This window comes from Carcharhinus amblyrhynchos, chromosome 10 (assembly GCF_965287045.1).
Source record: "Carcharhinus amblyrhynchos chromosome 10, sCarAmb.v2.hapA, whole genome shotgun sequence".
Lineage (NCBI taxonomy): Eukaryota > Metazoa > Chordata > Chondrichthyes > Carcharhiniformes > Carcharhinidae > Carcharhinus > Carcharhinus amblyrhynchos.
Window position 1 is genome coordinate 77,948,958 of NC_137333.1, and position 271,297 is coordinate 78,220,254.

General features: G+C 43.0%; 4 protein-coding genes across 9 annotated transcripts in view; 3 read left to right on the top strand and 1 right to left on the bottom strand.

The window, feature by feature from the left end:
• Nucleotides 1-4,392, top strand: part of medag (mesenteric estrogen dependent adipogenesis) — a 10,963-nt gene extending 6,571 nt beyond the window's left edge. The window contains exons 4-5 of the mRNA XM_080197934.1: nt 1,477-1,771; nt 3,717-4,392. Of these exons, the coding sequence (XP_080054060.1) occupies nt 1,477-1,771; nt 3,717-3,871 (450 nt within the window). The 3' untranslated portion in view covers nt 3,872-4,392. The remainder of the gene's footprint in view (nt 1-1,476; nt 1,772-3,716) is intronic.
• Nucleotides 4,393-18,950: 14,558 nt separating this feature from the next.
• Nucleotides 18,951-37,220, top strand: LOC145349408 (testis-expressed protein 26-like). The gene is made up of 8 exons (XM_080197935.1): nt 18,951-19,118; nt 19,225-19,423; nt 24,972-25,044; nt 28,241-28,397; nt 28,656-28,812; nt 32,553-32,717; nt 34,327-34,488; nt 36,854-37,220. Exons 1-8 carry the CDS (start codon nt 19,062-19,064, stop codon nt 36,910-36,912), a joined length of 1,029 nt encoding a protein of 342 aa, XP_080054061.1. The 5' UTR covers nt 18,951-19,061; the 3' UTR covers nt 36,913-37,220.
• Nucleotides 37,221-41,398: 4,178 nt separating this feature from the next.
• On the top strand, nt 41,399-175,768 carry wdr95 (WD40 repeat domain 95). Of its 5 annotated transcripts, XM_080197433.1 has the most exons (29): nt 41,399-41,590; nt 46,232-46,511; nt 85,284-85,337; nt 95,074-95,304; nt 96,486-96,568; nt 96,662-96,754; nt 97,202-97,247; nt 100,505-100,551; nt 101,991-102,108; nt 105,643-105,712; nt 109,658-109,892; nt 112,265-112,370; nt 113,721-113,872; nt 120,990-121,092; nt 129,828-129,934; nt 130,020-130,099; nt 132,638-132,689; nt 137,550-137,595; nt 142,077-142,136; nt 149,917-150,079; nt 150,469-150,564; nt 155,443-155,501; nt 163,189-163,330; nt 165,780-165,819; nt 165,909-165,997; nt 167,496-167,686; nt 168,834-168,928; nt 172,166-172,272; nt 175,741-175,768. In XM_080197433.1, the coding sequence occupies exons 1-29, from the start codon at nt 41,523-41,525 to the stop codon at nt 175,743-175,745; spliced, it is 3,018 nt and encodes a 1,005-aa protein (XP_080053559.1). In that variant the 5' UTR covers nt 41,399-41,522; the 3' UTR covers nt 175,746-175,768. The 5 variants fall into 5 exon arrangements, with proteins under 5 accessions (XP_080053559.1, XP_080053557.1, XP_080053558.1 ...); XM_080197431.1 differs by lacking the exon at nt 175,741-175,768 and having other exon boundaries at nt 172,166-172,502; XM_080197432.1 differs by lacking the exon at nt 175,741-175,768 and having other exon boundaries at nt 150,472-150,564; nt 172,166-172,502.
• Nucleotides 175,769-182,618: 6,850 nt separating this feature from the next.
• On the bottom strand, nt 182,619-253,951 carry LOC145349097 (heat shock protein 105 kDa-like). 2 transcript variants are annotated; one of them, XM_080197436.1, is made up of 18 exons: nt 253,652-253,951; nt 239,698-239,755; nt 232,560-232,697; nt 231,842-231,964; nt 224,250-224,349; nt 224,030-224,163; nt 222,737-222,981; nt 222,090-222,318; nt 216,980-217,086; nt 216,707-216,840; nt 213,667-213,866; nt 211,918-212,058; nt 204,025-204,165; nt 199,773-199,898; nt 192,596-192,703; nt 184,407-184,526; nt 184,173-184,334; nt 182,619-183,220 (listed from the first exon to the last, which is right to left on the bottom strand). In XM_080197436.1, exons 1-18 carry the CDS (start codon nt 253,756-253,758, stop codon nt 183,002-183,004), a joined length of 2,592 nt encoding a protein of 863 aa, XP_080053562.1. In that variant the 5' UTR covers nt 253,759-253,951; the 3' UTR covers nt 182,619-183,001. The 2 variants fall into 2 exon arrangements, with proteins under 2 accessions (XP_080053562.1, XP_080053563.1); XM_080197437.1 differs by lacking the exons at nt 231,842-231,964; nt 232,560-232,697; nt 239,698-239,755; nt 253,652-253,951 and adding an exon at nt 230,158-230,176.
• Between the last annotated feature and the right edge of the window lie 17,346 nt (nt 253,952-271,297).

The window sequence follows — 271,297 nt, forward strand, 5'->3', positions numbered from 1 at the left end:
TCTTAAGTTGTGCTTTGAAGGAGGCTTTAAACCGATAGCCCATCTGTCTCTCTCACATGGATGAAAATGATCCCATTACGTTATTTTGAAGAAGAACAGGGTGGTTAACCCTGATGTTCTGGCCAATATCACACAGACATTGTAATTTATGGGAGCTTGCTTGAACAAATTGGTGGCTGTGTTTTGATTTGATTTGATTTATTATTGTCATGTATTAGTATATAGTGAAAATTATTGGTTCTTGTATGCTATACAAACAAAGCATACCATTCATAGAGAAGGAAGGGAGAGAGTGCAGAATGTAGTGTTACAGTCATAGCTAAGGAGTAGAGAAAAATCAGCTTAATATGAGATAGGTCCATTCAAAAGTCTGATGGCAGCAGGGAAGAAGTTGTTCTTGAGTTGGTCGGTACGTGACCTCAGACTTTTATCTTTTTTCCTATGGAAGAAGGTGGAAGAGAATATTCAGGATGCATGGGGTCCTTAATAATACTTTTCTGAGACAGTGAAAAGTGTAGACACAGTCAATAGGTGGGAGGCTAGTTTGTGTGATGGACTGGGCTATGTTCATAACCCTTTGTAGTTTCTTCTGGTCTTGGTCAGAGCAGGAGATATACCAAGTTGTGATGCACCCGGAAAGGATGCTTTCTATGGTGCATTTATAAAATTTGGTGAGAGTCGTAGCAGATATGCCAAATTTCCTTAGCCTCCTGAGAAAAGAGAGGCATTAATGGGTTTTTTAACTATAGCGTCGGCATGGAGGACCAAGACATGTTATTGGTGATCTGGTCATCAAAAACCTGAAGCTCTCAACCATTTCCACTTCATCCCTGTTGATGTAGACAGGGGCATGTCCTCCACTACATTTCTTGCAGTTGATGACAATCTCCTATACTTTATTGACATTGAGGGAGAGATTATTGTTGTCACACCAATTCACCAGATTCTCTACCTCTTTCCTGTACTCCATTCCCTACATCACAACTGTGACCAAACGTACATCATTGGCTATAAAGCACTGTGAAATATCCAATGGTTATCAACCACGCGATATAAATGCCAGGCTTTCTTTTGTTAAATGAATACATGCCAACATGTGAGCTGCCCATGAGGTTTGATAAATTGTCTACACTCAAGAGGGATTTTGTTCCAAGTTTGATTTCCATTTCGTTTTAAGGACAAATGCACTGTATAAAGTTCTGCATTATTATTGTATTTGATGTCTCATGAAGTGTTCTGTAACACTTCTTGAAAAATTAGAGCATGTGTAATGAATTTTGCAAAATGTAGCAGCAGCTCTTTAGTGGGATTTCTGATCAAGATAAGACTGCACAATGACTTAGTTGGCTTAATAGATTATACGGTAGGAATTTTGAAATGACATTAGTGTTCACTCATTTACATTTTAAATCCTGGTTGCTAATTTGTGTTTCCTGTCAAGAAAAACAGGATTGCTAACTTGTGATTTTTTTTCAGTTCACCTTGCAAAAAGCAGTTGAGTTATTCTTCCGTTCGAACAGGGGATATAAAATCCATGGTCTTGGTTTGGATTTCACCTGTGAACTCAAATGTGATTCATTTGATGTTTCTCACCGATTTGAGCGTACTTCCAAGATGAAGGAACTGAACGGAAAGATTCTGGACTTGTCTTGCACAACAGAAGATGAGAAATGCAAAGTGAAAAGCTTATTGGACAAGATGAGTGAGCCTAATGTTCAAATGGGCAACGTGTCTAAGCACAATCCTGGTGCGGTTTCCTCAATTAGCGCAGGTATGTACTTGTTCTGTTCAATATTGCCTTTATTAGTAGGTCCTTATCTACGATATTTTTGGTAGTTGGCTAAATAGTTCATGATGATATATTCTTCTGCTTTGCCTTATCTAAGATCATCCCTGCCTAAGTGACTCTCAATCCTAATTCTGCTAACTTCCGGTCATCAAACTTCCCTTCTGCTCCCTATCTTATCCCATATTGTAAATACTCTTTAAATATTGTCCCTCTCTCCTTCTAATCTGTCATCATCACCCCTCTCCTTAAAAAGCCAACTTTTGACCTCCCCCCACCCTTCCAAACTAATGTCAAATCTCCAACCTTCCTTTCCTCTGCAAAGTTCTCAGACTTCCCCCCAAATCCATTCATATCTTTCTCCAAACTCCATGTTAGAATCCCTTCCTCTGGTTTCTGTCCCTGCCACAGTAACAAAACAGTCTCTGTCGGTGTGGAAATAACATCCGGTATGATGGTGACAAAGATAAGCGTTTCCTCCTTGTCTTTTTCAACCAGCCCAAAGCCCCTCTGCAGTCACCCAGCTTGGTCTTGTTATCTCTGGCATCTGTCTCCAAGAATCCATCCAGATTCCTCTCCTGTTTCTCATCTGCATCACTGATGACAACACTCAAAAGCATGTAGCGTGATATCTTCCCATTGTCTCTTTCAACTCCTCCACTGTTTTGAAATGATCAGACTGCTTATCCAACATCCAAAATTGAACAAAAATGTCCTCTAATCAAATGTTGGTCAGACCACAGCTATTATTTTCATTCCCTGCTCCAAACTCTATTCTGTCGCCATCCGTTTGATCCCTCTCCCTGGCAGCTGAACAAGACACATTTGACCTCGAAATGAGCTTCCAACCTTATATTCACACCATCATTAAACTGGCTGTTGTCACTGCGGTGTCATTCACCAATTTTGTTGGACAACCCACTATCAGAATCCTGCCCTGTGATAAAGTTGCTTCCCTATTGGCTGCCTATTTCCAATTTTCATGGACCTCTGCCCACAGTTCAGCCTTTGATCCACTCTTGGCCCTACCATCAACATGGCCCTTTCTCCCTTAGTAGTAGGGCTTGATCCTATAACTTTATGTTTCAAAGGCAATTAACATTGAGCCAAGTAAGTTGAAAGTGAAATGTTTAAGCTTTGACTCACATTCCCTTTCAGCAATGGCTACTGGAACAGTAAGAACAGCCAATGTACTGTTCAGTCTCTGATCCATCATTCTCACATTCTGATTATCATGCTATTACAGGGTTTCAAGAATTCAACAGATGCCATATGATGCAAATGGGTCAGATTTACAAACGGTATTAAGCTAAACTAAAGAACAGTTAAAATCTAAAGAGGCGGCTAGGAAGCTACACAATGGACAGAATAAAATATTAAAATTAGCAGAAGAATAGCAGGTGAAATCCTATACATGCTAGTGGAAAACACTGTGAAGATGGGACAATGAATGACTTAATACTTCATGAATACCTGACAGTGAAGATGAAAGGGATCTAGGAGTCTTAGTCAACAGCTCTTAATATGATATAAATTTGATCTTTCTAGCTAGCTATCTTTCTCTGTTTCTCCCTTCCTTTGTAATAACACTGCATTTGATTTTGACTAGAATTTAAGGTAATTAACAATAAAATGAAGCATTTATCGAGATCATATTAGTGATTACATCCTGTATATGTACCAGATTTGGGCAGCAATGTGCTGTTTGTAATTTAGTTCTTAAAATGTTTAGTTGCAATGCAGAAATACTTCAGCAGCTTAGTCGCTGGTATCCGTTTTAAATTATATGATTTACTCCAATCCCATAAACTCTTCCTGCACTGACTGTATGATTGCATTGGCTTATCAATTTACCATACAGCCAGCAAGTTCTCCTTTATAAACAATTATTTCACAAATTACTTAAGGATATTTTCTTTTAAAAAAACAGGTTCTTCTGGGAAAGAAGTGCTCAGTTCATCTCGTGCGCAACCATGTGCCAAGAGGACACCGATAAAGGAAATGCCTTCAACAGAGCTGCCTGCAGTCAATGAGAAATCATATCTGCTGCAATTTACACAAAACCTGCCCAAATATATAGAATGAATGTTTTGAAGAAAATTAGATCAAATCACAAGTCATTCAATTGAGAAGAAGAGTCCTTTATGAATGACTTTGAAAGAGTCTGAATTTGGAAAGGATATGTATGTAACATCTTTTTAAGCTGCCTAGTATTTGCATTAACCTGTGTTGTTTTTATATCTCTTCTAAGTGTTTTATTTGATGTGGTTGAGGAATATATAACATTGTTGGTTGATATGATATTGGCATGTATTTCACTAACCATTACATGATTGTCATACAGACTTAGAAAGGTGTTTGTTCCATGGCTTCTAATGGAGGAACTTTGCAGTTTCGATGCCTGAGCAGTAATCTGGCTGGCAGATCACCAGAACTTTTATTCTTAGCACTTATGCAATTTTCATTCCATTGAAATCAATGGAATAAGTGAGGGTGCATGTTACAATAGTTGGAAAATCTATTTTGCCAGATTACCACAAGATGATGAAGACAGAAAGTTATCCCAATGGGGGGAATTTTCCTGTTCCGTCTGCCACAGGAATTGTAGTAGAACATAGAACATAGAACATAGAACATTACAGCGCGGAACAGGCCCTTCGGCCCACAATGTTGCGCCGACCAGTCTTATTTTTAAAAAAAAACATTGACCCACTAATCTAAACCACTCCCTTTTCGTCCATAAACCTATCCACCAATCTCTTAAACGCCCCCAAACTAGGCGCATTTACAACTGCAGCAGGCAGGGCATTCCAGTCCCTCACCACCCTCTGGGTAAAGAACCTGCCCCTGACATCCGTCCTATAACTACCCCCCCTTAATTTAAAGCCATGCCCCCTCGTGCTAGATTTCTCCATCCGAGGAAACAGGCTATCACCATCCACCCTATCTAAACCTCTAATCATCTTATATGTTTCTATAAGATCCCCTCTTAGCCGCCTTCTTTCCAGTGAAAACAACCCCAAATCCCTCAGTCTCTCCTCATAGGACCTCCCCTGCATACCAGGCAACATCCTGGTAAACCTCCTCTGCACCCTCTCCAAAGCCTCCACATCCTTCCTGTAATGTGGGGACCAGAACTGCACACAGTACTCCAAGTGCGGCCGCACCAGAGTTGTGTACAGTTGCAACATGACGCTGCGACTCCTAAATTCAATCCCCCTACCAATAAACGCCAAGACACCGTATGCCTTCTTAACAACCTTATCTACTTGATTCCCAACTTTCAGAGATCTATGTACACATACACCTAGATCCCTCTGCTCTTCCACTCTATTCAAAGTCCTCCCGTTAGCCCTATACTCAACACATCTGTTATTCCTACCGAAATGGATTATCTCACACTTCTCCGCATTAAACTCCATCCGCCACCTCGCGGCCCAGCTCTGCAACCTGTCCAAGTCACCCTGCAAACTTCGACACCCTTCCTCACAATCTACCACACCTCCGACTTTGGTGTCATCAGCAAACTTACTAATCCACCCAACTATACCCTCATCCAGATCATTAATAAAGATTACGAACAGCAGTGGCCCCAAAACAGATCCCTGAGGCACACCACTCGTAACCGAACTCCATGATGAATAATTACCATCAACCACCACCCTCTGTCTCCTATCTGCTAACCAATTCCTGATCCAAGTACCTAAATTACCACCAATCCCATACATCTGCATTTTCTGCAGAAGCATACCATGGTGAACCTTATCAAACGCCTTACTAAAATCCATATATACCACATCTACTGCCTTACCCCTATCCACCTCTTTGGTCACCTTCTCAAAGAACTCAATAAGGTTAGTAAGGCACGACCTTCCCGCTACAAAACCATGCTGACTATCTCTAATCAATTCATTACTCTCCAAATAACTATAAATCCTATCCCTAATAATTCTTTCTAAAACCTTGCCCACTACAGAAGTAAGACTCACTGGTCTATAATTCCCAGGGAAGTCTCTGCTCCCCTTCTTAAACAATGGGACAACATTCGCTGTCCTCCAATCATCCGGTACTATACCAGAGACCAACGACGACCTGAAGATCAGAGCCAGTGGCTCTGCAATCACCTCTCTTGCCTCCCATAGAATCCTAGGGTAAATCCCGTCAGGACCAGGGGACTTATCTATTTTCAACCCTTCTAGAATATCCAACACATCCTCTGTATCAACTACAATACTTTCTATTTTACACCCCTTCACCCCAGTGACCTCCTCAGCTACATTCATATCGTCCTGTGTGAACACCGAAGAGAAATAATGGTTCAATGCCTCTCCAATCTCTTCCGGTTCCACACACAACTTCCCCCTACTGTCTGTAACTGGCCCTAATCTTGCCCTGACCAACCTTCTATTCTTGACATACCTATAGAACGCCTTAGGATTCTCCTTAATCCTATCAGCCAAAGTCATCTCATGCCCTCTTCTAGCCCTTCTTAACTCCCTCTTCAACTCCCTCCTAGCCAATCTAAAGCTTTCTACTGCACTACCCGAGCCCTCAAGCCTCATCCGAACATAAGCCTCCTTCTTCTTCCTAACCAACAAATCAACTTTTTTCGTGCACCACGGTTCCCTAGCCCTACCAATTCCTCCTTGCCTGACAGGGACATACCTATCACAGACCCACAGTAGCTGCTCCTTGAACAAACTCCACATTTCAGACGTTCCTAGTCCCTGTAATCTCCTAGTCCAACCAATGCTTCCTAATTCTCTCCTAATGGCCTCATAGTTACCCTTCCCCCAGCTAAAACTACTGACCCGAGGTTCATGCCTATCCCTTTCCATCACTAAGGTGAACGTAACCGAATTGTGGTCACTATCACCAAAAAGCACACCAACTTCCAAGTCTAGCACCTGGTCTGGCTCATTTCCCAGCACCAAGTCCAATATAGCCTCACCTCTAGTTGGCCTATCTACATATTGAGTTAAAAAACCTTCCTGCACACTTTGAACAAAAACTGACCCCTCTAACGAGCTAGAGCTATAGCTATTCCAATCAATGTTAGTAAAGTTAAAATCCCCCATAACAATTACCCTATTACTTTCACTCCTAACCAGGATCGTCTCTGCAATCCTTTCCTCAACCTCTCTAGAACTTTTTGGAGGTCTATAAAAGACTCCCAACAGGGTGACCTCTCCTCTCCTATTTCTAATTTCTGCCCATACTACCTCAACAGACAAATCCTCATTAAACTTCCTCTCTGACACTGTGATATAGTCCTTGACCAATAATGCTACTCCACCCCCCCTTCTACCTCCTTCTCTACTCCGACTAAAGCACTTGTACCCTGGCACCTGCAACATCCATTCCTGACCCTGCTCTATCCACGTCTCTGAAATGGCCACAACATCAAAGTCCCAGGTACTGGTCCACGCTGCAAGTTCATCCACCTTATTGCGAATACTCCTCGCGTTAAAGTATATACATTTCAAACCTCGCTCCGCCCCACCCTCACAATGCCGTGCAATGCCATCCCCTTCTATGCCCCCCTCACTTTCACCCCCTCTACCCAGGATCCCACCCCCCCTCTGAATCAGTTTAAACCACTCCGCATAGCCTTCACAAATTTACCCCCCAGGATATTTGTTCCCCTCTGGTTCAGATGTATACCATCACTCTTATAGAGATCCCATCTTCCCCAGAATGAGCCCCAATTGCTCAAGTAATTAAACCCCTCCCTCCTGCACCATCCCCTCAGCCACAAGTTCAAACTTTCCCTCTCCCTATTCCTCTCTAAACTATCCCGTGGCACAGGCAAGAGTCCAGAGATAACCACTCTGTTTGACTTGGCCTTTAGTTTCCATCCCAACTCCATGAAACTCTGCTTAATATCCCCTTCCCTTAGCCTCCCTATGTCATGTGTCCCCACATGAATTATAACTTGGGGTTGATCACCCTCTCCCCTAAGAGTCTTGAATATCCTCTCTGACACATCCCGGACCCCAGCCCCTGGTAGGCAACACACCAGCCCTGAATCCCTACCCTTACTACCAACTCTCCTATCCGTCCCTTTAACTGTAGAGTCCCCAATCACGAGGCCCAATCTCTTGCATCCCCTAGACACTTGAGCTTTTACAATAGGCTCACCCCCAGAGTCCTGCTCCCTCTGGCCATCCCCAGTTGATGCTTCCTCAACTGTAGCCTCCAGGACCGAAAACCTATTTTGGAGGGGAACAGCCCCAGGGGATTCTCCTCCCACATGCTTCTTTCCCCTCCTCTTGACATTGACCCAAGACTGATTACTAGGAGTGACTATTTCCTTAAAACTCCTATCAATGTCTCTCTCAGCCTCACGAATTATGCGGAGCTCATCTAATACCACCTCCAGCTCCTTAACACGCTCCTCCAGAAGCTTCAATCTAAGACACTTCCTACAAGTAAAATCCCCTGAAACACTACTGGATTCCCTCACCACATACATCCCACAGGAGATGCAGCACACTGCCCGAACTGCCATCCCTGAAACAGGTAACAGCAAAAAAAAAGTAAAAAATATAACAAAAAAAAAACTTCCCCACACTTATAATTAGGTTAGAGGAGGTGGGAGGGTGGGATTCTCAACTAGTGTAGAGAATCGGGTATCCTCTCTGGACTAATTTATAGGGTTAGGGGCTTGAAAAAAAAACTACAACTACCGGTCGACGCCCTAGTGACGACTTCCGGTTTCTAACTAATTTAAAAAAAAACCGCTGAAAAAACTCGCAACTGAAACTAGAATTAAACAGTTAAGCAAAATAAACAGAAAAAAAAAACGCACCTTTTTACTGCCTCCTTACTCGCAAAAATCGCTGCCTCTCGACTCTGCTCCAACGGAACAATAGTAGGCGGGAGATGGACCATGCCAAAGGTGCGTTGACCTCAGTGGGATTGTCCTGTCTTGGGGCGAGCGCAGCTGGAACCTCCCACCCAAAATATAGATTAAAGAAAGATTTTCTCTCTGTATTACTGTCTGTACGCTAACAATAGGATCACTTAAATAACAGCAAGGGTTTTACAAATTCTAATTTTCTGCTTCTGAGAAAATGTGCTCATTTTACTAACAAGATATTCCACTACTTGGGAGAAGGGAGGAAACTTCAAGTATTGCCACAAATAAATTTGTATTTTCCTTGTGTACTTCCTTTAAGAAAAGATGCATTTGGAGTTCAGAGAAGGTTTACTGGACTAATACCAGGAATGGGAGAGTTGTTTTATGAGAAAAGGTTGGAGAGGTTAGGTTTGTATCCACTGGAGTTTAGAAGAAGTAAGAGATGATTTGATCAAAATCATTGAGATCCTGAGGGGTATTGGCAGTGTGATGTGCAAAGAATGTTTCCTCTGTCAGAGAGATCTGGAACTGGCGATCACTGATGAAAAATGAGGGATCGCTCATTTAAGTCAGAGTCAAGGAGTATTTTTTCTCTCAGAGGACAGTGAGTCTCTGGAACTCTCTTCCTCAAAAAGCATTAGAAGCAGAGTCTTAGAATATTTCTAAGGGAGAGCCAAATAGATTCTTGATTACAAGTGGGTGAAATGTTATTAAATGTAGGCAGGAATGCGGGGTTGACGTTAGAAACAGATCAGCAATGACAGAGCAGGCTCAAGGGGTCCAGGGGCCTACTCCTGCTTCTAATTGATATGTATGTTTGCACATCTGTATACATGAGCTTTGTTTGCCCTTCCACATTGGAGATTCAGTTGGGAATATCAACGGGAGGCAACATTTGCCAAATGGAAATTATATGTCTGTGTCCATGCTTTTGGGAAAACTAAATACAGAGCCTTGAATCATGTGTATACAGAGCCTGGCCCTAATGATGCACACTTTTCAATGACATTCCCTACGCTGCCCACACACTGCATCGATAATGAACATAACAAGAGAAAAGAAAGAATAATTAGCATTTACATCATCCTTATTGCATCTCACAAGAGTCTCAAAGCAATTTATCTACCTGAATTGGTAGACCTGACCAAGGTTAATGGTCTAGTTAATGAGCAGTGTGCCAATGTGTTGCTTTGGCATGTCAGCTTAGATTTTAAACTTGAGTTTTTTATATGAGGCTTGAATGGCATTTGAACTCGGGGCAAAATTGCTGGGATATCTTTATTGCCGACCCACCCCTTGGCAGATTGCAGCAACTGACAAATGTCACAAATTTGGAAGCAGTGCCAAATCTGTACCATAAAGGTGATGATGCTTGTGCGGAAACTTAAAGGACTTAAAGGTGCCTGGAACGTGTTGCCAGAGAAGGTGGTGGAAACAGGCACATTAGCAACATTTAAGAAGCATCTGGATGGTTCGGTGAATAGGGAGGGAATAGAAGAATATGGACTGAGTAAGGGCAGGAGGTGAGTAGGGAGGGAATAGAAGAATATGGACTGAGTAAGGGCAGGAGGTTTTTTTTTAGAACGTAGAACATAGAAAACCACAGCACAAACAGGCCCTTCGGCCCACAAGTTGCGCCAATCACATCCCTACCTACTAGGTCTACCTATAACCCTCAATTCCATTAAATCCCATGTACTCATCCAGAAGTTTCTTAAAAGACCCCAACGAGTTCACCTCCACCACCACCGATGGCAGTCTATTCCATTCACCCACCACCCTCTGAGTGAAAAACTTACCCCTGACATCTCCTCTGTACCTACTCCCCAGCACCTTAAACCTGTGTCCTCTCGTAGCGACCATTTCAGCCCTGGGAAATAGCCTCTAAGAATCCACCTGATCTATACTTCTATCAACCCCTATCAGGTCACCTCTCATCCTTCGTCTCTCCAGGGAGAAAAGACCTAGCTCCCTCAACCTATCCTCATAAGGCATGCCTCCCAATCCAGGCAACATCCTTGTAAATCTCCTCTGCACCCTTTCAATAGCTTCCACATCCTTCTTGGAATGAGGCCAATCAACCTAACCTACACATCTTTGGAGTGTGGGAGAAAACTGGAGCACCTGGGGGAAACGCAGACAGACACAGGGAGAGTGTGCAGACTCCACACAGACAGTGACCTGAGGCCAGAATTGAATGAGTCACTGGTGCTGTGAGGCAGCAGTGCTAACCACTGTGCCACCATGCCGCCCTACATTGAATATCTTCTGGCTCACTCAAATGTCTCATTGGGTGTTAATTAGTGCTGGTTAAACTGAATTTTGAATATTTTGTGCATGTGCCTCAGGTTCATGCTTTATTGACATTGGAAGATAAATAGATTAGGGCTATCACTGGGAATCACATTTAATTCAATTCACTGCACGGGTCACTGGGTCATTCCATGGAGTCATTTTGGAGTTAGAAATTGGTAAATTAGTTACCTTGTTACAATATAGAGGTTGATATACAGAGTTTCACCAACTCCAAAAAGAACGACCAAAGTCTGTGTTTTAATCAGTTGAGTCATTACTGATTACACCTTCTATGGATTGCAGCAAGTAACATTAGACTATCTGCTCTCTCCATATCATGTCATATGGTTAAGGACTCAATTCTCTTCTTCTCCACTCTACCTGCTCTTTGCTTTACATCTTCCAGAGGTGACCTACATCTGTATTTATTTGTCTACTCACTGCCTCCATCTCCCAGGCATGGGATCCAATTGTTGGCACCTTTTTGACCAAAGCTCTCAATCCAATATTTGTATAAAGTTTTTGTGCAACTTTGTTTTAAATAAAATATAGAAAAATGTTTTGTTTTCAATATGTTCCAATATCTTTGTGACTAAATTGTACAAAAATTGTGATAAATACAGACCATATTATTTGTTTTATTGTTTCAAATAAAGCAACATGTGGGGTTGCGCGTATGGTTTTAGAATAGTTTGAGGTGTTGTAGTGAAGTCACAATACTAGAGTATTCTGTGGTGATGGAACAATTTAAATCTCATTAAATGTTTGACTATCTCCCCTGAGCTGCTACATACTGAGACCAGTATGTAGAAAGATACTCATTGTCTACATGATGTGAACATCAACTAGAAACCCAACCTAGTTTATTTTTTGTAGATTGAGACCTGCAGAGGGAAGAGAAGTGGCTATGAATCCAAATCTTAGTAAGTCCTGCTGCCTAAGATTCAACTGTTTTTTTCAGTCACCACCATTACTTAAGTGGGCTAGAAAATATTCATACACTATAGTAAATGTATTAAACATCTCTCCTACTATCCAGAGACTCCAGGATTCCTTCACACTGCTTATGCATCACAGGACTTTCCCAATAATCAATACCCTTAAACTCCCCTTTCCACTTTCTCTAGACTATGCACAGTCCCAATGCTCCCAGACTGTACAACCACCAATCTTCAGCATTCCTAATTCTTGAGATCACTGTCTCCTTAATACACACCCCATGCCCTCTTTCAATGTTGCCACATACTAAGACTATTCTCACTACCCAGAACACAAGACTGCCACCAAGTTCCAGGCTCCTAAACCACCCTCCAGCAATGTTCCAGGGTGAAGATTGGTTTCCTGCTCACTTCCAACGTAAATATGAACTGGAATATATTTCTTACACTATTGCTGACAATTACGACTGTCTTTACTGCTAACTCCTGTGGTACACTGGACTTTAACACGGGGTAACATTAACATAGTTAAATGAATATTTAATAAGAATTAAGGTCACTGATTTATAACTTCCATATGAATACAGTCACAGAATGTATTCCTATAAATATCTAATTTGTGTAATATGTGAAAATTGATGCATTCAACCACAATAGGTCAATGAATCAAAAACATTTTTACTTTACATGGGTTAAGATGACATATTGACATATGACATATTGATTAAATAACAGCAAGGGCGGTCTGCTAGTTATATTAAAATGTTGGTTGCCTCAAGTGCTATGTGAGGAGGAATTTCTTCAGCCAGAGGATGGTGTGTCTGTGGACTTTATTGCCACAGAAGGCTGAGGAGGCCAGGTCATTGAATACACTTAAGACAGGGATAGATAAGTTTTTGGTTGGTAAGGGGATCGAAGGTTACGGGGAAAAGGCAGGTCAATAGGGTTGAGAAACCTATCAGCCATGATTGAATGGTGGAGCCAACTCAATGGGCTGAATGGTCCAATTTTGCACCTATATCCTATGATCTTTTAACCTCTGCCTTAACTCAGTGCTGATATTAGTAAGTAAAATGAAACTAAACTCATAACGGCTGCTACTTATTCAATCCTGGTAACATCATTGTCTCTGTGATAACCATAGCTCATTAGTTTTGAGTGTTTTAATTGGTCTGCCTGAACAATGTGACTGAAAATCTTACTTGTCATTGGTGTGTGGTATCCACTGCTCATTGGTCCTTGACAATCACAGGGTAAAATTAAATCACACCAGCTAAATGATATGACTGGGCAGCATCGAAGACTTTCTCTTGGCCTGTAAAATAATCGGTATTACTTTAATTATTAATACACTGGTGAGCGGTAAGAGTAGATTCAACATATTAATACTTCTGACAAAATGACTAATTATAATGATCAAAGCCAATGAGCAGTATGAACTGTAGAAAAAAACACTGATCCAATGAGCTGCAGCTAATACGGATCCAAACTGGGAGATTCTTTAGTCACATTTAAAAAATAATTTATGGGATGTGAGCATCACTGGCTAGGCCAGCTTTTATTGACCATCCCTTCAGAAGATGGTGGTGAGCTGCCTCCTTAAACTGTTGTAATCCTGAGATGTAGGTACACCCACAGTGCTGTTAGGGAAGGAATCCCTGGATTTTGACACAGTGAAGGAATGGCGATATATTTCCAAGTCAGGATGGTGAGTAATTGGAGGGGAACCTTCAGGTGGTGGTGTTCCTCAGTATCTGCTACTCTTGTTCTTCCAGATGGTAGTGGTTGTGGGTTTGGAAAGTGCTCCCTAAGAAGGCTTGGTGAGTTCCTGCACTGCATCTTGTAGATGGTACACACTGTTGCTACTATTCATTGGTGTTGGAGGAATTGATGGTAGAAGGAGCAGTAATCAAGCAGGCTGCTTTTTCCTGAATGGTATCAAGCATTTTCAGTGGTGTTGGAGCTGCACTCATCCAGGCAAGTGGAGAGTATTCTATTACATCCCCGATTGTGCCTTGTAGATGATAGACATTAGGGAGTCAGGAAGTGAGTTTCTCGGTGTAGGACTCTTAGCCTCTGACTTGCTCTTGTAGCCACACTATTTATATGGCTAATCCAGTTCAGTTTCTGTTCAGTGGTAACTCCCAGGATATTAATAGTGGGGGATTCATTTTGTGAAAATTTACAAACCGTATGGTATTGATGGTCGTGCCATTGAATGTCAGATCCTCTCTTATTTCCTGGCACTTGCACGAATGTTGCCTGGTATGGAGGACATTAGCTATGAGGAGAGGTTGAAAGACTTGATTTGTTCTCAATGGAATGATAGAGGTTGAGGGGCAACCTAATAGAAGTCTACAAAATTAAAAGGGCCATGGACAGAGTGGATAGTCAGAAGCTTTTTCCCAGGACAGAAGAATCAATTACTAGGGTGCGTAGGGGCAAGATTTAAAGGAGATGTACAAGGCAAGTTTTTTTACACAGAGGATGGTGGGTGCCTAGAACTCATTGCTGGGGGAGGTAGTGACTTTTGAGGGACATCTGGACAAAGACATGGCTAGCATGACAATAGAAGGATATGATCCCTGGAAGGGTAGGTAGTTTTACTTCGGATGGGCAGCATGGTCTATGCAGGCTTGGAGGGTTGAAGGGCCTTTTCCTCTGCTGCAATTTTCTTTGTTTTTTGTTCTTTGTTATTTGAACACAAGAACATAAGAAATAGGAGCAGGAGTAGGCCATCTAGCCCTTCGAGCCTGCCCCGCCATTCAATAAGATCATGGCTGATCTGTCGTGGCTCAGTTCCACATTCCCGCCCTCTCCCCATAACCCTTAATCCCCTCGCTTATCAAAAACCCATCAACCCACGTCTTAAAAATATTTAGCGAGGCAGCCTCCACCACCTCAACGGGCAGAGAATTCCAGAGATTCACCACCCTTTGAGTGAAGAAGTTCCTCCTCAACTCCGTTCTAAACCGCCCCCCCCCTTTATCTTGAGGCTGTGTCCCCTAGTCCTACTATCCTTTCTGAGCGGGAAGAGTCTCTCCACCTCTATCCTATCCATCCCATTCATCATCTTATACGTCTCAATGAGATCTCCCCTCATTCTTCTAAACTCTAACGAGTACAAGCCTAGTTTATTCAGCCTCTCCTCATAGCTCAACCCCCTCAACTCCGGCATCAGCCTAGTAAACCTCCTCTGCACTCCCTCCAAGGCCAAAATATCCTTGCATAAGTACGGCGCCCAAAACTGCACACAGTACTCCAGCTGCGGCCTCACCAATGCCCTATACAGCCGCAGCAAGACCTCCCTACTTTTATATTCAATCCCCCTCGCTATGAAGGCCAGCATCCCATTAGCCTTCCTGACTACCTGCTGCACCTGCAAGCTGGGTTTTTGCGACTCATGCACAAGGACCCCGAGGTCCCTCTGCACCGTCGCCTGCTGCAGTTTTTCGCCACGTAAGTAATAATCCTTCCTACCATTATTCCTACCGAAGTGGACCACCTCGCACTTGCCAACACTAAATTCCATTTGCCATTTCCTGGCCCATTCGCCCAGCCTATCTAGATCCTTCTGTAGACTCTCCACACCCTCCGCACAATTTGCCGTTCCACCAATCTTGGTGTCATCAGCAAATTTCGACACCATACACTCGGTTCCCTCCTCCAGATCATCTATATAAATGGCAAATAGCTGAGGCCCCAGCACTGACCCCTGGGGCACTCCACTAGTCACCATCCGCCAATCCGAATAGCCACCCATTGACCCCCACTCTCTGCCTCCTATTTGATAACCAATCCTCTATCCACGCTAACACCCTACCCCCAACTCCATGTCCCCTGACCTTCTGCAATAACCTCTTGTGAGGCACCTTGTCAAACGCCTTCTGAAAAATGTCAGCCCAAGCCTGGAGACTGTCCAGGTCTTCCTGGATTTGGAAATGGATTGTTTCAGTTTCTGAGGAGTCAATAAAGATGCTGAACATTGTGCAATATTGGCAAACATCTCCACCTCTGATCTTTTGATGGAAGGAAGATTATTGAAGAAGCAATTGGTGAGTGTTTTCCCCAAGTATTAATTGCAGCACTCAATAAATGACATCTTTGCAAAGCAACATTCAGGGAATCAATGTATCTCAACAATTGGCAGGTTTGTGTAGGTCAGGGAGCTGGGTATTAGAGTAACAGGGCATTTACTTTGTGTGAGACTGTCATGATCTTATAATGTGATGATGCTGAATTTCTTCATTTACATAATGTTGGAGAGAAAGTCCCACGATATTGAATACTTGAAGGGTGGCTGAGGGGCTGTGAACATTGAGACATAGCTATGGGAATGGAGCAAACCCAAGGTAACATCACCCACCTTGCCTGTTCCTGGCTGTAAGCTCAGGTCATTCCATCTATTCAAAATGCATTATTATTGTATTTACTGGCAATATGTAGGCACCTAAATATAATACTAATGAATAGTACTTAAAAGCTATGAAAAGGACTGATGATATGGTTGGGAGTGCACTGTAGGCTGGGACTGGATGGTAACAGTTCACACTTTCTCTGTCATTCTCACTCACTCTTACTAGTTCTGTAAATGTCTATCTGACAGTCATCATGGGAGCACCTCTCCCGCTCATCTTCCTTTTCCTTCTCTGCTCCTATCCTTCATTTTGTTTGTTCCCTGCCTTAGTTTCTCTATTTTTTGCTTTACTCTCGATTCTCCTCCATTTCTCTTTTAGGATCATAGAATCATAGAATACCTACAGTGCAGAAGGAGGCCATTTGGCCCATCAAACATACACCAACAACAATCCCACCCAGGCCCTATCCCTGTAACCCCACACATTTACCCTGCTAATCTCCGTAAGGGGCAACTCAGCATGGCCAATCCACCTAACCTGCACAGCTTTGGGCTGATTTTTTTTGTTTTATCTTTCAAACTTTCACCAACTCTTTAGTTACTATTTCTCTCCCCTTGTTGTTTCTTTGATATTTCCGCAGGTGGAAGGGTTACAGGGGCCCAGAGTTACAGTCCAATATATCAGGGACTACCTCAGTTGGCTGTATGGAAGACTGTATGATAATATTGTGAGATGAGAAGAATCTCACCAATGTGTAACATCAACATTCTGACAAAGCCAGGCCCTATAGTTATGCAGGATATTCTAAAATACACTGGTGCCATCATTGATACAGCTGAGCACAATGTGCAGTGTCCATATGTCACTACCATCTGACACGTCAGGCTCATATCTCCATATCCTAACCTTTAGTAGGCCACACTATGTACCATTCTGATTGCATATTATAAAAGGAATGTAAAGGCATTGGGGAGGGTGCAAAAAAGATCTGATACTGGATTTGTGAGGTTATATCTAACACGAAAGGATTACCAGGCTGTGTTTCCTTTCTCTTGTGAAGAGAAGGCCGATGGTGGACTGATAGATATCTTTAACATGAGGCTATGCTTTGTTAGAATGGATACAAAGGGAGGGTTTCTGTGATAGCTCGAGTCAGGAGCCGGTTTGTTGCAAACAAATGTAAACTCCACTGGGAAAACATATTCAAATGTTTACAGGTTTGACACTATCTTACTACCCAGAGCACAGCACTGGCACTGCCCATCAGTTGATGGGCAGAAGGAAGGAGCAATCACACCCGTTTCCACAGTTTACATATGTGAGGAGGAACTAAACTGGGAGTCATCAATATGATAGACATTATGGCTGGAATTTTACTGGCACACCCACCCTGGAATCGGGGTGGGCGAGGCTCACAGAATGGCATTCTCTGTTGGATCTTATGAGCCTTGGGCGGGTGAGATGGTAAAATTCTGGCATATGAATCAAATAGTGAATTCCAAACAAACTTCTTCACCCAGACAGTGATGAGAATGTAAAACTCGTTACCCCAGTGGGTAGCTGAAGTTCACCATTTTGATGCAGTTACAGGATATTAGAAAAGCAGATATGGGAGAAAGGAATAGAGACTCATGCTGATCGAGTCAATCAGGGAGAAATGGGAGGTGGCTTGAGTTGCATATTGGTGTGGACAGCCTGTTTTTGCGCTGTATATTCAGCGTGTGTGTCACATTACTTCGGTGATAAAGGTGAAGGAGTGACACTTGAAACTGGACAATATGTCCTTATCTGTAGAGAAATGAAAAATATAACCCCGTTTAATAATAAATCTACACAAGTTAGTCTCCGAGTAGTCATGAATCACATACTGAAATAACTGTTTCCAAACTTCACTCAATGTCAATTGGTGGCACGGTGGCACAGTGGTTGGTGCTGTTGCCTCACAATGCCAGCAAACTGGGTTCGATTGCAGCCTCAGCTGACTGTGTGGCGGATGTGGAGTTTGCACATTCTCACCATGTCTGCGTGGGTTTCCTCCGGATGCTCTACTTTCCTCCCACAGTTCAAAGATGTGCAGATTAGGTTGATTGGCCATGCTCAATTGCCCCTTAAGGTGAAATTTTCCCATCCCACCTGCCATGGGAACTGTACCAGGCGGGACACAGACTGGGCAAATTTTCTGATCTTGGGACGAGCGGAGCTGGAAAATTCCAGCCTTGGTGTCCAGAGCTGTGTAGGGTAGGTGGATTAGCTATGGTAAAATGTGCGAGGTTACAGGGAAAGGTTCTGGGTAAGATACTCTGTTGGAGAGTCGGTGCAGACTCGATGGGCCAAATGGCCTCCTTCTGTGCTGTAGGGATTCTATGCTTTGGCGTTGCCAATTGCTGATCATTTTACCAACTGTTTTTATATTACCTGTCATAAACAGCCCTTTCCTGATTGTGGTTGAGTGTTGACCATAAACTAAAAAGGTAGTATTTTGTATAATTGTTAAAATACAGAGGCCTCAAACTGAACCTTTGCTGCTTTGGATGACTTTAGAGACAGTATATCATGAATGATTCTAACTGCAGGTCGAGGAGGTTTGAATAGATTGTGCAGGTACAATGCCTTTCTGAAACTGAGAGCACTAAAGCATTAAATCTACTGCATGAAATGCTGTCGTCATACGCTCCTTTGGCAGTTCTTTGTTTATTCTACTTCAGGCAACCACACTGTATCCCACAGCAACAGAAACACAGCGAATGAAATGCTCAAACAGGTTCATCTCCACAAATTGATCTAAAGGATTCAGAAATCGTAACACAGCCTTCCTGTCTGAAATGGAACTGATTCTAACATCGTATGTAAATCCAGTGTCTGATCCCGTTGCTTTGCAGGTAAATCAGCACCACTATGCTGACTATTTTGTGTTAAGAAACCAAACGAAAACAGTTCTAATTGGTTTTGTAACTGCGATTTCCCTCCTTCCTCCCCACGTGGCAGTGCTGGAAGTCAGACTCCGAGTTTCCCAATCATTCCCGATTCTGCCCAGAAGTAAAGCACGGTCACAGAAAAGCAAAGAAAGGCAAAGAGGCAGCAGTTCCTGAGAAGGGAACTAAGAAGGAACACACTAAGGTAAAAGAGAGTAAAAAGCACAGAAAGAAAAAAGGCCACAGAGCAAGTGCACCTGATCTTTGCCCAGGTGAGTGAATAGAATATATTTTTCTTTGATGTTTGTAACCCTGCTATACAAAAGCAATTTTGAAAAGAAAACGAAAGGACTTTCACAGAAAGCAGTTCTGGAATTTGAGAATTCTGCCCCTCTCTTACAGGCGTCAAACAGAATTGTAGGTGGGTGATGGGTCATCCAGTCATCAGGATTTACAGCATGGAAACAGGCCCTTCAACCCAACTTGTCAATGCCGCCCTTTTTTTAAACCCCTAAACTAATCCCAGTTCCCTGCATTTGGCCCATATCCCTCTATATCCATCTTACCCATTTAATTGTCTAAATGCTTTTTAAAAGACAAATTTGTACTGTCTCTACTACTACCTCTGGCAGCTTGTTCCAGACACTCACTATCCTATGTGTGAGAAAATTGCCCCTCTGGACACTCTTGTATCTCTTCCCTCTCATCTTAAACCTATGTCCTCTAGTTTTAGACTCCCCTACCTTTGGGAAAAGATATTTACTATCTCGCTGATCTGTGCCTCTCATTATTTTATAGGCCTCTATAAGATCACCCCTCAGCCTTCCACACTCCAGAGAAAAAAGTCTCAGTCTATCCCGCTTCTTTTTGTAACTCAAATCATCAAGCCCAGGTAGCATCCTAGTAAATCTTTTCTGCACTCTTTCTAGTTTATAATATCCTTTCTATAATAGGGTGACCAGAATTGTACACAGTACTCCAAGTGTGGCCTTATCAATGTCTTGTACAACTTCAACAAGAGATCCCAACTCCTGTATTCAGTGTTCAGTGAAACCAAGCATGCTGAATGCCTTCTTCATCACTCTGTCCACCTGTGACTCCACTTTCAAGGAGCTATGAACATCTCTTTGTTCTGTAACTCTCCACAATGCTCTACCATTAACTGAGTAAGTCCTGTCCTGGTTCAGTCTACCAAAATGCACCACCTCGCATTTATCTAAATCAAACCTCATCTGCCATTCATCAGCCCACTGGCCCAATTGCTCAAGATCCCATTGCAATCAGAGATAACTTTCTTCACTGTTCACTATGCCACCAATCTTGGTGTCATCTGCAAACTTACTAGCCATGCCTCCTATATTCTCATCCAAATCATTAATATAAATAACAAACAACAGTGGGCCCAGCACTGATCGTTCAGGCACACCGCTGGTCACAGGCCTCCAGTTTGAAAAACAACTCTTTATAACCACCTCCTAGATTTTGTCAAGAACCCAATTTTGTATCCATTTAGATACCTCACCCTGGATCCTTACCCTTATGCAACAACCTACCATGCGGTACCTTGTCAAAGCCCTTGCTAAAGTCCATGTAGACAACATCAACTGCACTGCCCTCATCTACCTTCTTGGTTACTCCTTCAAAAAACTCAAATTTGTGAGACATGATTTTCCACTCACAAAGTCATGCTGACTGTCCCTAATCAGTCCTTGTGTTTCTAAATGCCTGTACATCCTGTCTTTTAAAATACTTTCTAATAACTTACTCACCACAGATGTGAGACTCACTGCCATGTAGTTCCCAGGCTTTTCCCTGCAGCCCTTTTTAAACAAAGGCACAACATTTGCCACCCTCCAATCTTCAGGTCCCTCACCTGTGACTATCGATGATTCAAATATTTCTGCTAGGGGACCTGCAATTTCCTCCCTAGCCTTCTGTGGATACACTTCACCAGGTCTTGGGTCCTAAAGCACTTGATGCACTTTTAAGACTTCCAGCACCTCCCTCTCTGTTATATGTACACTCTTCAAGACATCACTATTTATTTCCCCAAGTTCCCTAACATCCATGCTTTTCTCAACAGTAAATACTAATGAGAAATATTCATTGAGGATCTCATCCATCTCTTGTGGATCTGCACATAGATGACCTTGTTGATCCTTAAGAGGCCCTCCTCTCTCCCTTGTTACTCTTTTGGCCTTTACGTATTTGTGGAAGCTCTTTCGATTCTTCTTTGCCTTATCTGCCAAAACAATCTCATATCCCCTTTTTACCCTCCTGATTTCTTTTTAACTCTACTCCTACACCCCCTGTACTCTTCAAGGGATTCACTTGATCCCAGCTGCCTAGGCATGTCATGTGCCTCCTTCTTCTTCTTGATCAGGGTGGGTACATTTCTGCAGGGGAAACCACCTACTAGCCCTATTAGTACAGGAAATGGATCAGGGCTGATAGCTGAAAGAGGCCTGAAGTATTTTGCACGTGCAAATAGACCCTCAATATTGATTTGATGCTCCCTTTTGTTAAATTGAGCTATATGCATGTAGGTATTCAGGAGAAACAGGATGACCTGTGGCCAAACCAGAGGCCCTTAAAGGAGCACTGCAACATCCATGTAAAGGGATTTTCTCAGGACGCCCCACTGGAGGGTCTTGTATTCAGCCGATCTCAGCAAATACAAAGACTTGCAAAAGACAGTACGCAGTTGAAAAAGTTCTTTATTTGACTAATGAACTGGGAGAGAGATAGTCAGAGGATTCAACTGAACTCTGACTTTACATCACAAGAGCACAACAGATATACTTTTTCAAAGATTCATCCAAGCCACTCAATCCAATTACATTCATGCACCATATTTACTTTGGCTGATAGCATTCTACCTCCCAGCAGAATTAGGAATTCATTGGTTAACCAAACCCAGAGGTTTCCCCTCCACCCCCCCCCCCCCCACCCCCCTGTTGCCCAGTAACCTTATCTATGCACATCCAGTAGGTTCAAGGGTCGCTCCTAACACCTGCAGTCCTGGGAACCAGAAGGGAGTCCCTCCTCTGGTCTGTTTTCCTGTTCCTTTATCAGTGGAGGTTGAATCGCAGCTATTAATTCCAACTAGAAGCTGAATCATTCTATTCATTTCAATAACCTTGGTAACATAGAGCTGTCTGGCCTGTCCCTGATAATGGGGCATATGCTCTATGCTTCATTGTTACAGAAGAATGTGATCTGTCAAATTAACTTATTTCCCATTATGCTAAGGGGCAAATTGCTTGTTGGCTAAAGCTCACAAGAAAATACAAACATACAGTTTAAATCTATAATACTTGTTCAAAAAAGATTACATATATACTTATACAGTACAGTACAGGAAACAGGCCCTTCGGCCCTCCAAGATACAGATAATATCTTCATATGATATATGTGATTTTGATACCTTTGGTATATATATACATATATAAGGCACACTGTGGTTCCTATTTTAAATCTACTTGTTTTAATAGTCTCTAAAAGCAAAGTTTTCTGTATCCCCAGCCACCCTCCCCCACACTGCCACCTTCCCTTCCCTCCTGACTACCAATCTCCCCTCCCAGTGCCACCCTCCCTTCCCACTGACCGCCTCCCACTGCCACCACCCTCCCCTCTGATTGCCACCCTCCCCCAAACACTGTCACCCTCCCCTCTGACGACCTGCCTCCCCTCCCACTGCCACCTTCCCTTTTGACTGATACCCTCCCCTCTGACTGCCACCCTCCCCTCCATGTTCGCCTTCTCGCCAGCTACGATTTCCGTGGTGGGCGGAATGGGAAATTTTGTTCCACTACCTCCTTCCAAGCTGCACACCATCCTTACTTGGATCTGTATTGTCCTCCTATCACTGTGGCTGGGTCGAATACCAGTAACTCCTTGCTAACAGCACCAGGATCTACCTACACTCAGAGGACTGAAGTGATTTAAGAAGACAGTTCACCACCAGATTCTCAAGGGCAATTAGGGCTGGCTAGCTGGTGTTGCCCACGTCCCTGAGAGAATATATTAAAGGAAAGCACACAAAGAAATCCATCTGGGAGATGCAGAAAAGACTTCAGACTTTGTTTCAAAATGATGGAAAGTTAAATGATTAATTCTGCCAGGTTTTCTGGATATTATGTTGACATATCTGCATATCATACTTACTCTTCCCGAATCTAGTGGACTATTGTGTGTTAAACATCATTTCACTGTTTAACTTCCAGTGATTCACCTGCTGCTTACAACGTCTGCATTATGCTGTTTGCTAAATTTTATTTTAATTTTATTGTGCTTTTACAAAATTTTCAAGTCTGTAATTACTTAATCAAAGCTCAGTGCTACTCTATCAATAAAGAATTTCATACAAGTGGCAGGTAATCTGTGTCAACAATACAGTTGCTCATTTCGAGCAATGCTGTTCTGGCTGGGAAATCACTGGCAAGTAATGTAAAATTCTCAGAGTGTGAGGCTGTAGTCTGTTAAGGTAAAAAATTGCCACAGTCTCAGTCGATCATAGGCTGGCAGTGATGTAACCTGAGAATCACCACACATTAGGCAAGGGGTAAAGGTTGAGAACGTGGCCCTTCATGAACAATCTCAGAGAGGCAGTGGCCTAGTGGTATTATCACCAGACTGTCAATCCAGAAACTCAGCTAATGTTCTGGGGACTCAGGTTCGAATCCCACCAAGCAGATAGTGGTATTTGATTTCAATAAAAAATAAGCTAGAATTAAGAATCTACTGATGACTATTAAACCATTGTCGATTGTTGTAAAAACCCATCTGGTTCACTGTTATCCTTCAGGGAATGAAATCTGCCGTTCTTATCTGGCCTGGCCTACATGTCACTCTAGAGTCACAGCAATTTGGTTGACTCTCAACAGTCCTCCAAGGGCAACCAGGGATGGGCAATAAATACTGGTCAGCCAGCGACGCTCATTTCCCATGAATGAATAAAAAAAGTACAGGAATTGAATCTGTGCTGTTGGTGTCGCTCTGCATTACAAACCAACCGTCTAACTAACTGAGCTAACCAATTCCAGATCTACTGGAAAAACATTTAAATCCCCTTCCCCTGCCACTCCTTCCACCAAAAAGGGCAAGAGCGGAAATGTTGTGGGAACACCATAAGCTTCGTGTTCCCCAACAAGATCACATGCAATCGTCACTCGGACCTAGACCAGCTTTCCTTGACCGTCACTGGGTCAACATCCTGAAACTATCTACTCAGCACCATTGTGGGAGTACCTTGATCATGGACGCAGTGATTCAAGGTTCAAGCCCAGGCAATAAATGTTGGCTTTGCCAGCATTATCCACGTCCCAAGAACAAATAGGGAAAATTCTCCCAAAGGAAAATGAAAACATGGGAATAGTTGAGGGAGAGACCAGGAGACATTTTAAAGGAAGAGTAGGTATACATTGGAAATGGATAAGAATGAGGAGTGAAATGGTCTTGGGTTGCTCAGGCCCAGGTACAAATAGAAATTCTTCCTGACTGCAAACCTCTCTGGCACCCCGTGTACAAAACTCTGCCTTGGACTACGGGTTTCTACTCTTTCCCAAAACAATTCTGGAGTATCTCAATATTAATCTGATGGATAATCTGTTTTTCAGCAGCAAGTCTCTGGGTGGGATTCTCTGATTTCCTTCATTCACGCCCCATTGCAAGTGAGAATGGAGAATTTGGCACTCAGCCAACACTCCATTCACTACAGCAGGACTGGAGAATCCCAGCTGTGGGCAAGGTTGGAGAATTGCAGTGTTTGTGTTTTGAGCTGGAACACATACTTATCACCGAGATTATCTGTCTTTTCAGCCTTCAATCCATATGAAACTACATCTCAGCGTGACTTCGTTTATCGACCGGGTTCCTCAGCTGAACAAATTCGGTGAGTCTGAGTAAAAGCAATGAGTGATATGGATTTTCCCTGCTCCATGATATCTGAAGATTGGATAGAAATGTTCACAGGAACGTTATGAAACCAAGCATGATGCTGAGACATAAGGAGATAACGGGCCAGATGATGAAAAACTTGATCAAAGAGATAGGTTTTTAGGGGTATCTTAAAGGAGGAAAGCAAGATGGAGAGCTTGGGGCCGAGGCAGTTGGAGGCATGGCCACCAATGGGGGAGCGATTAAAATTTGGATGGGCAAGAGACCAGAATTAGAGGAGTGCAGATATCTCAAGAGTTGTGGGGCTGGAGGAGATCACAGAAATAGGGAGGGCTGGGGTCATGGAGTGATTTAAAAACAAGGATGAGAATTTTAAATCAAGAACAGGAGCCAGTGTTGATTAGTGAACGTAAGGGTGATAGGGAGCAGGATGGTGCAAGTTAAAGCAAGGGCAGCAGAGTTTTGGATGACTTCAGGTTTTCAGAGGATGGAATATGGCAGACCAGCCAGCAGTGTGTTGACAAAGTCAAGTCTAAAGGTGATGTTGGCACGAATGAGGATTTCAGCAATAGGTGAGCTGCGATAGGAGTGAAATCAGACTGTGTTACTAAAGTGGAAATAGAGGAACTTAGTGACAGCACAAATATGCGCTTAGAAACTCATCTCAGCTGACACCGAGGTTGTGAACAGACGGGCTTAATCTCAAACTTTTGGCAGAGGGAGAGGAATGGTGTCAGTAGTTGGGGAATACAGTTTGGAGCAGGATATAATTAATTGGAGGAAGTTTCTGCTTAGCTAGGCATGTCGTTTAAGCAGTCTGACAATGTAGGAATAAATGAATACATTGATGAACATCAACCTGTTGAACAGTTTTTAATTGCCTAATTTGAGCATGTGATTGAAATTGTAATTATCTTTCAAACCATCTGTAACTTATTCTGCCCAGTCTAACATATGACACTTGCTGCTCATGTTCTTTCTGTTCATAACTAGCTGTCACAGCATGTTAATCCAGTGAGAATTTACAATTATCCTCACGGTTCTTGCTTTCACAGAAGCAATTCACAACGACCATATATTTGCCAAAAAAATCATTCACCATTGGGTGGAATTTTCCCTCGGGAGCTATGTCCCATGATGGGGGCAGAGATGGGGAATGTTACGTATTGTGGAGTCCATTGGGAATTTGCACCATATAATGTGACCCTGGTCTGATTAAATGTGACTCAGTGGCGGATAGGTGATGGTGGGGGGGAGCAGGGGGAGGTTGCAATGTTTTGCATGGCGAAGCAGGCTGAATGGCTCATACCCTGATGTCATATCTGGGCACCATTTTTAAACGACGCCTGGCCTTACATGGTGCACCATTGGAGAAGGAAGATGGAGCTTCGAAGAAGGAAGGTGGGCCCTGGGAAGAAAGAAGATGGCCTCTTGGAATGCTCTGAAGCTGGAAGATGGGCCTCCTGGAATGCTCCAAAGTTGGATCCACCTTCTTCAGGTAAGTGCCAATATATACCACACTGATCCAGACGATTTCCCGCTGGTGGTGAGGATGTTCCAGGATTGGAGGGTGATTCCGGTTGGGCCTCCACCTGCATCTCATTAGCAGGATGCAATTAAGTTTCACACCCGCCTCTGCCGGGAATTGTGTCCTGCTTTGATTGGGAGGGTTTCGAAGATCCCACCATCATTTTAAACGCATTCTTGGAGCTGCCACCACACAGTCCCTCCCTGATCACCATTAAACCCTCAACTGGGGGACCAGTGGAAAATTCCACCCATTTTCTGGAAATCTGAGATAAATGGCTGAGGCATTTAGTTATAATATTCATCATCAGATGATCTTTTCTGTGACCGTTTGATCATGGAAAGATTATGTACAACATGTACATGGGGCAGCACAGTGGCACACTGATTAGCATCTCTTGATCAATTGGGCCAGTGGGCTGACGAATGGCAGATGGAGTTTAATTTAGACAAATGCGAGGTGGTGCATTTTGGTAGATTGACCCAGGGCAGGACTTACTCAGTTAATGGTAGGGTGTTGGAGAGAGTTACAGAACAAAGAGATCTAGGGCTACATGTTCATAGCTCCTTGAAAGTGGAGTCACAGGTGGACAGAGTGATTAAGAAAGCATTCGACATGCTTGGTTCCATCAGTGAGAATGTTGAATTCAGGAGTTGGAATGTCTTGTTGAAGTTGTACAAGATATTGTTAAGGCCACACTTGGAATCTCTGTGCAGTTCTGGTCACCCTATTATAGAAAGGATATTATTAAACTAGAAAGAATGCAGAAAAGATTTACTAGGATGCTACTGGGACTTGATGGATTGAGTTATAAGGAGAGGCTAGATAGACTGGAACTTTTTTCTCTGGAGCGTAGGAGGCTGAGTGGTGACCTTAAAGAGGTCTATAAAATAATGAGGGGCACAGATCAGCTAGATAGTCAATATCTTCTCCCAAAGGTAGGGCATAGACTTAAGGTGAGAGGGGAGAAATACAAAAATGTCCAGAGGGGCAATTTTTTCACACAGAGGGTGGTGAGTGTCTGGAACAAGCTGCCAGAGGTAGTAGTAGAGACAAGTACAACTTTGTCTTTCAAAAAGCACTTAAATACTTACATGGGTAAGATGGGTAGAGAGGGATATGTGCAAATATGGACAATTGGGATTAGCTTAGAGGTTTAAAAAAAGGGTGGCCTAGACAAATTGGGCCGAAGGGCCTGTTTCCATGCTGTAAAACTCTATGACTCTATGACCAGCAAACTAGGTTCGATTCCTGGCTTGGGTCACTGTCTGTGTGGAGTTTGCATGTTCTCCCTATGTTTGCATGAGTTTCCTCTGGTGCTCTGGTTTCCTCCCATAGTCTAAAGATGTGTGGGTTAGGTGGATTGGCCATGCTAGATTGTCCCTTAGTGTCAGGGGGACTAGCTAGGGTAAATACATGGGGTTATGGGGATAGGGCCTGGGTGGGATTGTGGTCGATGCAGACTTGATGGGCCAAATAGCCTCCTTCTGTACTGTAAGATTTTATGACTATTATTCTATTTTATGATTATTTTATGATTCTATTTTCTATTCAAATCCAGCAATGGAATGAGTCGGTTTAACTGTGACAACATTTCTGACTCGTGGAGAGTCCTTTAATTTGTGCTTTATTTATTTGTTCTGATTTTGTTGTCTTTCTGCAGTCCTGAATCATCGAATGGGTTTACAATCCCCTTTCAGCTTCAGGAGCCGATTGGGGACACCACATACACAGATGATTATTCCTGGAAATATCCTTCCAACCAACAACACAGGCGAACGGAAGCGGAAGACAGGGAAAATAACATTCAGCGATGCAAGGTCAACAACATTGATACATACCTCCCATAAGAAACTTCAGGGAGGGCTTATGTTTCACTGGTGTAGGGTAACATTTTGAATATAAAGACACTGTGCTAGAGGCTGGAATTTTACTGCCTCACTCCCCCAGAATCGGGACAGGTGAGGCTCGCATTCTCCCTGAGCCTCGGGTGAGCGACGCAGTAAAATTCCAGCAATAGTGTCAAAACTATTCTGTTCCCCTGGTTATAACCTCACTTGCAAATTGTATTATTATAGTGTTTGCTGCTATGGAAACTACTGGAGAAGGACCCAGAGACCTACCATAAGGTGAAAAAATGTTTCATGAATTCGATGTCTTCTGAAGGAATGCAGAAAGTGCGAGCGTGCCAATATGACACGATTTATCGGCAGGATTACCTGGGACTACAGCAAGGTACACTGAAAGTCCATCGTTACCTTATTTGAACTTGTAGGAATTATGAAGACTCAAATCATGTTTTTCAGTGCTGCAAGGTGTACAGCTCTTTATCAGAACATAAAAGCGGCGGATTCTTTTCAAGAAATTTCAGAATGTTAGTCTACTTTTTGTTTAAGACGACCCTTTCCTGACTTGCCATGTTTCATGTAACAAATATATCATTAGGTGGAAATTAGGTCTGAAAAAGGTGATTCTAATTATTGATTGGGGTCAGGTCTACCAGGGGTGGGGGGGGGCTGAGGTGGCTGATGGGGGGGGGGTGGGGGTGGGAACGACATCAGGGCTGGCCCAGAGATGTCTGGGAGGCCAGTGATCAGGGGATGAGGAGGTCCAAAGGCCAGCGATGGGGGCCTGGAGCTAGCTGGTGATGGGATTGGCCAGCGATTGGGAGGTTGGCAGTGGCGTGCTCAGTGCTATCCTGCCAGTCTCTCCAGTGGGAATAGGCCCTGCTCCTGGATTTTCAGAGTGAATCACGCTCGGGCACCCTTCTGTGCTCAGAGCATGGGAGATTCATTTAGAGTTACTCCAGTGGGAGTTACTTCAGTTTTCACCTGAATTGGGGACTTAGAATTTTTTGGGGAGAATTCCGGCCCACATGTTTCACTGCGCCCACATCATCTGTCTGCAATTCTGCAGCTGAATAACTGGCAGCTGCACCTGCCGGAGAACCAAAAAGTCACTAAAGCCCAAGGGGGGTTTAGGGTATTGGGGAGGGGTGTCGGGGGAGGGGTTTTGGGGAGGTGGGAGGTTGTTGGAGGGCAGGGTCTTGGAGAAATGGGCGGAGTGTTGAGGAGAATAGGGTTAAATTCCTCACCTGCAGCTTTCAGATATCTTCCCAGTGTTCCCAGGATCTCTGAGAAGCATCCAGTTCACAGAGCGTATCAAAGATAGTTCTTTTACTTGTGCTTTGGGATGTCCTTTGGCTGAATAAAGTCCGGTGAAAGACGAAATTACTCCTTCCCATCCTATCTGCCAGGTTACACTGTACTTACAATATGACTTTATCAGGAGCAGCACCAGACATACTTAAAAATGAGGTGTCAGCCTCATGAAACTACGAGCCCAATTCTACATCGCGTTGTGCCCATTTTCGGACACAAAAATTTGGTAAAGTCGAGCAATGAGATGCGTAGCGTGATCCATGCCTACATCCATGCCAGGTCCCCCTTTACCGAGGCGCAAAAATGATCGTGATTGGGACTGCACTCAAATGTGCGCGATGGCCATTTAAATGCATTTGCATGCATTTAAATTGACTTCATGGGCTGCCCGCCCAATCTTACCAGCACTTCCCCCTTTACCACCGTATTTGTCCATCCAGAATCAGTGAGAAACAGACATATTCCTCAAAAGTCCGATTTGGGCACCTCAGTTAGTGAGGAGGTAGGTGCCGAGCGTCCAATGGCTCTCTGCTTGAGATCGGTGGGGGTGGAAGAGAGGTCTGCTGCCATCTGCCTGTGATCAGTGAGGGGGAAGGGGAGTCCATTGTCATTCTGCCTGAGATCAGTGTGGGGAAATGGGGGACGGTTCATTGCCTCTCTACCTGTGATCAGTGAGGGGGAAGGGGAGTCCATTGTCACTCTGCCTGAGATCAGTGAGGGAAGGGCCCATGGTTGGTCTGGTTGGCAGAGAGAGTGAGGTGATAAGGGATCAGTAATGTTGTGGGGCTGGGGCAATGTTTGCGGGGACTAGGTGGAGGCATTATCCAGCCTGGGAGGGACGTGACAAGACAGCAGCAGTCTATCTTTTTTTATCTGCGCATGTGCAGTTGGAGGTGCTGATCGGAGCTGCAGGATTTTGGGTGTGTTAAGCCCCACCCACAGGCTTGAGCAGCACGATTCAGAATCGCTGATATTTTTGCAGGCAGTGTGTGTCTGGGGATGCCTGAGAATGGGTCTAAAAGTCGGATCTGAAACACTCCCAGTTTCAAGTCCACCCAGCACTTAGGATCAAAATGGTAAAAAAAGGCCGTACAACACAGGGATCACTCACATCCCAAACAACCAAGGGATCAGATGAAAGCCATATCCAATTGTGGATGTTGGAGGACAATTAAAAAATGAATAAACATCCCCATCCTCAATGATGGGGGAAATCCAGCACATCATCAGTGTAATGAACATTTGCAACAACCTTTGGCCAGAAGTAGCAAGTGGGTGATCCATCTCATCCTCTTCCTGAGGTCCAAGCCAATCTTCAGTGAGTTTATCCTTCTGTGAGACATTGGCATTTGTTTCCCACCCGAAATTGCTCTTGATTGACTTGTGGGGCATTTCCCCACATTGGCATGAATTTAGAGTCACATGTAGGCCAACTGGCACATTTCCAATTAGTGAACCAGATGGGATTTTACAACAATTGATGATGATTACCATTATTGAGACCAGCTTTATATTCCAGATTTATTATTGAATTTAAATTCAGGCAGCTATGGTGGGATTTGAACCCATGTCCCTAGATCATTATCACAGCCTCTGGAGTACAGGTCCAGAGATGTTACCATTGCACCACAGTCTCTGCCTAGCAAGAAATAACTTAAGGCACTAACACTGCTAAGGTTATGAACTCTGACAGCATTCCTGCAATAGCACTGAATATTTGTGCTCCAGAACTTTCCGCACTCTTAGCCAAGCTGTTCCAGTACAGCTACAGCAGTAGCATCTTCCCAGCAATGTGAAAAATTGCCCAAGTTTATCCTGCACGCAAATAGCAGGACAATCCAAACCAACTAATTACCACCCCATCAGCCTGCTCCTGGTTATCGGTGAGGTGATGGAAGAGGTCATTGCCAGTGCTATCAATCTGCTCAGCAATAACCTGCTTATTGATACACAGTGTAGGTTCCACAAGGATAACCCAGCTCCTGACCCCATTGACTCAGTGCCTAACTTTGGCATTAAGGCAGGATATAACCAAGTGTGGCATTAAGGAGCCCTTGCAAAACTGGAATCAATGGGAATCAGGGGAAATCTCACCACTGGTTGGAGTCATGCCCAGCACAAAAGAAAGATGGTTGAAGTTTTTGGAGGTCAGTCATCTCAGTTCCTGAACATCCCTGCAGGAGTTCCTCAGGGTAACATCCTGGGCCCAACCATCTTCAACTGCTTCATCAATGACCTTCCTTCTGTCAGAAGTCAGGATTTTTTCTGATGATGGCACAATGTTCAGTATTATCCTTAGATACTGAAGCAGTTCATTTCCACTTACAATCAGAGGTGGACAACATTCAGGCTTGGGCTGATAAAGTGAATAGTAGCATCCATGCTACACATGTAGCAGGCAATGACCTTTTCCAACAAAAGAGAATCTAACCAGCTCTCTTTGACATTCAATAACATAATAATCAACATCTGGAAGCTGTAATTACGAGGAATTTGGAATCTGAATGAAGTTGATGATTGTATTGTAGAAACAGTGTTACAAGAGCAGATGGAGTTGTGATTTAAATACTTGTTAAAACAGTGATCTATGACACCATTTCTACAACAAGTAATATCCAGGAAATAATAGACATTCTTTTGAAAAGGGGCTGAAGGGTATTGGTAAAGACATTGAAGAGTGCATTTTGTTGGGGCAGGAACCTCCAAATCTTGAACATAGAACATACTAAACTTATACACAAAGATATGGAAGAAATGCAAAGTGAAGAACTGCACTGTTTTCCATTTCAACTGATTGAAGTTTTTTTTCCCCAGAATCTATAAAATGTCCTCCGTGTCTGCCCAGGATCAGCAGACAAAGTTCTCCCAAGGCAGAGGGCAAGCTTCACTGCAGAAAAAAACAGCAGAAACCTGAGCTGGCCGACTGCACCTCTCGATATGGCAGCAATAAACACTGGGACGTTGCAGCAAAAGGAATAGGTGAGAATGTTTAAACACCCTAATGATAATGTTACTGCATTTTCTCCAGAAGCATGGTTTAGGGCGTAAAGAGTCGCAATAGTTCAGCTTTTAATTTGGGCTTCCTACTGTATCCTATTCTCGCTCATCAAACAAAAATAGAAAATGCTGGAAAATCTCAGCAGGTCTGCCAGCATCTGTGGAGAGAGAATAGACCCAACATTTTGAGTCTGGGTGACCTTTTGTGAGAACTCAGTTGGAGTTTGCTTTCCCTACGCTTTATAGCCAATGACTGCCTTCCTTCCAGAGATTCAAGTTCTTTCTAACATTGGCATTGAAACCTCTGAGGAGGATCAGTTACAGAGACTTGGGCTGGGGATTGTTCAAGGCTTCTGTAGAATATTTGCTTGGTCTCATCTGTTGCTTCAAGTCTAGTACTCTGCGCTGGGTGACAATGGTATGCTGGTTCCTCATTACGGTGAACTGGGCAGTCTTGGTCCATTATTTTACAGGGAGATTTAGTCAGGTTTCAGACAAGCTTATTTCTGATGATGAAGCTCCCCCTATGAGTTGCCATTCCTCTTCTAGAAGGTAGCTCCAGAAAATCTTGTACCTGGTGTCTTGTTCCTTCAGCTGGGCTCCTCCTGCAAGTCTCTCAATTCGGACAGCAATGTTGACGTCAAGGTACCTCGGTTCCCAAGCTCCGATGACAGTACAACGCTCTGGTCATTCACTGTTGGGGTTGCCCATGACAGACCTGAATTTCAGGTCCCAAATGCATTTTGACAAGTGGAAGTTGGTGATTTATTTTAATTTGGGGTGGTCACTGCTTGGCCACTATCACATGGTTTAGACGGAGCAGAGCTTTGGTCCAATTGTAGACAATTGGAGGCCAGGTAAAACCTTGGTGAGGAGAAATAGCTGCCAATTTTCTTACAATACAATAGCGATCACACTTCAAGAGAACTTTCTTGACTGTAAATGCTTTAGAACATCCTGAAGATGTGAAAGGGGCAACATAAACGCAAATTCTTTTTCCTTTCTGACCATCGATATGACCGCAACTACCGTTCAGGGCTTTCCAAAGAACAATCCATGTAACCTGCTGTCCTCCACCTGTGTTAAAAGAAATGCAACTACTTTATACACAAAAAAAAATTCAGTGGATATTTCAGTACCCGGTGTTCTTATTAGCAAGCTCCATCTATAAAAAATTAATGATTTTTCTCCTCCCAAAATCATAGATCATAGAACCATCATACAATCCCTGCAGTGCAGAAGAAGGCCATTCAGCCCATCAAGCCTGTGCTTTCAACTGTCCCACCCAGGCTCTATCCCTGTAACCCCACATATTTACCCTGTTAATCTCCCTGACAATTTAACATGACCAGTCAACCTCACTCACACATCTTTGGACTATGGGAGGAAACCAGAGCACCCGGAGGAAACCCACGCAGACACAGGGAGAACATGCAGATGCCACACAGACAGTGACCCAAGCCGGGAATTGAACCCAGGTCCCTGACGCTGTGAAGCAGCTGTGCTAACCACTGTGTCACCGTGCTGCGCTAAATATAAAATATATGTATTTGTAAAATATAAAATTCTTCTATTTTGGAATCATTTACAGTGCCCACTGTGACGCAAGCACATATCAGGAACCAAGAGAGCAGGAAACAGCTGACAACATATGACAGAGAGTATGGCAAGTTTAATACGGATTTTGCCAAAATATTAAAGTCCCTTGAGTCTAAAGCAGCCCAAGACTACCTGTCATCACTTCCAATTAAAGGTAAGGCTCTGTTATTCCCTGCATTAAATACTTCCAAATTTTATTTCTGTCAAATTGTGGCTATGACTAATTAATATAACCAATTACTGCTTGGGTAGTACAAGAAATAAAACATGAGAATTACAGGTACCATATCAGTAATCACATCCTACATCCCACAGCCTGCAGATGGACAAAAACAGAAAATGCTGGAAAATCTCACCAGGTCTGACAGTATCTGTGGAGAGAGATTAGAGCCAATGTTTCGACTCCAGATGACTCAGCTCTGATGCAGAGTTATCCAGACTCAAAATGCTGGCTCTATTCTCTTCATTATTCTCTCTCCACAGATGTTGTCAGACCTACTGAGATTTTCCAGCATTTTCTGTTTTTGTTTCAGATTTCCAGCATCCGCATTACTTTGCCTGAATGCAGATGGACAAATTGGGGTCTCAATAGGGGAGCAAACAATCAACACTCTTACTTCCAACATATGTCTCCTTAGACAAACTTACAAGCAGAAGGCAACTAATTAAAATAAAAATTTGCATCTGAGGAATGTGGGTGGTCCATAAAATTCTGATGCTGTGTAGGATTAATCATCCTATTGGCTGGTGTAAGGATTGTGACAGCCATGGAGGGAATGTTTGCATTGCGGCCAATCAGGATGCCACCACTTCACAATTCTCTATATGGAGTGCGACAATGTGAAAGTGTCGATCTCTGACAAGTGTGGAAAGTTATTAGCTGCCAGCTCATTCTGAAAACCTGCAGGCATCAGACACTGATAAGTGGAAGCCTTGTACATAACAAACCCAAAACCAACAGTTTATCACTTATTTCCATTTAAAGAATTTTTCCCATTTATATAATATCTTGATTAAAGCAAAACTAATTTGTAATAAAGTGAACCTAATTTCCTTTGCTGAGGAAATGTGCTGTACAAATTGGGGGTAATTTGCGATGCCTGTAATTTTTAAGCCTCTCGTGTCTGTGTGTGGACACATGCACGCTCTCTCCGCAGCTTAACAGAAAGGCAGACAGCGTTCTCCAAGCCCTTGAGAGCTGAGTTCCAAAGCCCTTTGAATTGGCTACAATGGCTTATAGGAAAGTAGTCCAAAAATGGCTTCCCCGCTGACTTTTATTTCCACTTTTGACACATTTCTGGCCTCTCCTCATCAATTCCCTGTGGCTGAGATCAGGAGTGCAATGGAGGTGATAATTAAACTTGTGTGAATCCCCAGATGGAAGAGCAATTGCACTGCCTATCTCTGTTGCCAGCTCTGAATATTTGGATGTCATTCTTCTGTTCCTTCAAATTTTCTTCCTTTCTCCTTTTTTAAAGATTAAGACTCATCAGTGAATCTCTCCACTCAATGTTTGAGATGAGCTGATTTAACTGTGGGGTCAATGCAGCTGAAGATGATTATGTCCTTAACATCAACATGCATACAATTCCAGTACGGATCACTGTGGACAATTGGGAATGGGAACTATGAATAATAGTTCCTTCTCTCTGGCCTAGAGTTTGTTTATTCATCCGTGGAACATGGGCATCGTCGGCTGACCAGAATTTATTGTCCATCCCTAGTTGCCCTTGTTCAGAGGGGCAGTTGAGAGTCAGCCACATTGCTGTGGCTCTGGAGTCACATGTAGTCCAGACCAGGTAAAGACAACAGATTTCCTACCCTGAAGGACACTAGTGAATTGGATGGGTTTTTCCAACAATCAACAGCGGTTTCAAGGTCATCAGTAAACACTTAATTCCAGATACTTTTTACTGAATTCAAATTCCACCATCTGCTGTGGTGCGGGATTCGAACTTGGGAACCCAGGACAATGGCTGAGTTTCTGGGTGAATAGTCTAATGACAGTATCACTAGACCATCGCCTCCTCATATAATGGGGTCAGATCCTGTGATTAGATTAATTAACTAAATTATCACCTTACTTTTTCTCAGCATTGCTTTAGTTCTGCTAATTTTAAGAAAGATGAAAATAAACCAAAACTGCATCGTTCCATCGTTCATTGAGAAACTTTATGTTGAGCAATAACTTCCCCAAGGGCTATTCTCAAGTGGCTTATCACAAACTGAGATCTTCTTTTGCATGCTTCCCTTTCTCCACTGTCACATCCTCTCTCCAGCAGATTGCTGTCACGTTATGAATCAAAACCCAGAGACCTGTGAACAAACAGACAGAGGGGAGGCAAGTGATTTCCATGTGACCCTGAGCTGTACTCTGACCAGCACTGGCCCAGGCTCAACAAATAGGTTGAAAGAATACAGGCAAAATGTACCCATAATATCGACACATGGCACATTCAGCAATCACGGTGTTTGAAGGAAGTAAATTGTAAGGTTTTATTTTTGCGTTTCACTTGCAGATCAAGAGGTGGTGTTGCAGTTTATAGATAATGTGGCTGCAGAAAGTGGAACAAACTGAAGATGGCGCCCAATCTCTTTGGCCACGGCAATGACTGAAGGTGACTCGGTGAATGAACAAGCCTTCAAGGAAACGTTTCTGTAACGCAGGCACAAAGACAGAATTGTGAGAGTGAGATTGTGCAATTAGGCCTACAATTAGGCCAGTTGAGATTAGGCCTGTTATCGATAGTCTGTTGGCTGTTTGAAAGCCTTAGTTCATGTAATTACTGCTTCTTTCATCCAAGTGTTAACGTTTGTTAAGAATTTGATTCCCTGACTTTTGAAAATAAATTTGTCAATCTATGAAGGAAAAGACTTAGTACCTTTGTGGAATCCTTCTGTTCCCTATGCACGTCCTGTTAGTACTGGTTAAGAGAAGCTCCTGAAGGAATGGGTTGATCTGATTTTCGCCGATGAGTTTTCTTTTTCAATAATTTGTTAAGGAGAAAGCCTTATTTCCTATGAATAAGGCACTTCATGTATTGTGTAAATGTAATTATTGTACTGTACCAGCATTTGGTCACGTCCAACTCCTTTTGTACATTATTTCACTTGTAAATCAATCCAACTGAGTCACTTCAGCCTCTGTACACGTTATTGTCCATTTTCTGAGGGTTGGGAGAATATAGTAACTATTCCAGAATTCCCCAGAGCAGGATTCACGAATAATTAGGGTGTAGTTATTAAACCTTGACAGGCTAACCTATAAAGAACAAACAAGAAAGATGCAGGTTTCAGTGCAAAAGGCAATTGATTTGCCTAAAGAAAATGCCATGTAACCATGAGCACAGCAGTGGTATTTTTAAAACTCAGCCTAATCTATCACACACAGACTCCAACAAGGCTATTGAACTAATCAGGAGCAGGAGCACAGCAACCAGGTAATTTCAACAGCCTCCCACTCCATCCCCTGACCTTTAAACTTCCCAGCTGGCCTCCTGAGCTCGGCCCCTCACCTCCTTCCTCCTCATCACCCTCACTGAGACTCTTGAGCTTCGCATATCTAGGCACTTTGGTGTGTGGTGGGACTGCTTGTAGATCCAGTGAGGACTACAGAGCTGTCAGCTGTCCAGTGGGCCAGTATTTTCTCAGGCAGGACTTCCTCCACCACCAGGGGCAGAAGTGTTGTGTTAAAGCAGTTACCATGCTTTAAATCAAATAACTGCTCCTTATTTAACACTTAATCCCTTCGAGGGTTAATCAGCGTATGCTGCCCTACAGCAGCACCTGGATGACACCCAGGCTGAAAAATGACCAGCTATATCACAGAAAGCTCCACACCAACCAGAAAAGAGCAGTTTGATTATCCATGTTCCTGAACTTAATCCATTCCCTCTGGATCACCAGAGCATTGTGGTTGCAGTCCACATCGCAGCAACAGTGTTTTAATAGGTCGAGCAGCATCTGTGGGAAGAGAAACAGAGTGAAGATGATGATACTTCTTCACTGAAATGCCAGCTTTGATTTGAAATATTGAGTGGGATTTTCCAGCCGATGGAATCTTCTGTCCCTGCTGAAGTCGGTTCAGTAGATATGGCAGCATCTTTGAAGAGAGGGACAGAGTTAAACATTCACCATGAGTCCTGCTGCCTGAAGCACCTTAAGAATGTCGCTTACCCTGTGATCATGTCTTGTGGAACTGTGCGTGAGGATGTCACCCATATGGCAGATAACCAACCCCTTGTTTGTTGTTCAGAATCTGATACATTGGGATATTCTGAGGTGGACAAAATGTCAAAAGGGAAGTGGTGAAAGCAGATTGGGCTGAAGGGCATGATAAAAGTTGTCAGCAGCATGTGTTCCTCATCGAGAGGTTTTCCCCAAAAGCCACAATTCACATCAATCTTTAGAAAAGTCTGTTGGTGAGCATTGCCAGACTGTCATCTACTGACACCATTGGGTGGAATTCCTGCTTACTAGATCCACACAAAGCCAGATCTGACCATTAGGCCTGGGTATGATCACCAGACTGAAACCAGCAGGGAAATGACACCCCTGTATAACATGTAGCCAAGTCCCTCCCTGACCTTCAGCAATAGTGGGTGCTGAACCCTCTGAAGGGTGAACAGACATCTAGACTGGCATGGCTTCTGGGAGCAGGCAAATATAATATTCAGTCCTCAAACTTCCCAGTCCATGAAAACATTGTGGAAATTCCTGATGAGGAATGATTGGATGGAAGAATCTCATCAATCTTTTGGATGATGCCTAAGTTTTAAGTGTTCCTGTTAAGTAAGGAAATGGCTTGGTTACAGATGACATGAAGATTTGCCATGATCTGCCAGCCCTTTTAGCATTGTGTGGCCCAGAACATGTAGGTTTGTTTGACCTGGCCCCTGGAGTTTCATAGTGGAAGGCTGAAGAAGAATTGTGCGGAGACAAGCGAAGTACTCAGCCAGTATAGACAGTCCTGCACCCTGTGTCAAGTTTGTTAGGAACCCTTTGACCTCTAAATTGATGGATCAGAAGTCCTGTCGAACTTCACCTAGGAAGTGTGGGAATGGCACTAATTGTTGGCAGTGTCCTGGTTTGCCCTGTTTGTTAGGAACTCTGATGTGGAGATGCTGGCGTTGGACTGGGGTAAACACAGTAAGAAGTCTCATAACACCAGGTTAAAGTCCAACAGGTTTATTTGGTAGCAAACACCACTAGCTTTCGGAGCGCTGCTCCTTCATCAGGTGAGTGGGAGATCTGTTCACAAACAGGTCATATAAAGACATAAACTCAATTTACAGAATAATGATTGAAATGCAAGTCTTTACAGCTAATCAAGTCTTAAAGGTACAGACCTTGTGAGTGGAGAGAGAGCATTAAGCACAGGTTATAGAGATGTGTATTGTCTCCAGGCAGGACAGTTAGTGAGATTTTGCAAGCCCAGGCAAGTCGTGGTGGTTACAGATAGTGTGACATGAACCCAAGATCCCAGCTGAGGCCATCTTCTTGTGTGCAAAACTTGGCTATCAGTCTTGCTCAGCAATTCTGCATTGTCGTGTGGCATGAAGGTCGCCTTGGAGAATGCTTACCCGAAGATCAAAGGCCGAATGCCCGTGTTAGAAACCCTAACAGAGCGGAAATGTTGCCATCTTGCATTGCAACACTGACATCTCAAAATAGTAGCAGAGCAGCTTCCCACCTCCGGCACTGCTTTGGTAGGCTTCAAGTTGGGTGGAATTACCAAATGTTGCCCTGCAGAAGAAGGAAAACCAGGATTGGTTGTAGATATTTCCGCTGGTGCGTCTGCCAGGAGCAATCTCTGTGAAAGTCTTTGAGGCTTGATAATGAGTGGGGTAGGAGCACTGACTGCTCTTTCAGTGCTGCCATTACTACTTGTCTATGGTGAATGTGTCGGCTGGATGCCTGATGAGGCATCTTGGCAAGGCAGCATTATAGCAAACCTGACATCATGTGGCACCAACAATAGACTAAATTGGTGCAGCCACAGCTACTGCTATGTTTTCGAAGATGCTAAAGCAGGCAAGGAAGAGCCACAGATGTGTCAGGGTATCAATTAAAATACTAGTTTATGTACATAGTGAGTTATCAGAAATGTATGTTGCCCCTGAGAGCTCCCTGTTTGCTCCTCACAGTACCTGAAGTATGACAGCCTGATGTCAGGGCCACAACACCATATATTAACAAATCTGTTAACCCTTTATACCATACTCCCAGGCTCAGTCTCCCTCTGGCTGCCCCAGAAACAAGGGACATAAGGTGACACAGGGACAAGAGATAAACAGTCAAAATGTGGGAGAGTTGGTCATCCTATGCTTTGACTGCTTTCCTGGAGCAGGCTCGATGTCTCCTCGGAGCTAAGTCAGTGTAAATAATTGGGTAAGCACAAACCATTCAGTCCATATTTACATACTGACATGCCTTGGAGGTACCATCATTGTGAGCTCCCACCGAACCATTTCTGTTGAACCACAAGTTCGTTGTACCAGTGTTAGTTGCCTCTCAGTTGTGACCCTCAATAGTGGTGAATGTCTCCGCTTTCACAGCCATAGATTAAAGTTTATTTTTTCATGTCATAAGTAGGCTTACATTAATACTGCAATGAAGTTACTGTGAAAATCCCCTAGTCGCCACATTCCAACACCTGTTCGGGTACACTAAGGGGGAATTTAGCACGGCCGATGCACCTAACCAGCACATCTTTCAGACTGCGGGAGGAAACCGGAGCACCCAGAGGAAACCCACGCAGACCTGGGGAGAACGTGCAAACTCCACACAGACAGTGACCCAAGCCAGGAATCGAACCTGGATCTTTGGTACTGTGAGGCAGCAGTGCTAACCACTGTGCCACCGTGTCGTCCAAAAGAAAAGGGAGGGAATGAATCAGTTTATTGCAAATAAACCTGATCAGCATTTTTATCGCGTGTAAACCGTCTTTGTAAATCATTTGGACTGGAAGGCAACATTTTGTCGAGCTGTGGGCGGGAGGGGAGGTGTACCTTTAAGAGTTCTTGCTGTTGTGCATTGACAGGTGAGAGCAGTGTCAGGTTACTAACCACAAGCGGCTGACTGAGGAGACGGCAATGGCCCCACTGTGGCAAGGGGCTTAAAACTTGTCCTCATCCTACACGTGGCCCATTTGCCCAGGAATCGCTGAGAGGTCAGGAACAGGCAAACATGCCTCTGGGAAAGAAAGTGCGGCCAAGTTCCGCCGCAGGGAAGCTGGAAACGTATACCATAAGCAGGTATTTTACTAATGGAAGTCTCCAAGGCTATTTGTCCAGGAGGTTATGGATAAAGTTGCTGTCACGGGCTAGCTGCAGCACAGAGGGTATAAAGTGCAGCAGTTTGGCTGCTTCATTTCCAGATATCGATCCGCTTATCGGCAATTTGGAAGTGTCAAGGAAGGATTTGTCCAGTGTTGTGTGGATGCCAGTCGCTGTTGCCAGGGCAGCCGGCAGCCTCTGGGCTCTGCTTTCACCTGACAAGCAGTGAACTCGGCTCATTCCCCCAGTAACTGGAGGCTGCAGTTCTGTCGCCCCCACAAAGCAGTCTGAGAGGGGGGCTGGCAACCATCACGTCTTGGGCTGTTTCTCGCAGGTTTTAACATTGATGTAGACCCCAAACGGTGTTGAGTGGAGCTGGAGATTTGAAACTGAACTAAAAGTTGTCCTGTCCGATTAATTAACAAACAAAATGCAACTGCGAGCCATTCAGTAAAACATTGGACACAATATAACATCACCATTTAATTAAAGTAATCTCCATTCGAGTTTGAATGATTCTAAGGCTGCATCTTGGCTTCATTTTAATACATGCAAGTAGCTGGGGTGTTTTTTTTTGCTAATTTCTCTCCCATGCGAGGCCAGGGTCCAGTGGATTTACATAAGGGTTATAATTTGCAGTATCCGGGCAACAGACAGCTCGCACTGTTAGTGAGATTCTTCCCTTGCTCATTGAGTCCCAAGCTGCGGTAGGTTAGAGGCCGTATAGTGAGAACATCTGGGAGCTCAGTTTTATCAATCAGACCGAAGGATTGAGAAATAAAGTAAGAATTGAGAAGGAATTGGGAGTCCAATTTCACAGCAGGAAACATTGAGAAAGAATAGAAACATAGAAAGTAGGGGGAGGCCGTTCGGCCCTTCCAGACAGCTGCACCATTCATTACGACCATGGCTGATCATCCAACTCAATACCTTCCCTCCATGTCCTTTGATCCACACCATAAAGTGCTGATCAAGTTGATTTGCAATAAAGTGCTATTTCTAACTGCCTCTTGAAAACGTTCTGTTTTGGTCTCAACTGCTTTCTGTGGTAGCCAATTCCAGGTGAAGAAATTTCTCCTAATCTCTGTCCTAATGGTCTACCCTGTATCCTCAAACTCTGACTCCTGGTTCTGGGCACCCCCACCATTCAATAAAATGAAATTGGATTAAGAGAGAAAAAAAGCAGAAAGGGGAAAAGAAATAAATTAAACATTTAAAAATCTCCAACAACAATTAAAACCTGAAGGAATGAGAATTCATAGCTGCAATGGTTAATTTTTAGTGCCAGAGAGATTGCAGTAATTAACACCACATCATAAAAGGGGAACTTAGTTAGATTGGGATGAGATGTAAATTTATATGCTGAGTTTAGTTTGTATTGACCACACAAATACAGTAACTTCACACCATGCAATGCATGTCAATCATGAGGCAGTCAATGAAATGCTCCATTTGCAAAGCTAATGAGAAAGCAACTTGTCTCAGAGTGTATATTCAAAAAACGTATTAAATCAATATTGGTAATTCTTAGTTTATATATTTAACATAAGAACATAAGAAATAGGAGCAGGAGTAGGCCATCTAGCCCTTTGAGCCTGCCCCGCCATTCAATAAGATCATGGCTGATCTGTCGTGGCTCAGTTCCACATTCCCGCCCTCTCCCCATAACCCTTAATCCCCTCTCTTACCAAAAACCCATCAACCCGCATCTTAAAAATATTTAGCGAGGTAGCCTCCACCACTTCAACGGGCAGAGAATTCCAGAGATTCACCGTGAAGAAGTTCTTCCTCAACTCCGTTCTAAACCGCCCCCCCTTTATTTTGAGGCTGTGCCCCCTAGTCCTACTGTCCTTTCTGAGCAGGAAGAGTCTCTCCACCTCTATCCTATCCATCCCATTCATCATCTTATACATCTCAATGAGATCTCCCCTCATTCTTCTAAACTCTAACGAGTACAAGCCTAGTTTATTCAGCCTCTCCTCATAGCTCAACCCCCTCAACTCTGGTATCAGCCTAGTAAACCTCCTCTGCACTCCCTCCAAGGCCAAAATATCCTTGCGTAAGTACGGCGCCCAAAACTGCACACAGTCCTCCAGCTGCGGCCTCACCAATGCCCTATATAGCCGCAGCAAGACCTCCCTACTTTTGTATTCAATCCCCCTCGCTATGAAGGCCAGCATCCCATTCGCCTTCCTGACCACCTGCTGCACCTGCAAGCTGGGTTTTTGCGACTCATGCACAAGGACCCTGAGGTCCCTCTGCACCGTCGCCTGCTGCAGTTTTTCGCCACGTAAGTAATAAGCCTTCCTACCATTATTCCTACCAAAGTGGACCACCTCGCACTTGCCAACATTAAATTCCATTTGCCAGTTCCTGGCCCATTCGCCCAGCCTATCTAGATCCTTCTGCAGACTCTCCACACCCTCCGCGCAATTTGCCGTTCCACCAATCTTGGTGTCATCAGCAAATTTCGACACCATACACTCGGTTCCCTCCTCCAGATCATCTATATAAATGGTAAATAGCTGAGGCCCCAGCACTGACCCCTGGGGCACTCCACTAGTCACCAACCGCCAATCCGAATAGCACCCGTTGACCCCCACTCTCTGCCTCCTATTTGACAACCAGTCCTCTATCCACGCTAACACCCTACCCCCAACTCCATGTCCCCTGACCTTCTGCAATAACCTCTTGTGAGGTACCTTGTCAAACGCCTTCTGAAAATCAAGAAAGACCACATCCACCGGCTCTCCTCTATCCACCGCCCTAGACACATCCTCATAGAACTCCAGTAAATTTGTCAGACACGACTTCCCCTTAACGAAACCATGCTGCGTCTGCTCTATCAAGCAATTCCCCTCAAGATGCCTCGCTATTTCCTCCTTGATGACGGATTCTAACATTTTACCTACAACAGACGTTAAACTAACCGGCCTATAATTCCCTGCCTTTTGTCTGGCACCCTTCTTAAACAACGGCGTAACATTAGCTGCTTTCCAATCTTCCGGCACTTCCCTGGAATCCAGCGACGTCTGGAAAATAACCACCAAGGCATCCACTATCACCTCCGCCATTTCTTTCAGAACCCTCGGATGCATTCCATCCGGTCCTGGGGACTTGTCCACAATCAGCCCCCTCCAGTCTGTCGAGCACCGCCTCTCTAGTAACAATAATGTCATTGAGACCCTCCAGTCCTACCACCTTTCCATCTCTAACACCCGGCAAATTATTCACGTCCTCTTCCGTGAAGACCGAAACAAAAAAGTTATTCAAGACCTCAGCCATTTCCCCATCCCCTACCACTAAGTCCCCCTTCTCATCCTCTAAGGGGCCAACGTTCACCCTAGCCAGCCTCTTCCTTTTTATATATTTATAAAAACTCTTGCTATCCTTTTTTATATTAAGCGCTAGCCCAGCTTCATAGTTTCTCCTACCCTTCTTTATCAATTTCTTTGTCAATCTTTGTTGACATTTAAACCTCTCCCAATCCTCTTCTCACCCACTACTCTTAGCTACTCTAAACGCCTCCGCTTTTAATTTAACACTTTCCTTCACCTCCTTCGTTATCCACGGCTTATTACCTCTCCTCCTACGGTCCTTTTTGACCATTTTATTGCATGTGGCCCTGTGCAGATAATTGTCTCTTAGAGCAATGTTCTTGGACGATTTCTTGAGCTCTAATAGTTTTTCTCTTGATAACTTTCTAACTTGTTTTGGTATTGGATATTGCATTCTTCTTTTGTGGCGTTTCCTCTCATTGTGGCTGCAACCAACACATGAGGTGATAATTTTATCGATTAGACCAACTTCCTATCAATCCTAAAAGTACAACGTAAATACAGGATATTGCTTTAATGACAAAGGGGGAGAATCAATGGATCTTAGTCCTTTCTTCCCCATTTCTTTTTCCCAGAGGGGTTTCAACTACATCCTCAACAAAATTGATTGTCTTTCGTACACTTCATTCTTCAGTAACAACAGCTGCCCCGCCTTCCCCTCTCAGTTGCTGTTTTGTAAAGAAGGGTACAGTGGCACAATGATTAGCTGGCACACTGACAATGCCAGGGTCTGTTATTCAATTCTGGCCTTGGAGTCTGTCTGTCTGTGGGAAGTCTGCACATTGTTCCGTGTCTGTGTGCGTTTCCTCTGTGTGCTCCGGTTTCCTCCCACTGTCCAAAGATGTGCAGGTTAGGTTGATTGGCCATCGTAAATTGCCCCTAAAAGGGATTAACGGGGTAATATGTGGGGTTATGGGGATAGGGCCTGGGGGGAATTGTTGACAGTGTAGACTCAATGGGCTGAATGACCTCCTTCTGCATTATAGGGATTCTATGATTCTGTGAAATGGCTCCTGATTGCATTTCACCCCTGATTATCAGGAGGGTTGCTGCCATCGGTTTATTATCCTATTGTGTAGGGTTTAAGGGATATGGTTTAACAGAAAAACTGTTGGTCTGCAGTTCTCAGAAGCCTAAAAAAATGTTCGGCTATCTCCTCAACAGCATAAGTAAAGCAATTCGTTATCTCGTATCAGTAAGACATTCCAAACGCTTTACTGTGAAGGAAAGTCTGAAACAAAAGGACATTATTGTTCACTCATTGACCTGCCATTTTTTTCAGCATTTTCCATGACGTCAGAGCAGACACTGTCAGGCCTGCAACTTCACGGATTAGACCTTCACAAGCACGTGCAAAAACATCCATTCCAGGAGCCAGAAGTGGGTCTGATCTCATTGGGCGCTTTTCCCAGGTGGAAGAAAATGAGCAGGCGGAGTGGTTGGAATGGGAGCTACTAAAACAGCAGAACAGGAGGCACTCGGTGGGACTCGCCCAGAACCTGGTAACAAACGAAAATATTCAAAGGCTTGGAGATACCCTAAAAAGCCTGAGGAAGGGCAAGGTAAAGAAAAAAAGTCTGAAAATTAAATCAATTCATGAAATGACACTAGATTGGTGATGTGTGGAGTTTGGTGAAATTATTGTTTAGCACTGTGTGTCTCTGAGTTATATGGTCCGATTTAGTCATAGAGTGAGGGGCCTCAACACGCTGGCAAAACCCAGCTGCTCAGCGATCAGAGCGCCATCTTTAAAGGGCGCCCCAATCATAACCTGAGTAACCTCTTCCCCCCCCCACACACACTCCAGCCCACCACAGAGATCTCAGGGGTACCCTTCCTCACCCCTGATCAGAGACAGCACTTTTCAAAATCCACCCCTCCCCACCCCCCCATGAGGCTCCCTCTGGGACCTGTCCATGACACAGGTTGGCACTGCCAGGTTGGTATATCAGTGTGAACCTGTTGTGTCACAGTGTCATGGTGTCACTATACGGGGGGCGGGTTAATTACATTAAAAACTATTCAAAATCATGTAAAGCAGGGTCAGACCCATAATAGGCCTGAACCTGATGACATCACCAGAGATGGGTGGGGAAGATCCGAGATTGTGAAATCACCAGTGAGATCTGCAACTTCCGGATCTTGAGACCACGCCGGCATTGGCATGGATGGCGAGTGTGGGCTCAAGAACACCCTACTCTGGAACATCTAGATAACAAGGACACCTATGTCAGGCTCCTATTTATTGACTACAGCTCAGCCTTTAACACCATTTGGAGATGAGTTCCAGGGAATAATGGTGTTAAAGGCTGAGCTGATCTCAGGGCATGGAGTTTGGAGATGAGTTCCAGGGAATAACTCCATGCCCTGGGCCTTGTCACCTCCCTCTGCAACTGGATCTTGAACTTCCTAACGCACAGACCACAATCAGTCAGGATAGGCAACAACACTTCCTCCCCAATCATCCTCAACACTGGTGCCTCACAAGGCTGTGTTCTCAGCCCCCTACTATACTTCTTATACACCTATGACTGTGTGGCCAAATTCCCCTCCAATTCGATTTTCAAGTTTACTGACGACACCACTGTAGTGGATCAGATCTCAAACAATGACAAGACGGAGTCCAGGAATGAGTTAGAGAATCTGGTGAACTGGTGCAGCAACAATAACCTCTCCCTCAATGTCAACAAAACAAAGGAAATTGTCATCAACTTCAGGAAGTGTAAAGGAGAACATGCCCCTGTTTACATCAATGGGGATGAAGTAGAAAGGGTTGAGAACTTCAAGTTTTTAAGTACCCAGATCACCAACAACCTGTCCTGGTCCCCCCATGCCGACACTATAGTTAAGAAAGCCACCAATGCCTCTATTTTCTCAGAAGACTAAGGAAATTTGGCATGTCAGCTACGACTTTCACCGACTCTTACAGATATACCATAGAAAGCATTCTTTCTGGTTGTATCACAGCTTGGTAAGGCTCCTGCTCTGCCCAAGACTGCAAGGAACTATAAAAGGTCGTGAATGTAGCCCAATCCATCACGCAAACCAGTGTCCCACCCATTGACCCTGTCTACACTTCCCGTTGCAAAGCAGCCAGCATAATTAAGAACTCCACGCAACCTGGACATTCTCTCTTCTACCTTCTTTCTTCGTGAAAAAGATACAAAAGTCTGAGGTCATGTACCAGCTGACTCAAGAACAGCTTCTTCCCTGCTGCATTCAGACTTTTGAATGGACTTACCTTGCATTAAGTTGATCTTTCTCTAGATCCTAGCTATGACTGTAACACTACACTCTGCACTCTTTTGTTTCCTTCTCTATGAACAGTATGCTTTGTATAGCACGCAAGAAACAATACTTTTCACTGCATGCTAATATACGTGACAATAATAAATCAAATCAAATCACAAATCACTGACCATCCTCCATCATCAAGTCAGAAGTGGGGATATGGAGGAGGAGAGTTCCAAACACTCGTGAGACTCTGAAAAAAATTAAGGTTCCTCATCTGTCTTAAATGGGCGACTCCTTGTTCCTAAACAGTGAGCTCTCGTTCTAGAATAAATAAAACAGCAAAAACAGCACAACAAACAATAACTATAGAACTGGAATCAGTACACCAGTGGTTAATGCAGCCTTTCAAAAATATTTGCTTTCTGGTCTCAGACAATCAACTCTTCATTGCATCTTTAGTTGACCTTCAAGATGTGTTTTCCATGAATTATTTGCATTACAATTTGCCATTGGTAGTTGTTCATGTTAAGGCAGATCTGAAAAAACAACAGGTGGAGCTGTGGTTTTTCTTTGTTGGTCTGTTTTTATTTTAGTTACTTTGAAGTAAATGGGTGCTTTTATACAATGAGGAGTGAGGCATAATTGTGTGCAAATTGCAGCACCATTGGCCTCGTTATCCTGGGGTTGGTCTGCAGCGATGACTCAGTATTGAGAGATGAAAGGGCCATATACTTTCCTGTCTATGTCTAGCTGTACCTGCCAACAAAACTCCAGTTATCACAGTAATTGAAAGGAACCTTGCATGGCTTGTCTATTTTTCTGTTGACTAACTGATGGTTTGGGCTGATTGTTTCCTGGCCTCTGGAGTTGAGGAGCCAGAAAAATAGAGAGAAACCCTGTGGGAGTAGCTCCCAGATGCAGTTTCGTCTCTGGCTGACGTTCCCAGGGGTGGCCTGCCTCCTGGAGTCATTAAGTTGAAGTATATTTATTATTGTCACAGGTAGGCTTACATTAACACTGCAAAGAAGTTACTGTGAAAATCCCCTACTTCCCACACTCTGGCACCTTTCAGGTACACTGAGGAGAATTTAGCATGGCCAATGCACCTAACCAGCACATCTTTCTGACTGTGGGAGGAAGCTGGAGCAGCTGGAGGAAACCTATGCAGACACAGGGAGGACATGTAGAATCCACGCAGACAGAGACCCAAGCTGTGAATTGAACCCGGGTCCCTGACACTGTGAGGCAGCAGTGCCACTGTGCCACCCCACCTGTTGCATGGTGATGGGCAGCAAATAGCTCCAATTAAAATCCAAATTATGGGCATCATCTCATGCTGAGGGAAGGTTCCCAGTGTCAGGTGACCCACCCCCATGCCCTGGGTCCAAAAACTGCACGAAGATAGCTTTTTAGCTGTCTGTCCAAGGACCATCCAAACCTCGCAATGATGTCACTACAGAGATGCTGCACTTTGGACACACATTTGTTCCCTCGGAGGTTTCTGTCTCCACACTGATAGCCCTTACACCTTTGAACAATCTCTTTTATTTTAAACTTGCTCAGAAGCCAACCAAGAACACCTCCATCTTTCAGGCTCCTTAGCACTGCCTCCTCACAACGCCAGGGACCCAGGTTCAATTCTGCTTTCGGGTCACTGTCTGTGTGGATTCTGCATATTCTCCCCGTGTCTGCATAGGTTTCCTCCAGGTGGTCAAGTTTCATCTCACAGTCCAAAGATGTGCAGGTTATGTTGATTGGCCATGGTAAATTGCCCCATGGTGTCAGGGGGATTAGCAGGGTAAATGTGTAGGGTTACGGAATAGGCTCTGGGTAGGATTGTTGTCAGTGCGGGCTCGAGATGGGCCAAAAGGCCTTTTTCTGCACTGTTGGGATTCTATCCCTGCCTCAGCTGCACTCACCTCCTGCTGAAGCTGCTAGCCATCCAGTGCATTGGGCCTCTCTTTGGACTTCCTGCTGTTCTTAACTGACTTGAGGAATTATAGAATCCCTAAAGTGCAAAAGAGGCCATTCAGCCTAGCAAGTCTGCACCAACTCTGTGTGTCTTACCTAAGCCCTCTCCCCCACCCAATCCCTGCACACTTAGCATGGCCAATTCATTTAATCTATACAACTTTTGACAATGGGAGGAAACCCACGCAGACACAGGGAGAACGTGTAGAATCCACACAATCACCCGAGGCTGGAATAGAACCTGGGTTCCTGGCACTGTGAGGCAGCAATGCTAACCACTGTGCCACCCAGGCATGGCATCTATCAGATGGTGTCCTATTAGGAGGTTGCCTCAAATAAAGTTTTCCCAGTAGGAAGACCTGGATTGTCCCAACATCAGGGTCCTGATGCACAGTGGGGCAGATACAGTGCTCCTCAGCTTAGTGACAGCCCCAATTCAAACTTCACAATTTACAATAAACTAAAAGTACGTGAATTGCTGTTGCTGCAGGTAACATATTTACAAAATAGCTTTGTTACTGTCTACTTTGAAATGTTGAACAGAAGGATGTTATGGGGGAATTTCAAAGCTGCTGCCTGAGTGTAAAACTGGAATTGTGGATTGGAGTACTGTGAGCTGGGTGATTTTCATTCTGTTCATTTCACAGCAAGTTACACAGGCATTGCAGCGCCTGTTCTGCAGTGACATGTCCACACAGCAAGTTACACAGCACCGCAGTGTCCATTCTGCAGTGACATGTCCACACAGCAAGTTATACAGCACCGCAGTGTCCATTCTGCAGTGACATGTCCACACAGCAAGTTATACAGCACCGCAGTGTCCATTCTGCAGTGACATGTCCACACAGCAAATTACACAGGCACCGTAGTGTCCATTCTGCAGTGACATGTCCACACAGCAAATTACACAGGCACCGTAGTGTCCATTCTGCAGTGACATGTCCACACAGCAAATTATACAGGCACCTCAGCAACCATTCTACAGTTTGTAACAGTACTCCCAAACGAAGGACTAATTGGCACCAGACCCACAAACATCCACTCCCTTCATCACCGATGCTCAGTAGCAGCAGTGTGTACTATCTACAAGATGCATTGCAGCAATTCGCCGAAGATCCTTAGACAGCATCTTCCAAACCCACGACCACTTCCATCTCAAAGGATAAGGGCAGCAGATTCATGGGAACATCACCACCTGCAAATTCCCCTCTAAGCCACTCACCATATATTGTTGTTCCCTTGCAATTGCTGGGCCAATATCCTAGCATTCCCTCCCTAACGGCATTGTGGGTCAACCCACAGAACATGGACTGCAGCAGTTCAAGAAGGCAGCTCAACACCACCTTCTTAAGGACAACTAAGGATGGGCAATAAATGCTGGCCAGTCAGTGACACCCATGTCCCACGAATGAATAAAAAAAAGTGTTTCTATGCTGGAGCCCTCCCCCCGGCTCAGTTGCACTATTCTTCGTCTGAATCTGGTGAGAGTTCTGAAAATTATTCAAGTCTGACTTCACAATATTGCAATGCTGTGACCTTGGGATTTAACCCAGAGCCCAATTAACTCAGCGATCAAAAGAAAACATTGGAAAAACTCAGCAGTCAGCAAGTATCCGTGGAGAGAAACAGACTTAACATTTAGGCTGATGTCCTTTCATCAGATCAGATTCTGATGTAAGGGAATCGATCTGAAATGTTGCTCCCGATCCAGTGGCCACTTTAGCCATGGGTATAAATCCCGTAATGGCCACTAAGTTACACAAGAGGCCAAAATTGGGATTTGCATCAGTGGAATCTTCCCAGGCCCCTCTGCCCTCCAATGACACAATCTGGTTCACTCCAGAAAGGGTGTGAGCCTGATTAGCATATTTTAACATAAATTTAAATCCGATTATAGGGCTTGAAGCCACTATTTCCTTCACCTCCTCTTCGCCCTACTCAGATGGGGTGACTTCACACTGGCGCACATCACTGCTGGTTTTCAAAAACAAAAACCAGTTGTGATGACCATGCCGGGGACTCTCAGGTAAGAGTAGCTCCTGGGTGGCGAGGAACATGGCTGGGCAGTGCCCCAATGTTGGCACTGCCAGAGGCGGGCCTGCTGGGGAACCCCATTGGGGTGTGTTCCCCTTATGTGTGGGCATGCACCCCAGTGCCTGTGAGGGGAATACCCCAAACTTATGTGGGGAGGAAGTGTATCCCTGACTACTTGTGTGGTGGGGGAATATCCTGATACTTGTGCGGGGGGGGGGTTGATTTTCCCCGACACTTGTGTGTTGCGGGGGGGGGGGTGATTTTCCCCGATACATGTGTGTGGGGGGGAATATCCCGATACTTGTGTGGCCGGTGGGGGGATTTGCCCCGATGCTTGGGGGTGTCTTCTGTAGCTGTGGGGGCAGAGGGGGTGGGAGGGAGTTTATTTGCTGAGCCTATCAGGGCACCTTTTAAAGATGGCACCCTGACCTCTGTGGAGCTGGCCTCAGTGGCATTGCCAGGCCTCACCAGAGTGATGGCGCAAACCATGCCCCCAGATTCTCTGTGTGCTGAGTGCCAGCAAGTCCAGAGTGAAAACCTGGCTGTGCACCGGAGAAAAACACGTGGGTTTTTAGTCTGAACCTGACACTGACAAATGTCAGGAAAATTGCGTCTGTTGGATGTGATTGCTGTTCTGAACTGGAGAAGCAGCAGGAGGAAAAGTAAAAATCATCTCGGGTTTCTGTTTTTGATCATTTACACCTTCCAGCAAGGGGACAAGCAATATTGGATTTAGTAATGAGTAATGAGGCAGATTTAATTAGTAACCTAATCGCATGGGAACATTCATCAAATACTGATCATGACACGGTTGATGTAGCATTTGAAAGCAAAAAGCACGGATCAGCTACGAGAATATTAGATTTAGGTAAGGCCGACTTTAATGAGAAAAGACAGAGACTTTCCTCAGTGAGCTGGGAAATCTGCTGATGGGTAAAAGAACTGAGGAAGAGTGGAGGATGTTTAAAGAAACATTGAATACAATACAGAACCAGTTCATACCCCTGAGAAAGAAAGGCTTCATTTCACAGAGAGAAAAACACCTCTGGGCAGCCAAAGAGATGAGGAATAGCATTAAACTAAAAGAAAGGCTTACAAAATTGCATAAACAGCACAGATCCCACTGGTACAACGACCAATAAAGGGCCACAAAGCAGTTTATAAGAGCTACTTAAAGGGATTATGAAACAGACTACAAAATCAGTAAGAAGGAATTTTATAGTTACGTAAAGGGAAAGACTGATGGTGGGGATATTGACAATAACTATGAGGAGATATGATAGATAATTATCTTGCCTCAGTATTTACAGCAGAAAAGGAGGGTAGATTGCCAGAAGCCCCGATGAAATTAATAATGGATTGGGGACAGAAATTAAATACAATTTACATAATTTCCTCACTATCAATGTTTTACTTTAAGTTTAAATTTAGTGTGACTAAAGAGTGACAAATCCCCAGGACCTGACCCTTTCCATCTGAGGGCACCAAAGGAAGTAGGAGAGCATATTAATGCTGCAACTTTATTAGACCCTTGTCAGACCCCACTTGGAGTACTGTGTTCAGTTCTGGTTGCCTCACTACAAGAAGGATGTGGAAGCTATTGAAAGGGTGCAGAGGAGATTTACAAGGATGTTGCCTGGATTGGGTGGCATGCCTTATGAGGATAGATTGAGGGAGCTAGGTCTTTTCTCCCAGGAGAGACGAAGGATGAGAGGCGACCTGATAGAGGTTTATAAGATGTTGAGAGGTATAGGTAGGGTGGATTCTCAGAGGCTATTTCCCAGGGCTGAAATGGTCGCTATGAGAGGACACAGGTTTAAGGTGCTGGGGAGCAGGTACAGAGGAGATGTCAGGGGTAAGTTTTTCACTCAGAGGGTGGTGAGTGAGTGGAATCGGCTGCCGTTGGTGGCGGTGGAGGTGAACTCGTTGGGGTCCCTTTAAGAGACTTCTGGATGAGTACATGGGACTTAATGGGATTGAGGGTTATAGATAGGCCTGGTAGGTAGGGATATGATCAGAGCAACTTGTGGGCCGAAGGGCCTGTTTGTGCTGTAGTGTTCTATGTTCTATATTGTTGATGCCCTAACTATAATCTTTCAGAGTTTCCTAGATTCAGGAGTCATCCCTCTGGATTGGAAGATTGCTCATGTCACTCTGCTTTTTAAGAAGGGCAAAAGAGGATATCTAAGGAATTACAAACCATTTAGCATAACATCTGTGGTGGGGAAATTGTTGGCATCTGTAATCAAGATCAGGTAACTGAACACATCAAAATTTTCAGTTAATTAGAGAGAGCCAGCATGGATTCATGATGGGAAAGTCATGCCTGACAAATCTTATTGAATTTTTTGAAGTGTTGATTAAGGTAGTGGATAGAGGAATATCTATGGATGTTGTTCATATGGACTTCCAGAAGGCATTTGGCAAAGTCCCGAAAGTGTTAACTGAAGTGGAAGCCTACGGGTTTGAGGGCAAATTACTGTCATGGCTGGGAAATTGGTTAAGTGGGAGGTGACAGAATGTAGGGATAATGGATAGGTACTCAAATTGGCTTGATGTGACTCATGGTCACATCAAAGATCCACAAGGATCTGGGTTGGGGTCTCATTTATTCATTTATTAACATCTTGGATAATGGCATAGAAAGGTATATTTCTAAATTTGCTGATGGCACAAAGTTAGACAGCATTGTAGACAGTCTAGATGATAGTATACAAACAACAAAGAAAAGTACAGCACAGGCTTTCCAAGCCTGTTCCAATCATGATGCCCTAACTAAACTAAAAAAGACCTCCTGCCCTTACCCAGTCTGTATCCTTCTATCCCCTCCCTATTCATGTACCCATCCAGATGCCTCTTAAATGTCACTAATGTGCCTGTTTTCACCACCTCCTCTGGCAGTGCATTACAGGCACTCACCACTCTCTGCGTGGAAAGCTTCCCTCACACATCTTCTTTAAATTTTCCTCCTCTCACCTTGAACATATGCCCCCTGTGACTGACACCTCCACCTGGGGGAAAAAGCCTCTGTCTATCCACCCATACATGCTTCTCATAATTTTGTAGACCTCCATCTTTCCAGTGAAAATAATCCTGGCTTATTCAACCTCTCCTTATAGTCAACACCCTTGAGACCAGGCAGCATCCTAGTGAACCTTCTTTGCACTGTCACCAAAGCTTCCATGTCCTTCTGGTAGTGTAGTGACCAGAACTGCACGCAATACTCCAAATGCGGTCTAACCAAAATAGCAAGGGCTGGATTCTCCGACCCTTGCCCACAGCTGGGATTCTCCTATCCCACTGAAGTGGATGGAGGTTTGGATGAGCACCAAATTTTCCATTCTCGTTGGCAGTGGCAGGAGAGAGTGAACGGCTGGAGAATTCCTAACAGGGGTATTGATAGACAAGGTGAACGGGCAAAACTTTGGCTGATGGATTTCAATCTAAGCGAGTGTGAGGTTTTCATTTTGGATCAAGAAAGGACAGATTGGAGTACTTTCTTGATGGTATGAAGTTAAATACAGTAGATGGCCACACAGACTTTGGGGTTCAGGTGCATAGATCTTTAAAATGATTTTGATTTGACTTATTATTGTCACGTGCTATACAGACAAAGCATACCGTTCATAGAGAAGGAAAGGAGAGAGTACAGAATGTAATGTCACGGTCATAGCTTGAGGGTAGAGCAAGATCAACTGTCAAAATGCCATGAACAGGTGGTGAAAATAATCAAGAAGGGTAATGGAATGCTGGCCTTTACGTCTAGAGAACTGGAATATCAGCACACAGAAGTTATGCTGCAACTATGCAAAACCCTGGTGGACCCCATCTTGGAGTCAGTGTGAGCAGATTGGGGCACCACACCTTAGGAACGACATCTTAGCATTGGAGGGAGTTGCAGCATACGTTTACAAGAATGATACCTGGGCTTCAGGGGTTTAATTCTGAGGAGAGATTATACAAATTAGACCTCATTTTTCTAGAATTTAGAAGACTAGATCAAAGTCTTCAAGTTACCAATAGATAAACTATTTCCACAGGTTGGAGATTCTAGGGGACATGGCCTAAAAGTTATGGCCAGACTGTTCAGAAGAGATGTTAGGAAGCATTTCTACACAAAGGGTGGTAGAGGTAGAATTCTCTTCCACAAATGGCAGCCAATGCTAGATCAGTTGCTATATTTAAATCTGAGCTAGATAAATTTTTGTTAAGCAAAGATATTAAGGGATATGGGCCAAAGGCCAGTATATGGAGTTAGGTAACAGATCAGCCATTAAGTGGCAGAACAAGCTTGATGGGCTGAAGGGCTTACTCCTGTTCCTATGTTCCAAAGCTCCAGCTGATGTTAGTGTATGTCTGTGTTTGTTAGATTAGGATGGAATCATGTTCTGTTGGGATACTCTAGAGGGAAGTATATCCTCCCGGTATTTAGTCTCACATGTGAAGAATACTGCCACATGTGGAATGATGACCCTGCAGGAATCCGCTTTCACATGATGATGCTGTGGAATCAGGAGAGCAGGGATATTGGAAAGGCAGCCAACTCCAAACAAAAGGGCAGTTAAGCACCTTCTAGTAAATAGGCACAGCGTTTCATTTGTGAAGCCTCCACACCTCATTGGCACATTGACAGAGAAAATGTATTACTGGATCAGCATTGGTCTATAGTCCAGCTGCAGTGAAAGAAAAATCAGGAGAAAGATCATGGAAATAAACATTTTTTAAATAATTAGTAAGACAATAATTTATGGTAATGGTAAAGTGCTTTTAAGAAAGAAAACCTTTAGAGAAATCTAGCATGACCATAATATTAGCAGAGGCCACCTTGACCTGATTGCCCTCCAGATTGTGGACAAGGTAATAAATCTCTTTGTTTTGTTTTTTGTTAATTTGTGTAAAGATTCTGTCCAAGATTCTGTGTTTTATCTGAACCGATGAATAGCTGTTTAGAAAATATTTGTTCCTTCAAAAACAGAGTCCATTTTGAATTGTGCAGGATCGATCCTCTTCCTTCTAGTAATACGTGGTAATTACTGTAAAGAAATGGAGAAGATTGTTTTGGTGTTCAGAGCTGATATCCTAGAAATAAAAGTAGTAGTTCAGCACATTTACCAGTGAGGTTCAGTTAATCAAGTCAATGTTCTTTCGAACAAAAGTAATACTCCATTTCAGGCCGTCTGTATCTGAAGTCTGAAGTCTGACCTAGTATTAGCCCTGAGAGGAAATTCCTTCCTCAAGTAGGGGAGTCCACAGCAAGCAGGCATGGCATTAAAATTAGAAATACGCTATTCAGGAATGATGTCGGGAAGCACTTCTTCACTCATTCACTCACCTCAACACCTGCCCCTTGGTTTATGGGATATTGGACTTGAGTTATCCAGGTCCTAAGCTCTGGAATTCCATCCCTAAATTTCTCTCCCTTTCTACCTTTGTCCTTACATTTAGGAGCTCCTTAAAAACCCATGTTTTGGAACCAGCTTTTGGTCACCTATCCCAATATGTCTTCATGTAACTCAGTTTCATCACTTGCTCATTGGGATTTTGAGAGATTTTGCTATGTTCTAGGCTCTATATAAACTCAAGTTATTGTATGGTTTCTTTGATACATCCACAGTGCTATTAGGGAGGGTGTTCCAGGACTTTGACCCAGCAACAGTGAAGGAATGGTGATATATTTCCAAATCAGGATGGTAAATGACTTGGAAGGGAACCTCCAGGTGTTGGAATTCCCAGATATCTGCTGACCTTGTCCTTCTAGGTGGTAGTGGCCATGGGTTTGGAAGCTGCTGCCTAAGGAATCTTGGTGAGTTCCTGCAGTGCATCTTGTTGATGGTAGAACATAGCTGCCACTGTTTGTTGGTGATGGTGGAAGTGAATGGTTATGGAATGGATGCTAATCAAGCAGGCTGCTTTGTCAAAGAACATCCCAGCATGGGAAACAGGCCCTTCGGCCCAACGAGCCCGTGCCGCCGCATCTTCCCACACCTACCCCGCCCTGTGTGTATGTGAGTGGAACCCCTAATGTAGCCAGATTCAGGGGAGAATAGTGTCAATTTGGTAAAACCAATCAGCCTAAGAGCACATCTTTGGGGTGGGGGAGGAAACCGGAGCACCCGGAGGAAACCCACTCAACCACAGGGAGAATGCGCAAACTCCCACAGACACAGGCCCAAATCCACATATCTGCACAGCTAGCAGTGATAGTCATTGAGCTGTTGCGGTGCCCATCTGCTGGTCCAGGATTAAGCACACACAACGACACGAAGTACTAGACCACTCCCGGGACCTCCAAGAGCAGCCCACGCACGACCCGCTGTGTGCATGCCCCTCGTTTGACAACAAGGTGGACCGACCCTGTGGAATAAAAAGACAATACGTTAACATATAAAACTACATTTCCGGTGTCGTCCTGAGGCTCTGACCCTATTTAATACCCTCTACTATAACCCTCCATCCTTGCCTCGCTCATGTGTCTGTCTAAGTGAACCTTAAACAAGTCCAACGTGCCTGCCTCCACCACCCTAATCGGTAGTGCGTTCCAAACCCCCACGACCCTCTGCGTGAAAAACCTTCCTCTCATATCCAAATTATACTTCTCCCCCCTCACCCTTAGATCGTGACCTCTCGTAATTGTCTCCAATCTAGGGAAAAGCCTTCCACTGTTTACTCTATCTGTTCCCTTCAGTATTTTATATACCTCTATCAGATCACCCCTTAATCTCCATCTTTCTAAGGAGAAGAGCCCCAGTTTCTCCAACCTTTCCTCGTAACTCAGTCCTTCCATGCCAGGCAACATCCTGGTAAACCTCCTCTGCACCCTCTCCAGGGTCTCCACGTCCTTCCGGTAGTAAGGTGACCAGAACTGGACGCAGTACTCCAAACGCGGTCTAACCAACGTTCTGTACAACTGAAGCATTAGACGGCAGCTCTTATACTCTATACCCCTTCCTATAAAGGCTAACATTCCGTAAGCTTTCTTCACAACCTTCTCTACCTGTGTCGACACCTTCAGAGAGTTGTGCACCTGCACTCCCAGGTCCCTTTGTATCTCTATACTCTTAATCGGTCTACCTTTTATCACATAACCCCTCCCTGCATTATTCCTTCCAAAATGCATCACCTCGCATTTGTCAGGATTAAATTCCATCTGCTATCTATCTGTCCAATATACCAACCTATTTCTATCCTGCTGTGTCACCTGACAGTCCTCCTCAGTATCTGCCAATCCTACCATCTTGGTGTCATCCGCAAATTTGCTGATCACACCATGTACACCCTCTTCCAAGTCATTTATATATACTACAAAGAGGAGAGGTCCCAGTACTGAGCCCTGCGGCACACCACTGATGACTGGCCTCCAGTCAGAAAAGGTCCCCTTGACAACTACTCTTTGTCTCCTATTTCCCAGCCAGTTTTCAATCCACCTAGCTACCTGTCCTTGTATCCCATGTGCCTTAACCTTTTCTACCAGCCTACCGTGAGGGACTTTGTCAAACGCCTTTCTGAAATCCATATGGATGACATCAACGGCTCGCCCATCGTCAACCGTTTTTGTCAACTCCTCGAAGAATTCCACCAGATTCGTAAGGCAAGACCTCCCCCGAACAAAGCCATGTTGCGTATCCCTAATCAGATCGCAACGCTCCAAATGCTCATACATCCTATCCCTAAGAATTTTTTCCAATAATTTTCCTACCACCGATGTCAAACTCACTGGTCTATAATTACCAGGGTTATCCTTACTACCCTTTTTAAACAGCGGTACAACATTAGCTACCCTCCAGTCTTCTGGGACCTCACCTGTGTCCAAAGAAGGGACAAAGATTTGCGTCAGAGGCCCAGCAATTTCATCTTTCACCTCCCTAAGCAGCCTGGGATAAATACCATCAGGCCCCGAAGCTTTATCCATTTTTATGCTACCTAAAAACCTTAGCACTTCCTCCCTCGTAATGGATATTTCCTTCCACCGATCTACAGCTCCCTCCAAGACACTACACGACACCAATCCCTTCTCCTTCGTGAATACTGACGCAAAGTCGGTATTCAGGATCTCCCCCATTCCCTCAGTCTCGATACATAGCTCTCCTCCCTTGTCCCTAAGAGGACCAATTTTCCCTCTAACCACTCTCTTGCTCCTAATATAAGAGTAAAATGCTTTTGGATTTTCCTTAATCCTATCGGCCAAAGCCATTTCATGCCCCCTTTTCGCCCTTCTAACTCCCCTTTTTAGCTCCCCCCTACTCTCTCTATATTCCTCCAGCGCACTCTCCGTTCCCAGTTGTTTCGACCTAACTATGCCTCCCTCTTCTTCCTGACCAAGTCTTCTATACCCCCTGTAATCCACGGCTCCCTAATCCTGCCTTTCCCATCCTTCCTCTTTACTGGCACGTGCCTTTCCTGCAACATTTTCAGTTTGCCCTTAAGAGCCTCCCACTTACCAACCGTGGACTTGCCACCTAACAACCTCTCCCAGTGTCCTTCAGCTCCCTCCTAATCCGACTATAGCTCGCCTTCCCCCAGTTCAGAACCCTCCCCATCGGCCGGCACTCATCCCTTTCCATTTTTATCCTAAAGTAGACGGACTTGTGGTCACTGTTAGCCACATGTTCGCCTACCTCAACCTCAGCCACCTGCCCTGGCTCATTTCCCAGCACTAAATCCAGTATAGCCCCCTCCCTAGTTGGGCTAGTTACGTACTGCTCTAGGGACCCTTCCAACACACACTTTACAAACTCCTTTCCCTCCGTACCCCTAGCTCTAGGCACCTTCCAATCTACTCCAGGAAGGTTAAAGTCACCCACTACAACCACCTTATTCTTTCTGCACCTATCTAAAATGCCTCTGCAAATACCTTCCTCCACTGACCTCAGGCTGTTGGGTGACCTATAGTATACCGCTAGCATCGTAATCTCTCCCTTTTTATTCCTCAACTCCACCCACACAGAGACTCAATCCCCAACTCCTCCATATTGTCCTCCCTCTGCACTGCTGTGATGTGCTCCTTTACTAACAACACCACCCCACCACCTCTCTTCAACTCTCCTGTCACACCTAAAACACTTATACCCAGGAACATTCAGCTGCCAATCCTGCCCTTCACGTAACCACATCTCCGTTACTGCCACCACATCTAACTTCCTCACAAACATCAAGGCCCTAAGCTCATCCGTCTTACCCGTCACACTCCTCGCATTGAAACAGACGCAGTCCAACCCACCAGTGCCTCTCAGAACCTCCTTCTCCCTGCTAATTTTCCTTTCACCCAAACCTACCCTATCACCCAACTCCCTCCCGACCCCAGTGTCTACTGAGCTATCAGTAGTTATCAGAAAGCGATTCCAAGTAAATTCAACACTCACCAAAGCCACCAGGTACACTGCTCCGGAGAACAATGAGGTGGATCCACGGGTGAGTATCAGATTTATACCCCCCGCTCCCCCTTCCCAACTATCCTCTTGCCTAACTTCCTGGATAGTGTCAAGCTTCTTGAGTGTTGTTGGAGCTGCACTCATCTAGGCAAGTGAAGAGTTTTCCACCACATTCCTGACTTGTTCCTTGTAGATGGTGGACAGGCTTTGGGGAGTCAGGAGGTGAGTTAGTCGCTTGCAGTTCCTAGCTTCTGACCTGTTCCCACAGCCACATATTTATACGGCTAGTCCAGTTCAGTTTCTGGTTATCCTGGTCACCCCCAGAATGTTGATAATAGGGGATTCAGAAACGGTTATGTCATTGAAAGTCAAAGTTAAAGTTTATTTATTAAGCAAAAGTATGACTTATAGTAACACTACAATGAAGTTACTGTCCAATGCCTGTCTGGGTCAATGCACCTAACCAACATGTCTTTCAGAATGTGGGAGGGAACCGGAGCACCCAGCAGAAACTCACACAGACACGGGGAGAACTTGCAAACTCCACACAGACAGTGACCCAAGCTGGGAATCGTATCTGGGTCCCTGGCACTGTGAGGCAGCAGTGCTAACTATTGTGCCACCGTGCTGCCCCAGGGGAGCAATGGTTAGGTTTCTCCTTGTTGAGGCACTTGTGAGGTGTGACTGTTACTTGCTACTTGTCAGCCCAGGCCTGGATATGGCTCAGGTCTTACTGCATTTGGACATGGGCTGCTTTAGTGGCCGAGGAGTCGCAAATGAGGCTGAATATCATGCAATCATCAGTGAACATCCCCACTTCTGACCTTATGATGGAAGAACATTATTGATGAAGCAGCTGAAGACGGTTGTGTCAAAGACCTGAGGAATTCTCAGTGTTGTGAAATGAGAAAGCACAGCTTTATGTTAACAAAAAATGACACATTCTCCAGGAAACGGGAAGAGTAGAAAATAAACATCATGCATTTAAAAGACTTTATATGACATATAACAGTGAGGAGGAGCAGCAGTCAGTCTGTCAGTGTGTGTCTCATTGTGGGAACTGGTGGATAATGTTACCCACAGAGTTATCCCTTTCCACAGCAGAGACACCATGAACAAGAAGTTGTTATCTGATAATGAATACAAATCGAGAGAGAAGCACAATACCTAGCTTGTATGAAGAAGAATGGATCTCCAACAATTACATCACTGTGTGCACGATAATGGCAGCATTAAAATGTAATCAATAGAACGGGAATGTGGGGGTAAATTCTCAACTTGTTGCCCAGGTGTAAAACTAACATTGTAAATTAACTACAAACTCAATAGAAATGAATATTTCTACAGCAAGTGTCTGAGCTGCACTGCCAGTTTTATGCCCAGCTTGCAAGATGTGACTCATCCCTGTGAAGTTGTAACATTTAATAATTCTTTTAGACCATAATTTTTTTTTATCTTACAATACTATATGTTACATGACAACTTACATGATCACTTTAAGTATGCACATTTAGAAAATAAATTGGCATTTGTTAGGTCAATTCTTTAATTCATAATTTAAAATATCAATGAGCTGTATATATCCATTATAGGATTGAAAATTGAAGTCTTCCATGTAGGAGAGAAATCTAAAATCTCTCCCACATGACTGGTAGGAGAGATTTCTCACATCTCTGTTGTGTAGATACACATGTGAATCTGAAGTCAGACCAAGTGAGTTCACTGCCTGGGCATTTGATGCACAGTGCTTGTGAGCCTATCGCGGTAAAGTGTTGTTTTGCAATGAGTGGCATGGTCCAGTATTACCTTGGATTTTTATTTTATATATCTGGAGCTAGATTGGCTAGTTTTTATAACTGTTAAATATTTAGACCTGGCAGGGTGAAATCCTGGAGGAGAGGATCATTTATTGGGAAAGCACACATCCATGGTTGTTTCAACAAGAACAAGGGTTCATATTCTCAAACTGATCTTTGCTCGGAATTAAGACTGGCTTTCAAATAGATGGACTTGGGCAATGTATGGCAGCCAGTACAATGGAAGAACACAACCTCTTAATTTGACTTTTCTGTGACCTGTTTACATTTGCTCACCTGGCAGTGAATCAAGGTGGAAGGATTGAACTAAACATGATAGAAGTGACATTTCTTATGAATGCTAATACACGTATGCTGCTGTTAGTGGAGCCATCCCCTGCACAAAGGAAGCTGGTTATTTTTGTTGGAGGTCACTCACCATAGGCCCAGGACATCACTGAAGGAGTTCCTCAGGGCAGTGTCATAGGCCCCTAGCTGCTTTATCAACAATCTTTCCTCCATCATTAGGTTAGAAGTGGGGACGTTTGTTGAAGATTGCACAATGTTCAGCATCATTCCCAACTCCTCAGATTCAGAAGCAGCCCTTCTCCATATGCATCAAGACTTGAACATCATTCAGGCTTAGACTGATAAGCAGCAAGTGCCAGGCAATGACTATGTCCAACAAGAGAATCAAACCATCTCCTCTTGATATTCACTGACTTGCCATCAGTATCCTCAAAGTTACCATTGAGTAGAAATTTCACCATATCTATAGAGCAGGGTAGAGGTTTGGAATCCTGCAGTGAATTGATCATTCCATGACTCCCCAAAGCCTGCCCACCAACTACGAAGTGCAAGTCAGTATGATGGAATATTTTCCACTTGCCTGAATGAGTGCAGCTCCAACAACATTCAAGAAGCACAACACCATCCAGGATAAAGCAGCCTGTTTGATTAAAACCCATCCATAACCTTAAATATCGCCTCTCTCCATCATGGGCGCATGGTGATAACAATCTGTATCAGCTACAAAATCCACTGCAGCAACTCACTAAGCCTCCCACCACAGCACTTTCCAAATCTGCAACCTCTACCACCTAGAAGGACAAGGGCAACAGACGCATGTCAACACCAGCGCCTGGAGGTTCGCATGCAAGTCTCACACCATCCCAACTTGGAAATATATTGCCACTCCTTCACAGTCGCTGGGTTGAAAACCTGGAGCTCCCTCCCTACCTGCACTATGGGTGTACCTACACCATGTGGACTGCAAGGGTTCAAGGAGGTAGCTCACTACTGCCTTCTCAAGGGCAATTAAGGATGGGCAACAGATGTTGACCTAGCCAGTACGTTAACATTGCTTCCAAGAATTATAATAAAACAGGAGGCAGGATTCTTCTGTTGTTATATACAAGAGAGTAACATTATTTGGGCATTAACTAAGGCGTATTGAAATTTCAGGAATTCAGTTCTAAGATTTCCTTAGGGAGTTAATAAATAACTACACTGTCTGATGTAGCGTTAAGTGATACTGACCAATAAGTTCCAGGGTTCAGTTCTTTCTCAGTGCTGAGTAAGCTATCCCATATGATTGGCATTGGAGTATATCAGTATGAGACATAAGACATTTATCCTTGGTGCGAATTCAGTTTCTTTTCATTGTCTATTATTATTGGAAACTGGAGATATGCAGCTTCAAGATACTATGATTAGGCCCAACTTTGATGTCACTGTCCCAGTGCCAGGAACACCTATCAAAGCTAATTGTCTAAACCTGTGACTAAAGATTCGGGTGAGATACTACAGATTCTGCGTTACCTCCTCCAGGATAGGTCTGAAAATGGTTTGGATGAAGAAAGTCCTTTGCCTGAAATACCAGAGCTCCCATTGCTCCCCCTTCAACTTATCCCAATTTTATTCAATTGTGAGACATGGGTGTTGTTGCTGGCCAGCATTTATTGCCCATCCCTAGTTGCCCTTGGAGGGAGCTGAGAGTCAACCACATTGCTGTGGCTCTGGAGTCATATGTGGGTCAGATCAGATAAGGGCAGCAGATTTCCTTCCCTAAAGGACATTAGCGAACCAGATGGGTTTTTCCAACAATTGACAATAGTTTCATTGTCATCAGTAGATTCTTAATTCCAAATTTTTAAAATTGAATTCAAATTCCACCATCTGCTGTGGCAGGATTCAAACCCGGGTCCTCAGAACATCAGCTGAGTTTCTGGATTAATAATCTAGCAATAATACCAGTAGGCTATTGCCTAGTTGCTAATCACTCTCAATGTGGGGATCATCTTCCTGATATCTGTCCCAGTTTGCTCTTCATTACAACAAAGATTGACTGAAAAGTTGATTTAAAAAGCTATGTACATACATAGTTATGAACTGATGGCCGAATTTTAATTGCAACTTAGCAATGTGACAAATGAATATTATTAATTACATCTGTTTTTCAAGCGCAGCGAACTGAATTATATCATATATGTGTAATGAAGTACAGCAGTGTGTGAATGCCTGTGGGGATGACTTGTCTTTGCAAGAGTCATGTTGGTTGTGAATGTATAATTTATGACTCGCAGGAACATAGGAGGTTTGCAGGCAGCGAGGCAAATGAGAAGCTTCCAAGTAAGAGGACTAGTTTAATTATCAGAGAACTTTCACAAACATGCAGGTAAAGGAAACATAACAGCTTAAAGTATCTTGATTGCACTTTGAAAATTCATATGATGGAAATGCAGGTACTTGTAGATAAGAGAATGCAAACTATTCTAAAGTATTTCAGATTCAGATGTTTGTGGTTACAACTGTGTGCTATTAGCTACACAGGAAGTAATGGGTTTCATTGATTTGTTGTGCTACTGATGTTGTTCTTTCAAATAATCATCCTTCCAATAGCTAGGAAAACAGAAGGAAAGCTTTCCAGTTGTTCTGAGTTTGTCCATTGGCCTGGATCCGACCAGCAGTAATAACAGTCGGACAGCAGCTGAGAAGGATAATTCCACTGACTGGACATTGCTACTGGGACCTTCTGAGCCCAATCCTTGTAGAAATGCACAGTGTCTATCAGAGAACTTTGTCAAAGTGCAGTAGTGTCAGAGGAAGAGACGACCTGCCCCTTTTTGACATGAGCTGAATGTGGTCATTTTAAAGGTGCAATGTCAATGTTAGTGAATGGATGGGTGAATCAGGAGGTAGTCATGAGGTACTTGGGGGCGGGGGGATAGTTGGGTCAGGAGTGGTTGTGTCATGCGTAGTTGCGGGGGTGATTTGTGCTGTCAGTTGTGCAGTTACCCGGGTGTTAAGTGAGGTTTTATTATGTCTAACATTTCCTGGGCATCTACCAGGCAAGTATTGCAGAACATTCTGAAATCTCTAATTCTATCTCGGAGTCAGTGACATTCACTGAGAGTTCCAGGGAGCAGGGACATTGCCCATTGGAAGTATAGAATCCTTGCAATAGGAGGCCATTCAGTTCATCAAGTTAGCACCAACTCTCCCATCCAGACCCTATTCCTGTGCAAGTTGAAACTTCCTGGCCAATTTCCACTTCCACAGGGTCCTGACAATCGTACGTGCAGTCTCTGACGATCTGGAAGATTTGGGTAACGATTTTCTTGTGCAATAATATATATGCATCTTCAACCAGCACCAATTATAGAATGTGAGTCTTTTTTGTGGTTTTGTCTTTGTTTATTGACTGTATCCATGCGCTACACTTTTATTTAGCATGAATTTTACATGGTTCAATGATTAGTCAACTTTCAACACTTAAGCTGCACCTACGCCCATTAATGATTAGCTGTTTTTGCATCGATGAATCTGCAGGGATTTGCTGAAAATATTCTTCCCAGGAAACACAGTGCTTGATAAAACTTCTGTCCAACTTTCAAATTTTGCTCCAATTCCCCAATATAGTTTGCCAATCCTCCTTTCTGGGAATGAAGATTACATTGCCAAAGTCACAAGGAAATGTTACAGTTGGTAAGCATTCTTGGAAAAATTATTCTGGGGGAAAATAGTAGAAAAGCAGTTTGTTTCTGTGAACATAACTTCATTAGCGCAGACACATCCAGTGTAAGGACAAAGCAGATCTTGTTCGACTGTATGATCTACCGATACCGCAGAGAACTGAGTTTGTGCATATTCCTAAACAGTAAAGGAACAGTAAGAGGCCTTGGGAAGATAGTGGCAAAGACTTTTGGAATTGAGTGTCTGAGTAAAGTGAGCTCGTTGATCTCCTGATTAAAATGATGGTTTTGTTTTAGTGAGATGAACAATGTGGATGCTCAACCTCATTGAACTGTAACAGATACAAGAGCAGCATTGACTCATTGTTATGCTGGCAGTTAATTGACACCAGACACCCTGCCACAAATACCATATCTACTCGAATGTAGTTTCCACTTAAACCCATATATTTAGCTGTTTAACAAATGTTTGTGAACATGCAAAAATATAATTATGGAGAATCTTTTCTTTACATTCCAAGACAGCTGAATTCTATTGATTTAGTCAATTGGCTATTGAAATGTAAATCATTTAAAGTTTATTTATTTGTCACAAGTAAGTTTGCATTAACACTGCAATAGAATTACTGTGAAAATCCCCTAGTTGACACACTTTAGCACTTATATGGGTACACTGAGGGAGAATTTAGCATGGCCAATGCACTTAACCGTGCTAAGTTCTCCCTCAGTGTACCCGAATAGGTGCTGGAGTGTGGCAACTGGGGGATTTTCACAGTAACTTCACTGCAGTGCCGCTGGATAAATGCTATAAGCTAATCTTTTAAATGAACATTATGTTGTGTAAAGAAATAACCACATACTCTGAATGAAACCACATGAAAAAGTGAATGTGTTATTATAAGCTTGTAAAACTGTCAGTCAACACTTGGGTGTCTACCCGGCAATTTGGTAAATTACTTTTCCTGTTTACAAAAAAACCAAAACAACTCCAGAATGACTAATTACCAGCCCATCAACCCCCTCTTGAAGAAAGACTTGCTTTCAGAGAGTTGGACCTGGGTACTGCATGGTAGTCAGTACAATCAGAGAATACAGCCTTTGTGTCCTATTAGTCAGCTCTCCCTCTCACCTAGCAGCACCTGAAGGCAGAAGGATTGAATTAAATGTGACAAGAGCAACATTTGCCATGGATGCTAACAAATAATGTTGTGTTTCAATCAGTGGTTCCACTAGTTGGGCAATAGCTAGCACGGTGGGAGATGGTTGTGGTTGTTGGACATCAATCATCTTAGTCTCAGGACGTTGCCGCAGCAGTTTCTCAGAGTAGTGTCTTGAACCCAACCATCTTCAGCTGCTTCATCAGTGACCTTCTGTCCATTGTAAGTTCAGAAGCTGGGATGTTGCTGATGATTGGACAATGTTTAACGCTATTTACTTCTCAGGTACAGAAGAGGTCCATGTGCATATGCAGCAAGATTTGGACAATGTTCAAACTGAGAAGTAGTAAGTAATATTTGTGTCAGGGACAATGACCATCTCAAACAAGAGAGAATTTAACCACCTTCCCTTGACATCCCAGGTTGTTGCCATCCCACAATCCTCCCCTTTCAACATCCTAGCCAGAAACAGGTTGTTACCATCCCACAATCCCCATTATCAACAGCCTGGCCAGAAACTGAACGGCACAGTGGCACACTGGTTAGCACTGCTACCTCACAGGTTTGATTCCCGGCTTGGGTCATTGTGTGTGTGGAGTCTGCACATTCTCCCCATGCCTGTGTTGGTTTCCTCCGGGTGCTCCAGTTTCCTCCCACACTCCAAAGATGTGCTGGTTAGATGGATTGTTCATGCTAAATTCCCCCTTGGTATCAGGGGACTAGCTGGGGCAAATGCATGGAGTTATGGGGATAGGGCCCTGGGTGGGATTGTGGTCGGTGCAGATTCGATGGGCTGAATGGTTTCCTTCTGCACTGTAGGATTCTATGATTTTATGTACTGGATCAACCATATAAATATTGTGGCTACAGAACAGAGGCTGGGAGTTCCACAATGAGAAACTCACCTCCTGACTACCCAAAGTCAGCCCACCATCTACAGGACACAAGTCAGGGAGGCAGAGGTGCAACAGTATTGTAATGGCTTCTAAAGCTCACACCAGCACATGGTGATAGTCTGCAGGAAGAAATACAATTTTCCTATAGCTCTCAGAATGAGGAGCCTAATTTTGGAAATTATATCTGTGCATTTTGCACCCAAGATCTTCCCGACTCCCAGAAACATCGCATGAACATGGTGTGGAGTTGGGAAGGCAGAAGAAAAATGTTTTCCAGCAAAAAAAACTAATCTCAATATTTTGAGACCTGATACGCGCCAATGAGCAGGGAAAATCCAGCCCATGGCCTCTCGTTCCGTTCTCATTCACAAGTGGAAACATGTCCTCTACGTCAAACTTTGTCAAAATCTTTCCTAATCTCAAAGTACCTCAATTAAGTCCCTGCTCAGGCTTTTTTTTTGAACAGTATAGACTGCTGCCTACTTAAGCTTACTCAATTGGTATAACCTCTATTCTGGTAGGCATCTTCACTTTCCCTTTCTTATCATAGATTCATAGAATCCCTTCGTGCAGAAGGAGGCCATTTGGCACATTGCATCTGCACTGATCACAACCCCACCCTGGCCTTATGGCCTACTCCTGCTCCTATTTCTTATGTTCTTACGTAACCCCGCACATTTATCCTGCAGTTTAGAATGGCCAATCCATCCAATCTGCACGTTTGTCTGTGGGAGGAAACCGGAGCACCCGGAGGAAACCCACACTGACACGGAGAATGTGCAAACTCCACACAGACAGTGACCCGAAGCTGGAATTGAACCTGGGTCCATTGAACTGTGAGGGAGCAGTGCTAACCACTGTGCCACTGATGACGACTGCTTCTTATGTGTGTTGAGTCATCTATGCATGTCCAAATACGGCTGCACTGTCTGATTGTCGACCTGTATGGCCTCCCGTAGGACAGGCAAGGACGAATTGACTGATTCTAAAAAAAAATGTTCTTTTGGAATAATTGTTTTTTTTAACTTGTCTTTTGTCCTTAACGACCTGTATTCTTTGCTATTCGAAGGAATCAAGTTCTTTTCTTTGGATTGTTTCGCAGCTTGTTTGGTATCTTGATTTATTTATTTATTATTTCATATGATGTGGGCGTCACTGGCTAGGCCAGCATTTATTCCCACTCCTAATTGTTCTTATTTCTAATAAATCCTATTTGCACCTTCTCCAACACCTCTGCATATTTTTTAATACAGAGACCTGTCCTTCTAACTTTGATTGGACCAATGTTTTATATTAGTTCAACATAACTTTCTCTGCTCTCCAATTCTTTCCTCCAGAAATGAGCTTCAGTTCTTTGTTAGCTATTTCATAGAGAATGTGGCCTATTTTATCCTTCGACCAAAACTTTCTACCTCCATTTTGTCAATGTTTAAGTTAAGTTGCCAATTACAGGGATATTTTAGCAAATTTTTGAACATCTTCCTGTATTTGGCACATTGGTCAAGTTTGGTTAATATTAAGGGACAATGTGGTATCATCTGCAATTCCGAATTTCAAGTTGTTTCAATGAATAGTAAATATCAGTGGTTCCAGCATTGTGGGACACCACCGTACTGTAAACCAATCTAAATAGAGTCATAGAGGTTTACAGCACAGAAACAGGCCCATTGGCCCAACTTGTCCATGTCGCCTTTTTTTAAGCTAATCCCAATTGCCCACATTTGGCCCATATCCCCCTATATCCATCTTATCCATGTGGCTATCTAAATGCTTTTTAAAAGATAAAATTGTACTTGCCTCTACTACTACCTCTGTCAGCTTGTTCCAGACACTCACCACCCTCTGTGTGAAAAAATTGTCCCTCCTGGACACTTTTGTATCTCTCCCCTCTCACCTTAAACCTATGCTCTCTAGTTTTAGACTCCCCTACCTGTGGGAAAAGATATTGACTATCTGGCTGATCTGTGCCCCTCGTTATTTTATAGACTTCTATAAGATCACCCCTCAACCTCCCACGCTCCAAAGAAAAAAGTCCCAGTCAATCCAGCCTCCTCCTTATAACTCAATCCCTCAAGTCCTGGTAGCATCTTAGTAAATCTTTTCTTCACTCTTTCTAGTTTAGTAATATCCTTTCTATAATAGGGTGACCAGAACTGCACACAATATTCCAAGTGTGGCCGTACCAATGACTTGTACCACTTTAACAAGACGTCCCAACTCCTGAATTCGATGTTCTGACCGATGAAACCAAGCATGCTGAATGCCTTCTTCACCACTCTGTCCACCTGTGACTCCACTTTCAAGGAGCTATGAACATGTAGCCCCATGATCTCTTTGTTCCGTAACTCTCCCCAGTGCCCTGCTATCAATTGAATAAGTCCTGCCCTGGTTCAAGCTACCAAAATGCATCACCTCGCATTTTCAGACACTAAGACACACTGTAATCCCTTTTAATCTGAGTAGCCCACCTTTTTTTTGTTTTGCAACCAGTTAGCTATCCAGTCAACCACTTTTCCCTGACTCCATGTTCCAATCTAATTCACAAGCCTACTATGTTGTAACCTATTGAAGGCCTTTTCAAAATCTAAACCTATTCAGTCTAACACATTACATTTTGCAGTTCTCTAACACTAAAATGGAGTTTCTCAGGCCAAGAGCAACTACTGCAGGTGTGACAATCCACGGTAGCCTCATTATCCACAGGCTCCCCACATTACAGTCCTGATGCTGATGCATGCCATGGTCATACAGTGATTAACATTGCTGCCTCTCAGCACCAGAGACCCTGGTTCAATTCTAGCCTTGGGGACTGTGTAGAGTTTGCATGTTCTCTCCATGTCTATGTAGGTTTCATCCGGGTGCTTTGATTTCCTCCCATGGTGCAAAGATGTGCAGATTGGGTAGATTGGTGAATGTGCGGGATTACGGGGATAGAGCAGAGAACAGGGCCTGGGTAAGATATTGTCAGAGAGTTGGTACAGACTGCATAGCTTCCTTCTGTCATTTCTTGTATTTATTATTTGAGTTCTAAGAGTAATGCTGTTACTTGAGATCTAGTTTATATATAGAGATTTGAATTTACTGTGGTTTAGAATTAATTTGCAGCTAACAAGCCTTGTTTTCAATTTATTTATTTCCTCAACGTATATTTTTCAGATTCTAACATAATGCAAATTCATAATTTAATTATTTTTTGTTTTATGCACAAGACCTCATTAATTAAACAGTGAACTTAATTATATAATGTTAAAAACTTAACTTAAATAAGGTGCTGTGGCACAGTGGTTAACACTGCTGCCTCATAGCGCCAGGGACCCGAGTTTGATTTCCAGCTTGGATCACTGTCTGAAGTTTGCACATTCTCCCCGTGTCTGCGTGGGTTTTCTCTGGGTGCTCTGGTTTCCTCCCACACTCCAAAGATGTGCAAGTTAGGCCATGCTAAATTGTCCCATAGTGTCAGGGAGACTAGCTAGAGTAAATGCATGGGGTTATGGGTATAGGGCCTGGATGAAATTGTGGTTGGTGCAGGCTCTGAATGGCCTCTTTCTGCATTGTATCCTTTTCCCGACGGAAGAAGATAGAAGAAAGAGTGTCCGGGGTGCGTGGGGTCCTTAATTATGCTGGCTGCTTTTCTAGCTACCATATATTCCGTCCCTTCATCACTGTGAAAAGTTGAAACCCCAAAACTGATCCCTTTTGAAACCATACTAATTTCAGTTTGCTAACCCAAAATTGACTCGCATATAAGAACATAAGAACATAAGAAATAGGAGCAGGAGTAGGCCATCTAGCCCTTCGAGCCTGCCCCGCCATTCAATAAGATCATGGCTGATCTGTCGTGGCTCAGTTCCACTTTCCCGCCCTCTCCCCATAACCCTTAATCCCCTCTCTTATCAAGAACCCATCAACCTGCTTCTTAAAAATATTTAGCGAGGCAGCCTCTACCACTTCAACGGGCAGAGAATTCCAGAGATTCACCACCCTTTGAGTGAAGAAGTTCCTCCTCAACTCCGTTCTAAACCGCCTCCCCTTTATCTTGAGGCTGTGCCCCCTAGTCCTACTGTCTTTTTTGAGCGGGAAGAGTCTCTCCACCTCTATCCTATCCATCCCATTCATCATCTTATACGTCTCAATGAGATCTCCCCTCATTCTTCTAAACTCTAACGAGTACAAGCCTAGTTTATTCAGCCTCTCCTCATAGCTCAATCCCCTCAACTCCGGTATCAGCCTAGTAAACCTCCTCTGCACTCCCTCCAGGGCCAAAATATCCTTGCGCAGGTGCGGTGCCCAAAACTGCACACAGTACTCCAGCTGCGGCCTCACCAATGCCCTATACAGCTGCAGCAAGACCTCCCTACTTTTATATTCAATCCCCCTCGCTATGAAGGCCAGCATCCCATTCGCCTTCCTGACCACCTGCTGCACCTGCAAGCTGGGTTTTTGCGACTCATGCACAAGGACCCCGAGGTCCCTCTGCACCGTCGCCTGCTGCAGTTTTTCGCCACGTAAGTAATAGTCCTTCCTACCATTCTTCCTACCAAAGTGGACCACCTCACACTTGCCAACATTAAATTCCATTTGCCATTTCCTGGCCCATTCGCCCAGCCTATCTAGATCCTTCTGCAGACTCTCCACACCCTCCACACAATTTGCTGCCTACCTTCTGGTTCCTGTTGGCTAACGTGTTAGCCTTTACACTACGTAATCTTGTGTAGCCATCTTTGATATGGCACCTTATCAAATGCCTTCTGGAAATCCAAACAAACCATATCTACCTTATCCATCTTGCTTGTTACTTCCTGAAAAATTCTAATATCTTATTATTTACTAGATTAAGTTCTAATTTAAATACGATTTCCTTTTCACAAATCCATGCTGATTCTGCCTGATCAGATAATGGTTGAACATTGGGTGTAACCTCCTAATAATGGATTCAAGCAATTTCCCAATGAGCGATATGAGGCTAATGGGTCTGTAGTTTCTTGCAATCTGTTTCCCACCCTTCTTGAATAAAGGTCTTGCATTAACTACTTTCCAGCTAATTGGGAGCCTATCAGAAGAAGGAATTTTGAAAACTTCTAGCCATTTTACCAAGCAGTTGGCATTTAGCCAATGGTTGATCTTCCCCTGGCCCTTGGCCAGTGGGAAGGTCTCTAACCGAATGCAGGTGGCCTCCTAGCCGCAGTTGCAGTGGAACTATTTTCTGTTCAAAGAGTGGGGCAGTGACAGAGAAGGCAGCCCCTCCTGCCCCAGCCATTTGTTCAGAGGCGTGACACTGCTGGGCTACTGACCTTCTGATTGGGCTGGCAGCCATCAGGGGCAGGAAGCTATCCTGAATGGGGCAGCAGCCCTGGCATCAACTAATCAATGAACTAGCATCGTATAACTGAGGGGGAAGTGCTGTTGTCCACCTATGCATGCTGCCGACACATACCTGCGGCCACTGTCAGGCCCCAACTTCTTCAGTAAGATTGCACCCAATGTCTGTTTTAGATGTTAGATTGGGCCAAAGCTTCAAAAAGGTGTTCATGGAGTCGAAACATGAGTGGTGACCATTAATGTTGCACCATTACACCTTCCGATATTTCACCAGAGATTGTGGCTGCCCAGCTCTCGGTGGTCCCCGGTTTAGGCTGCAGGAAGTTTGCAGGCAAGGCAATGCACCTTCAAGTCCCATTCGTTCTCTCTCACATTCAAAAGCATGTTATATGGCAGCTAATTCTGCTTTCCTTATTCTGCTTTGTCCATACAGATGAGAATAACAATCCTTCTGTTTCGCAGTGTTTGTGCAGCCTTTTATGCATAGAACTGACTCACTACACGGGAATAGCCACTTCCTGTAGACATTTTCTTTACTTAACTAGTGAAGTGACATCTTATAATCTAGTTGCTAGGATACCTGTCCTTGTTTGTTTTTCTCTACTGAAAGTTATTAAGTGGAACATTATAGCCAACTGATTCCTTTGATGTAAAATACAATGCTCGCGAAATGCCAATAGAGACAAAGTGGATCAGGCACTAGAGAACAGAGTGATTACGATGTTGCCAGCTTTGTGTCCCAGTGCTGGCTCTCCCACTCATGCCCTTATGTCAAGGATGAATAGCAGGGAAGTTTCCACCCTATTTTGGGTATTCACTCTCTTACACCCACCTGGGGGTATTTGTGCAAAACTCCAACTGCCGAAGGGACTCAAACATTTACCAGGAGGAAGGTACTTGGGCCTCGTTGAAGAGTCCTGGGCACTGCATTGTAATTAGATGGGCAGTAGAGGATTTTCCTGAGGGTCTCCTCCCTGTTGTCAGGGTCACATGGTGCCAGTCCAAGACTGTGCTAGAGATTCGGGAGAATGATCTGACAGGATCTCGCAAGCTGCTGTTTGGTGGTTAAAGGGCTTCCATTCCCAGGATTTAGGATGGGGACTTTGACTTGGAGATAAAGTGAGTTTGATTTGATTTATTATTCTCACATATAGTATACAGTGAAAAATATTGTTTCTCGCATGTTATAGGGACAAAACATACTGTTCATAGAGAAGAAAAGGAGTGGGTGCAGAATATAGTATTACAGTCATGGCTAGGGTGTAGAGAAAGATCAACTTAATGCAAGGTAAGTCCATTCAAAAGTCTGACAGCAGCAGGGAAGAAGCTGTTCTTAAGGATAAAGAGTGTGGGATTTCACCCTACTGAATTTATGCTAATTAAATGATTCTCAAGAATTTTTCACTCCGTGTGAAGGCAAAGCAGCTTATGAGTAAGAAGCAAGAACACCCACTTGAAACCAACAGGTTTTCCTTTAATCACGCAAAGTATGATGTTATCATGGGCTCTTAACTTCTATTTCAGCTAGTCTTGTGAGTGGGGAAACTGTTGTGCATTTTCCACCAGGTGAAGGAGGTCCAATCAAGTAGGTTTTTATTTATTTTCTTTTCAGGGTCAGCGGGGCAAGATCCTGTGCCCACAAGTAACATTCAGGTCTTCCTTAGATACCCCATGCATTTCTCACTCTTTTTCAATCAGGAGATTCACTGGAAACCCCCTCCAGGTGACTTACCTGAATGTCAGAGACCAGTCCTTTGCTCCTGGTCTGTGCCTCCATTGGCTGACATTTACTCACCAGCCAACTGTCACTGCTCAACCATTTTGAGTTTTAGGTCACTGACCAGCGCATATAGCAGTTAGATTCCTGAAGCATCACGATTGGGGATCTCCTGGAGCTTGGTGTTTGCCTCAGTCCTCACCTGGTCAATTCAGTCTGAGTTAAAATTAGGTCTTGAGCCTTTACCAAGAAAACTATAAAGTTATCTTCCTTTAAGCATTATACTAATTTACTCTTTGCCCAGTGTTATTAAATATTGGATGCTGTGTTTATCCTTTAAGTTCTAGTTTGCCTTGTACCAGGAATAGGAACAGGACTAGGCCATTCAATAAATTGAATCCAAATGCAGTTAGAAAATGGCTGATCTACACCTCAACACTGTTTGCCAACCTTTGGTCCATATTCTTTGGTGCTCTTGCTTTTAATAACATTTTAGAACTTGATTGGTGCTGAAACCAATTGAACAATAAATTGTTGTTCCATTTCCAATTTGGTATTCTTGGGACTGACCTGATAAGTGCAAGTTAAAAAGCTTTGACTGCATGTTTCTTTTTCAGCAATATTTTTTAACTTGTATTTAATCCGATAAGTACCTCCTCTTGATTTAATTTTAGGTTCCCTTGCAGCTCTGATATCTCATTCTCTTTCTCATTTTCTTGTCCTTGCACACCTCTGTCTTTTAACGGCCCCACATTCCCCTTAACCACATTGGGTGGCAGCTTTGAGAGACATTCTTTGTGGTGCGCAAGAATGGAGGCCGACAAGTTTTCATCTGGCCATGACTTCCAGCGTTCTCCCCGACCCGCACACCCTCACCGACCCACATACCCTCACCGTGCTCTTTAAAGCGACTGTGATGATCTTCACTGTGCAGTTTGTTCCAAAGCACAACTTGCTGTTTCTGGCACGATGCCAGTAAGTTAATATTTTGTCACCACGCGTGTCAGGGAGAGAAGGATCATTAAAATTTTCTGCCAGTATCCATAGCAACAGCAAATGTAAAGTTAACAATTACCAGGTCACTAGACCACAAGGGGGAGCACAATGCAACTATTTTAAAGAAGTAAAAAAAATTGTGAATGCTGGAAAAATGAAAGAAAAATTAGAAAATTCTGGAAATCAGATCTGCAGATTCGTCAGCATTTAAACTAAAAGGCAAGCTCAATATCTGAAGTGTCACTCTTCATGGTTCATTGGTTCAATCCCTTCACTCTTCACCATTTCTGAAAGGTGTGGTTTTTATTTCCTTCACAGTCCAGATGAAAGGTTGTTACAGAACAACTTTGGCTTTCCATTGATGCTAGACACATGGGCCAGATTTTCCCAGCTGTTCATGCCGGTGGGATTCTGTGGACCCGCCAATGTGAATGGAGATTTGGCCAAGTGCCAAATTTGCCGTCCTTGCTTGCTGCAGCAGCGGGATGTGAATGTCTGGAAAATTCTGACTGTGTAGTGTAAATCAGGACTGGAAGGTCAAGTTGGGAAACACTCTGACCCAGCAGAGTTGTCTCCTTTATAAAGGCCCCAGCCCACCATGTTTTCACTTTGGGTAGTGGAGGCAGGATGGCGATGGGTCCACCACCACAGAGACAGGTCTAAGGTGACAACAAAAAGCGGGTGAGATGGACAGGCTACATTGGTCCAGTTTTAATGGTAAATGTCAGGGCCTCAAACCCCTACCTGACATGGTCCCTCGCCTCCTCACCCAACCATGCTTCCTTATAACTCCTCCATATTCCCCAAGCCACCTCCATGCCCCCCCATGTATTCTCCACAACTACTTATCCGATACCCACTCTGGGAAACCCTCAGGAGCCATATCTTTGAAATGGCTCCATCAATCTAATAGAGCTCTCATTCAAATGTACATCATACCAGGAAACAAAAATCTCTCATCTCTAAAACCCTTTAAAAATATTAAATGCCTCCAAGTAGTCATGTCGCTGCTGTCCATTATGATTTATATGTGATCAGGACGTAAGCACGGATATGGAAGCCCCATCAAATTTAGAGCTCTCAAACATTCATCAAACACTGGCGACGTCATTGGCTCAAACACATCGCAGGATGGAAGACAGTTGTATACACAAGGACTTTCTGTATGGTGAAGTAGCCGGAGCCACATGACCAGTGGAACAGCCAAAGCTCTGCTTCAAGGATGTTTGCAAGTAATACATGAAGGCCCTAAACATTGATTATTATACCTGGGAGCTGATGACACAGGAAAATAGCAACACGTCCTGAGGGCTGGCATGCACCATCACAATCACCAATGGCTACAGCGACCTGGCAACAGACACCAATGCTGAAAACAACAACTCACAATAACACTTGGAAGCTTCATGTGCAACGTTGTGGAAGAAACTGCCGCTCAAGAATTGGCCTCCAGCCATCAGTAAAGATGCACCATATGAAGACACCCTATCTGAAATAGTTATTCTCTGCAAGCCTATCATCTTACGGAGCTGGGAAGATGCAAATGATGGTCAATCTGTTGTAAAAGCAAATAAGCACCTATTCCAATAACCACATCATAGACATATAATTCTCTAATAACCTCTTAAAACTGTCAGTCAAAATATGAACACAGCCCCTCTGCTGAGATAATTGGCTCAAGAGCTTTGGAGGCTTGAAGCAGAGCTTCGGTTGTTCCACTGGTCATGTGGCCCCGGCTATTCCACCATACAGAAAGTCCTTGTGTATACAACCGTCTTCATCCTGCAATGTGTTTGAGCCAATGGAGTCGTCAGCTTTTGATGAATGTTTGAGAGCTGTGACTGTGATGGGGCTGCCACATCCATGCTTTTGTCTTGATTTAAATATAACCATAATGGACAGCAGCTATATGGCTACTTGGAGGGATTTAATATTTTTAAAGGGTTTTAGGAATGAGAGATTTGTATTTCCTGGTATGATGTACATTTGAATGAGACCTCTGTTAGACTGATGTGGCTCCTGAGGGCTTCTCAGACTAGATATCGGACAAGTAGTTGTGGAGAGTACATGGGGGCATGGAGGTGGCTTGGGGAATATGAGGAGTTATGAGGGAGCATGGTTGGGTGAGAAATGCAAGGAAGCATATTGGGTAAGGGTTTGAGGCCCTGACATTTACCATTAAAACTGGGCCATTGTAGCCTGGCTACTCCACCTGCCTTTTGTTGTCACCTCAGACCTGTCTCTGTGGTAGTGGACCCATCGCCATCCTGCCTCCACTACCCAAAGTGAAAACATGGTGGGCTGGAGCCTTTATAAAGGAGACAACTCTGCTGGGTCAGAGTGTTTCCCAACTTGACCTTCCGGCCCTGAAACTTAGCCAAGTATTCATAATAGGCTCAGAGGCAAGATCAAAGACGTTAAGTGCCTGAGCTGTAACGAAGATATTTAGTGCTGCACTTGTACTATGGAATATTTCCTTAAGGAGATTAAAATATATTAGCATTGAAATGATTTGAGAATATCCAGCTCTTGGGTGGCAGATTGGATGTTTTTCTTAAACTGTTAGTATGGATTTATTTAAGCACTGGAGTTGCTGACATCCGGAACCATTGAGATCTTGGTCAAGTTGCAACGGCACGTTTGTGTATTATGTCTTGAGCAATCAGAGATATTTGATGAAGAAAGTGTTACTGAGCCAGACTGTATAGTGTGTGTGTGTGTGTATGTGTGTGTTGTGAAATGATGGAAACTTCATTGTATTACTATTTTTGATAAATATATCGTTTTGCTTCATACATAAACGCATGTGCCTGGAATTCCATGATTGTTGTTGTAATAACTCCACAGAGGTGAAAGTCCCATCACCAAATTATTTTATTTACACCATATATCTGTATGCAGCCAGCTCTCCAGTTGCTCCCTGCTGAATGCAGGCTGGGAGATTGACACACCTGCTTTAAATAGGGGACATGAGACTCCCTGATTTAACCATCAATTAGGACTCATCACGTAGTTCATTCTCCAACCTCATTAGCCTGGCTAAAGTCATCATACTTGTGGTCTTACAGTTGACGATTGGGAGAATCTCTGTGGAAATTATCAATAATGCAACTCTGTGTCAACACTTTTCACCTTATTGGAAGGGTGGATTTATGTTAAAAAGTGTTGGGGCATTTGCATTGACATGAGTTTGTTGGGCTAAATGTCGTTCTGTAAATGCAATGTAATACCATGTAATCCACTACACTGTGGCTGCAGTCTAAATGCAGAGCACAATATTCAGGCATTGCATATGTCTAAATATGTGTATTTTGAATATACTTTGTAATCAAATCAACTGTAGTTTCTGTGCTTTATTCTGAAATAGATATTTGTGACTCATGTTACCTTTAGTATCATCTTTATTTTTCTATCAATTTCCCCCCATCCTTTACCCCATTTTTTTTTAAAAGCTCCTTTACAAATTCACTGGTACCTGTCCTAGTGACCACCTTCATATCAGGCCAAATCATTAAGCATTGGCAGCCTACTCAACTCCATTTAAACAGCATCATAGCTAACTGTACCTGTTCTTACCTGACATCTTCAGACATATGCTTCATCAGGGACTCAGGTTTGATTCTGGGCTTGGCCGACTATCTGTCTGGCACCTTCTCCCTGTGTCTGCTGGGGTTTCCTCCGGGCGCTCCTGTTTCCTTCCACAGTCCAAAGATGTGTAAGTGGATTGACATGCAAAATTCCCCCTTAGTGTCCCAAGATGTATAGGCTTGTGTGGATTAGCCATGGTAAAAGCGCTGGGTTATGGGGATGGGATAAGGGGGAGAAAGAGCCATTGGAATAGCAAAAGTGCATTTCAAAAAATAAGAAGGATGATCAACTCAAAATTAGCCAGGAGAATCATGGAATGCTATATCACTCCACTCCTGAGTGTTGGACAGTCAGAGAAGCAACGCAGAGAATTGAAGTTGCAGAGTTGTGATTTTTGAGGTGAATAATGTAGATATCTTGGACAGTGGAGAAAATGCCCATCGGTGCAGACTTGATGGGCCATATTGGCTTCTTTCTGCACTGTCAGAATTCTATGGTTCTATGATGCATTTAAATATTGTTTTCAATTTTTTTGTACAAAACCACTCATCAAATTTAGCAAATTGAACTAAAACATGACAAAAGAAATGTTTATAATAACTGAAACAGATGTACTTTCTGGTTTTGTAGGTAGTGTAAAGTTAAGGTAAAATCACCATACTCCCAGATGACCATAGGCAGTGACCATAGTTATTTTAACATGAGGATCACCACTTTTCAGGCAAGGGGCAAGGTTGAGGAGTCAGGACCTTCATGAATAACCTCAGCTGTACAGGAATTGAACCCTTACTGTTGGCATCGCTAACCAGCTGTCCAGCCAACTGAGCTAAACTGACCCCTGGTTTAGAATATAGGACCAAAGTAATAAAGATATATTTGCATGAACCATTTGATATGCATTCAGTTTGAGATGCCCTATTACATAAAGGGTATTGAAGTTATAGAACAATGCCAGAGATTAGAACTAACTGTCCTAAAGTTTCTGCAGCTGCAGATGGTGGAAACCCAATTTCTATCTTGATGCTTGTTGGAATATGAATCAGAATGTGGTTCTGTTGCTATTCCACCATGACTAGATCACAGCTGGGATTTCCACCCATCCAAACCTCCCCCCACCACCGACCCCCAAAATGGAGGATAAATGGAAGATCTGGCTGTTATCCATTTGGATATAAAGGGCCAGTTTCAACAGAGCAACTGTCTGAATCCACTATTCCAGCCATACCACACCCAAGGCACCTAGGTTATTTCCATTGGAGCAGAGAAGGCCAGGAGAAGATCTAATTGAGGTTTTTTAACTTTACAAAATTTAACAGTGAATAACAAATGATTATTCCATGTAGTTGGTCAGTCAGTAAATAAAGTCATCAATTTACAAGGAGAAGGGCAGATTTTGATTCTGTACGGACATGAAAAACAAATGATTGTAAATTAGCAGGCTGTTTTACATCAGTCCTGATTTTTATTGCTTTAATGGAAGCAACAATCGATGCAGATGTAAAATGTGCTGCCAATTCACTGTTATCTGTTTTACTAAATTAAAATACCCCAGAGACTGAATAGAAAGTTTAGAGAAGAGTTCTGTATGCAAAGGGTTTTTGGAGTAAGGAATACTGTGCCACAGCGAGGCACAGAAGTAAGGACAACAGCATCTTTCAACGGAAAACTGGATCAATATCTCAAGCTTAAAAAGACACAGGGTTACGGGGTGTGTTTTGCAGTGAATTAGCTCTGGATTGCAATAGCACCAGGATCAGCACAGGCACAACAGGCCAAATTGTCAGCATGTCTGGTTCTCTGATTCTGCCATTGGATAGTCAATAAGAAGATAGTGGTTGGGGTAGTATGGTCCCTTTTAAGAGGCAATCCTTTGAGGGCCATGTGACCAGGTCGGAACCAATGGAACGTGAGCACGTGGACCTTGGCCAATTGGGAGCGAGGGTGCACATCCCCGGGCTGGAATTGGGAAGGATGAATTGGGGAGTTGTCAGGAGCAGACCTGTGTAATTGTGTTGTAAATTCTTTAGTTGTAAATAAAATAATTTCTTCTTGTTGAGCAAAATAAAATTCTTTAGTTGTAAATAAAATAATTTCTTCTTTTATACATCCCTTACCGAGTTGCCTCGAGTTATCACAGTGGCATTATAAATTTTTAAATGGCTGTGAATGAAAGTCTGTTTTATGCAGTTTTCTTTTATTCTGCTGTGGCTGCAAACACTGTGTCCTCGAGACTTTTATCGTTTGTTCCTGATAAGTTATTTCTTCCTTTTTCAATCAGAGAGGTAATTTCTAGCAGCCAGCTGAAATATTTACTTCAAAATTGGAAGAAAATAAAACCTTACGACCTGCTCTCTATTCTCAAACACACATACATATTTCTTCAGAACGAACTCTTCAAATGAAGACAATAAGAATATAACAAAATTTACTCCAACTTATAAATGAAAGAAAGGGTTTAATAAAGAAACTTCATCACTCCAAAGATGGGGCCTCACCCTGGGCCATTCCAAGCTTCCCACAATTCCCAACAGGTTCTTATTTATGGTAAGTCAGCTGGTCAGCTGACCATCCCATCATTCTGTAATAGGTTCCATGATTTACTGGGTCAGCTGACCCTTACAGCTTGTTACCACTGGCTGCATTACATCCAATATTAAATTGTCACTGGTTTCATTCTAACAATCCCATCAAGTTTGCATTGTATCCTTTACTGGAGAATGATTCCTCTTAGTCCTTGACCAAAGATAGATCGCACCCTGAAATATTTCTATTTGCAAGACAGCAATGAGTAGACAGTTTCTTGGGGAAATTAGTGTTGAGTAAGATGAATGTTGAGTAAAATTTTGGTGACTGTAGAATGGATTGTTTGTATGCTCATGTTGCAGTAGCACATAATGTGAATATGAACAGTGGGGCTTTTGCCTAACAGGAATGGGACAGCACAGGCACAGCCTTCAGAAATTGCAGGAATGGATTTACTGTCCAGTTTTGGTTCTCAATCCACCAACCTGTATTATTGAGTGCTTGTCTGTTTCAAACAAGAGTTTAAGGATATGCAAAACAGGATTCTATTTTTGGTTCTTTATTCATTCATGGAATGTGGGCAAGGCCAGCATGAGTTGTCCATCCCTTAAACTGAGCAACTTGCAAAGGTCATTTCAGAGGGCAGTTAAGAATCAACCACTAACCACTCTATTGTGGATTCAGAGTCATAAATAGGCCAAGCCTGGTAAAGATGGCAGATTTCCTTCCCTAAAAGAGGCATTAGTGAACCAGATGGGTTTTTACAACAATGATAGTTTCATGCTCATCATTACTGAGAATAACTTTCAATTCAAGGGGGAGCGATGGCCTAGTGGCATTATCGCTAGACCGTTAATCCAGAAACTCCGCTAATGTTCTGGGAACCCGGGTTCGAATCCTGCCATGGCAGATAGTGGAATTTGAATTCAATAAAAAATATCTGGAATTAAGAGTCAACTGATGACTTTGAAACCATTGTTGATTGTAGGAAAACAAAACACCTAGTTGACTAATATCCTCTAGGGAAGAAAATCTGCCATCCTTACCTGGCCTGGCCTACATGTGACTCCAGATCCCACAACAATGTGATTGACTCTCAACTGCGCTCTGAAATGACCTGGCAAGCCACTCAGTTCAAAGGCAACTATGGATGGGCAATAAATGCTGGCCAGTCAACGATGCCCATGTCCCACAAGTGAATTAAGAAAAAGAAGTTCCGGATTTATTAATTGAATTTAAATCATATCCGCTGCCATGGTGGGATTGGAACCCACATTGCCAGTACATGGATTACCAGTCCAGTGACATTACCACTTACACCAACTAATCATGCTTTTCATCTGTGATGCAGTTAGGATCCTTACACACATTTGGTGTAGAAATGATGGAATAAGTGTGGTGCACACTCTCCCTTTGGTGCTGGACGTACAGTGGCCTAACTAATGTCCTTAAAAATGACTACTGGAGAGCAATCCAAAACCAGATACTGAAACTTGTCACCAGTTTCAGACCCAATTCTCTCCTCCCCCTTGGTGGATTTTATTTAGAAATAAAAATCTGGTTCGCTAATGAAAGAAATCTGCCATTCTTTTTCGGTCTGGCCTACAAGTGACACTAGACCTTGACTCTTAATTACCCTCTGAAATGGGGTAGAAAACAACTCAGTTGTATAACGATAAATGCTGGTCATGTCCACATACTATGAATTAAAAGAAAAAACTGTTTTAGTACATAAGTCACAACTATTTATTTCATTTATAGATCGAACAACAGGTCTCCCTGGAACATCTGAGGAACATCCAGGCTGCCTTTGAAGTGAGTTTTTTTTCTCCTTTTCAATCCAGCATAGTATCAAACATCTGAATGAAATTATGAAAAGATTTGAATGAATGAGATAAGCAATTAAACAAGCATCCATTTATTTACTGTATCATGGAGAAAAGTAAGAACATTCTGTAACAATTATAGCACATTAAGCTCCAGTTAAATATTCACCATTAAAATGATCATTTCTCCAAAGTGCTGTCCCGTATCAGTACTCAAAAGTTTTTAAGAAGCAACGTACAGAGTACAGAGTTAAGCAAGACTCTGGGATTGATGTTCACTGCCTTCACCAGATGTTAAGAGGATAGGAACAGCCTCAAAGTTTTCTGGTATCTCACTGCTCAGTTAACACTGGTGATGCAGCCAGTGGGTTTATTTCAGGCAAAAAACCCTTTTTTAGTTTGGAAATTAAGTTTATTAGTGTCACAAGTAGGCTTATGTTAACATTGCAATGAAGTTACTGTGAAAATCCTCTGGTCGCTACACTCTATTATCTATTTGGGTATATTGAGGGAGAATTTAAGCATGGCCTATGCATCTAACCAGCATCTCTTTCAGACTGTGGGAGGAAACTGGAGCATCCGGAGCAAACCCATGCAGGCACGTGAAAAATATGCAGACTCCGCAGACAGTGACCCAAGGCAGGAATCGAACCCAGACCCTGGCGCTTGGTGCAGCAGTATTAACTGCTGTGCTACCATGGGTATAACCATGTGAATAAGACCCCACTTACCTTTGGTCTGACACTGCAGCAAGCACATTCCAATCAATTCCTTAGGTGGTGGAACCAAGGACAAAAGGTAAACATTGGATTATGTAACATCCCATCAAATAATCTGGGTTACAATGATGCAGGTGCGTGTATTCTCTGTAATTATGATGCCCACACCACAGCTTACTTCTCTGCCTGCTGTTCTGACGTGATTTCACTGAGTTACAATGGGATGGCTGTTTGGAAACTGTTTCTGAAAAGACAAACAGAGTGGCACTTAACTCAGTCAGGGTAGTCACCTGATTCTAACAGGCTGTTATTAGCCCTGAATGATACTCAGTGGTTACCATCACATGCAAAAGGAAGGAATGGTGTACAAATATGATGTGAGTGCTTAAAACAGTGGGAAGAGTGTGGCTGTCGACACCTCTTTTTATTAGAAGTTAAGCAAAAGATAGAGAGGCACAACTACAACATCAGGGAGATATTAATAGCGAAACAATTTGTACAGCCATATCTTCTGGATAAATAAATTACGTGGAATGATTTAATTATGTTGTAAAGCACTTATGCAACATTATAAAATGAAAAACTTACTTTAATGGTAATGGAAAGATGGCATTAACAAAATAAGACAAAGGAAAGAGCATTTCTAGATAGTCCAGATGCTGGAAATATTGCATGGTGATGTATGAATGTTGAGGTGCAGCTGCATACGCCCTTGTGTTGTGCTAGGTCTAGATCAGAGTCCAGCCTCCCTTGATGTTGAATCCGGGTCTGCATTGGCAGCCATTTAAGTTTCTGCTAAGGGGGATTTCTCCCTCCTTCCCCTCACCTTCTCAACTAAATCCCCCAGAGAAGCAGAAGAGAATGATAGGGCAGCCTTCTTGCTCATTCTTAACATCAAGAAACCAACTATAACGGGTGGTATGGTGACACTATAGTTAGTGCTGCTGCCTCACAGCACCAGGGGCCCAGGTTCAATTCCCGGCTTTGGTCACCATCTATGCGGAGTCTGCATGTTCTCCCCGTATCTGTGTGGGTTTCCTCTGGCTTCCTCCCATTGTCCATAAGACATGCTGGTTAGGTGCATTGGCCATGCTAAATTCTCCCTCAGTGTTTCCGAACGGACGCCGGAGTGTGGCGACTAGGGAATTTTCACAGTAACTTCATTGCAGAGTTAACGTAAGCCTACTTGTGACAATAATAAATATAACATCTCGCAATACTTAATGTAGTCTGAGCCCAACAAATTAAAATAGGAAAGGCAACACTTGAATGTGTTTATAGAAACACATTCACGCTGGAAGTATGATTGGCAGGTGCTTGGAGCTTGCCTTGCGCAGCATGGGCTGTCTGTTTCTCTGGGCAGTTGTGAGGTTAGCCCAGTCCTACTATTCTAATGAGACCTGGAGTTAAAACGGTCTTGTGTTCCGCTGTCTATGGGATTCCTGCCTGAACCCACAATCTGTCCACTGCAGTAACGCACCCTGCATCGGTAGTTTGTGCTGTGTGGAACAGTCTCAGTAATTAAAATGTGGGCTTAATGTGTGAAAAGTAAATCTTCCTTTGTTCCTGTTATCTTTAGGAGTTTGAAAAAACTGGACGGAAATACTTGGATGTGGAAGCATTCAAGAAGATAATGAAAAATTGTCTGGGATTTCATGGAGTTGTAAGTGCTAGGAGTGGGCAGCTCTGACATTCATTATTTCGTCTCTGTGCTGAGTACATTTCCCAATTAAAGGGGATTGATATTTCCTCTCATGACTAATTCTGATGACCGGTAAGGAGTTATTAATAACACAGGAAATTTAGAAGTACAATGACAGACTGTTTATATCAGGCCATGTTCTGAGTCTGTCCTTGATATCGAATCCATTGAATCCCTACAGTGCAGAAGGAGGTCATTCAGCCCATCAAGGCTGCACTGACCCTCCAAAAGAGCACTCTATCTAGCCCCCCCCCCCCCCCCCCACCTCTCCTTGTAATCCCATTCATTTACCCTGGCCAATCACCCTAACTACACATAGAATAGAATCACAGAAGGAGGCCATTCGGCCCACTGAGACAGTGCTGACAACAATCCCACCTTATCCCCATATTCTCACATATTTGCCCTGCTAATCCCTGGACAAGAAGAAGCAATTTACCATAGCCAATCAATCTAACCTGCACATTTTTGGACTGTGGGAGGAAACCAGGGCGCCCGGAGGGAACTCATGCAGACACGGGGAGAACTTCAGGCTAAGTTTCCTGATTTAAGCTGTGCTAGACATTACCGGGCCCTTCTTCTCCTCCTCCACTGCTCTCCTGCATTTTGAATCCTCCTCCTCCCTGTGGGCAGATAGACCCAAGATATGATTGTACCTTGACTAAATATTGCAGAACTCCCATCCAGAAAGTCACTGTTGTGCCCTTGGACAGCGCTTGTGCTACCCATCTCCCCCTGCTCCAATCCTGTAGCTATTATGCATCCTTACAGATCAGAAGCTTCTAAGAAGCTACACCAATAACCTAGCCTCTCAATCCCACAGATGGAAGAGACTTTAGCCCTGCCAAGTAGACTCTCAGTAAAGGCACTCAGTGCTGACTGATTAGGATTACAGAATCAGAGCAGATGAAGGGCAGACAGCGGAAAGGTTCATTGACCTTGGGTGAAACTTCCGATCTCACTCGAGTGAGGCCATTAAAATCCTACCCAATCTGTTTTCCAATGAACAATTACTCACTTGGTTCATTGGATCATAGAATCCCTATAGTGGAGAAGGTGGCCATTTGGCCCATCGAGTCTCTACCGACCACAATCCCACCCAGGCCCTAATCCCGTAACCCCACACATTTACTCTGTTAATCCCCTGACACTAGGATCAACTTTAGTGTTGCCAATCAACTTAACCCACACATCTTTGGACAGTGAGGTACAATTCAGTACCTCATTGTTCTCATTCAATGGGGTCGCTTATGTGCTATGTAATGTACCTGTCAATGAAGAAACAGAATCCTTAACTATTTTCACCAAGCATCCATCCCAATGGCAAGGTTTCCACCCAAACATAATTATCAGGCCAGGATCTGCAGTTGTGAACCATCACTTGGAAAATCATTCCAGTAGGTACTTGGCTTCTGGTGCTCGAGAGAGGCTGAAATCACGGGTTAAAGTAAATTAGTGAGACTTTCTTGAGCAATTATGCTTGATTATATCTCCGGTCATGCAGAGCCGAAACTCTTTGATCTAAACTATTTAAACAATGATTTAATTTTGCAGCATTTGCACCCACTAAGAAACAGTAATGAACAAAGCCAATTGGAAAAATAGGCAGAGATCTGCACCATCAGACCTCCATCTTCATTGCAATTTGTGCACATGTCTGGGAGAGAAGGAAATGGGCGTTAAATGTGGAAGAGACAACATTTAATCCTGCACGCTGTTTCCCAATACTTGTGTGGACAGAATGCTGAATGATCTCTCTACCCTTCTTCTGAAGTGTGTGTCCCTGGCTGCTAAGGCAACAGCTGCACACACAAACTTATTGATTGGACCTTGTAAGATGATTGAGTGATGGGTTTTCAAATCATTTTGGTGACCCTTATTAAGACTAATTTCTGCTACAGTGCGCAATGTGGCAAATCTTCTGCTGCTGGCTCGATAATCTGGGTTTACAGGGAGAGGAGAGGGGGATTTTTGGAGGGGCACCAACAGGTCACATTGCAGCAGAATCCAAAGATGTGTAGGTTAGTTTGATTGGCCATGCTAGATTGTCCCTCAGTGTCAGGGGACAAGCAGGGTAAATGTGTGGGGTTACAGTGATAGGGCTTGGGAGGGATTGTTGTCAATGTTGGCTCAATGGGTTGAATGACCTCCTTCTGCACTGTAGGGATCCTCTGAGTCATTCTGTGCCACCCACCAGTACCTTCACATGCATATCTACAGAGAGAAGTGCACATACCAGAGGATTAACGTAGACAGACTCCAAATCCCAGGGGGCTGGGACAGTCAAGAGAATGCAAGACTGATTTAAATATTAATGACATGCTTAGCATCTCATTAACAAGCCCAGGCTGCAATTATCCGGGTCCATTTAGCTTAGCCACCTTGCAGTTCGAGGTCCTCACTGATGTGGATGACAGATGGTCCCCAGCAACGGCGACCAGGTGTGAAGGCCTCACGGGTGGGACTGGAGGCCATTACATTCGCCTGTGAGAGCAGACTGGGCCTTGGTTTAATGTCTTATCTGAAAGATAAGATCTCTAACAGTGCAATACTTCCTTCATACCACAGTGTGGTGCCAGCCTTGATTTTTGTGCTCAAGTCCTGGGAGATTTGGTAGATTGGTCCTTTGGTAGATTGAACTAGGGCAGGACTTACTGGTGGGTGTTGGGGAGAGCTACAGAACAAAGAGATCTAGAGGTACAGGCTCATAGCTCCTTGAAAGTGGAGTCATGCTTGGCTTTATTGGTCAGAACATTGAATACAGGAGTTGGGACGACTTGTTGAAGTTGTACAAGATATTGGTAAGGCCACATTTAGAATACTGTGTACAGTTCTGGTCACTCCATTATGGAAAGGATATTATTAAACAAGAAAGAATGCAGAAGAGATTTACTAGGATGCTACAGGGACTTGATGGTTTGGGTTATAAGGAGAGGCTGGATAGACTGGGACTTTTTTCTCTGGAGCATAGAAGGCTGACAGGTGATCTTATAGAGGTCTATAAAATAATGAGAGGCATAGATCAGAGAGTCAATATCTTTTCACAAAGGTAGGGGAGTTTAAAACTAGAGGGCATAGGATTAAGGTGAGAGAAGAGAGATACAAAAGCGTCCAGAGGGGCAATTTTTTCACACAGAGGGTGGTGAGTGTCTGGAACAAGCTGCCAGAGGTAGTAGTAGAGGGTGGGTACAATTTTGTCCTTTAAAAAGCATTTAGACAGTTACATGGGTATGATGGGCAGAGAGGGATATGGGCCAAATGCCAGCAATTGGAACTAGCTTAGGGGTTTCAAAGAAAAGGGTGGCATGGACTAGTTGGGCCGAAGGGCCTGTTTCCATGCTGTAAACCTTTATGACTCTAAACCAGTTAAGAAAGAAGTTCACCACAAAGTCAATGTAAAGTAGCTATTTCTTAACTCAGAATGATGTATATTTGGTATAATCTACCAGGGATGAGGATAGAGGTGTTGGTAATATTCAGAATGTAGCTGTGTGCTATAATGGGACAGCTAGTTAGAACTAACTTCCAATAAACTAAATAGCCTTTCTTTTTCTTGGTGTTTCTTATTTTATTCTTGACCTCAGTGGAAGATGGTGTTTATAGTTTCTAGTATAACGTATTTCACTGTTCTGTTCTTCATTCCAGCATGATGACCAGATTGAAGAACTCTTCTGAAAGATTGATTATTCTGCGAATGAGCAGATTGATTGGGTACGTGCAACATTGTGACCATTCGCTGCTATTTTACAATGCTCTGAAAAATGGCACCTTTGACAGTGCAGCACTCCCTCAGTCCTCCACTCCAGCATCAGCCTGGAATATTGTGTGCAAGTCCTCAAGTGTGAATTGAACCCACAACCTTCTGACTCAAAGGTGCTGCCAACTAAACCATGGCTGACACAAAAGCATATGTGAATACTGGAGAGGCTATGGAGAGCAGCAGCTAGTTTGATCCAAAAGAGCTTTTGATGTCGTTGTCAACTGGCTGCAAGAAGCCAACTGTGAAAGAGTTAAATAAACGCACAGTTAAAATTATGTGATCACCCAAATCAACAACTGTGTATTTCCTGAAGTGAATCATCTCATTACACAATGAGCACAGTAACTTTTCTGAATCAATTCACCCAGCTGCCAGGGAATTTTAGTTACAAAGAAAGATTGGTGGGGCTGGTCTTGTTATCCTTGGAGTTGGAGGAGGCTGAGGAGTGTAAAATTATCAGGGGTCTCGATAAAGTAAGTAATCATGATCCATTTACCATAGTGGAGGGGTTCAAAACCAGGGGACTTGGATTTAAAGTAATTGGCAGAAGGATTGGAAGAGAGATGAGGAAACAGGAGGTGGTAGGAACCTGGAACTCAGTGCCTGACAAGAGTTTCTGCAGCAGAAACTCTTTGATATTTAAAAACAACTTGGATATCTGTTTGATATGGGCAGCACGTTGGCACAATAATTAGCACTGCTGCCTCACAGTGGCAGGGACCCAGGTTTGATCCCTGGCCTGGGTCTGTGTGGAGTTTGCACGTTCTCCTCGTGTCTGCGCGGGTTTCCTCTGGGTTCCTCAGTCTGAAACATGTGTGGTTAAGTGTATTGGCAATGCTAAATTCTCCCTCAGTGTACCCGAACAAGTGCTGGAGTGTGGCGATTAGGGGAATTTCACAGTAACTTCATTGCAGTATAATGTAAGCCTTACTTGTGACTAATAAGTAAACTTTAAAACTTAAAAAACTTTTGATATGGGGGGAGGGGTATCAGGATACTGAATCTGATAATCAGCCATGATCATAATTAATAGCAGAGCAGGCTCGAAGAGCCAAATGGCCTAGTCCTGTTTCTAGTTTCTATGCTTCTCTGATGAGGGCTCGGGACCTAGTGCAGGAAGGTGGGATTAGGCTGGGTAGCTCGTGGGCACGATGGGCTGAATGGCCTCCTCTTGTATTGTACGTTCTCTATGATGCCTAGTTGTGCCATCAGTATTTGTTGCTTAAATCCATCAAATCTGCTCTCATTTTCAGAAATTGGCTGAATTCACGCCAGAGGAAAAGCATCATTAAGCTGCCTTGAAGCTTTAAATTGGATAGATATTCAGGAAAAGGGCAGCTACATGAACTAACAGCAGAGGAGAAAGCGTTATTTACTTTTAAAAAGAGATTAGTAATTAGTACAATGTAAAATAATAATTTTTTGACATTTGCTGATTTCTTTTTAATAACACCCACATTAGGATAAATATTTTAAATAATTTAATCAGCACAGGCTGCAAAGCCTTTTATTCTCACCCCTCGATTCCAGTCCATTGTAATGAGATTGCTTCTTCCGTCTATGTTGCTGTCTTTTTCAAGGCCACTGTTGCATACCGTTAACATTTCCACTTGAATAAGACTCGTTTACATAACTCGAGTCATAATCGACTGGAAACATTAACTCTCTCACCGGATGCTGCCAGAGCTGCTGATTGTTTCCAGAGTTTCATTTTAAATGTCAGTTTTTCAGGGTGGCACAGTGGTTCACGCTACTGCCCGACAGCGCCTGGGACCAGGGTTCGATTCCTGGCTTGGGTCATTGTCTGTGTGGAGTTCGCACATTTTCCCCATGTCTGCGTGGGTTTCCTGCCATTCCCTCTGAAAGACATGCTGGTTAGGTGAATTGGCCATGCTAAATTTTCCCTCAGTGTATCCAAATAGTGTGTAGCGACTAGGGGATTTTCACAGTAACTTCATTGCAATATTAATGTTAACCTACTTGTGATTAATAAATAAACTTTAACTTAGCTTTTAATTTGCCTTCTGTTCCCTTTGGCAAAGCTTGGAACTGTACAATAATAGCAAGTCTTTCAGAACTGGAGGCCTTAACTTTCCAACCCTTGCACCACAGGACACCACCCCCCCTCCACCCTGCAGCGGGTACGGCAAATCATCAAAATCCCCATTCGTATCAGTGGGGCTGGAAGATCCTGATGGTGTGAAGGGCTGGAAAATCCTGACCAATGTGTTCACCTTCAGCTGTGAAATACCAGTGACCACTGTGAAATTTATAAATGGGTTCAAATAGCGGTCAGTGAATCAAACACGTGAGTATATATTATTATACTGCACAGTACGGTTTGGATTCAAACAGCCCTGCTTATCAATGCTGAGATTTGGAAATTGATCAGAGATATTTGATTACTTTGTCTAACTTCAGTAACAAAAATAAAACACTGCAGCCTAAGTGCAAATAAATCATCAGGTTGCAGTATCAAAGCAACAAGTTAATGTGGTGTTCATGGGTTGGATTGTAAGAGGTGCTGTATTCCACAATCCCCTTAGTCGAAAATAGGCAGTGAACCCACTGGAAAATCGACAGTGGGACCCACTGGAAAGTCAGTTTTCTGACAGCTGTTTTACTCTGGCAGCAGCATTAGTTGTTTAATGTCAAGATTTCCTCCCCCAACAGGGAAGGAAGACCACGCCTGAGTGACGGGGAAGGACAGAGTCAATTCGGGTGAATGGGGAGGGTATTGGCTCTCTGAGGTCTTTATCAGGATGGTGACTGGATGGCGCGGTGGGGCCCACAGCTGCCTACCTGATTACAGGCCTCTCCACCAGCAAACGTGTCATGATGTAGGGCATTAAATTCCACCCAGCATTTTATGAATATGTTACTGTGCTCAGAGAGCCTGACGTAATCCAATAAACGTCTCTTTCCTGCTCTGCAGGATAACTAGTGATTATATGCACCCTCACCATTTAGGCTCCTCCCATTGTCTGAGAAACATGTCAAGAAAGATTTGCAGTGCTGTGGAGAAGGTGATGTGTTGATGCCGGCGTTGGACTGGAGTAAACGCAGGAAGAAGTCTCACAACACCAGGTTAAAGTCCAACCGGTTTATTTGGAAACACAAGCTTTTGGAGCGCTGCTCCTTCACCAGGTAAGTGACTCAGTCACCAGGCACCCACCTGATGAAGGGGCAGCGCTCCAAAAGCTCGAGATTCCAAATAAACCTGTTGGACTTTAACATGGCGCTGTGAGGCTTTATACTGTGGAGAAGGTGAGGGCTGGCATGGAAAGGACAGGCTGAATGGCCTATTGGTTGCTGACCTTCAGCAAGTGGATTTCCCGTGAAAATACAACACAGAATCCAAATCGAAGCCGATTCTAATTCTGTTCCATCAATGACTTGCCGAAATATATTCCTTCTGATCTTTGTGTCATTCCTCCTCTGATCTCAGACTTTTTGATCATTTTACTGCTTCTCATCTGTTTATCCTTTTCTGTGTCCTTCAGTGGTCCCTGTACCCTGTTGAAAGTAATTATTTCTTTGACAGGATGAATTCTGTACCTACATGCAACTGAAGTACAAGGAGATTGAAGAATCCTACACACGGTCCAAACGGATCTCCTTCTCCCTCCCTGCCACAATCCGGGAGCTCCTTCATGCGGAGCAGATCCTGCGCATTTACTTCACACCGGATAATACCTTCATCATGATGCGGGAGGACGGGATTATTTCTTTCTGGTCAGCTGAGTTAAAACTCAAACGAAGCAGAAAACTCTTTGTACGTATAAACAATCATTTCTAATCATTGAACTCATGGGTATGGACATCAAACAGAACCATCTGACCAATGTGTCACCAGCAGAAGTTTATAAAATACGCCTGCAATTGCTAAGCTGTATAATATTTGGGCCTGATTTTGGGACAGTTATGTATCCCTTTCATATTCATTGGTGTAATGCATAGAGATGGCTCTGACCAGCAGGGTTTTCCTGTAATTTACACTGAGGGCTTTTTTCCCCCCAAGTATTGTTGAGCATTTTCCTACACAGTTTTCTGACACTGCTCAACTGTCTGGGCAGCAAGACAGTTCTGGAATTATTTTGCTGCACAGAATGGGGGTCCCAATTCAATTCCCACTCCTCTGGGACCCAAAACATAATTTGGGCCAATATTGCCCTGGACCTCCACCCTCCATGACCACAGGACCCACCAACAATTAACCTTGTGAGTGGCCATGTCAGTGAATAGCAGGCTGCTGTGATAGCTCACTGGCTAAATGTCACGTGTGATGCAGCAGTAAGCCACACGTGAAAAAAATGTGACCATTTAGGCATGATACCCAAGAGCCTGATGGGGTCAAGTTAACGGGACCACATCAGAAGTCACTTTGGTCAGAGAATGGGAAAATTGGGAATGAATCCTTTCCATTTGGCCTGGTTTTACGTGGCAGTCAATCACAGGTAATTACATTGCACCATCTCTGTGTCTGTGTGTGTGTGTTCCAGTTTCCCCCCACAGTCTGAAAGATGTGCTGGTTAGGTGCATTGGCCATGCTAAATTCACCCTCCGTGTACCCAAACAATAGTGTGGTGTGTAATTACCTGTGATTGACTGCCACCTAAAACCAGGCCAAATGTAAAGGATTCATTCCCAATTTTCCCATTCTCTGACCAAAGTGATTTCTGATGTGGTCCTGTTAACTTGACACCATCAGGTCCTTGGGTATCACACCCAAATGGTCACATTTTTTCACATGTGGCTTAGTGCTGTATCACATGACATTTACCCAAACAAAGTGTGGCAACTAGGAGATTTTCACAGTAACTTCATTGCAGTGTTAATGTAAGCCTACTTGTGACACTAATAAATCAACTTGGAACTTTAGCATGTTTATTAAAGTAAAGATGCCCAAATACAAGCTGGAGGACTAATGAAAGCTCCGCTACCTTTACTTTTCAGGAGAGACCTGCTGGCCGTAAGCCGAAATGGATAACTGACTTCACCATCATGTCTCAATATAACAAATTCATCCTAACTACTGGGTATGGCTTCTTCCTGTCAGCTTTATTTTGTATGTCACGTGAAGAGACATGAGGCATTTGAAAGTTGGATTTTGTATTTCTTCTTCCATTTAGAGATCGGGAAATTCAGATTTATGAGCTGTCTACCTTGGAGCCATATTGTCAGATCGCCGGTTTGGAAACTGGACCACTGCAGCTTGATTATTGGTAAGAAATGTCCGCTGGTCAGGCACTCCGTGGTGTATGGTCAATTTGAATCTTTTCAAAAGAGCATCAGAATCATACACTGCTTACCTGTTTTTTTTTACATTTTACAAGATTACAAAATTATAATGAGTGAGAAATTACATTCTAAGTCATCGTTCAGGAACCAACCCCCTGGCCAGTAAATCACAGCACTCAGCCTATTCTTGGATTATCCCAACATACTGCCTCCAATACTATCATAGAGCTGGTAAAATGAACAGATGAACATTTCATTGTGGTCTCACTTCTAAAAAAAAAATGAAAGGAAGTCCTCAGGGCTGCTGGCAGTGACATTGAATCAGAATTACATTCCGTGATCTCTTGTGCTGCAAAGTCGCCCAAATATCTGTGAAGGGCGATGACAGGCTATTGTGCAATGGTATGAACTTAATTTCTTTTATCCTCCAGTTCCACAGGTGAAGATGACTGCATGATTCTGTATGGAGATGACCAGGTATGAGAGAGTGATGGTGTATTTTTAGTACAGTTCTACACTGCCAGAAGTCCTAAATGCACCAGTGACCTTTCCATACTCGTAAAACCACACTTGTGTCTCTACTGGCACAGAAATTCCCCTCCAGAGATGGTTTAAACACAAATCTTGCAAATTAAAAGGAAAACCATTTATTCAGTCATGCTGTAATAATACTATTAGTGTTAACATCAATAAGGTAGTTAAACAGCACTTGTATTGACAGTAGCATGTTGGCCTGTAGTGGTGCCTGTCTGATATTCAACACTCAAAGGGCTGCTATCAGAGCATTTGAGGAACTTGGAACACGTTTGCCCATTCACACTTAAATTTAATGTATTACAGTACCACCCTAAGGCAGGGAGGATGATCATACAATTAGCTAAATTGGTTTCATTATATGTGTTATGACATTATGAATCATAGAATCCTGGAGTGCAGAAGGAGGCCATTCTGCTCACTGAGTCTGCACTGATAGCAATCCCACCCAGGCCCTATCCCCACCACACCACATATTTACCTCACCAATCCCTCTAACCTACACACCCTGGGACACTAAGGGGCAATTCAGCATAGCCAATGCACTTAACCCACACATCTTTGGACTGTGGGAGGAAACCGGAGCACCCGGAGAAAACTCATACAGACACGGGGTAAATGTGCAAACTCCACACAGACAGTGACCCAAGCTGGGACTCGATCCCGGGTCCCTGGAGCTGTGAGTCAGCAGTGCTAACCACTGTGCCACCATGCCACCCATTTGTCTTATAGCTGCTTGTATGTGGCATGCACGTGGTTGTCAATTTCATTTCCTAAGAGTAATGGGTGAACTGGAAAGTCTCAACAATCTGCACCAGTCAATGTTAATTCTGCCACTGGTTTAGCTTTTATGGAGTGTGCTAACTGCAGCTCCTGGGACTGACCTGACACTTTCTGGCACCTAATTAGATTTTTCATCAGTACAGTCCTGTTACGCTTTCATATCACAGAAGTGCCACGCAGTGACCACCTTCAACCATTGCCCCTTGACATTCAATTACAATACCAAGTCTGAATCCCCCACTGTCAACACCCTGGAGGTTACCATTGACCAAAACTGAATTAGATTAGTCATATAAATACTGAGACTACAAGAGCAGGTCAGTGGCTGGGAATCTTATGGCAAGTAACTCACCTCCTGACTCCCCAGAACCTGTTGACCATCAACAAGTTACAAGTCAGGAGTGTGATGGAACAGCCACCATTTGCCTGGACGGGTGCAGCTGCAACAATACTCAAGAAACTCGACACCATCCAGGACAAACAGCTCACTTGATTAGCACCCTACCCACAAATATTCACTCCCTCCACTACCAACAAATAGCAACAGCCGTGTGTACAAGGTACACTGCTGTAACTCACCAAGGCCCCTTTGACAGCACCTTCCAAATCTACAACCTTTACCATCCAGAAGGACAAGAGCGTGGGAACACCATCAACTACAAGTTCCCCTCCAAGCCATGCATTATCCTGACTTGGAAATATATCAGTGTCGCTGGGTTAAAATCCTGAAACTTCCTAACAGCTCTGTGGGTGTATCTACACCACGTGTTCAAGAAAACGATTCACTACCACCTTCTCAAGGACAATTATGGATGGACTTTAACAATGCTAACCAGCCAGAAAGAAAGAAAACAAATAGTTAAATTTGCATTGCAATCATTAGCTATAGCAGCAGAAAGCTGAAGAAGCAAAGGTTGGTGTGGCAATGAGTAACACTGCCTTTGTTATACAAAGGCAGTAGAATCAGAGACACAAATGGATGAGAGTCTAGCTCTTGCACTGCAATATTAATGTGTTTGCTATGGGATGTGTATGTCAGCATTATCTACATTCTCAAGCTGCAGTAAAGGGACCATATTCTTCCCCACCCTTATTGTTAAATCTTAGAATTAGTATCATTGTTCCAAATATTTGGAGCTAATCTTCCCTTGAGAGCAGTACAATTAGATCCAAAATGCACAATGCAACAGCATCATGCTACAATTACATTTACCTTCCTATTATATGTTTTGTTGAATGTGTAGCATCAATATTTTAAAGCACATATATTCCGAGGCACAGTCAGTGCAATGATTTTAGTTGCCAGAGGGATGTCATTGCTTTTGAAACCTTGTCCTTGTATCACTCAGCATTGTGAGGAGGAGGGCAGAATATTGGATAGGAAAAGCTCTATCACACTTAATGTGGAGGAAATACAATCCTGTTGGAGAGTTGTCATAACAGCAGCAGTAAGAACTAATCATCACTCTGCACTCTCCTTCACGCACTGATTAATGATAAAATTCACTTCTGGCCCTGGAGCTGAAATATTTAACATTGTCGTGTAACTGCAAGAGCTTCTTAGATAGCTCTGCAAAAATCACACACCTTTGAAATATTGCACATTCCAAGCCTCTACCCCTCAGCAATTATTATTATAGAATCATAGAATCCCTACAGTGCAGAAGAAGGCCATTCAGCCCATTGAGCCTGCACTGACAACAATCCCACCCAGACCCTATCACTCCATGCATTTACCATGCTCATCCCTCTGAGACTAAGGGGCAATTTAGCATAACCAATCAACCTGAGCCGCAAATCTTTGGACTGTGGAAGTAAACTGGAGCACTCAGGGGAAACCCACACAAACCCAGGGAGAACGTGCAAACTCCACACGGACAGTCACCCAAGGCCAGAATCAAACCTGGGTCCCTGGCGCTGTGAGGCAGCAATGCCAACCTCTGTGCCACCATGCCATCCACAATTATAACGTTGCCCATAGGGATCCTGCGGAAATTTTTGACAATGCATGTCTTGATTGGCTGCCTTAATTTTGATGTTAGGCTGGCAGAAACCTCAGATAAACATTCAACCAGGGATTACTCTAATCTTTGGTCAAATGAGGGAAATATCTGCACGAAGGAAAGAATTGCTTTGGTCTCCGTGTATAGCACAGTTTTTAATGTCGGCCAGAATTTCCCAGCCCCACTGTTGTTACCGGTGAGAATGGAGAATTTGGTGCTCAGTCAAGTCTCCATTTCACTGCAGCGGGACTGGAGGATCCTAGCTGCTGTCAAGGTCAGTGAATTCCAGCCATTATTTCTAAATGTGCTCACACTGTTGCTACACATTGCAGCCAGAACTAATCTTTCCCCTTGTTGGATGCTGCAATCTTGACATTTCTGTTGTTGTAAATTTAAACATTCTTCTCATTGCAGGGCTGTGTAAATATTTTACTCCTGAAATCTGTAGGGGAGACATTGAGGTTTGTATAATCTGCTAAAGTACGATATTAAAATGGAAAAGTTTCTGAATGTTTCTGTTCTCTGAAATGATAACGATGTGATGTTAAAATGCTTTTTGCTAAGTGCAGGTGGCTTGATTTTAATTCATGTGAACGGTCAGATTTCCAAATCTCTGAAAAGCCCACCCAGCATTGCCTTTACTAGCCTTTCAAATCACAGGTGGAATTCTGCCAATTTTCGGCAAAGAGTTGTACTCAATACTCCAAAATAAGTTAAAGTCAGCTTTCCTGGTTTGTCACTAGTGGGGTTTGGGGGTGGGGGGGGGGGGGGGGGGGGGGCGGGTGGTTAGGGTATGAGGGTTGTGATGGGCATTTGATCAGGTAAAACACCACCAGCGTAAAAGCTGTTATGGGACTCCCAAGACTCCCCCAAGAAGACAAGAGGAGAAAATCCCATTTATAAGTGGGATTAAACCCCTACGTGAGGCATTGAAATCTTCATTCACATCGGTGGGACTGGAAAATCCTGCTGGCAGGAAGGACTGGAAAATTCCTGAAGTTGAACATTAATAATCCAGAATTTTCTCTGCTCCAGCCTCAGGTGCTTGCTATCTTAATAATAATGCTGACTAAAATACACCACAATGAATCGTTTCTTCTGATTGGAGTTTGCGATAACAAAGTGCTTTCAGTCAGTCGTAGCTGAATGCCAAAGCTCAGCGGCATTATGTGGTTGTAAACTTGGACAATTCATTTGTAAGAAAAAAGAGAAATAAAAAAAATTACAAATGACCTTTAATAGATTGTTGGAATTACGCTCAATGAAAATTAGCAATGAAACCTACTGCCACCTTCATGCCTGGAGCTAACTATTGCTCCTTCCGTCCCTTCCATTTAATTAAATCTAATGTTTCCTGATTTTCAAGCTCTGGGTGCTGTTACTAGTCTATGCAGAGAATAACTGTGAACTGGGAGCAATTTTGAAACAATTAAAATGGTTGATATCAAAACACATGAAAACTTAAAATTATAACAAAAAGCAGCCATTCAGCAGGGATGTTTCTTCCATTTTGACTCCACAGAATGCCTACATGCAGAAAGAGGCCATTCGGCCCATCAAGTCTGCACCAACCACAATCCCACCCAGTCCTTATCCCTGTAGCCCCACGCACTTACCCTGACAGATCTCCTGAGACTAAATGGCCAATCAGCCTAACCCACACAACTTTCAACTGTGGGAGGAAACTGGAGCACCCGGAGAAAATCCACGCAGACACAGGGAGAATATGCAAACTCCACACAGACAATGACCCAAGCCGGGAATTGAACCCGAGTCCCTGGCACTGTGAGGCAGCAGTGCTAACCACTGTGCCACCATGCCACCTGCAACTCCTGGTAATAGAATGCGATCAGGGCTAGGAGAGTATATTTTAATTCCTGTGTCTTTTTATTCAATGTAGAACATGGAAAAAATGGCCCAAGTTGGATAATTTGCCCAGTATCAGCATAGAAAATGCCATCCTGTCTCCAAATGTCACTTACATTCGATGGAAGGTACATGAAGATTGGGTAACACAGGTAAGTGTCTGTATAGTTCAGGGGAGTGCAGAGCTAATGTCACTGATCGAGAGGCCCAGGATAATGCTTTGGGCACCTGGGGTACAATTCCACCATGGCAGCTAGTGGAATTTAAATTCAGTTAATAAATCTAGAATTAAAAAACTAGTTTCAGTGATACTGACGATGAAACCATTCCTGATTGTTGCAAAAATCCATTTGGTTCACTAATGTCCTTTCGGGAAGGAAATCTGTCATCCTTAGCTAATCTGGCCTACACGTGACATCAGAGCCACAGCAATGTGGTTGACTCTGAAATGCCCTCTAAAATGGCCTAACAAGCCACTCAGTTTTATCAAAAAACACTGCAAAGTCTACAAAAGAGAATCAAACTAGTTGGATAACCTGGCATTGACCGAGGAAACGAGAAAAGCAAATCCAGCTTTGTCCACCCTGCAAAGTCCGTCGGTCGCAATCTTCAGTCAGAAGTGCCTCCTCCTCCTCTAGAGGTGTCCAACATGCCAGACTTCAGCCCATTCGATTCACTCCACGTAACATCAGGAAACAGCTGGAGGTACTGGATACTGCAAAGGCTACGGGTCCTGATAAAGTTCCAGCAATAGTACTGAGAACTGAAGGTTTAAAATAATTTTGCAAATGTAGCAAATGTGATGTGAGATAAAAAATTTTCTCACAGCAAGTGGTTTGGGCCTGGAATGTACAGCTTGGAGGTATGATGTTGGCAGGTTCAGTTGAGGCACTCAAGGATATTAGATGATTATTTGAATAGAAACAATGTACAGGGTTAGGGAGAAAAAGCAGGAGAATGGCACCAAATCATAATGCTCATTTGGAGAGCTGGTGTTGATACGATGGACCAAATGGCCTGCTTCTGTGCCGTAACAATCCTGTGATTCTGTGACTCAGTGACATGTTGTCTCGAACTTGCTGCAGCCCTGGCCAAGCTAATCCAGTACAGCTACAACACTGGCATCAAACCAGCAATATGGAAAATTGCCCAGACATTACCTGTATCCAAAAGACAGGAGAAAACCATCCCGGCCAAGTACTGTCCCATCAGTTCACCCTCAATCATCAACAAAGTGATCAAAGTGTTGTTGACAGTGCTGTCAAGTAGCACTTGCTCAGCAACAACCTGCCACTCAGTTTGGGTTCTGTCAGGGTCACTCACCTGACCTCATTACAGCCTGGGTTCAAACATGGACTAAAGAGCTGAACTTTGGAGAGGAAGTGAGAATGACTGCCTTGACATCAAGGCAGCATTGAACTGAGTGTTGGAATACTCTGCATTTGTCTGAATGAGTGCCACGAGGAAGCTCAACTCCATCGATAACAAAGCAACCTGCTTGATTGGCACCACATCCATCACCTTCAACATTCACTTCCTCCATTACAGTGGCAGTAATGTCTACCATCTACTAAATGCACTGCAACCACTCACCAAGTCTCCTTGGGCAACATCTTCCAAACCCACTTCTGACCATCCAGAAGGACAAGGGCATCAGATATATGAGGACACCACCACTTGGAAGCTTGCCTCCAAACCACTCACCATGCTGACTTGGAAATATATTGCTGTTCCTTCACTGTTGCTGGGGCAAAATTCTGGAACTCTGACTCTAACAGCATTTTGGATATGCCTATAGTACATACAGTCGTTCAAGTAGGCAGCTCACCACCACCTTCTCAAGGACAACTAAGGCTGGAGAATAAATATTAGCCTAGTCAGTAATGCCCACATTCGGTGAAAGAATTCAAAAAAAGTCAGGAGTATTGCTGATTTCTGTAATGAACTTGAAATTCAGCCAAGCATTCAAAACAGCATGCTGATTTCCCTTGGGGAAATGTCAATAGCAAGCTGTGTTGAAACTGCATGACCAGATGCTTTTAATTTACACCCTCCAATCAAAGATTTCTTACCCCTCAGTGAAAACTGCAGACAATTTTTTTTCATGGTTACAGAGCAGAGTATTTAAAAACCTTCAGATCATCACAATTACCTTCTCTGACCTTCAATTCCATTTATCCCTATTCCATCAATCTGTTGCCTTCCACCTTGTGGATTAAGGTCCTTGAGGCAACAAAAACAGGGTTTATTTGAAATAGCCCTGAATTTGGGTTTCCTCCTGTGTGAATCAAGCCTTAGCTCCTCTCCCCTACCAGCAGAACATGGATCTTTGGAATCTGGGGGGAGGGGGGCACTTCCACATTCCAATCCAGTCCACCATTTTTAAAGGTCAACTGAGTCTTCCTGGTTCCAGGAAAATCCAGGTCGATGTGTGAAAAACCTGGAGTGACCCAGGAATTCCCCCAGGCATAGTGAGACAGGTAGGCAGGAGCTCTCCCTGTGCTCCACAACCAGAACATGCCTTTTGGTGGCACAAAAAAAAGTCAGAATCTCAGAGGAACTGGAGGCGGACCCTCTATCTAATCTTAAGATTCTCTGGAATTTCATCTTTGCTTCTGGTTGGATTTAATATTTCACATTGAATGAATTTCACATTGAAAATTCAGCCTTTCCTTTAAAAATTGCAGGGTGGTGTTAAATGTTTTTTAAAATTTATTCATGTCACAAATAGGCTCACATTAACACTGCCCACCACCCAACCCTATCTAAAATTTGCTCGGCAGTCCAACAGGATCACAGCACACTGTCTAACTTTTGTCTCTCATATGGCACTTTACCAACAGATTTCTGAGAATCAAACTCACCGCACAGGTATTTACGTTATACACAGTAGCTGAAGTTTACTGTTTCCTGGAGCAGGAGACTAATGTTGCCCCTTTATATTATTCTCGTTAACCTGGCTTCTAGTGCGGTACAGATCATGAGACTTTAAACTGAGTCACTTTAAAGAATCCCGACAGTGCAGAAGGAGGCCATTTGGACCATCGAGTCTGCACCGAGCTCAATCCAGCTCAGGCCCAATTTCCATAACCCCACATATTTACACTGGAAACAGTGAAATTACTGTGAAAATCCCCTAGTTGCCACACTCCGGTGCCTGTTCAGGTACTCTGAGGGAGAATTTAGCATGGCCAATGAACCTGACCAGCACGTCATTCAGACTGTGGGAGGAAACGGGAGCACCCGGAGGAAACCCACGCAGACAGGGGGAGTATGTGCAGACTCCACTCAGACAATGAACCTGGCTCCCTAGCGCTGTGAGGCAACAGTGCTAACCACTGTGCCACCGTGCCGCCCTACTGTGTTACTGTGCTGCCCTGATAATGTCTCCAGGATGTCTTGAGGCTGTATGATTAGTGCTGGCAGCTTGAATCCAGTATTTAAATGATGCCCAATCACAAAATATGATCAGGTTTCTTGTCGATAATAAATCGGGGGAGGTGAACTGTCCACCTCAGCCCCCTGAGTGACAGCACAAACTATAATCAGCTTGACTGTTTCTGTGGGAGTGTCAGTTTGTTGTCTGTTGAATTTCGAACTGTTTTCATTGTAATTATTTTTTTTGCAATCTGCAGTGTGCTAATCTGTGCAGAGTTTAAACACAACAATCATATTCTTTCTTCCAGATGAAGTATTACAATTCAATCAGAGCAATCATGTCTTCCTCAAACCATGAAGCTTCAGCATTGGTCATAGGTAAATTATTCTTCACTTACCCATATCCCAGGGGCGACGGGGCGACACAGTGGTTAGCAGTGCTGCCTCACAGCACCAAGGACGCGGGTTCAGTTCCGGCCTTGGATCACATAAGAACATAAGAAATAGGAGCAGGAGTAGGCCATCTAGCCCTTCAAGCCTGCCCCGCCATTCAATAAGATCATGGCTGATCTGTCGCTGCTCAGTTCCACTTTCCCGCTTTCTCCCCATAACCCTTAATCCCCTCTCTTATCAAAAACCCATCAACCCGCGTCTTAAAAATATTTATCGAGGCAGCCTCCACCACTTCAACGGGCAGAGAATTCCAGAGATTCACCACCCTTTGAGTGAAGAAGTTCCTCCTCAACTCCGTTCTAAACCGCCCCCCTTTTATCTTGAGGCTGTGCCCCCTAGACCTACTGTCTTTTTTGAGCGGGAAGAGTCTCTCCACCTCTATCCTATCCATCCCATTCATCATCTTATACGTCTCAATGAGATCTCCCCTCATTCTTCTAAACTCTAACGAGTACAAGCCCAGTTTATTCAGCCTCTCCTCATAGCTCAACCCCCTCAACTCCAGTATCAGCCTAGTAAACCTCCTCTGCACTCCCTCCAAGGCCAAAATATCTTTGCACAGGTGCGGCGCCCAAAACTGCACACAGTACTCCAGCTGCGGCCTCACCAATGCCCTATACAGCTGCAGCAAGACCTCTCTACTTTTATATTCAATCCCCCTCGCTATGAAGGCCAGCATCCCATTCGCCTTCCTGACCACCTGCTGCACCTGCAAGCTGGGTTTTTGCGACTCATGCACAAGGACCCCGAGGTCCCTCTGCACCGTCGCCTGCTGCAGTTTTTCGCCCCGTAAGTAATAGTCCTTCCTACCATTCTTCCTACCAAAGTGGACCACCTCACACTTGCCAACATTAAATTCCATTTGCCATTTCCTGGCCCATTCGCCCAGCCTATCTAGATCCTTCTGCAGACTCTCCACACCCTCCGCACAATTTGCCGTTCCCCCAATCTTGGTGTCATCAGCAAATTTCGACACCCTACACTCGGTTCCCTCCTCCAGATCATCTATATAAATGGTAAAAAGCTGAGGCCCCAGCACCGACCCCTGGGGCACTCCACTAGTCACCATCCGCCAATCCGAATAGCACCCGTTGACCCCCACTCTCTGCCTCCTATTTGACAACCAATCCTCTATCCACGCTAACACCCTACCCCCAACTCCATGTCCCTCGACCTTCTGCAATAACCTCTTGTGAGGTACTTTGTCAAACGCCTTCTGAAAATCTAGAAAGACCACATCCACCGGCTCTCCTCTATCCACTGCCCGAGACACATCCTCATAGAGCTCCAGTAAATTTGTCAGACACGACTTCCCTTTAATGAAACTGTGCTGCGTCTGCTCTATCAAGCAATTCCCTTCAAGATGCCTCGCAATTTCCTCCTTAATGACAGATTCTAACATTTTACCTACCACAGACGTTAAACTATCCGGCCTATAATTCCCCACCTTTTGCCTGGCACCCTTCTTAAACAACGGCGTAACATTAGCCGTTTTCCAATCATCCGGCACTTCCCCTGTCCATGCGGAGTCAGCACTTTCTCCTCGTGTCTGTGTGGGTTTCCCCTGGGTGCCCTGGTTTCTCCTCACAGTCTGAACATGTGCTAGTTGGGTTGATTGACCATGTTAAATTGAGCCTGGTGTCAGGGAGGTTTTCAGGGTAAATATGTGGGGTTATGGAAATTGGGCCTGAGCCGGATTGTAGTCGGTGGAGACTCAATGGTCCGAATTGCCTCCTTCTGCACTGTCGGGATTCTTTAAAGTGACTCAGTTTAAAGTCTCATGATCCGTACCGCACTAGAAGCCAGGTTAGCAAGAATAATATAAAGGGGCAACATTAGTCTCCTGCTCCAGGAAACAGTAAACTTCAGCTACTGTGTATAATGTAAATACCTTTGTTGTGAGTTTGCTTCTCAGAAAGCTGTTGGTGAAGTGCCAGATGAAAGACTGAAGTTAGACGGTGTGCTGTGGTCCTGTTGTACTGCTGAGCAGATTTTAGATAAGGTTGGTTGGGTTTGTATTGAAGGCCAGTTATTAATTGCAGTAATCCTGACTGGGGTTTGGTCTCCAGTGGAGTCACATGGAAATCAGTATTTGTACCTTAGACAGAAGGACAACGTGGCCTATCACTGTCTCTCTTTATTTCCCTCACCCCGTCCCCCAAGCCCATCAATGCAGACCTCCCCTCCCCCAGTCATAATGTGTACGTGACTGTGGCAGAACCCTAGTCTCCGCTACATTGCCTCCAAACCCACCTGTGTTACTGCAGCTTCCTAGAATCCTGACATAGAATTTAACATCTCCCCCACCCCCCGCCAAAGGTGGACCTGGGGGCCGATGCACTGTGTGAATGGGTGGGAGGGGCTGGGATGGAGATTCCACCATGTTGTCACCTCCCATCAATTAAATTCAGAGTGGCCTTCCTGTCAGGAGACCGAATGAGGCCCCTCATCCTATTGCAGCTACTATGCAACAAATACTGAACAGGGGGACTCGAGGGACCTGGCACTGGGAATAGCATCCACCTCCCTCTTGCGAGCAAATCCTCATGAATGTCCCTTTCTATGCATTCTCCATCTCACACCACTTATCTAACACCAGAGGATCCATTACTGATCCGCTGGGATGTCCCCAGTGCAGCTCTGACAATGGCCATTGCTACCAGTGGCACTGCAGTGCTGCAGGCCTCTGATTGACTGGCAGCCCCCGGGAGAGGGAAATCCAGCATTGCACCAATAAGCCCAGTGGAGCCCGGAGGATCCCAGAGGAGCCAGGAGTCCCAGAGTTCCTGCTGCCATTTTGGCACTTTAGGCACTTTATCCGAACGAGATTCTCCAGGATCTGGTTGCAGTGCTGGGCCCCCTGCCGTCCATATTAACATTTTCCCCTTGTGTTGCATTAGGCAGTAGGCTCCAGAGAGTGGCATTAATGTGCCTAAGATCCCCAATGGAGGGCAAAAGCCTCATTATGGCGCCCACCATATATTCCAGTCTCCACCCAGCTTGTTTTGGGTTGTTGATGTTCTATAATCTGGGGCCCTCCTGAATTTCACAATTGCTTCTACAACTGGGGCAGAAGCAGTCCCACTGATGTGCAGGTAGGCAATAAGATAGTCCTTCCTGATTCTGGCAATCCTGCTGGAAATTCTCCATGGATATCAGATTAACCGCGATGCAGGAAGCTGAGCTAGGGCGCTGGTAGTCAGATGGAAGGCTAGAAGTCCAGCCCTGGCTAGGATGAGAGGTTGGGTCCAGCAAGAGAAAGTGAGGCAGCATTTCCTTCAGTGGGTTTGAAAGGTGAAGGCAACCTGCTAGCAGCTAGAGGAAGCAGAGGCAACAAAAGAAGACTTCCAGACACATCATTGCATTAGAGGATGGAGAGAAGCGACAGAAGATGGGGCACTCACTCGGTGAGACTGGAAATTCCTGCCCGAGGTCAACAGGGATTTCTGTTGTTGGACGCTCGTTGGCGCCAATTCTGTGGCAGACGAAGTGATAGAGATCCAGCCATTCAGGGAGAATAGTTCACATAGCAGCAGTGAATCTATTAAAACAGTCAATTTTTCCATAACATCAGTGAACAAAAAGAGCCTAAAAATGTTGCTACTGAAATCTCGGGCATTTTTTTGAGATATATTTTCATTACACAAAATTTCTCTTCAGTTTGAAAATCTCAATTAATCCCCCTTGCCTGAAATTCTGCTTTCTGAAATGGAAACCAAACCATCAACTGCCCCTCCCCTGCTATAAATTGGAAGAGAGAAAGTTCTTGAAATTTAGGATTTTCCATATTTTTGTTAATTTGTTGTCTTCCATTTACTGCAAGTGGTATTTAATTTTGTTTTGATTATTTTCTTCATTGAACCATTAAAGGCTGCACGACTGGAACCACCAACTTGGAAAAACAGATGAAAGAGCTGAAGGAATGCTGGAAAGAGGGAAAGGCTGTAAAGTGTCACACCGTTCCTCAGAAGAGGCTCGAGTGTGATCAGTCTGTGTTCCGTGTTCACAAAGGTGTAAAAACATTTGACTTCTGTAAGAAGAACAACATGATTGTAACAGGAGGAATGGACAGGATTGTGCGTATGTGGAACCCCTATGTGCCAGGGTAAGGTGGCCTTGCTCTCATTATTTCTGTGTATTGCTTTAAATAGCCTTCTGCAAAGATTGTTTTGTATGTCTATGAATAGAAAGGAAATTCAATGGTTCTGTAACATACCGATTAGTTTGCTGCATGATAAAAGCACAATAAAAGGGAACAGAGTTTTGGAATGAGAGAAGGTAATTAATTTGGACGAAATGTAACTTTTGGAGGATGAGGAAATGCCTGAAGATGGAATTGCTTTTGTTGCTTTATGTAATATGTTAGAGTCCTGGACCAAAACCCCAAGTTACACTAGGAAACCAGACGAGGCCCCAGTAGTTTTTCTATTTTGACATAAATTTGAGGAAAGGATGGTTCACCCCAGAAGAAATTCCACTGACAAATTATGGACCTTTTTATGGTTAAAAAAAACACATTCTAAATATGTTAACAAATGAATCAACTTAACCATTGAACAATATTTAGAAATGAAAGGAAACAACTTTACTTTCTAACTTATCATTGTTCCAATTCCAAATAAGCAACATTCCTCTGACAGAATTAAATGCCACTTTAAATACAGTTAGCAACCATAAATATGCTTGCTGCAATGAGTGCAAACAGTCTTGAAGCTTTCAGAGAGAAAATGAGTTTCAGTGCAGCTTATAGAAGCCTCTGTCTTCAAACAATTTCCAGCCAGAAATTCAACTCTAAACTGCAAAAGTTCTGCTCTGGGCCCAGCTCTTCACATTAACCACATTATTTCATGACCCTGTCAATCAACTTCCCAAAGAGTCTTTTGGGTAAATAAAAGTCCATTAGCTCTAAGTTAGCACTTGCAAGGGTAAAATGAGTAATTATCCTGTTTTTACATCATTTGAGCAAAATGTTTTCCAGAATACTGACTAACTGTAGAATAAGGCTGAATTTTAAACATTCCCGTTAAATGGACAAAACATTTTTTTATATCAATTGCACTATCATCACAGATAGTATTGCAAAAGTAGCCAGAAAGGACAAGTTGTGGTTTTGCTACATGTCGGGTGGGATTTTCCAGCCCTTCCTGCTAAAGGCATGTTTGGTCCCACCAAAATCGACCCGCCCCAAATGCCCTCCCATCCCCCCACTCCATGCGGGTTCCCCAGCAGCAGGGTGAGCGAGCTATGCAAAAGCCTTTGACAGAACTGGAAAATCCAGTCGGCTGCCAATGGCTCCCTGCATCTGTCACGGGAAAATCCACCATGGCCAGTGGGAGGCAGAAACCCCCCAACCATTGGCAACCAGAACAAACTTGCTCCTTTTTCTGAAGTGAGTAACCGAGGCCTATTTGATTAATGATTGCACCCTATTCGCAACAGCTCTTAGGCAGGTTGGTATTCCTCTCCCCTGTGCCTGGAGAATGTCCCTGTGGAACTGAACAATGAACAGCAAATGGTGGCAGAGGTACATTTCATTGTGTTTCCACTCTCTGAACACCCACAGAATTTCTAAGACTTTCTTAAATAGGCCATAACCTGTGCAGTCACAGTGGTCTCAGGGCCGGTGCTAAGGATGGCAGAGAGATTTAGGTAGAGGACCCCAAAAGTTGACAATTGAAGGTGCGGCCACTAAGGCTGGAGTAGATAAAATCAGGGCGTTCAAGAGGCCAGAATTAGGTGACACAGAGGGCTTTGGGATAAGAAGTTTTGTAAACAAGGATGGGAATTTTAAAATCAAGATGTTGCTAGATAGCAAGTCATTGTCAGCCAGTGTGCACAGGGGTGGTACGGAACAGCGAACATGAACAACTTTTTAAATAGAAGTAGGAACACGTAATGGAAAGTGTGTCCCAGGTCTGTCACAACAGTCCGCTTAGTGACACTAACTGTGTTAAAGATAAGGTCTGGAAGTAAATCAGCATCTGGTGGCACAGTGGTTAGCACTGCTACCTCACTGCTTCAGGTACCTTGGTTCAATTCTGGCCTCGAGTCACTGTCTGTGTGGAGTCTGCATGTTGTCCCCATGTCTGCATGGGTTTACTTCAGGTGCTCTGGTTTCCTCCCTTGATAAATTGCCCCTTAATGTCAGGGAGTGGGGGTGGTTAGCAGGGTAAATAAGTGGGGGATAAAGCCTGGGTGGGATTGTTGACGGTACAGGCTTGATGGGCCAAATGGCCTATTTCTGTACTGTAAGGATTCTATGATTCATTCCATTTTGTTGGTATACAATATGATGCTGCCCAAGGGAGAAAATGTAATAGGAACAAAATAAAAGCTTACACCGTCACCAAAATGCTAGTATTTTATAGGCTTTAAATGCATTCCAGTTGAAGGAAAAGTAAAAAGTGTGACATTGTGTGCTGCATTTATTACAAATTGTGATCTGTATCTATTTAACATTCATCTTTTTCTTTAAAGGAAACCCACTGGATTGCTGAGAGGCCACCTTGCTCCGATTTTCTTTCTACACATCTCCACTGATGACAATAAACTGTTTTCAGTCTCCACTGACAACACTGTGAAGGTTTGTTAACCTAGGGCATGAGACCTCACCTATGATGCCAGTCACGTTCTAACCCAGGTTCCTCATGTTAGTGCCTGTGAGGTGATTTTAAATTATTTCCAAATGTTTCAGCTTTCCATTCAATTGAGGCAGAGACTGGTGTGCACAGTGGTGAAGTTAGTTAGTACATCTGAGATATAGGCTTGAATCCAACTGGAGCAATCTGCTGTGTCATAAACAACTCTGCTAGTTCCACTCCTTCACATTTATGTTGTAGTCCTGTGTAATCTGCTTTCTTCAGATAATTAGTTTATAGTTTATTTATTAGTGTTACAAGTGAGCTTACATTAACACTGCAATGAAGTTAGTGAAAATCCCCTATCACCATACGCTGGCACCCATTCAGGTGCACTGAGGGAGAATTTAGCATGGCCAATGCACCTAACCAGCACATATTTCGGACTGTGGGAGGAAACCGGAACACCCAGAGGAAACCATGCAGACACGGGAAGAATGTGCAAACTCTGCACAGACAGTGACCCAAGCTGGGAATTGAACCTGGGTCCCTGGCACTGTGAGGCAGCAGTGCTAACCGTCGTGTCACCATGCTGCCTGCAAGAGCACATGTCCTTGTAGGGGGTGAGCTCACACTGCAAACAAATTGCAATAGAGCTTGTCAATATCAGTCTGAAAAGGGAGATGCTAGATGTGAGAAATAGAAAAAAATTCACATAATGCTGCAGTAAATCTCTCAGCGAGATCACGGTTAAAGTCACAGAGTTAGTGTGATGGAGCAGCAGATTCTCCTTTGCCAAGAAGCTAGATTTATAGAGTGCCTCTGACATTGAAAAACATTGCTTGGAGCTTCAGCAGAATACATACTGAAGCAGAGATGGAGATGCTCAGAGAGAGAGAGCAAACTGCCCGGGTAAAGAGGTAGATTTTGTACATGAGTGAGTGTTGTCTGTTGATTTATGACCAGTCAAAAACAGTATTTAATTCTCAGTATTCAGGCCCTTGTGTGAATGTTAATTCACCTTCCCTGGGAAAAAAACACAGAATAAAGAGCAAAGTCCTATCTAGTGACACCTTTAACAGAGTGAGGACAATTTTCATTATTTAATGCTATTGAAATAGAACAATTATCGCCTCTTAAAACAGCTTCTCTATTCAGCTTTTAATGATGGGATTTCAATGGTAAGCTGAATAGCTGCCTCTGTGTTAGTGAGGTCTCATTTGCCCATTTGCAATTTTCACTCTCGGGAAATGATAGAAATGCAAGTTGCTAGAACTTGCTTTTTAAACTTGTGAAACATTTTGGTGTGATATTCAATCACTTTCTAAAATAGTCATTTTGTTTTTTATTCCTAGATCTGGGATATTGAAGATCAGAGCTGCTTGTACACAGCCAATTCTAAAGTTAGTCGAATTAAAGGGGATGTGTCTGCCTGTCACTATGTACCTGTGACCAAAGCACTTTGCATTGCTGCAGATGGCATTGCGCTTCTGCATCTAAGGATACAGTGAGTTTCTTTCAGACCTGTTACAAAATGGTTTGATTCGATTTATTATTATCACATACAGTGAAAAGCATTGTTTCTTGCACACTATACAGACAAAACATACCATTCACAGAGAAGGAAATGAGGGAATACAGAATGTAATGATTACAGTCATAGCTAGGGTGTGGAGAAAAATCAATATACGGTAGGTCCATTCAAAAGTCTGACAGCAGCAGGGAAGAAGCTGTTCTTGAGTCAGTTGGTACATGTCCTCAGACTTTTGTATCTTTTTCCCAATGGAAAAAGGTGGAAGAGAGAATGTCCAGGGTGTGTGGGGACTTAATTATGCTGGCTGCTTTGCCGAGACAGCAGGAAGTGTAGATAGTGTCAATGGATGGAAGGCTGGTTTGCGTGATAGACTGGGCTATGTTCACAACCCTTTGAAATTTCTTGTGGTCTTGGGCAGAGTGGGTGCCATACCAAGCTGTGATACAACCAGAAAGGATGCTTTCGATGGTGCATCTGTAAAAGTTGGTGAGAGTGGGAGCGGGCATGCCAAATTTTCTTAGCTTCCTGAATGGCTTCTTAATTACTTCAGAATGGTTTCTGAAGCAATACGATCTTATTATAGTATAGCTGTGGGTTATCATTCTTTTGTCCATTCCTATATAATTGGAATGCTCAACTCAATCAGGTCCACTTGGTTGAACTTCCATTCATTGGATCATGATGTGGCTTGTGGCAACTTTCCACCTAAGAGATGGGATTGGGGGTAATGTGTTGAGATGGATAGAGAATGGGTTGGCAGACAGGAAATGAAGAGTAGGAATAAATGGTTTTCTTTCCAATTGGCAGGCAAAGACTAGTGGAGTACCACAGGGATCAGTGCAGGGACCCCAGTAATTCACGATATATATTAATGATTTAGATGAAGGAACAAAATGTAATATTTCCAAATTTGCAATTGATACAAAACTGGATGGGAGGGTGAGCTGTGAGGAGATGCAGAGATGCTTCAATGTGATTCGGACAGGCTGAGTTTGTGGGCAAACGCATAGCAGATGCAGGATAAAAAAGATAAATTTGAGGTTATGCACTTTGGTAGCAAAAGCAGGAAGGAAGATTATTATCTGAATGGCTATAGATTGGGAGAAGGGAATGTGTAATGCAATCTGAGTGTCCTTGTACACCGATTACAGAAAGTATGCGTGCAAGTGCCGCAGGCTAGAAGAAGGCAAATGATATATGCTACAAAAGCAAATTATTGTGGATGCTGGAATCTGAAAAAAAAATGCTGGAAAATCTCAGCAGATCTGGTGGCATCTGAGTAGAGAGGTCTGTGTTAATGTTTTGAGTATGGATGACCTTTCATCAAAGAACAAAGAACAACAAAGCATGGGAAACAGGCCCTTTGGCCCAACGAGCCCACGCTGCCATTTTAACATGGAGTGCCCTCCTGTACCCATGACCTTCGTCTACACCTATTGGGAAAGATTGAGGGAAGACTAATTTTGGGACAATTTGTTACCCCAGTCAGCCTAAGAGCGCGTTTTTGGGGTGTGGGAGGAAACCGGAGCACCCGAAGAAAACCCACGCAAGCACGGGGAGAATGTGCAAACTCCCACAGACACCGGCCCAAATCCATGTATCTGCACAGCAAACAGTGATAGTCACTGAGCTGTCATGTTGCCTGTCAGATGGTCCAGTGTACACTAACGACGTGAAGCACTAGGCAACTCTTGAAGCATTGTTCTTCGGAGCAGTGTACTTGGAAAGTGCTGGTGGTGAGTGGCTGAATACTGAGCTGTCAGAACTCCGATGAAGGTCATCCAGACTCAAAATTTTAACTCTGTTCTCTCTTCACAGATGCTGTCAGACTTCTGAGATTTTTCAGCATTTTCTGTTGTTGAAGACAAATAGTATGTTGGCCTTCATAATGAAAGGATTTGAGTACAGGAGCAGGGATGTCTTACTGCAGTTCTACAGGGCCTTGGTGAGACCACATCGTATTCAGTTTTGCTCTCCCTTTCTGAGAAAGAATGTCCTTGCTATGGAGGGAATGCAGTAAAGGTTTATCAGACTGATCCCAGGGAAGAAACTGTTTTTTTAAAATTTAGGCCATTATTAGCAATGGAAGAACAGAAAACATTAAAATAAATAAAATGAGGATTGTCAAGGCTTGCTGACAGAAGCTGGAATACTGGCAGTGCCAAACCTAACTTGGGAATGCTATATGTGAAAATGAGGTATTATTGAAATGATCTGGAACAGATTGGCACCATTTGGTATTTTCACACGAGGGAAACCACAAACGTCAAATTAGCACCAATTTTGGATAAACTCCGGCCTGTTTGATCTGGATGAGATGCCTGTTTTACTTAGAAACACGATGCATTCATTCCCAACAGTCTGTGCTGTTTTATACTTCAGATTTCAGCAGTGAAAGATCATACTGTGCAGCTCTGGTTTAAATTACAATTCTGTTCATAATGGTAATTCTTATGTTTGCTTTTCATGCTCTTGTTTAATTCTATAAATAAATCATGTACGTATTAGGAATGTGAGTAAGTTAAGCAAGAATGGAGAGCGTAGGGAAAAAAATAAACGAAGTGAGGACTGAGATGGAAAGGGGATAATTAGGATTGTGATAAAATTGTGTCAAAAGATATTTGAAAAATGAAGTAAATGGGATTATAATTTAAAATGAATTAAGATGCCTGTACAGTAGCACACTGTGGGCTAAATCTTTGCCTTGGACTGGGAAAACCCAATCTGTGCAGCCTTGTGGCTTGCAAAACCTCACACTGACTTCAAATACCATTCTATCTTTTCACAGAAAACATAGAAATTAGAAGCAGGAGTGGGACATTTGGCCCTTCGAGCCTGCTCCACCATTCATTTTGATCATGGCAGATCATCAAATTCAATATCCTAATCCTGCCTTCTCCCCCTCCATATCCCTTGATCCCTTTAGCTCCAAGAGCTATATCTAAAAATCACACAACATTTTGGCCTCAACTACTTCCTGTGGTAGTGACTTCCACACATTCACCACCCTCTAGGTGAAGAAATTTCACCTTACCTCAGTCCTAAAAGGTTTTAGCCCTTATCCTCAAACTATGACTCCGAGCTGTGGTCTCTCCTGCTATCGGGTGGCATGCTAGCACAGTGGGTAGTGCTGCTGCTTCACAGCTCCAGGGACCTGGGTTCAATTCCTGGCTTGGGTCACTGTCTGTGTGGAGTTTCCTCCCACAGTCCAAAGATGTCCAGGTTAGGTTGATTGGCCGTGCTAAAATTGTCCCTTACCGTCCTGAGATGCTTAGGTTAGAGGGATTAATGGGTAAAATATGCAGGGATATGGGGTAGGTCCTGGGTGGGATTGTGGTTGGTGCAGACTCGGTGGGCCGAAGGGCCTCTTTCTGCACTGTAGGGTTCTATCTATTGGGAACATTCTTTTTGAGTCTACCCTGTCTAATCCTATTACAATTTTATAAGTTTCATGAGATCCCCTCTCACTCTTCTAAATTCCAGGAGTCAGGATTGCAGTGCATTTAGTGAACAATGATGGATTGCATGAAGAATATGCTTCAGTTCTCCAAGGCAGCATCTGAGTTCCTAACATTGCCTAAAGGCACTCTAAACCTCACACCCCCTGAACACCCTATATGTCCCAATGCTGACCCGTAGCCTTCAGACAGTGGATGCCAACCCATGCCTCCTCTATGCCACCACAGATCAACCACATCACCCCGATGCATCTCCGTGCCCCCACATATCCTCCAAAGCCACTCACTTAGTACGCACCATGTACATTCCTCAGGAGCCATGTAATTGGAATGGAATTTATTTTAAAATCATTAGTAAAGGATTAAACCTCTAACGATCTTAGACAAAATAAATCCGGGATGGGGGGGGGGGGGGGGTGGTGGTGCGGGGAGGAGAGGAAATCTAATCCCTTAAATACATGTTAGGTTTGCAGACAAACAAGGAACCACATCACAGTCTGATAAACATTTCCATAGTTCTAAGACCATTTGCTGAGCCAAAGTTTTTGAAAGCCAGCCAAGGTTTACAGTGGAACTCCTATTGTGACAAAGGCAACGAGCTCCATTGACAGAATGGGGCTTGAATTTTCCCATCCACTCGCCACTGGAATTTTAGCGGGCGGAGGAGGAAGGAAGCAGACCATTGCAGTCTGGCAGGATTCTCCAGTTTTCATGCGAGCTTGGCCGAGAATCCTGCCTTGGATGTCCATTTTCATTTCAAAGCAGCAAAGCTGTCACAATGGAGGCGGAGCAGGGGCAGAACATTTTTCCACCGTTGGGGGAACTTTTTTTTATCCAGAACGGGAAGTCCAATTAAATCAAATCAAAACTAAAGGAGAACCGAGGACATATCAGTACATTTTCACTGCATTATGCAGTGTATGTGAACAAGTGATCAATGGAAAGGTCAGCTTATCCTTAAAAGACACACATTTGCAAAAAAGCAAAAAAAAGCTCAACACTAATGACTCGCTGTGGATGAATAAAGACATAAAGAAAATATTGAAAATAAAAAAGAAGCGTGGTACTAAGTACATGGATAAAATGTCAAAGAACAATAAGGGAATACATGCAGAATTAGAAGGGAACTCAAAAATACAGGTAGGAGAGCAAAGAGGAACTACAACTTTCAATTTACAAGACCCATTGAACAAAATATTAAAATACTTTACAGAAACACACCAGGAAAGTAGAATGAGGATTACTATTTACAGGCAGCAATAGAAATGTAGTAGAAATATTAAGTAATTTGTTCCAGAATTTACCAAGGAAACGGGACCAGTGGACATGACATTGAATGATAAGATTAGAAATTAGTTAACTTCATTTAAAATAGGTGAAATATTAAATAATCATCCATTTAAAATTAAAGAGAATGAAATCCCTGGCCTGGATGCCTTACATTTTAGTGTTTTAAAAGATTTTGGGAAAGAGAGAGATCAGAGGTATTGCTTCATATTTTTAATAATTCATTGGAGGAAGGTATTGTGCTGTAAGATTGATGGATAGCAAATGTCATATGTTTTCAATGAGGGGAGTTAGACTAGTCAGCTTAACATGGATGGTAGAACAGAAATGAAATCCCTACTCAAGGAGAAAATGGATGAGCATCTGGAAACCAAAAATATAAGGGCACATAATTAACTTGGATTTGAAAATTTGAAATCTCACTTGATCAACCTTTAATTTTTGAAGATTTAAGAGAAAGGCTACCTAGGGGTAATGTAGTAATTTATATGTAATTTATCTAGATTTTCCAAATTCCTTTGATGAGGTAACGCATTATAAACTAATGAATGAAGTCAGAATCAGGGACAAGCAGGAGAAAAGAGAATTAATGCATTCAATGCAGAAAGCAGCGAATGGAAATAAAAGATAGTTACTCAGCATGGGAGAAGCTGGAAAGTGGTGATCCACAGGGACTCATGCTTGGACCATGATTTTTCACAATTTCTATTCCTGATTTGGATTTTGGAAACAAAATCACAATCCCTGAATTTGCAGATGACATCACATTCGGAAATAATCAATACTGAGGAGGACTGCAACAAGATACAAGAAAAAAACTGACAAACTTGAAGATATATAAATAACAAATTAACTTCAACATATAAATTTGTATTATTGCATTTTGACAAGAAAGATAAAGGGGTGATTTTGAGGCTGCGCTCTCTGTCTGCGGGGAATGGTGGCCCGTGCTTAATAACCGGGTGGCCTGATTCACGCTGGCGAGTTTGAGTTCCTATCTTCCTGGCCCCTGCTAGTGGAGTGGTGTGAAACATGCCGTGGGACCACAGAATGCTCATCTTAATACATGTTGTTAGTGAACCCTCTCTCTGGATACTGAGCCCCCCCCGGAATTTTCAGCAGGTCTGATACCACACCATGCCAGCTCTACATCGGAATGAACTTGCGAAGATTTCATCCGTAAAGTTTGTGGTTAACAGTGAACTGCCCTCTGAACAAGGGCAGCTTGGGATGGGCAATAAACGTTGGCCAGCCAGTGATACCCAGGTCCCACGAATGAATGAAAAATATTATGAAATGCTGACTTTCACAATGATGTCAACAGTGTCAGGAAATCAGTATGTGATTTCCTATCTTATCCCCTTATCCAGTACCGCTGCTGGTAGCAGCAACAGGAGCAGGAATCCCCTACTCAAGTCCCATCTGCTGTTTGTAGCCTGCATCGTGATTGGAAAATCCAGCCCATCCTATCTAGATCAGTGCAGTAGCATGTTGGATCTGAAGTGCTCCCCAATGCCAAGGGTGTAAATGGTACTTGTATTCTCCTCAGTCCCAGGGATTGGACCAGTAAAGCACACGATGAACAATGGAAACTAGAAGCAGAAGTAGGCCATTCAGCCCTTCAAGCCTACTCCACCATTCATTTTGATTATGGCTGATGATTATGTTCAATATACCACTTTCCCCTATATCCCTTGATCTCTTTAGCTCAGCAAGAGCTATATCTAATTTCTTCTTGAAATCAGACAATATTTTGACTCCTATCTTCTGTGGTAGTGAATTCCACGCATTCACCACCTTCTGGGTGAAGAAATTTCTTCTTTCTTTAATTCTACATGGGTTACCCCTTATCCTTAAACTATAACCCCTAGTTCTGGATGCCCCCACCATTGGGAACACTCTCTGAATCTACCCTACCTAACCCTATTAGAATTTTATAAGTTTCTATGAGACTGACCTCAGTCTTCTAAACTCCAGTGAATATAATCCTAACCGACTTAGTCTCTTCACATATGACAGACCTGCCATCCCAGGAATCAGCTTAGTAAACCTTCATCATATTCTCTCTGCAGCAAGGACATCCTTCCTCAGATAAGGACACCAAAACTGCTCACAATGCTCCAGGTGTGATCTCACCAATGCCCTATACAATTGCAGCAAAACATCCCTATCCCTATACTCAAATCTTATCGCTATGAAGGCCAACATGCCATTTGCCTTTTTTAGTGCCTGCTGTGCCTGCACACTTACTTTCTTGTCAATATCTTGTCAATACTGCTTTTAAAGGGATTCTACCTGATACTGAATATGTTTCATATTTGTTCAATTTCTCTGATATCCTGCAGACCTGTGCCGAAGCCATACAATGTATCCTCTCACAATGAACCAGTACTCTGCTGCAAATACAGTAATGAGTTTCGACAGGTCGTCACTTGTTCAGAAGGATCTGTAAGTGCCTGCACTGATAAATAATTACAGTAGGATTTATTGATACAGTTGATTGAAGTTTTTCATTAATTTTTAAGAAATTCTTCTGGGGTGTTGAAATGTCAAATAAAATTGTATTTCAAGTTAAATGCAGAGGTGTTGTTGATGCTGAAAATGAGACAAACTGTCTCATATTCAATCCAAGGAAAGGGACAAAGGAAATGGGATATATAAGCTCAATTGGTAATTTTTAAATTTATCTTTTTATTCCATCCTTAAAGTTACAAAGCCAGAGCTCAGAATGGACCAGTGCAGATCCAAATCCATTCACTGCTTTCCCCTAAAACCAAATTAAATTTCCATTTGAATCCAATTCATAGTCCCTACAAGAGGGACAGACCAAATCCAAGCTGACAAGATAAGGCTTTGCACCCCATCTTGGGCTCAATCCAACCCTTAGCCAAAAGGGTAAAAAAAAACTTTGTACCTTTTGGTACTTTATTCCTAATCTAAAAAGCTAATTAAGTCCAATCAGAGTCCCCACACAAGGGGCAAACCAGATCCAAGCTAACAAGACAAGAATATACACCCCTCCTGGGCTTGATCAAACAAGATCCAAGCTGACAGGATGAGGTATTACACCTACTCCCAGGCTTGATCTGAGCTTCACCTTAGCCAAAAAGCCCAGATAGCTTTAAAAAATTGCATCCAGTGAAGTCTCAGTTTAACCTCATTGGCTATCCTGAGTGCTTATGCTTGATCTTAGCCAAAATGCCGAGAAGATTAGCTTGCCTGATCACAGACTCTCCCCTGCCGGGTAAGTAAATTCTGATAAGAAACAATGCTAAGATCAGTGCAGGCTAGGATATGTTAGAAAAGAGCACTGATATCCTGTCTTATCGACCAGGCTCAGAACACCTTTTTTGTCTGGATGTCTACCCGAGAAAAGGCTGCTAACGGACCGGCATGGTTTACTTTTGTTCCAAAACCAAATACTGCAGATGCCAGGAATCTGAAATACAGAAATACCTCTGTTATCTGGCACGTTCTGGGTTTGGGAGGTGCTGCCTACTCAAACAAAATGCAAGGTGTCCTCTATGATTTCATCCAATGAGAAAGCTCCAGGGTGTTGCGGTCTCGAGAGGTGTGGGTGTACACCAATCAGGTGAGCGGCACCGAGGGGGAATGGTGCTGCAGAGCTGTGGGAGGCTGAGCCCAGAGAGGGAACAGACCAACGATAACTAGTACCAATGAGTTTGATATCTTCAGTCAAAGGACAGCTGAGTCCAGAATTCCAGCTAGCAGAGTGCTGGGTAACAGAAACCTTGCTGTAAAATCAGGAAGTGTCAGAAATATTGAGCAGGTCATGTTGTGTGAGAGAGAGAGAGAAACACAAGTCATGTTTCAGGTTAATGACTTTTCATTCATTCTGATAAAATAAGCCTTTCACATTGAACTGATCTACTTTAGTAAATTGGAGCAGCGTACTTAAGGGACACATGCTGAAGATTCTGTCTCCCAGTCTCTTTTCTAAGGGCATCTCATTATTCCACCCTGGGTCATACTATTGTACCACTGGATATTTGAGTATTGAATTTAATCTCCAGATCATAAGTGCCTCAATTTCTGCTTGTGGGAGTGACTGATGACATGAGCTAAGAGACTATCTAGGATACACCTGAAATTTATAACATTGACACCCTACTTGTGCCAAATCTCAATTTTACTATTCTGATTCTGCCAAACTCCAAATTCTCCCTCCACCAGGATTCCTTACCCCAGGTTATATTATTGCACACTGGCAGAAGGGCAGTCAAAATCCCGGAACCCCCATCCCCAGCTCTGCCAAATTGTAGAAATGTAAGAACTATAGAGTGATGATAATGATGGGTTTGGGGGGGTGGGGGTAGGTGGGAGCATGGGGGGATTCAAAGACTCTACTGCAGACTGGGATACTAATAATGCAAAAACCAAGGGGTGGAAGGAAGGGGTTAGTTTCTGAAGGATGCCCAGGCATATTTTCTCAATCAATTTATTTCTGGCACAGTGAGGCAATGCTGAATGTGGTTATAGGGAATGAGGTGGATCAAGTATCAATAGAAGAACATTTAGGGAACATTGAACATTGTATCTTAGAGTGGTGGATTGGGAAGGGGAGTAGTTCCCTTTCAATCAAAGGCATTCAGTGGCTCAATTATTGCCAATGCCCCCCCTCCTCCCTACCCCAGCCTGACCCTAATACCCGTCCACCTTGGAGTGGGTGCACTGCAGGCATGCCCACGAACACCCACTATTCCCCCTCCCCGCCCAGTGTCACTGCTGAGTAACGTGTAGCTGTTGGCCTCAATCTGATTAGCCAGCAGCTCTTGGGGGCAGGATTTATGCCCTGGGGTGCTTGATTTTGGAGAAAGCCTGCTGGAGCTCTCAGTTAAATACCTGATTGGCATTTAACTGAGTGGTGATATGGGGCTCTCCCCCATTGGGACCAACTGGCCCAGTTTTTTCTGGGACTGTCCCATTACTCGGCCTTTTTGTCCCACATCCCGGGTCAGGCATCCCAGAATTCACCTGCATTGGCTAATCTTTGTATATGCTTTGGCCAGTCTGATCTGTGCAGTATTGGCCAGTATCTTATTTATGCTTACATCAACATCAAAATTGTTTTGATTTGCACTCAGGGGTATTCAGTGTGGACTGAGACAGGGTCTGAGAGCTCACTCTACCAAATTGGGCACAATCGCCACCCCTCACCTCTCCACCCCTACCACCCACAGCTCTGGCAGCATCACCCCATATTCATAACACATCTATGGCAGAGCTCTCCCCCCTCCCCATGACGAGGATACTGAGAGACCTAAAAACAACATAGAAAGGCAGGTGTAAAGGGCAGTACTAAAGTGTAAAGTGCCACACTTCACTGGGAAGAATGAGGAGAGTCAATGAAGGATACAGTTCTAAAAAGGTTGCAGAATCAGAGAGACTGAACATATGTGCACAAGTAGTGTCGACAGGCAAACTGAAAAAGTGGTGCAAAGAGCATATGAGATCCTGTGCTTTGTAAACCAAGGTTGTAGAGTACAAAAGCAAAGAAGGCAATGATGAGCCATTAAAAAACATACATTTGATCTCAGCTGGAGTATTGTGTTCAATTGTGGACACTGCAGTTTGGGAAGGATGCAAAGGATTTAGTGAGAGTGATAAAAGATTTACTGGAATAGTTCTAGGGATGAAGGATTTCAGTTACTTGGATAAATTGGAGAAACCTTAGGCAGAGGCTGACAAACCTCAACATTGGAATTATACATAACTCTAACACCACTTTTGTGGATCCCAACTTGATTATAGATTATATTTTGTTCAACCCACAGCTTCTTATTCCCAACAGATGAGAACTTATATTGAATGTGCTCTATTATTACGAGTTTTTTTAAAATTATGTAAATTAGTAGCTGAAAAAGATGTATGAATCCTACACATTTTGATGTTTGTTTTAAAGGTGATTTTAATGACTAAGTTAGAGTTTATAAAAGTAATTCTATTTATTACAGGGTGTGTTACAAAAAGACAAAAGCATTCTTTCAGTGATGTATATAAATTCCTTACGACTTTTCTATTGAAAGTGGAAAGAAGCTTTTTTCAATTAAATTAATATGGTTCATCATTTTCTTTTTAAATATACTTATATATAATTCATGCAATTTGCATAAGCCCTGAATATGCATACACTGGAGAAATACAGAAAATATTAACAAAATGGGTAAAAAGTTAGGTCTATCTTAATTTTGATTTTTTTGCTTTTAATTTGTCCATTGATTCTATTATATACCTATATGAGAATTATGATGCATTTGAGTCAAAGGGCACAGCCTCTGGCTAAAAGGACGATCCTTTAAAACAGAATTTCTTTAGCCTGAGAGTGGTGAATCTGTGGAACTCTTTGCTACAGAAGGCTGTGGAGGCCAGGTAATTGAGTGTCTTTAAGACAGAGATAGACAGGTTTCTGATTAATAAGGGGATCTGGGATTATGGGGAAAAGGCAGGAGAATGGGGATGACAAAAGTATCAGCCATGATTAAATGGTGGAACAGACTCGATGGGCCAAGTGGCCTACTCTACTCCTATGTCTTATGGTCTTATGGCCTTATGATCAAAGATGCATGGAAATTTGCCACATATTTGATTTAGAAATGCTGAATTTTTTTTTGTCTTGTGGTTCCCAATATACATTATTTAATGCAATTTTTTTGAAGTAAAAGCTCTTCAGGTGATAAAAATTGCTGACCTCTGTCCTAGGAGCAGAGACCATTGACAGGAGATTTGACAGAGTCAAAATCATGAGGGGCCTACACCGAGTAGATAGAGAGAAATTATTCCCATTGGCAGATGGATTTGAGCACCCGAGGACACCAGTTTAAGAAAAATGGCAAAAGCATAGAAGGCAAAATGAGAAGACAAAGACAAAGACAAAGAACAACACAGCACGGGAAACAGGCCCTTCGGCCCAACGAGCCCGCGCCGCCGTCCTACTATCTCAGTGACCTATTCATGATTTTAGTCTACGCCTAACGTGCGAGGATCAGGGAGGTCCAATTTAGGGACAATTTTAGTACCCAATCAATCAGCCTAAAAGCACATCTTTGGGGGATGTGGGAGGAAACCAGAGCACCCGGAGGAAACCCACGCAACCACGGGGAGAACGTGCAAACTCCCACAGACACAGGCCCAAATCCATGTGTCCGCACAGCAACAGAGATAGTCTCTGAGCTGTCATGTTGCCCTCGAGATGGTCCAGTTTAAGCACACTAACGACATGAAGCAATAGGCAACTCCCGAAGCAACATCCAAGAGCAGCCCACTACAACCTGCCGCCTGCATGCCCCTTGCTGGACTTAAATGCCTGTGGAGACAAAAAAATTCATTATTAAACAGGCAAAGACTAACATTCCTGAGGCAAAACATATTCCCAAGCCTACAATGTTCAGTAAGGCCTACTATATCCCCCTATATGTAGCCCGCTCATATGGCTGTCTAAGTGACTCTTAAACAACCCTAGCGTGCCTGCTTCCACCACCTTACTCGGCAGTGCATTCCACACCCCCACTACCCTTTGCGTGAAAAACTGCCCTCTAATATTTGTCTTATACCTAGCCCCCCTCACCCTAAGCCCGTGACCCCTCGTTCTATCCATTTCTTGTAGCGGAAAAAGCTTACCACCATTTACTCTATCTATCCCCTTCATAATCTTATAAACCTCTATTAGATCCCCCCTCAGCCGACGTCTCTCAAGGGAAAACAGCCCAAGTTCATCCAATCTTTCCTCGTAAGACAGCCCTTCCATACCAGGCAACATCCTGGTAAATCTCCTCTGCACTCTCTCCAGGATCTCTACATCCTTCCGGTAGTACGGCGACCAGAACTGGACGCAGTACTCCAAGTGAGGCCTAACCAACGTTCTATACAACTGCAACATCAGACTCCTACTCTTATATTCTATACCTCTTCCTATGAAGGCTAACATACCATACGCTTTCCTCATCACATTCTGCACCTGTACCGACACCTTCAGGGACTTATGCACTTGCACCCCCAGGTCTCTCTGCGTATCTATACTCCGGATAGTTCTACCTTTTATCGTATAACTCCCCTCCACATTATTCCGGCCAAGGTGCATCACCTCGCATTTCTCCGGATTAAATTCCATTTGCCATCTATCTGCCCAATCTACCAGCCTGTCTATGTCCTGTTGCATTGCCAGGCACTGCTCCTCAGTACCCGCCAATCCAACCATCTTGGTGTCATCAGCAAATTTGCTGATCACACCACCTACCCCCTCTTCCAAGTCATTAATATATACCACAAATAGAAGAGGTCCAAGTACTGAGCCCTGCGGCACACCACTGGTGACAGGCCTCCAATTGGAAAAGGAGCCTTCCACTACTACTCGCTGTCTCCTCCTCCCAAGCCAGTTCTCCACCCATCTACATACCTGGCCTTGTATCCCATGAGCCTTCACCTTTTCTATCAGCCTACCATGAGGGACCTTGTCAAACGCCTTACTGAAATCCATATAGACAACATCAACGGCTTGTCCTTCGTCAACCGTTTTTGTCACCTCTTCAAAAAATTCCACTAGATTCGTAAGGCACGACCTCCCTGTAACGAAGCCATGCTGCGTATCCCTGATCAGATTGCAGCGCTCCAGATGTTCATACATCCTATCCTTGAGGATCCTCTCCATTAGCTTGCCTATAACTGAAGTCAAGCTCACCGGCCTATAATTCCCTGGGTTATCCCTCTGACCCTTCTTAAACAACGGTACTACATTTGCAATGCGCCAATCCTCTGGGACCTCACCTGTGTCCAAAGAAGAGACAAAGATTTGCGTCAGAGGCCCAGCAATTTCATCCCTCACCTCCCTTAACAGCCTGGGATAGATGCCATCAGGCCCCGGAGATTTATCCGTCTTTATACTGTCTAAAAGTCCCAACACCTCTTCCCTCGTGATGACTATATCCCTCAACGGATCCTCAAACTCCTCAAGCACAGCACCAGACATCAGGCCCCTCTCCTGCGTGAATACCGACGCAAAGTATTCATTCAGGATCTCCCCCATTCCCCCAGGCTCCAAGCATAGTTCCCCTCCTCTGTCCCTGAGAGGACCAATCTTCCCTCTAACCATCCTTTTATTTCTAACATAGGAGTAAAATGCCTTAGGATTTTCTTTAATCCTACCCGCCAAAGCCATTTCATGGCCCCTTTTTGCCTTTCTGATGCCCCTTTTAAGTTCTCTCCTACATTCTCTGTATTCTTCTAACACTATCTCTGTCCTCAAATGCCTAGATCTAATGTACGCCTCCCTCTTCCTCCTGACCAGGTCCTCAATATCCCTAGTTACCCACGGCTCTCTAATCCTACCCTTCCCATCCTTCCTCTTGACCGGCACGTGCCTTTCCTGCAAAGATTTTAGTTTTCCCTTGAGAGACTCCCACATACCCAGCGTCGACCTGCCATCAAGCAGCTTACCCCAGTCCGTATCTTTAAGATCCTGCCTGATCCGGTTGTATCTAGCCCTCCCCCAGTTTAACACCCTCCCCTTAGGACAGGCTTCATCTTTATCCATTAATATCTTAAACCAGACAGAGTTGTGGTCACTGTTAGCCACCTGCTCTCCTACTTCAACGTCAACCACCTGCCCAGGCTCATTCCCCAGAACCAAGTCCAGTATAGCCCCCTCCCTGGTCGGGCTATCCACATACTGCTCCAGAAACTGTTTTTTTTTGCACAGAAGAGAATTGGTTACCAAACCAAAGAGAAAAACAATGCAGGGCTGGGGCGAAAGCATGTTCGAGTCGGATTAGCTAAATCATAGACAGTCGGCATGACTTAACAGACCAGACACCAGCTCTTTTTGTGCTGTAACCATTCTTCAGTTCCATTCTCCATTATTAAAGCCCATAACTGCCGCAGTGCAAACAGCTGGCTCCACACAGTGCAAACAGCTGCCTCCCACACAGTGCAAAGCAGCTGGCTCCACACAGTGCAAACAGCTGGCTCCCACGCAGTGCAAACAGCTGCCTCCCACACAGTGAAAAGCAGCTGGCTCCCACACAGTGAAAAGCAGCTGGCTCCACACAGTGAAAAGCAGCTGGCTCCCACACAGTGAAAAGCAGCTGGCTCCCACACAGTGAAAAGCAGCTGGCTCCCACACAGTGAAAAACAGCTGGCTCCACACAGTGAAAAGCAGCTGGCTCCCACACAGTGAAAAGCAGCTGGCCCCACACAGTGAAAAACAGCTGGCCCCACACAGTGAAAAGCAGCTGGCTCCCACACAGTGAAAAGCAGCTGGCCCCACACAGTGAAAAGCAGCTGGCCCCACACAGTGAAAAGCAGCTGGCCCCACGCAGTGCAAAGCAGCTGGCTCCCACACAGTGAAAAACAGCTGGCTCCCACACAGTGAAAAGCAGCTGGCCCCACGCAGTGAAAAGCAGCTGGCTCCCACACAGTGAAAAGCAGCTGGCTCCCACACAGTGAAAAGCAGCTGGCCCCACACAGTGAAAAGCAGCTGGCTCCCACACAGTGAAAAGCAGCTGGCTCCACACAGTGAAAAGCAGCTGGCTCCCACACAGTGAAAAGCAGCTGGCTCCCACACAGTGAAAAGCAGCTGGCTCCCACACAGTGAAAAGCAGCTGGCTCCCACACAGTGAAAAGCAGCTGGCCCCACACAGTGAAAAGCAGCTGGCTCCCACACAGTGAAAAGCAGCTGGCTCCACACAGTGAAAAGCAGCTGGCTCCCACACAGTGAAAAGCAGCTGGCTCCCACACAGTGAAAAGCAGCTGGCTCCCACACAGTGCAAACAGCTGCCTCCCACACAGTGAAAAGCAGCTGGCTCCCACACAGTGAAAAACAGCTGGCTCCCACACAGTGCAAACAGCTGGCTCCCACACAGTGAAAAGCAGCTGGCTCCCACACAGTGAAAAACAGCTGGCTCCCACACAGTGAAAAACAGCTGGCTCCCACACAGTGAAAAACAGCTGGCTCCACACAGTGAAAAGCAGCTGGCCCCACACAGCAAACTGAAGTTAGAGGGAACATAGCCTTTCACTCTCTGTGACCAATGCATCAAGAAACTTGCTGGCTTAATCAAAATGCAAAAACTAATTAATAAAATTATAACTGAATTTAGATTTTTGAGAAATCATTATAAGTCTTGTTTAGTGCAGCAAAGTGTAATGTAAATTGTATCTGTTTTATTGAGGTGATCAAAGTCTGGGACCTTGACACAGGAAACCTTACATTTGAATTCAGTGGAGCTCATGGTGACTGTGCCATTTGCTGCATGACATTTGATGACAGCGGAAGGAGGTGAGGATATTTGACTTTGTGAATATGAATTTCTTGATGACCTAGTGACAGGAAATCTCAGAATAACCTTTTTTTTATCCTATAGACTAATCACAGGAGGAAGAGATGGATGTTTGAAGGTCTGGAATCATAATAATGGCCACTGTTTAAGAATACTAAAGAAAGGTAAATTATGTCAACAAGGGCTTTTCTTCTTCCAAGGTTTAAATTCAAGACCGTGGAAGTTTGGACACCTACAGGATGTTAATTTTGACTTTATCATGCATGAATTGTTTTACACTGCTAAGTAATGTGGATGTAGATCTCCAACACCCTAGACTAGTTTCATACTGGGGGTTTACTGTGGTAATAAATAGCTTAGTTTAAACAATTAGCTGTACATTTGGCAGTAATAATTTAGCTCTACAGGTTTCTCTACAGATATAGTCTTACTTTAGATGGCTCAGTTCAGCAAAACAACCAACATGTAACAAAGCAGTTTATATACCCAACAACAGCGCAGTCAAAAAAAAGTAACCTCCAATTAACTTACCGCCTGTGACAATGTGTATATAACGGACATGTATTATAACGGAGAGGTGCTCAGCAGAGCAAGGGTTAATGTGAGACTACAGAATGATACCACCCACCCTGTGGAGTATGTAGTCACATGGTCAGAGAACAGAACAGCTTGCCTACGTAGTGGAAGCCACTCTATGCATGACCATACTTGGAGTCGTACATAGTTTAAGACTACCAAGAAAGGTGTTTATCTTTAAACACACAAGCCTCATCAATGAGCTCCCACCTCTGCATCATAAATCATGGAATCCCTATAGTGAAGAAGGAGGCCATTTGGCCCATTGAGTCTGCAGTGACTCTCCAATATTTTACCCAAGCCTTAGCCCGTAACCCCCCATATTTTACCCTGCTAATTGCCCCAATCTACACATATTGGTACACTAAGGGGTGAACTCCACAAAGACAGTGACGAAGGCTGGAATTGTACCCAATCCCTGGCGCTGTGAAGCTGCAATGCTAACCATTGTGCCACCCACATAAAGAACCCATATTAAGTACATAATATGACATTGCCTTCCAAGCAGAAGGCAAGGGATGAATCTTGGCTGCCAATGATCTGTAGCTCTGGTTTCATCTCCTTTTGAAGGATTCCTGTTCTCGGAGACTTGGTTTCATCCCCATTCCAATTCACAGTTGAGTCATCATTTCGTAAAGCACTTCATTATTATTTTCTTCCTCTCCCACTCTTTGGTCTAGGTAAGATGTGTTTTCTTCCCACTTCCTCCTAAGTCAACCTGCTTTGTACATGGAACAGTCTTTGAAGATACATATCATGCTGGGAAGGTCTTTGTTCTTCAGGAACTGTAGAGACAGTATTCTGGAAGAAGGAGCAGCTGGGGGAACTTAAATGACCTGAAAGTACACTCATCAGCAAAAACCAACCTTGAAACCTTGAATGGCACATTCATGTTTATACAATTAATGTAGCCATATGTTATATAACTGCCTGCTTAGACATACAGTCAAGAAAAAAGATTTGGAAAGAGGAACCTGGTATTGTATTCATCTGCAACAGTGAACCGACATTGTTCCAAATGTTCATCTATGCTAGACTGCTTGGGTAAAAAGGTCAGACATACAGTTTGTAATTTATGCCTGTGGCAGAAACAATAAACATTCATGATAACAAATAAAGAATGATATATCTGCCATTGTTATATTATTTTAGAGGGAGTTAAAAGTGAATCAAGCCTCTTTGGATATTTCAAAACTCTCTGATTTGAGTTACTGAATGTCACTCATTCCTCCTCAATAGGGTATATTCATTTCACCTGCAAATAAAATTCAGAATTTCAAACATGTTTAAAGTATGTATACTTTCTGCATATCTAGCTGGGTCATATATTAAAAATATTTTGTTTCTTGTCAATTCTTCGCTGTGAATTCTCTGTCCACATTCAGGATTGGCCTTGCTAAATTGCTCCTAAGTTTCCCAAGCTATGTCGGTAATGTGGATTCATGGCTACGGGGATTGGGCAGACGGTGTCAAGATGCTGAGTCGGTGGTGTAAGCTCAATGGGCCAAGTGGCTTCCTTCTGCACTATAGGGATTCTATGATAATGCAAACTGTTTATGAAAAATGTGCTGTAATTACATCCTCCCACAGATAGAGGTGCTGCACCAATATCATTGGTAAAAGAGTGTAATTACAGGATGCTGAAATTACATGGGTGGTTTATGGGAGCAAAGAACTTTAATAAGAATATATATGAGAATAAGACCAGAATGGATTTCTTTAAAATAGGGATGAAATTACCTTTTTTGTGCACCCCATGACCCTATTTCATCTGCAGAATATACTTGATCTGAACTCTCCTTGCGAGCTGCACTAGGTGTAAATGATTTTTTTAGGTTCATGTGTCACATGGAGCTAATATAAATTATCAACATGCATGCAGCGACACAGATTAAAACCAAAAGTATATTTTTAATGATTTTAGTGTTTGTGTTTTAAAAGACAATTTGAAACAGTCTGAATTTACTTATCACAAAATGACATTCACATGGAACAACAATATTGAAAATGTTTGCAAAGCAAATACATAAAAGGTATGCTCAGTTCTGAATATTGCCAAAATAATTTAGTACATAAAAAAATGCCCATTTTGAATAAAGTGACAAATTCTATTTTCCTTGTTCCAGAGAGATGTGGTGAAATCTGTGACTGCATCTACGTGGAGATGCACAAACATAAGTGAGTAAGAAGCATTTTACAAAGTATCCTCTGACTGATCTTTTACGGTACCTAGTCCTTTGCTGCAAATGCTCTGCAGATATTGGTGCCCTCCTGTTTCATTTGTCAGCCTTCACCGAAGAGATAAAGGGCAAAGGAGAAATGGGTGAGGGGGGCATTACAGTTCTCACCTGTTCCTGAGTTTGAATTTTTTTTATTCATTCATGGGACATGGGCATCACTGGCTGGCCAGCATTTACTGCCCATAACTTGTTGCCCCTAGAGGGCAGTTGAGGGTCAACCACATTGTTGTGGGTCTGGAGTCACATATAAGGTCAGACCAGTTAAGGACAGCAGTTTTCCTTCTCTAAAGAACGTGGGCTGTTCCGACAATTGTTTCTTATTCATCAGTGGATTCTTAATCATAGATTTTTTAAAATATTAAAATCAAGTTTGACCATCTGTGGTAGGATTTGAACCAGGACCCCCAGACCATTAACTGAGTTTCTGGATTAATAATCTAGCAATAATATCATTAGCCCATCACCTCCCCATCTTTGTGTCGGTGATTTTGCAGCAAGGACTTCTATATCTGGTGTAAGGCTGCAGCTAATCCCTTCAAAACATCCTTGACAAGCCCTTATTAATTATTCAGGACAGATTTTGAGAAGTCTTGGCTTTTCAAAGTTCAAAGGGAGAGAAATTAAATACCAGATTTAGTATTTAAAATGCTGCAGTTGATTAAAGGGCTCTATTTTCTTCATGGGTGTGAGGCGAGGGTAGAGCAACAATAGCAGAGGAAGTGGTTGTGTCAGGAGGTGTGAGGTCACTCAATCTTACTACAGGCTACCATGTTTTCTGTTTCGTTTATTGATTTTTAAAAAAAAATTAGTTGAGGTAAAGGCCGGAAGGGGAAAACTCCTAGGCTGAATTTTCATTGTCCCAAACAGGATCAAACGTGGATGGGATTGGAAAAGAAATTGTGGCCACAAAATTTCTGTCTCCATTTCCACTGCCTTCAGTTTTTATGAGGGCAGGGAATGAGCGAGCACCAGATATAGCCAACCCTTATTGACTAGGCAATGAACAGCTCGTTGAGACATCATCTCCAGCTTCATAGAGGCATGAACCATGGATTGGAGGTGTGAGGCGTTTACAAGATAAGATGCTTTTCCCGCCTTTATAGTCCCACATGAAATGCTATCCCGTGATTTGTATCAACATCCATTAAGACAAATCATGAACAAAGAAAATTACAGCACAGGAACAGGCCCTTCACCTCTCCAAGCCTGCACCGATCATGCTGCCCGACTCAACTAAAACCTTCTACCCTTCCGGGGACCATATCCCTCTATTCTCATCCTATTCATGTATTTGTCAAGATGCCCCTTAGATGTCACTATTGTATCTGCTTCCACTACATCCATCGGCAGTGAGTTCCAGGCACCTGCTACCCTCTGTGTAAAAAAACTTCCGTCTTTAGACCTTGCCCCTCACACCTTAAACCTGTGCCCCCTAGTAATTGACTCTTCCACCCTGGGAAAAAGCTTCTGGCTATCCACTCTGTCTATGCCTCTCATAATCTTGTAGACTTCTATCAGGTCACCCTCAACCTCCATCGTTCCAGTGAGAGTAAACCAAGTTTCTCCAACCTCTCCTCATAGCTAATGTCCTCCATATCAGGCAACATCCTGGTAAATCTTTTCTGTACCCTCTCCAAAGCCTCCGCATCCTTCTGCTAGTGTGGTGACCAGAACTCAACACTATATTCCAAGTGCAGCCAATGACTGTGCAGTGATTGGAAGATGCAACTACCTAACCAAAATAAAAGTAAATTACTACTGCAAATATAGAAACGTCTTCAGTTTAATTAAAAAGGTAATGGAATGGATAAAGTATCATAGAGTCATGGAGGGTTACAGCATGGAAGCAGGCCCTTAACCCCAACTTGTCCATGCCACCTTTTTTTTTTAAAACCCGTAAGCTAATCCCAATTCCCTGCATTTGGCCCATATCCCTCTATACCCATCATACCCATGTAACTATCTAAATGCTTTTTAAAAGGCAAAATTATACCTGCCTTTACTACTACCTCTGGCAACTTGTTCCAGGCACTCACCACCCTCTGTGTGAAAAAGTTGCCCCTCTGGACACTTTTGTATTTATCCGTTTCACCTGAAACCTATGCCCTCTAGTTTTAGACTCCCCTTCTTTGGGAAAACATATTGATCTGTGCCCCTCATTATTTTATAGACCTCTATAAGATCACTCCTCAGCCTCCTACACTCCAGAGAAAAACGTCCCAGACTATCCAACCTCTCCTTATAACTCAATCCATCAAGTCCCGCCCGGTTGCATTCTAATAAGTCTTTTCTGCATTCTTTCTAGTTTAATAATATCCTTTCTATAATAGGGTGACCAGAATTGCACACAGTATTCCAAGTTTGGCCTTACCAATGTCTTGTACAACTTCAACAAAACATTCCAACTCCTGTATTCAGTGTTCTAACCAATGAAACCAAACATGCTGAATGCCTTCTTCACCACTCTGTCCATCTGGGACTCCACTTTCAAGGAGCTATGAACATGTACCCTTAGATCTCTTTGTTCTGTAACTCTCCCCAATGCCCTACCATTAACTGAGTAAGTCCTGCCCTGGTTCAATCTACCAAAATGCATCACCTTGCATTTGTCTAAATTAAACTCCATCTGCCATTCGTCGGCCACCAGCCCAATTGTCAAGATCCCATTGCAATTGGAGATAATTTTCTTCATTGTCCACTATGCCACCAAGCTTAATGTCATCTGCAAACTTACTAACGATGACTCCTACATTCTCACCCAAATCATTAATATAAATGACAAATAACAGTGGACCCAGCACTGATCCCTGAGACACACTGCTGGTCACAGGCCTCCAGTTTGAATAACAATTCTCTATAAACACCCTCTGGCTTCTGTCAAGAAACCAATTTTGAGGCCATTTAGATACCTCACTATGAATCCCAGGTTCATTTCTGGGATTCATTTCAAGCAGATTCCATTTTACAGTATTGAAATTGTAGTCTATTATGATAACAATAACTAATTGTTGAAGCCTTTCCTGTTGCTTTTATGTAGCCAATCTGGACATTGGTTGAGGTAGCAGTTCTGAAGTCAGTTTGTTTACTTGGGACAATTATGGGCTCTTGGCTGGAATCCAACTGCCTAAACATTTTTGTAAATGTTTGATTCTGCTTATCAAGTTCACTTGAAGAGTCAGTTTGTTATTTAGGGAGAATTAGGGCTTCTAAACTATTACGATAGTGCCTGTGAGATCTGTTAATAAAGTATATAATGGATGAGATGGTAGGATTAAGGAGTGGAGTAGTGGGTTAACTTGATCTGAAGATTTAATTCCTGTACGTTGCAAGGCCCTTTCAATGCAGCTCAAATTTTACCATTCATTCCACTGGAAGACCTGGGCCAGTGTTTTTTTGGAATGGAGATAGGCCTTTTAACCTGCCCAGTGTGGAATCATCCCATTTCTGAACTTGGTTTGAGCCTGCTGCCTCCTGTCTCAAGGCTATTTAAGGCTGCGGCTGTTGGAATTTTGCAGCAACTTGGCGATTGAGGCAGGATTGCAACAGTGGGATTATTCCCACCTCCTGGTTCCCACTTCCGGGATGAAAATACAGCTCCTTGAAACTAGGAACAGAAAGATACAGAAGATGTTTGTGCAAATGTAATTGGGTCTATTTGCCTGGGTCGCCAGTGCAGAATCACAGCATTATTTTAGCACAGAGAGAGTCCATTCGGCCCATTGTGTCTGAGCTGGCTTTCCAAATACCAGTCCATTATCTTCTCCCTATTATCCTGCACATTTTTCGTTTTCAGATAACAGTTCAGTTACCTGTTGAAATCTCAATTGCTTCTGTCTCCACCACATCCTTAAGCAGTGCAGATCCTAACCATTTGTTGAGTGAACAATTTCTCCGTCACCCCCACTACCCAATAACTGGACGCCATTGCACATTTTATAAGGATTACGTACTGAATTCTATATTCGATTATAGGAAGCTGCAATGTTTGCAGATATTATAAAACTTGGTAAAGTAGTAGATGGCAATGAAGATTGTTATAAACTTCAGGATGATGATGTGGATAGAAAGATGGCAGATTGAGTTTAATGCAGAGAAGTGTGAAGTGATGTATTTGGAGAGGACTAATATAGAAAGGCACTGTATCATAAATAGCATCATTCTGAAAAGTGTAATGAACGGTGAAACCTTGGCGTCCTTCTCCTTGGAGTGGACATGGTTCATTTTTAAGAAGTGACCTAAGACAATTTCTCAAGATGATAGGCTTTCTCTCCCTACTTAAATCAAAACACTCTAGCCACTGGGTGAATAACCTGATGTCATAGATTCAAAATAATTGGCTAAAAATCAATAAGAAAGATGAGAATATTTTTTAGTTGGAGAATTGTCAGCCTCTACCTGAAAGGAGGGTGGAAGGTGATTCCATAAATAATTTAAAAAGGAAGATGAACAAGTCCATGTGGATGAGGAACTTACACCGTTACAGACAAAATAAAACAGCCAAGTCTAACTGCTTTTATAAAAAGCCAGTATGGGCATTACAGACTGAATGGCCTCCTTCTGTGCTGTAAGTTTCTATGATTCCATATGGTCTCTCTGGTTTTAATTTCTCTTCTTCAAGGGAGTGTCCAAACTACACGTGGGCCTCTTAAGTGGTGTCACCAATATTTTTTACATTTCTTTTTACCAGGGACTGATCTGAGAGCCTCCTATCTAAACCAGCCAACCAATACAGATGTGTTATTGATTGGTGAACAATTTGCATTTACTTCTCAATCACATACCTGACATTTCTTTGCAGATACGTGCTTGCTGTCGGATGGGATAGAAGAATTAATATATACAGTGTGAGTAATGGGTGTGTATATACAGTCTAAGGCATGTTTACTTTCTAACTATTGTGTGTGTTATAGGGAGAAAGCAGGCAAGTGGAACTGATCCACTGCAGATCAGCCATGATCTTATTGAGTGGTGGGGCAGGCTCGAAGGGCTAGATGGCCTACTCCTGCTCCTATTTCTTATGTTCTTATGTGTGCTGATGGTTTCATATTCTTTGAAGCAAGACATTTTGTTCAAATAGATTTCATTATACACCGCTCAATGTCAACTACGCCCTGTGGCCTTTGCTATCTTTTTACTTCCTTGCTGCTAGCTTTACTTCAGAGATGTCCCCCAGTGAGCACAAATAGAACATTGTCTTGATGGCAATAATATTCCCAATCCAGTTTCTTGGCTCCCATTTTGAGTTGCTAGAGTGTTGTAAGGTTTTGTAGGACTCGGATCTGACTTCAAACCCTATGTTATCTAATATCCATCTCTGCACATTTCCAGCAGGAGTCATTATATAATGAACTGAAGCAGGGACTATAGTTTTTCCTTCTCTATTCTAACCTGCAAACTTTGAGTTCAGGTGGTAACACCCACATATGTACATGCTTCCAGCTTTCTTGTTAGCTTCCAGTTGATCACTTTACTTGCCCTGTTCTGTGCTTTGATTGCTTCCTCATGCTGCTGCCCCAATACTCAATCACAGAATCACTTTTGCCAACAAAGAACTTGGATTTGAATTTGTTGTTGATCATATCTGCCTTTGACACAATATCTGGACTGACTTTATCACTTTGCATCTTCTGAACCATTGGAATCACTCCACTGTGTTTCTTTGCTGGATAAGTCGTGATGTGATGCTCAAAATCATCAAAGCATTCAACCAACTCATTCAAATCCTGTGGATATATTTGTACCTTGCTCCTGATAGGAGGGTGCTTTTCAATGTGTGTACTATCTTTAACCCTCAGTTTCCCCTTCTTCACCTCATGATTTAGAACAAAGAACAATATAGCTAATAACAGGCCCTTCGGCCCACCAAGCCTGCACTGATTCTTAATCCTTATTCAGACCCACTACGTATTGCCCATATGCAGTTTCTATCCCTCTGTTCACCTTCTGTTCATGTGTCTATCAAAATACACCTTGAATGTTGCTAAAGTGTCTGCTTCCACCATCTCCACTGGCAATGCGTTCAAGGCACCCACCACTCTCTGTTTGAAAACAGCACATCTCCCCCAAACTTACCCCCTCTCCCTTGAACCTGTGCACTCTAGTAGTTGACCTTTTCACCCTAGGAAACAGCCTCTGACTATCCGCCCTATGCCTCTCCTATTTTGTAGACTTCTATCATTTCACCTGTCAGCCTCTATCTTTCCATTGATAACAATTTGAGTTGATCCACCCACTCCTCATACCTAAAATGCTGCAGACAGGCAGCCTCCTGGTGAATCTTCTTTGCACCCTCTCCAAAGCTTCCACATCCTTCCGGTCCTATGGTGACCAGAACTCCACGCAATATTCCAAATGCAGCCTCACAAATCTACTCATTTACTGAAATAAACTGCAGCCCTTTGTAATCGCACAACCCCAGGGTAGCAGGAGCATCTGTTTCAAGGATAAAGAACAGTTCACATCTTTTCCTTTTGTGCGCCCCTCTGATTTGGAGATTTTCCTAGCTGCCGAATCTCAGTTTCCCCACATGTCATCAGTAGGATGCTGCTGTCTGCCAGAGCATCTTCCTTTGGGTGACTATTTTCTTTCAAATTATTAGGAAAAATCATCTGAGTGATGATACTTTGTGCTCTGGTTTCAAGCTTCAGGTTGATGGTTGTGGGTTTATTTGTCACCTTCTTCCTGACCTATATCATTGTGTGAATTTAGTTTCTCTAGGAACTGTCACAAGCAATCATTTCATGCAGTTGTTTGGTTCTTATGCCTGTTGTGTCCTCAAACTCATCACCATCTTTTAGGTTATGGATACTCTGGTTTCTTTTCTTTCTCATTCCCCCTGTTGTTCTGTCTCAGATAAATCATTCACCATTCTTTCTTTGTTCTGCATATCCTTTCCCACTGAATAGGCTTTCCACAAACTCTGCAATTTGATCCCTATGCGAGACGTTTCCTTCTGTCTGTGGTTATCCATTCTTCCTGCACAACTTTTTCTCCATCTATTGTGCATTTGTTTGTTACTGTTTCACTGCATCAACCCTGCTGCCTTTCATAGAATCTTCTACAGAAGGAGGCCATTCAGCCTATCGAGCCTGCACTGACAGCAATTCCACCCGGGCCCTATCCCTGTAACCCCTACATATTTACCCTCCAATTTCCCTGACACTGAGGGGCAATTTAGCATGGCTAGACAACCTAACGTGCACATTTTGAAGTATGGGAGGAAAGCAGTGTACCTGGGGGGGACCCCATGCAGACACAGGGAGAATGTGCAAAATTCCACACAAACAGTGAGCCAAGGCTGTAATTGAACCCGGATCCCTGGTGCTGTGGGGCAGCGGTGCTAACCAGCGTGCCACCGTTTCTTTGACTCAGTTGAAAACTAGTTGCTTGGATGGTCAATACCCATCCGTCGACTCCCAGCTGCTCTGCTAGTGTATGTAGTTTGTGATATTGTGAGCTTGTACTTTCCAATTACCTTTTTATATTTCAAGGTGCGCAGAGCCCCAAGATGAGCTGATCTTTCATTTATTTCCTTGAGTTTCCATTTTCTGGCTGCACTTTTCAGTCTTGCCAAGAAATTGTCAAGAGGCTCACCTGATTCCTGCCTCAGACAGATCTGATTATTCCAGTTTAGTTGGAGATGTGTGCTGGGTTTTTACATTCATCCTCACTCATCTCCTAGCTATTAACCTTTTCTTTCCCGCCCACCACCAGATGTAGTTGACCCTTTCCTCTTCATTAGTGCATTTAGAAAATGATTAAATGTCAGTCTGCACCTTTGTTTTAACTTCTCGGCGGGATTGTCCAGCCTTGTGAGACATCCCACCGGAATCCTGATGCTCATTGAGCAGGGGCACAAAATCGGGATTCTGATTTGATTTGATTTGATTTATTATTGTCACATGTATTAGTACATAGTGAAAAGTATTGTTTCCTACGCGCTATACAGATAAAGCATACAATAAGTAGAGGAGGAAAGGAGAGGGTGCAGAATGTAGTGTTACAGTCATAGCTAGGATGTAAAGAAAGATCAACTTAATGCGAGGTAGGTCCATTCAAAAGTCTGATGACAGCAGGAAAGAAGCTGTTCTTGAGTGTCAAGGTAATCGAAGTCACCTGACCCATCTTGCCAGCCCCTAATTATAATTAGAATCATTTTCCCATCTTTTTCCAGTAACTCTGCACATTCTTCCTTTTCAGATAATCCAGTTAGCTGTGAGTGAACCTGCCATCAGCACGCTCTTCGGCAGTACATTCCAGGTCCTAACCACTCACTGCGTGAAAACATTTCTCCTGGTGCCCCCACATTGTTTCTTTTGCCAATTATTTTAAATCTGTGCCCTTTCACTCCTTCACCAGTGGGAAGTGGGAGCTTTCCCTGTCCGCACCCCTCCTGATTTTGAATGTCTCCATCAAATCTCGCAACCTTCTCTTCTCCGAGGGGGAAAAAGCCCCAGCTCATCCAACCTGCCTATGTAGCTAATGTCCCTCGAGCCTGGAAGCATTGTCATTAACCTTTGTTGCACTTGCTCTAATGCCTTCACGGTGTGATTCTCCAGCTGTGTTCATCTCAAAACTGGAGAATCCTGCCCCAGGTCAATGGACCTTTGCATAGTCCACCCCCCGCCCCTCCCGAGGTCAATGGACCTTTGCATGGCCTGCCCCCCCTCCCCACCCTGAGGTCAATGGACCTTTGCATGGCCTGTCCCCTCCCCCTGAGGTCAATGGACCTTTGCATAGTCCACCCTCCGCCCGCTACATTTCCTGTGGAGAGCAGGGTGGGAGAGTTCCCCCACATCTTTCCTAAAGTGCTGGATATAACAATCCAGTTGAGGTTGAATCAATGGCTTATACCAGTTCAGCATAACCTCCTTGCTCTTGCATTCTATGCTCCTATTAATAAAGCCCAAGGTACTGCATGTTTTATTAACGTCTCTCCCAACCTGCCCTGCCACTTTCAATGATTTGTGCACATACACACCCAGATCCCTCTATTCCTGCAACCCCTTTAGAATTGTACCCTTTATTTTATATAGCCTCTTATTAAAATTAATCACTTCACACTTCTCTGCATTGAATTTCACCTGCCAATTTTCAGCTTTGATCCTTTGAAGTTCTATACTATAATCCTCACAATCTTTCCAACTTTGATAACGCTGGTAAATTTTGAAAAGATGCACAGTACACAAGGTCCAGATCATTAATATATATGGCAGGGTGTCTGATGTGCTGCAATGTGTCTGTTTCTGTCAGGATATTTGAACACAGTGGGATAAATGGAAACATTATAAATTTAAATAACTCTGTTTTCCTTTGTATGGTTCAGGATTCATTCAGTGACCATCATCACACTCAGTTCCCTGAGCCACACTGGCAAGATGATCTGGTAAGCAGCACTCTGACATTTAAATACGTCTATAGTTAATCCTGTGGCTTTTAAATTTCAGAGTGGGATTTTTCGGGGAAATGTTTATTCTCCACTATTTTCATGCAGACTCTTTCTGCTCTGCAAGTGGATCTCCCTCCAAGAGAAATGCATGGTCTGCTTTGAAATCTTCCGATGTATGCTGTACCACATGCACCCCAAGGAAATGCATGCTGAATTTACAATGGCATCCACAGGGATAAATAGAGCTAGAAAAATATAATTAAAACACAGCCTCAGATAAATTAACCAGAGCAAGCCAACCATCAAGAAAGCTGGATGAGAATAATAATTTGTACAATGGCCATTTATCATAAGGTTAAAATATGGATACTTAAAAAACTCACTTGCTATAGATCTTTCCAGATCACCATCCATCTCAATCCACTCTGTGGCTAATGAATGAATTACTTATGAAGTGAAGTCACTGTGGTAAGGTGGTTCCAGTGAGGAATCTTCATAATACTGGGAATTCTGATTTTAATACAATCTGCTTGACAGGAAATCCATTAAAATCAGGGAAATTTACATACCCAGTAGCAAATTGCTGAAATCCGTTTTACCCTGTTGGTAACCAGAGGGCACACAATCAATCAATACAAAAAAATCTTTTAATCACATTTAAGAAAATAAAATTTGAGTATTGCTGAAAAAAGGGACATTCTGGGAGCGATTTTACCATCACGTTGCGCCCATTTTCAGGCACCACACAGTGCTAAAGTCGGGCGTAAAGTGCTTAATGTGAATGGCGCCGGATTTTGCGACAGGGGCCATTTTATAAGCACTGCAATTCCAGTGCGGGCAGCCTCTTGCCGGAAATGAGCGAGAGGCAGGTCAATGTATGGAAATTTATTTAAATACTGTTTAACATCTATTTTGCGAGCCTGGAGCTCAATCAAAGAACAAAGAACAAAGAAAATTACAGCGCAGGAACAGGCCCTTCAGCCTGCCAAGCCTACACCAGCAATGCTGCCTGACTTAATTAAAATCCCCTACCTTCCGGGCACCATATCCCTCTATTCCCATCCTATTCACGTATTTGTCAAGACGCCCCTTAAAAGTCACTACCATATCTGCTTCCACTACTTCTCCCAGCAATGAGTTCCAGGTACCCACTACTCTCTGTGTAAAAAATCTGCCTCGTACATCTCCTTTAAACTTGCCCCTCGCACCTTAAACCTGTGCCCCCTAGTAATTGACTCTTCCACTCTGGGGAAAAAACTTCTGACTATCCACTCTGTCCATGCCTCTCATAAACTTCTATCAGGTCGCCCCTCAACCTCCATCATTCCAGTGATAACAAACCAAGTTTCTCTAACCTCTCCTCATAGCTAATGCTCTCCATACCAGGCAACATCCTGGTAAATCTTTTCTGTACTCTCTCCAAAGCCTTCACATCCTTCTGGTAGTGTGGCAACCAGAATTGAACAATACTAACTAAAGTTCTATAAAGCTGCAACATGACTTGCCAATTTTTAAACTGAATGCCCCAGCCAATGGAGGCAAGCATGCCATATGTCTTCTTCATTATCTTTTCTACCTGCATTGCCACTTTCAGTGACCTGTGTACCCAGATCCCTTTGATTATCAATACTCTTAAGGGTTCTGCCATTTATTGTATATTTCCTACCTGTATTAGAACTTCCAAAATGCATTACCTCACGTTTGTCCGGATTAAATTTCATCTGCCATCTCTTCACCCAAGTCTCCAATTGATCTATATCCTGCTGTAACCTCTGCCCAACATGCCCTGAAGACAGATCTGAAATTCTCCTAGTTTCAAGTCCGTCTAGCACTTTGGAAAAAAAGGTAGAATTGTCCCCTCTGTCAAAGCTTTTTGACTAGCAATCTTCAGGACAGTTTGCAAGAATACCAATAGTAAAGAGAACAACAGTTTATACTGCATGAGAAGAAAGTGCTGATTGATTGGCAAATGCACTTTGATTGGTAGAGCTATTGTCATGAAGAATGCACCAGGGAACAGTTAACTGTCAAGCTTTTGTTCAAACAAGGCAGGTCAACTCTGGCCAAAGCATTGCCATGGTGAAAGAACCAGGAAATGACTGTCTCTCAAGCTTTTGTTTAGTTGAAAAAACTTAGTGTGGACATGCTCTTTCTGTCTGCAAACAAGAGGCTTGCGTCTGCATGTGTGAATTTATGTACTTTTTAGCATACATAAGTGAGGGCACAGAGTGGGCGACATGGTGATTCAGTGGTTAGCACTGCTACGTTAAACTGCCAGGAACCTGCATTCAATTCCCAGCTTGGGTCATTGGAGTCTGCACGTTCACCCCATATCTGCGTGGATTTCCTCCAGGTGCTCTGGTTTCCTCCCACAGTCCGGAAAACATGCTGGTTAGGCGCATTGGCCATGCTAAATTCTCCATCAATGTACCTGAACAGGCAGCGAATAGGGGATTTTCACAGTAACTTTATCACAGTGTTAATGTAAGCCTTGTGACTAATAAATAAACTTTACCTTGAGCTTTAGTCAGAGGGGTGGATTTAGATCTTTCGATCCTTTACAATCTATCTGTGCAACTAATTTATAAAGACATAGAAACTAGAAGCAGGAATAGGCCATTTGGCCCTTTGAGCCTGCTTTGCCATTCATTTTGATCATGGCTGATCGTCAGATTCAATATCCTGATTCCCCCTTCCTTCCATATCCCTTGATCCCTTTAGCCCCAAGAGCTATTTCTCATTTTTCTTGAAATCAGACAACGTTTTGACCTCGACTACATTCTGAGATAGTGAATTCCACACTTTACCCTCTGAATGATGACATTTCTCCTCATGTGAATTCTAAAAGACTTACCTCTTATACTCAAGCTATGATGCCTAGTTCTGGACTCCCCCCCCACGTGGAACATTCTTTCCAAATCTACCCTGTCTAATCCTGTTAGAATTTTGTAAGTTTCTATGAGATCCTCTCTCACTGTTCTAAATTCCTGTGAATGTAATCTTAACCGACTTGGTCTCTCCTCATATGACAAACCTGCCAGCCCAGGAATCAGCCTGATAAATTTTCGCTGTACTCCCCTCGATAGCAAAGGCATCCTTCCTCAGATAAGGACACCAAAACTGCACACAATACTTCAGGTGTGGCCTGACCAAAGCCTTATACAATTGCAGCAAAAAATCCCTATCCCTATACTCAACTTGTCTCGTTATAAAGGCCAACATATCATTTGCCATCTTTACTGTCTACTGTACCTGCGTGCTTACTTTCAGTGACCAATACTCAAAGACTCCGAGGTCTTGTTGAATATCTACCTCTCTCAATTTACACCAATTCAAGTAATAATTTGTCTTCCTGTTATTGCTACCAAAGTGAAGGCTCATATTTACCCACATTATACTGCACCTGCCATGCATATACCCACACACTTAGTCTATCCAAGTCACACTGAATTATCTCTGCATCCTCTTCACAGTTCACCTCCCACCCAACTTTGTCTCATCTGCAGATTTGGAGATAATGTAGTCAGTTCCCTCTTTCAAATCATTCATATATAATGTGAACAGTTGGGGTCCTAGCACAGATCCCTGTGGAACCCCACTAGTCACTGATTGTCAATCAAAAAGCGACCTATTTATGTCAACTCTTTTTGATTCCTATCTGCTAACCAGCTATCTATCCATCTCAAGACATTGCCTGCAATCTCATGTGCTTTACCTTTACATAGCAGTCTGTTATGTAAAACCTTGTCGAAAGCTTTCTGAAATTCTAAATAAACCATATCCATTAGTTCTCCTCAATTTTACTAATTACACCTTCAAAAAATTCCACTAGATTTGGCAAGAATGATTTCCCTTTTGTAAATCCATGCTGTCTTTGTCTGATTATACCACTGCCTTCCAATGTCGCATTATGAAATCCTTGATAATGGACTCTAGCAACTTCCTCAGTACCGACCTTACGCTCACTGGTCTACAGTTCCCGGTTTTCTCTCTACCTCCCTTTTTGAATAGCAGGCTTACATTAGATACCTTCCAATCTGTCGGAACTATTCCAGAGTCCAAAGAATTTTGGATAATGACCACCAATAGATCTACTATTTCTGGGGCCACCTTCTTCAGTACTCTGGGATGAAGATTGTCAGGACCTGGAGATTTATTCACCTTCAATCCCATCAATTTTCCCAAAACCATTTCTCTATGAATGCTGATTTCCTTCAGTTCCTCACTAAAACATGCTGGTACATTATTCACATCTTCCTTTGTGAAGATTGAAGTAAAGTATAATTTTAATTCCTCAGCCATTTCTTTAATCCCCATTATGAATTCTTCTGTTTCTGACTGTAAGGAGCCTAGATTCGTTTTTGTCAATCTTTCTCCCTTTATATATCTATAGAAACTTTAACAGTCAATTTTTATGTTCCCTGCTAACTTACTTTCCTACTCTATTTTTCCCTTCTTAATCCTCCTTTGCTGAATTTTAACCTACTCCCAATCCTCCGCTCTAGTGCTTTTTCTTTCTAATGTTTGTGCTGTTTCCTTTAATCTGATGCTATCTCCAAGTTCTCTTGTAAGCCATAGTTTGGCCATAATTCCCTTAGCACTCTTGTGTCAGACAGGAATAAACAACTTCTGGAGTTCATCTATTTGTTCTTTAAATGCCTACTATTGCCTGTCTATTGTCTTTCCTTTCAGTGATGTTTCCCAGTTGATCATGGCCAATTCATGCCTCATACCATCATAATTAATTGAGATTCAGGACCTGGTCTCAGAATCAACTACATTATTATCCAACTTGCAAAGAATTCTACCATATTATGGCCAAGAGTTCTCTCACAGTTAGATTGCCAACTAATCCCTTCTCATTGCACAACACCCAGTCCAAGGTAGCCTGGTCTCTTGTTGGTTCCCCAATATATTGTCTAGAAAACCATTCTGTATGCACTCCAGAAATTCCTCTTCTATTGTACTGTGATTAATTTGACTCTCCCAAACTATATGCTGATTAACATTACCCATAATCACAGATCTTCCTTTAACATCTGCATCTCTGATTTCCCATCTAATGCATTTCCCAGCATTACCACTACAGTTTGGTGCTCTGTATACCTCCCACACCAATGGTTTTTGCCACTTCTTGTTTCTTAAATCGACCCATACACATTCCACATCATCTATGCTAATATTTTTCCTCAATATTGTATTAATGTCATCTTTAATCAACAATGCAACTCCATCTTTTCCTTTCAGTCGTTCCTTCCTAAATACTGAATAACCTTCAATGTTTAGTTCCCATCCTTGCTCACCTTGGAGCCACGTCTCCATAACGCCAACTATATCATACCCTTTTATTTCTATCTGTGCAACTAATTCATCCATTTTGTTTCTCATGCTCCGAGCATTCAGGTACAAAACCTTAAGATGATCACTTTTAACATCTTTTTTTCCCTTTCCTACTATTTTTTGCTCGATCCTTACCTGGCTCTGACCCTTGGTTTCTCCGCTTATCACTTTCCTTATTCTCCTTACAATTTTTTCTTCTTGTTCTTAATTCCCCCTGCTCTGAATCCTTGCAACAAGGATCACTGAGAGTTCCTCTTTAGCAGCACAATTGAACAAGTTGACCAGGTCTTGAAGAATGTACTTGCTAGACTGGGTTTGGGACAGGTGATAGGAGAACCAACACAGGCAGGAAATCAATTTAGATCTGTCATTCTGTGAGCTTACCATTCTGCCTGAATTGGTGATGCATCTATCTGTGACAATATTGGCAAGATTGGTCACCGCGTAGTCCTTGTGGAGACAAAGTATTATCTTCATACTGAGGATGTTTTCCATCATGTTATGTGGAGCTACCAATGTACTATTTGGATGGATTTAGAACAGATCCAGTAGCTCCAAACAAGGCATTCGTGAAGCAATGTGGGCCACCAGCAGCAGCAGTATTGTATTTATTTTTAGAAAGTTGATTTATTAATGTCACAAGTAGGCTTACATTAACACTGCAATTAGGTTACTGTGAAAATCCACCACACTCAGTCACCTCTTCAGGTACTCCACCACAATCTGAAACTTAATGGTCCGACCCATCTCTCACTCTGCTATCAAGCCAGGTGACCAAACCCGCTTCAATAGAAGTGTAGAAGATCATGCCATGAACAGCACTAGGTGCACAAGAAATGTGTTGCCAACCTGGTGAACACAACTCAACAGCAGAAGCAGCATGCAACAGGTTGAGCTAAGTCAGTGATGGACAACCTACGCTAGTGAGTGGGCAGCAGGAGTGGCCCTCCTTCATCTCAGAGGGACGCAAGGTTAAAATTAGGCTTGTTCACTAACCGTGACTTCATGAATAATATTAAATATATTTAATACACACTGAATATTTCATAATGAGTTGTAGAAAGTGCTTAATCATTTATATATTAATAGAACTACCATCAACTTCAAATGGTAAAAACAAAATAAATATTAACACTTTGGATGCAGAGGGAGCATACAGTTCTCACAGGCAATGCTGTATGCAATCAGCATGAACTTCACTTCATTTGCCCTTGTTTTAAATGTGAATCACTTCAGTTATACCAATAGGAGAAAAAAATTACACAGATGGAAATCAGCAGATTGTGGCAACCCCGTGCATGGGCAATGGTCAACAAAATGTCTTATGGGCCACACTCAGAACCCAGATGGGCCACATGTGGACCCCAGACAACAGACTGCTCACCACTGAGCAAAGTGATCCCACACTGGATTGGATCTAAACTCTGTAGTCCTGTCACATTCAGTCTTGAATGATACAAAAACAAAATCTGAGAACATGAACCAATTGACTCAAGAATAATTTCTTCCCTGCTGTCATCAGACTTTTGAATGGCCCTATCATATATTGAGCTGATTCTTCTCTTCGCTCTACATGTATTTGTAACACTATATTTGCACCCTCTCTTTCCCTTCTCCCCTATGTATTCTATGAAATGTATGTTTTGTCTGTAATAGCTCACGAGAAACAATACATTTCACCGTATCCCAAACCATGTGCCAATAATAAATCAATTCAATTTAGTTCAGTAATTAACTCACCCCCTGATTCCCCAAAGTCTTTCAACCATTTAAAAAGAACAAGTCAGGAGTGTGATAGAATATTCTCCACTTGCCTGAATGAGTGCAGCTCCAACAACACTCATCAAGGAGCCTGATTAGCATTGCAATCCACCACTGCAGCAACTTACCAAGGCGCTTTCCAAAGCACTTTCCAAACCAATGACCTCCAGCACTTGGAAGGACACCTAGCATAGAACTATCACATGGTCAATAATCCTTCAGTTCCCTACCTAACAACAGATTTCTCTTCCACTGGAAATAAATGCGATCATGGTTTAATGAAAACAATCCCTAGAATGGGTGATGTAACAATCACACCACAACATCAAGTTATATTAGATAACTGGGATAAATGAAGAAATGTATGAGGCCTAGTTGCCTCTGAAAAAGTTGAGTATTTTTTATACTAGTCTGTTCATAATTCCCTCCCCCATCCAAATTTAAAATCTATAACTGTTTCTATATTACCTTTTGAAGTACATGCCCCTTGTGAAAACATAATTTCTTGATCTTGACCACTCACTGAGTTCATACAAAGGCTGCCAATACACGTCCTGTGCTGTTAAGCTAATGGAATGAACTTCTTGAATAGGAATTATGAAAAGAAGTGCATAGAGTTATTTGAATATACACCTTGTGTTTGTCGTGCCAATGATTATTTTATGCCTCTTTCTAGAAACGAGGACACAAGGATGACATTCTATGTATAGCTCAGTGCCCTCCTACCCTTCTTGCCACCTCTAGCTATGACGGGGAAATCATAGTGTGGAATATGATCTCAGGACATATCTATTGCCGTCTACAGAATCCCCGAACAGCAGTGTGCAGAGATGGAGAAGGTAAACCTGAGCGATGGGAGGAAGTGGAGGCGATTTGTTGTTTTTGTTAGAAGGAAAACACAGTATATGTTGGACTGAATCATTTACTACTTGACAAGAACTAAAATGAGTGATTGCTTATAGCTGTGGTCCTCTTAGTTCCAATTTGAAATGCCATGGGACTTCAGTATAACCACAGCTTTAGCGAACCGTTCAGTAATGTGTTTAAAGGTTACTAATTAACTTTGCTAATCTTGGCAGAAAAGCTCTGAACAAGAAGCAATTAAGCAATAAAAACTGTGACAATTATTTAATGATACCAATACATCAAATAACATGTTTATTGTTCATGAGTCAGTGTTTTATGGTATAATGTTCATAGATTTACTCAATTTTTTATGTTCACGCAGCAGAAGTAGACAAAAATGTAAATAAAGTCATATTCTTGAAGACTCGTGTGCTGAAGGTTGAATTAGGAGCTTCACTAGTTGCCACTGGATGCCAAGGTAAGCAACAGATTGATGAGAAAAGTGGCAAACTCGTAAAATCTGAAACAATAACAGTAATTGCTGAAAATACGCAGCAGAAGTGCAGAGAGTGAAAAGCAAGTGAAGCGCTCAGTTTTCAGACCCTTAGCATCACAGTGGCAGCAAAATTGACTACCTTGCTTTACACTTTCATTCGGCTGCTCACACTGCTCTGTTAAGAATTTGGTGGGTGCAACATATTTGGGAGGCCAGAAATTCTGAGTTGCAAGCAGCCCATTGAAGTAGTCCAGGTGTTGGAAACTTAGATGATGATTTTAGCAGTTCATGGTCTGAGGTTGAGCAGTGCTGAGCAATGTTAAGTTTGGCTGGAAATAGCTAGTCTGTTGACAGATTACACGTGGTATTACACATGTAACTTAATCTGGAGTCAAGGAGATCTCTGAGATTGCAAAAAGGCTGGCTCAGACAATGGCTGAGGAGAGGGATGAAATTAATGGTGAGGACACAAACTGTGTGTCAGGGTCAGAGGCGAATGTCTCAGTCTTCCCAATGTTTAGCTGGAGGACGTTGTGAATCTTTCATGGCTAAATATCAGACTGGAGATCTGCTAACACTGGGGAGGTTGGAGAGATGGTGGAGAATTTGAACTGATATCCCAGCGTGTATATAGAAAGGGATGTCAAGCCTGCAGATGCTGTTGCTACTCAGCAGTGTGTAAATGAAGAAATGGGGGGACCCAAGAGCTAGTCCTTGGGAAAGTTTTGAGCCAACGGGGCGGTGGCAGAAAGAGGTGGAAATGCTATAACTACAATCAGCTAAGTAAGATGGAAGCAAGAAAAATAAATCTCGCTGAGATGGACAACAGGGGGAGGATGGTCTGCTCAACCCATATGTAAGGTCACAAAGAGAACAAGGAGGCTTAGGAAGGACAGTGTAGCCTGGGCATAGCCAAAGAGGGTGTTCTTTGTGATTTTGCTTAGCTGATGGAAATGAAATCAAGCATGGGGCTGAAGGAAAGATGATTCCTGATTTGGATGGTGAGAACATAATCGAGAGCTTGGAGGGGAGTGGAAGATTGGAGCTGGGATAGTTATTTCTAATGGATGAAAGGTTCCAGGTTGGAGATCTTTGAGGAGTGAGGGGTTGTGGGGGGTGGGGAGGGGGTAGTTTTGAAAGCACCATATAGTAGTTGAGGATTGGAACCATTTATAATATCAGTTAGCATGGAATGAAGGGAGCAATCAGGAAGGAATTTGGAAAGTAGGAACAGGAAAAGCCCATTTAGCCTCTTGAGTTTGTCCACCAGTCAATGAGATCATGGCTGATCTGCAACCACTCTCCTTTCCTCCCTCCATGGTTTCCTTCCTTCCTTCCTCTTCTCCCATTTTTCTCAGTATCTTTTGGTTAACAAAAGTCTATCAATGTCAGATTTAAAATCTTGCATCAGTTACTGTTGACAGAGGAGAATTCCAAACCTCTACACCCTTTCATGTGAAGAAATGTTCCTTAATTTCTCTTCTGAAAGATGTGTCTCGTTTTTTGACAATGCCCTAGCAGAAAAAGCTTCTCCCACTGCAGCATATCTGTCCCCCTTCAATATAGCATCTGAAAACCTTTGATCAAAATCACGTCTTAACCTTCTAAATTCCAGGAAATCCAGCCCACGTTGGGTAGTCAGCAGTTTAGCGAGAAGGACCCAGGAGGGAAACGAGGGTTGCCTCTGCTGTTTCTGAGCCCCTTGTTCCCTGCCCTTCCCTTTAACTCTCCCCTTCATCCCTGCCCCTCACATTCTGGGAATTGAGAGGCCTAATTACAGTTGGATTTAACTAATTTATGTCAGAAACTCCTTGAATTTTGTACTCTAAGCCTCTACTTATAAAACATGCTGAGAGTTCAGGTTTCAATATGATACAGTTTACATCCACAGTGTTGTCAGATGATTCCCAAGACTTGGTCGTTCATAATATTCAGCCATCTTTGAACTTGGTCCTAAGCAATGTCAGGACAGCAACATCCAAAGACTCGGACCTCACAAGCTCTGAAATCGTGTGCATATGACGAGTGCAAATGAAAAAGTAACTTAGAAAGGAGTTAAACAATTGAACTCGATAAGTTACTAAGAGCATTCCACAAATGACAATTGCATATTTGCAATAACATTTGATTTTAGTGGTCAAAACAGAAAAAATGATTTTATCAATTATATAGAAAGCTGGTAATTAAATGATATAAAGAGCTAATGAAGAAATTCATCACACAGGGATTATTAACTTGACTTATAGTAATTAAGATATTAGCCAATTAACAATTAATCAAATAACAGAAAAAGCAGGAGAAAAATAAAAGTGCATTGATTCAACAACAGCGATTCTATAGTCACAAACAGGTAAACTTTATTATAGCAATACTAAAACCAAAAAGCATCTTTACTGCCAAGCTTGGGTGAAAACATTTCAGTTATCCAAGGAGGAGAAGTGCTGCATGGTGGCACTGTGGTTAGCACTGCTGCCTCACAGCGGCAGAGACCCAGGTTCGATTCCAGGCTTAGGTCACTGTGTGGAGTTCTCCCATGTCTGTGTGGATTTCCTCTGAGTGCTCTGGTTTCCTCTCACAGTCTGAAAGATGTGCTGGTTGGGTGCACTGACCCGAACAGGTTCTGGAGTGTGGTGACTAGGGAATTTCATAGTAACTTCATTGCAGTGTTAATGTAAAACTTACTTGTGACTAATAAATAAAATTTGGAGCAGCAGCTTGGCACAGTTGTTAGCACTGCTGTTTCATAGCACCAGGGACCCGGGTTCAATTCTGACCTTGGGCCACTGTCTGTGTGGTGTTTGTACGTTTTCCCCATATCTACATGGATTTCCTCCCGGTACTCCAGCTTCCTTCCACAGTCCAAAAGATGTGTGGGTTAGATTGATTGGCCATGCTAAATTGACCTTAGCATCAGGGGGATTAGCAGGATAAAGATGTGGGATTAAGGGAATAGGACATGGGTGGGATTGTGGTTGGTGCAGACTCAGTGCAGGAAGCCAAATGGCCTGCTTCTGCACTGTAGGGATTCTATGATTCTGTTCTGTGAGAGCATGCTCTAGTCACAGCATTCAGGGTCCTTTACTGAGCTAGCAACTGAATGGGAGCGCCAGAACGTGGCCAAGGGCAGACATGGGCTACATCACCCAGAATACACCTTGGCTCTCAAAATCAGTTGCTCAAAATTGGGTTTTCACTTCAGGATAACCTGATCTTGATATAGCAACCATCATGCACTTATTAGTGAGCACACTGTGATGTGAGGCAGCCACATGAGAGAGGGGCATTGCTCTCCAAGGCCAAGGCCCCTGAAGGCAGAGGCTTCAGTTGTTAGCACTGTGTGCACTCCCCTTGTTTGCTGGATTCTGGGTTACTGTGGAGGCTGGGTGTTCAGGACAAGATGAGAGGGTGGAGTTTGGTGTTGTGATTGTTGAGAAGAAGCAGCAAAGGCAGCTTGTCCTCAGAATGAGTGACAAAGAAGTTGTCTTCTTGATAATCAAGAAGAATGATAAGACAATTTAAGCCTGGCCAACGTTCATCAGAAACTGTCGATGAAAATACTGTTTTCACATATTCAAAGGGGGATCTTATCCACTAACCACACAGTCGATTGGCATGGTGAGGCAGTAAGCTAGGGCAAGAAACAAAAAACCAGGTTCACGCCTGGTTACTTGCCTCTCGCAATCTTGCCGACCCCATTCTGCTGGTGAAATCAGCCTCCCACCCGGGAAGGGCACAAGGCTGATTTAAATATTAATGACATGATTAAGATGCCAGAACAAACCCGAGATGCTATCGTCCGGACTCATTTAGCCCCCTCACCGATCAAGGTTCTCAGTGGTGAGGATCACAGATGGCCTCCACCAATAAGGACCAGATGTAATGGCCTCACTGGTGGGATCAGAGGTCATTGAAGTCCCCTGGATGGTTTGGGGGCAGTATGGGGCAGTGCCAGCATGGCACCTAGCACCACCTAGTAGGCACCCTGGCACTGCCAGCCTGACACCCTGGCACTACCAGCCTGATACAGTGTACACAGGATACTGGGAGATCAGGGTGTCTGTACAATGGTGCCCTGGAGTTCAACAGCCAGCCTCACAAGTGAGCTGAGACTTCACCACCCCCACCTCCACTCTACTGGCAAGGTTCACATTACGCTCTCTCTATTGCAGAGTGCCTACCATTTTCTCGCTCGTTCAACACTTTGTATCTTTTTGAGAAAACAACACCCAAAGTATTTCTGGTCCATTTACAGGACGGTCATTGTCATTCTCACTTTAAGGTTGCTACTGTGTTTAAGTCCCTTTCTGAACTGAATAGAGTATTCCACATAAACCCTGGAATCTTTATGGAACCTAATAGAAGGAGCAGCCAATGAGGAGATGGTAATGACTGAAATTGTAGGGCACAGCCTGAGAAAGGCCAATCATTTCACTTTATCTGCTGGATATTCCAGAATTCAGTATTTTCCTTAATATTTAAGCCTATATTAAATACTGTAATGGGAATTGTCAATAACATACTGCAATGCATATTGTGGATGGAATTTTCCAACTCATCCACATCTGGGATTCTGCAGTTCTGCTGCAGTGAAATTAAAATTTGGCTGAGCGACAAATTCTCCATTCTTGCTGGCAGCGGTAGCAGGGCATACGAGACCAGAGAATTCTGGTCTGGATATAGCACTTTAGAGATTTTTGATGTGCAGTGGCCTTGAGGGATATGAGGGCAAATTGGAAAGTGGAGTTAAGGCCACATCAGGTCAACCATGATCTTATCAAATGGCAGAACAGGCTCATAGTTCCTATCATTGAGACTTTTCTCTATCATGTTTTTAATTTGTATTTGTTTCTGATTATATAGGTTCACTTGCATTCTGGAATCTGTTTCATGGTGGACAGCTCTTTGGTATTTTTCCTGCTGTGAGTTACAACACATGACATTTCTGACCCTTCACTCAGTGATTAACAAACAAATGCATCAAATACATAAAAAAGTGTTTAAGTATCTAATACCTCTTGTGGGAAACCTCCATTAATGGCAATATTAACCTCAGTGTGAAATACTGCACTGATAAAGTATTTACTTCCTCTCTGAAATGTAAACTTTGAAAATATTTCCTTTAACTAATGCACTGAGGGGAAACAATGAATTTGGAAACTTTTTTTTTAGAGATCAAGTGAGGCCGGGTGGGAAAGTGCCCACCAACGGCAATGGCGGCTTTTTCCATATTGTGTGACGTGCAGCCAAAAAAATTGGTAGGCACAGGTTCCATGCCATTATCATCCCCTCCCTCACCATCCACCCCTGACTCATCACCCACCTCCCCCATCCTCCCCTGATGCACCCCTCAAGGCACCCATGATTCATTCTCCCCATCCTTACCCAATTCACTTCCCAAAGACCCCCAAGTCAACCCCATCTTGTCCCTCGACTCAATCCTGTCATCCACCCAACGCCACCCCCCTAGACTTAATTCCTGTCCTGAAGACCCGGAGCTACTCCACGAATGCTGCGCTCACCTCTGAGCTCCTCTCGGAGTTCTGCTCGCTGGGTACATGCCTTTTGAAACCAGTGATACACTGCACTGTTCCATTAATGTGGATGCTATATTTGACATGTGGGCCCAATAATGATATGGTAATGTAATGAGATTTCCAACATTGAATGGGGGTGGGAGGGAAGGGGGAATGCAGCCTGCTACTGATGGGGGAGCTGGGGGCATGCTTGCGTTCTGCATTTACATAAGAACATAAGAAATAAGAGCAGGAGTAGGCCAACTAGCCCTTTGAGCCTGCCCCGCCATTCAATAAGATCATGGCTGATCTGTCGTGGCTCAGTTCCACATTCCCGCCCTCTCCCCATAACCCTTAATCCCCTCTCTTATCAAAAACCCATCAACCCGCGTCTTAAAAATATTTATCGAGGCAGCCTCCACCACTTCAACGGGCAGAGAATTCCAGAGATTCACCACCCTTTGAGTGAAGAAGTTCCTCCTCAACTCTGTTCTAAACTGCCCCCCCCTTTATCTTGAGGCTGTGCCCTCTAGTCCTGCTATCCTTTCTGAGCGGGAAGAGTCTCTCCACCTCTATCCTATCCATCCCATTCATCATCTTATACGTCTCAATGAGATCTCCCCTCATTCTTCTAAACTCTAACGAGTACAAGCCTAGTTTATTCAGCCTCTCCTCATAGCTCAACCCCCTCAACTCCGGCATCAGCCTAGTAAACCTCCTCTGCACTCCCTCCAAGGCCAAAATATCCTTGCGTAAGTACGGCGCCCAAAAGAACAAAGAACAAAGAACAACCCAGCACGGGAAACAGGCCCTTCGGCCCAACGAGCCCGCGCCGCCGCATCGCCCTACACCTATTCTACCCTGCATGTCTACGAATGGGACCCTACTCAGTCAGATTCAGGGAAGAAATAGTGTCAATTTGGTGGAAACCGATTAGCCTAAGAGCACATCTTTGGGGTGTGGGAGGAAACCGGAGCGCCCGGAGGAAACCCACTCAACCACAGGGAGAATGCGCAAACTCCCACAGACACAGGCCCAAATCCATGTATCTGCACAGCTAGCAGTGCTAGTCACTGAGCTGTTGTGGAGCCCGTCTATCGGTCCAGGATCAAGCACACACACCGACATGAAGTACTAGGCCACTCCTGGACTTCCAAGAGCAGCCCACGCACGACCCGCCGTGTGCATGCCCCTCGCTTGACACGAGGTGGACCTCCACCTGTGGAATAAAGACAAAAAATATTAATCATACAGCCTGCCCTTCCGGTGTCTCCCGAGGTTTAACCCTATTTAATAGCCCCTACCATATCCCTCCATTCCCGTTTCACTCATGTGCCTATCTAACTGCATCTTAAACGAGTCCAACGTTCCTGCCTCCACCACCCTACTCGGTAGCGCATTCCAGACCCCCACAACTCTCTGCGTAAAGAACCTTCCTCTTACCTCCAAATTATACCTCCCCCCCCTCACCCTTAAGTGATGACCTCTTGTGTTCGTACCCAGTCTAGGGAGCAGTCTCTCACTATTAACTCTATCTATTCCCTTCAGTATCTTATATACCTCTATCATGTCCCCTCTCAATCTCCGTCTTTCCAAGGAGAATAGCCCCAGTCTCTTCAATCTCTCCTCGTAACCCAGTCCCCCCATGCCAGGCAACATCCTGGTAAACCTCCTCTGCACCCTTTCCAGAGACTCCACGTCCTTCCGGTAATAAGGTGACCAGAACTGGACGCAGTACTCCAAATGCGGTCTAACCAACGTTCTGTATAACTGAAGCATTAGACGGCAGCTTTTATACTCTAAGCCCCTTCCTATAAAGGCTAACATCCCATAAGCCTTCCTAACAACCTTCTCCACTTGTGACGCAACCTTCATGGATTTGTGAACCTGCACTCCCAGGTCTCTCTGTACGTCTATACTCCTAATCAGCCTACCTTTTATCACATAGCTCCTCTCTGCATTATTCCTTCCAAAATGCATCACCTCGCATTTGTCAGGATTAAATGCCATCTGCCACCTATCTGCCCACTGCACCAACCTATCTATATCCTGTTGTATCACCTGACAATCCAGTTCTGTACCCGCCAACCCTGCCATCTTGGTGTCATCAGCAAACTTGCTGATCACACCACCTACTCCCTCTTCTAAGTCATTTATGTAGACTACAAAGAGGAGAGGTCCCAGTACCGAGCCCTGCGGCACACCACTGGTCACTGGCCTCCAGCCCGACAAGGTACCCTCCACAACTACCCTCTGTCTCCTATTTCCCAACCAGTTCTCAATCCACCTAGCTACCTGGCCTCGTATCCCATGCGCCTTAACCTTTTCTACCAGCCTACCGTGAGGGACTTTGTCAAACGCCTTACTGAAATCCATATAGATGACATCAACGGCTCTCCCATCGTCAACCGTTTTTGTCACTTCCTCAAAGAATTCCACCAGATTCGTAAGGCAAGACCTCCCTCTAACAAAGCCATGTTGCGTATCCCTAATCAGATCGCAACGCTCCAAATGCTCATACATCCTACCCCTAAGTATTTTTTCCATTAACTTCCCTACCACCGACGTCAAACTCACCGGCCTATAATTCCCAGGGTTATCCCTACTACCTTTTTTGAACAACGGGACCACATTTGCTACCCTCCAGTCTTCTGGGACCTCACCTGTGTCCAAAGAAGAGACAAAGATGTGCGCCAGAGGCCCAGCAATTTCATCTTTCGCCTCCCTAAGCAGCCTGGGATAAATACCATCAGGCCCCGGAGCTTTATCCGTCCTTACGCTACCTAAAAGCCCTAGCACTTCCTCTCTCGTAATAACTATATCCTGCAACTGAACCTCCGCTCCCTCCAAGAGACCGCACGATTCCGAACCCCTCTCCTTCGTGAATACCGACGCAAAGTATTCATTCAGGAGCTCCCCCATTCCCTCCGACTCAATACACAACTCTCCACTCTTGTCCCTAAGAGGACCAATTTTCCCTCTAACTACTCTCTTGCCTCTAATATAGGAATAAAATGCTTTAGGATTATCCTTAATCCTACCGGCCAAAGCCATCTCATGCCCTCTCTTCGCCCTTCTAATTCCCCTTTTTAGCTCCCTCCTACTCTCTCTATATTCCTCCAGCGCACACTCCGTACCCATTTGTTTTGACCTAACATACGCCTCCCTCTTCTTCCTGACCAAGTCTTCAATATCCCCCGTAATCCACGGCTCTCTAATCCTACCTTTCCCATCCTTTCGCTTAACCGGAACAAACCTCCCCTGCAACCATTTCATTTTGTCCCTAAAAGCCTCCCACTTGCCAACCGTGGACTTGCCAGCTAACAGTCCCTCCCAGTCAGTTTGCTGCAGCTCCCTCCTAATCCTGCCATAGCTCGCCTTTCCCCAGTTCAGCACACTCCCGCTTGGACGGCACTCGTCCCTTTCCATTTTTATCCTAAAGTAGACGGACTTGTGGTCACTGTTCGCCACATGTTCGCCTACCTCTACCTCACCCACCTGCCCTGGCTCGTTTCCCAACACTAAATCCAGTATAGCCCCTCCCCTAGTCGGGCAAGTTACATACTGTTCTAGCGACCCTTCCATAACACATTTCACAAACTCCTCTCCCTCCGTACCCCCAGCCCTAGGCCCCCTCCAATTCACTCCGGGAAAATTAAAATCACCCACTACAACCACTCTATTCTTCCTGCACCTGTCCAAAATGCCCCTGCAAATTCCCTCCTCCACTGACTTTGGGCTGTTGGGTGGCCTATAGTACACCCCTAGCAGTGTGATCTCTCCCTTTTTATTCCTCAACTCCACCCACAGCGACTCAATCCCTATCTCTTCCATATCGCCCTCCCTCTGCACTACTGTGATGTTTTCCTTGACTAACAGTGCCACCCCTCCACCTCTCTTCAACCCTCCTCTGTCACACCTAAAACACCTGTACCCAGGAACATTCAGCTGCCAGTCCTGCCCTTCCCGTAACCACGTCTCCGTTACAGCCACCACATCTAACTGCCTCACAAACATCAAGGCCCTAAGCTCATCCGTTTTCCCTGCCACACTCCTAGCATTGAAACAGACACAGTTCAACCCACAAGTGTCCCTCGGAACCACCTTCTCCCTTATAATTTTCCTTTCACCCGTCTCTCTCCCAGCCACCTCCCCACCCCCCCTCCCTATTAGTTTAAATCATTCCTGAACACCCCAGCTAACCTCCCTGCTAAGACACTAGTCCCCCTCCCGTTCAAATCCTCCCCACCCCTCCTGTACAATTGCCTTTCTCTCCTAAACACCTCCCAGTGATCCACATAACTAAACCCCTCTACCCTACACCAGTCCCTCAACCATGCATTCAACTGCATGATCTCGTCATTCTTAGCCCTGCTCGTACTGGGCAGCAACCCAGACAGCGCCACCCTAGAGGTCCTGCTCTTTAGTTTGGCCCCCAACTCCCTAAATTGCCTACGGACCTCTCCCCTACTCCTCCTTCCTATATCCCCCTCCCCTACGTGTACTATGACCTCTGCCTGGATCCCCTCCCCTTTCAAAATTCCCTCTACCCTTTCCATTATATCCTTTACCCCTGCTCCAGGGAGGCAGACCACCATCCTGGAGTCGCGCCCTTGCCCACAGAACCTCCTATCAATCCCTCGGACCCTCCCATCCCCTACCACTATCACCTTACCAGCCCCCTTCCGTCCCTCTAAGTCAGTCTCCCCTTCCTTCCTATTTTTCTGTGCCCCTGCCGACGAACCTTGGGGGGCCTCCGGGGAGGCCGGGGGACCCTGACTACTCTTCTTCTTCCTCTTTCCCCTCCTAACAGTCGTCCATCCTCCCTTCTCTTCAGCCCTTGAGACCTCCTCCTGCTCATGTTTCCCAGCCAATAACTCCTCATTCTCCCTAACTAGAAATGCATCTTCCAGTCGCCCCTCGAGTTGCCTGACCCGGGCCCTCAATCGCTGCAGTTCTAAACATTTACTGCAGATGTGTACCTTGGGGACCCGTGACACCACCAGGAACTCCCACATGTGGCACCGGACGCAACTTACATTCCTCCCTATATTCCCTGCCATGTCCCAACCTCCTGTAAGTGCCCAAGGTAGAAATCTGTCACTCACCTTCTCCAAGCCTGCACTCGCCTAAGCCCAGCGAGCCAAAGCCCTTCTCACTCAGTTCCCACTCACTCCGCTGCCCGCTCCCGACGCTGCCCGCTCTATACTGCTACCCCTTTTTTATACCCCCCGCTCCCCCTTAACGACAATCCCCTGGCCTAACTTCCGGTACGGAAGTAAACTACACTCTAACAAGCCCCGAGAACCGGAAGTACAGGAAAAAAGCGGTTTTCACTTTAAATCAGTCACTCGCCACAGCCACAGCCACCAGGTTCAATGCTCCGGAGAACAATACACAGTACTCCAGCTGCAGCCTCACCAATGCCCTATACAGCCGCAGCAAGACCTCCCTACTTTTATATTCAATCCCCCTCGCTATGAAGGCCAGCATCCCATTCGCCTTCCTGACCACCTGCTGCACCTGCAGGCTGGGTTTTTGCGACTCATGCACAAGGACCCCGAGGTCCCTCTGCACCGTCGCCTGCTGCAGTTTTTCTCCACGTAAGTAATAATCCTTCCTACCATTCTTCCTACCAAAGTGGACCACCTCACACTTGCATCAACATTATACACGACTGAGGCTTTCTCAAGATATTTTCTGCTCTCACCTCCATACTCACCCAACACAAAAGGGAATGGAAATTCCTGGCCACTCTTTCCTAAGTTCATTAAAAATGTGGATTTTTTTTTTCTCTTTGTAGGGAATTTATTGTGACAGAAATGCAGCATTTTTCCTGAAGATTTAACTACATTTTTAAGTTTAATAATATAGTTGAAATCTGCTTTGATCAAATAAAATGATCTCCATGTTTAAATTGGTGCAATGGTTTGATGGTTAATTGGCTCCATGTAGAATAGAATAGAATCCTACAGTCTCCATTGATCAGAGCCAAGCCTTTCTTTCAACTGTGGAGCCACTGTGTAATTTATGCAAATAAAATCTGAGGGGCAGCAATTTAAATTTAAGCTATTTTAATTCCACTCAGATTGATAAATCTGTCCAGAACTGTATTTCAAATTATTTATTTTAGATGACTGTTTATTGAGGTTGTCTCTAGTCCTCAAACCTATTTGTTTGAAACATGATAGTTGGGGGAGGTTTAAAAAAACCTGATGTTAAAAAAAAGATTTGAGATATAAATTGCCAACAATTTGTTATATATTTGCTTTGTTCTTTAATGTTTAATATTTTTTAGTTTTAAGCCTGAATAAAGATGATAGATTTGGGCTCTTTCCACCCATTGGAAATGGTGATAGAGTATGAGAGAGTGAGTTGGCAGGTGGACTACACTACATTCTATAAAAACCCCCACTACATTCCTAACTGACCTCAGATCAGGTACAGGGGGATCATTTGTCCAGGCAGGTGGGAGAATACTGTACATGGAAAAATCACTACCTCACAATCTCTTTGGAGCTGTGATCCCATTTTCATGAGAAGTCTGAGGAAATTCACATTGCCCCAAACCCTGCGGGAGGCAGCGGAGCAACCAGAACAGGCAAATTAAATTTTAACCTACAAAATAACTTGGGAGTCTGACCCAGGCCCAGCTTTCTCCTCACTCCCACAGCTGGTAGCTATTTTGAGACACCCTCCCTGCACTTATACCAATGACTGTTATCTAAGTGATGCCCACCTCCCATTCAGTCACATCCCCTCTCTTGTCTGTCGTTCTTGCCTCTTTTTCACTAACTTCAAGCTGCAGACTATTCTGATAAATGTATATAAGGCCTCGGAATTAAATTTGCTCTGGCGTCATGGCAAAGAGTCAGTGAAGGATTCTTAGCCACTATATACCCCACTCCTATCATAAGGAGAAAGGCAATTGTAGATTCCAATTGCAATGTGTGACTGTCCTTTACACTTTATCTGCCATGTAATTCGGATTGAAGAAGACTGAAACAAAGCCAGGGTGAGAGTTTTGCACCCACACACTACCCTTCGATATTTTCATTCTGAATTCTAATAGTATGTATTTCTATCACCTCAGTCCAAAGTGAAATCTCAGCTAAGCAGCCTGGCTGTGTCAAACGACGACTCGTTGCTTTACGTTGCTGATTGTGTTGGATATATTTATGTTTACGGTATTAAAGACTTCGCTGTTCATGGAGTAGAAGTAGATCCGCCAAGTGGTAAGCAATGTAAACATTTTTTTATTCTAGTATTTTTCTAACAACTGAATAATAATGGATGTACCATCTTATAAACAATTTTGTTAGATTGTGCAAGAAGGTGGTAATTAAAGTTAGATCCATGTCATAAAAATGTGCTGAAATATTACAAACATTTTTGATTTGATTTATTATTTTCACATGTATTAGCATACAGTGAAAAATATTTTTCTCGCACACTATACAGACAAAACATAGTGTTCATAGAGAAGGAAAAGGGAGAGTGCAGAATGTAGTGTTACAGTCATAGCTAAGGTGTAGAGAAAAATCAGCTTAATGCAAGATAGGTCCAAAGCGTTTGATAAGGTTCCCCATGATAGGCTACTGCAGAAAATGCAGGTGCATGGGATTGAGGGTGATTTAGCAGTTTGGATCAGGAATTGGCCAGCTGGTAGAAGACAGAGAGTGGTGGTTGATGGGAAATATTCAACCTGGAGTTCAGTTTCAAGTGGTGTACCTCAAGGATCTGTTTTGGGGCCACTGCTGTTTGTCATTTTTATAAATGACCTAGATGAGGGTGTAGAAGGATGGATTAGTAAATTTGCTGATGACACCAATGTTGGGGGAGTTATAGACAGTGAGAATGGACATTACAGTTTGCAGAGGGACATAGATAAGCTGCAGAGCTGGGCCGAGGGATGGCAAATGGAGTTTAATACGGAAAAGTGTGAGGTGATTCACTTTTGTAAGAGTAACAGGAGTACAGAATATAGGGCTAATAGAAGGACTCTTAGTAGTGTTGACAAGCAGAGAGATCTTGGTGTACATGTGCATAACTCCCTGAAAGTTGGTACCCAGGTTGATAAGGTTGTTAAGAAGGCGTACGGTGTGTTGGCTTTTATTGGTAGAGGGATTGAATTTCGGAGCCGTGAGGTCATGTTACAACTGTACAAAACTCTGGTGCGGCCGCACTTGGAGTATTGTGTACAGTTCTGGCCGCCGCATTTATAAGAAAGATGTGGAGGCATTGGAAAGGGTACAGAGGAGGTTTACCAGGATGTTGCCTGTTTTGGTGGGAAGGTCTTATGAGGAAAGGCTGAGGGACTTGAGGTTATTTTCATTAGAGAGAAGAAGGTTACGAGGTGACCTAATTGAGGCATACAAGATGATCAAAGGATTGGATAGGGTAGACAGTGAAAGCCTTTTTCCTTGGATGGTGATGGCTAACACGAGGGGACATAGCTTTAAATTAAGGGGTGGTAGTTATAGGACAGATGTCAGAGGTGGGTTCTTTACTCAGAGGATAGTAAGAGCGTGGAATGCCCTGCCTGCAGCAGTTGTGGACTCGCCAACTTTAAGGGCGTTCAAATGGTCAGTGGATAGGCATATGGATAACATTGGAATAGTTTAGGTTAGAGGGTCATTAGATTGGTTCACTGGTCAGTGCAAAGGGCCTGTACTGCGCTGTAATGTTCTATGTTCTATTCAAAAGTCTGACAGCAGCAGGGAAGAAGCTGTTCTTGAGTAGGTTGGTACATGACCTCAGACTTCTGTACCTTTCTCCTGATGGAGAAGGTGAAAGAGAGAATGTCCGGAGTGCGTGGGGTCCTTGATTACACTGGCTGCTTTGCCAAGACAGTGGAAAATGTAGACAAAGTCAATGGATTGGAGGGTGGTTTGTGTGATGGATTGGGCTATATGCATGACTTTTTGTTGTTCCTTGTGGTCTTGGGCAGAGCAGGAGCCATACCAAGCTATGATACAACCAGAAAGAATGTTTTCTATGGTGCATCTGTAAAAGTTGGTGAGAATCATAGCTGACATGCCAAATTTCCTTAGTCTTCTGAGAAAGTATAGATAGAAATATCCTATCTGAGGCAGTAAGATTGTGTTTTTTGCCCTGTAGGTAAAGACTATAGGATTCTCTCCAAGTTCTCTCCAAAGGCAAGGGGGGGTGGAGGGTGGTTGCTGATGGAATTTGCTGTTATGTTGCATGTTATCTCTATGCTGTTGTAGAGAGATCAGACTGATAATCACTCTGCTTCTAATCAGCAGGAGAAGAATGCAAGGACACCTCAGGATGAAGATGTCCTTGGAATATGTGTGAAATTAATTTGTGTCCACCAGTGCCAGGCCTCCATCCATAGAATGATGATAGTTTACCCTTCACTATGATATTTGCCTGTACATTATTGATGACATACCATCAATGCATAGCAACATTCCCATCAATGCATAGTAACATTCCCATCAATGCATAGTAACAGTTTATCTGTGAATGTATACAGCGTTACATACTCTCTGCTGCCTGTTTTTCAGGAAATAGCTCCCATTTCCAATGTAGGAAGGTTAACTATGATGTGGGATTGAATTAAAATGTGTTGCATGATCTGTAAAAATTACATTCTGAGCAACAGCTTAAAGTAGTGTCAATCTAATTGTGTTGTGTTTTCATCTATCTTTATTATAGTTGTTAACTACTGGAGGGCCCATATAACTGGTGTGACTTGGTATGTATGTGGCATGTACATTGCAATAAATTCTAAAAGCGTCTGGTTCACTCTTACTTCATGATAAATGGTTTTGATTTATGTTCCAGTATGGAGCTGATTGAAGAAGAAAAGGTGATGGTCACCTCTTCTGTTGAGGGCACTGTACGACTGTGGAGTGTGGATGGAGAGTTTATTGGTAAACGCTAGTGTATAATAACGAACTGTGATGCTACTCATTGTGGGCTCCATTAACAAGAGTAACTCTTAGCTAAATATTCATGAATTAGCATTGCTGATACAATATTTAGCAAAACTAAAAATTGTTTGTTGTTGTAATAGAGTAGAAGAAAATGCCTTGCATTTATATTACACCTTTTATACCCACAAGCCATGCCAAGGCACTTCATAGCCAATAAACTGCATCACCTCTCCGTCACATTGAGGTCCCACGATAATATTGGTTTGCAAAATAAAATATTCTCTCTAGAAACCTGAGGGACCATTGCTGGCAACTCCAAGAAAGTCACTGAATTGGGCAGGAGTAGATCTTCAACACTCATATCCTGAAACCTGGCTTGCTCTTGCTACCCATACCTCAGCCCCTTGTTGGGTTCTCACCTACTGGGGTCCAATTCCAATGTTTGAAAGTATTCTCCCCTCTGCTCTCCCTCTGGGTGAGTTTCGGAAGGCTGACTTATGACTCTGCCTGTGGAGGGAGTCCAAGGTTGTATCCCGCAACCCTTTCTGGGAGACTGAATGTTGTCCTGCTTTTGTTCCACTCCACCCATCCTGCCCATTCCTCTCTCATCCCTCTACCCATTTCTCCTATAATTAATCTCCCTCTTCCCTTGTCCTCCTCCTCCTCCTCCTCCTATTCATACTCGTACTCATACTCATATTGCTGTTCCCCTCCCCTTTCCCCCATATATCTTTATTTCTCCATTATCTTTGCATTCCCTCAGCTTCTCTTCCATTTTTACTCTTCATTCAACACTTCCTTCTTTCGCTCATTCTCTCTCCATTCCCCCAGTCCATATTTTAACCACCAAATATCAATAACACTGACCATAAACTTTATGATGACATTTCCTGTTGACAAATAAAGACCAAAATAGAATATGGCTGGCCAGAGTTACACAAGATATTTTACGTTAATTTGTTTGAATGACAAGATTCAGTGCAATTATATGGAAATAATTCTGAAGCTGTTAATTCATTTCTGGAATTATATGACAGTTATAAGTAGTTCATGTTTCCTTCAGCTGGCCATTTGAAATTACTATTGGTGGCATAGTGGTTAGCACTACTGCTTCACAGCTCCAGGTGCCTGGGTTCGATTCTGGCCTCAGGTGACTGTCTGTGTGGAGTTTGCACATTCTCCCCATGACTGCATGAGTTTCCTCCAGTGCACCAGTTTCCTCCTACAGTCCAAAGATGTGCAGGTTAGATGGACTGGCCATGCTAAGTTGTCCCTTAGTGTCCTAAGATGTGTAGGTTAGGGAGATTGTCCATGGCAAATGTGAGAGGTTATGGGGATAGGGCCATGGGGAGGGTCTGGGCATGATACTCTGTTGATGCAGATCGATGGGCCAAATGGCCTCTTCTGCACTGTAAGGATTCTATGATTCTATGATTGTCTTGTAATCAATATGCATTAGTCATCCCTGTTTAATACTTACTGGATTGTTTGTAAGGTACGTTCGGACAGCCACAGCCGTGGGAAATTTATGCACCAGCATCTTGGAAGCACCCAATGGTTCCCTATGAAATTCTAATCGATCCACTCAGCATGCCCATTCACCCAGTGCTGGAGGAAGGGATCCCTGTCATACAGTTCATCAGTTCCAAACAACATGAAGAGGAAATCAAAAATACAGAGTCCAAGGTTTGTAGACAGTTTGAAAAACTAATTGTTTGAAAAAGAATGCTGCGATCGGAAAATGTTCACAACTTTTAGAATATAAGACTGTAAGTAGAAGCAGAAGTTGGCCATACAAGGGAGGAGGCTGAGGTGGCTCAGAGTCTGGGCTCAGGTGTAGGGAGAAAATTTCAGAGCTTAGGTCTGAGGCAGTTGAATGCATGGCCACCAATGGTGGAGGGATTAAAATTGGAGATGAAGGCTGCAATTGGATGAGCTTAGATATCTAGGGCTCCAGGAGATCACATGGATAGTAAGAGGCAAGGCCAAGGAGGGATTTGAAAGCAAGCGTGAGAATTTAAAATCAGGGCGTTGCTTCCTCAAGAGCCAGTATACATGAGCATAGGGTGATAGGAAAACAGGACTTAAAGTGGGCAGCAGAGATTTGAATGAGCTCAAGTTTACAGAGGGGAGAATGTGGGAGATCAGCCAGGAGTGCATCACCAATGAGGGACTCAGCTGCAGAAAATAAGCAGAGAAAGTTAGGTGCTCAAATGTCTAGAAAAGTGATTAAAGTTATTTTAAAAGTAAGTATATGGGATCCTGAGTTTCCAGCGCATATCATTTAAAAGTAAAGAGATAAGGAAGTCAATAGAAATCTTTAGTTCAGCAACAGTTTGAATCTTCTGTTTGGTTTTTAATGGTCTACTTCTGGAACCAAGTCTATACATGGAGCAATGCAGAAGAACGTTATCAAGAGGATACCAGGGTTAAGAGCCTTCAGTAATGATGAGAGTAGAGTGTAAAATCCAGAATCTTAAGAGGCGATTTGGTAAGAGATATTCAAAATTATGAGAGACTTTGATATGATGAGTTGGAAGGAAGGCTACTTGCTTTGATCTGCGCAATATCAACTGGAAGGCATAAATATAGTGAGAAATAGAATAAAGTGTATGGCTAAGAGAAGAGTTTATTACCTCGTAGAATATGCTGCCAGAAATAATGGAAGCAGAATCCTTGACTATTTTTAAAAGGCAAGTGGATAAATATTTGAAAAAGAAAAGCACCAAAAGGATATGGGGAAAACAAAAAATGGCAGTTAGTTCTTTCAAACAGCTAGCACAGGTATGTTGGGCTGAATAGTCTCCCATGCTGTAAAATTTTATGATTCTAGGAACTTCACCCCAATTCGCTAAAGACGTTCATTTCAGATGATGATATCAATGAAGAAATAAAAAAGATGACCTTCCAGAACAGCCTTGGTAAAAGGTAATTCTTGTAGTTTCTAACACCTCCAAGGGCCTAGCACACAGTATATAGTTCAAATGAAAGATCCTGATTTCAGGATAAAAATCCAGAAAAAGTATAAATCCATGGAGATCAAGCTCCTCACATCCATGGATGAAAATACTTTGTTTTCATTGATGTGAACTAAAATAGGATAATACTTCTCACTTGAAATATTTTTGTGTAGTTTATTATTTCTCAAGGTTTCTAAAACAGTTAGAAACATAGAAAATAGGTGTAGGAGTAAGCCATTCAGCTCTCCAAGCCTGCACCACCATTCAATATGATCATGGTTGAACCTGCATTTTCAGTATCCCATTCCCACTTTCTCTCATACCCCTTGATCCCTTTAGCCACAATGGTCACGTCCAGCTCAACTCGTGAACATATGTACTCGCCCCAACAGCTTCCTGTGGCAGAGAATTCCACAAGTTCACAACTCTGAGTGAAGAAGTTCTTCCTCGTTCCAGTCCTGAATGGCTTGCCCCTCATTCTTAGACTGTGACCCTTGAGTCTAATGCTTCCCAACGTCAGGAACATTCTTCCTGCATCTAGCCTAGCATGTCCTATCAGCATTTTATTTGTTTCTATGAGATTCCCTCTCATTCTTTTAAATTCTAAAGTGAATACTTTAAAATGATTATGTTTTGAAAAATCCAAGATCAGTTTAAGGAATGACTTCTTGAGCCAGCAAAATGGATTGGTGATCACGGATCCCATCAAAATCATAGTACTACATAATATTGCCACATAATCATAGAATCTCTATAGTGTACAAGGAGGCTATTCAGCCCAACGGGTCTGCATCGACTTATCCCATAACCCCACATATCTACCCCTTTAATCTATACATTTTGGGACACGAAGGGGCAATTTAGCATAGCCAATCAACCTAACCTGCATACCTTTGGACTGTGGAAGAAATCCACACAGACACTAGGAGAATGCGTAAGCTTTACACAGACATTCATCCAAGGCCAGAATTGAACCCAAGTCCCTGACACTGTGAGGCAGTAGTGCTAACCACTGTTTTGATGTTATGAGAATGCTGCTCATATTATGAGAAAGACAATTTTCATGATACTTTTAAGGAAACCAGTAACCATTAGAGTAACCATTAGTGATATAGGATTAACACAGTGCTACAGAGTGTTAGTTCCCAACCTTTTTAGTAAAATGGCACCATTCAATGAAACAAATGATTCCAAGCGCACCAACATTTTTCAAGTGAATCAATTGCTCATAAATGTCACATTTGTTATGGTTTGGTCTTACCCGAAAGATTTGCAACATGCAACTGAAATTCAATGGATTTGAGCAAAACACAAAGTTGAGTAAATAGCAACTTACCAGATTAGTGGGAAAACTGGAGTTGCCAATGTATCCAGAGCCCTTTAATCCACAGAGGAATTGATGAGGAGGTCAGTGAAGTTCTATTTGGGAGTCTCCCCTAATGGCAACCCTGACTACATCAACGGGGATGAAGTAGAAAGAGTCGAGAGCTTCAAGTTTTTAGGAGTCCAGATCACCAACAACCTGTCCTGGTCCCCCCATGCTGACACTATAGTTAAGAAAGCCCACCAAAGCCTCTATTTTCTCAGAAGACTAAGGAAATTTGGCATGTCAGCTACAATTCTCACCAACTTTTCCAGATCACCACAGAAAGCATTCTTTCTGGTTGTATCACAGCTTGGTATGGCTCCTGTTCTGCCCAGACTGCAAGGAATTACAAAAGGTCGTGAATGTAGCCCAATCCATCACGCAAACCAGACTCCCATCCATTGACTCTGTCTACACTTTCCGCTGCCTCGGCAAAGCAGCCAACGTAACTAAAGACCCCACACACCCTGGACATTCTCTCTTCTACCTTCTTCCGTCAGGAAAAAGATACAAAAGTCTGAGGTCACAAATCAACCGACTCAAGAACAGCTTCTTTCCTGCTGCTGTCAGATGTTTGAATGGACTTACTTAGCGTTAAACTGATCTTTCTTTACACCCTAGCTATAACTGTAACACTACATTCTGCACTTCCTCGTTTCCTTCTCTATGTACGGTATGCTTTGTCTGTATAGCGCACAAGAAGCAATGTTTTTCACTATATACTAATACATGTGACAATAATAAATCAAATTAAAAAAAATCAAAACAGATTACATGGGCATTTCGCAGAACAGTGGTATTATCAGGAATTCGACAATCCCTTCTCAAAAAGCTTTGTTTCACTTTAGGTTAAATGGACATTTCACAACATCATCATCGTTTAGTATTCATGATGACCTCAATTCTGATTACTTAAAATTTACATCATGGTTTGATTTGATTTATTATTGTCATATATTAGTATACAGTGAAAAGTATTGTTTCTTGCATGTTATACAGACAAAGCATACCATTCATAGAGAAGGAAAGGAGAGAATGCAGAATTAATGTTACAGTGATAGCTAGGCGTAGGGAAGATCAACTTAGTGTGAAGTAGGTCCATTCAAAAGTCTGAAGGCAGCAGAGAAGAAGCTGTTCTTGAGTTGGCTGGTATGTGACCTCAGACTTCCCAATGGATTAAGATGGAAGAGAGTATGTCCAGAATGCACAGGGTCCTTAATTATGCTGGCTGCTTTTCTGAGGCAGTGGGAAGTGTAGGCAGAGTCAATAGATGGGAGGCTGGTTTGCATGATGGATTCGGCTACATTCATGACCTTTTGTAGTTTTTTTTGCAGTCTCGGGCAGAGCAGGAATCTTACCAAGCTGTGATACAACCAGAAAGATTGCTTTCTATGGTGTATCTATAAAAGTTGGTGAGAGTCGTGGCTGATATCCTAGGACCCTGTCTTTGCATTCATGAGACACTAGCCTGCATATCTGATGCCTAGAATACTGAGTCATTAATAATGCACCAGGTAGCAAGCATGTGGAAATGGGTAATAAAGCTTTTAATACAATTTCTAACACAAATCCTTATGTTTATTGTATAGATAAAAAGGTACTGCCTGAAATAAACATAATGTACAAACAGCAAGTTACTAATAAGTAGCAGGCAGTCAGCTGTTTCAGAGATTTAGAAAAAAGTTTGGCACCATTTGGGACCTAACCACAAAATATCAATATTCATCCGCTTGTATAAAAATTATATTCATAAAGTATTCCTGTAGCTTTGCTATGTGTTTTATTATGAATTAAGTTCTGTTTTGTGGCAATGCTAATTTTTTTCCCTTTTTTCTGTAGACTTCGACATGAAAGATACCAGAGTTTGAATAAGCCACTGAACCATGGAGGCCCCTTTGCTTATCATACCCTGAAGTATTTTGAAGTTTCTAATGCCCCAATTGCATGTGAGAAACCTGACATATCAGCAGCAAAAACAGATCCCTTTCTCACCATTTGCTTTAAAGAGAGTACAGTTGACCTCTCAGCCTCTACCGAAGGAATTGCTTAGCCATATGTAGGCTTTCTCTGCACAAAGGACAAAGAAAATTACAGCACAGGAACAGGCCTTTCGCCCTCCAAGCCTGCACTGACAATGCTGCCCGACTGAACAAAACCCTCCGGGGACTGTATCCCCCTATTCATAAGAACATAAGAAATAGGAGCAAGAGTAGGCCATCTAGCCCTTCGAGCCTGCCCCGCCTTTCAATAAGATCATGGCTGATCTGTCGTGGCTCAGTTCCACATTCCCGCCCTCTCCCCATAACCCTTAATCCCCTCGCTTATCAAAAACCCACCAACCCGCGTCTTAAAAATATTTAGCGAGGCAGCCTCCACCACTTCAATGGGCAGAGAATTCCAGAGATTCACCACCCTTTGAGTGAAGAAGTTCCTCCTCAACTCTGTTCTAAACCGCCCCCCCCTTTACCTTGAGGCTGTGCCCCCTAGTCCTACTATCCTTTCTGAGCGGGAAGAGTCTCTCCACCTCTATCCTATCCATCCCATTCATCATCTTATATGTCTCAATGAGATCTCCCCTCATTCTTCTAAACTCTAACGAGTACAAACCTAGTTTATTCAGCCTCACCTCATAGCTCAATCCCCTCAACTCTGGCATCAGCCTAGTAAACCTCCTCTGCACTCCCTCCAAGGCCAAAATATCCTTGCGTAAGTACGGCGCCCAAAACTGCACACAGTACTCCAGCTGCGGCCTCATCAATGCCCTATACAGCTGCAGCAAGACCTCCCTACTTTTATATTCAATCCCCCTCGCTATGAAGGCCAGCATCCCATTCGCCTTCCTGACCACCTGCTGCACCTGCAGGCTGGGTTTTTGCGACTCATGCACAAGGACCCCGAGGTCCCTCTGCACCATCGCCTGCTGCAGTTTTTCGCCCCGTAAGTAATAGTTCTTCCTACCATTATTCCTACCAAAGTGGACCTTGCACTTGCCAACATTAAATTCCATTTGCCAGTTCCTGGCCCATTCGCCCAGCCTATCTAGATCCTTCTGCAGACTCTCCACACCCTCCGCACAATTTGCTGTTCCACCAATCTTGGTGTCATCAGCAAATTTCGACACCATACACTCGGTTCCCTCCTCCAAATCATCTATATAAATGGTAAATAGCTGAGGCCCCAGCACCGACCCCTGGGGCACTCCACTAGTCACCATCCGCCAATCCGAATAGCACCCATTGACCCCCACTCTCTGCCTCCTATTTGACAACCAGTCCTCTATCCAAGCTAACACCCTACCCCCAACTCCATGTCCCCTGACCTTCTGCAATAACCTCTTGTGAGGTACCTTGTCAAACGCCTTCTGAAAATCAAGAAAGACCACATCCACCGGCTCTCCTCTATCCACCGCCCTAGACACATCCTCATAGAACTCCAGTAAATTTGTCAGATATTCCCATCCTATTCATGTATTTGTCCAACCCCCACCCCCCAACTATCCCATCTGGCTGTGCGTTCCAGGCAACCACCACCCTCTGCGTTAAAAACTTGCCTCGTACATCTCCTTTAAACCTTGCCCCGTGCACCTTAAACCTATGCCCCCTAGTAATTGACTCTTCCACCCTGGAAAAGGCTTCTGATTATCCACCTGTCCGTGCCCCTCATAATCTTGTAGACTTCTATCAGGTCGCCCCTCAACCTCCGTGAGAACAAACCAAGTTTCCCCAACCTCTTCTCATAACTAATGCCCTCCATACCAGGCAATATCCTGGTAAATCTTTTTTGAACCCTCTCCAAAGCCTCCATATCTTTATGGTAGAGTGGCACCTTGTTTATGTTATCTAAAGCTCCCATTGTAGCACACAATCATACAGATAGTACTAGCCGTTTCTCTAGATATGAGTACCTCTGACCCAGATGGCTGCTTTTTGGTCCTTTTTTTGCAATTTTTCTTGAGCCAAATCTCTCAGCTTCCTCAGTTTCCTGATCTCCAATTGCCTTCTGCAGTTTCCTCCTCTCGGTTCCCACACCCTGTTCAACACTAATGCCTTATCAGTCCCTTCTACAGATGTTGGTCTCAGCTAGATTCTTTCCTGGATATACCCACAACTTGCCTTGCTCCACCCTAGAATCTTCCAGTCCACTTATTACAGCATCCATCGTTTGTCTTGTAATTCATTCGCCTTTCTCAGTGTATTTTCAGCTTAATTGCTAAGTGTTAATTTCTAACATTCTTTCTACTCTCTTTAGCATTCTTCCTATATTACTATTCTTCTCTGTCCAGACCCTTCATAGATCAAACATCTGTTTCAAATGTCATTTTAACTTTCCGTCTCTGCGATTTAAATATGTAATTGCAGCCCCTCATCCCTGGAATCCCATGAACCCTCTGAAATGCCTTCACATTCTTCCTAAAGTATTCCCCTCCCCACCCCCCTGGAATTAGACAGGATAGTACTGAGGTTAAACCAATGTTTTAGAAAGGTTCAGTATGACTTCCCTATTTCCGTGCTCTATGCCTCGATATATAAGGTCACCTGGATTGCATCTGGAATATTCTCCCTAAACCTCATTTGTTTTGTATTTAGTTCCATCTTAGAAACTTCTTAGAACCCCTCATTTTAACAATGCAGTCAGTTATTTGGTCTACTTTTTCTCATGTCCAGACTCCCTTATATGAAACTATCATATGAGTCCAAATTATTATTGCGCTGTTTACATTCTGTGTTTGTACAGAAGCTAAGTGGAGAATCTCTCACATGCTTACCAAAGATTTCTCTTTCAATGTGCCCAATACTCAGCACGATATTTTCAGATATTAGCGGTAAGGTTTGGAGAAACGTAGGTAGGCTCTTTAAATCAGTACAACTTTGGAATGTCTTTCAGAGGAAAGATACGATGATGATGAAATTTGACCTCCCTGTGTGATAGGATCTTCTTCATTCTTCAGCTAGTAATCTTCACACACCACAACCCTTCCTAACCATTCATTCTGGTTCAGGTTCTGGTCTTTTATAGATAAAAAAATAGAAAGTTGGAGGTGGCAATAAGATTGTTGAAGCACAGAATTTCCTTGATCCAGTCACAATTGGACAAGTTCCTACGCTGTGTGAAAAGTGTTAACACTTCTGGCAGATGTCTGTTTTGTTGGCTGGAATTTTGCTGCCACATCCGCGCCAGAGTCGGGGTGGGCGAGACTCACAGAACGGCGTTCTCCATTGGCCCGACTGGGATCTTATCAGCCTCAGGCAGGCTAGGCAGCATTCATGATTCAACTCTGGTACTGGTATTTAACGTATGTGTATATTTTATGTACATATTATTTACAGCAGCTAAGACAAATTAAGTTTCAGTGGATGTATACTGATTACCTCTTTAGTTCCACTGATTCTGATACTGTTTTCATTCAAATGCAGTGTGAATCGAGAAGATAAGACCGCAATTTTTTTGCTGTTTCTGGCTGGATTTATTTTGTTGTGTATTAAGCAAAGCACATTAACTGGTGTATTTTACTGTTGATACTGTGAAATTTTGCACTTTTCTAATAAAAGGAATATTAAAAAATACTGTTTCATTTAAATATACAAAAGCTGTCAGTAGATTAACATTGGTTACACATATAATCAATCTCTAATCCTTGCTGCAGCCATAAGAAATAGGAGCAGAAGTAGGCCATTCAGCCCATTGAGTCTGCTCCACCATTCAATGAGACCAGGACTGATCTGTTACAATCCTCACCTCCACTTTCCCATCTAATCACAATGAGTCATGATTTCCTTACTGATTAAAAATGTCTATCTCAGCCTTGGACATACTTAACGATCCAGCCTCTGCAGCTCTCTGAAATATTAACTCCACAGATTCACTACAAGCCAAGTGAAGAAATCCCTCCTCATGTCTGTCTTAAATGGGTGATCTTTCACTCTGAGCTTATGCCCTCTGTCCTGATACCCATCCACAAGGGGAAACAATCTCTCAGCATCTACCTTGTCAAGCACTCTGAGAATCCTATATCTCTCAATAAAGTCATCTTTCATTCTTCTTAACTACGAGTATAGGCCCAACCTACTCAACCTCTCCTTATAAGAAAATCCCTCCATATTTGGGATCAACCTAGTGAACCTTTACTACCTCCAATGTCAGTATATATTTCCTGAGATATGGGGACCAAAATTGTTCACAGTATTCCTGATGTGGTCTAACTTGTGCCTTGTATAGTTTTAACAAGACTTCCCTATTTTTATACTTCATTCCCTTTGAAATAAAGGCAACATTCCATTTGCCTTTCCTATAACCTGCTGAATTTGCAATCTAGCTTTTTGTGATTTATGCACGACAACACCCAATTCCCTCTGTGCTGCAGCTTTCTGCAGTTTATCTCCACTTAAATAATATTCAGCTCCTTTATTCCTCCCACCAAAGTGCATTTCATTCCATTTTGCAACACCATATTACATTTGTGAAGTTTTTGCCCATTCACCTAACCTGTCCATATCCGTCTGTAGACTCTTGAGGGGTGATCTTACAAAAAAAATTCTAATCCCAAGCAAATGTGAAAACAAGAGAAATTTGCACCTTTTTTGGATGATTTAAAAATCAAATCTTACCTGACTTTGTCAAAAAAGCTCTTGCCAAATTTAGATTCCAACAGTAGGGGGAGTGACAGGCCTAAATTGCTTAAAAGCCAGCTGATGTGTATGTGCAAATTTCTGTGCTCGTAAAAATGTACATATCTGCAAAAAAGCAAATTTAAATAAAAAGACAAAAGAAAAGCACACACATGCTGCAAGTGAAATTATGGGCTAAGAGAAAAAGGAAACAGATTGAAAGTGAATGACTGAGTAAAAAATGGCTGCAGACTCTGCCTATGGAGACAGAGATTTTAAGATCAGTTGAATAAAGACCTCAAACTGACTACACAATAATGAAGACTGCTGTCCTTATAGTTGAAATAGAGGCACTGACCTAAGTATTAGAGGTTCCTGCTTATATGTAAGGGAAGAATTTGCTCAATTATTTACTCCATTGCACTGCTTGGTCCTTTTCTCTTCCTCCTTGTCCTCTTCATCTGCTTTCTGCTTTCAGTCTTGGTCCCAATATGTATATTTTTATAGTAGTCAGGAAACCAGTTAAAAATCTAGAGAAGGCAGCATGATGCTTTCAGCCTCTCCATCTTGGGCATTTTTTTCCCTTTTAGATTAAGACAGAGGATCAAAGATTGGCATTCTGTCTGGGATAACTAGAGACGGATGAGCAATAGCTAAGATCCGTTGTGCTTGTTTTGAGTTGTTTATAAGGGTGAGAGTAGATAAAAGGGAACCAGTTAATGTAGTTTACTGGGATTTCCAAAAGACATTCGTTAAGGTGCCACTGATAAAGCAAATATGTGAGAAAAGAGTACATTAAATAATAGGAAGCAGATAGTTACAAAGACTGCAGTCTCTAGACCCACTAACATCTTCCCCCCACACCTCCCTCAGAGTGTTTCACAGCAGTTCCCCATCAATGAGACACTGATGGACCGATCCTCCCGGAGTAAATGGGGACCATTGAGTCCCCCCAGGAAGTACAGGGTGAGGGGGGGGGGCCCTGAGCATTGCCACCATGGTAGTGCCAGCCTAGCCCACTGGTATTGCTCAAGGGGCGAGGTGGTAATGTCCAGGGGCAGCTTGGCACTGCCCACAAGATATCAGCATTGCCAAGGGGCAGGGCCAGAGCATCTGGGGGGAGATCGGTGGGAGTATCCTATTGCCACTCTGCATTTAGCGGTGACAAAGGGAAGGAGGCCAAGCGATAGGAGGTGCCCATCAGGATTGGAGGGGGCAGCAGCCTGCCAGGGGCTCAGGACTGATTGGGGCTGCCAGTGCTGGGAGGGAAATTGGGAGTTGAGAACAGTTGGGGAGGGGCCGGGGGGGGGGGGGAGGGTGTGGTCAGGACTTTCCCAAACACATCCAGTGGACCAGCAATGTATTTACGTGGATTTGGTTCTTAGAATTTTTTTGGGAGCATCCTACCTCATCAGTCCCGTGTTTAATATCAGACAGCTTCAGGTACAAAGTTGGGCAATAGTGGGCACTCCTGCCTGCTGTCTCCAAAAACAGGGCAGGTTGAAAGCATTTTGCCCTCTGGTATTTCCCTATCATATAGAAGAGGTGGAGCAGTGCATGTTATCACAGTCTAGGGCCAGAGGACAGGCTAAGACCAGGATACAAGGGTTAACAGGGATTGATGAAGAATCATCTATTGGAGCCAGAAGAGTGGTCATAATCACAACCTTGCATAAGCCTCTATTCCCTGCTGAAATTAAGAATATGACCGAAGAGTTGTGGCTCTCAGTGGATATCAATGGTGACAACCCCCCTCCCACCCCATGCCAAAAAGGGAAATTTATACAATCTCATTGCACCCGGTTAGAAAAAGATGACCTTAAACAACTGCATACGCTCAAAGTGATAAATTGACTCTAAAACTGAAGGCGTGTTTAAGGAGGTAGAAGCTGATCTTTAAAGGGCCTAGGGAAATGTTCTGGTTAGCACCAAATAGACCCCCACGAGAACCTGGGTGCATTTGTAGAGAGGCTCCATGATTGTTACCAGGAGGGAGCTTAGTGGTTCACCATTTTGAATAAAGAACAAAGAACAAAAACAGCCTGGGAAACAGGCTGTTTGGCCCAACGAGCCCGCGCCGCTATTTTAACATTACCAGGCCCCCACCACCCATGACCCTTATCTATGTTTATGGCATTCCACATTGAGGGAAAACTAATTTAGGGACAATTTATTACCTCCAACCAGCCTAATAGCACATCTTTGGGGTGTGGGAGGAAACCGGAGCACCCGGAGAAAACCCATGCAAACACAGGGAGAATGCGCAAACCTTCAAAGAGCATGATGCTCATGCTTCAGGAGTCTTTCTGAAAATGTTCCAGCGTTTAGTCATTGTGCATTGGGTGTTTATAAAGCTAAGGCAGTAGTCTGGAATGAGTTGATCCATTATTCTAATACTGCCTGAGAACACGTCTGTGGTAATCTCCCCTGAGCACCACGTCGAAAACCTATTATGTAGCCAGAAATCTGGGCCATTCAGGAGCTTGATGTTGAGAAGGGGCACACCAGTGCCCAATGTCAATTACTGTTTGCTAGGCCACTATTTCTGTGACTGCCACAATAGGTGCATTGTAGAAGCTGACTGGAAAATGAACCTTGCTTCCCCCTTCATCCTACAGTACAGATGAGTCCCGTTCCTGCTGAGCAGTGGTTAAAGAGAACCGAAGCAGCAATAGAGACCATGCAAATTAATAATAGTGGTTAGATTGTTGCTGCAGCGTATCAGATACCTGGCCAAATAACTTGGTCCCCAATGAATCCAGCTAGTTTGCAACAAAGAGTTGATTTTCCCTGTCTGATACAATGGTGGTAGGAGTCCAGTAGGCTGTTTTGTAGGTAATGGAGGCTGGCAGCAAATAATGAGAGAACTTTGATTCTTCCATCACCAACACCATTTGTGATATTTACTACAACCCCAGGAACACTCTTATTCAGCGGAAAGCATACATACACTCTGAGCACCATCAAGTCATTGATAAAGCAGGGTATTCTTTGTACATGTCAGAAATTCAGATAAAATCATTTTCAGGAAGCAGCTAGAAGATTTGGAAACAATTGGCATTTAACCCAAAATGCTGCAAGTTACTATGCTGAGCAGAAGTAGACATTAAAGTTACTGAGTGAACTATGCCTTTATATTCTGGGATCGGACGCACATCTAACCCAATTGAGTGGAGCATTATGACATTATTAGGATGTTATCTGCTATTACAATTGATGGGTGATTGGGAATGTGCCTACCAATGAAAGTGGTAATTAGAACCTCTCTTCACAATATTATGCTGCCTGTGTGATTTAACAGTTGGCACACTGGGAACACTGACAGGTGGCTATCCCATTATTAATAATTGCTCAATTCAGAGCATGATAAAAGTGGACTCACGCCTTGGCAGTGAGAGCAGTTAGGAGTTCAGTTAAGAGTTTGCTGTTGGTTTATTTCTGATAGTTCATAGCATTTTCTACCGGACTCTTGCATTGCAAATTTTTCTTTTGAAGGCAATTTGGCTTAAACTTTCTTGGAGACTAGCTGCCGATTACACACTTCAGTGCACGAGACAGTGCCATCTGCATTTCTGAAAATGGGGACTGTCTACTCCATTGGTAGGACCTTCTCTGAAGAGGGTCTAAAGGGAGAGGCAGCTGGTGTTCACAGACAGTGTCCCAGAGAATAACCTGTGGAAAGAGACGCACAGCCAGCAGGAAGTGTAAGACAGAAGGGTCTAGAATAGGCCGCTATCCTGCAGCCAGAGTCAAAGGATGCTCCACCTCTCTCGGAAAAATGTTACCTTAACATTGCCAGATAACTGCGCCAGAGGTTGTCTCCAACTATGAAGGTGGCCACTGTATGCCAATAGCGCTTAAGGTTACAGTAACTTTCAGTTTTTTCACCTCTGGTCCATGGGTCAGTGGGAGATTTGTGTGGCCTGACCCACTCTACTGCTCACAGTTGCAACAAGCTGGTCACTGACATTCTCTTCAGATGGATCATGACTTTCATTCATTTCCTGTTTTGGATTCCCCTATCCTGATGAATGGGATGGATAGGATAGAGGTGGAGAGACTCTTCCCGCTCAAAGAAGACAGTAGGACTAGGGGGCACAGCCTCAAGATAAAAGGGGGGCGGTTTAGAACGGAGTTGAGGAGGAACTTCTTCACTCAAAGGGTGGTGAATCTCTGGAATTCTCTGCCCGTTGAAGTGGTGGAGGCTGCCTCGCTAAATATTTTTAAGACACGGGTTGATGGGTTTTTGATAAGAGAGGGGATTAAGGGTTATGGGGAGAGGGCGGGAAAGTGGAACTGAGCAGCGACAGATCAGCCATGATCTTACTGAATGGTGGGGCAGGCTCGAAGGGCTAGATGGCCTACTCCTGCTCCTATTTCTTATGTTCTTATGTTCTGGGGAAAACCTTGGCCATTCACCTTATCTATGCCCCTCATGGTTTTGTAAACTTCTTCAGGTCACCCCCTCATCCTTCTACAGTCCAGGGAAAAAAGTCCCAGCCTATCCTAATTCAAACTTTCCAGTCCTGATAATATTCTTGTAAATCTTTTTTACACACTTTTCAGTTTAATAACATCCTTTCTATTGCAGGGCGACCAAATTGTAAGTAGTACTCCAAATGTGGCCGTACCTACATCCTCTACCTTTGTAACATAACATCCGAACTCCTGCACTCAGTGCTCTTATCGATGAAAGCAAGAGTGCCAAACACCTTCTTCACCACCCTGTCTACCAATGCCTCCACTTTCAAGGAACTACATATTTGCACCCCTGGCTCTCTCTCCGTTTGACAACAGGTTTTAATTTTCTTCCTAGCATGGAATGTCCATGCTTGGCAAAGGAACTTCCCACATGCATGACATTATGAAGTAGAAGTATGCTGGGGCCCAATGCGCCAAAAATTAATGCAAACTGCCTGGATGCAAGTGGAAGGCAAAATTAGTTAGAGACTCTTATTATCATTACAAAAACTGCCAGTTGGTGAAGTCTCAATCAAGATGATCTTGTGACCTTGATGGCATTTTGCCAAAAATTGAGTGGCCCCTCTGCAAGTGGATTCCACCAGCTCAACAGAGGCAGTTTCGTTATGGCAAACTGGGGGTGAGATGGTATCCTTGACATGAAGGGCTCCAGGATCACAAGTATTTAAGATCTTAATCCCAGCAAAGCTCAATACAGCAAAGAGGTTTCTCCTTCACCCCAAATAGGTCTTGTTTATTTATTTACTGCTGTGCAGGACAGCACGGGCATTCCAAGCTTGGGTACCCTTTCAATCATTGGTCTGCCTCTGTAGCATCCACCTCATGCAGTGGGGCTGCTGAGGCTTCAGGGATGCCAGACTTATTAGGACAGTGAACATGGAAATTGCCTGATAAGAATGTGCCTCCTGGAAGATTGCTGAGCTGACCTTGCTGCTGGCAGGTATGGACTCAGGACTCCAGCTGATCTGGATGCCAGCGTCCTGAAGCCCACAGGAAAATCCAGCCTGAGACATTCGTCTCAGTTTTTAAACAGTCACCTGGAAATTATTTTAAAGAACTGATTTTCTAAATTTCTCTCCTTAAAAGTTTTCCCAATATTTTTTAAATCAAGCCCATGTTGATGTTGAAAACTTTATTTTCTATTAGAAAATCATAGACCCTCTCTGCTCAATTTACTCAAATTTATTCTAATTATATGGGTTCCATCGTCATCATTACTACACAAAGACAGAAAAAGAAAAAAACCAAAAATACGTACATATGCCCAACTAATGTTGAAACATGCACCTGTTGGAGCTTCATGCTGAAATACTCAGTTTGATGGAGCATAACTTACAAAATAGTTTGATGCATCATGCTCTGTAGGTGACTAACAGAAATTTACAATTCCACAGGAATTTAACATTGCCATTGTTCTTAAGCATTTAACCAACACATTGTACATATTAAATAGCTGAACTCTTCACTATTTGTACCAAGGAAAATGTATTTCAAAAGCTTTTGACAATAGGCTGGGCATTTAGAAATAGTAAAAGAAAAAAAAGTAAAAAGTTGTAGAGATAAAATATTCCTTATAAATCTCCACAGATTAATCCATGTCCATGTTGGTTGTGCAGTTATCTCCTGGATGGCAATCACCATTTTGGGGAGGAAGTTCTGTATCCTTGGTAGCATCCTCATTCTCCATTGGCTCTCCTCCTCCATTTTTAGAATTAGTTTTACTGTTCAGTGATTGGTTTTCTTCTTTAGGAATCTCTACTTTTGGCTTGGGTTTGGTTACTATTGGATTGCAGATATTATCCAGCTCCTATGAAGAAAAGTTACAAATATTACCAACCTTGCTGATCAAGAGTTTTTTGAGCTCATGTGGACTTTATGTTCAAAATCAGTCCACAATTCCTATAAAAGCATCTAATTGGATTCATCGCAATTTGGTTATCATTGCGATTTGTCTTGTTAAAATTAAACATTTCAAACATACATCACCCAGGCAGTGGAATATTTTTGGGAAATACCAATCTTTGGTTGAAGTAGAAAAATAAGATAATCTGTTTTGTCTGGTTTGGAATAAAAAGCATGCAAGATTAAGAATGTGTTTAGCAAAGTGTGGCATAATGGTAAATCTTGAATACCCCAATTATAAAAGTAACAAACATTTTAGGATATTTACTGTTGACAGCATTTGTAAATGATGTTGAACATGAAATTCTTATACTAGTAGCAGATTAATAACAGAAAGAAGATTAACTTCAAAAATAACCAAATCAATTATAGAGTAACAGTGACAAAGTAGGTGAATTTTAATTTGAATAAAATCGGAGCAATTCTAGCAAGAGGGGATATGTACCCAGGGCCACTACTCAACTCACTAAAAAGTAATCATTGATTGTACATAAGCATCTGGTCTATGTTGAACAGTTATTAGAGCAAATTGAGTTGGAATGCATCTGAAGGACAGTGAAATTATATTCATATTGTGCAGATTAATAGTGAAACAATTCTTAATTATAGATCTAGTTTTGATCACTATCACAAAAAGGGGATAAATGCATCAGAGAGGGTACAGACAGAAAAGTTATCAGGATGATTTCAGACCCAAAGAGAAGTTCTGAAAATCTGTGAGGCAGCCTTCATCAGCACCAGAATTCTGGTCTGTCATAGATCTCTCTGACTTCAGTTTCATAATCCTCAAATTCTAATAACATAGTCATAGAAAGGAACACTTAAGTTGTATCAAAATGTTACAAATGAAATACAACCTTTTGTTTAGCTTTGATTTCAACCACGTGTACTGCTGGGTCTTGATCAAAACTTAGTTTGGCCTGCATGTCCATTGTATTATTCATCCATTCCATGGTTTCATTCACTGTTTTTTCCACTTTCTCCATTTCAGAAACATCAATATGGTTATACTTCTCAACCTGTAAAATGCATGAATGTTATGTTTTCTATCTGCTTCATGCACTGAATTTCTCTTGTGAATTGTTGCTTACATTATTCCTGGATTCTCCCACCAGTTTGGCGTAATGTTGCAGTCTTTGCCCAAGTTCATCAAAGGCTTTTGGTCTTTTCTGATTTTCCAGATATCGGTCTTGAATTGGAGTACCTAATTTCTTCAGAGTTGTAAAAAAATTGTTGAGTAACAGTTGAGTTGTAAAGAAAACAAAACTCAATTTTAAAAAAATTCAATAACTTTACATCTATTTTTGATATTTCAGCTGTCCTGGAAAAACCCAGAATACATCTGCTGCAATTTCAGAAGCATGCTTATCCTTCTGGATGTGGAGATGCCAGTGTTGGACTGGGGTAAACACAGTAAGAAGTCTTGCAACACCAGCTTTAAGTCCAACAGGTTTATTTGGTAGCACAAGCCACTAGCTTTCATCCTTCATCAGGTGAGTGGGATTTCAGTTCACATCCGTCTGGAGCCAGAACTTCCATCTGTTGCTCACAAGTATTTCTTTGTTAGAACACTCCATCTTGTTCCAACTCTAATTTTAGATTTCTACTGAGCCCTTTTCTCAAACCACATCTTGTTTTTTACTCAACTTATTGAGTCTCCTTCCTTCCCTCAGGTGCTTCAGAACAACTTGTTCTCAGTGATTTCACTTTTCACCTCAGTTACTGCTGCTCTCTGACAAACTTACTGTTGGTTTGTTTACCTGCACAATAATCAGAGCTACCTACTCAACTTTTCCATCTTCTGTCCCTCTTCACTCCTGTGATTGCACTGAAGGCCATTTCTGACAATTGTTTCTGTCTTCACTACCTATATTCCCAAATCTCCTAACTCAACTTCCATCTGCATTGCTCCTGGTAAAAACTGATCCAAGTCTTGTAACTTAATTTTCAAACTCCCGATTAACTTTTGCCTATTGTTTGCCCCAATACCTCTGCAGCCTTGTTTTGTGATCACATTCTCAACCCCATCATTGACAATTATGTCCCAAACAAAACTTCCAACTTTTACCATCCTGGTTTTTCTTCTGGTATGCTCACACATCCCATCTTGACTTTTAATTCAAAGGAGCATAAACTTGAGTTTAAAATTGGCTTGGTCTGGTATCACCACATCGGAGAGGACTGTACACAGTTTTCACAGGTCTCACTTCTCCGTCAAAACCATAACCCACAGTAGGCTCATCCTAAAGAGGAGGGATAATCATTGTTTGTGATTTCTTACAAGCTGACTGCTACTTTGTCATCACAGCTGGGCCCTCGAGTTTGCAGCACATTTGGCAGTGCCTAAGCAACTTAACGCCTGGTATAAGAGATTTCAGAATATTTAGTCACAGTATTAACTGTGCTGGGTTGATCCATTACTTATAAATGAATGATTCCTTTAAGCAGCTTGTATCTTGCTAAGCATGTGTACGACTTATTGAATGCTGGTTTCATGCAGAGCTTGACGCATTTTACCCTATACATAGTCAGCACATTGCCATCTTACTATAAAAGCTGCCTTAAAAGTGAACACAGAATATAGTATTGGACAAGCAACTTAAGAGGCTGAGAGTTGGGATTCAACAATGGGAAGTTATAAAACTGAGTTCAATAAGTTTAGTCATTTATAGGTTGGGTCCAGAAAGTGGCTGAAAGTTGGCAAGTAGTTTCAAGGGAAGAGAACATTCTACTTCTACCTTGCTTAGTTTGCACGTGACTTCAATCCCAGATTACATAGTTAATACTTAATGGCCTTAAAGAAACTAGGGAATGTCATAGCAACTGGTATAGGGGAAGATACCCAGATGCCAAGGATCCTTCCTCCAGCATAGAATTCAGCTAACAGCAGCAAAGGCCTGTGTGCGCTCCGCTGATTGCTGTGCTTTATGCTCACTGCTCCATTGCAAACTAGCTTGTTCGTACAGAGAGGGCAGAGGATTTGGTGATCTGTCCGCACAAAGTCTACAACAGGTATGTGGGCAGCACTGGCAGTGCCTCTGGGTCTGCAGAAAATAGGGAGATGGAGCAGAGGCTGTAGCAGAGCAAGCTGGGTGCCATGCATGTGCCAATTTGGAACCAGACTCTTCCTCCAAGCTCCATAATTGTGACAGGTGGGCCATCCAATACACCTGTAATCTCAATGTACAAGCCCATCAGAGCTGTCCTATGCACCTCATCCGAGCCCTCTGAAATAGGACTCATCCGTGACTTGTCTTCTAAACTGGCAGTGCCTAACCATCCAGTCAGTCATCTTTGTGGAAGACAATTTGAATACCAAATTGCCATGTATCAATGACTCCTAGATACCAGCCATTAGTTTAGAAGACGAGTCACGGATGAGTCCTATTTCAGAGGGCTCAGATAAGGTGCATAGGACAGCTCTGAAGGGCTCGTACATTGAGATTACAGGTGTACTGGATGGCCTACCTGTCACAATTATGGAGCTTGGAGGAAGAGTCTGGTTCCAAATTGGCACATGCATGGCACCCAGCTTGCTCTGCTGCAGCCTCTGCTCCATCTCCCTATTTTCAGCAGACCCAGAGGCACTGCCAGTGCTGCCCACATACCTGTTGTAGACTTTGTGCAGACAGATCACCAAATCCTCTGCCCTCTCTGTACGAACAAGCTAGTTTGTAATGGAGCAGTGAGCATAAAGCACAGCAATCAGCGGAGCGCACACAGGCCTTTGCTGCTGTTAGCTGAATTCTATGCTGGAGGAAGGATCCTTGGCCTCCTCCAATGAGGTTGGTGGTGGGCTCACTTGTGCTTAACTGCTACTTAGCCTGACCCTAATGTGGACAAAAAACTGTTGGTAGTGGGAGAAGGTTCTTATGTAGCCACTAATTAGCCAACTAAGGGTAATCAATTAGTTGAGTGGGCCACCTAACACCTCTTCCCCTACCGCAAATAAAATACCACTGAGGGATGGGGCACATGGTACAACAATGATGCAATTTTACATCTTTCCTGCCTGCTCATCCACTCCCAGGGGCATAAGATCCCAGAAAATGAATGTTGCTTTAGCAAGAATGAATGAAATTTTAGCCTTGGCATTTTATCACAGAACTGATTTGCAGTTAAGTATTCTCCAGCATAGTGATAGAAGGTCCATGTCAAAGCCTCAATTGTTTCTGGTCCACTCTTCATTCTGTACTCCACAAGAAGTTCACTGTCCTGATGGTTGAACCTGCCTTTTCAAAGGTGCAGCTGGAAGAGTCTTTGATGGGGCTTCATGGGCTCCACAACCCAGAAGAAACTGGCAAAACAAAAATCTCAGCAGCCAGAGCAGGGATATGAGCCAGGGCTAGGGAGTGAGGTGCACAAGATTTAAAACACTGGGGCCCAGGACTAAGGGGGCCCAGCCTTAGTGTTGCATATGGAGTTTTCATCATTGTGCATATTGAGCATCTGAAGCTTTTGACTGACTTTAAAAATTAGATCCATCATGGTGATGGGTCTGGTTTTCTTTTAAAGCAAATCTGGAAAGTCTGTTACACTGGAGTTTGCTGTGCTGCTGCTTCCAATCTTTGGGCAGCTTTGCAGTTCTGAATTTTCTTTGGAAGCCCACCAAAAAAGAAACACAAATCATAAAATCCCTACAATGCAGAAGGAGGTTATCCAGCCCAGCACATCTATATCTTAGCCATGCCCACCCTACTCCTCCCGATCAAACAATGGTGAGTGAAATCCCTGAAATCAAAGCCAATTGAATGCTGGGCTCTTAGGCCCACATCATTCTGCACCAATCCATTTAAAATCTAGTAGAAGGTGGGACACTGTGGGACCAAAATTTCTTTGGTGTATGAGGTTTCTCCAATTCATTCTAATTTTGACAAAAACTGAAATCTGAAAGAAAATCCAAAAGGCCTTTTAAAAGAAAACTAATTACAATCTAAATGGTCATAAATTGGGAGGGGGATGTGTAGTGAGACTTGGATGTCCTCATACACCAGTCACCAAAGGTTAGCATGCAGGTGCAGTAGGTAGCAAACAGGCCTTCAGAGTGAGAAGATTCAAGTACAGGAGCAGGGTTATCTTGCTGCTGTTAAACAGGGCCTTGGTGAGACTATATGGAATATTGTGTGCAGCTTTGGACTCATTATTTGAGAAGGGATGTTCTTGCTATGGAAGGAATGTGGCAAAAGTTTACCAGATTGATTCCTGGCACTGATGTATGAGGAGAAATGACTGGAATTTTACCACCATGCCCGCCACAGGAATTGAAGTAGGCGAAGGCGTACAGTGGATAGTTCTCTGACCTCAGGCAGGATTTTACAGTTTCGGAAAAACGAGGCCGTAAAATCCTGCCCACTGAGTCAGTTAGGATTATATTTGCTAGAGTTCAAAAGAATGAGGGGGGAAATCTCATAGAAACCTATAAAATTCTAACAGGGCTAGACATGGCAGATGTGAGAAGTGTTCCCAATGGTGGGGGTATCCAGAATCAAGGGTCACAGTTTGAGGATAAAAAGTAGACCATTTAGGACAGAACTGATAAGAAATTTCTTCAACCAGAGAGTGGTCAGCCTACAGAATTCCCTACCACAGGAAGTAGTTCAGACACCCGGGCAGTTCAACACTTCTCACTGACCAAGAAGATCTATGTTGTTTAATCATTCCACTTTGTTGCTCAGGAATCATTTGATCTTTCTACCCAATGAGATTACTCATACAATTCTATTGTATGAAATTATACTGAATAGTATCACGCATGCAGGGAGGAGAAAGTTTTTTATTTCTACTAGAGAATGGAAAATGTCTTGTGTAGTTTATCCAAGTTGCAATATTGAATCTTTTCTCCAATGTGAATTTACTGTCACCATGTCCAAATGGTGCAATGTGCAGAACATGTTAATAAAGGCTGAGGCAGTCATCAAAATCAGTGTTATAGTCTGCACTGTATTATAAATGACTAGTGGGATAGTTTCCTGTCAAGTTAATGCTGTTAAAGTAAAATTTATATGCTATGGTTTATTCAATAGTTGCAGTAGGATCATCTATAGGGTGCACACTAACAGTGCATTATAGCATTGCTCACCCATGATATATATATATCTATATAGAGGCAAGTATTTGTGACCAAATGACAACAATGGGAACTATCATGTTAGTGGGACTGGTGATCGTTTGGTGAATTGACTGATGAAGTTTGAAAGGGGAAAAATATACGTGATTGAGATAGGGGGTTGGGTGTAGTAGTGCAGCATAAGGGAAACAGGAGAAGTAGCAATCTTCATGATTGTTCTTCCTCGCCCTGCCTCTGCAAAAGCTTCAACACAAATGTTAGGAAAAGGAAGAATAAAGATTTGTAGCTGCTCAATAACATATTTCACATTGTTTTGTTTCTGTTTTTTATTTGATGCTGCAAATGGGGCTATGAAAGGAATGGTTGTTTTTTTAAACCAGACTGCTTTGTGCTTGTGGCAAGATTGGGAATGAGGGGAAGTGTGAGTAAGGTTTTGGGGAAGAACAATTTTTTTTCAGCTTGTTATTTAGAACCATGAACATTGCACTAATGCCACTATCCCACGCAGCAGCCATGAACATCTTGCCTTTCAATCTGCATCACCTTCTCTCACCTACTCCGTCCTCAAAATCTTCTGAAGAAGCTCTGTCTTGATCCTGGTCCATACCACCATACAACATTGTATAGAATGCCTGCATATCTGTCCAGGTAGCACATTTTTCAATGTGCCAGTGGTTTGTGTATTAACACACCTGGTGCTCATATGGCATTTGTTAAGTCACTCTTGGGCCTTTTTCTTCAGGTTTTTGAAATGTGCGATCAGTCAGGTCTTAAATGGGTTTCGCATTTCTGAAGTCAGTCGGTAAGTCCTTCAAGATGCAAACAGATCAGGGACAGTGGACTGCCACAGGACCAAGACTGCCTGGGAATCTTGTGTACACGCGCATGGGCGGGACAGTGGCACAGTGGTTAGCACTGCTGCCTCACAGCGCCAGGGACCTGAGTTCAGTTCCCGGTTTGGGTCACTGTCTGTGCAGAGTCTGTACTTTCTCCCTGTGTCTGTGTGGATTTCCTCTGGGTGCTTCACTTTCCTCCCAGTTCAAAAGACGTGCTAGTTAGGTGCATTGGCCATGATAAATTCGCCCTGAGTGTACCCAAACAGGCAGCTGAGTGTGACGACTAGGGGAATTTCATAGTAACTTCATTGCAATGTTTATGTGGACTTTTGACTAATAAATAAACTTTAAAGTTCTTGAAGACTTTGTAGTTGACAAACATTCCTGGTGATTTATGGATGCTTTAATTCTCACTTCAGGATCAGTTTGCTCGGTTGGCTGGGAGCAATGCCAACAGCGCAAGTTCAATTTATGATGTGGAGCAACGCTAACACTGCAGGGTCCATTCCCGTACTGGCTTCTGTTATTCATGAAGGCACGCCTTCTCAACCATGCCCTTGCCTGAGGTGTCGTAATTGTCAGGTTAAATCACCGCCAATCAGCTCTCACCCTCAAAAGGGGAGAGCAGCCTATGGTCTGGGACTATGGCGACTTTAATTGTTACTTGTATGAAACATTCTTCCTTCTCCTAACATTTGTGTTGGAGCACCTGCAGCTTCTGCAGAGGCAGGGCCAGAAACAAATCATGAAGATTGCTAATTCTCTTGTTTCCCATATACTGCACCACCACACCCAACCCCCTCTCTCAATCATGTGTGGTATTTTTTTCCCCCTTTCAGAGTTCACCAATCAATTCACCAAATGATCACAGGTCCCACTAACATGATAATGCCTTGCACCTTTGAGAAGCCAGCTACCCCATAAGATCTGAGTGCCCAGGCTTCTTAACAGGCATAGCTTATGTAATTTAAATCCCTGGAAACCAAGCCAATTGTCACTTCTAATGAATGCTGCCAACTGCAAGATCCTGCAAATACCTCCAGTAGGACCCTAGAAGGCCCTGAGGTAATGAGGTCAAGGGCACTGGTGACTCTGACAATCATTGGTAAAACATAGTAACCAGTTCCAATTGGCAGCATGTCTTGGTTGCAACGAACTGAAACGTCTGCCACCTACTGATTCGACACCTTGAGCATTTTCAAACCATGTCATCTGACATGTCAAATAAGCTTATTCGCTGTTTGTACAATGTGCTAATGGATATACCCTGCTGTGACCTGCAACGATCTACTGCTCCCACCTCTCCTGTAGCACTGTAGCTCTGTGAGTAGGAGGCAACAGCTGCTCCTCCTGTTGCTTGTCTTTGTCTTTGGTCCAATGTAACAGCATCCATGACACCCATGCTGATCTGATAGATCAGAAGTTCAACTGCAAATCAGGCCATCAAAATGTGTGAAGTTATCTTCCAGGACAATTACATTAAACAAACCCTTTCACAGAAGCAGATGATAATGCAGCAAAGAGTACCAAGTATTCCTGGTATACTTCCCTATCATGATTTCAACTCCTTCAATTGCTGCTGTATACTTGTTTTGATTTTGCTAGCAGGTTCTAGGAAGTCCAAGGAACCTGCTGATCTAATTGAATGTAAAACCCATGTTGTTATCACTCAGTGATTGACATATTAAAATTGCCAAATTGCCTCTCACCAGACTGCATATGTTGCAGTACCATTTTCAAGTCTCAGGTTAGAGAAAGCTTCCCACTCAAATCATAGTTTGCCTGGATACCCCCCATGCCCACACTCAAACCTGCATACTCACAATAAAATCCACCACAACTGACTCTTGCTGAGGTACTCCTCAACTGTACAGGGTGCTCTGCTGTCATGTACAAGTAACCATTCTTCATTTGCACCAAATTAGTCTTTGGCAAAAATGTAAAACAGACTATAACAAATTGACAGTCCATTTTACACCATTCTCAATCATTTTTCAATGATGGCAATGGATGAGAAATGACAATGTAAAACAAACTGATGATTCACTACCACCTGTTTTGAAAGACCAAATATGAGACCATTGGAGCTCTCCCCTGATCAGGTGTGCATTTCAGATGGTGCCATTGGATGTTATCTACACTGGATGATTTTTTATCACTCATTTGCACAGGAGCAGAGACCAATCCTAGTACTTCTATGTTAATCTAGCTGAGATCAGCTAGCTCACACAAAGTCAACTCTGGGGCTAGCTAAGTGATTAGTTTTGGTACGCAAAAAATGACTAATAAATTGATCTACATTAGGGATGGGCAAAAATGCTGGCCCAGCTAGTAACGGCCACAACCCATGAACAAAATTAAATTTCTTGGCACTTACTTTCAGCTCCAACAACTTATCGGCGTATACTTGTTTAGCCTGGTCTTCTCCATCTTCATATAACCAATTTTCTGTCTCATTTAATAATGTTGAAATTTTTTTTTCATCCTGCAATCACAAAAATATTTTAAATATCTAGTTCATTAATTTACCCTATCCATGTGTGAACTTTAGAGTTAGCAGTCTATACTTGAAATAACCTTAAGTAATATGTTTAATTCAATGCTATCATTGAAAATTGAAACCCTTTTTGCAAGAAGGAAAATCTACATTAGAGAATTAGTGGGAAATCTTGATAAATGTCCTATGAGGTAAATGTGGCCACATTAGGAACTGTAATGAGATGTTAGTGCATGTTTGTAATTTACTGAAATATTTCATTTGTATCAAGGAGAAAGAATAGAAGTTGGAATTGAAGAGACAATGGCCATATAGATGCAAAATTCATTGAGTGATAGGAAACAGGGCTTTCTTTGATTGGAGAAGCTTATCTAGTGGTGCACCCCAGGCATCAGGAGGACCACTACTTTAACCTAAATTTGGATGTACAGTGGAATCTGCTTTGAAGATACAAATCAGCAGCCGAGGATAGCTAGTCAAACACTCAGTATAGATGGGAAATTTTCAAACTTGATCAAAATAGCCTGATAAGAGAATTAATTAAGGAAGTTTCAGTGATGCATACACTAGAATTTTGATTTATTACTAGTCAATTTCCCATCATACACAGGGTGTTAAGTTCAGATGTAGACTGCAGTGGAGAAGTGTTAAAGGCCCAAGAAATAATTAGACTACAATGAACCAATGTAATTTAGCCCTCATTTAAAATCATTCATTCTGCCCTTAGGGTGTAATTGCTTCAACAATAATAAAAAATATTTGTACAGCACCCTTAAAGGAATAAAATGTCTCAAGGCACTTCAAAGGAACATTATAAAACAAAATGACAAAATGCCAGATCATTGAGGCTGGCTTTTCACCCGACCATCTCTGCACCCAGCAGCTTGTGCTGCCTCCATATACCCTTCCTCCCACTCTTACAGGGCAGGTTTATTGAAGTTGGGAATTCTCCCAACTGTGCCCTTGATCTGAAAATTCAGGCCAATGATTCTGCTAAGGGATATAGGTCGTATTGTTGAAAAAAAAAGAGATTTTGTCAAAGCTTTTTGTATTCTACTCATCAGGGCAATTGCAAAGATACAAATGTCAGGGAAAACAACAACTTTACATTATATGGGAAGAGTGCACTGATTGGTTAACAAGTGGATTGGTAAAGGCATTGCATGGAGAATGCACCAGTTAATGGTGGACTAACAGTTAACCGTTAAGAAGAGTTTGAAAATTTAACAGGAAGCTTGACTCTGGTTAACATATTGTCCTGAAGAACAAACCCAATTAATCTAGGAGCTAACCTATGTCAGTGAGCACATGGGCGATAGATGAATGTGCCTCAATGCAAGTTAGGCCATGGACAGATTCTTGGATGATCTCAGGTTTATAGGAACAGAATATGTGGCACCAGTCAAGAGTGTATTAGACTGGTCAAGTCTATAGATAACAAAGATATGAATGAAGGTTTCAGACTTGAATAAAAGCGAAATACAGCGGAAGCTGGAATCTGAAACGAAAAACAGAAAAAGCAGAAGAAAAAGCATGTGTGGAGAGAGAATAGAACCAACATTTCAAATCTGGATGGCACTTGGTTCCTGCAGAGGTAGATAAAAAAGGAACCAGTCAATATAATGTACCTAGACTTCCAATAAGCATTCAAATACATTTCCATACGATCCTGTGGTTTTGGATTGGCAAACTGATTGAAGACAGAAGTCAGGATTTTACCACCTTGCCTGCCTGGAATTGGGAAGGACGAGGCTCACAAAACAGAATTCTCCATTAGTCTCAGGTGGAGTTTTATGAGCCTCGCCCAGCAAGGTCTTAAAATACCAGCTAGAGTTGGGATAAGAGAAGCATTTTCAGGATGGCAACCTATAACTAGCAGGATCTGTGCTGTAGTAACAATTATTTACAATATACATACATAAATGCCTTGGACAAGGGAAGTGAATGTACTATTGCTAAGTTTGTGGATGACACAAAAATAGGAAGTGGTGAGGATGACAAAGGAGGTGATCTTATGAAAAAAATTCGAAATCCAGGACAACTGTGAAAGTGGGAAAGTTTTTGATCAAGTTCAAATCTGCTACCTTGTCCACCCAGACAAAAGAAAATCACAAACGGTTTCTCGCTTGTAGGGAAGGGGAGGGGTGGGGCTTAAATTGCTGAAAACTGGTTGAGAGCAGCAGAGGGCACAATTGTGCATGTATAGGTTTTTAGCAGCAGAAGCCTGTCAATTGGGCTCTGCTGCTCTCAGCCAGCTTTAAACAAAGCAACTCCTAGCTACTGTGGGGACCCACAGCTTATCGCGACCACCCCCCGACCCATCTGGACTGATCTACCCAATGTAACCTTCCACCACCTCCCCCCCCGGCCCCCAACACTATGGCCAGCCCCGATCGTCCCTCTCCCTCCCCTCACCAAGCCTTAATGCAGAGTGACAGCAGATTCCCACACCCCCACTGACCAGCCACCACTGGTCTGGCCCCCATCCCCAATAGACCCTGCCCCCTCTGCCATCAACACCTTGTCACTGTCTGGTGCCTAGTGGGCAATGCCAAGGTGCCAGGCTGGAATTGCCCAACAAGATTTCCCCCCCCTTGCCTCTGACCTCCTCGGGGTCCTCCGGTTCTATTGGCAAGGCCATCACAGCTGGTCCCTGTTGTGATTTTCGATGGAGAGAACCTTTTCTAGCGAGGCCACAGAGGCAAATGAGCCCAAATTATTCCATCTCAGTCTCATTAAACCAACGCTAAATATATTCAATGGGTGTGAGGCGGACGTCGCCAGATATCTGGTGCCAATAAGACGCAAGAGGTGAGAAATCGGGCGCAAACCAATTGCTTGGCTCTTGCACGATCTTACCAGCTCGCTCTGCCCAGCCCATCAGCCTACAAGGCACAATGGTAGGATCACCCCCAAAGAGTCTACAGAAAGTTTGTAAACACAAGGTAAATGAGTGAGCAAAACTTGGCACATGAAATATAATGTCAAAAAGTGTGAAGTTTGCACTTTGGTAGGAAGAGTAAAGGAGCTAAATATTATTTGAATGGAGAAAGTTGCAGCAGAGGGATTCGGGAGCCTCATGTATAAATTACAAAAAGCCAGCATGCAGAGAGAATTGAAATGTTGTCATTTATTTCAAAGGGAATGGAGTATAAAAATAGGCAAATCTTGCTAAAACTACAAAAAGCATGAGTTAGGAGTACTGTGAAGAGTTTTGGTCGCCTTATCTACAGCAAGACATACTGGCATTGGAGTTAGTCGACAGAAGGTTCACTAGGTTGATTCTGAGATGGAGTGATTTTGTTATGAGGTGAGGTTGAGTTGGCTCGGCATGTACTCATTGGAGTTTAAAAGAACGAAATGTGACTGTGTAGGACTCTCAGGAGCCTGTCAGGGTGAATGCTGAGAGGTTGTTTCCATTGTGGGAGATTCTAGGATCAGACGGCATATTCTTAGAGTAAAGGATCAGCCATTTACGACATGAGATGAGGAAGAATTTATTGTGTCAGAATATGGAGATGCCAGCGTTGGACTGGGATGGGCACAGTAAGAAGTCTCACAAAACGAGGTTAAAGTCCAACAGGTTTATTTAGTAGCACAAGGTTTTGGAGCGCTGCTCCTTCATCAGGCGAGTGGAGAGTTGAGTTCATAGACAGGGCATATATAGACACAGACTATTCTCTCAGAAGCTAGTGAATCTGTGGAATCCTTTACCTGATGGTTAGAGGCATAGATAGGCAGTTCTGTGGACAAAAGCGAGGCTCCAGGATGGTAGTCTGCCTCCCTAGTGCAGGGGTACAGGATGTCTCAGAGAGGGTAGGAGGTATATTAAAGGGCGAAGGGAATCAAACGGACGTGATCATACATATAGGTGAGAAAGACGCAGGTGGGAAGAGCAGAGGGGCAATACGTAAGCAATTCAGGGAGATGGGTGCTAGACTAAAGAGTAAGGCCTCAAGGGTGGCAATCTCTGGACTGCTACCGGTGCCCAGTGCTAGTGGGGCTAGGAACAGTGAGATCCTTCAACTGAATGCATGGCTGAAAGATTGGAGCAAGAAGAGGATTTTATATTTGGTGATCATTGGGAAGTTATCATGAGAGAATGGCACCTGTATAGGAAGGATGGGGTACACTTATATTTGTACTCTTCCCATTTCTTAGCTGGGAGTTTAGCTGGAGTGTTTCAGCAGGGTTTAAACTAATGTGGAGGGGGGTGGGGATGAAACCAATAGCTCAGTATGCACTGAGGTTGGGAGCGAGTTGGTTGCCGGGGTAAGGTTAGATGAGATGAGGCTCATCCTGGAGGAGGACCCGAGTAGGCCTGGAGGTCTGGAGTGCTACTGCTTCAATGCGAGGAGCATAATGGGTAAGACAGACAAACTTAAGGCCTTAATGCTTACACGGAATTTGGATGTGGTTGCGGAGACAGAGACGTGGTTAAAAGGAGGGCAGGACTGGCAGCTAAATATTCCAGGGTATAAGTGTTTTAGGCGTGACAGAGGAGGGTCTAAAAGAGGTGGGGGAGTAGCGTTATTAGTTAGGGAGCATATTACAGCAGTGCAGAGGGTGGACAATTTAGAGGAAGCATGCAATGAGTCACTGTGGGTGGAGCTTAGGAACAGGAAGGGTGCAATCACTCTGCTGGGGGTATACTATAGGCCACCAAATAGCCCGCGAGGTGGAAGAATGTATATGTAAGGAAATTCTGGATAGGTGCAGAAAAAGTAGGGTTGTTGTAGTGGGAGACTTTAATTTCCCTGGTGTGGATTGAAAGGTGCCTAGGGCTGAGGGTCTGGACGGGGAGGAATTTGTAAAATGTACTGGAAGGTTCTTTGGAGCAGTATGTAGTTAGCCCAACTAGAGAGGGGGCTATACTGGATCTAGTTCTGTGAAAATGAGCCTGGTCAGGTGGTCAAGGTTTCAGTAGGGGAACATGTGGCAAATAGTGACCACAATTCTGACTACTTCAGGACACTAATGGAAAAGGATGAGTGTTGTCCAAAGGGTAGGGTGCTAAATTGGGGGAAGGCTAGCTATAACCGGATTAGGCAGGAACTGTTGGCCATTGATTGGGAGAGGGTGTTTGAGGGTAAGTCCACGTCTGGTATGTGGGAGTCTTTTAAGGGATATCTGATAAGGCTGCAGGACAGACATGTGCCTGCAAAGAGGAAGGATAGGAAAGGTAGGATTAGACAGCCGTGGATAACTAGGGATGTGGAGAACTTGATCAGAAATAAAAGAGAAGCGTATGTTAGGTCGAGGCAACTGAGAACGGAGAGAGCTCAAACGGGGAGTTAGAAGGGCGAAAAGAGGTCACAAAATGGTCTTGGCAGACAAGATTAAGGATAATCCAAAAGCATTTTATTCATTTGTTAGGAACAAAAGAGTTGTTAGAGAAAAAAAAAATCAGTCCTCTTAGGGACAAAGGAGGGGAATTATGTTTAGAGCCCGAGGGAATGGGGGAGATCCTGAATGTGAATACTGACGCAAAATATCCAAAGGAGAGGGACTTGTTGTCTGGAAGTGTCTTGGAGGGAGTTGTTGACCCGTTGGAGAAAATCTCCATTACAAGGGAGGAAGTGTTAGGGTTTTTAGGTAACGTTAAAACTGACAAGTCTCCACGGCCTGATGGCATTTATCCTAGGCTGCTCAGGGAGACAAGAGATGAAATTGCTGGGCCTCTGATGGAAATCTTCGTCTCTTCTTTGGACACAGGTGAGATCCCAGAGGATTGGAGAACAGCAAATGTGGTACCGTTGTTTAAAAAGGGTAGTAGGGAAAACCCAGGTAATTACAGGTCGGTGAGCTTGATGTCAGTGGTAGGGAAATTGTTAGAGAGGATTCTTAGAGATAGGATGTATGCACATTTAGAACATAGCAATCCCATTAGTGACAAGCAACGTGGTTTTGCAAAAGGGAGGTCGTGCCTTACAAATCTGGTGGAATGTTTTGAGGGGGTGACAAAAACGGTTGACAAAGGAAGAGCCGTGGATGTCGTCTATATGGATTTCAGTAAGACATCTGACAAAGTCCGTCATGGCAGGTTGGTGAAAAAGGTTAAGGCTCATGGGATACAAGGATAGGTGGCTAGATCAGTTGAGAACTGGCTTGGCAACAGGAGACAGAGGGTAGCAGCGGAAGGGTCTTTTTCTAGCTGGAGGTCTGTGACTAGTGGTGTTCTGCACTGCTCCGTACTGGGACCGCTGCTATTTGTGATATATATAAATGATTTGGAAGAGGGAGTGACTGGTTTGATCAGCAAGTTTGCAGGTGACACGAATATGGCTGGACTTGCTGATAATGATGAACAGTGTCCGACAATACAGCAGGATATAGATAGGCTGGTAAATTGGGTGGTGAAATGGCAGATGGAATTAAATCCAGATAAATGCGAGGTGATGCATTTTGTAAGAAATAATGTAGGGGGGAGTTATACAATAAATGGTAGGACCATTGAGAGTACAGAAACACAGAGGGACCTAGGTGTGCAAGTTCACAAGTCCTTGAAAGTGGCAGCACAGGTGGAAAAGGTGATGAAGAAGGCATATGGTATGCTTGCCTTTATAGGAAGGGGTATAGAGTATAAAAGCTGGCGTCTAATGTTGCAGTTGTACAGGGCATTGGTTAGACCACATTTGGAGTACTGCGTCCAGTTCTGGTCGCCGCACTACTGGAAGGACGTGGAGGCCTTGGAGAGTGTGCAGAGGAGGTTCACCAGGATGCTGCCTGGTATGGAGGGTCTGAGCTATGAGGAAAGATTGGGCAAATTGAGGTTCTTCTCCCTGGAAAGACGGAGAATGAGGGGAGACCTAATAGAGGTGTATAAGATTATGAAGGATATAGATACAGAGAACAGTGAGAACAATGAATGGTTGAGCAACCAAGCTGGGCTGAATGGCCTACTTCTGCTCCTATGTCTTACAGGTGCAGGATTTTTAATACTACATAGAGTTATAAAATGAAGGGAGCACTTTGATCTAAAAAAAAACTCATCCTGCATTTCTTTTTCACCTTATGGTTAGTTTCATCTAGCACCTTGAATGGAATGATATCTTACCTTGGTACTGACGAATTTTTCAAACGGCCCATAGAGTTTATCTCTCAAATCATATATGTACTCTTCCACAGCATTTTTGGCGTGACTTCTCTCCTTTTCTAACTTGTCCTGCATGATCATATCCCCCTGTTTTGAAAAAAATTGCAAGAAGTGTTATTGCTGCTATATGCTGAGGATTGAAACATGGCTTAATTGTTTCAAATCCATGAACAATTAATTCCTGCATTAATTTAGTACAGGTGAGTGGAGCAGAATATAAAATATTCCTCCATGTAAATACATCCTGCTTTACTGCAGTAGCTTCCTTTCCTAGCACCTTTCAAAGTTTTCAGCCAACTGTTAGGTTTCTCTCATCAAACAACATCAGGAGTGGGGTAATTGTAATTGTGCGTGTTGTGAATGTATGAATTACTGTTCCAATTAAGCAACATCTCTATAGACTGAATCCACTCAAATTGGCACAGGTTCAGAAGGAGAAGCTGATGTTTGGTCAGTCAGATACAGCAGCCAAAAGTCTCAATCAAATACTCTGAAGGGCTGGTAAATAGTTACAAATCTCAGTTAATGAAGACATGAATGGAGGCTGATGCAATTTAAAACTGGAGAAGGCAGAGAAGGAAAGTAAGTTACTGAAAGCTGTATCTGACTGACCAAACATCAGCTTCTCCTTCTGAACCTGTGCCAATTTGAGTGGATTAAGGCTATAGAGATGTTGCTTAATTGGAACAGTAATTCATACATTCACAACACGCACAATTACAATTACCCCACTCCTGATGTTGTTTGATGAGAGAAACCTAACAGTTGGCTGAAAACTTTGAAAGGTGCTAGGAAAGGAAGCTACTGCAGTAAAGCAGGATGTATTTACTGAAAGATGATACAAGGAAAATGAGCAGGTGCAGAAACAGATGCAGAAAGTTAACTGATTGAGCCTGTTCCTGAATTGTTGAAATTAACAGGATATAAACTGCAGGACATCAACAGCATTCAGAAGAAGCATTTTACCACCACAGACTGAAGAAAAGGAACAATGATATGAAGTTGATGAAAATGTACCATTATTCTTAATGAACCTTTAGAATAATTAATCTACACAGTTTGCACAGACATGGATGCCCAGGGAAACTGTACTGTTCATAGCTGATGTTTGCGAAAATTGCAATGAATTTCACAACAACATGGCTGCCACAAAGTTCAATAAAATCATAATTACAACAAATCTTATCAAAAAAGCCAACTTGCTATAACTTTGCCAAAGAATATGCAGAAAATTAAGAAGATCTAGAACAAACAAATTAATTAATAAATCACACTGGACTAGAAAAACATACAATTGGAGACTCTGTTTTGAGCATTCCATTTCGCAACAGGAAGGGGAGTTGGACTACCTGACAGACGAATTAAGGTGTGAATAAGAAAGGGGACCATCGGAATGGCCCTCAACATGCACATGTAGTTGAGAAAGCATGCAAAGGGACAAATTCTCGTTGACAAAATCGTGAACCAGCTCAACCTTCTGAAAAAGATTACTTGAGCTTGACTTTTTGGTATTCTGAAATTCAAAAGAAGTGGTTGGATTCAGTGAAGGAAATTAAAAAGCAAATCCGAAGCGTGTTTGTGGCAGTTTGCATTCAATGATTCAGCCCCTCTGAGGACATCAGGATTAATTTATAATCGTGACAACGGAACCGAGCTTGCACTTGGAATCAAAACAGGATCAAGAACAGAAGGAGGCCTCTGAAAAGAAAGAAGAAGCACCTGAACAATAGAGTATCAAGCATTAGCAGGAAGAGATTGTGATTGCAGATGCATGATCACACTTTGATGAACAAAGGATGGAACATTCAAAATGGGAACAGAAAGACTGAACTGGACTATATTATTCAGTTTGCATGCTTAGTTATAACAAGGTGTATATCTTAGATACTAAAGCGAAAACTACAGGCTTTGGAAAAGCGAACTCCACTTTTCATATTGTTGGTTCATTTTGTTTAAAGAGAGGGGGTGTGATGATACTGTGCTACTGATATTTTTATGTTTCTGTGGAATGTTTTAAAGTACCGTTGTTTTTCTTACAGGGAGTCAGCGTGTCTGCAACATGCAGCTCAGGTGCTGCAAAGCAGGATAGTTACTCATTTTAGCCATGTTAGTGTATATTTAGCAGAAGTTTTAATCCACTCTGGTTTACAAAAGAAAAGGTCCCAAGTTTTTTTTAATGAAAGGAATGGAAGGTTTTGTTTAGGTATACAGAGTCATACGATATTTCAAATGGGAGGAGCTAGGCTTGTAGCAGAGAAACAGTTTCTCTTTCATTTTTAGAGTTGGTGGCTGGAGCTGTTTAAAGGCAGAAGTCTCTCTCTTTCTATCTACATAATTTTTCTGCCAAGTCTCTGTGCAGGTTTCAAATCTGTTAACTACTTTAAAGCAAGTATGCCTGAGCTTGCTAAACTTTAATGTTTACTGTATTTAAAGTGGGTATTTAAATCTATGGGAAGACTGTTGCTTACTTGGAACTGAAATAATGATAGTTGTTCAATGGCAATGGTCATATTGCTTTATTTTGTCAGTGTTATATGTTAAGTGTGTTCTGAATAAAGCCTATTTGATATAAAGATCCCTAATTTATCAATGAATCACTTCTGGGGTGAAACATACTTTCCTTACATTTATACCAAAATAGGAAAATTGTTGAGGCTTAGTCTGGCTTCATACTATACCTTGGGGTTCTGGTCTGGGATCCGAATAATGTGCTATTGCTTAGACTGTTCATAAAAATTACCATTGATTAACAATATAGTTTTATATAATATCTTTAAAGTGTGTTATAAATATTAAGTTTGTAGGATTTCCCAGTCTCTTTAATTGAGGATTAAATGAAGGAACAAAGGCAATCATGTGACCTGCTTGAATTCTACCTGACAACAAGCCTGGGTGCCACTGGGATAGTGACACCTAGATTGTTTTTACCCGGATGGAGATGCAAGATGTAAATGACATGCATCACCTACACGACTGTGAGTAGACAGTGGGGTCAGTTGCCAAGTTTCACATCTAGAAATGACACGTTTTTATAAACGTTTATACTTCAAACCATTTAAGTCCAAGAAAGCAGGTTGGGAATCTAGAGGATAGCTAATTAGCATTTCTACCTGTATACAAGGGCCATGTGATTTATGTTGCCATGGAGAAGGACATGAAGCAAGATCAATTCACGCATACAGCGAGAGTGAGCAAGAGATAATGAGACAGAGCAGGGCAGAAGAGCAAGACAGAGATTGACACACAAGCAAGAGAGAGAGAGTGCAAGTGCAAAATACACATACAAAGAGCAAGAGAGAGATCAAGTAAGAGGAAAAGCCCGACACACACAATGAGTGAGTGTGAGAGCCAGAGCGAGCAACACGCTCCTTGGTTGTCCAGTCCAAACATGCAATCCTGTAAGTATCAGGGCTATACTTTGCAAGTAATATATGACAACCAAAGGGGTATTTTGTTGCAGTCTACCTTAATATTAACAACGCCACCTCAATTTAGTGATTTACAAATTTTGAAATTGCACTTCAAATTCCAAAATCCAAACTGTTCATGTAGATGGTGAACAATATAAAAAGTTGAGCTTTAATGTCTGTGATTAATTTTAAACCCTATATTGTTTTCCATTTTTGGCCAGCTTGAAATTTATTCTGCTCCTTGTCCCTTAAATTGGCATGTCGAATTTAAATCACAAATTTGTTATGGCATACCTTATCACAGACAGTTTGAAAACACTATCTCCTGCCAATGCAGCATGGCTACTGATAACCCATCTGTGCATGCACACCAGTATAGAATATTAGCCCTACAGTGCAGAAGGAGGTCATTTTACCCATCGAGTCTGCACCAATGACAATCCCATCCAGATCCTGTCCTCACAACCCCATGCATTTACCCTGCTAGTCCCCCGGTACTAAGTAGCAATTTAGCATGGCCAATCCACCATGTCTACACATGTGCAGGAAAACAATGACATTGTTATGTTGAACCCAGGCTGCCAGCAGCCCTCTGCACATGCACAGGAATGTTAGTACTCTCAGGTTTAAGCTTCTCCTTTGGAATCTGTACTGGATTATTGTATTTTCAGTCTCAGAGATTTTTGTGATATCTTTCCACAAGGATTCCATCTATCTTTCCTAATACTGATATTGAGATAAATGGTCCACAGTACCTTGTCTTCTTTCTTTTAATGAAGAGACAGAGAATGTTTACTACTTACCTCTTTTTCAAAATACATTTCAAGTAAATCTTTCCCAAATTGCCACACCAGTTTAGCTTCAACTGGAAGATGTATAGTCTTCAATTTAATTTTTGCCTTCTTTGGATCAGGAGGCTGATCAGTTTTCTTTTCATTATTGGACTGTGGGCAGAAATCCAAAATAAATTAATTGCAATTTGACATGTATGACTTTTTGTCATAACAAGTTTATCTCCTCCAACTAACTTAAAAAATAATCTTGCAAGGTAGCGTTTACTGTTTACAACAGCTTAATATTTTAACCGCCTAACGCAATCTAGCCACTAATTTACCTTACGTTTGGATTAACATTATGGAAGGTGGCTCCTTGTAAAAGTCACCTTTGACAAGTTTGTAATTGGAGACAGCAGCACAAACACAGAAGGTGATTAAATCAGTAAGAATAAGTGTGCAGAATATTACACAAATTGTCTGGAGACCCTGAATGAATATTGATAACAATGGCACTTGCTATATTGGAACATATTTCTGACATTTATTCAGGGTTGAGTTTGTGCCATGAGTCTTCATGTGAGTGAACAGGCCAATTCTCTATCACAGATCTCTGAGTACATAAGGCAGGATGTCTCACGAAAATGGGATTCAGAGTGCAGGATTTGCTACTTTTTCATTCCTCCTCTTTCTACATTCAGACTCATTGTTAAGGCATTTGGACTCAAAATAATGACACAGCTTTGAAAGTCAAGTTGTCACCATTTTTAAACATTGGTAACAAGCTCTTCCCTTCTCCCTGTAATTATTATGTCAATGCAGCCACATATCAGAGAACTTCAGAGCATCAGCGTAACATTTTCTGTGCCATCCCCTGGAAAATTGGTCATTTGAGAGTTGAGAAAACGGGACCTAGCAAGGTGAAGTGTCGAGATCATTGTAGTTGATTTTTCAGGAGTTTTGCCCGAATGCTTGTGGAGCTGACTTCAAGGCCACTAGCATTTGTTCAACAATCCTCCTAATGAATCTGGAGAATGCAGCAGAGGCATTGCTGAATGAAATTTCTCTAGCATTATATGTTGCTAATACACAGTCTAGATTTCAGCAGTCTAAGCAGATGACAGTAGATGCATTGTACACACTTATTAATTTAGGAGTCTTTAATGTGATACACTCACTGCTATACTTCTTAGGAAGCTGCAATGGCAGCTGATCTCCTTGTCAAAGATGGTCTTTTGAGAGAAGAATGGGAAGTGCTCAACATATTCAGAGTCACCCCATTGTGTGTATTGGATGTAGAATATACGACTGACCAATTCTAGGTAGGTATGAGTTTTGTTTTGGCTATATTCAAGGACAGAGAGTCATTTGTATGCAGAATTCTAGAGATTCTTTCAAAAGGTCTAAAACCACGCCCATCATTGAGAGGATTTCCTCTGTCATAAGCAGTAGGTTATTCAGGACAATTTGTGGCAGTTTTCCCTGCTATGGCCAAGAGTAAAATATACGTTTACAGCTTCCACAGCATGATTTATCTTCCTTCTTGAAGATAGTTGCATAGAAACTAGAAGGAATAGGTCATTTGGCCCTTCGAGCCTGTTCCACAATTCATTTTGATCATCAAATTCAAAATCCTGATTCCTCCATTCTCCCCACATCCCTTTAGCCCCAAGAGCTATATCTAATTTTTTCTTGAAATCAGACAACATTTTGGCCTCAACTACATTCTGTGGTAGTGAATTCCACACATTCACCACCCTCTGGGTGAAGGAATTTCTCCTCACCTCAGTTCTAAAAGGTTTACCCCTTAACCTCAAACTATGATCCCTCCACCATTGGGAACATTTTTTCTGAATCTACCCTGTCTAAATCTGTTAGAATTTTATAAGTTTCTATGAGATCCCCTCTCATTCTTCTAAACTCCAGTGAATATAAGCCTAATTGACTTCGTCTCCCCTCATATGATGGACCTGCCATCCCAACAGTCAGCCTGGTAAACCTTTGTTGTACTCTCTCAATAGAAAGGACATCCTTTCTCAGATAAAGGACACCAAAACTGCACACAGGTGTGGCCTCACCAATGCCCTATGCAATTGTAGCAAAACATCTCTATACTCAAATCATCTCACTATGAAGGTCAATATTACCATTCGCCTTCTTTGCTGCCTGCTGTAGCTGTACATTTATTTTCTGCAACTGATGCACGAAGAGTCCGAGGTCTTGTTGAGTACCCACCTCTCTCAATTTACACCCATTCAAGTAAAAAAAAGTCCTCCTATTATTGCTACCAACATGGATAACCTCACGTGTATCCACATTATATTGCATCTGCCATATGTACCCACACACCCAACCTGTCCAAATCATGCTGAAGCATCTCAGCATCCTCCTCACAACTCACCCTCCTACCCAACTTTGTATCATCTGCAAATAATACATTCAGTTCCTTCTTCCAAATCATTAATATATAATGAACAGTTGGAGTCCTAGCACAGATCCCTGCGGAACCCCACTAGTCACTGACTGCCAATCAGAAAAAGACCCATTTATGCCAACTCTTTGCTTCCTATCTGCTAACCAGATTTCTGTCCTTCTCAAGAAATTACCTACAAACCCATGTGCTAAACTTTACATAGTAGTCTGTTATGTCAGACTTTATTAAAAGCCTTCTGAAAGTCTAAATAAACCACATCCACTGGTTCTCCTCGGTTATCTCTACTAGTTACATCCTCAGAGAGATTCATCAAGCGTGATTTCCCTTTCATAAATCCATGCTTACTTTGTCTGATTATACTACTTCCAAATGCCGAGTTATGAAATCCTTGATAATAGACTCTAGTAACTTCCACAGTACTGATGTTAGGCTCATTTGGTCTATAGTTCCCAGTTTTCTCTCTCCTTTCCTTTTTGAATAGCGGGCTTACATTAGTTGCCTTCCAACTTGTAGGAACCAGTCCAAAGTCCAAAGAATTTTGGAAGACAACTAGCAATGGATCTATTTCCAGGGCCACTTCAAGTACTCTGGAATGAAAATGATCAGGACCTGGACTGCTTCGGCAGAAAATGCAGATGTATGGGATTGAGGGTAATCTAGGAAATTGGACCAGGAATTGGCTAGCAGATAGGAGACAGAGGGTGGTGGTTGATGGTAAATATTCGTCATGGAGTTCAGTTACGAGTGGTGTGCCTCAGGGATCTGTTTTGGGGCCACTGCTGTTTGTAATTTTTATTAATGATCTGGATGAGGGTATAGTTGGGTGGATTAGTAAATTTGCTGATGACACCAAAGTCGGAGGTGTGGTAGATTGTGAGGAAGGGTGTCATAGTTTGCAGGGAGACTTAGACAGGTTGCAGAGCTGGGCCGAGAGGTGGCGGATGGAGTTTAATGCGGAGAAGTGTGAGGTAATTCACTTTGGTAGGAATAACAGATGTGTCGAGTATAGGGCTAACGGGAGGACTCTGAATAGTGTAGATGAACAGAGGGATCTAGGTGTATGTGTACATAGATCCCTGAAAGTTGGGAATCAAGTAGATAAGGTTGTTAAGAAGGCATACGGTGTCTTGGCATTTATTGGTAGGGGGACTGAATTTAGGGGTCGCAGCGTCATGTTGCAACTGTACACAACTCTGGTGCGGCCGCACTTGGAGTACTGTGTGCAGTTCTGGTCCCCACATTACAGGAAGGATGTGGAGGCTTTGGAGAGGGTGCAGAGGAGGTTTACCAGGATGTTGCCTGGTATGGAGGGGAGGTCCTATGAGGAGAGACTGAGGGATTTGGGGTTGTTTTCGCTAGAAAGAAGGCGGCTAAGAGGAGATCTTATTGAAACATATAAGATGATTAGAGGTTTAGATAGGGTGGACAGTGATAGCCTTTTTCCTCGGATGGAGAAAGCTAGCACAAGGGGGCATGGCTTTAAATTAAGGGGAGGTAGTTATAGGACGGATGTCAGGGGTAGGTTCTTTACCCAGAGGGTGGTGAGGGATTGGAATGCCCTGCCTGCTGCAGTTGTAAATGCGCCTAGTTTGGGGGCGTTTAAGAGATCCGTGGATAGGTTTATGGATGAAAAGGGATTGGTTTAGGTTAGAGGGTCATTGTTTTTTGACTGGTCGGCGCAACATCGTGGGCCGAAGGGCCTGTTCTGTGCTGTAATGTTCTATGTTCTATGGACATATATCCACCTTTAATCCCATCAATTTCTCCAAAACCATTTCTCTACAAATGCTGATTTCCTTCAGCTCCTCACTAAAATGTGTTTCTCATTTTCTGATACATTATTCGTGTCCTCCTTTGTGAAGTGAAGCAAAGTACAAACTTAATTCCTCAGCCATTTCTTTGCTCCCTGTTATAAATTCTCTTGTATTTGACTGCAAACAGCCTACATTTGTTTTTTTGTCAATCTATTTCTCTTTACATATCTATGGAAACTTTCAGTCAGTTTTTATGTTCCCCAATAGCTTACTTTCATTCTCTATTTTTGCCTTCTTAAATCAATCCCTTGGTCCTCCTTTGCTGAATTTTAAACTCAATCCTATTGATTTCTGTTACCAATTTGTATGCTTCTTCCTTGAATCTGATACTCTAATTTCCTTTGTAAGCCATGGTTGGGCAACAATTCCTTCACCAATCTTGCACCAAACAAAAATAAACAACTTCTGGGGTTCACCTATTCATTCTTTAAGTGCCTGCCCACTGTCTTTCTTTTCAGTAATGTTTCCCAATCCATCATGAGCAATTCAAGCCTCATATCATCATAGCCACCTTTATTGAGATTCAGGACCTGTGGTCTCAGAATGTACATCACTATCCTCCTTGTAAAGAATTCTACTATATTATGGTCACTTGTCCCCAAGGGTTCTCTCGCAACTAGACTGCCAACTAATCCTTTCTCATTTCACAACACCCAGGCCTGCTCCCTTGTTATTTCCTCAATGTATTGCTCCAGAAAACCATCCCGAATGCACTCCAGAAATTCTTCTGCTATGGTATTGTGACAAATTCTCCCATCTAAATGCAAATTAAAGTCACACATAATCACAGATGTACTTTTAACACATGCATCTCTGATTTCCTGTCTAATGCTTTTCCCAACATTACCACTAGTTTGATGGCCAGTACACCACCTCCACCAATGGTTTTTGCCCCTTGTTGTTTCTAAACTCGACCCATAAAGATTCTACTATGCTATTCATCAATGCTAATCTTTCCTCAATATCATCTTTAATCAACAATACAACTGCACCACCCTTTTCTTTCTGCTGTCCTTCCTAAATACTGAATAGCCCTCAATGTTTAGTTGCCATCCTTACTCACCTTGGAGCCACATCTCCGTGATGCTAACTATATCATACCCCTTCATATCTATCCGTGCAACTAATTCATCCACTTCGTCTTGAAAGCTCCGAACATTCAGGCACAAAATTTTAAGGTGAGCACTTCTAACATTTCTTTTCCCTTTCCTACTTTTTTTGCTTGGTCTTTATCTGACTCTGGCTCATGGATTCTCTGCCTATCATTTTCCTTATTCTCCTTACTGTCTTTTCCCCTTGTTCTTAATTCCCCCTGCTCTGAATCCTTGCAAAGGTTACACCTGTCACATTCCCGAAGTCAGGGATGGGGGGAGCTCTTTATCCTTCCAAGTCCATAGGATGAGCGCATGGAGTCGTAGGGTGGCATATTACACCCTCAATTATCCTGAAGCCATTAAATCCTGCCCAAGGTCAATGGACCTTTCCATGTCTGCCCCTCACCTGCTTCGATTCCCATAATAGGGGAGTAGTAAAATTCCTGCTATAATGCAGGGGGGCATAGGCTTGTTATTTTTAACCTGTTTAATTGCTGCTGCAGCTCTCCATTGATGATGGTTCACCCGTGGATTGAACCACAGGGTACTGGGGGATAGCCTGGATTTCAGTTAATAGCAATTTTTCCTGAAGTTATGAGTTTGTGGGTTCAAACTGCACTTGAACACAAATCTAGGCAACACTTTGGTGCAGTACTATGTGAGTGCTAAATTAGTGGAAGTGCCAACTTTCAGGTAATATCATGCATGAAGCCTATGGTCTTATTTTTAAGAGACCAAGGAATTACCCTTGTGTCCTGACCAGCATTCATCCCTCCAAACTAATGGTCACTTATTTCAGTTGTTTTTTTAATGGGACTTTGCTCTACATAAATAAATGTCACTTTTGTTTACATTACTTCTTTGAAGTATGACGAGTTATGTGAATCATAGAATAGTATAACACAGAAACAGACTACTTACCCACCAATTCTGTGCTGTCAATCAAAGTTGGTCACGTTTCATTCATATCTCTGTAATTCTTTTCTCATTCAAGTATTAATTCTATTCCCATTTTAAGATTACTACTGAATCTGTATCCACCATCCTATCAGACAGTGTATTCTAAATCCGAACCACTCATTGCGCAAGAGCTTTTCCTCATTTGGTCTCTGATTCTTTTGCCAATTTAAAGTTATGCCCCCAGTTACCTATCCTTTGGCCACCGGAAATTGATTCACTGTATTTCTCTATCTTAGCCATTCAAGGTTTTAAACACTTATATTTAATTTCCTCTTCACCTTCTCTGCTCCAACAAGAACAACCCCAGCTCTAGTCTGCAGCTGTTCACTACAGATTTTCTATCCCTTACCCAATTTTGTACCCATGCTGATACTGCCTATTTTATCTTGTGAGTTTTAATTTTGCTAACAAATCCAATCCATGTTACTTTATTACATGCCTTACAAAAATTCATACGTACAACATCAACTGTACTATCTACATCGACCTTCCTATTATCTCATCAAAATTCAGCAAAGTTAGTCAAACATAAGTTGGCATTCCTTTATTCATCCATATTTCAAGTTGCTGGTCTCCAATTGCCACTTTTTAACGTTTGTAGTTCTCCAGTCCTTTAGCACCACATGTATCACACTTGTTTGTCCTTCGAGGTGAAGATGACCACGTTCATCACCTCGTGTGTTTGTTAGGTTTCCAGTAAGCTGTAGCTGATTGTAAGACTCTACTGCCAAAAAGTTCTACTAAATTGAGATAGGATCTCTCAGATCAGGGTTTCCCAAACATTTCCTGCAGCAGAACCCTTTTGACATCCCAGAAGTACAAAAGGCAGCCCGGAAAAACATAATAAAGAATTAAATCACAAGAAAAGTCTGACAAAGGTTTTGCTGACAATGGAGAAGCGAGATTCCCCCATAATTGGTGTGATGACAATCTCAATGTCAGTTATGTCATCACCTTCAGGAATCGTAGCAGACCTCATGCCCGTCTACATCAATGGTGAGGAAGTGAAAATGGTCGAGAGTTTCAAGTTTCTAGGTGTTCAGATCACCAACAACTTGACACTATAATTAAGAAAGCCCAACAACTCCTCTACTTTCTCAGGTGACTAAGGAAATTCAGCATGTCTGCCATGACTCACCAATTTTTACAGATGCACCACAGAAAACATCTTTTCCAATGGCTCGTAATGGATCAGGCTCTGACCAAGACTGCAACAAACTACGAGGAGTCATGAACGAAGCCCAGTCCCATCATGCAAACTTCCTTCCATTGACTCAGTCTACACTTCCTGCTACCTCAAAAGCAGCCAGCATAATCAAGAACCCCACGCACCCCAGACATACTCTTTTCCATCTTCTTCCATTGGGAAAAGGATACAAAAGTCTGAGTTCACATACCAACTGACTTAAGAACAGCCTGTTCCAGGCTGCCATCAGAGAATGGATCTACCTGATACTAAGCTGAACTTTCTCTACACCCTAGTCATGACTGTAACATGACATTCTGCACCCTCTCCTATGAATGGTATGTTTTGTCTATATAGCGTGAAACATTTTTTTTTAAACTGTATACCAATATGTGACAATAATAAATCAAATCAAATAGTATATGGATCATTTACTTTGCAGTTCGTTTCAGCATTTTCAGGTTTATTTTCCTCTTGCTCCATTTCAGCAGAAATGGGAGATTGTGGAGATTCTTGGCCATTTAATTGTACTTGTGGCTGAACTTCACTCTCACCACTGTCGATCTGAGTCTTGCTCTGAAATGAAGTGAAACACAGAAAATGGTGCAGACTGATCTGGGCCAAACTGAAATAATTGCTATCAAAAACTTCTATTTTTCTAACAGAATGAAGTGTAAACATTATGTTACTGTATTCCGTCTAACATCAGCACTGCCATTTTGGAGTTCAATGCCCCAGCTCGTGCTTCTCTTAAGCTTGCAGTTGAAAGTACGCTCCCCAAATAAATCAGCACTACTGAAAAGCGATCATAAGTTACTTGTATTAATTGTTTGATTTCTTCTGCTGCTTTGATTTTTGTTCAATAAAGGGAGTTTTGGGTTAAGGGGAACAGGCAGAAAAGTGGAGTTACGGCCAGAATCAGAACAGCTAATGATCTTATTGAATGACAAAGCAAGATTGAACAGCCCAAGCCTTCCACCTGCTACTATTTCTTATAATAGGATTTTGATTCCAAGACTGGTAGAAAACAGCTGGTTTGAGACATGGTTGCACAGTAGACTTTCCCTTTGGAATATGGCATGACTTGGAGAATGAGCAGAGTCCATCAGAGCAGAACAAGCTGCTACAGGACAGAGGATAATTGATCCACCTGCTTAAACCTCAGCAACAGATCAACTCTTAAGCTCTGCAGTTCTGCCACATCAAGTTGTGAATGGTCGTGGACGATTAAACCAACAGGAAGAGGCTCCACAAATATCACCGTCCTGAATCATGGAGGTGGCCAGCACATCAGTGCAATGGAGAAGCATTTGCAACCATCTTCAGCGAGAAGTGCCAAGAGGATGATATATCTTAGTTTGCTCTGGAGATCTACTTCAATAACTTTTCCTCTATCATAAGATCAAAAAAGGGAATGTTTGCTGACGTGCGAGTGGGAGATGGTGGAGTAGTGATAACGTCACTGGACCAGAGTAATACCTTGGGGACATGGCTGCAAATCCCATCACATCAACTGCTGAAATTTGAATGTATTCAATATATCTGGAATTGAAAGCTAGTCTCAGTGATGGTGACCATGACAACTATCACATAGTTGTACCAACTCAGCTGTTTCAATAATATATTTTAGAGAAGGAAATCTGCCATTCTTTCCCAGTCTGGCCTACAAGTGCCTCCAGACCCACAGCAATGTGATTGACTCATATTGCCCTCAAAAAAGTTCAAGGGCAATTGGGGATGGGCAACAAATGTTAACCTTACCAGCAAAACCCACATTACATGAAAGAATAATGAAGACAATTTGAAACTCCTCAAATATTGAAAGACTTTGTTTCCATATACAGCAAAGACCTGGACAACATTAAAGTTTGGACTGACAAATTGCAAGTAACATACATGTCAGGCAATGACCATCTGAGAAACAAATCAACCACATTCCAATAAAGGATTTTAAAAATCATTTCATCCATATGGTATCTGGTCTCTCACAGAAGTTGAAAAACCATTCCAAAAATTGGAAATTTATGAAAATAGGGATATCAACAAATGCTTCACCTTAATTTAAGAGATTTCAGAAAACACTAATTCTCAGTGCCATTTTATGTTGATATGATTTATTAAAGCTCCATTAAAACTGATTATTCAGAATGTTTAACACTCGTGCCATTATTTTAAGAGGCTTACCTCAATATTCTCAACTGTGTCAGGTTTACAGGGACCTAACTCTGTTTCCATAGTAGTGTCATTCTCTTCAACTTTTACCTTTTCAATCATAGATGCTGTTGAAACACTGAAGATGCCATGAATGTTGACACATACATTTACCATCACTTTGGACTTTTCACCATTTACCTGAGGTTGAACATCCTGGATGACAAACTGCCCTACAATGCAAAAAGTGGTTTAAAATTAGGAAAGGATAGAAAACATATGCAAAATTCTGTACATCGAAACTGACACTCAAACTCATTTGTATTTCAGTCAATTTTTAAGAAAGAATAATTTTGCTCTAAAAACTATTCCTTTAAAAAAGATGGTAGCTAGGTGTATTCGGCAAACTACACCTAGCTACCACCCTTTCAAAATTCAAATAATACATTTAAAAAAGGTTTGAATCACTAATGAAAGGACTTACAGCCACTCTGTCAATCCATTAACTTCAAGTAAATACATTTTCAATTGTTGAAAATTGAAGTAGCAAAAAAGGATCTTGGCTCAGAAGATTAAGAAGTGGAATCCGTATAAGTCAAGCTTAGGAATAACAAGCGTCAGAAAATGTTGGTGGGAGTAGTTCACACACCAACTAAAATAGTTATACTGTTGGACAGAGAATTGCTTAAGATATAACTGGAACAAAGATATGTCATCATAGTGGGGGATTTTACTTTACATTTACACTGAAGAATCAAGTTGACAATGTAGTCTGGAAGATGAGTTAATAATTTGTGACATCTTCCCAGAACAATATACTCTGTGGACCTATCCAGGGGCAAAGCTATTTTAGATCCAGTGATGTGTATGGAGAGAAGGTTAATTATAATCTCATAGTAAAAAGATCCTCTGGGAAAAACAACTGTTGATAATAATATGTAATTCAGTTCTATTAAAGTTTGATAGCACATACTGAAGTTCAAAGCAAGAACAAAAAGTTATGAAGGGAGAGCTAACTAAGGATAGATTGGCTATTAAACATTCTGGTATTAATAGACTGAAAGGTCTGGTGGTAAATAGTCTAAATGGTCTCTGGAGTTTAGAAGAGGGAGAGATGATCTCATTTAAACATAACAATCTGAAGGGGTGGAGAGGATTATCCCCTCTGGCTGGGGAATCTAGAATACAGACACTATCTCAGGATGAACGATCAATCATTTAGAACAGAGATGAGAGAAATTTCCTCACTGGGATTGCGAGTCTTTGGAATTCTTTACCACAGATGTTGATGTTCCGTTGTTCAGTAAATTCAAAGCTGGACAAATAGATTTTGTTGGGGGCATAATTTTCCCACCCTGCTGTGCTAATTTCCAGCGCAGCGGGATGGAAGAATCTCACAGCCGAGCATGCGCAGGATTCACGCATATATTCCTGCCACAAACGCACCTCCCAGCGCAGGATTTCTGATATATCTCATTGATGCTGGAAACTGGCATAAAGACTAGGTTAGTCATATTAATCTGTTTTTAATACAATTTAAATGTAATTAGCGAACCAGAGACAGAATTCTCTGGGCCCGCTGGCCTCTCCCACTCTGCCAGAGTGTTTCACTCTGGCAGGGTTTACAGTAGGTCCTCACTTTCAGGCTACTGTTGGGACGACCCCGCTGGAGCGAGGGGGAGGGGGTGCACAGGTAATCGGGCTCTCCAGGGAGCTGGGCAGTGGGGTGGTGGTGCCCCCTTGGCATGGGGCATCCTGGCATTGCCCACCAGGCATGGGGATGTGCCAAGGGAGCAATGAGTGGGGGTAGTGAGTCCCACTGCCACTCTGCATATGGATCGGTCAGGGCAAGAGACAGGTCAATGATTGGAGCTTGCTGGAGATCAGGGCCTTATGGGATGTTCTGCCCCCTGAGGGTTTGGCACTGCAGATTGGGGCACTCCAGGACAGGACAGGGGTTGAGACTGGCCAGCAATCATGAAGTTGATGGTTTGGAGCTACAGTGCCTGTGCAGAGGCCCACTGGTTTCAGCCTTCTGGGCAGGAAAAGGCCCCACCCCTGAAATCTAATGACATTCACGTTGGTGGCTCTGCAGTCCAGAGTCTGAGTGATTCTAGTGTGAACTCCCCCAGAAAAAAAAAAGCATCAATTACTCCAGTTTTCCCGCAAATTCAACTACTTATAAATTTTTTGGGAGAATTCCGGCCTTGATCCCTGAGAAATCAAGATATATGGGGAGTGAACACGAAAGTGTATTTGAGGCAGATCAGCTCTGGTCGTACTGAATGGCACAGCAGGCTTGACAGATAATGTGATTTACTCCTGCATCTATTTCTTATCATCCTGAATGAAAGGTATTTGGAGTAGGGGAAAATCATTGATAGTGATTCATGATAGGTAGCCAATTGCAGTAAAGGGCCTTGGGCCCCCTTGTAAAAGGTCAAGTAGTACAGCATCAACTTATCAGTGCCTAACAATTATGTTGTCCTATTCCATCAATGAGGGAAGTAATATGTTACAAGTATAGCTGGCATAATAAAGGCACATTACTGCTGGAATCTGAAACAAAACAGAAAATGCAGCATTTGTGAAGAGAGAATAGAACCAACATTTCAAGGCTGGATGACTTTTTGTTCAACATTTCAGATGCTGTCAGACTTGCTAAGGTTTTCCAGCATTTTCTGTTTTCATCGTTGAACGAAAGCTGACAGTTTACTTTCAAACTGGTCTTAGCTGGATCCCCAATGTTGCCAACCGGTTTAATCTATTCCTGCGTATTTGATCACATGAGCACCAGAGCACCTTTTAAGTTTAAAGTCCTGTGAAGTGAAATCAGAGGTGATCACCTGCTAGCCTGACAGTCCAGAGAGATTGGATTTTTGCTCTCCTGAGATGGCTCATCTTAGCCAGAAAGTTAACAGGGACACTACAACTGGCCCCAACACCTTTATACCAAGTCAGCCAAGGTTCTCAGTCTGCTTGGTTTTTGGAGCCCATAATAATAGTTCAATTTTATTTAAATCACGTGGAGATTTTTGAACTAAATTCATGTTCTCGCAGAAAATTTACTTACCTATCTTAACTTCAGAATAAGGAAGTGTTTGGGGATTGCTGTAAAAAGCTTCTAGTTCAAATGGATTTTTTCTGTAGAAAGTGAGGACCTTTGAAAAGGGTGCCTCATGGTTTCTGCAATATACTTCATGACTCCTAATAGACAATAACAAACATTTTAAATTAATGCGCTAGTAACTCAACCAATTCCATTTAAAACTGTGATAATGATGCTTGAAATTATTTGAGAAATGAAGAAAATGAATAAAATACCAAATGAAAATTGGATCCTTACCCCTCCACTTCATCTGCTTCTGTATTCCACTTCAGAGAAATTGGAAATGGTACTACATCTGTGATGGAGAATTCACGTACTTTAAAAGCAGGTGAAAGAATTGCACACTAAAATAAGAATAATAGAAGTGTCCTTATTATTTGTTAGTATTGGCAAAAGAATGCTCAAGGTTTTAAAAATATATAGAAAATAGGCTGCCCACCTCTCCAATCTATGCCTGTGTTATTATTTGGAATGTCCAATCATGGTGCTCTAAAAATTAACAGACAACGGTCTGGGTTTTCCTGTCCAATTTGGGGCCGTAGTTCATTGGGTAGGCTTTAAAAATGGTGTGATACACCCAAATCCATGATACCTGTCCCTATTCCCAACTCCTGAAATTTGCACTGGCATGGAAGAAGACATATCCCAATGTTTCCAGCAACACTGCAAAAGTGGGCAATTTTCCTGGCATTGGATGGGTTTTGGAAGGTGACACAATTTATAGCAGCAGAGGTGTCATGAATGATAGGGAACCGTGAATTGGAGTTGGGGACTAAATGGAAGGTAAGTACAAAAAAGGTTGCTAATTTCACATGTCATAACAAAATGCAGTGTCAGGAATGACAAATCTTTTTGATGGGGTGAGTGATGAAAGGGGCTTTGTTTTGAAAAGGTAAGCAACCACTAAATGTGGTTGCCAGGATGTCACGTCTAACAGCTGGCAAGATATCAAAAGAAATGAACAGCATTGTGAAATTGGAGAAGTCTTCAGATGCACTGACCACATTATCTACTGGATAAAATACTATTCTGCAACGTACAACAGATCCTGTGGTGCAAAATGTACCATAGCTTTCATGTTGTCCTTGAAGTTTAGCCCCACCATATTTTTGGCAGTTTCAAAGCTTTGGTTGATAGGACACAGAACATATAACATTACAGCGCAGTACAGGCCCTTCAGTCCTTGATGGTTTCACAGGTCTGTGAAACCAATCTAAAGCCCAGCTAACCTACCCTATTCCAATATCTTCCATATGTTTATCCAATGACCATTTAAATGCCCTTAATGTTGGCGAATCCACTACTGTTGCACGCAGGGCATTCCACGCCCTTACTACTCTGTGAGTAAAGAACCTACCTCTGACATCTGTCCTATATCTATCACCCCTCAATTTAAAGCTATGTCCCCTTGTGCTAGCCATCACCATCCAAGGAAAAAGGCTCTCACTGTCCACCCTATCTAATCCTCTGATCATCTTATATGCCTCTAATAAGTCATCTTAACCTCTCTAACAAAAACAGCCTCGAGTCCCTCAGCTTTTCCTCATAAGACCTTCCCACCATACCAGGCAACATCTTGATAAATCTCCTCTGCACCCTTTCCAATGCTTCCACATCCTTCCTATAATGCGACGACCAGAACTGTACGCAATACTGCAAGTGCAGCCGCACCAGAGTTTTTTTCAGCTGCAACATCACCTCATGGCTCCGAAGCTCAATTCCTCTACCAATAAATACTAACACACCGTACACCTTCTTAACAACCCTATCAACCTGGGTGCCAACTTTCAGGGATCTATGCACATGGACACCGAGATTTCTCCACTCATCCGCACTACCAAGTATCTTACCATCAGCCCAGTACTCTGCACTCATGTTACTCGTTCCAAACTGAATCACCTCATACTTTTCCATATTAAACTCCATTTGCCACCTCTCAGCCCAGCTCTGCAGTTTATTTATGTCCCTCTGTAACCTGCTACATCCTTTCGCACCATCCACAACTCCACCGACTTAGTGCTGTCTGCAAATTTACTAATCCATCCCTCTAAGCCCTCATCCAGGTCATTTATAAAAATGACAAACAGCTGTGGCCCCAAAATAGATCCTTGCGGTACACCACTAGTAACTGAACTACAGGATGAACATCTCCCATCAACCACCACCCTCTATCTTTTTACAGCTAGCCAATTTCTGATCCAAACTGCTAAATCACCCTCAATCTCATGCCTTCATGTTTTCTGCAATAGCCCACCGTAGGAAACCTTATCAAACTGTGTGCAATTTTGGTCCCCTTATTTGCAAAAGGATATATTGGCCTTGGAGGGAGTACAGAGAAGGTTCATTGGATTGATACTGGAGCTGAGGGAGTTAGCTTATGAGGGGAGATTGAGTAGATTGGGCCTGTACTCGTTGGAGTTTAAAAGGCTGAGGGGAGATCTTATAGAGACATAAGATCATGAAGGGGCTAGACAGGACAGAGGCAGAGAGATTTTTTCCACTTAGAAAGGAAACAAGAACTAGAGGGCACAGTCTCAAAATAAGGGGGGAGTCAATTTAGAGCAGAGTTGAGGAGGAACTTCTTCTCTCAGAGGGTAGTGAATCTTTGGAATTCTCTGTCCATTGAAGCAGTGGAGGCTACCTTGTTAAATATGTTTAAGTCACAGGTAGATTTCTGATCAATAAGGGAATTAAGGGTTATGGGGAGCAGGCGGGTAAGTGGAACTGAACCACTATCAAATCAGCCATGATCTTATTGAATGGCGATGCAGGCTCGAGGGAATAGATGGCCTACTCCTGCTCCTATTATGTTCTTAAGCGCTTTACTGAAATCCATATACACTACAGCAACTGCTTTACCCTCATCCACCTCTTTGGTCACCTTCTCAAAGAACTCTAAGGTTTGTGAGGCATGACCTACCCCTCACAAAACCGTGTTGACTATCCCTAATCAAGTTATTCTTTTCTAGATGATTATAAATCCCATCTCTTATAATCCTTTCCAAAACTTTGCCCACAACAGAAGTATGGCTCACTGGTTTATAATTACCAGGGTTGTCTCTACTCCCCTACAAGGGGACAACATTTGCTATCCTCCAGTCTTTTGGCACTATTCCTATAGTCAATGACGACATAAGGATCAAAGCCAAAGGTTCTGCAATCTCCTCCCTAGCTTCTGGGAGAATCCTAGGATAAATCCCATCTAGCCCAGGGGACTTACCTATTTTCACACTTCCCAGAATTGTTAACACCTCCTTCTTATGAACCTCAATCCTGTCTAATCTAATAGCCTGTATCTCAGTATCCTCCTCGACAACATGATGGCTGAGCTGTGTCTCTGTCTTCACAGGCTTTAATGAATTCAGCTCAGAAGGGTTTGTTCACACACTTGTTTAACTGAATCACATTATCAATACTTCACTGACTTCCAAAACCACTAATGAATTTGGTTCAGCAGGGCTTGTTTTTAACAGTTCTCAGTGGAATCTCATTATGAATGCTTGGCTGAGTTCAAACCCACTAATGAATTTCCTCAATGAGGGTTGTTGACAGAGCTATCAAGGGCAATGTGAGCTAGATGATTTGGTTTCATTTAAGTGAATAACGTGTTTATTTATTTGAGAGATTCACGAGTTCTCAAAAACGTCACAAAATGTTTCAATAGAGCTTGTGAGTTCTGTTTATAATGAATAGTGTGAGAGTGGGTTGTGGGGGAAGGAGAGGTGGTGGTGCAAATGGAGTTTGGCAGGGAGTGGGTGAATGATAAGTTTTAAAAGGAGCCTCACAATCCTTTCTAGAACCGGGCTGATGTCTCAGTGAACGGAGGCAGGCCTTTCAATCTGGTTATCTCATCTTCAGCCCACCTCTGTCTCATGACTGCTGCTGGAGGTTGCAGGCCAGCCTTTAACCAGTTCGCAATTTTCTGCCAAGAAAACTGCTTTGGTGGACATTCCAGAGAGGAGACAGAATGCAACATTCCCAACTCTTGTCTCGCAAGATGAATGTCTGGCCCAATATCTACTACATAACACACAATACTTTTTTTTAGAAAGGAGGTTGTGTGTGTGGAAAATCATCAAAACCTGAAACTATATTGCAGTATCTTCACTGCTGCGGGGTCAAAATCCTGGAATTCCCGGAAACCAGAATGGAGACTGAACACTACTTCCTCAAAAGGTAATAAGGAGTGGGCAAAAAAAAATTCTGGCCTTGCCAGCATTTCCACATCCAATGAAAGAATAAAACTTTGCTGGAACTTCATGTTGAAAACAAAAGCCCTTAACCTGTTCTCACCTTCGAGTGACCTTTATTTAAAGTCGTGGAGGAGTCACGTGTGCAAAGCACAGTCACTCACTTAAGCTTCAGGTATTTAAACTCCTGAACCTCACTTAAACACTGTTTGTTTTATGCTCTGACCATGCAAAAGAAGATACTGAGCTTTTGCTGATATAAAGATGGGCAGCCTTGTCTGCTGACATTCTTATCGGTAAGTAGTGGGCAGCATGTTTCAGAGGCTCTACAGCAGGGAAGGGGGTCTGGAGGGGGGAGTGGTGGCTGCAGAGACCCTGACAGGGCTTCTTCAGTCTGTTTTTTCCTGTTTCAGCCAGTGGGCAGCTTAGGGTTTCTTGTTCAGATCACAGTTAAAATGCAATCATAGTTCTCAATAAGGGGCCTCTGAGTCAGGCAAGCTCCTATGCAATCCACAGAACAATCTTTATTTTTTTTAAAATGGTAGCACAAGTCAAGTGCCAATCTGCTCACCTGCCCACTTCTGCAAACTCATTGGGTTCAAATTGACCCTAGTGACTTCTGGAACTACAGATACAAACTGAGGAACAGGATTACAGAAAGTCTAGCTTGCACCCATTATACTCAATTATATCCATTTCAGTTATATTCAGGGTAATTATGGAGATAAATGTACACTTCAGTGTGCAGTATCTGGATAATCATAGATGTATACAGCCTAACTTTTTGCTACTTTTAGCCATATGAAGCAAAATCAATTACAAAATCTAACCAAATTTCCAATACTCAAAATTAGCTAACCAGTTTTGCTTTCCTGGTTTCTAGAAGTTCAAACTAACTTTACTCAATAATTTTCATGCTAATCCATATTCTATCTACTTGTGGACTAAGCAGATATCAAAAGTTATTAAAAGAAAAAGGGCATAACATTTAAAATGGAACCAATGTACTTCCTCAAATCCTTGGTGCGTTTGTTATGCAAACAAAACACACATTCCCTGTTCCAGGATAATTTGGTTACAGCTTCTACTTCTTTCAATTTTAAATAACAAAAATTCAAAAGTAAACAAAGTTATTGGCATTCTAATCGATGTTTCACCTGCAAAGCACAGCCTCTGGCCATTGCTTCATCTGCATTGAGTGTAGTGCTGACAGCCTTCCCAAAGAATTTTGCAATCCTTTCTTTGACTGCAGGAATACGTGTGGATCCTCCAATTATCTCAACTGCACTAATATCTTCGAGCTTGAGTTGTGTTTGCTCCATAACAGATTGAAGAGGTGCCTCCACCCTCTGCAGCAGGCTAGCACATAGTTCCTCAAATTGAGTTCTGGAGGAAAATAGGTTGACAAGCTGTTAGGTTTGTAAAAAAAAGCTTTCAAACAGATTTGCTTTTTAAATGAAGGGCATACAATGGATTAAACACAGAATTTTGATATTGAAATTTTTAACAGAATTTGAAGATGCATGCTATTTCTTCCAGTACAAGGTTGATTACATCAACTTAATACACAGCTTTCCCTTTGGTGTGCCAGTAACGAAGTACCATGGATGCCATCTCTGAGTAAATAAGCAGTGGATGTAAGTTGCTAACTTTAGATAATGAAAGCAGCTAGACATATTATTGCAATATCTTAAGGTGCAAATGGGATAAGCATACATCCCGCAGTCCACAAAACGTTTGAAGATGCCTCAAACTATAAACAAGTGATACATAATTTTGTTAGCTAATTTTCCTGGTACTTTACCGATTCATCTTTCCAGTTACATCCACATCATTCATGAAGCATTCAATGTTCAAGGGAATATCCATGGAGTTGGCACTCATGAGTTTCTTCAGCTTCTCACACTCCTGATACAGCCGTAATAAAGCTCGGATTTTAGACTTCACATTTAATTTATACTTGGTTTTGAATTCAGAACAAAAATACTCAACTAGTACATCATCAAAGTCTTGACCACCCAAATATGGATCAAAGGCTGTTGCCAGTACCTGAATGGAAAAAATAAACTTGGAATTTTAGCATGTGTCTGCAGTTCAATAATTTTGCAAATAAACCACTTATAGCAAATCAACGAAAATCTTCCCAAACATTTTTCAGGTAAACAACCACTTGAGTTGTTTTGCACTGCATCAAATGCTTGAAGATTATTTTCTCCATACATTGAAATAGGATGGCTAAACAGGTTAGCACGACTGCCTCACAGCACTAGGAATCATTTCAATTCTGGCCTTGGGGTGACTGTGTGGAGTTTTATGTTCTCCCATGTCTGCGTGGTTTCCTCTGAGTGCTCCACTTTCTTTTCACAGTCCAAGGATGTGCAGGTTAGGTGGATTGGCCTGGACAGAGTGCTCTTTTGGAGGGTCAGTGCAGACTCAGTGTACTGAACTGAGGGGAATCCCTTTTCACATATTTTCCATGGAATCCCTTCTGCACTGAAGGGATTCCATGGAAAATATGTGAACCGACTTTGAATTGGGAGACTCCAAAGGCAGGCTGGCAATTTGCTCAATGGTGATGGTGTGCATTTGGAATTTCATCTAAATATTATAAGACTGATCCATCCTTTGAAGGATAAATACTTATGATGTAATCTTTTAACATCAAAAAATGGGGCTAAAACAAAAAGGCATGTAATTGGTAAATTAATTACAAATCCATGAGTTATTCATTTAACTGACAAAAAGGTTACATGTTACTTGGAAAATAAGAATCTAAATGAAGTGGAAGAGCAAAACAATCAGAGTAAAAATACACAAATCACCAAACGTTACACCAACAAATGACCTCAAGTAAAATATAGAATGGTTAATATCAACAATGGTAATTGAATGCTCAATGATTGAGCTTGAACACATGTTGCTTTAACAATGCAATAACAGCTGTAAATAAACAAACATTTCCAGAAGCAGCTTACTAAAAACGTTTGTCAAAAAAAAATAGAAAATTGATAATTTTGCAAGTAAGCATAGGGATAATTTGTCACACTACAAAATTATTTCAGCTATATTTGCATAATTTATAATCCAAAATAATTACCTTAAGATTTCCTTTATTGAAAGCACAGGCAGAAACTTGGAATGCTGAATGACCCATATCTGCAAATACCACAATTTTTGGCTTTTCTTCAAGAGCTGGTAGATCTGGTTTGTAGATTCCATAAGCTAGAGATGCTAACATTTTAAAGATTTACCATTAGCACAATTTATTTAACAAAATAAACTTTTATCTATTTGAAAATTCCCACTTTACATCATACCTGCAGTAGTATCATTCATCAGTCTCAGGCAATTCAAGCCAGCAATATAAGCTGCATTTAACACAGAGCCCCGTTCGGCATTGGTGAAAAAGGAGGGCACCTACAAAAAAAGGAACATTTTTATGCTTTAAACTTTTACCGTGCTGCTTAAAACACCAAGGCCAGGATTTTCCCGGCCCACTGAGCTGCTTGAGCAGCTCCGTGCCGGAGATCGGCTCCCCACTAAGGGGGACAGGCATACTCACCCTACTGATGGAGTCAGGGGCCACCAAGGCCACCTCAGGAGGTAGGGTGCAAGGGGTGTTGCAATGCCCAAGGGCCAAACTGGCACTGCCCACTGGGCACCAGGCAGTGCCAAGGAGGTGGGGTCCATTGCCACTGCAAGCGGGATTGGTGGGAGAAGGAGGTGGTGGTGAATGGGCCTGGTTGTCATGGTGGGGAGGATGGAGGTCAGGTAGGCCAGTGATTAGGCGGGTTCAGGGGGAGGTCAGCAAGCGGAGGCCAGTGCATGTGTTGATCTCCGCATGCACAGTGGCCTGCTCAGTACAATGCCACTGGCCTCTCAGGTGGGATTAGGCTCCGGCTCCTGTTTTCAGGGTGAATCACACTGAGGCACTCTGCATTGCTCAGTGTCGGAGATCAGTTCTGGTAAGTATGCCCCTGCAAATAAAAATGAGAAATACTCCCATTTTCCTTGCCTGGTGGGCACTTAGTTTTGGGAGAGTTACAGCCTCATTCTTTGAGACCAAATGTTCCCAAACAAGGCACAACTGGCGATCTGATGGCAAATTAAGAGAGTTTTCAGAAGTGATAGGGATTCCACTCAAACTCATTTGCACGTTGTAACAGAGCTAAGACTACTCATAATAATCTATATAGAATTTCTAATCTAGAATTGCTAAACTTTTTGAACTGGTCAATGACTTTTGTTTACTATCACAGCCAGATATGGCTTCAGTCGTGTTAAGAACTATCAGATAGCATCAAGACACTTGCGCTTCATTGGAGGTGGGGGGGGGGGGGACGCGGGGGGGTGGTGGTGGTGAGGGGTGATTCTCCCATCCTGACGCGCTAATTTTTTAAGCACGTTGGGCCAGGAGAAATCGCATGTGTGCCAATTCACGCATGTGTTCCCGACGCACGTGCACCTCCCAGCTCTGGATATCCAGTGCAGTTGCGACCACACTGGAAACCAGCGGGACCAGCAGCTAAGTAATATTAAAGTCATTATTGGGCCTGGGACTGAAGTCTCCAGGCCTGATAGCATCTCCCACCCCACCAGTACAACTGCACACCAGCAGGGTTTAGAGTAGCTCTCCACTTTTGGGGAGCTAGCAGAAGATCCCGTTGGAGGGCAAGTGATTGGGGGGGGGGGGGGGGGGGTCACTCCGGGCCGCTTGGGGGTGGGAGTCAGGCAGTGGTGCTGCCTGCTGGGCATGGGTACTACCAGCCTGTACCCCCAGCACTACCCCCATATCCGGGGCAACTTGGCACTGCCAACACAGCAATCGGTGGTTTGGGGCGGGGGGGGGGGGGGGGGGGGGGTTGCGGTGGTGGTCTGCCTCGCGATTGTGACCTCTGCACTGCACAGTTAGTGGGAGATTCAAGTGTGAACTCCCACCGAAAAAACAATTGTGATTGACACCAGTTGTTTTCTCACAAATTCGACACTTGGAACTTTTTTTGGGACAATGCCCCCCCATTTTCAAATTCTTAATGGCTGGAACATGGTGAAAGACATTTCTAACCCAATATATGCAAAGACCAACAAAGGAAGAGCTTTAAAAATAATGGGGAATGAGCCAAAGCTGATAAGAGAAGTATACTGTAGGTAATTGAGACTATAATATCCAAATATTAAGATGGCGATTGAATAGAAAATAAGAAACATTCTGGATTAAGTTAGGAAATACACTGACCAGATTAAATCAGAAAATAAGATGATTTTGGGTCTGAGAATAAAACTCAGGAAAATAAGAAACAACAATATTGGCAAACAATGATGTAGAACAATGGGAAAAAAAATTAAATGACATTTATAGTTGAGGAAAATATTCTGCTGAAAGAACAAACTAAACATTAGTGAAGCTCCATGGATAAGTAAAGACACAACGGAACAACTGAGGGTTAGAAAAGTGGCAACCGTTGTCCTGGGCAGAGATTGGAAGAAAAAAATATACACACACATCACAGTCAACCTGGCTACTTTATATTTTTTTTCTTTTTTTAAAAGAAATGGACAATTCTAGGCTGATAAAATGGTTCCATCTGATCACATGCTTGCTCCTGGGAATTTCCAAGTAGTCTGAAAGCAACAAACTCTAACACCTCTCACTGCCTGATTGCAAAACTCATTATAATGTTTACATAATCAAACCAAGCAAACACAACAGATTAGCAGGTGCTTGCCTCAGGCAGCTATCTGAGATTCCCCATCTCTAATGTGGGTGCTAATAGTCCTACTGTTGCCTGCTCCAAAACACAATGGATGAACAGTTCAACCTGAAACAACTCTGTCACACAGCCAAGTTTTGAGCTGTCCGAATTCCTTCGGCCCCTGTTTGACCTCAGAACAGAGTCAGGAGTAGTCAACGCTGATTAGAATGACAAAAGAAAATACACGAGGAAATTAATTATTAAATCTGCAGAATGGGCAAATAATTGACAAATGAAGTTCAACACGGGTCAACATGAAGCATTACATTTTGGTAGGAAGAATAGGGAGATCACGAGACTTGGAAGTTGCAGAGTCAAGGTAGTGAAATAAAAAGGATCTTGTAATACAAATACACTACAAGTTGTGCCACAGGTTAGAAGAAAAAAGCAAACCAAGTCCTACACTTTATTTCTAGAAGGAAAAGAATTGAAACATAGGGGGTAATGCTAAACCTGTACTGAACATTGGTTACACCATTGTAGTCCATGCAATCACTATGCCACCGTGCTGAGGGGCAGCATGGTGGCATAGTGGTTAGCACTGCTGCCTCATAGCGCCAGGGACCCAGGTTCAGTTCCCGGCTTGGATCACTGTCTGTGTGAAGTTTGCACATTCTCCCCATGTCTGCATAGGTTTCCTCCAGGTGCTCTGGTTTCCTCCCACAGTCTGAAAAACGTGCTGGTCAATGCACTGACCCGAACAGGCGTTAGAATGTGGCGACTAGGGGATTTTCATAGTAACTTCATTGCAATGTTAATGTAAGCCTTACTTGTGATTAATAAATAAACTTTTTAATTCTGGTTACTATATTACAACAAGGACAAAGATGAACTGGAGAGGGCGCATATAAGAAAAAATCTAATAAAAGGTATCTTAAGCTATGAAAGATTTGGTTTTGATACAGGATACAGAGAAAAATGGTCCAAATCTGTACAGGTGGACAGCCTCCCAGTCATAGCAAAATTGGCACTAGAAACCTAACTTGCCCCACCCCCCATCATTTTCAGGGCATGTAGGGCAAATGGACAGAAAAGGGGCCTGCTTATGGTTTGTACATTCATGATTCATGGAAGCAGGTGAATTCAGTCACATCTGATTTTCCTTTGTTTGGGATGTTAAAACATGATTTTGTACTTTAGTCCTGGTAGACATAAGACCATAAGAAAAAAGAACTGGGGTACATCGTTGGGCCCTTCGAGCCATCCTGATAGACTAAGACTATAAGAAATAGGAACAGGACTGGGCATTTGGGAACCTCAATTCTGCTCTTCTATTCAACTGGATCATGGCTGATCCAGCTAACCTCATGTCCCGTTTCCTGTCCTTTTCCCATAACCGTTGATTCCATTACTGATTAAAAATCTAAATAAATCAGCCTAAATATACACAGGGACTCTGCCCCTACAGCACTCTGTGGCAAGGAGTTCCAAAGACTCTCAACCCTCAAGAAATTCTTCCTCACCTCAGTCTTCCAAATAGATGGCCCTCTGGTCTTAGAGGGGAAACATCCTTTCAACATTTATTCAGTCAAGCCCCTTAAGAGTCTTCTTTGTAGAAGACCTAAATTTACTGAACTTCTTTGTAGAAATAGGGTACTCTTAAATAAGTCCAGGGACATAACTGTGTAGCACAGTGGTTAGCACTGCCACCTCACAGCACAAGGGACCCGGGTTCAATTCCGGCCTCGGGTGACTGTGTGGAGGTTGCACGTTCTCCCTGTGTTCTGTGTGGGTTTCCTCTGGGTGCTCCAGTTTCCTCGCACCAGTCCAAAAATGCAGGTTAGGCTGACTGGCCAGGATAAATTGCCTCCGTGTCAGGGGGATTAGGAGGGAAAATATTGGGGTTATGGGAATGGGTCAGACCTGGGTGGGATTATTGTGCGTGCAGGCTTGATGGGCCAAATGGCTTCCTTCTGCGCTGTAGATTCTATGAACTGACGAAGATCAGGTGCCCTTTGGGATTGTTAAAAGTAAACAGGAATATGTGTAAAAAGTCCATCAATCCATCAACTCACTGGAAATGTTAAAAGACAGCAATCAAGGCATTTAAATCTATACTTCAAATATAGAAAACATAGAAAATAGATGTAGGAGTACGCCATTTGGCCCTATGAGCCTGCACCACCATTCAATATGATCATGCTCTTTCAGTGTTCCACTCCCTTTTTCTTTCCATGCCCCTTGACTCCTTCAGCTGCAAGGGCCCCAACAGCTGAACCAACAGCTTTCTGTGTTAGAGAAATCCAGAGGTTCACAACTCCAAGTGAAGAAGTTCTCCACATCTCAGCCAGTCCTGAAATATGTCCAGTGTTGAAAAAGATCAGTGCCTGTGTTGGTTACCATAAGCCAGAGAGCTGTTATAGGATTAGCACTGCATGTCTGATTTCCTAACCTATTATCACAGTAGGATACATCTTAATTCACAGTTTGATTATCAGCATATAGGAGTTGTCAAAGTTAAATGCAGTGGTCAAAGTTAAATTAGTAAATGTTCATTTTTTAAATTAAACAAGAGTGTTTTGACACCCAAGGATTTTATTTAATCTCATCATGGCTCATTAGGTCTTTCTGTGGTGGATATTGAGTGAGTTGACATATAATGACATGAGCTGGCACAAATTAGCATATGGACTATAAAGGCAGGAGTGTTTCCTGTTGCAAGCGTGTGGTTGAAGTGAATATTATAGATGAATTTAGGGAGGCTAGAAGGGTATACAAGTCAGCGTGGAAGTTATGATAGATTTAGGTCAGGAATGATGGAAAGAGACTCAAAGCGCAGCATCAACACGAGCATGGATTAATGGGGCTAAATGGCCTATGCTGTATAGCCTACATAATCCGATGTAAATTGGTTTCATCATACATTGTGACGTTGTGTTTGAAACTTCTTGATCTTTTGTGTAGAAACCCAGGTCAACTGAGCATAAGCTAAAGAAATATAGTTCTTTTATTATCACAAAAATCAGGGTTGTTATGGTGCAGAAGGAAGCCATTCGGCCCATCTGGTGTAGTCATCTATTTCAGCAGAGTTCTTTCTTGCTATTCTCCCAAGGGCTATTGATTATGATGCTTGGTTGAGTTTCAGAAGTTGTATTAATTCAGCATGACTTGTGAGTTCACAGCTTAAAAATGATATGACGTATTAACGCAAGTTTGGTTGTGAAAAAAGATCAATTTAGGAACTTTAAACACTTTCATAAATGGGAGCATTCATTATGGAAGTCTGTACACTGAGAGCTATATTAGATTTTAAGAAGTTCATGTTATTTAATCTCCAAATTGCTCCTGAGATCTGCCCATGGTAGATATTGATTGAGTGGCTATTAATTTGATATGAAGGATATGAGGAAATATGGTCTGTGGGTGGTGGCAAGTGGGATGTAAGGATTAAGTACTAGAGAGCCTAAAATCATCTTTAAAAACCCCGAGACAAAGTCCCACAGAACCGAGGTAAGTGTTCTAACCAGCTCACCTTGGCTCTTGCTCGCCCATGACTGTTTCCAGGGTCAGCAGGCTGAATCCATGTCGTACGTGCCCTGAAAATAATTCAGGGCACTTTTTACCAAGATGGGTCTCAGGAGTCAAAAAAAAATCCTGCCTTAAATTGCCCACTTCAAGCCAAAATACAGCCCCCATATCTTGGTACTGGCCATCCTACGCAAGTTTATGACTACTTGCACCATCAATTCATCCATCTTGTTACGAAGGCAGCATGATGGCCTTTAATATTGTCTTTATCATTTATCCTTATCCTGACCCCATTTATTGGTGCACTCTTAGATTTGACTGTCTCTTCATGTCATCCGCTGGTTATCATTACCAATAATCATTGCCCTGCACCACTGCCTTTTCTCTTTGCAAGTGCATGTAACATCTACTGAAATACTGCTGTTCACTTCTTCTTCAAAAAAAATTCAAATCTGGATGTCAGGCATGACCTGCCCTTTACAAATCCATTCTGTCTCTCCACCAGAAAATTTTCATGGTGTTCATCCACCCCATCCTAAATTACAGACGTTAGCAATTTCTTGCCAACATCAGTCAACAGATGTTAAGCCACAAAGTTTATAATTCCCTCTGCATGCCACTATTATTGAAGGAAGAACAATTTTGCAATACAAAGGAATTATAGTTACAGCATTTATAATACTTTATTTAGAGCCCTAGATAGAAACCATTTGGTCTTAGGGATCTCAGTTTTTAGTGCCACTACTTTCTTCATTATTGTTATTTTGAAGATGTTAATTTTGGAGAATCCCTGCCCAATTCAATAATAGTTTCCTTAGGATTTCCAACACGCTGATCTGTTCTTCTTCTTCAGCATGTACAATCCTACACAATTAAGACTGAAGTGCATAAAATATCAACAATAAATAGATTCAAAGTACAGTAGGGTAAATGTCAACTTCAATAATGGTTGAAAAAGTATCAAAATTGTTAGTACAAGGGGGTGGTGCAAGAAAATTTGGAAAACATCAGCAGCAGGTATCCTGACATCTTTCTCCCACTTTTGTGGGGAGAATGTGTAAATGCAAAACCACACATTAGTGACAGTAAGGGAATTATAGTAATGATAGAAGCCATTGGTAGCAGGCATTTTTTGGAAGGCTGTGGAATTTTGACAGCAGTGCATTTGAACCTGCTGTGTCTACAGTTTGTCTACTTACAGGAAGTGAGAGCACGGCGGGAGGTGCGCACTATAAGATTCATAAGTCATGATCACTTTTAAATAACAAAATTAGCAATCCTCAGGACATCACAGGCAAGTGCTACCAATTAATTTTGTCACCTGCAAACACACTGCTGCGTGTGAGAAATTGTTGGTGGTTCTATCAGCTGTAGAGAGACTCCATTTTATGTTGTTCTCCCTTTATTCACCTTAGCAGCACACATTATTCACAGTGGGTCTGCTGGTCTCCCTGCATTTTAAGCATTGATTGATCCTTTCCTATCCTCAGGCCACCCTTCGTCTCTATTTAGCTGCAGTCCCAAAAGTGGCTTCTTCATTGGCCTTCTTTGGGAAGATTGCAACTGATGCACACAATGCTCATCATCCAGCTTTGTGACTTGTATATCTATCAGACATTTGCCTTGCAACTTTAACAAGAAAATTTAATTCTCAAGCTTGCTGCAATTTTTAGTGCCTACATACTTACAGAAATCACACAGTCAGATACAGGCTTTCTCAGATTGCTCTCGGCTGTTTCCTTTAGTTTGGTCAGCAGCATGGCCGTGATCTGTTCTACGCTGAAATGTTGCTCTTTATCCATATACGTTACCTGAAACAAATTATAAAAATGCAGCTTAATGAGGAACTGGTTTACAAATATGTACTTGCAAGCACCAAAATTTCCTGAAATAATGCATAATAATTCCATCATTCTTCTGATATCTTTCAACCTAATCTATCATTTTGTAGTTTAAAAACAGTGAGCCAGCTCTGTAGAAGATGGGGTTGCTCTTTTCCCTTCTCCTTGGAAAGACTTTGCACTCACCCAACCAAGCCAGTGTCATACCCAGTTAATGAATGACTTATTAGCCTAGAAATATAATATCCACTGGATGCTAAAAGCCGTAAATTTGATTAATTTTGGTTCAAACCTGTTAGCCTAAATCCAAAAATACTGGTAGGTCCAGATCAGGTCAGATTTTTTTTTAAAAAATGCATGTTATGTACATTTCACGTGCCTTGGACCCATGTTGAAACAGTGAAATAAGTTAGTCAAACACAAGTGCCAAGATATATAACGTTTCTCAAAAATCAATATTTTTTGTGATGCTAGTTCTAATTAACTATAAAGCTGAAATCAAATTATAGAAGTACCCAATACAAGTCAAAAATGTGCTTGCTGATAAAAATTCAAAAGGACTTACCTTAATGCCAACCCCAGTTTTTGTAGGAACAAGATCATAAGCTAGTTTAGCCTTCTGATTTTGAATTAGAGGATCATTGAATGCTCGGCCATGGAATCTTTTGAAGTTTATTACGGTGTTCTTGGCATTTGTAATCAGCTGAAAAGTAAACAGAAACAAATGAATCCTGGCCAATTGTCATAACATTTCAATGTCAATTTACTGACTTACAAGTCTTGATTTTAAACTAACACTTACAGTTATGGGAAGAACTCAGTTTGTTTCTGATACAACTGAAATTAAAACTACAAATAGTGTCTACTTATAGCTAAGACAAATAAACGTAATACAAATTTATTTTCTAAATATGAAGCAATAGCTTCTCTTCCTGCTGCCACACCATTACCTCTGCTGTCCTGCAAGGAACTATTCTTGGCCTGCTCCCATTTCTCATCTACACGCTGCCCCTCGGTGGCATCATCTAAAAACACAGCATTAGTATTCATATATACACTGACAACTCCAGGCTCTATCTCACCACCACCTCTCAACTCCTCCACTACTGCTAAACAAATCAATATTAGTCAACACCAATACAGTATAAGAATGGATTCTTGTAATAAATATTAAAGACTGCACATTATTATTTTTGTTCCCGCTTCATCCCCTAACTACCGACTCCATCCTTCTCCGATTTAAGCCTGTTTGTTCATAACTTTGGTGCCCCAATTGACCCAGAGAGGAGCTTCCAATATTTTTCTTGCCATCACAAAGACTGTTGATTTGTACTTTATAACATAACCTAACTTTGCCTCCACTTCAGCCGATCTGCTTCTGAAACTCTCATGCTTCTTTTATCATTAGATGCCATTATTCCAATGCATCCCTAACTGGTCTTCAATATTCTACCCTGTAAACTCAAAGTTATCCAACAGTCTGCTGCCTATGTCTTAACTCTGATCATCAAGTCCCTTTCAACCTGTGCTCACCGATAAAGGCTCCCAAGCCACGCAACATCTGGATTTTAAAATTCTCATCCTGGTTTCTAGATCGCTCCATGGCTTTACCCCTCTGTAAGTACCTCACAAGAGGTTATTGCAGAAGGTCGAGGGACATGGAGTTGGGGGTAGGGTGTTAGCGTGGATAGAGGATTGGTTGTCAAATAGGAGGCAGAGAGTGGGGGTCAACGGGTGCTATTCAGATTGGCGGATGGTGACTAGTGGAGTGCCCCAGGGGTCGGTGCTGGGGCCTCAGCTTTTTACCATTTATATAGATGATCTGGAGGAGGGAACCGAATGTAGGGTGTCGAAATTCGCTGATGACACCAAGATTGGGGGAACGGCAAATTGTGCGGAGGGTGTGGAGAGTCTGCAGAAGGATCTAGATAGGCTGGGCGAATGGGCCAGGAAATGGCAAATGGAATTTAATGTTGGCAAGTGTGAGGTGGTCCACTTTGGTAGGAATAATGGTAGGAAGGATTATTACTTACGTGGCGAAAAACTGCAGCAGGCGACGGTGCAGAGGGACCTAGGGGTCCTTGTGCATGAGTCGCAAAAACCCAGCTTGCAGGTGCAGCAGGTGGTCAGGAAGGCAAATGGGATGCTGGCCTTCATAGCGAGGGGGATTGAATATAAAAGTAGGGAGGTCTTGCTGCAGCTGTATAGGGCATTGGTGAGGCCGCAGCTGGAGTACTGTGTGCAGTTTTGGGCGCCGCACCTGCACAAAGATATTTTGGCCTTGGAGGGAGTGCAGAGGAGGTTTACTAGGCTGATACCGGAGTTGAGGGGGTTGAGCTATGAGGAGAGGCTGAATAAACTAGGCTTGTACTCGTTAGAGTTTAGAAGAATGAGGGGAGATCTCATTGAGACGTATAAGATGATGAATGGGATGGATAGGATAGAGGTGGAGAGACTCTTCCCGCTCAGAAAGGACAGTAGGACTAGGGGGCACAGCCTCAAGATAAAGGGGGGCGGTTTAGAACGGAGTTGAGGAGGAACTTCTTCACTCAAAGGGTGGTGAATCTCTGGAATTCTCTGCCCGTTGAAGTGGTGGAGGCTGCCTCGCTAAATATTTTTAAGACGCGGGTTGATGGGTTTTTGATAAGAGAGGGGATTAAGGGTTATGGGGAGAGGGCGGGAAAGTGGAACTGAGCCACGACAGATCAGCCATGATCTTATTGAATGGCGGGGCAGGCTCGAAGGGCTGGATGGCCTACTCCTGCTCCTATTTCTTATGTTCTTATGTCTACGATCTCCTCCATAATCCTCAAAAGGTATGTACACTATTCTATATCTGGTTTTGACCATTCCTAGTTTTAATTTCTCTATCGGTAGCTGTGCCTGCAACTGCCTAGGGCCTTATGTTCGAAATACCCACTCCATTCCTAGTTTTAATTTCTCTATCGGTAGCTGTGCCTGCAACTGCCTAGGGCCTTATGTTCGAAATACCCACTCTACACTTCCCATTCTCTAACGAGAATTTCTCATACCACCGCAGCGAACAGAGTTTTGGCCGGCCGCCAATTCTCCAACCTCGTTGCAGCGGGAGTACAGCATGAATGGCAGGTAAGATCACGCCTTCTGATTTTTTACCACTTTCCTTTTTAAACTACTCTTTACTTCTCTGATTAAGCACTTCATTATCTGACCTACTGCAATGTGTTTGGTGTTATAATGCTCCTGTAATGCACCTTGCTAAAACACAGTATGTAACAAAGTTTTTTTGTTGCCAATAACGTTTAGCAAAACAAATGCAGGCAAGAGGCAAACTGCAACACCTGCCTTCAACAACCTGTAATCTCAACTTTTTTAGATCTTGCCATCTTCTTGGAAAATGCTAGGGCTAAGATTGTGAAGCACCATCTGCTGGACAATGGGATCACAATTTGCAACCTGCCTCTGTTGGTTTCAAAAGAAATGGACACATGTAAAATTGGTGCTCCCACTCATCTCCATGATTGTAGAGTAGCTGCCTCATGAAGCATGATTACTATAGTATTACCAGTGTCCTCTGCATGCTGTAGGGGGAAGAGTAGTGTTCTGAACTAATCAAATGTTCAATATAAAAAAAATGCCAGCTTTCCTTTTTTTAAAATGGCATGGAACAAAAAAAAAGTTGCAATAATCACCTTGGATTACTTAGATACAAGAAAAATGTAGAACCATGACTAGGAAAGGCCTGTCCACTTCAGCAACACCACCAGACACAAGTCAAATAGATGGAGGGTAGGAAAGAGATCCTGTTTTTGCTGAGGGGAGGAGGAAGCCTTCATGAATGAGCTTCAGGAAGGATTGGAAGTAGGTGAAAATGGGTTGTTCCAGGCCCACTTTCAGGAGATGGTACATCCAACACAGCACCTTGCATACCTCTTAATACAGCACATTCCACTCACCTAGTGCACTCCCTGGCACTAAGGATTCACCCCTCACATTCTAGTCTAGATGTGCAATGTTTAGCTGAATTTTTAACATTTAATAAATAGAGTGAAAAAACTGTTGATATCATTACTATTAAAAGTACAAGAACCATCAAGTACTGCACAGTCTGGATTTAACATTCACAGGACTAAAAGATTTCTATGGTGACCAATACAATTTGTGTGGATTCATCATCATCTTGATCCTCCTGTAATGTACCAGTTTGAGGATCCTGCCTCTCCACTTTGTTTTGCTTAAAAAGTTAATTCTCATTTGCCCATTATTAGTACTCCAACTTTGTCATCTGCTGTATTGTCACGTCTATTAAAAAGGTGCCTTCACCTTCATTTCAGTCTTTTAATACCTCCATTGTATTGGTGTTGGCATCCAGTTTGTGAACGTCTTGAAATTGAGTAATCAGAGTTTATGATTTGTGTTACCGCAGAATGTCTCAATTGTTCTATGGAGGCTAAAGGAAATTACTGTTTCCCCAGTAATTTTAAGGCAGCAGCCATAGGAGTCTCCTTCTTTGGGAACTAACATCTGTTAGAAATAGTTGCCTTCAGCACAAACCACTGCTTCAAATGCTAGTACTGATCCAGGGATCACCAACTTGAATTTGGTACTCTTCCACAGACAAGCCTATTTGCTGAAATCTATCAAATTTTGAACACACCTAGGCATTTATCAAATCATTTTTCTTGCAGTCTAACTGACTGGCAATCTCACAAAATATCTAATTCTGATTCTACAAGAATGTGATCATGCCACATCCATATCTTGCATTCTCCTTGGTAGGGTTTGAACTCATGTCCATTAAGTCTTCCATTGACTATATGGCTCAGAACTGAGGACACCAAATTATAACCTGCCAAATTGCAGCTTTCTACTATTTTCCACAAAGGTCACTAGGATTTCAGTTTTGTGAGAAAATACTTTTTAATTTCCAACCTTTGCTTTTAAGTAAACATCCTCTCCTACCATTTATACTCCAATAAGCTTGGTGATAGAACTGGAGTCCACCTTTACACAATTTTATAAGTACTAATTTGCACGTAATGACACACAGGGTGGAATTCTCCCCAAAAAATTCGAAGTGTCGAATTTGCGGGGAAACTGGGGCAATTCACGCTGTTTTTTTCCAGTGGTAGTTCACACTAGAATTTTTCATACTCTATGCAATGCAGAAGCCACCAGCATGAATATCATTAGATTTCAGAGGGTGTGGCATATTGCCACACAGTAGGCCAAAACCAGTGGGCCTCTGCACATGCGTAGTGGCTCCACACTGTCAGCCTCCTTTTGGTTGTCCAGCTCGATCACAGGCCAGCCCGGGACCCCACAATGCTGCCCCCCAAACCTTCAGCCTGATTGCAGCCCTGTCCGACCATTCCCGAGCCAGCCTCGACCCCACCTTCTCCAATCCTGGGTCACTCCGATCTCCAGCACCCCCACCTGATTGCCCCACGTTCACTCCAGCGGGGTCGTCCTGCTAGGTCCCCAAAAGTGGGGTACTTGTGCAAACCCCACTAGACTGAAACATGCTGGCGGGGTGTGAGATGCTAGCGTGCCCAGAGAATTCAACCCCAAGCCTGCTAATTACATTAACAGATTAAAATGATTTACCTGGTCTTCCTGCCAGTTTTCAGCACAGATCTGACAGCGCCAGAAATCCAGCGCTCAGAGATGCGCTCAAGGTGGGAACACATGCACGAACCCCGTGCACGCCCGGCCGTAAGATTCTCCCATCCTGCTGCACTATCCTTATTGATAGAACCACAAGTACACCCCAGTTACAGCCCACGATTGGCTGGCATGAAGAAACTGACATTACTACAATAACTCTACAGCATATGAATTAACAACAGGAATTGGCCATTCAACCTGCAAGCTTGCTCTGCCATTCAACAGCATCATGGTTGATTGGATTGTTGCTTTAACTCCACTTTCTGCCTACCCCAGTTTCTGCAGGCATTACTCCTGACTCATTGCTAAGTAGGAATGGTGCTCCCAGAAGATCCTTTAGCGGGTAGGACAAACTCTTCTCTAGGGAGCCCTCCTTTACTTTGCTCTCCTCCTCTCCACATCCAGCAACTACTACTCCCGTGTCAGTGTACAGTATTGTTTTCTATCTTCCTTCTTGCAGTCAGCAAAAAACCTCCTAAAATGTTCCATCAATCACCACAGTACATTCAAACTTGCAACTGGCTCTCAGAAAAGACTTTGCTTCATGATACTTGATTAACGAAGATTGTCTGTGCATAGATTGACCAAACTTTATATTCTGGTGTAAAATCATCCTGTTTATGTCACTGGTATAATGACCACGCCCGTTAAGGTCTATGGGTGCATGCAGAGGATAGATGCATGCACCACTCCACTTCATGATGCCACACTAGCTGCACAGAAAGTGACTACTGGCACATGTATTTGAAAAATTCCAGTAGGCCTTTAGAGCACCACTAGAAGCCACACAACTGAAATTTTTGCCCCCTAGTTTCTTATGCATATGCTGACCTATTAGTTTTGCAAACTTTCTAGAGTCATGGAACTGGGTTTTAAGCTGTTCATTATGTATTATTCTGTTACAATCCTAAAACGTAATATTCACAGATGATTTGCATGTCTTGGAATGATTGCTAAATACATTATTTTCTTGGAGATGTCAAGAATCTCTAAGAGGATATGGCACAGGGTATGCTTTAGTACCAACACAAACTCCCAACAGAACCAATGATCAACTTGCTTTTTAGAAACAGAATGGAGTTTCCAAATAGAAAAACACCACATTATTCATCTTGGATTGTGCCACCGTTTTGCATCTATCCTACAGCCTTCACCATTTTTCTTACTCCTTTTCTCACATTAGCTGCAGTTTTAATATTCCTGTACATGTAGAAAGAAATGACTAGGAAAGTTAAAATCCCTACAGTGTAGGAGGCCGGTCAGCCGATCGGGTCTGCATTGATCTTCAGAACATCTCACCCAGGTCGACCCCATCCCTGCAACCCAGCATGTCCACTGTATCCAATCCACTTCACCTAAACTCTAGGGCAATTTAGCACAACCAATCCACCTAGTCTCTTTGGAATGTGGGAGGAAACTACAGGACCCAGAGGAGACCCATGCAACATGAGGAGAATGTGTCAAACGCCACACAGCCACCCAAGACCAGTATTAAACCTGGGTCCCTGGCGCTGTGAGGCAGCAGAACTAACCATTGTGCCAAACCTTTTGTTAAGGTTGAACCACCTGTGGCAAAATAAAAGTGTTAAATAGATTTTTGAAATAAATTCCAAATTAAACTCTTCGAAAGAACAAAATAAATCTGTTGCATCGAACAGTAGTCTCAGTTCCCATAAGCTGCAGTACTCAATTGCAGAGCCATTATTTTGATGCATCAAGCCAAAACCCCTATTAATTCTGGAAAAACACAAGTTGTCATGGTAACAATTCACAACATACTCTATGATGGTATATTTGAATATGTGATCCATAATTTCATTCTCCCTTTCTTTCCCCAACTTGCATAACAGGCAGCATCTCTTCCCTCCCCAACCTACATCTCCTCCCTATAATACATGTTTAGGAATTAACAGTAGGAATGCATGGTACGGTGTAAAGCATATTATCTGGTGACTAAATGGTGTCTGTCTAATTAAATATGAGTTATTAACTCAAGACTAACAAGGAAATTCCATATACATAAAACTTCTATGAAAATCTTAATAGAAAGAAGTTACCTGAGTTTTAGCTGCAACTCCAACAGCTCTGCTCTTCGACCCAAAAGATACAACTGCCCTAAAGTGGAAAAAAATATTATATTTCTGTGTATGAATAGCAAATCAACATTTTTTCAAAATTAATCTGGATTCTACACATGGCCTCTTTAGGGAGGGAATTTGTTCTGAGTTCAAAATTTTGGCTAGCTGGAGTGTAGCAATAAAATCAATCCTGTTGCAACTGTGGCCAATTAATTCGTATCAAATGTTATCACCTCCTGAACATCGAAGTGTGCTAAGAAATACACAATCTTTCGATTCTCACTATTTATTGAGTAATGTATTGGGGATGGCAAGAAACCAGCCACATTTCCCACACCTACATCCTCATTTACCATAAAAATTGCGACTTTGATTCTCTGCTTGGGACCCCAACCTCCCTGCCTGGTTTGGGAACAGAAGACTCAGCCTGGTATGAAGCGGCTATCATTCAGCCTGGTCCTTTAGTCAAACATAAATTGTGCCAATTCAGTCTCCATGATACCATTGGTTGTTTCTTCATGCCACATTTGAAGGTTTCAAATACCTGCTTTGCCAATCCCTTTGAAAAAGAGTGAGATATGTTGGATACTACTAGAAACCATTAAGTTCTGGAAATCATGACTAGTAAAGGCTACTGTCAGGGCTTCTGGTATTCCATGCATACAAAAGCTTTGTCATGATTTCTTGATCGTAGCTCAAGTCATGGAACACATGTGGTGCACCTCAAACCACTTGAAGCGTGCATCTACCATGATTAAAAACAGAACACACAACATGCCCTGCAAAGTCCACATATACATGCACCCACGGCCTGCTAGGCCACTCCCATGGGGGTGGGGTGAGAGTTTCTGATTTTCTTGGCACAAATTTGTAATGTCTGTGTCAAGGCCAGGCCACCAATGGATCTCCTGGTCAGCATTTTCATTTGATTATTTCAGGATGGCTATTATGTAGCTCTACTCATATTGGACGCTACCCTGGGGTGGAGAAACTATTCGAGACCCCCAAAGATCCAGTCCTCTGTAAGCTCGTCTTTCTTAGCTAGGTAGAGTTTCGTTTTTTCATAGGGCGATCCTTGGAATCCACTATGTAGGATCATATGTTTTATTTTAGACAAAGATTGGATGCATGTGCGTTCAGGCCTTAATCTGCCTTGCGAACACTGGCAACACCTCCAAAATTCTGAGTGTCATCACAACATCTTCTAACGCTTTTTGATTCATTGTCACATGTATAGGAATAGTGAAAAGTATTGTTTCTTGCACACTATACAGACAAAGCATATTGTTCAGAGTACATACAGGAGAAGGAATGGGGAGGGTGCAACACTACATTTTGCACCCTAGATCAACTTAATATATGGTAGGTCCATTCAAACATCTGATGACAGATGAAGTTGTTCTTGAGTCCATTGGTATGTGACCTCAGAATTTTGTATCTTTTCCCAAAAGGTGGGAGAGAGCTTGTCCTGGGTGCGTGGGTCCTTGATTATGCTCGCTGTTCTGAGGCAGGGGGAAGTGTAGATCAAGTCAATGGATGGGAGGCTGGTTTGCGTGATAGACTGAGTTTCTTGCAGTCTTGGTCACAGCAGGAGCCATACCAAGCTGTGATACATCCAGAAAGGATGCTTTCAATGGTGCATCTGTAAAAACTGGAGAGAGTCATAGCAAACTTGCTGAATTTCCTTGTGTCTTCAGAGGAAGTAGAGGTGTTGGTAGGCTTTAACTATAGCATCGGCATGGAGGGACCAGGACAAGCTGGTGGTGATCTAGGCAGCCAGAAACTTGAACACGTGACCATTTCCAATTCATCCCTGTTGAGAGACAAGGGCATGTCTTCTACTATCACTTCCTGACAACCTTCTGGGTAGCAATGTTGAGGATAATTGTGGAGGAAGTACTTACTGTTTTTGATTGCAGTCTGTGAGTAAGGAAGTATAGGACCCAGTTATAGAAGCCAAGCTCCAGGCCAAGAAGTTTGGTGATACGTTTTGTAGGGTTAATGGTGTTGAAGGTTAAGCTGTAGGAACATAGAAATTAGGAGCAGAAGCAGGAAAGTTCAGTTCTTCGAGCCTGCTCCGTCATTAAATCAGATCATGGTTGATCTCTTCCTTATCTCAAATCCACCTCCTCACCTGTTCCTCATATCCCTCTTTCTCTTTTTCTTTGATTAGAAAAATGTCTATTTCCCTCTTGAAACCATTTATTGATTCAGATTCCACTGCTAAGGGACAGCGAGCTCCACAAATTCACGACCCTCTGAGTAGTTACTCCTCATCTCAGTTTTAAATTTATCGTCTCACAACCTACACCTGTGACCTCTTGTTCTAGATTACTCCATAAGAGGAAATATTTGGTCTATATTTACTTTATTAGTCCCTCTTAAAATATTATATCTAGATCCGATTCCCCCTCATCCTTTTAAAACTCCAGCGAGTACAAGCCCAGTGTTTAATCATTCGTCACATTCAACCACTTCATCCCCAGAATCAATCTGGTGAACCTTCTCTGAACTGCCTCCAATGCAACCAAAGCCTTCCTCAAATAAAGAGACTAAAACATGGACACAATACTCGACATGTGGTCTCACCAACATCCTATACAATTGCAATAGCACTTGTAGTCAATAAATAGGAGTCTAACACAAGTGTCTTCGTCATCTAGGCATTCTAAGATTGAGTTCAGGGACAGGGAGATAGCTTCTGCTTTAGACCTATCGTGGAGACCAGAGTTGATGGGAGCCATGACTAGCCTTTTGAAACACTTCTTAACAATGAATGTTAGAGCCATGGAGCTAACAAAGAACAAAGAACAAAGAACAACCCAGCACGGGAAACAGGCCCTTCGGCCCAACGAGCCCGCGCCGCCGCAACGCCCTACACCTATTCTACCCTGCATGTCTACGAATGGGACCCTACTCAGTCAGATTCAGGGAAGAAATAGTGTCAATTTGGTGGAAACCAATTAGCCTAAGAGCACATCTTTGGGGTGTGGGAGGAAACCGGAGCGCCCGGAGGAAACCCACGCAACCACAGGGAGAATGCGCAAACTCCCACAGACACAGGCCCAAATCCATGTATCTGCACAGCTAGCAGTGCTAGTCACTGAGCTGTTGCGGTGCCCGTCTATCGGTCCAGGATCAAGCACACACACCAACATGAAGTACTAGGCCACTCCTGGACTTCCAAGAGCAGCCCACGCACAACCTGCCGTGTGCATGCCCCTCGCTTGACACGAGGTGGACCTCCACCTGTGGAATAAAGACAAAACATATTAGTTATACAGCCTGCCCTTCCGGTGTCTCCCGAGGTTTACCCTATTTAATAGCCCCTACCATATCCCTCCATTCCCGTTTCACTCATATGCCTATCTAACTGCATCTTAAACGAGTCCAACGTGCCTGCCTCCACCACCCTACTCGGTAGCGCATTCCAGACCCCCACAACTCTCTGTGTAAAGAACCTTCCTCTTACCTCCAAATTATACCTCCCCCCCCTCACCCTTAATTGATGACCTCTTGTGTTCGTACCCAGTCTAGGGAGCAGTCTCTCACTATTAACTCTATCTATTCCCTTCAGTATCTTATATACCTCTATCATGTCCCCTCTCAATCTCCTTCTTTCCAAGGAGAATAGCCCCAGTCTCTTCAGTCTCTCCTCGTAACCCAGTCCCCCCATGCCAGGCAACATCCTGGTAAACCTCCTCTGCACCCTTTCCAGAGACTCCACGTCCTTCCGGTAATAAGGTGACCAGAACTGGACGCAGTACTCCAAATGCGGTCTAACCAACGTTCTGTATAACTGAAGCATTAGACGGCAGCTTTTATACTCTAAGCCCCTTCCTATAAAGGCTAACATCCCATAAGCCTTCCTAACAACGTTCTCCACTTGTGACACAACCTTCATGGATTTGTGGACCTGCACTCCCAGGTCTCTCTGTACATCTATACTCCTAATCGGCCTACCTTTTATCACATAACTCCTCTCTGCATTATTCCTTCCAAAATGCATCACCTCGCATTTGTCAGGATTAAATGCCATCTGCCACCTATCTGCCCACTGCACCAACCTATCTATATCCTGTTGTATCACCTGACAATCCAGCTCTGTACCCGCCAACCCTGCCATCTTGGTGTCATCAGCAAACTTGCTGATCACACCACCTACTCCCTCTTCTAAGTCATTTATGTAGACTACAAAGAGGAGAGGTCCCAGTACCGAGCCCTGCGGCACACCACTGGTCACTGGCCTCCAGCCCGACAAGGTACCCTCCACAACTACCCTCTGTCTCCTATTTCCCAACCAGTTCTCAATCCACCTAACTACCTGGCCTCGTATCCCATGCGCCTTAACCTTTTCTACCAGCCTACCGTGAGGGACTTTGTCAAACGCCTTACTGAAATCCATGTAGATGACATCAACGGCTCTCCCATCGTCAACCGTTTTTGTCACCTCCTCAAAGAATTCCACCAGATTCGTAAGGCAAGACCTCCCTCTAACAAAGCCATGTTGCGTATCCCTAATCAGATCGCAACGCTCCAAATGCTCATACATCCTACCCCTAAGTATTTTTTCCATTAACTTCCCTACCACCGACGTCAAACTCACTGGCCTATAATTCCCAGGGTTATCCCTACTACCTTTTTTGAACAACGGGACCACATTTGCTACCCTCCAGTCTTCTGGGACCTCACCTGTGTCCAAAGAAGAGACAAAGATGTGCGCCAGAGGCCCAGCAATTTCATCTTTCGCCTCCCTGAGCAGCCTGGGATAAATACCATCAGGCCCCGGAGCTTTATCCGTCCTTACGCTACCTAAAAGCCCTAGCACTTCCTCTCTCGTAATAACTATATCCTGCAACTGAACCTCCGCTCCCTCCAAGAGACCGCACGATTCCGAACCCCTCTCCTTCGTGAATACCGACGCAAAGTATTCATTCAGGAGCTCCCCCATTCCCTCCGACTCAATACACAACTCTCCACTCTTGTCCCTAAGAGGACCAATTTTCCCTCTAACTACTCTCTTGCCTCTAATATAGGAATAAAATGCCTTAGGATTATCCTTAATCCTACCGGCCAAAGCCATCTCATGCCCTCTCTTCGCCCTTCTAATTCCCCTTTTTAGCTCCCTCCTACTCTCTCTATATTCCTCCAGCGCACACTCCGTACCCATTTGTTTTGACCTATCATACGCCTCCCTCTTCTTCCTAACCAAGTCTTCAATATCCCCCGTAATCCACGGCTCTCTAATCCTACCTTTCCCATCCTTTCGCTTAACCGGAACAAACCTCCCCTGCAACCATTTCATTTTGTCCCTAAAAGCCTCCCACTTGCCAACCGTGGACTTGCCAGCTAACAGTCCCTCCCAGTCAGTTTGCTGCAGCTCCCTCCTAATCCTGCCATAGCTCGCCTTTCCCCAGTTCAGCACACTCCCGCTTGGACGGCACTCGTCCCTTTCCATTTTTATCCTAAAGTAGACGGACTTGTGGTCACTGTTCGCCACATGTTCGCCTACCTCTACCTCACCCACCTGCCCTGGCTCGTTTCCCAACACTAAATCCAGTATAGCCCCTCCCCTAGTCGGGCAAGTTACATACTGTTCTAGCGACCCTTCCATAACACATCTCACAAACTCCTCTCCCTCCGTACCCCCAGCTCTAGGCCCCCTCCAATTCACTCCGGGAAAATTAAAATCACCCACTACAACCACTCTATTCTTTCTGCACCTGTCCAAAATGCCCCTGCAAATTCCCTCCTCCACTGACTTTGGGCTGTTGGGTGGCCTATAGTACACCCCTAGCAGTGTGATCTCTCCCTTTTTATTCCTCAACTCCACCCACAGCGACTCAATCCCTATCTCTTCCATATCGCCCTCCCTCCGCACTACTGTGATGTTTTCCTTGACTAACAGTGCCACCCCTCCACCTCTCTTCAACCCTCCTCTGTCACACCTAAAACACCTGTACCCAGGAACATTCAGCTGCCAGTCCTGCCCTCCCCGTAACCACGTCTCCGTTACAGCCACCACATCCAACTGCCTCACAAACATCAAGGCCCTAAGCTCATCCGTTTTCCCTGCCACACTCCTAGCATTGAAACAGACACAGTTCAACCCACAAATGTCCCTCGGAACCACCTTCTCCCTTATAATTTTCCTTTCACCCGTCTCTCTCCCAGCCACCTCCCCACCCCCCCTCCCTATTAGTTTAAATCATTCCTGAACACCCCAGCTAACCTCCCTGCTAAGACACTAGTCCCCCTCCCGTTCAAATCCTCCCCACCCCTCCTGTACAGTTGCCTTTCTCTCCTAAACACCTCCCAATGATCTACATAAGTAAACCCCTCTACCCTACACCAGTCCCTCAACCATGCATTCAACTGCATGATCTCGTCATTCTTAGCCCTGCTCATACTGGGCAGCAACCCAGACAGTGCCACCCTAGAGGTCCTGCCCTTTAGTTTGGCCCCCAACTCCTTAAATTGCCTACGGACCTCTCCCCTACTCCTCCTTCCTATATCCCCCTCCCCTACATGTACTATGACCTCTGCCTGGGTCCCCTCCCCTTTCAAAATTCCCTCTACCCTTTCCATTATATCTTTTACCCCTGCTCCAGGGAGGCAGACCACCATCTTGGAGTCGCGCCCTTGCCCACAGAACCTCCTATCAATCCCTCGGACCCTCCCATCCCCTACCACTATCACCTTACCAGACCCTTTCCGTCCCTCTAAATCAGTCTCCCCTTCCTTCCTATTTTTCTGTGCCCCTGCCGACGAACCTTGGGGGGCCTCCGGGGAGGCCGGGGGACCCTGACTACTCTTCTTCTTCCTCTTTCCCCTCCTAACAGTCGTCCATCCTCCCTTCTCTTCCGCCCTTGAGACCTCCTCCTGCTCATGTTTCCCAGCCATTATCTCCTCATTCTCCCTAACTAGAAACGCATCTTCCAGTCGCCCCTCGAGTTGCCTGATCCGGGCCCTCAATCGCTGCAGTTCTAAACATTTACTGCAGATGTGTACCTTGGGGACCCGTGACACCACCAGGAACTCCCACATGTGGCACCGGACGCAACTTACATTCCTCCCTATATTCCCTGCCATGTCCCAACCTCCTGTAAGTGCCCAAGGTAGGAATCTGACTCTCACCTTCTCTAAGCCTGCACTCGCCTAAGCCCAGCAAGCCAAAGCCCTTCTCACTCAGTTCCCACTCACTCCGCTGCCCGCTCCCGACGCTGCCCGCTCTATACTGCTACCCCTTTTTTATACCCCCCGCTCCCCCTTAACGACAATCCCCTGGCCTAACTTCCGGTACGGAAGTAAACTACACTCTAACAAGCCCCGAGAACCGGAAGTACAGGAAAAAAGCGGTTTTCACTTTAAATCAGTCACTCACCACAGCCACAGCCACCAGGTTCAATGCTCCGGAGAACAATGAGCTGGTAAAGGAGCTAGGCTTGTGTGCAACAGGAGATGACTTATGCATTAGCTATCCGGTTCCAGGGCAGTGCTCTAGAAGATTTTCACAGGCTACCAATAACAAGGGTCAACGATGGTAGCTGACATTTGACTTCAATGAAAACTTCTGCCTGCAGACCTCCCCAAGACAAGGGGAGGGGCATGGAAGGCAGAAAGTGAGGATAAAAAAAATCAATAACAATTTACTAATCCTGGGAAGGATTTCAACTCTTACGGTGTTCCCTTGATGGCTTTTACCTTATCCTTCACTGGATGTAACCTTTTGCCATCTACCTGGTAGCCTAAATAAGTTACTTCATCTACTTGAAAGACACATTTCTCCCTTTTTGAAAATTTCTACAAGACCTCTTAAGTTTGCCAGTTGTCCCTGTTCTGAAGTACCCATGATCAGGACATCAACGTACACTGCTACTTTGGGTAGCCCTTGAAGAATGCTATTTCTGAGTTATTGGAAATTGGCACATGTTGACTAAACCCCAAGGGCAAACAAGCATACTCTATAATCTCATGTGCATGTTCGTCACATATTTCCAGGGAGGACTCACCTAATTCAAGCTGGAGATTGGAGAATGTCTGGCTACTTGTTGTTATCAAATCAAAGATCTGTACTACGTTTCTGGGCATGGGATACGTATCAAGTTTGGAAACCTGATTGTGGGGACTAATTTGATCAACAACAGGCGCAGCCCGTTCTGCAACTTGCACAGGCCTTATGATATCTAAACTTTCAAGGTGCCCTAGTTCAGTTTCTACCTTCTCCAACAAGTAGTAGGGAGCTGGTCTTGCTCTGAAATACCTAAATGTGACAGGGTCAACATAGATCTTGGCCTGGGACCCTTTTAATTTTCGTAATCCTTGGAAAACTCTTTGTACAATTCCTTTACATCAAGTCTGAAGATTTCCAACCAATTCGGCCAGACCCAATCTCTTCCCATAAGGCATGGCCCTTGCACTACATATTGAGTGGGAGATGAGCTGTTTGCTGTCTGCAAGACACTGGGGCCATTGTGGTGCCTTTTTTCGTAAAGCCCCACGTAAATGGATAGTCTCCCTTTGATTTTCCCATGCGTCTCCCAGACTCAAGGAGTTGGATGCCAGGTTGTAGGCGCTTGTCTGACCGGGATCTGGGACCAGAGACGGGAACCCCCATGTCCACCATCTTCAAAAAGACGGCCATTTACTAGTAATTCAGGGGCAACCTTTGTGATGATTCAATAGCAACGACTCTGTCTCTAGAAGAGGGGATATCTGCATGATACAGTCAGGTACTAGCCTTGACTTTTCACTAAGCAACATGTGTTTTGCCTGCTCCTAAAATTTTACCTTGGCTGCTGTTTTTGACAGTACTCTTTCTGACCTCCCAAAGAACGTTACAGATCATACTGCAGGGGTGTGCAGATGCCAGACAATGGATTATTATGAAGTCTTCACCACCTTTCCTCTTCCTTCCAGCTGGAAGATATTTGTCCAATCCAGCGGAATCTCTTTTAGCCAATTTCACCGCAATAGGCTCGGTCCTGAACCTTCCACTGCCATTAAATGGGAGCCTAACTAATCATTTTCCATAAGCAACTGGCACATGGGTTGTACCCATCACTTTCAGTGGTTCTCACGCATTGGTCTTCAGCCTTGCTGAAATTTTTGGTCAGGGCTAAGAGTTGGAGTCCAGTGTGCATCTTGTTATCCATCTCCCCTATGACCGATGTGGCTGCGCCTGTGTCGACCTCCATTCAGTCTCACTGACAATTTGACGTGTTCCGATTTTGTCATCGCTACGACAGTAGCTGTTCCTCGTCAGAAATAGGGCGAGCGTCCAGGTTGTGCATTCTCCTGTCCCGTGTATTCTTTTCGGCTATATTGGTTTAGGAGACTTGCTTTTCTTCTGTGCATCCTGACACTGGCAACCATAGCAATGTCATGTCGGGCGCGGTTTTACAGGAACTGCTGTCACTCTGGGCTTAACTTGACCTTGTCCAGGTGTGATTCTATAGGCAAACTTGGGCTTTCTCACATCCAAATCCTTCCGGAGGGCCACTATGTAGTGGCAATCCCCCTGGTATTGGCCTCTACCTCCATCAAGATACCCTGGAGCTCATGCACTCTGCTTATTCTAATGACAAGGCCAGCTGTAATGCCTGTTTACAGTGCACCAACAGGCGTTTCTGTATAGTCATATTGTTAATTCTGCACACCAACCAGTGTTGGAGCATCTCATTTAGTGTCCCCCCGAATTCATAAGCCTCCACCAGACATTTTAGCTTTGTTAGGAAACTGGTGATTGACTCTCTCGCTCCTCTAAATGGAGTAAAAACAGTGCATCTGAAGTATCAGGGGTGGCTTAGGGTCATAATATTCTTGAACTAAGTTTGACAACTCTTGGAAGGACTGTGTCTCCAATGCCTCCGGGAAAGTTAAACTGTGCGTAAATCGCAAAAGCTGCTGGTCTACACGCAGTCAGCAGGATAACCTTTTGTTTCTCATCTGAGGTTATGTCGTTTGCCCTGAAGAAATACTTCATCCTTTCCACATATTGAGCCCAGTCCTCCACTGCGGTGTCAAAGAGTCCAAACAGTGGCATGTTTTCTCAACAATGACTTACCCTCAATACGTGCAGTGATTCAGCAAGTTCCTTCAGGTCACTTTTTTCCTCCTCACCACTGTAATAACGCCACAAAAGGTGAAAGTCCCATCACCAAGTTACTTTATTTATTCCATACATCTGTACACAGCCAGCTCTCCAGTTGCTCCCTGCAGAATGCAGACTGGGAGACTGACACACCTGCTTCAAATAGGAGCATGAGTAAGGCTAGATGGCGTACTCCTGCTCCTATTTCTTATGTTCTCCCTGATTTAACCATCAATTAAGACTCATCGGGTGCTTCTTCTTGGGTATTCATACTCGAGCAAGCCAACCTCATTAGCTTGGCTGAAGTCATCACATTGCCCATCCCTAATGCCCTTGAAATGGAGTGGCTTGATAGTCCATTTAAGAATGGACCTGGAATCACATGTAGGCCATATAAGGATAACAGATTTTCTTCCCCAAAGGGCATTGGTGGACAAGATGGGCCTTTTTAAACAACAGGAATTGACAACAGTTTCATGGTTGCCATTACTGAGTTTCACTTTTCATAGATGTTATCAGATGCTATGGTGTGATTTTGAATGCATACCTTAAGAGCATTAACCTGGGCCTCTATAAAACAAGAGATATTATCACTATATCACCATCTTGCCATCAAGAGGCAAGTATCCCAAGATACGCATCATACAAACATTGTGACACTGCGCAAGAATGTTGACTACAGCGACTGTAAAACTAAATTAAAGCATTTATGTTGAACATGTTGCCCTGGTCAGACTGCAGAACTTGACTGAACACATCTATTCTGAATCCTAGTGTGGCTTCAGAACCAATCAAGATGATCGATTCAGTCCAGCTACAAAAGAAATGCAGTGATCAAAAAGACCACTTTATATTGCCTTCAATCTATTTCACTAAGCTCAGCCATGAGAGCAAAGGCAGCCTAATTAAGTTGCTGGGCAAAATTGTTTGCCTGATGAAGCTGCTGTTTGGTCTACAAGATGGCCAAAGTTAAATATAATGGGGGAGCAAGGGAACGCTTTGAAATCCACAGCGAGGGTTCAATAGGGTTGTTTTCTGCCACTGACACTTTTTATTCTTCTGGTGCAGGTCATATACCTTGATGTCACTCCTTTCTTTCCTGCAGTCATATCTTGATGTTAGAGGGCATCTACTTGTATACCAAAACGATGGAAAGCTGTTCAGCCTAGCCTGCCTGAGATTCAAGACAAACTATGCGCTGAGTCCTCAGAGTTGTCCTTTGATGACAATGCTACATTTAAAGGAATATCTCCAGTGGCAAATGGATAGATCCCTCATGCCTATAAGGAATCTGGCTTGACAATCAACAGTAGTCATGATGTGGGTATGCCGGCGTTGGACTGGCGTAAACACAGTAAAAAGTCTGACAACACGAGGTTTTAGTCCAACCTATTTATTTGATAATATTCTCACCCACGAAGAGGGTAACCCCTCGAAAGCTTGTGAGAATATTATCAAATAAATAGGTTGGACTAAAACCTGGTGTTGTCAGACTTTTTACTGTGTTGACAATCAACATCAGGAAGACAGATGTCATGGTCCAGGATGTTTCCATACCATCATCAGCATTGACAATGTGAACTTGAGGTTGTTCTTATCGTCATATACCTAGGCTCCACAACTGACAGCATCTGTCCCTTGATCTGAAATAGGACATATACTGAATAAGCTGCAACCATTATGTCCAAGCAGACTAACAGTGTGGAATGCAGTCGCTTGACAGAGAGCACAAGACTACAAGTCTGTCCAAACCTGCGTGCTCACTATACTCCTCAAAAGTGGTATGATCTGGACAATACATACAAGGCAAGAAAAATGATTAAACGGTTTCTATCTTCATTGCCTCAGACATATTCTTGGCACTGTTTGGCAGGACGAGCTCATCAATTTAGAAGAGTGTATTAATTCCATCAGCAGCATATACTCATTGGAAGACAATCAGTTATGATGAATCTTCACAAAGCACTGGTTAAACCACAGCTGGAGGATTGTGCCACACTTTAGAATGGATGTGAAGGCATTAGAGTAGTTGCAGAAATCATTTACAATCATTTAATTCGAAAGACCAATGGCTTCAGTTACATAGATAAATTGGAGGATCTGATATTGTTCACCTTCAAGGAGACAGAGAGATCTGTTAAAGGTGTTCAAAAATCGCTAAGGGCCAAAGAGAAACTCTCCCAAGTCCAAATCACGTCAAGAGCCATTTGCTTTTGGCAACATGAGGGGAAAATGTTTCAAGTAACAAATTATAATCTAGATGAAAGGTGTAAAGGAGGCAGACTCAATCCTGGCTTTCAAAAAGAAGTCTCAATGGGCACAGACACAATGGGCCAAACTGCCTTTTGTGCTGTAGCCATTCCAAGATTCAATAATGTAACTTCAAACCATCAAAACATACTGAACTCTTATCTGCCCTTCAAACGGCCTCGCAAGCCACTCTGTTAAGAAGATGGCTCATACCATCTTCTCAAAGATGACAATGTTGATCTTGCCATCAATGCCCACATTCGACGAATAAAATAAAAAAGCTTAGTGATGTTCTGTTTCTTATGCACTTCTGGTACAGGTTATCTGACTGCAAAATATGCATGTTCAGTTGAAAATGCGCTCACAATATTAACCAGATGTGATGGAATTTCTACACCAAAGTGTATCAAACATTAAGGACTCTGATCTGAGACATACATATAGATCCTAATGAAGATATACGATCTGCCCAAGGGCAGATTCTCTACTCATTTTTCCATGCTTTGCAGTCCTGCACTTTCAAGAAGTAAATGCCTTACTTTTTCAGCCACATTGAGTAACATTAGGGAAAATAATAGATGAGGTAGTTGCTTCACTCGTGTACGCTCAAAAGGAAACTCATCCTCTTCTCCACCTTTGTCGCTCAAGGTTCTTCCTTTTCCACCAATACCTCTGGTTTCACCTTTACCTGTAGCTTGTAGCCCTGAACATGGGACCATTACCTGGACCTGGGGAGACCTGGTGCAAGGACAACTAGTCCAAGGTCTGAAGCAATCCTGTTATCCAAGTGAACACAATATCCAGAACCTGTATAATAATTATCAAATACATGTTATAATTCAAATAAAACCTGTCATCTGGACTTAATGTCAGGTCTTTTCTCTCCTTACAGATGCTGCCAGAACTGCTGAGATTTTCCAGCATTTTCTCTTCTAGCTTCAGATTCCAGCATCTGCGGTAATTTGCTTATATTAAAATATTACCTGGCAATTGTTATCAACCCACCTGTAACAATTAGTTTAATCCTAAATTATTTTCAGGCTTCAAACTTGATCACAGCCCAGCTCGAAAAAAAAGAGCAGGTCCCATTTCCTCGTTTCTAGAAATTTCCAGAACATCCCACATTCTTCATTTAACCCACACTTTAAGCAGAACTCCAACTCGATTAAAAGAAATAACTTCATAGCGAAATGCTCCCGTTTCTTTTTCCAGATTATGGGAACAAATGTTTTAAGATTTGATTTTAAGATTTTTTTCGCTCTCTACATAGCATCTTTTTGAAGCTCAGCATCCTATTTTCACTGAACTCTGGCAACATCGTTGTCAAATGAAAAAGAAAATTCCTGAAGTCTAGTACGGGTGAGCAAGAACACTGGGCATTAAAGGTGAAAAATATTGCTGACTTAATAAAATGTGTGATGAGAATAAAAAAAAATGGGGGTGGGGGGAACACTTATGTGCGCAAAATTGTATGCTCAACACGTGAATCCACCGAAAGAGGTAGAAATAATCCAGCCACAAACACTTCACGGTGACAGGAATGGTACGGATCATTTTAAGCGATGGCACACCTTGACTGAAGTTACTTACGGGGTACATCTGTCACTGAACTCATTGGCGACGGTCTCGATGCCTCCCGCTCTAGCGATGGCGGTATAGCAGTTCTGCGATCCGATGTCAAAGCCGACCACCGACATCTTTATGTCAAGTCGAATCGCGTCGCCCCAATGCTACTTTAATCGTATCTTTCTTTCTTTGTCCTTTCGCGCAACACCCTCCCTGTCTTGCTCTATCAACCGCTACCCAGCGCTGACTGCTGCCTCGGGACCGCTCCTCTACTTCAAATACGGAGCCGGCTGACTGGCTGGCTCGCGCACAGGGGGAAAGTTCCAGAAACTGTCAGCATTCACTCCCCCCCGCACCCAACAGCGCGCCAGCTCATCCGCATTCGCCTCACTTCCAGCCAATCAGGGCGCGGCAGCCTGGCCGTTCGGCCCGCCCGCCCCTCCGTCGCCGGGGCGACCGCGGACGCTGTGACGTACGCGGGGAAGTTCCGAGAGGCGCCTGGAAGCTTCCACGGCCCGTGGGCGGCTCTCTCTTTCCGCTGGCCGCCAGCTTCGCTGCCTGAGACTGCTGACAGGAAGGCCATTCAGCCCTTCGCCCGCCCCACGCGTAATCTCACATAGTACAGAGTCAAGAAGGAATAAAAAAATCATCGAGAGTTATATACAGGCTCTCCAACCCCACCATTCATCTGAAGGGATCGTTTTACGTAGAAAAATAGGGCTTCCTCCCATCTGCTTTTTTAGCCAGAAGGTGCATATTTTACCTTATGTTTTCAAAGTAAAATGGATACATACAAGAGTACAGGATCAGGCTGTTCGGCCCATGATATTGTGCCACACATGATACCAAATTAAGTTTAAAGTTTATATTTTAGTATCATGGGTAGGCTTACATTAACACTGCAATGAATTTAGCATGGCCAATGCACCTAACCAGTACATCTTTCAGACTGTGGGAAGAAACCAGAGGAACCCACACAGACACGGGGAGAATATGTAGAATCCACACAGGCAGTGACCCAAGCCAGGAATTGAACTGCGGTCCCTGGCATTGTGAGGCACCACTGTACCACCGTGCCACCCTCTGTAACTAATCGTTTCTGCCTGCCCTTGGTCCAAATCGCTCTATTCCTTGCGTAATCATGTGTTTGTCCAAAAGCCCCTGAAAGGCCCTTATCATGTCCACTGCCCTGGCAGCACATTCCAGATACCTATCATTCTTTATAAAAAAAAACTTGCTCCTCACATCTCCTTTGAACTTTCTGCCGCTCACCTTAAATGCATGCCCCCTAGTATTAGACATTTCAACTCTGGGAAAAAAGATTCGGATTGTAAACTCTATGTCTCTCTTAATTTTATAAACTATCAATGGTTGGCTTGAGTTAATTTTAATTTGCTCACTGATTATTTGGTCACTTTTTTCAAAATATCAAACCAGAGAACTCTAAGCTATTTCAGCAGTTCCAAATCATCAAAATTCAATATCTATAAGTATATATTAGTTATATAGGGTGGCACAGTGGTATAGTGATTAGCACAGCTGCCTTACAATGCCAGAGACCTCGGTTCAATTCCTGGCTTGGGTCATTGCCTGTGCGGATTCTACATGTTCTCCCCATGTCTGCATGGGTTGCCTCTGGTTTCCTCCCAGCTGTTTAGCATGCATCTAATCCTGCGTTATAGCCTCATCAGGTTGGCATCTCAATTTTAGAATGCCAAGTGCTGCTTTTCGTATGTTCTCCTACATTCCTCATTGAACCCACATTGGTTTTCAGACTTGATAGCATTACAGTGATGTATCTACCAGGCCATGAGATTACAGATTGTGTTTTAATACAATCCTGCTGGTGCTGGCCCACAATGTCTCATTGGTGCCCAAGTTTGAATTGCTAGATCTGTTCCAAAGCTGACATGGTGTTGTTGTCACGTTGTACAATGGGGAGTGTCATATCTGTTCAAGTCTGCAGCTCTTGGACTTAAGGAAGCAAAGATGAGGTCATTCAAAAGGAATTGCCAAGGCGAGAGAGAGTAATGGTCCCAACTAGGATTAAGGAATCAAAGGTGGAGGTAAGAATATGGTTGAGGAGATTGGTAGATGCAATAACATTATGGTAAATGAAGGCCCAAAGGCTGGATAGCTTGGAATTTGAAAATGAAATTGTAAATGAATACAGAGAAAGGTTTTTCCTGGGGTTGTCACAGGAAACAGTAGGGTTGGAAAGGGAAAAGGCAATGAAGGTGGGTAGCGATACAAGGAAGTGATCAGAAATGATCTTACCTGTGATTGAAGTAATGGGAATAGCAAGGTCATATGAAATGTCAAGGAAAGAGGTTAGCTATGAAAAGAGGTTAAGAAATTTTTATGGAAAGAGAGATTAATGCAGAGTAGGAGGGTAGTAAACACAAGGGAGAGAGAGAGCAAGGAGAAACGATGCCAGTGCAGCTATAAAAATATATTTTTAAAAGATTACAAACATTTTGCATTGTATCAGGAAGTGAAGGAAATATATATGAGTAATATAGGGAATGACAGATTAACAGTACAAATATTTATTCGAGTAAAATAATACAAATGTGAAATAGTAATAATGAGCCAGAAGCACTGCATCTTGTGGTGTTTTCACACTTCAAACTTGCCAGCTGGTGCAAAGTTAAAACCATTTCTCAGCAATATGATACTTGGACAGTAATTGGGAGCCAATTAAGGTCTGAACTGACTGAAACAATGTGACATGTACTGCTATCTGTTCCACAGAGTCATACTCAAATTGAATGTGATGTTAGATGAGGAAACAGTAGGGTTGGAAATATACTGATAATATACTCAAAAACAGATAGCATTTACATTGTAAAACCAGACACAAAGCCAAAAGCTACAGTGCTGGTCAGGAAATTACTTCCAGGGTTGATGATTGAGATGACAACTGTCAACATTCAAGGTTAAGTTATATAGCTTGATGAAAGAAGTGGTTTAAAATGTGAAGGAATAAGGTGGGTAAAAATGATTAGAACTAATTGCTTGAGCAGTAATCTGCAATATAGAAGCTGAAGGAGACCATATGGCCAATTGAACCTGTACCAACAATAATCTCACCCAGGCCAAATCACCATAACCCTACATGTTTACCTTGCTAGTTCCCCAGACATTAAGGGCGGAGTTTTGCCAACACATCTGCCTGACATTGCCATTCTCCAAGTCTCACCTGTCCCGGAATTGGGGTGGGGAATTTTACTGAAAATTCCGTCTTAAGTGTCAATTTAGCATAGCCAATCAACCTAACCCACACATTTGGGCAGTAAGGTGGCATAATTGTTAGCAGTGCTGTCTCACAGCATCAGTGAGCCAGGTTCAATTCTGGCCTCAGATGGCTGTCTGTGTGGAGTTTGCACATCTCCCCATGTCTATGGGGTGCTATGGTTTGCACATCTCCCCATGTCTATGGGGTGCTATGGTTTCCTCCCATAGCCCAAAGATGTGCAGGTTAAATGGATTGGCCATGGTAAATTGATTCTATTAGGCCATGGGATTACAGATTGTGTTTTAATACAATTCTGCCAGTGATGGCCCACAATGTCTCATTGGGGCCCAGGTTTGAACTGCTAGATTTGTTCCAAAACTAGCATGGTGTTGGTGTCACATTATGCAATGAAGTGTGTCATATCTGTTCAAGTCTTGGACTTAAGGAAGTGAAGATGAGGGCCATTCAAAGGGAATTGCCAAAGTGAGGGAGAGTAATGGTCCCAACTGGGATTAGGGAATCGAAGATGGAGTTAAGAGTATGGTTGAGCAGATTGGTAGATGCAGTAACATCATGGATGAATTGGCGGATGAATGTGTGGGGTTATGGGGAGAGGGCCTGTGTAGGATTGTTGTTGGGGCAGGCTCAATGAGCTAAATGGCCTTCAGTACTGTAAGGGTTCCATAATTCTATGGTCTTTGGACTATTGGAGGAAACCGGATCACCTGAAGGAAACCTGTGCAAACATGGTGAGAAAGTGCAAACTCCACACAGTCACCCAAAGCCAACTCAAACCTGGGTCCCTGCAGTGCTAACCCCTATGCTGCCCAGACTAAATGGCCTGTTTCTGTATATTTATACAATATACAATATATACAATATGATAGATTCTGTCCTCAGTCTACTCACCTTATTAAAAAAAGAACTACCTAAAAGACTGAAATCTGGAAACATTAGGACAAACACTCTGTTGAAATAAATGTACCTTTTATATCAGATGATGCAGGTTATGTTGAAATAAGTTGTCTTAATATTGCATGTAGTATTTTTCTTAAGGATCACCACCCGTTTCATCACCAATCCCTATTTAAGTTGGCTACGTGTTCGCTGATCATTGCAGCACTGAAATCATTCTGTCCCTCTTCATCTTACTTAGCCTTTGATATTTGTTTGACTGCTTCAACCTTCTTGCTGTCTCCATCATCTCTAATCCCTAGGCCAAATCTGATGCAAACTAAAATTGCATCCTAGGCCCCTTTGATATGTGCTGCCCCTTGAGGACATAATGCATACATAAGAGACTGCCTTTCATATATATTGGACAACAATTTCTCCAGCCTGACAGCATGTCTAATGCACACTGTGTAGGGACCTAGAACTCGCCCCCATGCTAAGTTCCTGACTCTGATATGAAAATTCATCCCATAATACCTGACTGCCCTGCTGGCCTAGAATTCACTTCAATCAAACACTGGAAAGATCAAAGCAATGCTGTTCAGTTCTCTCCAGGAAGTTCTATTGAAGAATCTATTGATTCTTCTACAATAGTTCAATCTGTCTAAAATTCATGGTGTACAACATCAGTGTCTTATTAAATGCTGAGTTGAGTTTCAAAGGCATCAGGGCATCATCAAAACAGAATCACATCTTTATCACCTTAACACTGCAATGAAGTTACTGTGAAAATCCCCTAGTCACTACGTTCCAGCATCTGACCAGGTCAATGCACCTAATCAGCACACCTTTCAGACTGTGGGAAGAAACCGAAGCACCTGGAAGAAACCCACACAGACATGGGGAGAACATGCAAACTCCACACAGTGACCCAAGCTGGGAATCGAACCCAAGTCCCTGGCGCTTTGAGGCAGCAGTGCTAACCACTATGTCACCATGCCGTCCCTTTCTACACTACTGCAAAGATTTTGTTGCTGTTTAGCATTTTGAGGTTGTGAAAAGTGTTATATAAATGCAAGTCTTTTGCAGACTTGTCTTCTTTTCCAATCCTTTTCTGATCAGACCATTAAACCCCTTCTACAATACAAACTCTATTGACCTCACTCTTTCAACACCTCCCAGAGCCATGGGAGGGTTTCTCCATCCTTACTTTCCACATCATCAGCCTCAATATTCAAACGATCATCCTCTGCCATTTCAGCTAACTCTACCTCGATACCTCCACCAAACACATCTTTCCCTCACTACCCCCTCAGCTTTCCAAAGGGACTGTTCCCTTCATGCTATACTGGTCCAGTCCTCGATAAGTCTCAACACCTCATCCCCCTCCCATGCAATCACAGGAGGTGTAACATCTGCCCCCTTACCTCCTCCCTTCCTCACCTTCCAAAGTTCCAAACACTCCTTTTAAATGCAACAACAATTTACTGGCACTTCTTTCAACTTAGGCTACTGCATTCGCTGCTCACAGTGTGGTCTGCTCTATGCTGGGGAAACTAAGCACGCAAGAAAACCTTTGCTCAGTCCTCAGGTATGACTCTGTCAAATCTTCCTGTCCCTTGCCATTTTGTTTCACCACCTTGGTATCTTGTTCACATTTCTGTCCTTATCCTACTACAATGTTCCAGTGAAACCCAGTGCAAGCTGGAAGAACAGTGCCTCATTTTCTGATTGGGCACTTTACAGCCTTCCAGACCTAACATTGTGTTCCACAACTTCAGACCATGATCTCTATCCTCCATTTTGATTTTCCCCCTAAGTGCCAGATTGTATCTTGTTCTCATGCTTTTGTTTTGAGACAGTGCTGACCATTTTTCTGCTATTAATACATTCTGCTTTTCTGCTTTTAGATTCTGCTGACCTTTATTCTGCTATGAACACCCTGGACCAAAACTTTCTATCTATCTAGTGTCATCTGCATCATATGCCATCTGTTAACCCTCTGTACTACACAGGGAAACCTCTACAACATTGGCAGGTTGTTTTGTGGAAGGATCGTATGGACTCAAAATGTTAACTATGCTTCTCGCTCCACAGATGTTGCCAGACCTGCTGAGTTTATCCAGTATTTTCTACTTTTACTTTAGATTTCCACCCATCACAGTATTTTGCTTTTATTGGCAGGTTAGGGGCTAAGACATTTTAACCACTGGGCCTTGTTTTGATAAATATGATAAATTATCCACCCAATCACATTGGGGAAAAAGGCAACCTACCCAATTCTGCTTGCAATTTTCAGTTGCCCATCCAAGGACTATTTTAAGTGGGAATGCACCTCTTGTTGTAAGATTATATTTCCTACTTTGAACTCCTGTTACATCCACGAACATTTTTTTTAATCCTTAAAGCAGCTGTTGGTATTCAGATGGGAGTGTTAATAGTCTTGGAAGATAGTGCAAGGAAGTATCAACTGACCCTGAAATTGGCCTTTTTAGGCAGTTAGATGCATTCCCTTAGTATTCCAGAGTACAGTACATGAATCTTCATGAAAATGAAGTTCACAGATTATTGCTAACTCTTAATAGGTTCTTAAGATTGTCACAGTGTATTACATGTCCTGGAGATATGCAGAGAAATCAGAAAGAAATTAGTAATTGATGTACTCTCATCAGGAATGTGTAATGGCCTTGTGGCACAGTAGTGGTGTTCTTACCTCTGGACCAGAAGCTTCGGGTTCAAGTCCCACTTGAGGACTTGATGACCAAGGAAGGTACATTCATAAGAACATAAGAACATAAGAAATAGGAGCAGGAGTAGGCCAACTAGCCCTTCAAGCCTGCCCCCCCATTCAATAAGATCATGGCTGATCTGTCATGGCTCAGTCCCACATTCCTGCCCTCTCCCCATAACCCTTAACCCCCTCTCTCATCAAAAACCCATCAACCCGCGTCTTAAAAATATTTAGCGAGGCAGCCTCCACCACTTCAACGGGCAGAGAATTCCAGAGATTCACCACCCTTTGAGTGAAGAAGTTCCTCCTCAACTCTGTTCTAAACCGCCCCCCCTTTATCTTGAGGCTATGCCCCCTAGTCCTACTATCCTTTCTGAGCGGGAAGAGTCTCTCCACCTCTATCCTATCCATCCTATTCATCATCTTATACGTCTCAATGAGATCTCCCCTCATTCTTCTAAACTCTAACGAGTACAAGCCTAGTTTATTCAGCCTCTCCTCATAGCTCAACCCCCTCAACTCCGGCATCAGCCTAGTAAACCTCCTCTGCACTCCCTCCAAGGCTAAAATATCCTTGCGTAAGTACGGCGCCCAAAACTGCACACAGTACTCCAGCTGCGGCCTCACCAACGCCGTATACAGCCGCAGCAAGACCTCCCTACTTTTATATTCAATCCCCCTCGCTATGAAGGCCAGCATCCCATTCGCCTTCCTGACCACCTGCTGCACCTGCAAGCTGGGTTTTTGCGACTCATGCACAAGGACCCCGAGGTCCCTCCGCACCGTCGCCTGCTGCAGTTTTTCTCCACGTAAGTAATAATCCTTCCTACCATTATTCCTACCAAAATGGACCACCTCGCACTTGCCAACATTAAATTCCATTTGCCATTTCCTGGCCCATTCGCCCAGCCTATCTAGATCCTTCTGTAGACTCTCCCCACCCTCCGCACAATTTGCCTTTCCAAAGAGATTGATTATCAGCCTGTAAGTTCTTTCAATGCATCTGATGGTAGTCAGCAAGGAAGGGAGAGTTTTCTGATCAGCCAAAGAAATCACTAGCAAACTACTGGAGCACTTTGCCTAGCCTAATCATGGACCAAGCCAATGGAAGTCAGGTCACCAATGCCCTCTTAAGATATGGTACCTGAAGAAGGAAGAATTGTAAGGACAGGTTGTGGCTCAAGGAACCTAGTTAGACTGCAGTTTTACAAGTTTGTTACCCATACCAGTTTTCTGCATAGATGCAAAGTATGGATGTTGTATCAAAGGCAGATTAACCAGTTGAAAGGCTCACCAAAGACTAATTTGTATGGATGACAGGACAAGATCAATAACAACAAGTACTGAAACATACTGACACTACTGGCATTGAGGCCATACTAATGGTTTAGCTCTATTGGGCAGGACATGTTAGGATGGAAGGCGTGTAGTTGCTGAAGCAGGTATTCTGTGGAAAACTGATAAATGGTAAAAGACAGCAGGAAGAACACCATCAATTCTTTAAGGATGCACTGAACATTGGTCATCAACTTTTTAGAAACTGTAAGCACCAACAATGATGTGCTTAAATTAGGGAAGAAATGATGAAATGCTTTGCCAGTGTGAAAGCAAAGTGTGAAAGTTGGAAAAGACTTGCATACTCATAGTGTGCTTCATGACTTCAGCTCATCTCAGAAGGCTCAACTGAAGGATTGGCAAAATCAGGAATCAAAGTGAGAACCACCACCACCTCCTTTCACTCCAATAACATGGTTAAGTGAAACTTGTGGTAGACAATATGGGCAGAATTTCCAGCCGTGCTCACCCCAGAACTGGAAAATCCTGCTTGAGGTCAAAGGACTTTTGCATGGTCTGCTCCCCATCTGCTACGATTCCTGTGGCGGGCAGGACAGGGAAATTCTGCCTTATGTGTTGCACATTGGCCTTTATAACCATCAATGCACCTGTGTACCATGATTTTGTGCTCCCTATGTTGTTGACATTATCCTCGCATTAAACTGAAAGAAAAAACAAGTAATGTGGCAAAGATTAGAGAATTGAGGAAGTTTTAAGAACCAACAAGAGATGACCAAAAAATAATAAAGATGGAGAAGATAAACTATGAGGGTAAACTAGCAAGTAACACAAAAATAGATAATAAGATCTTATGTAAATACATTATAAGGAAGAAAGAGGGTAAAGTGAACATAAGCCATTTAGAGAATGAGACTGGCGAAATAATAATGGGAATCAAGAGATGGCCTATGAGTCAAACAAATACTTTGCGTAAGTCTTCACAGTGGAAGACACTGATAAAATTCAAAAAATATTATATCAAGGGGCAGAAGCTGTGCGGGGCGGGGGGGGGGTAATAAATACAATAACAATAAGTTATTGTTGTGCTAGGGAAAAAGTGCTAGGGAAAATAACAGGACTGAAGGCCAATAAATTCCTTGAACCTGATGGATTGCATCCCAGGATATGAAAGGAAGTAGCTGCAGAGATAGTGGATGCACTTGTAGTAATCCAATTTAAGGATCCTTAAATTCCAGAGGATTGGAAAACTGGCAATGTAACACCTTTATTCAAAAGAGGAGGGAGACCAAAAACTGGTACTTAACAGGCCAGTTAGATTAACTTATGTTTCAGGAAGATGTTAAGGACGGGTATAAAGGATGTAATAGGAGAGCATTTAGAAATGCACAATATAATCAAGCAGAGTCAGTACGGCATCATGAAGGGGAAATCATACCTGACAAATTTATTAGAATTCTTTGAGGTGGTAATGAGCAGGATAGATAAAGGAGAACCAGTAGATGTATACTTGGGTTTCCAAAAAACGTTTGATAAGCAATCATAAAAAAGGCCTTAGAGTCACAGAGTCATAGAGGTTTACAGCACGGAAACAGGCCCTTTGGCCCAACTTGCCCACGCCGACGTTTTTTTTTAAATCCCTAAACTAATCCCAATTGCCCACATTTGGCCCATATCCCTCTATACCCCTTGTACCCATGGAACTATCTAAATATATTTTAAAAGATAAAATTGTATCCACCTCTACTACTACCTCTGGCAGCTTGTTCCAGACACTCGCCACCCTCTGTGTGAAAAAATTGGCCCTCTAGACATTTTTGTATCTCTCACCTTAAACCTATGCCCCCTAGTTTTAGACTCCCCTACCTTTGGGAAAAGATATTAACTATCTCCTTGTCTATGCCCCTCATTATTTTATAGACCTCTATAAGGTCACCCCTCAGCCTCCTATGCTCAAGAGACAAAGTCCCAATCTATTCAGCCTCTCCTTCTAACTCAATCCTTCAAGGCCCAGTAGCATCCTAGTAAATCTTTTCTGCACTCTTTCTAGTTTAATAATATCCTTTCTTTAATAGTGTGACCAGAATTGCATACAGTACTCCAAGTATGGCCTTACCAATGTCTTGTACAACTACAACAAGACACCCCAACTCCTAAAGTCCATGTAGATAACATCAACTGCACTGCCCTCATCTATCTTCTTGGTTACCCCTTCAAAAAACTCAATTAAATTTGTGAGACATAATTTTCCACTCACAAAGCCATGCTGACTGTCCCTAATCAGTCTTTGCATCTCTAAATGCATGTAGATCCAGTGTCTCAAAATACCTTCCAACAATTTACATCACTGCCTGTAGTTCCCAGGCTTTTCCCTGCAGCCCTCTTTAAACAAAGGAACAACACTTAATATGAAAAGAGCCCATGGTATTGTGTCGGTATATCAGCATGGATAAAGGATTGGCTAACTGACTGAAGACAGAGAGTTGGAATAAGAGGTGCATTTTCAGGGTGGAAATCTGTAACTTGTGGAGTGCCACAGGGATACATGCAGTGGCCACAATTATTTACAATATATAAAATAATGACTTGGACAAGGAAAATGAATGTGCAATTGCTAAGTTTGTTGATAACACAAAAATAGGTAGGAAGACAAGTGTTGAGGTTGAGTATGCAGAGGGATATAAATAGGTTAAGTGAGTGGCAAAAACTTGGCAGATGGAATATAATGTAAGGAAATGTGAAGTTATGCACTTTGATAAGAAGTATAAAAAAGCTGCATATTATTTCAATAGTAGAAAGACTTCAAAAATTTGCAGCACAGAAGGATTTAGGGGTCCACGCGCATAAATAACAAAAAGGTAGCGTGCAAGTTCAGCAGGTGATATGGAAGGCAAATGAAATGTTGGCCTTTAACATAGAAGATAAAACATTGAACACTACAGCACAAACAGGCCCTTCGGCCCACAAGTTGCACCGATCACATCCATACCTACCAGGCCTGTCTATAACTCTCAATCCTATTAAATCCCATGTACTCATCCAGCAGTCTCTTAAAAGACCCCAGTGAGTTCGTCTCTATCACCACTGATGACAGTGCATTCCACTCACTCACCAGCCTCTGAGTGAAAAACTTACCCTTGACATCTCCTCTGTACCTGCTCCCCAGCACCTTAAAACTGTGTCCTCTCATAGCGACCATTTCAGCCCTGGGAAATGGCCTCTGAGAATCCACCCTATCTATACCTCTCAACATCTTATAAACCTCTATCAGGTCACCTCTCAACCTTCATCTCTCCAGGGAGAAGAGACCTAGCTCCATCAACCTATCCTCATAAGGCATGCCTCCCAATCCAGGCAACATCCTTGTAAATCTCCTCTGCACCCTCTCAATAGCTTCCACATCCTTCTTGTAGTGAGGCAACCAGAACTGAACACAGTACTCCAAGTGGGGTCTGACAAGGGTCTAATAAAGTTGCAGCATTACCTCCCGACTCCTAAACTTAATCCCTCAATTAATGAAAGCTAGCACGCCATATGCCTTCTTGGCCACATCCCCCACCTGCGAGGCCGATTTAAGAGTCCTATGGACCCAGACCCCAAGGTCCTTCTGCTCCTCAACACTGCTAAGAGTCTTACACTTGATATTGTACTCCTTCATCCCATTGATCCTGCCAAAATGGACCACTACACATTTATCCGCGGTGAAATCCACCTGCCACTTCTTCGCCCAGTCTTGTATGCTATCTATGTCTCGCTGCAACTTCTGACATCCCTCCAGATTTATTTCAAAGCAAATGGAGTAGAAAGGTAAAGAAGTCTTGTTAAAAATATACACGGTTCTAGTTAGACCACACCTGGAATACTATGAACAGTTTTGGTCCCCTTATCTAAGGAAAAATATACTGGCATTAAGAAGCATTCCAGAAAAGGTTCACTAGATTGATCCTGAGTATGAAAGGATTTTCTTTTGAGAGGTTAAATGGGCTGGCATTGTTCTCATTGGAGTTTAGAAGAATGAGATGCGACTTTATTGAGGCGTATAGGATTATCGGGGGCTTGACAGGGCAGAGGATGTTTCCTCTTGTGGGGGACACTAGGACCAGGGGACATAACTTAGAATAAAGGGTCACCCATTTAAAACAGAGATGAGGCGGAATTTTCTCAGTCAGAATATAGTGAATCTGTGGAATTCTTTACCATAGACAACTGTGGAGGCTGGGCCATTAAGTATATTCAAGGCTGAGATAGACAGATCTCTAATCAGTGAGGGAAACAAGGGTTATGGGGATAAGGTGGGACAGTGGAGTTGAGGATTATATCAGATCAGCCATGATCTCGTTGAATGGCAGAGCAGAGGCAATGGGCTGAATGGCCTACTTCTGTTCCTACATCTTATGATCTTCCAGTCAGAAAAGTCTAAGTAAGACTTTCTTGATTTGTAAATCCTAGTGAATGGTTAGGTATGTGCAGGAAAAGTTATCTTTTGTGATGCCTTACTCTAAACAATTGCCACATATTCCATTTCCTCTTGTTCATGGTCTAATGTTAAAAATACATATATAAGATTATTTTTAGTTTAGAAATTGTAATACTTAAGTGGAGGATGAATTAAAGAACACTTGGTCTGGGGGGTTGACAGACAGGCCTTGGCTAATTACAGGTCAAAGGGAGACCCATGTGATGTTAGAGAAGCTATGATGGCGAGTGTGAAAAGTTAAATAATGGGAGCCTTATTAACTGTCTCTTGAGGTGACTGGTTGTCTATAATGTGTCTTGGAAGAGGGTTTGAAGTTAAGATATAAACCAGAGGGACTTAAATTATTAATGCATTTCACCAGATCAGAGAAGGTTTGAAGCTACTGAATTACGTGTGCCAGGAAAGGGTTTAAAGTATTCAAATGTGTTTTTGGAACAAAGGAAAGGCTTCAAATTAATGATAAGTGATTTATATTTATATTTGGGGATAGGCCATGTTTGTTACAATACCAAGGAATTTGGTTCCTTTGTTTTAATAAATCTCTGCTGTTTCCACAGTCTGGGAAGCTGCCAGCCTGAATTCAGTCTGTGAGAAGGCAAATCATTTCTCAGCTTTTTGGCTAAGATAAGGTGTAGGATCACGTGGGGCCTGGTGGCATAGTGGTCAGCTCCACTGTCTCACAGAGCCAGGGACCCAGGTTCGATTGCAGTTTGGTTCATTGTCTGTGGAGTCTGCATGTTCTCCCCGTGTCTGTGAGGGTGTCCTCTGGGTGCTCTGTTTCCTTCCATAGTCCAAAGATGTGCTGGTTAGGTGTATTGGCCATGCTAGATTCTCCCTCAGTGTACTCGAACAGGCACCTGAGTGCGGCGGTTAGGTGATTTTCACAGTAACTTCATTGCAATGTTAATGTAAGCCTACTTATGACACTACAATGTAAAAAAAACTTGAAATTAAAAGTAGAATGGGGACCATTCAGTTTGGAATTAGGGTTTAAAATATAAATAATAATCCCTCACGAGATATAATGTTAAGTCAATAGTGCTGATTCTTTTTCTTTTGTCAATAAATATTTCAGAACATGGAATATTGGTGTGTGGTCTTTTCAGTTATTAACTGGGAATTCAAATTTACTTTTGAGAGTTACACATCTCTACTGAAATCTAACAGTAAAAACAGAGGTATTTCTATTGGGCAACCCATGTTCTGAATGTAAATTAGTGCATTAGCGACCTAAATGTAATCAAAACAGAAAAGGAGACATAGGAAAGAATAAATTTAGGCAGGACACTATTGGCAGAAAATAAATAAAGTTTTAGAGCAGGACTCTAAAAGGGTGGTTAAACATAACTTGAGAGGAAATCCAATTAAAACTCAGTTAAAGTATCCACCATAAAATATACCTGTCAATAATAATACAGGCAAGCTGGAGGTAATCATGCATTGGGAGGAACCTTGTATGGCGGGTGTTACTGAGACAAAAAAAAATCGACTGGGAATTACATATTGTAGGGCATAACATGTCTAGAAAATATTGAGGAAATTGATTGTCAGGTAGCTCAACTTATTAGGAATAATATGATGGCAGTAGAGAAAGGATAGAACATAGAACATTACAGTGCAGTACAGGCCCTTCAGCCCTCGGTGTTGCGCCAGCCTGTGAAACAAATCTAAAGCCCATCTAACCTACACTATTCCAATATCATCCATATGTTTATCCAATGACCATTTAAATGCCCTTAATGTTGGCAAATCCACTACTGTTGCAGGCAGGGCATTCCACACTCTTACTATTCCCTGAGTAAAGAACCTACCTCTGACATCTGTCCTATATCTATCACCCCTCAATTTAAAGCTATGTCCCCTCGTGCTAGCCATCACCCTCCAAGGAAAAAAGCTCTCACTGTCCACCCTATCTAATCCTCTGATCATCTAATATGCCTCTATTAAATCACCTCTTATCCTTCTTCTCTCTAACGAAAACAGCCTCAAGTCCCTCAGCCTTTCCTCATAAGACCTTCCCATCATACCAGGCAACATCCTGGTAAATCTCCTCTGCCCCCCTTCCAATGTTTCCTCATCTTTCTTATAATGCGGCGAGCAGAACTGTACGCGATACTCCAACTGCAGTCGCACCACAGTTTTTTCAGCTGCAACATCACCTCATGGCTCCTAAACTCAATCCCTTTACCAATAAAAGCTAACACAGCGTATGCCTTCTTAACAACCCTATCAACCTGGGTGCCAACTTTCAGGGATCTGTGCACATGGACACCGAGATCTCTCTGCTCAACCACACTACCATGTAACTTACCATTAGCCCAGTACTCTGTGTTCCTGTTACTCCTTTCAAAGTGAATCACTTCACACTTTTCCACATTAAACTCCATTTGCCACCTCTCAGCCCAGCTCTGCAGCTTATCTATGTCCCTCTATAACCTGCAACATCCTTCTGCAGTGTCCACAACTCCACCAACTTAGTGTCATCCGCAAATTTACTAATTCATCCTTCTACGCCCTCATCTAGGTCATTTATAAAAATGACAAACAGCAGTGGCCCTAAAACAGATCCTTGTAGTACACTACAAGTAACTGAACTCCAAGATAAACATTTCCCATCAACCACCACCTTCTGTCTTCTTGCAGCTAGCCGATTTCTGATCCAAACTGCTAAATCACCCTCAATCCCATGCCTCCGTATCTTCTCCAATAGCTTACCATGGGGAACATTGTCAAATGCTTTATTGAAATCCATGTACACCACAAGCTTTCGGGGTTTGCCCCTTCGTCAGGTGAGTGGAGAGTTCTGGTCACAAACAGAGCATATAAAGGCACACACAGTTTACAGAATACTGACTAGAATGTGAGTTTTTACAGCTAATCAATTCTTAAAGGTGCAAACAACATGAGTGGAGATAGCATTAAGCATAGGTTAAAGAGATGTGTATTGTCTCCAGACAGGACAGTAAGTGAGATGTTGCAAGCCCAGGCAAGTCATGGGGGTTACAGATAGTGTGACATGAACCCAAGATCCCAGTTGAGGCCATCCTCATATGTGCGGAACTTGGCTATCGGTTAATCTAGGCATGTATAACAGCAACAGCAGCAAATTATTGTGGATATAAATGATCATACTAAAAAGTAATTTAAAAATATCTTTAATGTTGACTCCATTGTTAGGCTTAATCTTAGAATAAGTTCACATTATTTCATGTGCTAAATTTAAATCAAATCACTTGATGCCCTTGATTCCATAACTTCCACTCTCAAAGTAGAAGCTGGATGCTTTTCCAAAAGCATAGAAAACTGATGGTCAAGCCACTTTGATTGCATTCGCACATCTGACACCAGCTACTTGAAGAATACATTAAAATTAAAAATAGAGTGTTCAATCCGTTCACATAAAAATCATTTAACTCTGACAAAATTAATGTTGAGACTATTCCAGCCTTTGGTATAGCTGTATTGGAATAGAATGGCTAGGGGTTTGCCAGTTCTGAGGCATTTTCAGCATCCATAGTTTTAGCAGTATCCAATGCCTTTAGCCTTTTTTTGATATCATGTGGAGTGAATCAAATTGGATAAAGGCTGGCATAAGTGATTCTGGGGAGCACAGGATGAGGTTGTGATGGATCATTTACTTGGTACTTCCAGCTGAGGATTTTTGCAAATGCTTCCATCATCTGTTTTGTGCTGATGTTTTGAGCTCCCATCATTAAGGATGGGGATATTTATTGCATTGCCTCCTCCGACTGGTTGCTTGCTTGTCCACCACCATTCACGGCTGAATGTGGCAGGATGGCAGAACATTGATTTGTTCCATTAGTTGTGAAATTGCTTGGCTCTGACTGTCACATAGCTGCTTCTGCTTTTGGCATGCAAAGTGTCCTGTGTTTTGGCTTCACCAGGTTGACAATGTTATTTTTAGATGACAGAGTCATAGAGGTTTACAACATGGAAATAGGCCCTTCGGCCCAACTTGTCCATGCTGCACCTTTTTTAACTCCTAAGCTAGTCTCAATTGTCCGCATTTGGCCCATAACCCTCTCTACCCACCTTATCCATATAACTGTCTAAATGGTTTTTAAAAGACAAAACTGTACCCATCTCTACTACTACCTCTGCCAACTTGTTCCAGACACTCACCATTCTCTGTGTGAAAAAGTTGCCCCTCTGGATCTTTTTGTATCTCTCTCCTCTCACCTTAAACCTATGCCCTCTAGTTTTAGATTCCCCAAGCTTTGGGAAAAGATATTGACTATCTAGCTGATCTATGCCCCTCATTATTTTACAGACCTCTGTAAGATCACCCCTCAGCCTCCTACGCTCCAGAAAAAAAAATCCCAGTCTATTCAGCCTCTCCTTATAACTCAAACCATCAAGTCTCGATAGCATCCTAGTAAATTTTTTCTGCACTCTTTCTGGTTTAATAATATCCTTTCTATCATCGGGTGACCAGAACTGTACACAGTACTCCAAGTGTGCCCTTACCAATGTCTTGCACAACAAGACATTCCAACTCCTGTATTCAATGTTCTGACCAATGAAACCAAGCATGCCAAATGCCTTCTTCACCACTGTGTCCACCTGTGACTCCACTTTCAAGGGGCTATGAACATGTACCCCTAGATCTCTCCATTAACCGAGTGAGTCCTGCCCTCGTTCACCAGGTGTGCCTGGTGCAGCTCCTGGCATACCCTTCTGCACTCTTCATTGAACCGGATTTGATCTCCGGCTTAATTGTAATGGGAGAGTGGGGGATATGCAGGGCTTGAGGTCACAGATTGTGGCTAAGTACAATTCTGCTGTCGATAGTCCACAGTGTCTCATATTTATCCGTTCGAGTTGCTAGATCTGTTCAAAGTCTGTCCCATTTAGCACAGTGATAGTGCCACACAGCATAATGGATGGTACCCTCAATGTGAAGATGGGACTTTATCTCCACAAGACTGTGTGTCGATCAGTTCTACCAATACGTCATGGACAGGTGCATCTGCGGTAGGTACATTGGAGACGATGAGGTCAAGTATTGGTCCCCTT

Coding starts and splice junctions, on each gene's coding strand:
- LOC145349408 (XM_080197935.1), top strand. CDS start 19,062: ATGGAACTGATTCTAACATCGTATGTAAATCCAGTGTCTGATCCCGTT. Junction 19,119..19,224: donor CTGATCCCGTTGCTTTGCAG/GTAAATCAGCAC, acceptor CCCACGTGGCAG/TGCTGGAAGTCAGACTCCGA. Junction 28,398..28,655: donor ATAACATTCAGCGATGCAAG/GTCAACAACATT, acceptor GTATTATTATAG/TGTTTGCTGCTATGGAAACT.
- wdr95 (XM_080197431.1), top strand. CDS start 41,523: ATGCCTCTGGGAAAGAAAGTGCGGCCAAGTTCCGCCGCAGGGAAGCTG. Junction 130,100..132,637: donor TTTAAGAATACTAAAGAAAG/GTAAATTATGTC, acceptor TCCTTGTTCCAG/AGAGATGTGGTGAAATCTGT. Junction 163,331..165,779: donor AGAAGTAGATCCGCCAAGTG/GTAAGCAATGTA, acceptor TCTTTATTATAG/TTGTTAACTACTGGAGGGCC.
- LOC145349097 (XM_080197436.1), bottom strand. CDS start 253,758: ATGTCGGTGGTCGGCTTTGACATCGGATCGCAGAACTGCTATACCGCC. Junction 224,164..224,249: donor GATGAATGATACTACTGCAG/GTATGATGTAAA, acceptor TTAAAATGTTAG/CATCTCTAGCTTATGGAATC. Junction 184,527..192,595: donor ATAAGTTGTTGGAGCTGAAA/GTAAGTGCCAAG, acceptor ACAACTCTGAAG/AAATTAGGTACTCCAATTCA.